The 288,358-nt window shown below is 40.1% G+C and overlaps 3 protein-coding genes, 1 non-coding gene and 2 pseudogenes across 9 annotated transcripts; 4 read left to right on the top strand and 2 right to left on the bottom strand.

The window, feature by feature from the left end:
- Window positions 1-59,115: 59,115 nt before the first annotated feature.
- LOC118841401 lies at window positions 59,116-60,053 on the top strand (annotated as a pseudogene).
- An 18,972-nt stretch (window positions 60,054-79,025) lies between these two features.
- On the bottom strand, window positions 79,026-79,132 carry LOC118845240. The gene has a single exon (XR_005010098.1). It is a non-coding gene; the product is annotated as a U6 spliceosomal RNA (small nuclear RNA).
- A 3,089-nt stretch (window positions 79,133-82,221) lies between these two features.
- On the top strand, window positions 82,222-105,783 carry MYOT (myotilin). Its single transcript, XM_036750195.1, has 10 exons — window positions 82,222-82,325; window positions 85,698-86,270; window positions 93,863-94,037; window positions 94,704-94,808; window positions 96,339-96,385; window positions 99,761-99,893; window positions 100,663-100,870; window positions 102,859-103,024; window positions 104,335-104,468; window positions 105,151-105,783. Exons 2-10 carry the CDS (start codon window positions 85,912-85,914, stop codon window positions 105,321-105,323), a joined length of 1,500 nt encoding a protein of 499 aa, XP_036606090.1. The 5' UTR covers window positions 82,222-82,325; window positions 85,698-85,911; the 3' UTR covers window positions 105,324-105,783.
- A 2,284-nt stretch (window positions 105,784-108,067) lies between these two features.
- PKD2L2 (polycystin 2 like 2, transient receptor potential cation channel) lies at window positions 108,068-131,403 on the top strand. The gene is made up of 14 exons (XM_036750663.1): window positions 108,068-108,119; window positions 109,249-109,350; window positions 109,936-110,069; window positions 111,598-111,854; window positions 113,842-114,063; window positions 118,110-118,338; window positions 121,846-122,016; window positions 123,613-123,794; window positions 127,117-127,237; window positions 127,989-128,090; window positions 128,957-129,021; window positions 130,021-130,069; window positions 130,308-130,420; window positions 131,226-131,403. The coding sequence occupies exons 1-14, from the start codon at window positions 108,068-108,070 to the stop codon at window positions 131,401-131,403; spliced, it is 1,977 nt and encodes a 658-aa protein (XP_036606558.1).
- Window positions 131,404-133,101: 1,698 nt separating this feature from the next.
- FAM13B (family with sequence similarity 13 member B) lies at window positions 133,102-230,989 on the bottom strand. 6 transcript variants are annotated; one of them, XM_036750662.1, is made up of 24 exons: window positions 230,477-230,553; window positions 210,077-210,243; window positions 205,721-205,911; window positions 205,072-205,284; window positions 201,927-202,104; window positions 201,405-201,549; window positions 194,608-194,768; window positions 176,486-176,527; window positions 173,233-173,388; window positions 171,723-171,852; window positions 159,811-159,875; window positions 157,540-157,591; window positions 157,170-157,320; window positions 154,743-154,808; window positions 152,994-153,204; window positions 152,154-152,283; window positions 150,447-150,528; window positions 149,034-149,263; window positions 146,910-146,993; window positions 138,650-138,745; window positions 138,301-138,384; window positions 138,030-138,202; window positions 137,203-137,304; window positions 133,102-135,539 (listed from the first exon to the last, which is right to left on the bottom strand). In XM_036750662.1, the coding sequence occupies exons 3-24, from the start codon at window positions 205,875-205,877 to the stop codon at window positions 135,416-135,418; spliced, it is 2,832 nt and encodes a 943-aa protein (XP_036606557.1). In that variant the 5' UTR covers window positions 205,878-205,911; window positions 210,077-210,243; window positions 230,477-230,553; the 3' UTR covers window positions 133,102-135,415. The 6 variants fall into 6 exon arrangements, with proteins under 6 accessions (XP_036606557.1, XP_036606551.1, XP_036606554.1 ...); XM_036750656.1 differs by lacking the exon at window positions 154,743-154,808 and having other exon boundaries at window positions 230,477-230,989; XM_036750659.1 differs by lacking the exons at window positions 154,743-154,808; window positions 230,477-230,553 and adding an exon at window positions 229,583-229,940.
- Window positions 230,990-231,248: 259 nt separating this feature from the next.
- On the top strand, window positions 231,249-253,655 carry LOC118841399 (annotated as a pseudogene).
- The last annotated feature ends 34,703 nt before the right edge of the window (window positions 253,656-288,358 follow it).

Genomic DNA, 288,358 nt, shown 5'->3' with positions numbered 1-288,358 from the left:
ATGAATTAGATTCTTGTATTTTTAGAGAGACTCTCTGAGTTTGGGCAAATGTGAGTCGGGGGAGGTGCAAGTGAATCTGGCATTCTCTGATAACCTTGGTTTTGAGATTCAGGACTCCACAGTCACTGAACTCCCAAAGGAGCCGGTTACAAGACATTCAGAAGTCCTAGAAGGTGAGGACTGGGGGGGGGTGGCCGGGGAGGGGGGTGGCGTGGAGAGAGGAGTGCAGAAGGTGGATGTTTCTTCAACTCTATGGAAGTATATATGACACCACTAGTCCCTCTTTTCAAAAATGAAGTCTTGACAGCTTAGTTGGCGTGGCCAAGATAGAATTCTGCTGCCACCTTGTGGTGGTTCAGTTAGAGGCTGTGCAGACACAGCACCAGGTAGCCCAGAAGGAGACCGGTGCAAAAAGAATGGCCCTCCCCATCAGAGATCTGTTTCCCTCTACCCCACCACCATTTGTGCAATACTCTCAGCCCCAGGGTGCCTTCCCCAAGACAAGGCACTGCGCATTTGCAGAGTTAGAGAATTTGGACTGAAGGTCCAATTTTCATTTAATCAACCAACAAGCATTTATTAATCACCTACTATGTGCCAGGCATTGTGTCAAGTGCTGAGGATACAAATCAAAAGTGAAACAATACCTGTCATCAAGGGGCTTACACTCTAACAACAGAGATAAAACGAGTAACATGTAAGTATATACATAATGTATAAAAGATAAACATGAGGTAGTTTTGGGAAGGAGCATCAGGAAAGGTTTCAAGGTGGTACCTGAGCTGAATCTTATTCATTTTTATTTATTTTATTATTTATCTTTTTTATTCATTTCATTATTATTTGTTCATTTCCTTCATTCAACCATCATTTATTAAGGACCTAATATTTATCTAGAGTTAACACTTCTTCCCTGCCCCTACTTCTCTGCCATCGCTTGATTTCTTTTAGACCTACTCTAAATTCATTCCCAAACTTAAATTTAGGAAGTTCCCAGCTGCCAATAAGGAACTTAGATAGGGTCTGGGTATACTCACCACACACTAAACAAGACAGAGAAAGGACAGGTTGCCAGATCACTCCAGCAGAAACTTCCCTCAAAGCTGACATTGAGCTATTGACATAGGCTTTCAGCCATCCTAAACTAGTGCTAGATCCACCTCGCTGGCCCATCAGCTAGTTCACGTGTCTCCATCACATTCAAAGGAAGAGCACGAATGAATTTGTGGCAATAAAAGCTTTGTCAAATGTTCTCCTGAAATCTAAGCCAACTAGGTCTGTAAAATTCCCCTAATTCACCATTCTAATTACCCTGTCACTAAAGGAGGAAGTGCAGTTAGGCTAGCATGACTGGCTCCTAGTCACACCACACTGGATCTTAGTGTTCACACTTTCTAGATATTCAAAAATCCTCCCTTTGACAAGACCTTGTGGAGTTTTTCCAGGAATCAAAGTTGAGCTCGCTGGTCTACAGTCTATAGTTTGCCAACTCTACTCATTTAACTTTATTTTTTTTAATTGGCACAGCAGATCCCTCTGTCTACCACTGTGGTGCTTCACCAATTCTTCATGATTTCTCAGCAATCACACTGACCAGTCCTTCTAGTAACCTCCGATGGATTTCATCCAAGCTCAACAACTCAGACCCATTGAGGGCACCCAAGTGCTCTTACGTTTCCTTTATGATCATTGCGTTTCATTAATTATTCCCTTAATTGTACAGGAAAACCAAGAGTTAGGTCTCAACTCTTAATTAGCCATTTTGTTCTATCATTGCAACTCTAAAACCTGCATGTAGTTCCTCAGTCGTATTTCTCAATACAAGCAACTGTCTCTAAAGCATAAAGTGGGTCCAAGTTGCACAAGGGTCCCAATTTTTAACTAGTAGCAGACCTGTGTTTGATCCTGACATTGAGCTGCATCAGTGGAGAGTTCAATCTGATTGCCCATATTCTGTGATTTCTATTTTTAAAGATCCTTTAGTCATATTGAAGTTTTCTCTTGATATGCCGTTGGCATCAATAGGTGTGAAAAGTAACAAAAACAAAGTAACGGTTTCAATAGCATAACATATACACATGAGGTTAAAATGAGATAACATCTGTAAAGTGCTTCACAAACCTTAAAGTGTTATGTAAGTGTTAGCTATTATCATTACATACAATCGAATGAGTATCTTTAACCATATCTGTTGCTTTATCCACTTGCAATACAAAGTGGGAAGATATTTGCTTATCAATTAGTTGATTAAAATGTCTTTAGATAGACAATTCTGGGTGTCCTTTTACTCTATTATAAAATAAGGGGGTGAATAAGGGAGTCTCTAAGATTCCAACTCTAATAGTTTGTTGGTTTCTGACATCTGTCTATGTGTGATTCTACCTCACTTTAGTCTCAATTTTAATAAGAGCTTAATTAATTAATTAATCTTCTCAGTGACCTCTCTGGGGCCTCAGTTTCCTCCTCTGTAAAATCAAGGAGTTGGATTAAATAATCCCCAAGTCCCTTTCCAGTTCTAATATATTTCTAGATTTAGTTCTTTGGGGGATTTTTTTGTGAGGGTGAAGTGAGGAGAGCTCTAAGTCTTCTTTCAGTCCCCTCTCCAAAAGCATCTATTTATTTGCTGTAAGGGTTGGCATTTCACCCTCCACCCAGCAATCAGCCTTCAAGTGTGAACGAACAAACAAACTGACCTTACCCCCCATTTATCAAGAATAATTTGTTTAAATCAGAAGGTACCAAATGGCCTGTGTCCTCTTGGGACAGTGGTAAACCACCTCTCCAGTGACAGCTTCATGATATCCCTAGGTCTGTGGGGTCCACCATAGAGAGATGTCCATCCCATCCCCATTGCCAACTGATTTGTGAAATTCAGGTCTTGGAGAGTCACTTTCTGTCTCCGAATCTCAGTTTCTTTATTTCTAAAGTCAGGATGTTAGGGAGTAGAATCAAGATGTGGAAATAGTGGGAAGAAGTACAGGAAGCTTAAGAGGAGGTCCTACAGCCATACTGGGGCAATGGGCTCTCACACAGAATACAGGAATATATGCTGACTGACAGCTCTGTCAAGCACTTCCCAGTTCTGGGTCACAGATCTTGGGCAGACTGAGAAGAGGATCTGGAGTGACATTCCAGGGTAAGGAGTGCTCTGAGGCCCCACGGTGAAAGAGAGGAGAGTTCAGAAGCAAGCCGCAGTGTGACTCCAACTTCAGGAGCAGGGCAGGGTCGAAGTCCCAATTTCTAGACTAGTCTGAAGTCTGCTACAAATAAATAAATACAATAACCATAGCAGGAATCCCAGACCTAAGGAAAGCTTGCAGTTTTGTCACTGAACCAGCAGAGGTTCCCAGATGACTGACAGTGGTTGAATCCATCAACAATCTGCTGTTGCTCAGACCCAATTCCAGGTCTGGAATTGCACAGCTGCAAAGCAGCAGAGAAGTTTTCAGACTTTTCCCTGAATCAGACCACTTTGGGAATGCCAACATAAGTTCCCAAAGTGGGTGATACCATCCTCTGCGGGGCACTGGAATGATGGGGGGAGGGGAAGAGAGACAGTAGTAATTTGAAATGATGCAAATTTCAAAAACAAAAACTGCTAAAGAGTTAAAGAAAGTAGATTTCCAAGGGGGTGGTGAGTAATTTTTTTAAAGGGGGTGGTAGGCTAAATATGTTTGGGAACCTCTGAGGTTTCCAGCCAAAGCAGTTCCTGAGAACGTAGAAAACACAACATTCAGTACCCAAGGAAACAGCAACAGGAACAGCCCAGACCCTCCTTTCAGAAGTGAATAAAGCCTAGCCATAACATCAAGTTTGAAGTCAAGAAATTGTCTGAAAGAATGAGAAAACAAAAGAATCCCATTATTAAAAGCTATTATAGTGATAGGGACTCTCAAAACAGAAATCCAGAAGAAGAAAATGGTTCCAAAACAAAAAAAGCCTCAAAAAAAAAAACACACACACACACAAAACTTGGGCACAAATTCAACTAGAATTCCTGGAAGAGATGAAGCAAGAATTTAAAAAAAAAGAATTTAAGTGTGTTTATAAATGAAATGAGAGCACCAGATGAAAAATGTGGAAAAGAAATGAGAGAAATAGATGGGGGAATTAGAAAAAGATTAACATCTTGACAAAAGACTTACAAGAATTTGCCCAAGCATAACTCCCTGAAAATTAAAATAGACCAAATAGAAACTAATGACTATACAAGACAACAAGAAAAGTTAAAACAGAGTCAAAAGAGGAGGAGGACAAGGATGAGGAAGAGGGGGAGGATGAAGACAAGGAGAAGGAGAAGGAGCAGGCAGAGGAGGAAAAGGAGGAGGAGCAGGAAGAGAAAGAAAGACTTCAAGTACTGAGGAACCCTAGTCAGGATCGCACATGATTTAGCCTCCAGGAAAGGAGTGCAATATTCTTTCAGAAGGCAAAGGGTAAAGGCTTACAAGCAAGAATAACTCACTTCACAAAGCTGAGTATAGTTTGTTTTGGGGGAGGGAGAGGAGGCCAGATAGCTCTTTGATGCAATGGAGGACTTCCAAGTATTCCTGATAAAAAGACAAAAGCTGCATAGAAACTTTGAAGTTCAAACACAGTAGTTAAGAGAAACAAAAAGATAAACATAAATAAACAAGGATAAACTACTAACATTCTAATATGGGGAGATGATGCATGGGTCTCCTCTGAATGCTATCATCATCAGAGGTCATAGAGGGACTCTAATGAGACAGAAGGCCTGGGAGTGGGTCTGTTACATCTTGAAGAGCTTGATGGAAGAATGGAAAGAAAAGGAAAGAGGAATACACCGGCGGTGGGTTCAAAAGCAGTAGTTTATAAAAACAAGAGGGCAGAAGGTAACACTTGAACCTCACTCTCATTGGAACTGGCCAAAATGAGAAAGAATACTCACATGTATAGAGTTAGTTATAGAAATACATTTCATTCAACAAGGAAATAGAAGGAAAAGGGGAAAGGGAATGAGAAGGAGGGTAGGTTAACAGAGGGATTAGTCTGAAACAAAACAAATTCCAGCTAAGGATATTCACACATATTTATAGCAGCTCTTTTTGAAGTGGCCAAGAACGGGAACCTGAGGGAGTGCGCACTAATCCGGGAAACGGCTCAACGATTGTGGTATATAAATGTGATGGAATACTATTGTGTTGTTGCTTATTGTTTGTCCTTAGTTCTCATAGAGCGCCGTGACATCAGGAAGGTGAGGCCATGACTTGCGATTGAATTGGATTTAAATGAGGTAGGGTTGTGCAAGGCCACCAGCCTCACTTTCTCCTCCAGAGCCATCTGGGTCCAGTGGCCGGATATAGATCAGGATGGCTGAAGATGGCTCCCTGTTGAGCTGTAAGAAAGAGTGAAGGGGATGGTTTCAGAGAAACATGGAAAGATTTGTATGGATTGAGGCAGGGTGAAGTAAACAGAACCAAGAGAACAATTCATACAGTGACAATAATATTGTAAAGATAAACAACTTTAAAAGGCTTGGTCATTCTGATCAGAATAATAACACAACAGTGACTTCAGAGGACTAATGACGGAAAGTTACCCATTTCCTGATAGAAAGGTGAAAGATTTGGAGTGCAAAATTATATCCAGATATAGATACACACACATATATAAACATACATGTATGTTCATATATAAAACATGATATGCCTGAAGCGACTCCTAAGCAAACAAAGACAGAAGAGACTCAAAGAAAGTGGAGACTGGATCTCTTCTCCTTCCTGCTCTCATCAACTTGGCCCCACCCCTCACTTCACTTCTTAAACTGTGGGTCAAGACTCCATATGGGGTCACGTAACTGAATGTGGGGGGCACAACAAATTTGTCACCAGTAAAAGGTTAGAAAGCACCCTAACCAAAATTGAATTCGAAATCAAACACGTAATGAATCTGAGACGTTTTCGGCAGCATCTGCCCACATTGCATCGCACAACTTCACTGCAGCCTTGGTTCTGAACACACATCATGCACACTTTGCACCGCGCACGTCATCACACCCCGCGATGCCAACAAACACTTCCAGAAACCCCTCCGCTCAGATTCGAGACTATTGTATGTTATGGATTGCAGTGTTTTCACTTACGTACAAAACCGTTAAATGAATTTGGGCTTGGGATTAGGACGGAATTTCCAACGATTTCTGAAGTGGCCCTAAACATGCTTCTGCCATCTTGTACTATGCATTTATGTGAAGCAGCATGCTCAGCACCGACAATTATAAAATCGAAATATTGATCAACTCTGAAAAATGTTGAAGATGTTCTACATCCTGCAGTATCAAATATTCCACCAAAATTTAACAATGTAGGGGCAGCTAGGTGGTGTAGTAAGTACAGCACCAGCCCTGGAGTCAGGAGGAGCTAGGTTCATATGCCATCTCAGACACTTGACACACTAGCTGTGTGACCTTGGGCAAGTCACTTAACCCCAATTGCCCTGCCTTCCCCCTCCAAAAAAAAAGATTTAACTATGTAAAAATAAATAAGGCACATCATCTCATTAGTATGCAAATTTGCTTTCATCTTTAATAAATGGCAAAATTATATATATATATATATATGAATTGTTTTAAAATAAATTTCTTTATGATTTACTATCAGTAAATGTTTGATTTGTATACCCATTTTATATACCTATATACCCAGAGTTGCATAAAAAGTTCCCCAGCAAAAAGGGGTCCAAGAGGAAAAAGTTTAAGAAGTCCTGACATATAACAGGACTACCAATTTTATTAGGTTCCTGTCTTTTTTTCAATGTGTCACTGATGAAGTCTTTGAGCACTGTGCCCCAAAACCCACTGTGGTTTTTATTGCACAATTTTTTGCATAGCACATTGCTGTTTTGGGAACAATATGTCAAATTATAGTAGAACTGCCAGTATTACTAAAGGGAACGAGGGGCAGAGCAAGGTCTTGAATCCAGTTCTTCCTGAGGCTGAAGCAGGATCCCTATCCACTATGGCACACTACCTCATCTATGATCCTTTCATTCCACTCCCAGCTCTCCTTCTGACCTCTCAGAACCACCATGACTCAGCTGCCTTCTCACCCTAGAATTTCCTTCCACCACATCAACCTTCTTCTCCCATTGGTGAGTTCCTTCCAGTCTCCATTTTGTAGTCTAACCATCATTTATTCTCCTCCTGGCTATGTTTCTAATTCTCCAGACTTCATAATCATACTCCTATGCAAATATCTTCTCTATAATGCCCCCTTTCATCTCCTTCTTATGTACTGTTTTCCCCCATTAGAATATAAACTCCTTGAAAGTAGGGATTATCTGTCCTTTTTGGCTATATTTGAATCCCCACTGTTTAGCACCATGTCTAGAACACAGGAAGTATTTAATAATTGCCTATTGCCTGCCAGCCTAAGATTTGTTGTCATCTAGAAGTGGTCAAGGACTCAAAGAAATCAGACAAGGAAGAAGGGAAGGGGGTAGGAAGATAAGTGTCTAGAGCTTGACCCAGACCCTGAGGGTCCTGTGTACCTATAAAACTGGAGTTGAAGAACTGAAAACAAATCTCAATTTCACTACTTTGCTGAGGGCAACATTAGCAGTGACAGAAGACCCTCCCCTAGTTTCATAAATCTCTGGCCTCTAGGATCGGGGAGGCAGATTCACTTGTAGGATCCTCCAGGCAGGTCAATACTACTCTGTAGAGGGTAAATGGCACCACCAAAGCAGATCCCACCCTTTTATCTGGACCACATGCTCAACAGATATGGAAAAAATGTAGGGACTCTCCAGGGCTTGGGGTCAGAGCCCTCTCCTCCTGGATCCTTGGAAATCTTCCTCCCCTGCACAGCTCAGCAGGACCATGGTGCATTGGTGCACACCCAGTTACCAAGAAGGAACAGTGTTCTTTTTGTGCCTGGCTCACCTTCTCTGTGTAGACTTCTTCCTTCCTGATTCATACATACTTACTTAAGCCTGTTGGCCTATCCAGCTGTCCTCTCTCTTCCCCCAGACTCCCTACTGGGGCTTTGGGATCTATTTTTAAACTTGTTCTTCAGCACCAAATGAAGAAATCAAGGAGACCGAGAGAACTACTGTTATAGTGGGGGGGCTTTCTGCTCTAGGTGGGTCTCAAAAATATGTGTGGCTCAGCCCCAAGCTTTCCTATCAGTTTCAGCTCAAGGTCCAGCCAGCTTGTCTCATATTAATATCACAAGCACAGAAACCTGTCTGAGACACTGGGATGGATTACATTACTGACCAAATGAGAGATGAGTATGACCTAACACTGAAACACGTATTCCCTGTGCTTTCTAGATGCCTTTGTTCCTAGAACAACCTTGATCTGCTGAACCCAGAATTCTATATCTGGAAGGAACCTTGAGCAGTCTTTTAAACCATTCTCCACCTGACCCCCAAACTCCCTCCACAAAAGAACATACGTAAATAACCTTAAAGTAGATCTACACGTGGGGTGCTGCCTACATATGTTTTAAATGTTCATTGAATATTTAATATTTTAAATGAACCCAAATACCCCATTGCCCTGTCAGAGTTTCTAAAATTTCCACTGTTCTATTCAATCCTTTGGGGGCAGCTAGGTGGCACAGTGAATAGAGTCAGGAAGACTCATCTTTACAAGTTGAAATCTCACCTCAGACCCTAGCTGCGTGACCCTGGACAAGTCACTTAACCCTGTTTGCCTCAGTTCTTCATCTGTAAAATAAGCTGGAGAAGGAAATGGCAAACCACTCCAGTATCTTTGTTAAAAAAAAAAAAACCAAAAACCCAAAGAGTACCACAAAGAGTATATACAACTGAAATGACTGAAGGACACAAAATCTGATCTTTTAAATTAAGGCATTGTCTCTAGCAGTCCTTTTAAAAATGTAAATGTAAAAAATGCAAATATGTTAATTTATTTAAATACTTCAAAGATCTGTGATTTTGTTAGTCTAACCAGTCCTTCCACCAATATACAAGGTACCCATTAGTTCAAAAAATGAATCCCCTTGAAGTGGTCAGTCAGTGAATAAACATTTATTAAGCACGCACCATGTGTCAGGCACTGTACTAAGCACAAAGAAAGATAAAAGACAGCCCCTGCCCACAGGGAGCTCACAATCTAATGGGGGAGACAACGTGCAAACAAATATGTACAAACATGCTATTTATAGGAGGAATAGGAAATAACAGGGAGAAAGCGCTAGGATTAAGAGAGACTGAGAAAGGCTTCTTGTAGAATGTGGGTGTTAGCTGGCACTCAGAGGAAGCTAAGGAAGCCAAGGAGGCTCGGAGGCAGAGAGTGTGGAGGGCTAGCATTCCAGGCATGGGGGACAGCTAGAGAAAATATCTGGACCTGAGAGCTGGAATGTCTCTTCCAAGGAATGGTAAGGAGGCCAGTGTCACTGGATCAAAGAGTATGTGGGTGGTGAGGGTCGGGGGGTGTGAGACGTAAGAAGGCTAGAGGGGGAGGACCTGATTAGGATTATTTTTCTAAAGAAAAAACTATTTATTTCAAGTTTGGCTTCACTTTCCAAAATATTATTTCTTTCACACAGGGATTCCCAATATACTATTTACTTTTTCTTAAGCCTTCTAAAGAAAAAAAATGCAAATAAAACCTCTGCCTCCAAGGTTAATAGTTATGGAATTGGAGGAGAAGCAACATTGTAGGGATTTTGTAATGTAGAAGATATAAAATTTGAGACGATAATGTGTTTCAAAATCCAAAGTCTCCCACCCCCGCTGCTTACGTACAACTGGAAAAGAAAACAATAAAGAGGAGTGCCCACAGAGTGCTTGGAGATCCATGTGGACCCTGTCCCATCCAGAGACTTTCATCTTTGGTCAGAAGAATGAAATAAAGCCAGTTCTGAATAGACGAAGGCCGAACAAAAGATTTTGTATCTGATCCCGGAGGTGCCAGGGAGTCACTAGAGTTGATTAAGTAGGGGGCTGACATGGTTCGACCTGCAATTTAAGAAAATCACTTGGGAGGCTTTGGAGCGGCAGGCAGACTAACAGTCCAAGGCTGGGGTGATGCTATCAGAGGAGAGAAGGGGGTAAGGTAAGGCAGGCACAGGACGTGTGAGGTGAGGGAGGCTCATGAACAGAGATGTCAAAGATGAGGTCTAGACCTAAAGATGAATTATTATATTACATTATATCATATCATATTATATTATTCGAAGGCAGTTTTCACATTCTTCTGTCTGGCCTATACATCACCAAGAAAGCATTAATCCTATCCTAATAGCAGAATTAACTCCTTAATCCTGAGGAGTCAGGGGATACCTAGAGGTGCCTAGAAATTACATGCAGGGTTTTCATAGTAAGTTGAAGCTGGTGAGAAAGCTAATCAGTCTTATCAACAAGGATTTATCAGGAATCTATCATGAAGGGGCAGCTAAGTGGAGCAGTGAGTAGAGTACTGGCCTTGGAGTCAGGAGGACCTGAGTTCAAATGCAGCCTCAGACACTTGACACACTTACTAGCTGTGTGACCTTGGGCAAGTCACTTCACCCCAATTGCCCTGTCTTCCCCTCCCCCCAAAAAATATTTAACTAGGGAATTATTTGTCACATTATAATAGTCTATGTGACCTTGGGCAAGTCACTTCACCCCAATTGCCCTGCCAAAAAAAAAAAAAGAATCTATTATGAGCCAAAAGGAGGTAGGTGGCATAGTGGCTAACATAATGGGTCTGGAATCAAGAAGACTCTTTTTCCTGAGTTCAAATCTGGCCTCAGACACTTACTAGCTGTGTGACCCTGGGCAAGTCACTTCACTCTCTTTGCCTCAGTTTCCTCATCTGTAAAATGAACTGGAAAAGGAAATGGCAAACCACTCCAGTATCTTTACCAAGCAAACTCTAAATGGGGTCATGAAGAGTCAGACAGAACTGAACAATTATGAGCCAAGCATTGCACTAGGCCCTGGGGACACAGACAAAAATGAAACAAATTCTGCCCTAAAAAAGTTTCCTGTCTTTCATATATACATAAGTGAGTACGTACGACATAAATGCAAGGTAAATTATACAATGTGGAATATATTGCTTGAGCAGAGTTTTAAAGGTAAGAAAAGGCACTGGTGAGAGGGAGTGCATTCCAGGTGTGAGGAACAGCCTTGTATGAAGGACAGCAAGGAAGCCAGTTTGACTGGACCATAGAGTGTAGGAAGGAGAATAATGTCTAATAAGGCAGGAAAGGTGGAGCAGGGCTGAGTCGAGAAGGGCTTTAAAAGCTAATGGCCAAAAAAAATCCCTGTAGATATATTTGGAGAAAGAGGATAAGACTGTTACTCAGGTGAATAGGATAGTAACTGACAGTAGAGAAAAAGAGAAGTTGTTTCAACCCTCTTTTGTTTCTCTACCCAGGAGAATGACTTTGGTTCCAGTATAACAAAGGGCTTGGGTTGGAGCTTCCCCCCAAGGAGCATGCTTGGGGTGGGCCATCCTAGGAAGCAGGCCTGTGCCCTGGCCACTTCCAGCAAGATGTGGGCTTTGGCCTCTTGCACAACCAGAGGCTTCTGACTGGTATCATGTGCCACCTCCCCTACCATCTCTCCCCATGACAGGGTATCTATACCAAAAAAAGGAGTAGTCACTAAACAGCAAGAGCTGACCACTGAGACTTTGAAGCAAGGGATGACTCCTGCTTTCACTCCCTTTCTTCTCCCTGTCTTGTGAACATGTGTCTTGGTACTCCCAACAACTCTCCCTTTGATTTCCTTGGAATGGAGTAAAGGAATGTGTACTTTTCTAGGTGACCCTGAGACTGGATCTCAAAGCCCTGGTTGCCTCTTCTGCTTTCTGCTTCTTCCTCTTAACATAGGTAACCAAACAGTGTTCCTGAGAGCCTGGTGGACTACCTTGGGAGATCAGGCATTCCTGGGTTCCTCATACGGTGCCAACTGTCCATCAAGAGCCTCCATAGCTCCTACAATGCTTCTCAGAGCAGAAGATAACCAACGGGAAGAGGCCCAGCTATGCCCTGGCTTGCCAGAAGACGTTGACCTTAAGGAAATTTTTCAGAGAGTTCTGAGCTCAGGTAATAAAAGAACAGCTAGCATTTATATAGTTGCTACCATGTGCCAGCCAAATGTGCTAAACAGTTTACCAAAAGGATCTTGTTTGATTCTCACAATGACCCTGGGAAATAGGTCCTATTAATATCCCCATTTTACAGTTAAGGAAACTGAGACAGACATAGGTTAAGTGACTTGGCCAAGGTTATACAGCTAGTAAGTATCTGGGGCCACATCCAAACTCAAGTCTTCCTGACTCCCAGCCCAGTCCTCTATCCACTGTATCGCCTAGCTGCTTGTGAAAGTGAAGTAACATTGAACAATCCCACAAAACGTTTCACATTTCAATGTTTAAGTAGCAGTTTCGCAGGAGGGAAAGCATAGGTCACTGTTTCTCTTTTCAATCTTTGTCACTTTTGCCTTATGAGTCTTTTGTATTTTAAACCTTTCTTTTGTGGTAAAGGAAATAGACAACTGTCCTGACGAGGATCATGGTATCTGTAGGACCAGAGAAATTGTGAGGTTCAAATATGATGACATACGGAAAGTGCCTTAAAAACTTTAAGGCAGTATTTGTCAACCATTAGTTTTACTATTAAAATGATAGTTTTATTATTAAAATTAATTTTTGTGAATATTTTATACAAATGTAATTTTTATTACAATTAGGATCAAGTCTTATGAATAGAATCAACAGATCCAGTGTTACAATTAGTTTTAGGATTCCTATGATGTTCTGTCATGTTACTTAACAAAAAGTCAGCACCAATCCGCAGTTCCACCAACAATGTAATAACATTGTCTCTTTCCCTGTAGCTCTGCCAAGATTTAATTTTATCTTTTTATTTAGTCTTTTTGCCAATTTAGTGGGTATGAGGTAATATTTAATAATAATTTGATAATATTTAATTAAATTAATAATAATATTTAAGGTTTAATTCTACTAACAGTTGATTAATAATTTTATATTAATAATATTCTGTTAAAATGTTAATAATTTTCCTTTGAAAGTTGACTTTTTACGTTACTTGATACTACAGCATATATTTTACTCTCCAATATATTCTTTTTATCCAAAACAGGAAAATTTGAAACTTCCCCCACTAATATTCTACAAAGTAACTTGCCCAGAAGAAAAGAACTGGCATAGAGATCTTGGCTCTCCTTCTGAGTGGGGGGTGATATTACAGGCCTGAAGAAGGAGAGAGGCTTTAGTCATCATCTGTGTATAGCACACAGCTGTTCTGTTGTTATGCCGGGCATCCCAAGGCAGCTCCCCCAAGTTAAAAACAGAACCCCTGTGGCGACAAGGCCCATGCTGCTAAATTCACTTAACTTTTGGAGGAGAGGATGGGGGTGGGGAGACAATGATTCAATTTCATTTATGATTGGACTCGATATCCTATTGAAAAAATACTCTAGGAATCTCACACGATTGTTGGAGGCACATATGAGAAAATGGCTCCAAAAGAACCATGAAAATTCCAGCCTGCATTTGAAAAGTACAAGCTGTACCATCATGAGATATTTTTTTTTATTATTGTTGCAGATGCTGGACAGAGATCGAGGTCAAGTCCCAAGGCTCAACCCTTTTGAGATCAGGGGTGCCTGTGGCTCTCTTGAAAATTGTTTTTGTTTAAATAAATTTCTCTCTTTTTCTGTCTGCTTTTGGGGTAGGACCACAACCTATATCTCAAAGAGAGCTCAGTGGTGGGAATCAGAGTCTTAGAATTTCTTAGAATCATAGAATTTTGGAGCTGGGAAAGACTATTTTAGTAGATCAGGTTAGTCCTGGAGTCATAGTATAGCTAGATTTTAGTAAGATGTTTAACAAAGGTCTCTTGGGATGATTTATTAGAGAAGACAGAGAGATGTGGTATGGTAAAGGCATAGTTAAGTGCATTCGTAACTGACTGAATGACTGTACCCAAAGAGTTTTAGGAAAAGAATCAGCGTCAACTGGGAGAAAAACATCTCTAATCGAGTGTCCTATCCACTCACCATATCAACAATATTCTATTGAAGCTTTTAATCAGTCATTTGGATAAAGACATACAAAGGGACACTATGAAGTTTGCAAAGGGCGTGCAGCTAGGAGGGATAGTTAATATGGTGGACAATGGAATCAGGATCCTGAAATCTCTAAACAAGTGGAAATGGAGCGGGGGGGGGGGGGGCAAATCTAATGGATTATTGTACCAGTGATAAAAGTAATGTCTTGTACTTGGGCACAAAAAATTAACGTCACAATTATGAGATGGAGGATATGTGGCTAGACAGCAGCTCATATGCACAAAGGATTAGCTGTAAGTGACTCCAAGCTCAATGTGAGCCAACAAGGTAGCACAGAAGCCAAAAACAAAGAAAGAAAAACAAAATTAATGGGAGAAGAGGATAAGCATTTATATAATGCCTAACATGTGCTAGGCGCTGTGCTGAATGCTTCACAAATGCTATCTCATTTAAGCCTCAAAATAACCCTGGGCAGCAGGTGCTGTTATCATGCCCATTTTACAGCTGGAGAAACTGAGGCAGGTTAAGTGATTTGCCCAAGGGTGTCTAAGGCCAGAATTCAACCCAAGTCTTCCTGACTGCAAGGCTAGCTTTCCAGCCACCATACCACCAAACCACCTTTGATGCAATCTTGGGCTGCATTGGTTGAAGTCTCTTGTCCAGAGTAGGAGTCATAATGGTTCTGCCATCCTCTGCTCTGACCAAACTACATCTAATACAGTATGTTTAATTCTTGATGCCACATTTTAAAAGGAGCACTGACAGATAAACTGAGGAACGTACAAAGGTGAGGTGATCAGGATAGTGAGGGGAATAGAGATCACGCCCTCTAAGGATTCCTTGGAGTTAAAGAGGCCCAGAAAAGAGAAGAGAAGCCTTGGAGGGGATATGAACAGTCTTCAAATATTCACACGGAAGAGAAGTTGAACTGACTTTGCTCGGCCACAGCGGGTAGAACCAGGACCAAGGGCAAGAGGAATAGCTGGCATTTGTGAGCGCTTTAGGCAGGCAACCTAGAAGGCAGCTGCTATGACTACCCCATTTTATAGACAAGGAGAATGAGGCTGAGAGAGGTTAAATGACTGGCCCAGGGTCACATAGGCAATAAGTATCTGAAATAGGATTTGAATTCAGGTCTTCCTGACCCCAAGTCCAGCATTCTATCTATTGCACTATGGGAGGTAAATTTCACCTTAATGTAAGGAAGAGCTTTCCAATAATCAGAAACTATCCAGCAACAAAATGGACAGCTCCAAGAAGTAGTAAGTTTCCTGTCCCAAAAACTCTTCTAGCAGAGTGGACAGGAAAGGAGATTCTCAAATGGAGTAATGGATTGGCACAGATCTCTATGAGCCTGTACAACTTAGAAATTCTCTCTATGAGGGAGATCACCTTGCCCGAGTCACTTGCTTTTCAGCTCTGAAAGTTGAGGCTCAGAAGGGGGTAAGAATTTACCCAAAGTTTGGGGCACAGCTAGGACAGAAATTTTAGCTTACTGATTCATGCTCCTGGTTGTCCATCCACTATAGCACATTTCCTTCTTCGTGGGGACTTCCTGATTTCCAGCTCAGCACATTTCTTCTACTCTTTCTGTCTCATGAAGACATCTGGAGAACATTGGAGAGCAAGATTTGAAAGCAACATCACGTGTAAAGACATTGAAAACAAGTGGGAAAAGCAACACAAAATACTGTTAATAACAGTATTTCACAAGGATTTGTATCATCATAAGTATGTTAACATTTTACTTTGCTCCCAAAGCTCATCGTTTTGACGGCATTACTGTCAATAATAATGATAGACATGTACAAGGTGCTTTAAAGTTTGCAAAAAACTTTATAAAAAACTCATTTGAGTCTCACAACAAGCCTGAATGGTAATTACCACATGTGTGATCACCCCAGTTTTACAAATGAAGAAACTGAGGCTTAAGCTTTGAAAATGACCAGTAGCACTCATATAGTTTTGGTTTTTTTGCAGGGGGAAGGCAGGGCAATTGGGGTTAACTGACTTGCCCAAGGTCACACAGGTAGTAAGTGTGTCATGCATCTGAGGTCAGATTTGAACTCAGGTCCTCCTGACTCCAGGGCCCAGTGCTCTACTCACTGACCCACCTAGCTGCCCCACCCCCATGGTTTTTCTTTTTTTTTAAATTTATTTTGTTTTCAATTCATGAAACAAAACAAGCATTTACATAACACAGTACAATAAAAAACGATTGCACATGAGACTGCAAATCTACCAAGTGCAACTTGCTGTTCTCTCCGAACGTCCAACAAAATTATCATGTAAATTTCCTTTTTTTTCCTTCCTTCCCAAGCAGTATTAAATGTAAAGTCATGGTTTTATAGTGAATCCTCTTTTTAGGTTGTACTGTATACATAGAAATGTTCCTTTTTACTTTGTCTTTATGTATTTAAGTTCAAAATGATAAAAATCTTAAAAAATAAACTGAGGTTCAGAGAATGGCCAGCTCATGGTCAGACAGCTAGTAAGGGTCAGAAGCAGGATCTGGACCTAGTCCTTCCTGCTTCCAGGTTAAGTACTATTCCTCACATCTTGCTGACCCTCATTACATCTAGCTGTTCACATAAATTCCATGTAAAGAACTAAACTGCTGAAGGTGGGGGTAGAACAGAAAATGGAGTCCCCCTCCATTAAACATCTCTTTGGGGGATACATCTTGCTCTAATAAAACTCAACATACAGAAACCCAAAGAAGGGGTTACTGTTCACATTACAATAGGGTTGCTTTAAATAACCAGCTTCCTTACTTGATTCTTTAAAACTATGCTCCAATTTACAAAAATTCAATTAACACACATTTCAGAAACATGTCCATTAAATAAATTGGTATTTGCAAAATACCCTGGCATTTGCCATTTTAAAAGTCTGGGAAGAGGGCCACCACTGGCCTACAGGTACATTTTGGAAACCAAAGTCTAGGCAGGATCTTAGGTTTAGAGCTGCAAGCTCTAATGGCCCCACGGGTCATTTCATCCAACCCCCTCATTTTAGAGGACCAAGCAAATAAAGTCCCACAAAGTTGAGGGATTTGCTCGAGGTCGTACAGGTAGTAAATGATGGAGCTAGGCCTTGTACCTGGTCCTCTGTCTGCCAATCCATCCTTCTTCCCATTGTGCTGTGCTCCCTCTCCACCTAATCCTCCTTTGGTTCCCACTCTTTCTAGCCTCAATGGGACCAGAATATACATTTGTTGAATTGGACATATGGTAAATGTATATTTTTGGTTTAAACAAGCCAAGGTCAACCACTAACTCTGCTTCACTTTAAGGCCTCCAGTCCGTCCTTTTAAAAATTTGGGAGTTGAATCAGATACTCTCTGAGGTCCTTTTCAGTTCTCAAAGTCTATGATTCTACAAGTCTTGAGCTTCCAATAAAGAATGTCTTTCACACATCTAAAAATATTTCTCTCATCCTACAGCCTTCCACACATCTGAAGCTTAAATTTCTGGATTCAGTGAGCTTGTGGTCCCAATCTAAGCAGCTATGGGTGATATCTCCTGCCTTGTGGGTCGAGACACACAGCTTGTATTTCCTTTAAATGCCAAGATCAAAATTCTCCACATTCCAGCTAAAAATGCCTTGCTCACCATGAACCTTTGGCTTCTGCCTTGTCTTTTATCTGCCTTGCTCCTATTTAGATTTGAGGTGTAATTCTTAATGGTTAACCCAGGGTCACATACTTTTAGCCCCTCCAAAGGGAGGACTGGCATTCCCAGAAGGATGGGGCAGCAATGGCTGCATTGGAGGGGTGGACCCATGGGGACCCTTCCCTGTCGGGGCTGGAAGATGCTTTAGTTTCTGTGCACACAGCTGACATTCCAGCTATGCCCCTCCTCACTGGGGAGTGGGAATATGCATCAGACAAACCCAATCTTGAAAGGACTTCTCAGTAGGCACACATAGGACTGCCTTTGCACAAATCTCCATCAGTGAGTCCAAAAGGCAGCATCCAGAGCCAGACACAGAGTGGAAGACACTGAGGCTGTGAGTACCTTTGGTGATAAGGCTTCTGGTTGGTTGACTGGTTGGGTTTTCTCATGCCACATTTGTCCAGTTCCTTCTCTCTATAGGACAGAAGAGGGAATCTCAGTGCTTGCCTTGTGCCCCGAAGGTGGGGGAAAGGCCCAACTCTTGAGGTTTGTGATTTTTTTTCAAAGAGACTATCTAGATGTTAGAGTGTTGGTATCCTTCCTCTACTTTTAGAGCCAAATTCTTTCCTTCCTTCCTCCCTTCCTTAGTCTGTCCCCCTCCCTCCCTCCCTTCCTTCCTTCCTTCCTGTTCTATCTCGGCTCTGCGGTTCAGACTTGCTTTAGTTCAGTAATTCCTTTCGATTCAACCTTCAGTGATGAGCTGCCTGTATCTAAACATTCGAGATCACTTTTGATGACACAGTATGATACAGTGAATAGAGCACTACAGCTGAAAACACCTGGATTCAAACACCTCAGATATTGCCTAGCTGTGTGACCTCAGGCAAACCACATAACCTCTCTGTACTGCAGTTTCCTCACCTATAAAGTTTGGAAGGTTGGAATCAGTGGCCTCTAAGGTCTCTTCCAGATCTCTATCCACATCTAAGATTCCTTTCTTCCTTCCTCTCCCCCTTCCTCTTTTCCATCCCCTTCTCTTTTCTCTACTTTACTCTTTTCCAGAAATATTTCTTTGAATATTTACTGCACCGATAAAATTTAGATACTATAAAGGATACAAAAATGTAGTGACCCTCAGAGTATATCTGGGTCTCAAATATCTGTGAGTCACCAAGATCTCCAGGGACCATGAAGCTTTGACTTGTGGTCACACACGGAGCCAAGTCAAGACTAAGGTTAGTAGGAGCCTTAGAAAGACAAGCAGCGCCACCCCCCACCCCCATCTAGCATGCTTAGCACAGTGCCCAGAACATAGTAGGTGCTTCATAAATGCTTTGTGGACTGAATGAATGAATGAATTACCCACTTAAGCCAGCATCATCCAGGACCTTTTCTGAGCCTTTGGCTCTGCACTGGACACATTCTCACAGAGGGAAGATAGGAAATTTGAGGAAAATTCAAAAGGACAGGGCTACGGGAAACCAAAATCCTAAACAACACAACCTGGGGGGAAGATTAAGCTTGGCTGGGTGTAGAGACATTCACTGTAGCTCTACCTTTGCCGCTAAGTAGGAGGTTTGGGGCCTGGCCCTGCTCCCTACTACCATGGGCACCATGGGCAAATCACTTAATTTTTTGGCCTCAGTTTTACCCCTCTCTAAAATAAAAAGGGTTGAATTAGATCAGGGCTTCTTAACCTGTGAACTTACTTAAAAAATACTTTGACATGTGTACTGCAATATAAGGGGCTTCCTTTGTATCCCATGCATTTCATTTTAGGCATTTAAAACCATGATTCTGAGAAGGGGTTCATGACACAAGGAGAGGTTAGAACCCCTGAACTTGATGATATCCAAGGTTCCTTCCAGTTCTAGTCCATCTCATTGCTATATGATCTTCAGCAAGCCACATCCTGTCTCTGGGCCTCATTTTTCCCCTCTGTGAAATTAGGGGATTGGACTAGTTGGTTTCTAGTTTTTATATTTGTATTCTCAGTGCCTGGAACACAGTAGGCACTTAAAAGATGCTTATTCATTAATAAGTTAATAAATTAAAATTTACTTCACAGCTTTATATTGATTGACAAATGAATAAAGTAAGTTATTAATAAATTAATAAATCCTCATTGATTGATTGCTTCTAAAATCACTTCTAGCACTAGAATTCAATTTGAATAACCACTTGTCTTCCCACCCCTTGAATGGAGGTCCAGAATGAGACATGCTTTTTAGACATTTGAATTTACTTTGCTTCATTGTAAGTACTTGCTACAAGGGAGAGCTGTTTTTTAATTATAAGGAGGAGGGAAAGAGTGATAGGCAATGCAAAGGAGAAAAAGAAGGAAGAAAAGGAGGAGGAGGAGGGAAGGAGGAGGAGGAGAAGGAGAAGGAGGAGGAGGAGGAGGAGAAGAAGAAGAGGGAAGGAGGAGGAGGAGAAGGAGAAGGAGGAGGAGGAGGAGAAGAAGAAGAAGGAGGAGGAGGAGGAGGAGGAGGAGGAGGAGAAGAAGAAGAAGAAGAAGAAGAAGAAGAAGAAGAAGAAGAAGAAGAAGAAGAAGAAGAAGAAGAAGAAGAAGAAGAAGAAGAAGAAGAAGAAGAAGAAGAAGGATGAGGAGGACAAGGAGGAGGAGGAAGAGGAGGAGAAGAAAGAGAGAAAGAAAGAAAGAAAGAAAGAAAGAAAGAAAGAAAGAAAGAAAGAAAGAAAGAGAGAAAGAAAAAAGAAAGGAAGGAAGAAAGAAAGAAAGAAGGAAGGAAGAAAGAAAGAAAAGCCTCAATGAATCATTTTTAAAGTACACAGAAGAGAGCAGATAGAAGTTCAGAAAGGGACAGAGACAAGTAGGGCAGTGTTGGTACTACTGTGTTAAATTTAATATATACCTTTTAAAAACCAAATTGTTTAGAATAGATTTGTGGTTTCATATACAAGTCTCTTTTTTTGTTCTTTGAATATGGAAATGTTCACGTTTGCTGATATTTGTCCAGTTCACAATAAAAAATTAAAAGAATTACTTATTTGTTGAAAGGTGATAAGCAGTTGATTTCTACTGGAGAAGGAAGGAAAGGAGAAATCTTTGAGCCCTGGGAGGCAGAGGGAAGCTGTGGAATCACTTTACAATATAGGGTAAATATCTACCTTAGTGAGATGGATTCTTGCCTAGGGAAAGGAGCTAGAGGTTGTAACCTTTGACCTTCCCTTTTAGTCCTAGGATTCTGTCAACTATTCTAAGATCAAAAATCATTCCTGAAGCTTGGTGGAAAAAATAGCACTGGAGTCTGGCTGTCCGGATGGATGATATCTAACAGGCTAAGTCTTAGTACTTAGCAATAACCACTGCCAAGGTTCTTGAAGCCCGAGGGTTTTTCTCTTTCTGGCCATCAGTGAAGACACAGCAGGAATTATTTCAATCAAGTCCAACATTCTGCAAATACAGAAGGAGGTGGGCAGAGCAGGTGCTGAAGGCAGAAACTTTCACTGCTTCTCTAACCCAAACCAAAAGAAACATTAATGATGGCTCACATTTATATAGTAAGGATGTGAGAACTGCCAGATATTTTGTACACATTATCTCTTTTGCTCCTCACAATAACCCTATTGGGTGGTTATTATATTGTCCCCATCTTATAGGTGAGGAAACTGAGCCAAGTTAAGGGGCTTGCCCCATCTCGCACAGCTCGTACCCGAGGCAGGATTCAAACCCAGTTTTTCCTAACTCCGAGTCCTGCATTCTGTTCGCTGTGGCACACTGCCTCTCATCTGCCATTCATCTGTCAGGCTAAGCTGGGCACTGACTGGGGTGGTTTCTGAAACAGCAGTGGGAATGACGATGGGCACCATCGGGGGTTCTGGCTCTGCGCACATTTTGCCACTTGGTTGATGAGATGCTCGGTCACTTGGCGAGGATTTGAATGAAGACCTGAGGTCCTAAAATTGCCATCCTCTGGGTAATTCACTTCCAGCCCTAGCAGAATATGACTTCCAGGATAAACTACTACCAACCAAATAAAGACATCATAGGATCCTAGAGCTAGAGCTAGAAGCGGCCTTAGAGGTCATCTAGTCAAAACCTCTCATTTTAGAGATGAAGAGACCAAGATCTAAAGAAGTCAAGTGACTCGCCCAAGAGCAATTAAGTACCGACTAGCAGATCTGGGACATAAACCAAGATCCTTGGACTCCAAGTTCTATTGCTGTCCCATTACACCATGTGGTCCCCTAGGTAAGCCAAGAACAAATCGAGCCAAGTTTGAAGCTAAAATAGAACCAGTTATTTCTCCTGAGAATAATTGCATACCTGGCTCTTAGCTCTCACCTTGATGTTCTTACCCATCTCCCAGAGGAGCTAGGTTGACTAATTAGCTGATACTGGCAAGAGTACATCACAACAGGTGCTAAGGCCTATTACTGGCAGTAATTTGTGGCATAAGCCATTTCTCATACTTGTTCTCAATTGCAGATTACATTTGGTGAGATGATGTCAAGGCCAGCTTGATAGACGAGTTATCTAAATATTCGGCCCCTGGCAGGCAGAGTTTGGCTCCACTGTATTTTTAGTGCCTTTCTACTTAGTCGGCTGACATAAAGCCAACAATCTAAATTCACCACCTTCATTCGTCCCTTCACGATTTGCATGACATACAGCTACCCCATGAGATTTAGCCAGCAGCTGTGTCTTCCATTCTTCGGCAAAACTTTCAAGGGCCACCCACAATTTCCATTGGGCATTGCTAAAGGGATTTCCCAGCCAGGGCAGTAGTATGGGGAATTGGTGTTTCCTTGACAGCAACCATTTCCCTGGAGAAAAAAGAGTGAAATCCTAGTCCTTGAATAAGAACACGTCCATCTACTTCATGTCTTCAGCAGGGCTGCCACTAGAATATCTGGCCCAGGTGGTCCTAACCGTGTATTGAGTGAGAAGCGAAAAGACATCACTTAAGCAGTAGTTTCCACTTCATTCCATTCGGGTTTAACCCTGCTCGCTTCATCTGACTGCAGTCTTGTACAGCTTGACAGGAGAGATTTATCCGGTACCAGCTGTCCCATATTTTAAAACTATACAACAGAGGTAAAATTAGAAGCAAGCAAAGATCATGTTGCTTACAAAGAATTCTGCCATGCATCCCACAGATTCCCTGAGTTATTACCCGTTGTCCCAAACATCATTATCATACAATATAGGAATTTCTGAGTTGGTAGCGACCTTAGAGTACAGAACATCAGGTCTAAAAAGGACCTTAGAACACAGAGAATAAAATGTCAGAACTGGAAGGAACCTCAGGACATAGAATGTCAGAGCTGGAGGGAAACTCAGAGATCACGTAGTTCAACCTTCTCATTTTGCAGAGGTACAAACTGACTCTCCAAGAGCCCAAGGTCACACATTAAAGGGGTGTCAAGGCCAGGACTCAGAGCAAGGGCTTCTCCTTCCCAGCTCCGTGGCTTTTCAGCATGGCTCCTCTTGGACACTGCTAATCAGACAGAGCTCTTCTTGAACACTGACTAAGGAGTCATGCCACGGGAGAGGCAAGATATTTCCTAGAAAAGATTAGAAAGTCCCTAACTAGCGGATTTTGCATTTCATGCATATAAATTTGAGCCCAGAGATAAATTTTATGGGATAGAGGGGAAATGTTACCAGAACAGAAGGTGAATGTAGTCCATCATCACAGACCCTATCACCTACCAGCTTACTGTTTCAAGAATTTTCCAACTTGCATCAATGGCTTAAATTAGATTCAGGCTCAGAAGAAGGTGCAACTGTTTGTGAAATCAAACAAGTGGCTCCAAATGTCATTGAGCTGCCCACAGTTAAGAAGTGAGATGATTTATCTGATGAATGAAGATAATTCTAATAAAAATTCTTCTTGATTACAAAAGCACTTATTTTCAAAAACATTAATTGCTAAATATTTACCATGAAGTGATCACTGATCTGAAGTTGGAAAGGACCTTAGGGACCATCTAGTCAGAATCCCTCCTTTTACAGAGGAAGAAATTGAAACCCTTTCCCAAGGTCACACAGATAGTAGGTAATCTAGCAGACTACAGACTTCTGACTGCATACACAGTCTATTCTAGACCATGACACCTCTCAATTCAACACATATTTAATTTAGTGCTTACCTGCCACAGATTAGGATAAATTGTTCATCTCAAAGAAGCAAGGTTAATAAGCTTATTGTATTGTAAACAAGAGAAGACAACACATAGTCCTAAGGATTCCTCAATGTAAAATCTTAATAAGTGAATCTAGCTGTTTTAATAATGGGCTAGTTAATGAGGTGGCTCTTCTTGTCGATGCTAACCCCACTATCCTCAATTCCATTCTCTATTGTTTGCCCCTTTGATTTTCTCTCTGTGTATTTCTGTCTCTATCTCTGTGTCTGTCTCTGAATCTCTGTGTGTGTCTCTCCTTCCCCCAGTTAATTTTCAACTTCTCCTTATCTATTGACTCCATGCTTGCTCCTTTCAAACATGCCCAAATCTTCCTCCATCTTTAAACAATCTTATTTAACCTGAACTCAATTAACTAACCTTCCAAGCTACTGTTCTCTGTATTTCTACTCCTTTTCACAACCAAACTCCTAGAAAAAGCCATCTACAATGATTGCTTCCACTTTCCCACTTATTAGCTTCTCAAGCCTTTACAATCTGGCTTCAGATCCTATCACTGACTCAAACTGCGCTCTCTCTCTCTCTCTCTCTCTCTCTCTCTCTCTCTCTCTCCCATGACTAAAGATCTTTTTATTTCTAAATCCAATATCCTCTTCTCAATCTGCAACCCCTTTGACCTCTCTGTAATATCTGACACTAATGACCAAATACCTTCATCCAGATACTTTCTCTCCCTAGATTTTTGAGACAATGCTATCGGGTTATCTTCCTATATGACAGACCCATCATCAGACTCCATTATAGAATTGTCTGTGTCCTAACACCTGTTGGTGAATATACTCCTGAGATCTCTCCTCTTCTCTCTCTACACTAGTTTTCTTGGTGATCTTTTTAGCTACCATGAATTCACTTGTCATGAAATGTCATATTTAGAGAACAGCAATCAAGCTACTTTGTCTAGAACACAAAATGTCTTGGGGAGGAATGTGAGCAGCCCGAAAAGATAGGCTGAATCCAGACTATAAAGGGCTTGAAATGGCCAACAGAGGACATTGTATTTTATCCTAAAGACAATGGAGAGACACAGAATCTTCTTGGTCAAGAGAGCGGCATAGTCTTGAACTTGAGTTTTAGGAATGCTCATTGGGCAGCTGTGTAGAGAAGGGTTTAAAGACTGGAGGAACCTGAGGCCAGGAAACCAATTAGGGGATTATTGCAGTAGCCCAATTGAAAGGCAATGAGAGCATAAATTAGGGTGATGATGCCGTGAATAGAGAGAAGGAAACAGCTTAGAGAAGTTTAAGTGGTGGAACTGGCAAGGCTGTGAACCTGATGATCTGTAAAAATGGTTGTTTCCGCCTCAGAAATAATGAAGTTAGGAAAGGGAGTAGATCTACAAGGAAGATAAAGAATTCTATTTTGAACAGGTTAAGTTTGGGATGCCTATGATACGTCCAGGTAGAGATGTCTAGTAGACCACTGGAGAAACAGGAATGGATCTGAAAATAGAAGTGAAAGTTGGATTTGTCAGTTTTGGAGTTATCTGCATGAAATGACAACCTTATTCAGCTGGAGCACAGAGTTTATTGAAGAGAATAGTATGAATGAAGTTACATTTTCACCTTGAGCTTTGAGCAGGAGAATTGGGTTGAATGTATCCATTAGACAAGCATCTATGAAGCATCTACTGTGTGCTAGGCATTGGGGATACAAAGACTAAAATAATCCCTGCCCTCAAGGAGCTTACATTCTTCTAGGGATATAACAAGTACATAAGTGAATATGAAATATATAAGTACCGGTATATAAATGAACGGCGGCAGCCAGACGGCTCAGTGAGTAGAGTATCAGGCCTGGAGTCAGGAAGACTCATATTCCTGAGTTCAAATCTGTTCTCAGACACTCCCTAGTTATGTGACCCTGGGCAAGTCACTTGACTTCTGTGTTCCTGGAGAAGGAAATGGCAAACCACTTCAGTATTTTTTGCCAGGAAAACTCCATACGGGTCACGAAGAGTCAGACATGACCGAACAACAGTGACAAACAAATATAACTTAATACAAAAGTACATAATGTATATGTAACTAAAAGAGTGTATATGTACAAGTACATAAACGAATATAAAATCTATAATGATGACTTGCATTTTTAAAGAACATTAAGGCTCGTAAAGTGCTTTACATACAGTATCTCATTTGAGTCTCACAGTAACCCTGCGAGATAGAAGCTTGTTATCATACCCCTGTTATGGAAACTAAAGCTCAGAAAGGTTAGCTGCCTTGCCCAGGGTGTGTTGGTAAGCAAAATGGGCTCTTAGCACTCGGTTCAACCAAGTGCCCTTGAAGAGTTTGGCTTTTGTTTCCTTTGAGTAATTCAGTGTATTTCATTGAGTCTTACTAGGTGCTAAGCCCCAGGACCAAACCCCTATTAGGTGCTAAGCCCATGTGGGTGTGAAGCTCCCAGAGTAGTAAGGGGAGGTGCTAACTCCAGAGCCAATCATAGGAGCCTAAGTTCTGGTCATTCAGATGACGCTGTCTGAAATGGTATAAGTAGAGAACACAGAGCTATTTACTCAGGGCTCTCACTCTTGGTGGCATGCTGATTTGGAGACTCCGGACAGCTGTAGCTAAGAGGCCTCCAGCTCGTAAACTGGGATGTTGGGACTTTGTTAAACTCTGGTAACTATGTATTGGAATTTGAATCAGACAAGGTCTGTCTGTCAATGTTTGTACTTTGTTTGTATTTGGTCCTGAAGTTCAGGGTGCTGGCTTTTTCCCCTGAACTAAGTGAGTTATATTTGTATGCTGGATTAAAGTAAAATTGTCAACCCCTTAACATTGCTTTCCTTAGTAAAGCAGATCAAAAGAACCTGGGCTTTTGCAGTGTGCTGGTAGCGTGCTTGTTGTTGGGCTTGTGTTGGTCTTTCACCCCCACAACAGCTGCTAGCCAGATTGTTGAAACACAGGGTCACACAGGTAGTGTCTGAGGCAGGATTTAAACTCAAGCCTTCTTGACTCCAAGCTCAGCCCTCTATTCACTAGGCTGCCCTGCCTTTCAAAATTGGGAGAAAGCCCTAATGACTGGAGGTAGGAGAATGAGGAAAGGCCCAGTGTAGAAGCAGCCCGTGAATGAATGAGTTCATTCTTTCAACAAGCAAGTACTGAGTTCTTATGTACAAGGCACTAAGAGAAACACAGGCGAATAAGACCCCGCTCCTGCTCTCATGGAGCAATTAGCAGAGAAGCTTACATTCAGAGGATACAGCTGTATCCCCAAGTAATCAGCCTATGACTGGTATCTTGGAAGCTAAGAAGATACAGGAAAAACATACCATAAAAAGCTCCCTAGTCCCATGGTTGGAACCAGTCTAGGAAGCAAGCTAATCTTACTAGTGACGCTTTCCACACATCTCGGCCCTTTCCCCCTGGCCTGCCCTAGAACCAAGGTCCAACTAAAGTCTGATTCCTTAGCAGACAAAGACTACATTTGACAGTTGCCATCTGTTACTCTGCCTTCTCCCTACTTCCTCACATATGCCCACAGGACCTCCCAGGGATGACTTTGTGCAACTCTGCCTCACTAAAATCCACTTCACAAGCAAGTCAAGACATCACCCTGTGATGCCATTGGTCCTCTTTGAAAATGAAGGATGAACAATAGATTTACATAAAATAAAACTTTTGTCCAACATAGAAATAAAAAATTCTGTATGATAAAGCAATACAACAAAAAGAAAAAAAAACATAGCACAGCTAGGTGGCACAGTGAGTAGAGCACCAGCCCTGGAGTCAGGAGGACCTGAGTTCAAACACGGCCTCAGACACTTGACTCACTTACTAGCTGTGTGACCTTGGGCAAGTCATTTAACCCCAACTGCCCTACCGTCCCCCCTCCAAAAAAAAAAAAGTAAAAGAACAGGATAAGAATTATTTTTAACAAGTAAAAATAAAAACTTGCCATCTAAATTTATTAGGGGCTGTGTAAAATACCCACAGGTAACATCCAATCCCTAATGGAAAAGTTAGCAAGCCATGTAAGTTGTGGAGATAAGCAGTCGATTCACTTCAATGAGCCTTTATTAACCACCTACTGGGTGACAGACACCGTTCTAGGCACTGAGAATACAAAATTAAAAACAAAACAGTCTCTGTTCTCAAGAAGCTTGTATTCTATTGGGGGAAACTAATTATATACTTTAAAAAATACAAAATAGTTTCCAGGAGGAAGGCACAAACATAATACGAAAGGCAGGTTGTTAAAAATAGAACTGGAACTCTAGAAGGCACAATGGAAAGGTAGAAGGTGCTAAGGACAGGGGCAGGCCAAGGTTGACATGGATAGGTAGGAGAAAGCAGGAAGGAGTGGTCAGGGAAGGATGTTTCCGTCTAGGATTAATTTAGAATCACAGGGACTCTGAAGAGAGCCGTTGGACAGCAGATTACTTCACAGCAGCAATGGTCGTATCGACTTGATTATCAATGCAAAGGTGGAAAGGAAGAAGAGGAAGATATGGACGCATGGAAGCTGCAGGGCAGATAGTGATTCCCTCATCCTGCCTAATCCATCAATGCAGTAGTAGTACATAGAGTTCTGGCTGGTTACGGAAGGGTGATGCACGTTAGAGGTACTCACCCTCCCATCGTCAACCTGAAGAGCTCTGCTCTAGTGTTCACTCAGTCAGCTCAACAACTTTAAGCCAACCAAGGACTTTTCTGAGAGTCACAGTTGTGCCCCATTAAAAGAGAGGGCCCACAGCTTCATGCAGGAACTCACATCTGTCCCCGGGTTTCCAGACCCACCCACATCTGGGCTTAATATTTTACTGGGACCGCCAAGACACCACGTCCAAGAATCGGTCTCCCATCAATTTCTACCTGACACTTCTTTGGCACAAGAGAATCACCTTCTCTGCCTGCAACAGACCAAAGAGACTTTTTTTAATTACTTAAGGTCAGGAACATGCAGAAGGGGAGGGAGGGAGGTAGTAAATCAATACAGCAAAGCTAAATATTCAAAGTTTAGGGTAGTTGGCATCAAGATGCTAGACTCTCTCTTCCATGAGTCTCCCCTATTTCTCCTTCCCCATGTTAACCATGTCATCCCTAATGAGAGGCTTACCTTCACCCCCAGATCAAAAGATCCCCTCCTGTCAAGCAGCTTTTGGCCACATAGTAGCTTGTGAAGCAAGGCTCTCCCTACCTCCCATAGGTAGGAAAGTGGTCTTCTACCTGCACAGGAAAGGAAGGCAACATCTGCAGATGCAGGTATCTGGAAGTCTTGGAACTCCAGTCTCCTTATGGTCCTTACGACTTGTTCCTCAGTCCATATATACCCCAATGCATCAGCTTTTGCCTTTTGGGTGAGGGAAAGAAGGAAGGAAGCTTCCACTTGAGAAAGATGGAAGTATGTTGAGCCCTGCATGAAACCGCTGTCTTTTTTTTAATTTCCCTTTATATTGTGAACTTAACAAACATATAAAAGGCAAACATTTCAACAGACAAAGATCAAAAAAGAGAATCATATGTGAAAATATGAACTTCTTGTACAATTTGGCTTTTAAGAGCATATTAAACTTGCCAAGGTAGTCACGAAAGTCTCTTTCTGAAGTCTTTTGTCTTCTTTTATTTTAATGTTTTATTGGTGTTCTTTTATTTTTTGCATCTTTTATTTCCCACTAAAACACTTCCCCCCACAGAAGCCCTCCCTTAGAATAAGTTTAGTGAAAAATAACTAATCAGCACCTTAGCTGCATTTTAGAATGCATGTCTCTGTTTGCTTGGTTGGTTTTTTTAACAAGTCCGATACAGCAATTTGTTTTACTTGATTTTACGTGTTTGTAACAGGGGTTTTGGTTTTCTTCCTTTCTCATTTGAGTGAGGGAAGAGAGAAGTGAAAAGGACATCATGTGAATCTGAAAATAGAATACATTTTTAAATTTTAAAAAAATTAATTTAAATGTGTCCTTTTTTTGGACACTGCAAATGTGAGAATTTGGCTCGACTATGAATATTTGTTATGACTTTTGTCTTCTTGTTAATGGAGAGAGGTAGGAGAGAAAGAAAATACATATTTGTTGATTGAAAAAAATTTTAAATAATAAATAAAATGTGTCTCATTCTGCATCTCTATTACATAATCTCTCTGCCAAGACAGAAGAGGCATACAGCATCATTAGTCTTCTGGAAGTATCATTTCAAAAGCAGTTTTCTTTGCATTATTCTGATTAGCAGGTGAATTGTTTTCCTGGGAGTAGCTTCAATGCTGGACCTTACACAAGATGCCTGAGGAAACGTTGCACAGCTATCACTACCAGACTGCTCTGTGCTCAGAGGAGGGGCCTGTGGGAGCTGTGCAGTGGGTCAGCATTTCTTCGAGTTGTTTTCACAATAGTAGGGGTTAATTATTAAGCAGAATCTTGTAGGTTCTATAACCAAATGAGGATGAACAAAACAATGAGCGAACTCAAAGCCACAGCAATGCGAGTTTACGTTTCTACAGCTCTTTAAGTTTTCCAAGGCATTCTTCTCATAACAACATAGTGACATAGTATACTTCTTCCCATTTTGAAGGTGAGGAAATTGAGGCCCATGGAAGTTAAATGGCTTCCAAGGTCATACAGTTGGTAACAGAATCTGGATTCCAACCTGGATCTTCTGTACTTTCCACGTTGTCTTGCTGCCTCTCCTACGTCATACGATAAAATGTTGAAGGAAGCAAAATTGTTTAGCCCCAGAGTGGGGGGAGGGGAAGAGGCATGATAACAGTGTTCTTTATCTGAAGGGCTTTCATAGGACAGAGGGATTGGAGTACCTTGTGTAGCTACAGAAGTGAGAGCTAGGCAGACGTTACAAGGAAGCAGAGACTAGCTTCATACAAAGACAAAGTTTCTGACAATGACAGCTGTCTATAAACTACAGCTTCCCATCACTGAAACTGGCAGAGCTGAGGCGAGATGACTCTCTGTCCTAGGAGCAATTCTGGCATGGAGTGGAGGGCTGGACTAGATGACCTCTAAGGGCCCTTCCAACTCTACGATTCTAAATGTGGACTTGTCATGGTCGCCTATTGGCTCTTCTTCCCATGTCCCTTGAAAAGTACAGAAAGTAGAGATTATTTGGATAGGCCACTGGGCAGAGACCCAGTTGCCCTTGAGGGGAGTGCCACCCCACTTACCACCCACTGCCAAGTAGGATGCTGACAGGGAAGCTGGCCAGGGGCATCTTGTTTTTAATTTGCAAAGCTGGCTTAATGCTACCCAGCATCCTCTTGGGGGCTCTTCTCATCACTCGGGGCTCCACCAGCACACATGGCTGTAGAGGTGGTAACCTGATTCCTAGACAACAAGGCGGTAAAAGTCTTAGCTGTCCCCGATACACATTTACTCCTTCCGAGAGGAAGAACTGCCTGTTCACGGAAGAGAGATGGAGTCAGTGAAATTCAGAGTGATCTTAAAACTCAAGACTTCATCTAAAGGGAAGGAAATTGAAAGGTATAAATATCTCCCTCGAAGGCTTTCATTTGGAGACCTAACTCCAAAGTTTCTTCCAACTCACTGACCTACATGGAACCAACACTAGGTAGAGAGGGAATGAGATGGAATTTTGGAGGTAAGGAGATGTGCCAAACCCACCTCTACTCCCAAAATATCACTATTAAGTTGTACTCAAAATCATCCCACCATTAGAAATTCATTCCTTTACACAATAGGCATGAGCCTCCTCCATGGTGGCCTCTTTTAAAATGAAAATATCCCTAGGAGGAGTAACACATTAAACCATTATTAGTTTATTTACTAGTTCTTAGCACACACAGAACCCAGGGTCCAAGAGGGAACACTTAGTACTGCCTCCATCAGATAAATCACTCATTGGTTGTGTGAGAAACATGGTTTTGGGGATCACTGGACTTCCTAGGCAGGGCCAAAGTCCTGAGGAAGAACCCTGTGATAATCCCTAGGGAAGGCTGTACAGACCACAGGACTCCCAGAGGAAGACCAAGTGGTAGCCCCCCCTTAATCTGTAGGGATCACAGGGCCTCCTAGGGGTCAGGCCCTAAGGAGGACGCAAGTGATGGCCCCTTTAGAACGGCGATAAGATCACAAGGCTCTCAAGACAGGGCCGGAAGTCCCAAGTGACATCCCCTTAAGAAGGCTGTGCAGACCACAGAGTTCCCCAAGGGAATCGGGAGTGGTAGCCCTCTTAACACTGCAGTGGGGATCACAGGACACCCAAAGTGATCCAGGAGTAAGCCCAGGACAAGCTTCTGCTTCCTATTGCTTCCCTTCACTTGACCTTAGGAAGGTCCATGTGATTTACCCATTCTCACCCAAAGAACTCAAGACCAGAGTGGGCAGAAGAAGGCATTTTATTACATTCCCTGAGAGAGCAGGTATAGTGCTCACGGGAACACACACTTATACAGCTGCAGGAGCAGGGGTAACCATTCCCTCCACTCCTGCTAGAGTTATGGTTAGTTTACAGTCTTTATTTTTTACATAGTTTTCCTAGGTTATACAGTTTATATAAATAGGATAATAAGGATACAGAAGCAAAAGTGAAGTTAATTAGATTTTCCTTGCCTTAGTTTAGGATTAAACTATATTCTTTTATTTCCCCTACTTTTCCCCTTTAACATGTGCAAATTATGCAAATCAGTAGGCCTGGATTCCTGACCAAGACCAGACCCTAGATAAGCTTGAACTGGTTCAAGTGGGTTTGGCCTCTCTAATTCCCCAGACTGCCTTCTCAAAAAGTATGCACATGCGTACAAGCCTCTGACCTCTCACCTGACCGACCTTGAGGCCTGGTCTCTGCTAAAGCTAGGGTGGGGGAGGGCAGGGAAGCACACCTTTAGTTCTGTGGAAACAAAACTCCTCCTCCCATTTCTTACAGTTGTGTGGCTCGTTTCTTCACTGTCCTCAGGATCTTCATCTGTAAAATAAGGGGTTTGACTCCAGGGGTGTCAAGCTTAACTAGAAACAGAGGACATTTGTGTGGCCACTTGTGTGACTTAGAAAGCTGCACATTCATATTGCCGATGTTCTGATACATTTTTATTCATTTTGTTAAATATTTCACAATTACATTTTAATCTGGTTACATCTGAACTAGACTGTCACTAAGGATCCTTCCAGCTAGAACATTCTAGTGGCTATAACCTTAAATTTTGATGTAGGAAAGGAAAGGGCGAAAAGTCCTGGAGTGTGGAGCCTAGCAGTGGTGGTGGTCATGGGAAGGCAGATATGGGGACTTGAACAGCTTAGTGCAGAAAACACCAAGCACCCCAGTGGAATCACCAAACTTCATCTGCTTCACATTCATGGTTTTATCAAGGCCCTGCCCCCCACAATCAGCTTAAGCATCAGCTTAAAACAGCAATGTAAAAACTGCATAAATAGAAGAATGGTATCTGGAAAGAGTGCAGGGACAGCCCTGGTGGAATCTGCAGAGAGACAAAGTTTTAAGTTTGATAGAAGGAGGGCCTCCCTAACAATTAGTGCTACCTCAAAGCAAAAGGAGCTGTCTTGGGAAGCAGTGAGTTCTTCAGCCACTTGGCACAGTGGGAGAGCGCTGGGTCTGGGGTCAGGAAGACCTGAGTCCAAATCCGGTCTCAGACACTCACTAGCTGCGTGACCCTGGGCAAACCGCTTATCCTCCGTTTGCCTCAGTTTCCTCAACTCTAAAATGGGGATAATGATTAAGCACCTAGATTGTTGTGAGATACTACTTGTCAAAAGCAATCAGGACAATGTAATAGGTGCTGTATAAATGTGTATTCCCTCACCACTCAAGGTATTTAAAGAGAGGCTAGAAGCCACTTGTTGGAATGTTGTAAAAAAATTTATTCCTCTTCAAGATCTCTTCTGACTCTGCAGTCTGTTACAGCCCTTGGTAATTCAGCGTAGATCAAATTCTCAGTAGGAGCAAGTCATGATTAGGATGGGGCAAGTGGAACTTTGGCCCAGGTACTAACATTGAGGGGGAAGGGTGGACTTCTTCCCCAGGAGGACCCTATTTCTTCCCACAATAGCCATCAACAAAGTTCTCTGCTGACCCTCACTGCCGAGGCCTTGACACAATAGCACACCTCTCTGGAGCGCGACTTCTCTTCCTACTTCCATGGGGTCCCTTCCCAGGTGCAATGGCGTTCACATTCGTCTGCGGCCTGCTTCCCTTTCCCACCTCAAATGTTCTTGCCCCAGGTGCGTAGTTAGGTTTCTACTAGAAGCACGTAGATTGAGGCCCATGAAAATATGTGTATTTGTTCTTCAACTTTTTACCTCATGGGGCTACCAAGCCAATTCCAAATCCCAATCTCAAGTGAGTAAAAGAAACTCACTTCTTAGATAAGATCAGTCTGACTCAGGCAAAGTAAAGGGAAACAGCTATAATCTAACATAATACGACATAAACAAATAGATGAATGAATGAATGAATGAATGAATGAATGAATGAACAAACCAACTTTTGCTTCAATTCAACTTTTGCTATATAGTGTCTAAATACCTCTGTAGTTGGAGGGCCTAACTTATTCTATCTGTATAGGAACAATTGTCTGATAACTATAAGAAGTACACTAAGTTATTCTTTTTTAAGGGACGTCTTTAATCAAAAGAAGAAAAATAAATAAAATGTTTAAAGAAGCATTGTTATTCATGAAAAAAATTCTATACACTTTTTTAGGAGGGATAAAGAGGTTCAGGAAATGGTAAGCCACAGACTTTTTGCTTATAGCAGCATCTGTCCAAACAAAGAGCTGATGTCAAATATCGTGATCTCCAATAATGAAATAAATGAAATGGGGCTATTAGATATGGTTGGGATTTTATGTTGAGAGTGAGATACGCATCTGCCTCCTAGGATTCTTGGTAGAATGGGAAAAGTTTGTGGTCTAGAGTCAGAGGACCTAGACTGAGATCTTGTCTCTGCCATGTACTACCTCTATGACCCTGGACAAGTCACTTAACTTCTGTGGACCTCAATTTCCTCAGCTGTAAAAAGAGAGGATTGGAGTAGAAGGTCTCCAATATCCCTAAAGCTATGATCCTATGATGCTATTGGAAGGGATTAGTCTTTCCACAGACAGAGGATAGTGACTATAATATCTGGCCTCCTTTGGAAACTGTCATCATTCATACCCTCATCATTTCTCTTCTCCCTTTATATGTTTCTTTCCCCACTCAAATTTCCTTCTCTTTTCCTATTAACCACCTTCCTTTATATATTCATGATGTTCATGAAACATTTGTAAAAAAAAATCAGCTTCAATGTATACTAGAGGCTTTCTTTAAAACGCCTAGGATATCATAGATATTCAGAATTAACTCCATCTAAGTTGGCTTAGCACACAAACTTCTCCCTGAGGCTTATTAAAAGATGTTAAATTAGTGTAGATAACAAAAAAAACACTGGTGGTGAATCAGTCACTTCTGCTTGAGAATGAGCTTGAAAGATTTCAGGCAATTATCTCCTCCTGGGGGTTTGACATCTTCATAGAACTATATAGACCACTGAGCTTAACTTCAAATCTGGATGAAATTCTACTACCAAATGGATGGTTGGTGAGATTTCCAAAAAGCTGGAGTGATATAGAAGGACTTATCTAAAAACTTATATGAAATGATGCATAGTGAAGAACCCCAGAACAGGAGGACAATTTATACAATAAAAACAACACTGTAAAAATAGCTTTGAAAGCTGAAAGAGCTATAGCCTTCCCAATTCCGAAAAGAAATTCTGAAGGTATAAATGATGACTTAATTTCCAAAGGAATCCAAATACTATAACAACTACCCCTTGTCTGAGAGAGGACTAATCCCTTCTCATAGGCTATAGTGACTACCATGTTCTATAGTGCAATAACTACTCTTGATTTCAGAGGACTGATGATGAAACACACTATCCACGAAAGAAAGGCGATAGATTTAAGGTACCAAATGAGTGTATAGATACAGACATACCCATGTATGCGTATATTTTTATTGTTAATTCTATTGAAGGAATTTGTTTTGCATGCCTATGCATATTTGTTACACAAAGTTATTTTCTTTCGTCTCTTTTTTTAATGAAGTGTGGGTGGGAGGAGAGAAGACAGATTTCTACCGATTTTTTATAAAATAGAGAGGTCCGAGGCGCTACCAGTGTGAAAGGTCGCATGCACTTTAAGATGAGGTCATCGGATTGTTAGTTTTCCTTGCCTGTTTTACTTTATTTGGTTTCCACTTCTTAAGAAGCAGAAGTACTGTGTAAATGTTTATAATGTAAAAATAAAGCACAAAAGTAAAACTGTTTTTAAAAAGATGTGGTGATCTCTAAAAACTAGCATGGCTTCATGAAGTCTAAAGTACGCCAGAGCAGCTTTGTTTCCTTGTTTGACTGGTAAATCAGGGGGATGTGGTAGCTACGGTTTACACAGAGTTCAGCAAAGCAGTTGAAAAAGTCTCATACCACCATTACATACAAGATGGAGAAAAGCAGATTAAAGTAGACGAAAATATAAGTACAATTTAGGTAAAGTAGGTAATACAAATGTGTTGTAGATACATTTTGATTGTCAGTTCAGATTTGGAACTAACTGAATGACCAAATTCCCAAAGTAGCCATCAGCAGCTCAACGTCAGCTTAGAGCACGGGTTTTTAACCTTTTTGTGTGTCGTAGACACTTTTGGCAGCCTAGTGCAGCCTATAGACCCCTTCTCAGAATGTTTTTAAATGTACAGAGTAAAATATAGAGGATTACAAAGAAAATCAATTATATTGAAATACTGTTATCAAAATGTTTAAAAAAATAAACTAACAGAAAACAAGGCAAGAACCCTGACTTAGAAGAAGGTTTTCTAGTGGTGTCCACAGAATCTGTCCTTATTCATTTCTTTTATTGGAACTGGATAAAGGTACAAATTAATAATGATTATAATTATAAATAATATAACCAGAGCCTTCATGACGGATGCTGTTGGCAAGAGATTAAAGAGACTGAAGAAAGTGAATTTCTCTTCTCTCCTGATCTCATCAACAACCCACCCCTGTCACAAGGGTGCACTGATCTCCACCAATGAAGAAAGAGTCCCATACCAATCGGCTTTGGGGCTCAGATTATACCAAGAATATTAATAACAAAAAATAGCAATAACCACTTTGGTAGCTAATGTTTACACAGTACTTAATGTTACAAAACATACTTCATGGACAATGTTTCCTTTGCATCTCAAAATAACCCTATGAGGTAGGCACGACAGGCATCATTAGGCACATTTTACATGTAAGAAATCTGAGGCTCAGATTTTAAGTGACTTTCCCAAGACTTACAAGTGCTGAATGTGAGTGCTGGGAGGTGGACTCAGGTCACTCCTGACTTCCAGTAAAGGACTCCTTATACTATGCCACAGTTTCGTTTGGTTTTTCAGATTAATTAATTAACAAGTATTTATCGAGTCCCTATTCTGCGCCAGGAACTATGCTAAACACTGAAAGTATAAATAAAAAGAATGAAAAACCCCACCTCACAAGGACCTTACATTTTAATGGGGGAGAAAGTGCACTTAATAATATATACAGCATGAAAATAAGGTTAATAAATATGTTACATGCAAATTAAAGACAAGGTAATCTGGGGGGATAGGCACTAGCAATTGGGGGGAATCAGGAAAGGTTTCATAGAGAAGGTGATGTTTGAGCAGTATCTTAAAGGAAGAGGACTCTCTGAGAGTCAAATTAAGGAGGTAGTACCTTCCAGGAATGTGGGATGGGTAATGAAAAGCCATGGAGATAGGAGATGGAGTGTGCGAGGAAAGGATGGGAGCAAGAGGAAAAGAGAGAAGGCCAGTCCAGTTGGCAGAGAGCAGGAGAAGGTGTAATATGCAATGAGGATTCTGAAAGACCCAGGAAAGATCTCAAGCTTAGATAGATTGGGGGCAGGCTGTATGGGGCTTTATTTGGAGGAGTTTATGTTTTATCCTAGAGGCAACAGGAAGCCTTTGGAATTAATTAAATAGGCAAATCATACGGTCAGATAAACACACAAGAAAAATTACTTTAGTAGTTGGGTATACCAGAGTAAGGAGAAACTCAAGGCGAGAGACCAATGACACATTAAATTTTACAAATCACACCCAACCTTCAAAAGATAATTGACACATTGGATGGACCAAGTCAAAATCCAAAAAAAAAAATCTTGACAAACTAGAATTATGGGCTGAATCTAATAAGATAAGACTTAATGGACATAAATGTGAAGGAGTAGTCTTGGGTTAAAAAAAATCATAGGCATAAGACAAGGAAGGTAAGTTTGGGCCACGGTTCATGTGAAAAAGATGTGGGGATGTTCAATATGAATTAGCAGTGCATGAGCACACTCACCAAAAGAGCTAACACAACTTTAAGCTGTGCCATGGGAGGCCTGTATCCACTATAAAGCAAGGGGGTGAGATAGCCAGACGTGCTCGACCCGGATCAAGATGAGCTGTATCATTCTGTTCAGTTCTAGAGTCATATTTTAGAATGGGTATTGACAAGCCAAAGGATCTATTTAGAGGACAGCAATCAGGCTAATAAGGGGATTTGAGACAAATCCACGTGAGGACCATTAGAAGTAACCAGGAACATTTAACCTGATGAAGAGAAGACTTGGGGTCATTGTAACTGTCAAAAGCATTTGAAGGCTGTCATGTAGAAGGATTAAAACCTGTTCTACTTTGCTTCAAAGAGCAGGACTAGGAGCAGTGGGCGGAGGTTGCAGATGAACAGATTCAAGTTGGACGCAGGAAAGAAAAAAACCTTCCTAAAATGAGGGTAGTTCAAAAACTGTACCAGCTGTCTTAGAATGTAATGGGTTCCGGCTCGTCACAGGTCTGCCAGCAAAGGCTGAATGACCACTTCTAGACAATGTTGTGGCCAGGATTCTCATTTAGGTATTGGTTGGAGTAGCTGACCTCCGAGGTCCTTTCCAGATCTGAGATTCTGTGATCCTTCAGACTCTGACACATTAACACATGAAAAGCATCCCACAGAGCTAAGCCTACCTCTAATGCTGTCCTTAAATATAGACTTCTCCTTCTTCCTCTCTTTTTTTAATAGAGCTTATTTCAGATCTTTCAAATGCTCCTTTTTCTTCTAAAATAAATTTCATATTTAATTTTTCTGACCCACGGACATTCAATTGAATACTTTCTAGCCCTCGTCTTATCGCCATCCCAGAAGGGGGGCTAACGCAACCTGTTAGCCATCCTAGCTCTCCAGGCAATATTAGAATGTCGTCATTGTTGTTTGTGTGCAGGGCATGCACCATCTGTATGTATCTTGTAATCCTTCCAGAGTAAGGTGGCAAAGGTCTTGGATTCTCCATGTGGCGCAGTCTAATTCTGTCCCCTTTACAAAGAGCTCAAGTTACACTCAGCAAAGGTTACCATTTACGTGAGACATGGAGCCTGCTAGAATAACTCACTACCAAGGTAAAAGCACAGCTGTTTATTCTCTCAAGGGCATCCCAGCACTGCATCAAAATGAACAAGGAGCACTTTAGCAAAGGTTATTTTCAGGGACCTCGGAGTTCCTCTAAAATTCCCCAACCTTGTCTCTTTACTGCCCTGTGGCTGAGGAGCATGGTGTCAAGGCCAGTCAGGAAGAAAGAGATTTTTATATTCTCAGAAGTTAAGCATTTATTTATTGAGTTTGTTTATTAATAACAAATTATTTAAAATACATTGTTAAATAATAAATTATTAAAAGACTTTTTATTTATCAGGTTTCTACTAGTGCCAGGAACTTTGATAAATGCTGGAATCACAGGATTTTGGTGCTGGAAGGAACCTCAGCAGCCATTTAGTCCAACCTATAACAGAAAGGAATTCTTCCTATAGCATACTGAGAAAGGCATCGTCCAGCTTTGTTGAAAGAGCTCCAGCAAAGGGAATCCACTGTCTCCCACAGTCGTCCATTCCACTTTTAGACACTCTAATTGTTACAAAGATTTTTGTTTTAGTCATTTTTTTCTTGACAAAATCTAAATTTTCATTATTAAAACTTCCAACCCATTTTTAAAACCTTTTATCTCACTCCCACCTAGCCCTGTCCACCCCATTAAGGAAAACCTATAGGATCCAGAACAAAAAGTTCCTGTGGCCCCAGCTTGAGCGTTAAATGTATGGGCCTTCTCTAGCTTCAAATACTCTTCCTCTTCAGTCTTTTTTAATCTGTCTTTTTTTCTTATCCTTGACCCAAAACTACTTGTCTCATAAGAATTTTTGAGGGCTAGTCCCTCCAACTAACACAATAAAAATAAATCTTTTAGGCAGTCTCAGCATACCATGCTAAGATCCCAAATGGTCTCCGCAGCATACCAATTAGCCTTCTCAACACTGACCATGGGCCAGACTGGACACAATGCATTCCAATACGGCAGCCGAAACTACCACCTAAACAAAGCACTTACGCTCCAGCATCTACCAACCATTTCTCCAGTCCAGTAAGGAACTTTCACTCACTTCTCTCACTGGTAAAAATCACATGACACATGTGCAAAACTGCTTTGAGGCCACAAAATATCTTTTGTGTGGTTCTTCTGATTATCCAGAACTCTAGAATACATATCCAGGGGTAAGGGACTAGAGCTCAAAAACTCTGCAGCGCCTAGGGGTCTACAAACTAAATTGTATGATATTATCTCTCCCAGCAGCCTGACGGCATGCCTGAAATTCGAACAGAACTTTGAAAGACTGAGCCTTAAAAGGCAAAGCCCGGCATAGTGGAAAGAACGAGCATTGAAGTCAGGAAGACTTTAACTGTGTAACCCTGGGCAAATTATTTAATATGTCAATGCCCCTAGGCAGCTCTCCAAAATTACAAGCTAGAGAGGAGTTTAACCTGTCTGCATTGAGAGAGTTCTCTATGCCAATTAAATCACAGATCTGAAGAAGGAAGGGGAAGAAGGAGAGGGGAAGGAAAATGAAAAGGGAGAATGGGGAAAAGAAAAAGAGGAAAAAGGGAGAAGAAAGAGAAGAAAGGAGAAAGGGAGAAAAAACAGGAAAAGAGGGAAAAGAAGAAAAGAAAGGGAAAGGGGGGAAAGGGAAAGGGGAAGAGAAAAAAGGAAAAGAGGGAGAAAGAGAAAAGAGAAAGAAGTGGGGGGAGGAGGTGTAGCCATAATGGCTTTTGTTTTCTTTGAATGGCTCAGCTTGCCTCATTGAGCCTCTGGACACTGTGGCTTGCTCTTCCGGGGCAGGAGGCCCGGGGAGCATGCCGGGAGGCAGACGGCTTCCTGTGTGGGGAGTCATGGGGCTGGCTGAGGGGAGGTGTTAGCTCCAGAACCTGGTCTACCCTAGGGGGAGGAGCCAACTCAGGAACCAATCGGCCCTGGTCATTTGGGCGGAGCTTGATGATGTCAGAAACCCTATAAGAGGGGAGAGGACAGCTTGAAGATTCTTCTCTCTTTCCTTTTCCGGTTGGAGCCAGAGGCAGTTACGACAGTTACATCGTCAGTTACGTCAGTTTCAGTTGCAGCTTCAGTTTCAGAAACAGACACAGCTGAGGCAGGAGCTGCCAGCAGCAGAGCTGATCTGCGGGAGGAAGCTGAACAAAGACTTCAGTCCAGTGGGTAATCTTATTACCATAAAAGGGGGAAACATGATTTTGCTTTACGCAATCATGTTTCTCTGTAGCCTCCTGGTTACTCTTTCAAGGCGTACTTATTGGGCCTGGAAGATTATGACCAACATATCAAAATGGGGCTTCTGGTTCATGGGTTGGTTACTGTGGAGCCTAAATAAATGTTTTGATTCTTCTGCCTTCTACTTTGAGAGTTTCTTCTATCCGGCGATTCCGAACCTTTCAGACATGTTTATGATCCTCTTTGAGATTATAAACTCGGCCCTCCTGATACATTTGGCGTCACGAACAGGATCGCTAGGTATAAGATCTCTATTTAGAAGCAGAACAATTCCAGAGGAAGAGATAAATATCCCAGGATGGGAGGATCCATTTTATTCCTCCCTAGCAAAAGAATTGGCTAAAAAAGCTGGACCCTGTGAAAACTGGGAACCAAGGCTACGGAGAGGAGATCCTAGGGATTTAGAAAAGTGTTTACGAGAAGTTGGGATTCAGTCAGGGGCATCACTATCTAGGCAAAGCTGGATAGTGTTATCAGCCTACCGGCTAGTATACGAAAGATTGAGATTAAGTGAAAGACATGGGGGCACTCCTACCCCACAGGAAGAAGGGAAATCTCAGATAGCAGAAGACCAAACTGACTCAAATGAGAACTTTTCTATTAATGTGGCTAAGAGCAACAGGAGACCAAAAAAGCCCAGAGTGCATTTCAACCCAGCCCAGAAAGAGCCGGCTGAGGCACAAAACACTACTGGGGTTCAGGATGTGCCTCACACAGAGAATAGGAGATGGTTAAATGATCAGACAAGGGCTCGACCCATACAAAGGAGGAAGACAGAAACCCGAGGTGAAGATTCAGTTACAAGGGAAATTCAGGAAGATTTCTCACCGCAAGAGGTCACAGATATTTTGAGTAGATTCAGCCAAAGAATAGGAGAACCATTGATATCTTGGATGGTAAGACTCAGTGATCAAGGGGCCGGTGGAATATCAGTAGATGGGACAGACTGCATGAGATTCATAGGTATCAGCCATGATCCTCTAGTTCAACAAGCTTTTAGGGAACATCATCAGCAAGGAGATGGTGATAGCAAGACTACTCTGTTGGCATTAGCCGCTGTGGGATGCAATAAGAGATATGATACTGATTCTATGTGGCCCACTGAGCACAGACCCTGGTATTCACTTAGAGATTGTATCATGAGACTAAAGGAGGAGGTAATGAAGACTGCCATTATGATAGGAACTGCAGACAAATATTACAATGATCCAATGGGACTGTCTCATAGGAATTTAATAATTAGGACAGCTCCCCCTGCTTATAAACAACTAATTTTGAATTTATTGCTTGGAGAAGTAGGGAGCCGTCTTACAACAGTGATAAATAAGATTTTACAGTTATATGACTTAGGTGACTGGGGAAGGGATAGATCTCCTCGAGAGAGAAGAGTGAATAACCAGCAAACTTGGCGCCAAAGGAGAGTAACAAGGAAAGAAATGTTTACTGCTTTATTGAGAGCAGGAGTAGGTTTTGAAATGATAGACGGAATTCCAACCAATGAATTATACAGAATGTATAGAGGACTTGATAACACGAGAAATAGGGAAATAAGAACTGCTCCTGCAAGCCTACAAGCCACTCAGACTGAAGGTGACCTTGTGTGATTAACGGATGAAAACTTGTACATTTGGGGAAAGGCTGGGAGGACAATCTTAGTCTATATCTAGGGTGGGATCCTCTTGGCTTCCTCATTATGTTCCTTTTGAAAAGAAACATTTCCCACCTGAGTTTGGCTCTGATGTTGGATCTTTGTATAACTGAAATCTCAACTAAACTTGAGATGATTTTATTTGAAGAATTATAGTCCATACTTGTCCATTCTTTTTGTCCTTTGTTTTGGCTAACCTTGTTGCTAGTTTTGTTTCCTTCAGGCTTAAGCACCCTGCACTTTCCGGTGACTGCCTAAGCATGTAGCATTCTTGGAATTCCTGCCAGCTTGTTAAAGAAATGACCTCTGGAATGGGACTTCTTGGGGGCAGGGCCATCTCTACATCCAATTTCAGCATGAAGAAGCTATGGAAAATGAGACCTTCACCCCTCACCCCAAGATTTTGAGCCCCAATCGTTCAAGGGGGGTGGAAATGATGATAGTGTTCTGTTTACTTATTTTGTGTTATCCTTGTTGTGTTGTTTTATTGTTATGATATTATTGATCCTATGTAATGGATACAAGGATTTAGGGGTGGACATTTGAATTATTAATAATTATTTTGGGGATGATTGATTGAAGAGATTATTTTGCTGGGATCTGGGGGTGGATCGCATTTGAATCGTTAAACCAATGTTTAGGAATGTCACCAAATGATATGTTTTGCTTTATAATGAATGATATGTTTTAGTTTCCTTTGTAATTGAATCACAATGTATGTTCTAGGATACATGGCTGATTAGATTATGTATCCTATAACAAGGGGTGGAATGTAGCCATAATGGCTTTTGTTTTCTTTGAATGGCTCAGCTTGCCTCATTGAGCCTCTGGACACTGTGGCTTGCTCTTCCGGGGCAGGAGGCCCGGGGAGCATGCCGGGAGGCAGACGGCTTCCTGTGTGGGGAGTCATGGGGCTGGCTGAGGGGAGGTGTTAGCTCCAGAACCTGGTCTACCCTAGGGGGAGGAGCCAACTCAGGAACCAATCGGCCCTGGTCATTTGGGCGGAGCTTGATGATGTCAGAAACCCTATAAGAGGGGAGAGGACAGCTTGAAGATTCTTCTCTCTTTCCTTTTCCGGTTGGAGCCAGAGGCAGTTACGACAGTTACATCGTCAGTTACGTCAGTTTCAGTTGCAGCTTCAGTTTCAGAAACAGACACAGCTGAGGCAGGAGCTGCCAGCAGCAGAGCTGATCTGCGGGAGGAAGCTGAACAAAGACTTCAGTCCAGTGGGTAATCTTATTACCATAAAAGGGGGAAACATGATTTTGCTTTACGCAATCATGTTTCTCTGTAGCCTCCTGGTTACTCTTTCAAGGCGTACTTATTGGGCCTGGAAGATTATGACCAACATATCAAAATGGGGCTTCTGGTTCATGGGTTGGTTACTGTGGAGCCTAAATAAATGTTTTGATTCTTCTGCCTTCTACTTTGAGAGTTTCTTCTATCCGGCGATTCCGAACCTTTCAGACATGTTTATGATCCTCTTTGAGATTATAAACTCGGCCCTCCTGATACAGGAGGGAAAGAGGAAAAGAGAAGGAGGAAAAGGAGAAGAGAGAGGGAAAGGGGAAAAGAAAAAGAAGAGGAAGGAAGGAAACCAGGGAAAGAAGGAAAAAGAGGGAGAGAAGAAAAAGGAAGAAAAGAGAAGCAAAGCGGCAGAGAGGGGAAGGGGACTAGGAGAAAAGAGAAAGTGGAAAAAGAGACTAGGAAGAAAAGGAAAGCTCTCAAATTTTAACAGCTGGAAGGGACCTTAAAGACATCTAGGCTAGACTCCCACTTTTTCATGAAAAAACTTGAGGCCCAAGAAGTTAACACAGAATTGCCCAAAATCTCTGTCGCTGACTAGCCAGAACTCCAAGCAAAGCCTCTGCCCTCCTAGCCCAGGGGCTCTTTCCATTACATTATATAACATCTCAGTGGTTTGAACTATGTTTGCACCCTTCTCAGGTGTTGGACATTTAAGTCAGAGTTAGCTGTGGCTGCCCTAGAGTAAGTAGGATTCAAAGCATTTGTTATTGCCACCAGCTCCCATTGAGCGCTTCTACTTCCGTTAAATAAACATTTATTAGGTGCTTACTGTATATAGCTACATGGGCAAGTCTCTTAACCAACTTTGCCTCAGTTTCCTCAACTGGAAAATGAGCCAGAGAAGGAAATGGCGAACCGCTACAGTATCTCTGCCAAGAAAACCTCCAAGTGGGGTCATAAAAAGTCAGGCACAACTGAAAAACAACTAACCTATATACAGAGAGACAGCATTGCCCTGCATGCTAGAGAGAATTCTATTTTGGAAAAAGCATACTCCTTACCCTTATAGATCTTCCCAGTAGGGAGATGTGACACATATACAGGTAACTATCACATATACTGTAACATGTATCATAACAAGTAGAATCATAGTATCCAAGCTAAAAGGTACCTTAGAGAACAATTTTTTGGAGGCAATCGGGGTTATGTGACTTGCCTAGGGCCACACAGCTATCTGAGGCCAAATTTGAACTCAGGCGCTCCTGACTCCAGGGAAGGTGATCTATCTACTGTGCCACCTTAGAGAACATTTTTTCAAATTGAAAATTGAGGGAAAATTCAAAAAGAAAATTGAGGCCCAGAGAGCCGAAGGGATTTGCCCAGAGTCTCACAGTCAGCAGACCTAGGATTCAAATCTGATTCCCCTGACTCCGAAAAACTGAGCGCTCTTTCTCAGTACATCAGAAAAGTACAAATTAAGTTCTCCATCAACGTCAAGGAATATGTTTGTCCTGATGAGGGGGATCAGAGGAGTCCTCATGGAAGAGGTAACATTCAAATGGGGTTTCAAAAGATGGACAGGAAATCAGGCAGGTGAAGAGGAAGGAGAATATTCTAAGGAAGGAGAAGAGTCTGAGCAAAGATTCAGGGGATGGAAAGCAGAGTAGGCATAGACTCCAAGAAGTAGCACACTGTGAGCGGGACATGGGATTAAACAAAGGAGCACAGCAAATATAGGACTCAAGAAGGAGGGTGACACCAGATTGTGGAGGGCCTTGAATGCCAAGTAAAGGATTGCATCTCCTTTCACACGAAAGGAAATTAGGAAGAGAAAACAAGAGACTAGGCCTCATAATCTGCCCTGGCATTTCTCCCATGATGTTAGACTGTCCTTGCCCAGAACAGGACGTGCCTGACCTGTGGGGAAGGTGCACATGACCTTTCTTACAATGGGAGAACTCCCAGGCTGCTGAAGGAAATAAAACGTGGCTTTTCTGCTATTTTCTTCTTCTTCTAGCAAACAGTGAAACGCTACTGGCTCCAGTTTGGGTACAGAAACATGAACACCCAACTTATACCAGCAAAGTTTCCAGGACTTCCTGTGGAAAGAATCATGAGCCTCAGGGGAAATTGGCATATTTCTTCCAAGATATTCTAGTAGCTATATATACATTCTCCTGGCTAAATCCCACATTTTCATAAGCATTACATCCTTTCCTTCCTGAATCACCTAGCTCATCTTTTGTTTCCCCAAGAATCAAAGGTGCTTCGCCGGGGGGCGTAATGCAAAGAACAATAGAATTTGTGAGGAAACCTGGGTTTGGTATTGGTTTGGCTACTTGTGTGACTATGGACAACTTCTCTCTGGCCTTCAGTTTCTTCCTCTATAAATGAGGAGGTTAGACTAGATAAGTTTTAAGGCCCTTTAGAACTCTACATTTGTGACTCTGGGCTCCTCCTGAAGATTCCCAGCCTATCTGAGTCAACACAGCTAGTAGAGGCAAGCAAAGTATAAGAGTTGTTCTATTAGCCAACAAATATGGTACCACCAAGAAAGGTGATCTATCCAATCTGTCAGCCACTCAATAAACATTTATCAAGCACTTACTACGTGCCAGGCACTGTGCCAAGTGCTGGGGAAACAAGAGGAAAAACAGTCCCTGCTTTCAAGGATTAGATTCTAACAGGGGATACAACCCGTGAATAACTGGGTGCATAAAAGATATAGACAGCAAATGTGAAAGCTAACCTGAGATAGGAGGGTACTAGCAGCTATGGGAATAAAGACAAACATCTTATAGAAAGTGGGATTTGAGCTGAGTCTTAAAGAAAGCCTGGGTAACGAGAGGCAGAGGTGAGGAGCCACAGCATTCCAGGAATAGTTAACAGTCAGTGAGGAGGCACGGAAGTGAAGTGTCACCTTCAGAGAATTGTAAGTAGGATGGTATCACTGGGTCATGGAGTGGGAAGACAGTAAAGTGTAAGAAGACATGAAAGGTAGAAGAGGGCCAGGTTAGGAAGAGTTTTAAAATCCAAATAGAGGATTTTGCATTTGAGCCTAGAAATAAAAAGGAGCCATTGAAGCTCATTTGGTGGGGAGAGGCTCAAAGGAGGGGAGGCATCTTGGTGGGGGAGGGGTGATATGGTTAACATTTAGAAAAGGTGGTCAACACACGGTCTACACTGTAGAAAAATCACCTCGGAAACTGAGTGGTGGATGGATTGGAATGGAGAGAGACTTGAGATTAGGACACCAGTTAGAAGGTTATTGAGATACATGAAGTAAGGGGTAGTAAGGGTTTGAACTATGGTGGCAGTTAAGTGAAGTGAAGGGAACATATACAAGAAATATTGGAAAGGTAAAAAAAAAATCACAAGATTTATAAACACAATGGATATGTGAGGTGAGTGCAAATGAAGGTGATACCGAGTTTTTGGGCCTGGGTGACCAAAAGGATGTTTGGAAGAGGGGAGGATCCGGGGCCAGAATGATGAATTTTGTTTTGGAGAGGTTGAGCTCGAGATTCCTAATGTTCACTGGGCAGCTGGTGATTGGGCCTGGAGCTCGGGACGCATAGAGATAATAATTGGACCCATGGGGACAATAATATTTGTAGAGCTTGCCACGCAGGGTTGTTATGAGGACCAAATGAGACAAAACATGGAACTACTTTGCAAACCTTAAGGGACTGTAAAAGTGACAGTTACTATTATTCTAGTTTAAAAGCAAAATAATAATAATAATTAAGCCCATGGGAAGCCAACAAAGTAAAAAAAAATCACCAAGATAATATAGAGGGAGAGAAGAGGGCCCAGGACCAAACCTTCAGGGAGAATGAGCATGACCCAGATGAAGACTCCACCAAGGAGGTTGAGAAGCAGTCAGACACTTAAGATAACCAGGAGAGAGCGCTGTCATAGAAAATCTATTGAAGAGGCCCTGTCTAGGAGATGAAGGTGATTGGTAGTGCCTAATGATCAAGGTCAAGAATAATGAAGATAAAGGTATTTTAACCTAAAAAATTACATATCCATCACAGCAGCTTCATATGCTCAGATTATATGCCAAACAGCTCAAAAATGTGCATGCTATGGGCCTGTGGAATGGACTGATAGTCTGGAAATCTGGGACTTTTCCATTAATCTGATTCAGTAAACATTTCTTAAACACATATTAATGGACAGGGCATTGTGCTAGGCAGTGAGGATGGAAAGAAAAAGAAAGAAAGGAAAGAAGGAAGGAAGGAAGGCAGGAAGGGAGGAAGGGAGGAAGGAAGGAAGGAAGGAAGGAAGGAAGGAAGGAAGGAAGGAAGGAAGGAAGGAAGGAAGGAAGGAAGGAAGGAAGGAAGGAAGGAAAGAAGGGAGGGAGGGAGGAAGGAAGGAAGGAAGAGCTTTTTTGGCTGCTCTCTCACCCTGCTGACTCCTATCAAGCTTTCAGTCCAATAAAACCCTTTTTAGAATATCCTACTATTCAACCATGCCTCCTCCCACCTTGGACTTACAAAGTTGATTTTTTGAAAAATAAAAAGGATTTTGAAAAATTCTTAGAAAGAAAACTAAATTTAAGAAATTATTTGCTTCTCAAACAACCCAGACAATAGAAATAGAAGGATAAACAAATAGAACAACAAAGAACAACAACAAATTAACAAGAAAAACCATTATGAGATTTCTTTCTCAATATGTAGGAGACAAGAATGAAAGGGAGGCATAAAACATCATGGAATAAAACTCACAACAACCAACCTACAGGTGAATCAGTGTTTTTTGGGACTAAATTATAAAATGGAAGGATGCTTATAAAGGGAGATGAGAGGAAGATGAAAGAGGGGAAGATGGGATGCAACTTAATCATGTCAAAGGTTAACAATGAAGGGAAAATAACTCCTGTAGTCTCTCAGGAAGAAGACAGACTACAGGAGAATGGATGAAGAGGTAAAAAGAAAAGGATTGAAAAAGGGGAAGGGGAAAACCTTGTTTCAATGGTGGGAGGGGGTACTACTGATGAATGCTCCAATGGGAGAAGAGATGTATTCTATAAAGAGAGATGGAAATCTTACAATATAACCTGCAGAGATTTGGTGCATAGAAAGACCACTCATCATACCTCAGTGCTCCTGGGGGCAACTGACATCCAGAAAAGTGGGAGGGCACAGATTTTGAGGCAAATAAGGGTAAAAATGAATAAAGGGAGGGAACAGCTCAATAACAAACTGCATAATCAAAGACAAAGGAAGAATCCTACCATGGGAGAATATTGTCTTGCTCTCCTGCAGGAACTGGTATTTTCCTAATAGAAATACAATAGAGGAAAGGGGACCGAAGCAAGCTCTACAGGGCAATAACAGAAACTATTTAAAAGAGCTAACCTTAAATAGGTAACTTAAAAGTTTTAATTCCATGAAGAATACTGAGAATAAAGGACTAAATGAGCATAAGGGAAATTACTCTTCTCTGTCTCTGTGGTATACTAATGTAATGGAATTGCACTGTAAGAAACTATTAATATGCGGAATTCTGAGTACATTAAAAGACTTGCATGAACCCATGCAAGGTAAATAGAACTAAGAAAATAACATATGATTGCAATAATGAAAATAAAAACCACTAAAAAGCAAAAAAAAAATTGATTTTTTTGAAGATAAATGTAAGACTTTATATTTCTTCTTAGCAGCTCACTAGGCAGCTAGGTTGCTAGACCTGGAGTCAGGAATTTTGTTTAGTTGTTTTCAGTCACGTCAGATTCTTTATGACCCCTTTTGGGGTTTTCTTGGCAAAGATGTTGGAGTGATTTGCCATTTCCTTCTCCATCTCATTTTATAGATGAGGAAACTGAAGCAAACAGGGTTAAGTGACTTACCCAGGGCCACATGGCTAGCAAATGTCTAAGGTCAGACTTGAACCCACTAAGCCACCTACCTGCCTAGCACATATGCACAAAAAAACCATAGAAATTGTATGCTTCAATCTGCATTCCAACTCCATCAATTCTTTCTGTGGAGATGGACAGCATTTTTCGTTATTAGTCCTTTGGAATTGTCTTCAATCATTGTATTGCTAGAAGAGCCAAGTTATTCACAGTTAGTCATTGTACAGTATTGCTGTTACCCTGTACAATGTTCTCCTGGTTCTGCCCATTTCACTTTGCATCAGTCCATATGAGTCTTTCCAGGTTTTTCTGAAGAAGGCCTGCTCATCACTTCTTATAGCATAGTAATATTCCATTACAATCAGATACTCCAACTTATTTAGCCATTCCCCAAATAATGGGCATTCCTTCAATTTCCCATTCTTTGCCAAGACAAAAAGACCTGCTATAAATATTTTTGTACAAAAAAGTCCTTTCCCCTTTACGTAAACCACTTTGCAAAACTTTCAGTTTTCAACATTTACAACATTACAACATTACAACATTCAGTTCCTCAAGTTTCCAACTTTCAAATTTTCTCCGCCTCCCACTCCTCCCCTCCTGCCCACCCAAGATGGCATGCAATCCAATATCGGTTCCACATATACCTTCACACTAAACATTTTCACAATAGTCAAGTTGTAAGGAAGTAACTATAACCAATGGAATGAACCATGAGAAAGAAGAAACAAAACAGAAACAAAAAAAAGACAGAGAGCAAATAATTTGCCTCAATCTGCATTCAGATTCCATAATTCTTTCTCTGGATGTGAATCACCTTTTCCATCCTGAGTCTTTTGGAGCTGTCCTAAAACCTTGCATTGCTGAGAAGAGCCAAGTCTAACAAACTTAGTCATCACAGACACCGTGTGTCTATAACTGTGTATAATGTTCTCCTGGTTCTGCTCCCCTCATTCAGCATCAGTTCATATGAGTCTTTCCAGGTTATTATGAAGTTTGTCTGCTCCTCATTTCTTATAGCACAATAGTATTCCATTACATTCATATACCACAACTTGTTTAGCCATTCCCCAATTGATGGACATCCCCTTGATTTCCAACTCTTTGCCACTACAAAAAGAGCTGCTATAAATATTTCTGTACCTATGGGTCCTTTTCCCACTTGTATGATTTCTTTTGAATACAGCCCTAGAAGTGGTATTGCTGGGTCAAAGGGTATGAACATTTTTATAGCTCTTTGGGCCAAGTTCCAAATGGCTCTCCAGAAAGGTTGGATCAGTTCATAACTCCACCAACAATGCATTAGTAGTAAAACCATCTTATTAGATTCATTCCAGTGTTCTAGCCTGTCAAGATCTTTTTAGATCCCAATTTTGCCGTCCAGTCTCTCAGCTATCTCTCTCAGCTTTATGAGCATGCCATCTATGCCTTCATTCAAGTTATTGACAAAAATCTTAATCATCACAGGGTCAAGCATAGATCTCTGGATATTCCACTGAAGACATCCTACCAAGCTGATATTAAATCATTAACAACTACTTCTTATATTATCTATTTGCATCACCATGTAGTCCACACCTCCCTAGCTTTTCCACCAGAACAATATTAGGTGTGTTTTTTTTTTTTCAAATGCTTCAAGTTACACCTATAGCATTTCCCCTTCTACCTGTCTGAACATTCCTTCTCGGTCTCCTTTGCTGGATCTTAATCTAGGTCACATCCACTAATGGGTGTTCCTGCAAGGCTCAGTTCTAGGCCCTCTTCTATTCTCTCCCCGAAGGCTTTCACTTGTTCTCATGGACTCAATTTATCTATATTTGGATGATTCTCAGATCTGTTTTTCTAGCCCTAAGCTTTCTCCTGAATCACAGTCCCAAATCACCAAATGCCTATTGGAAATCTCAAACTAGGCATCTTATAAACACCCCAAACTCAACATGTTCAAAACTGAACTAATTATCTTTCTTCCAAAACCATCCCATCTTCCTGATTCCCCTATCACTGTAGAGGGCAACCCCATCCTTGGGATCATCCAGGCTTAGTGCCATCTTTGACTCCTCAGTCTCTCTCGTCTCCCATACCCAAAGAGTTGCCAAGTCTTATCAATCAAATAAAGACAAATAAAAATATAAAAACAAAAATGTCAATGAAATTCCTCCAAAAATCTACATGTTGGTCAGTGTAACCTCCTTCAGGTGATTTGGATAATGGTTGGAACACTATGACAAGAAGAACAAAGATACCACGGAAATATTGAATATGTTGAGTCTGCTGTAAGAGCTACTATCACTAGCGCAATCAACACCATATGCTGTTGTGAAAACAAAATAAAATTTGATTTAAAAATAAAAACATGCGATATAAGACTGACACACACACATAAAAATTAAACCAAGGTACAACTGCGTGGTAGACGAAGCTAGCTACTGAGGCCGTCAAACCTCTCGATCAGCATCTTTTCTCATCTAGATACTGGCTCTCTTTACCCAATGACATCTACTGACTGATGACCATCCAGCTCTGGAGACTCACTTAACGAATAAGAACTAAGGAAGCCTTGCTAAAGGTTACAAAGTCCTGGGCAAGAAGCCGAATGCCTCAAGGGCACAGGCAGTGTTTTCTTCACCGCCGCCAACTGAGAACCAGGGATGTCAAGGAGAAAGGAGGATTTGGAAATTGAACAGTTGTTAATAAGATGGAGTCTGAGAACAAGATTTGGATTTCTGGACCACTTCTTAAAATACTGGCTCCTGGCCAGGGATAGAATATGCCATAAGAATGTATTTTCCTGGAGTCTTGGAAAATCTAATCAAAAGGTCTTTAAACTAAAAAGATAAAAAAAGAAGAACAAAATTGCCTGTGTAATTGTGTTTGTCTTTTGTTCTTAAAGAGGACCATGACATCAGGGAAATGATGACATGACTTGCATTTGACTTTGATTTGAGTGAGGGAGGGCTGTGCAAGGTCACCAGCCTCACTTTCTCCTCCAGGGCCATCTGGGTCCAGTGGCCGGATATTCACTGGGATAACTGGAGATGGCCCAGGATGCAATGGGAGACCCTGGCCCTTTTAGGCTAAGGTCTTTTCAGGTGCTCACTTCGAGTGAGGTAATGCCCATTCAGTGAATAGGCCCCTTTAAGAATTGAGCCAAGGGATGGCCCCTTTAATCAAAAACTCAAAAAAAAAAAATCAAACTAGGAGGGGAAGACCCTCAGGGTCCCTGCCTAAAAGAAAAACAGTTACTATTTAGTATTTACATTCACTCTGTGCTAGGAGGGCAGGGACCTATTGTCCACTCTATGAGCTCCAGAGTGAGTTGGGTTTAAGGCTTGGTTTTTGAGAATAGACATGTTATGAGGAGGAAAGAAGGGAGAGGAGGCTGACTCAGCTCAGGTCTGCATCTTGTTCTTTCACATTAAATGTTAGGATGAAATGAGGCACTCAAAGGTAACTGAAGAGTTATCAAGAGGAAATTTACTTAGCCCTGACTTGGAAAGGATATTCAACAGAAATACAGTCACACTTAGCTCCAGTAGATATGCCATATGGAGACACATCAGGCCATTAGGCAGGGTCTAGTGACTCATGTGATCTTGCAACATCGTCCGAATCTGAAGGACACTCACCCTATGTGACAAGATTTAGCAAGACATAACTACTTTATTTAAACATCTGAAGGGCCGGCTAAGGGTTTAGGTTTGTTCTGCTCAAACCTAGAGGGAAGAAGAAGGACCAATACGTAGTTGCAAGGTGGCAGATTTAGGTTTGATATAAGGAAAAACTTTCTTAAAATTAGAGCTATTCAAAAATGGAAGGAGTTCCCTTAAAAATGGGGGATTCTTCCCTTTCTAGAAGTCTGTAAGCAAAGGCTGGGTGACCTCTTATTGAGATGTGGTAGAAGGAATTCTGATTCAGGTACAGATTGGACTAGATGGCCTCTAAGCTCTCTACCTACTCTAAAATTATGTGACTCTTACTATAAATTTATCAATAAAGTTATTACCGTGGGCTTGAAATTTTAGAGAAAATATTCCCTGTTATTACCCTTAAATTAGTTCAGAAAGACATAACATATTATTTAGACACAATATTCTAAGTCTTCTTGATAGCATATAGACATGCAAGGCCAAGTCATATTTAAAATCTACACAAGAACATGCATTTATACGTCACTTTGAGTGCATGCATTTATCTGTGTACAGCCCTTAAATTCTTAAATCTGATTTCACAATGGCTGAGGAATCACTAAGTACCACTAGAACCACGGTATAAACCAGAGGTATCAAACCCCTGTCCCCCAAAACTCCCAAGTGTAGCCCCAACCAGATTAAAGTATAACTGAGAAATATTTAACAAAATAAATTCAAATGCAATGCGAAGGGTAATGTTACTTCGTTGTCGTCTGATTCAATATGTAGCCCCACAGGGAGTTTCTATTTGAGTTCGACACCAATGGTACAAAAAAAATAACTTGGCCATCTGCAGTAGGTGAAATATGAGAATTGTCTTAGTTTCTTTAGCCTTCCAAACTACTTTTAGAACACTGAGCTTCATAATTATTTATCTGTGCAGCTACATAATTACAACCTTGACTCCTCTAAGTCAAAAATAAAATTCCGTCAGCACCTGAGCTGCAAAATGAAGTGGAAATGTTAGTTGCTAAAAATGTCCAAAAATTATAGCCTAAAACATTTCTAGTTCAAAAGCTATTTTAGGAGGATTAAATCCTCAGCCACATTAAGAATCACACAATCTCAGAGGTGGAAGGGACTCAGAGACCATCTAAGACCATCCATATTTGAACAGGAATCCCCTCTACAACAAACCTCAACAATAGACATCTGGCCTTTAAGGCCACTAATGAGGGGAAGCCACTAATTCCCAAGGTATTCAACTCCGTTGTGGAATAGCTCCCACTGTCTTTCTTTCCACAGACTAAACTTGCCCACCTGGATTTTTCATCCATGGTTTCTAATTCTACTCTTGGTGACAAAAGTAGGAGTGGATACCTCTTCCACATGAGAGTTTTGCAGGTACTTGACAGTTATCATCCCCCTCTAAATCTTCCCTCCTTCAGATTAAATAGCCCCAGTTCCCTCACCTGACCCTCCTATACCACAGTCTTGAGAAATTTCATCATCTTGATCACCTTCCTCTCCAAACTATCCAGTTCCTCAGTTGTCCTTCTAAGATATAGTACTGAGAAATGAACATAATATTTCCTATGTGATTTCTACCAGGGCAGAGTACCTTCCTTATTCTGGGCTCTATACCTCTCTTGGAGTCTGAGGTGTTCAGGGAGGAATAGTACCTCTGGTGGGAGGGCTTGCCAAACTCTTTTCAGGGCTGCTCATTCACTTTTGGTATCCACCTGTCACCTAACTCTCACCTATGGCTCCAAAAAGTTGTAACATCTACAGCAGCCACACCAGAAAAATTGTCTCAGCAGACAGACCAAACCAGTTTGAGGGTAGCCGATGGGCCTCAAACCCGTCAATGAGCTCCGGGATGCCTACTCAAACATATGAAGACTTCTCCCACCAGAGTGGATGGATAAGAACAATTTTGTTGCACGAGTCATAAAGGCAGCTAAAGCAGACGCTGTGGAGTGTTCAGAAGACACTAAGGTCACCCACTGCATCCTGGGCCACTGCCAGGTGTCTTGACTTCTGTCTTGCCACTGAATACCAATGATCCTGGAAGAAAAAGTGAGATTGATGATTCTGCTCAACTCTGCCTCACTTAACTCAAATTCACTCACAAGTCAAGACATCACCCATTATTCACTACTTTACCCATCCTGAAGTCTTGTGGCTATGAGCAAGTGACAAAGAAGCTGGTGCAGATACACGGGGAGCCATAGCCACAACCTTGCACACAGGCAGCCCAGGGCATTGGGTTGTCTTCTCACTGGACCAAAGCAGCAGTGAGATTTGGCAGTGCCTTAGGTGTTTGAACAGCCTTTTTAAAGACCCCCTGGTGGGAGGAAAGGGCTAGAAGAGACACCCTAAAAACTTTCTGTTTTGTTATTTTTTCTAGCTCTGTAAAATAATTTTTGTTAATTTAATTGGGATGGCATTGAATATGTAAATTTTGGTAAAATTGTCATTTTTATTATATTGGCCTCGCCTAACCAAGAACAAAGATTTCTCCATTCATTTAAATCTGATTTCATTTGGGTACAAAGTTTTTTATGGTTGTATTCATATAGATTCTGGGTTTGTTTTGGTAGGTATATTCCCAGGTATTTTGTACTGTCTGAGGTATTTTAAATGGGATATCTCTAGCTGCCTCTTCCTGCGGGATCCTATTGGTAATATATAGGAATGCTGATGATTTATGTGGATTTGCTTTATATCCCGCTATTTTGCTGAAATAATATTTCAATTACCTTTTTAGTTGAGTATTTAGGATTTTCCAACTATATCATCTGCAAAAAGAGATAGTTTTATTATTTTGTTCCTTATTCTGATTCTTTCTATTTCTTTTTCTTCTCTTATTGCTATTGCTAGAACTTCCAATACAATCTTCAATAATATTAGTGACAGTGGGAATCCTTGTTTCATGCCTGATCTTACTGGGGAGGCTTCTAGCTTATCCTCATTACAAATAATGCTTGTTAATGGTTTTAGGTAAATGCTTCTTATCAATTTAAGGAAAAGTCCATTTATGCCTATACTTTCAAGGTTTTTTTTTTTACTAGAAATAAGTGTTGAACTTTATCAAATGCTTTTTTGCATCTACCGATATTATCATATGATTTTTGTTACTTTTATTATTGCTATAATTAATTATGTTCATCATTTTCCTTGTGTTAAACCATCCCCGTCTTCCTGGTATGAACTCTACTTGGTCATAATGTATAATCTTTCTAATGTATTATTGTAATCTCATAGCTGGTATTTTATTTAGGATTATTGCATCCATATTCATAAATGAATTAATCAATAACATTCATTAATGAAATTGGTCTATAATTTTCTTTCTCTGTTTTTACTTTTCCTGGTTTAGGTGTCAGTATCATATTTGTTTCATAAAAGGAGTTTGGTAGGACCCCTTCTTTGTCCACTATCCTAAGAACAACTTTGAGCAACCGAGTCATTCTGACTATTAAAAATACCCAAATTAACCTCAAAGATCCTATGAAGGAAGATGCTGCTTGAATCCAAAAAAGAGTACGGCTGCAGTGTAGGAAATGATGAGCTGGTTGACTTAGAGAAATATGAAAAGACTTGGATGTAGGAAGGAAGGTGCTTCAGAGAAACAGATGGAAGGAAGGAAATGAGCATACTATGGCCTTACATACGTGTGTATGAGTGCATTTGGGTATACATGTCTATTTTACAGATATCTGGGTTTATATGTATGCATATATATACATATATACATATACATATGTATGTATGTGTGTGAACATATATATGTATACGTATATACATCATACATATATATATATCTCCATGCTTAATTGTAGCCTTCTTGGGGGGGGGGGGGAATAAGGTAAAAAGTACACAGCAGAGAACAAAAGAAAGCCAACAAGGAAGCAAAGAAAAGCCAGGAAGCTTGGAAAACAATGTGTAGTATTTATTATACAAGTTTGCTTGAAATGGAAATTTATTATTTTAGATTGAATCCTCTCTTACTATTGCTGTATATGTGGCAATTTTTTTTTCTTTTCTCATTTTATGCATAAGTGTAAAATTTTTAAAAATTTACAAAAAAATGAAGGGTAGACAACAACATACCTCTGTTAACAAAGACTAAGATTATGTCAGTTTTGTGGTTGCCGTATCACACTGTTGAATCATATTGACTTTGTAATCCACTTAAGCTCCTAGACAGGGTGTTCACAAAGCTATTGCCGGTCCACCCCTTTTTATTCCCATATTGTGCTTGTGAGGTGGATTTTTTAGGTCAAGTGTAGGACTTTATATTTATATCTATAAAATTTCTTCTTATTAGAATCAGCCATCATTCTTGCTTATCAAGACCTTTCTGAGTCTTCAGGAGGACGAAGAGTAGAAGTATATATCTACTTAACAGACTTTTCAGTTAATTTCAAAACTAGATTCCATAGACTCACTTTTCTGGCTACCTTGTCATTGTGAGATATGCTCAAGTTTTCATGTATAAAATTCATTTCAAAAATGTAGCTTTTTCAACCTTAAACTTTTGAGCTATCTAAGCATTTCTAAGATATGGGGGTGGGGCAGAGAGAGATACGTTAGATAAAGAATCACAACAAGAAATTTTGACATTCAAAAAGCTCCAAAACATCTCCTCTATTAGGAACCAAACCATATGGACAGGAGAGCGCTCATAAAATTCACCAGGTCGTCCTCTTGCTCAAGAGAGTAGTTACCTCCAAGATATTAACTTTTTTCAAGCTTGAGTGAAAACAGTTCTTCAGAACCAATGACTAAAATTCTCAGGGCACAAGTCAAAATATTATTCTTGTTCACACAAAAAAACCAAATGCAATTACCTAAGGAGAACTCAATATTCTAACAATCCAAACTTCACAGCATTCCCTGTAACTTGTAGGAAACTGCAGGTGAAAATGTGGCCACCCAAATGAGGAGGAGTAATAAGTGTTAAGGGGAGTGGCACTGTTGAGCTAGCCATCCGCTGTCCCTCACTTAGGATGTGAGAGTGAACCGCTTCCTTTTTGCAGTACACAAATACCTGCCATAATAATGAGAATTAGCACATCAGAGGGCAGAGTGGCAGGTGAAATCAGAAGCAGGAGGGATCAGGCTTAGCTAGGAGGATCAGGGAGAGCTGCATGGAGGAGGGAGCATACGAACTGAGATTTCAAGGCAAAGAAGGATTCTGACAGCTGACAGTGTAGAGCAAGACCATTCCAGGCAGGAGACTGCTCTGTGCAAATATATGAAGGATACGATTAGGGAACAAAAAGTAGTCCATTTTGGCTGCATCGTCTAATGCGTAAAGGGGGAAAGCGTGTGATAAAAATTGAAAAGTAGTTTGGAGACGTTGCTGAGGGGCTCTGAAGGTCAGAAGCCCTGCTTGTGGCGTGGAGGTGGGACAGTGAATAGAGCGCTGAGCCTAGAGTCAGGAAGACTGGGTTCAAATCTAGCCTGAGTGATCCTGGATGTGTCACTTAACCCCTGTTTGCTTCAGTTTCTTCAACTGCAAAACGGGGATCATGGGCACCACGTCTCCCGGTTCTGGTTCTTGCTTCAACAGTGTTTGGACGGAACAGATCTGGGGTCCCCCAGCTCCCCTCGGTTTTCAACTTCACCTTTCTGCAGTCCGTCAGCCCCTGGGACCAGCCACCTCTCGCCTCCGGGACCAGCTGCCCCCCGCCTCCGGGACCAGCCGACCCCCGCCTCCGGGTCCAGCCGCCTTCTCCCTTCACCGATGGTGCCGTGAGCTCTAGCTCCCAGATCCGCCAAAACTTCTCCTCTGAGGCCGAGGCCGCCATCAACCGCCTGGCCAACCTGTACCTGCAGGCCTCCTACTCCTACCTGTCCCTGGGTTTCTATTTCGATCGGGACGATGTCGCCCTGCCTAGGGTGTGTCGTTTTTTCCGTGAGCTGGCGAAGGACAAACGTGAGGGTGCCGAGCGCCTTATGAGGCACCAGAACCAGCGTGGGGGCCGTGTCCTCCTCCCGGCTGTGCAGAAACCTGCCCAAGATGAATGGGGCCGCAGCTTGGATGCCATGCAGGCTGCCCTGAACCTGGAGAAGGACCTGAACCAGGCCCTCCTGAAGCTGCACGCCCTGGGCTCGAGCCAAGGGGATCCAAGCTTCTGAAGCGCTTGGGCAACCACCTGACCACCCTGCGCCATGTTCAGGTGGACCCCCAATCCGGGCTGGGGGAGTACCTGTTCGAGAGGCTGAGCCTGAAGCATGACTAGAGGGAGCGGCCTGGGCAGGGAGCCCCAAGGCCGAACCAAGAACGCCCATAATAAAGCTAGCTGCTCAAAAAAAAAAAAAACGGGGATCATGATAGATAGCACTTACCTTACAGAGTTCTTGTGAGGTCCAAATGAGATGATATTTTTAAAGCACTTAGCACGGTGCCTGGCCTACAGTAAGTTCTTCATAAATATATATTCCCTCCTCCCTTCCCTTTCTCACTGGGGAGTCATTGAAGGTTTTGGAGCAGAAGAGTGAACAAGCTTGTGCAATACATGGCTTACTTTAGCTTTAATGTAGAGCATGCTACGCAACATGGCGTAGTAGGAGGAAGAGACGCAAGGTACAACCTAGTTAGAATCTGTTCAAATAGTCCAGGCGAGCGGTAATACGGCTCTGAATCAGGGAAATGGCGGGGGCGGGGGGGCGGGAAGTAGGGAATGGATCTATCTTAGAAGTAGATTTGATAGGACTTGGCCACTGAATGGATGTTTGGGGGCAAGGAAAAGAGAAAAATAAAAAACGACTGCGATTCTGGGCTTAAGTGACAAGAAAATAATGACCATGCAGTAAACAGAAGAACAGAAATTCTAGGTGTGACTTTGGGTGAGCCACCTTCTCTTTCTGGTTCTTGTTTTCCTCTTCTGTACAATGTCCCCACCGTGCCCCACAAAGTTATCGTGGGGAAAAAAATAACCTATGCCAGAGCTTTTAGAAATTGGAAAGCCCTCTGCTAATGTGAAGGATTTTGAGGGATGGTATGATCAGCACTGTTGTCATAATTAACAGTGAGAAAGAGAACATTCTGGGTTGATCTGCTCTCTCCAGGGCTTCACCACTTTAATACGCCTGGGGACTACCTAGCCCTTTGTGTTGACTGAATCGATGGTTATTACCATGGCAAGAAAGTGGTACTCCAACACAATTTCCTTCTTTCTGTTCCCCGTAGGTACCTAGGGAGGCCAAGGGACATTCTCTCTGGGGGCGTGTGCTTGGAATGTTCCATAAAAATGTCAGCGTAAGTACAGGGATGGACCAGGGGTGTGTATGTTTGTCATTTAATAGTGCAGACTAGTAAGCTTCCAAACACTCCGGACTTACCAGAGTAATGTGAAGGTAATTGTTTGCTTTACAAGAGAGACTCGAGTTGATTTGTGTTTGTTCAAAGATCACTAATTACTTATGTAACTGTGGCCCAGATACAACTCTAGGTTTATACATACCATATTCAATCTTGAGAGCTTCTTACAAAGACTCTTTCTGGTTTGTGTTTTCACATGAGGAGTCTCCCTGGGATACCAGTATATAACTCACATCTAGATCTCTACAGAAAAGAGCCCTTCATTCTGGCTAATAAAATATAGAATGAATTGAAGTAGAAAACTGCAAAACTCAGTGGGGTATAGGGAGGGATGATAAACAGACTTACTGGGGTGGGAGGTGGGAGGGTACTTCACCTTACCCAGAGACAAGGCCCTCTTCAAAAAAGGAAAGAAAATACTTGAGATCGCTAAGAAAGTGGAATCCTTCCCCAGTGAATTCCACCTCCTGGGGACCTATCCTAACCTAGGTTCTTGTCTTGTGGTTGAGCACCCCCATCCCAACAAGCGAAAAGTATTTTGGGTCGCTAGGAAGCTGACCCCTTTCCTTCTAGGGAGCTAATGCCAAAAAAGGATCAACTCTCTGGTGACCCCTTCCCTTTGGCGGAAGGAAAGGAATCCATCCAAAGAGTAGTACTATAGGTCTAGAATACGACATATACTTTGGAGAGATGGAGTTCACCATGAGAAAATGGGTCTACTCCATATTTAAGAATTCACAGGAAAGAACAGAAGAAAGGTAAGGAAGGAAACACAGATAAGCAAGATAGCTTTGAAAGTTTCATGTTGAATTTATTACAGATGTAAAAGGAAAAGCAAACTGTATATAACAGAGATTCACAGTGTCAAGTGCAATCCTCTTTTTCTGTCCTACTTTGTACATGGAAATTCTCATTTTGTTTGGTTATAAGTTCAAAATAAAAACAATTATTATTTTCAAAGAAAAAGGAATCTACTAATTATCTATCTACTCCACTAGAAAGTAAAGGAAAATTCTTTCAACTATTTATGGGCTCAGATATAGATCTGCTGTGTCCTGCAGCTTTCTGTCAGGTTAAATAAATCCTACCCTATATTCAATATATTGTTAACCTGGGTCTTTGCATCAGATTTGAAGGCCATTTTACTTGTAGAGACCTGGATGAACTATATTCTGATATTCCCATGAGAAAGTCAGGAAGGGAAGAAAGAAGGAAAGGGAGGAGAGCCAAACCCTGGTATTCCCAAGAGGAAGCCATGTTGGGTCATAAGAGAGAAGTTATTTTTGAGAAGCCTCCCAAGGGTGAACCTCATCCATATAAAACCAAAGCTATGGTTCTGGACCATGTCTAAAGGACAGAGAAAGTTGAAGTGAAATGTTAAGAACCACTGTCCATTAAAAATCAGTCAGAAATAAAGATTAAAATATCTTTGGAATACTTGTGCAAATCAATGGAAAAACAGGATTCCATTTACAAAAATTCATTTAATACACAACTCTTAAGGAACACATAAAACAAGGAGTACATTAAAATCTACACCAACCCTGTGATTGGACTGGGTGGTGTTCTATTTTATTTCCCTCACAGAACAAAGAAGAAAACCACCAGCGTTTCTCTGACCATCAGTTCCCCAGTCCATGAAGATTCCAGTGGCTACGTGGCCCGTCCCAGTTTCTCTACCTTAGTTCAGCCATTGTCTATGGATCTCCAGAGGGTAGGTTGGCTTTTAAACCCTTTACAAGATTCTCTATAATAGATAAGGAGGTACAGACAGGAGATATTCAAAGCTATTTCTTTGAAAAGTGTGAGCAAGGAATGCTTCTCAGCTATGCTTTAAAAAAAAAAGAGTGATCATAAACAGAATTAATTCGAGAGCACTGTCCAGGTCATCTTGGCCATTTGTCACTATTTCCAAGAGCTAGATTCCCAGACAGACTATGCCAGCTATCCAGGAATGGAATTCCCCTTCAATTGAAAAGAAAAAGGCAATAAAGGCTTATTTAAAACCTAAGAGATCTAACAGGAACAAATGTACAGGGATTTAGAGGCAGAGAATATTGTATTTCACCATCTCAGCTGGCGGAGGGTGGGGATAAATGAGGAAAGGGTGGGGAGGAGGATTCAGAAGAGAATTTCTAAACTTTCTACCATATGGCTTCCAACTTTATCATTCAACCAAAATTGCTCTCACTAACAGTCTCTTAATTGTCAAATCTTAAAGGCCAAATGGCCATCCTTCTTGCTCTCTCTGTGGCCTTTGACATTTTTGGTCAAATAATCCTCCCAGATACTCTCTTCTTTCGGGGTTTTCATAACAGTGCTCCCTTGTGGTTCTCCTCCTACCTATCTGACCACTCTTCCTTAATCTCCTTTGCTCTCACAAGTAACAGTGGGCTTTAAAGAAGCACCAACCTTTTCAGAAGGTACAGATGGTGAAGACACTCTGAGTGATGGGGGTGAGGAGGTATGATGAAATTGACCCAATGAGTGGTCACTGTCCACCTGGGCTTTAGCATAGTGAATGACCACATCGTGTACCCTCTTGTTCCCTGAAACAGATACCGAGCCCCTGCAGCAGCTTATCTGGATCCACCTGTGGAGCACCCCCCGTCTTTACCAAGGTAGTTTATCAATAGAGCATAGCCAAGTTCAGGGTTCCTACATAAATCAAGAAATGGGGATCTAGAAGGAGGAAGTGGGAACTGCAAGGAACCCTAAAAGTTATCTAACACTTTACACAGGGCATAGGGGATGCTTAGCAAGTGTTTATTCAATTGAAAATAGTTTAACCCCTCCATTTCATAGATGGAAAAGCTGAGTCGAAGAGGGGAAGTGACCAGCCCAAGATGACACAAGCTAGTGGCTTGGACTGGGTTCTCTTGATTCTTGCTCCATGACAACATTCCAGTCACCAAAGACATATTTTTGTTCCCCTTGGCCAGGTGGAATGCATCCCACCTAATCATAGACTAACCCCTAGAACAGTGAGAGTACCTTGACCATCCAAAGATTCCTTTCTGGTGATGTCATTGGGCAAAGCAGTTTGAATCAGAGTCAGAAACCAGCATTCGCAGAATTCTCCATACTGGAGATGGGAGGCAGAATTAAGGAACTGTGGAGCAAACATGGGTAGGGATCTGAGCATCCAGCAGTATCAAACAGACAGGGCTGCAGCCCTCCCCAAGCAGAGAGCTCTCCAACTGGATGAAATCACAGATCTGGAAAAAACAAACTGTCCATATATCCCTGGGATCCCTCACACACATGGATATAACATTATTAATCTAATATTGTTCATCCTTCAGCCTCTACAAGATATCACTGCAACCAAGGGCCAGTTTGTTGTGTTTGAGTGTCGGGTCCAGACCCAAGGTACAGTTCAAGTTCACTGGTACAGAGGGGAAGAACAAATAGTGGACTCAGATGACTTCCGGATTCTTAGGAAAAGTATGTGGATTCACTTTTCTATTTGCTATGATTTGTTTTTTCCTAAGGAGAACATACCCAAATACAAGGCGGATGAAATTCATGACTCTGTCTCCCTCATTTGTTAAAATAGCACATATGACATAACCAACAATATTCAAAAGTGTTTATTAAACAGTTATGTGACTGGCAGCGTGCTAAGACTAAGAGGAAAAGAGAAAGGCAAAGCACTGGGCCCTGCCCCCAAGCACTCTAATTCTGATGGAAGAGATAACATGCAATAACTAGGTAAATACAAGATCTCTTGAAGCCATTTGCTGTGAGTCTCTCTTTTTCAGCTCCTCTCACTCAAAGCTGCCATAATCTTCTCCTTTACCCCTTTCTCACAAGGTGGCCTTGCTCTTTACCAGGGCTAACCCCTCTACCTGTCTGAGGGATCCCATTCCACGCTGGTTCCTCCAACAGATGGCCTCCTCTGTCCTCTCCTCTCCATCACTTATTTTCAGTCTCTCTCTCTCTCTACCGGCTCCCTCTCTGCTGCCCATAAACTTGCCCATTCCTCCCCCAACCTCAAAAAACCTCCCATTTGATCCTTCTTGTCCACCATTGCCCAATATCTCTTCCCTTCTCTGTGGCTAAATTCCTTGGAAAGACGAGCTACAATCGGTGTGAGCACCTTCTCTCCTCTCACTCTTTCCTCGCTTCTTACTTCCTTTACAATCCAGCTTCCAACCTCATCATTCACCGAAACCACGTTCTCCAAAGTTACCAATGATCTCTTAATTGCCAAATCCAGGCCTGTTTCCCAGTCTTCATCCTCCTTGACTACTCTGTGGCCACGGACACTGATGATTGCCTTCTCCTTAATACTCTTTTCACTATAGCTTTTCAGGATACTGCTTTTTCCTAGTACTCCTACCTATCAGACCACTCCTTCTCAGTCTCTTTTGCTGGATCCTCAACCAGATCGTATCCTCTAACCATAGCCATCTCTCAGCGTTCTGTTCTAGGCCCACTTCTCCCTATATACTTCTTCACTTGGTGATCTCAGCTCCCATGGATTTAATTACCATCTCTACGCTGATGATTCTCAAATGTACCTATCCTGTCGTAACCTCTCTGCTGATCTCACATCTCCAATTCACACATCTCAAACTAGATGTCCAGTAGATGTCTCAAACTCAATATGTTCACAACCAAACTCATTATCTTTCCCCCGAAACTTTCCCTATTCCAGACTTTCCTGTTACCGTAGAGGCCACGCCATCTTCCCAGTCCCTCGAGCTCACGGTCTGTGTCATATGGGATCCCTCACCATCTCTCACCCCTATATCCAATTTGTTGCCAGGGCCTATTAATTTCACCTTTGCAACACCTCTCAAATAAGCCCCCTCTCTCCTCTGGCACTGCCACCACTCTGGTTCATACCCTTATCACCTCAAAAAATGAAACCTTCCTAATTCATTCTGGAGCCCATAGATTGGACATAGGTCCCTACCCTCCTAGCACAGAGTGAATTAAATACTGTTTCTCTTTTGGCCAGGAACTCTGAGGGTCTTCCCCTCCTAGTTTGATTTTTTTTTGAGTTTTGATTAAAGGGGCCATCCCTTGATTAACTTCTTAGAGAGGCCTATTCACTCAATGGGCAGTACCTCACTCAAAGTGAGCACCTGAAAAGACCTTAGCCTGAAAGGGCCAGGGTCTCCCATTGCATCCTGGGCCATCTCCAGTCCTCCTGATGAGTATCTGGACACTGGACCCTGATGGTTCTGAAGGAGAAAGCGAAGCTGGTGACCTTGCACAGCCCTCCCTCACTCAAATCAAAGTCAACAGCAAGTCATGTCATCATTTCCCACGGTCCCCTTCCAGAACAAAGGACAAACACTACTACAACAACAACAACCTCATACTTATAGCAATAACCTGCTGATGGGTCTGCCTGACTCAAGTCTCTTCCCACTCCAGTCCATCCTCCATTCAGCCACCAAAGTGACTTTTCCAAAGCACAGATCCAACCATGTCATACACACACACACACACACACACACACACACACACAATACACACACACTAAATTCCACTGGCTCCCTAGATCAAATACAATACCTCCAAGATCAAATACAAATTCTCTGTTCGGCATTGAAGCCGTTCATAACCTAGCCCCCTCCTATTTTCCAGTCTTTTTTACACCTTTTTTCCTTGCCACGTACTCTTGCATCCAGTGGCACTGGCCTCCTTGCTATTTCACAAACAAGACACTCCTCATCTCTGCCCACGAGGTTCCCTGGCTTCCTTTAAGTCCCAACTAAAGTCTCATTTTCTACAGGAAGTTTTTCCCAGCCCCTCCATTCCAGTGCCTTCCATCCCTTAATCATTTCCTGTGTATCTTGTATATAGTTTGTTTGTACATATTTGTTTGCATGTTGCCTCCTCAATCAGACTGTGAAATCCTTGGGGACAGGGACTCTTTTGCCTTTTTTTGGTACCTTCAGCCCTTAGCATGGTGTCTGGCACATAGCAGAACTTAATAAATGTTTGTTGATTGACTGACAAGATATAGTTCGTGCAAATGAAAGATAGTCTCAGAGAGAAGGCATTAACAGGAGTAAGGGGCAAGGAGGAGGGGTGGAAAAGACCTCTTGCATAAAATGAGAGTTAAGCTGAGTCTTAAAGGAAGACAGGGAAGCCAGAAGGTAGAGGTGAGGAAGAAAAGCATTCTAGACATGGAAAAGAGCCAATGCAAAAACATTAAGTCAAGAGATGGAGCCTCATGTGGTAAAAATAGCAAGAAGACCAGTATCCCCAGATAGCAGAGTATGGGGAGAGAAGTAAGCTGTAGGAAGACTGAAAAGATGTGCAGAAAGCCAGGTGATGGAGGATTTTAAAAGCCAAACAGAAGAATTTATATGTGATCTTGAGTATAACAGAGAGACATGAAAGTTTATTGAATGGGAGGCAGAAGTGACAGGATCAGACCTGTCCTTTAGGAAGATCATTTTAACAGCTGAGTAAAAGATAAAGCAGAATGGGGAGAGACTTGCGGCAGGGAATCAAATCAGAAGTGATAAGGGCCTGTACCAAGATGGTGGCTGTGAGTGGGTAAAAGAGGGTATATAAAAGAGATGTTGTGGAGGTAGAAACAACAAGCCTTAGCAACAATTTGGATATGTGGGGTGAGTGAGAGTGAGGAATCAAGGGTGACACAACCTGGGTTGTGAGTCTGGGTGACTAGGAGAACAGTGGTACCTTTAAGGGTAACAGGGAAGTTGGGAAGAAGAGAGTATTTGGGGAGAAAGACCAAAAGGTCTGTTTTAGACAGGAGGAGTTTGAGATGCTCAGAGAGTAACCAGCCTGAGATGTCCAAGAAACATTTGATAATGTTGGACTGGAACACAGGAGAGACTAGAGCTATAGATAGATAGATAGATAGATAGATAGATAGATAGATAGATAGATAGATAGATAGACAGATAGATAGATAGATAGATAGATAGATAGATAGATAGATAGATAGATAGATAGACAGATAGATAGACAGATAGATAGATAGACAGACAGATAGATAGATAGATAGATAGATAGATAGACAGACAGACAGATAGATAGATAGATAGATAGATAGATAGATAGATAGATAGATAGACAGACAGACAGACAGACAGACAGACAGATAGATAGATAGATAGATAGATAGATAGATAGATAGATAGATAGACAGATAGATAGACAGATAGATAGATAGATAGATAGATAGATAGATAGATAGATAGACAGATAGATAGATAGATAGATAGACAGATAGATAGATAGATAGATAGATAGATAGATAGATAGACAGACAGACAGACAGACAGATAGATAGATAGATAGATAGATAGATAGATAGATAGATAGATAGACAGATAGATAGATAGATAGATAGATAGACAGACAGATAGATAGATAGATAGATAGACAGACAGATAGATAGATAGATAGATAGATAGATAGATAGATAGATAGACAGATAGATAGATAGATAGACAGATAGATAGATAGATAGATAGACAGACAGACAGATAGATAGATAGATAGATAGATAGACAGATAGATAGATAGATAGATAGACAGACAGACAGACAGACAGATAGATAGATAGATAGATAGATAGACAGACAGACAGACAGATAGATAGATAGATAGATAGATAGACAGACAGACAGACAGATAGATAGATAGATAGACAGACAGACAGACAGACAGATAGATAGATAGATAGATAGACAGACAGACAGACAGACAGATAGATAGATAGATAGATAGATAGATAGACAGACAGACAGACAGACAGATAGATAGATAGATAGACAGACAGACAGACAGACAGATAGATAGATAGATAGATAGATAGATAGACAGATAGATAGATAGATAGATAGATAGATAGATAGATAGATAGATAGACAGATAGATAGATAGATAGACAGATAGATAGATAGATAGATAGACAGACAGACAGATAGATAGATAGATAGATAGATAGACAGATAGATAGATAGATAGACAGACAGACAGACAGACAGATAGATAGATAGATAGATAGATAGACAGACAGACAGACAGATAGATAGATAGACAGACAGACAGACAGATAGATAGATAGATAGACAGACAGACAGACAGACAGATAGATAGATAGATAGATAGACAGACAGACAGACAGACAGACAGATAGATAGATAGATAGATAGACAGACAGACAGACAGACAGATAGATAGATAGATAGACAGACAGACAGACAGACAGATAGATAGATAGATAGATAGATAGACAGACAGACAGACAGACAGATAGATAGATAGATAGATAGATAGATAGATAGATAGATAGATAGATAGATAGACAGATAGATAGATAGATAGACAGATAGATAGATAGATAGATAGATAGATAGATAGACAGACAGATAGATAGATAGATAGATAGATAGATAGATAGATAGACAGATAGATAGATAGATAGATAGATAGACAGACAGATAGATAGATAGATAGATAGATAGATAGATAGATAGATAGATAGACAGACAGACAGACAGACAGACAGATAGATAGATAGATAGACAGACAGACAGACAGACAGATAGATAGATAGATAGATAGACAGACAGACAGACAGACAGACAGACAGATAGATAGATAGATAGATAGATAGATAGATAGATAGATAGACAGACAGACAGACAGACAGACAGACAGATAGATAGATAGATAGATAGATAGATAGATAGATAGATAGATAGACAGATAGATAGATAGATAGATAGACAGATAGATAGATAGATAGATAGATAGATAGATAGACAGACAGATAGATAGATAGATAGATAGATAGATAGATAGATAGACAGATAGATAGATAGATAGATAGATAGACAGACAGATAGATAGATAGATAGATAGATAGATAGATAGATAGATAGATAGACAGACAGACAGACAGACAGACAGATAGATAGATAGATAGACAGACAGACAGACAGACAGACAGATAGATAGATAGATAGACAGACAGACAGACAGACAGACAGATAGATAGATAGATAGATAGATAGATAGATAGATAGATAGATAGATAGACAGACAGACAGACAGACAGACAGACAGATAGATAGATAGATAGATAGATAGATAGATAGACAGACAGACAGACAGACAGACAGACAGACAGATATCTGGGAATCTACTTCATAGAAATAACATTGACCCCATGGGAACTGAGGAGCTCAACGAACTAAAAAATGGAGAGAGAGAAGAGCAGAGGGTCTGGGACAAAGTCTTGGGGGACAACCATGGATTGTGGAAATGACCTGGATAAATACTTTGCAAAGGAGACTGAGAAGGAAGAGTCAGACAAGTAGGAAGAGAACCATTAGAGAACAGTGTCATGAAAACCAAGAGAGGAGTGATTCTCTGGGAGGATAAAGTAATCAACTGTATTAAATGCTGCAGAAAAGTCAAGGAGGCTGAGAACTGAGAAAAGGCCATTATAGTTGACAATTAAAAGTCATTGTGATTTTGTCAAGAACAATTACATCTGAATACTGGGGTAGGAAGCCAAAAGGCAGAGGTATAGAAGCAAGTGAGAGAAAAGGGAGTGTAGGCATCTAGTGTAGACAGTTTTCTCAAGGAGTGTATCTATGCAAAGGAGAGTTATAGGAGCAGAGCTAACAGGGATGTTTGGATCAAATGGGAATTTTTTAAGGATGTGGGAGACAGGTGTTCATGCTCGTAGGCAACGGAGAAGCAACCAGTAGACAGGGATAGACTGAAGATTAATAAAAGAGCAGTCTGCTAGAGAAGAATGGATGAGACAGAATCAAATGTGCATATAAAGAGGTTTATCTAGGCAAGGAAAGGGTTACTTCTTCCTGTGAGCCAGGAGTGAATGATATAATGGGGGAAGACAGCTGAATGACGTGAAGTGGAGAGAAAAGGGAGTTCTGGGCAAACAGCTTCCATTTTTTCCAGTGAAGTTTGAGGTCAGGTCCTCAACTGAGAGAGTGGAAGGAAGGCAAACAGTGGAAGGCTCAAAGAGGGCTGAAAACGTTCCGAATAGCCCCTGTAGCGAGTGGGATATTAAATCAATTAGGGTTGGGGGATCCTACTCTTACATTCCATTCCTCAAATTCTATTTCAAATAAACTACTTACTATTTAAAAAAAACACCTCCAAGGAAAATCAGAAACAACTACTATAAAAAAACAAGTTTGCTTTCATAAATCTGTCTCTTTGGATGTTTTCACCATACACACACTAAAAAAAAAGTGCAAAAGCTTATTACATTGTCACTTCCTTCAAATCCGAGTGTGTGGCATTTTTTTCATCTCTGTATTTACCCCCAGCATCTTTGCACAGTGGTAGGTGTTTGATAAGTGTTTGCTGAACTGAATCAGGTCTATCAAAGTAAAGGAGGATAAGACAGATGACAGTGGGCCTGATTTCCTAGATAAATTCTTGTATTTTTCCCCCCAAACAATTCAGAGACTGGATCAAAGAGGGGAAAACAGGCTTATATTTTAAGATTAACTCTAAAAAATTGCACTTTTCCTGTGGATTTAGAAAAATAGCAGATATATCCACTATGCACAAAGCAGATATATTTTCTTAAGATGATGTCCTCCCACATTTTAAACACCGAGTTTAAGGGGACAGTAGGGTTATCCTTGGGTAAAAGGACTGACCAAATGCCAATTTGCAATAAATCGTTCATAGAATTTTAAAATTGGAAGAGACCTGAGAGATCTTCTAGGTCTTATTTTGCAAATGAGAAAAATTGAGATCTAGATAGGTAAAGTCACTTTCCCAAATTCACCCAATAAATTACCAGCTACAGCGGGACCAGGACCAAGGACTCAACTCCTAGGCCAGTGATCTTTCCACTACATCTACTATGTTCCTCTTGTCCCTCCATTCCCACACCACTTAGAGTCCACACCATCCAATTATTTACTGCCTTATCTCACTGCCCATTTGTTTCTCACTCACCTCTCCAATTAGACTATTTACAATCACTGTAATTCTTTCTCCTTTCTCTTGTTTGGTCTTTCAGAAGCCTGCTTATCAGCTGTTCGGGGTAAGTACAGTTGCCCAATATCGTGATGACACAGATGATAATAAAATTCAAATGGACCTCATAGTTCTCTGCTCACCAAAGCTGCCTGAGGTTTTCCTTTTCCTTTTACATCTGGAGATTGGAATGGGCCAGAGCCAAAACCAGCCAGAGAAGTGAATCAGGAAAGTCGGAATCCACTGGCTTCTCAACTTCAGCTGTTCCAACTTCAACCCAGTCTGAATATTTGTGATGAGAAGGTAGAGAGTTTGCAGAAAATGGATAGAACGATGCAGTGTGGTCGACAGACTCTGGGAGAGAGAAGTCATGGCCCTCCCAGACACCCTAGAGCAACTGTAGTGGTGAAGCCTGACATAATGATAATAGCCGGCATTTGCATAGCGTGTTGTAAGGTTTGCAAAGCACTTCACAGACATTATCTTTTTGGTCCTCAACAAAAATCCCACAAGGTGGGTACAATTATTAACCTCATTTGAAAGGTGAGGACACTGAACCTGAAAGAATTCATTTCTTTCAGTGGGATTTGCCCAGGGTTACATAACTTAGCTGTGTGAGACAGGATTTGAGCTCAGCTCTTTCCAACTCCCAGGCCAGCACTCCATGCCGCCCAGCCACCTGAAAAGCAGTTGACTTAGACTATCTTGAACCCATCCAGGGTCTCTTGGCCATGTCTATATGATGCTCTAGAACTCAAGGAAAAAGCCAAAACTTCAAATCATAACATCACAGGGTCATAGATTCAGTGTTAGAAAAGACCTTAGAGGTCCAATCAATCTATATTTGTTACCCAACAACTGGTTTTACTAAACTTTTTACTGAAATGAGAGATTGTTGGACCACGTTATTTCAAACAACCACAATCTTTGGGGTCACAAAGACTTGGCCAGAAAACAGAAAATGCAACCCCTCCCCACTCCTGAACCCCATCTCAAGCAAACAGCAGGAGTGTGTTGCTTGGGTCATTCCTGGCACCCCTGAAAAATTCCAACTTTACATAGAGCTACACAGAGCTAACTTTAGGCAAAAGTGTAGATGGTAGTTTGTCTTTAGCCTACCCAATACCCTTACATTCTCTCCTACCCTTCCATTAAATCTGTTCTCTGATATGTCTGGTGTGAATTTAAGTCAAGGCTTTCCCTTTTCCAAGGGGGCATTTCTACTTTAAACCTGATTTTGAATTCGCAGAATGTCATACTCTCTCCTGTTAAAGGGATTTCAGGCACCAGTAAGCAGTAGGCAGGAAAGGTTTGGGGAAAGTAATTTTTCCAGGGCGGGGGTTGGGGGGTGGGCAGGGCAGGGAGGGGCTGAGAATAACCAAGGGAACACACCCCTGCTGTTTGAAATGGGATTCAGGAGTTGGAAGGGCCTTCCCAATTCCCTGATATTACGCCATATTGGTATAGTAATTATAACCACTGCTGGGCCTAAGGGGTTGGAATGCTGCATCCCTTCCCTCTCCATTAAAGGACCCATATTCTCTGGATGTACATGATCCAGCCTGGGTTCCATTCAAGGGGAGTTGGCTTCTAACAAGAGTGTCAGACTCCTCACATTCTATGGATCCTTAAGCCCCCCACTCCAGGGCCCAAGGGAAAAATCACTGTGGCTTAAGTTTGATTCATGTCTAGGGGCTTCCCTAAGAAGGAAGTGGAAAGATACTCAATGAACCAGGTATGGAACAGCTATTTATCTTCTCCACATAAAAGGAATACTAAACAAACCCAAGTCCCACAAGTACAAATTAATTTTTTTAAAAAATGCTTGAACAAGTTTTGGCAACATAACTACTGTTGTCCTTTAAGTTTTAAGGTTTAAAAACATCAAACTAAAAGCATTTGTTTGGACTGCTAAATAGAAATTTTACACTACCAAGACTAGACACATTCATCTTGGGGTCAACTATATTCAGAAAAAGAAACACACAAAAAGGAAGAGGCAGTCAGGGGCCCCAAGGCCCAGCCTCTGCTTGCCTACATGAGGGCTTATTCTAGCTGCTACATGGGAGTAGTTACCATTTCTGCCAGGGTGGGAAGGGCAGCTACCTTTTCCCTTTACCCCTCCAGAAATAGGCTTAAATAGATCTGACACTATCTGCAGCCAGGAAGAGGAAAGACAACCTTGGATGGATCGTCTCTTCTGAATAATCTATCCTATGCTCTTAGTGGACAATAAGGGGATTAGTTCACCACCCCCAAATCAAAGTCACACATGGCCAGCTGGACACAGGGCAGATCTGTGCATGTCCTTTTCCATAGGCATAAAGCCAGCTATGTCTGCATTCTCCCTGTACTAACCCGCTTCTCCAAGAAGTATTCTAACTCAAAGTGAAGCTGCCTCTCAGCCTTTAGTCCCCTAAGCCTATTAAGTTTCAATATCTTTTGAGGAGGAAGGATAAAATAGACTAGCACGCGTATGAAAGAACCTCAGGATATTGCTTTCACCACAAAGAATAGCTGCTAGAGCCAATAACTGTCATCATTTATAAAATGAAAGACCGATGGAACCAGGAGACATCTTATGGAGATTGCTAAGTCTTATCCTCTCATGCCATAGACGAGACGACTAAGGGCCAAAGAAGTAAAGGGTCTTGCTCAAGATCACAGGGGAGCAGAGTCAGAACTCAAACCCAAGATTTCTGAATGAAACACCTTAAGATTCTTTCCAGTATAACACACTTTAACTTAATATGAGTTTTTAATCTGTTGGATTTTCTAAGGTTATCTTCCCAAGCCCTGTTGGCACTGGCCAGCTGGGGTCTCAGAGCAAGACTGCTCCTCATCGTGTCAGGGCTCTAGGGTCAGCCCTCCGAGGTCGGGGCGGGGGGGGGGGGGGGTCCTATTCTAGTGCTATGGCTAAGAACTACCACCAGTGGGCTCCCTGCTGTGAGGGCTGGTCGATCGTCATTTACTCAGACTTCATTAATCTTTAGAAAGGATATTTACTGGGGTGTTATAGTAAGAATAGTCATTACAAAACATCCCTTTGATTTCTCAATGGGCAAGGAAGAGACTAGATATTAAATAAATGTTTAAAAAGAATAATTTACATATAATAAAATATATTTATTTACAAGAAAAAAGAAAAATAATGTATGTGACATACTCTCCCACAAATTCTTAAACAGGCTCCAGGGGAAAGTGGGCTCAAGCTTAAAGAACACATGTGGCAAAGGGGTCATTCATAGCTCCTTATTGCTGGAAGTCTTTTATTGCCCTTTGCAGGATATTCAAGAAGTTCCCTTTGGGCACGGCGCATTTGGTTGAGCTCTTTGTGGAGCCATGATTCTAACTTCTTGCATCTCATCTATTCTATCCTCAGTTCCTGATACAGACAGTGCTACCAACCACTAATGTCCCAAAAAGACAATGCAACAATGCTGGTGGGAAGATGAAAAGTCCAAAATTCTCTGGACCCCTAAAGTTCAAAATGTCTTCCTCCAGTCAAGGAAGGGGGTCAGGGGAAGGCAGGAAAATTAGACCAAGACCAAAGCCAAGGACTTGTCCTCCATCGATATCCCTTTCCCCACCCCACCCCCAACTTCCTCTCAGGGACTTGGCTTGTCTCTTCTAGCTCCTGAGTTTGAAATGCCTCACTATTTCAACCTCTGGGGCAAGACCAAGTTTCCTCCACCAATCCAAAGACAATCACTATGCAACATCCCCCTAGGATGTTTTAAACTTAGTCTAAAGTCTTTGGTTGGTTGACATGTTCTTGCCTCCATAAGGTATCACTTACTTTAAATGGGGTGGGGTGATTTGCTTCATTAACTCAGTGAATCCCCACTATTACAAAGTCATCAGGAAGAGTGGTTGAGTCTATCGTACACCTCAGCGGAGGACAGGCGTAGATGAGAGCCATGTGGAACCAACCTTGGTTGTCATCTAAAGACAATTATTTTGCTCACAGCTTTCCTCTAATTTTTTCCCTTTTCTCCCTTTCTTTGCTTCTTCTTTTTAAAAAGCCATGAATCCTCATTTATGCTGATTAAGTTCCTTATCTTTCCAGAGGAGGTTTGCACCTTGGTCATGACAGAAGCTTTTCCAGAGGACACTGGAGAGTTTAAGTGCATTGCAGAAAATGAGGCAGGGGCTACATCCTCCAGTGCATGGCTTTTTGTTTCCCCAGGTAATAAATTACACTCTCAGCTGGCCTACAAAGCTGAAGAGATGACTCCACCTCTTTCTGAACAATTGAATAATTGTTTTTCAGGAGAAGAAATGGAAAAATTGGAGGATTCCCTGGAGATACCGAAGAGGCAAGCTTTTGTGAAGCCAGCCTCTTGCCCCTGGACCAAAGAAAGCCCTGTAAAGGAAAGAGATACAGACACCAAACCACCAGCTGACCAGGAGAGCTGCATTCCCAAGGAAGACATCCACTTGCTTAATGACAGCTCATCAGAACTACCTCCACATTGGTAAGGGCAAAGAGACCTAACAGGGCAATACGGCAAATGCTGATCAATTCTAAACCCATTTCTGAGATTCCTGAAACAATCCTTGCCCTGGGAGCTGCACTAAAGGGAAGATTTATTACAGGAACTTGCTGTTGCAACCAGGAAATTCTCAGATTCCAAAATAGAATTCTGCATGTGCTTTATTTTTTTTTTTTGGCATAAAAGTAAGGCTGGCATTCTGTTAGATAACAAGCCTGTCTTTCTTCATGACTCAAATTCGTTGCCCCTGTCTGTGCTACCCTTATGAGAGCAGTGAAAAGACTTCATTTCAGCCACTGATCTTGCAAACTGGCCTACGTTACAAACAAAACGTGGGCAAAACTTTCAAACTCCAAACTTAAATAGAGGCGCAAACTGACAAAAATGTGAAGCTATAAATCCTTCTGAAGGATTTCCTACAACATAGCAAGCTGAGGACACTAAAATATTTTAGTAGTTACCTCTTTCTTAACCACTAAATAAACATTTCCAGCCTCAGAGTAATATAGGAGATACTTAGTCTCTGCTCAGAGCATGGGTGGAGAGGAAGGAACATGGTGGGGCCATGGGCAGGTCCAGGGGGGTGGGCTGGGGGGGGGGGGCTTCTTTGGGCTGATTCTTGAAGATTCCCCATACTATCCCACCTACCTCACAAAACCCAACTCTTCTTCTTACTACTTATATGACTTTAGGCAAGTCATTAGCCTCACTGAGCCTGTTTCCTCATTTGGCAGATAGAGATAACAATACTTGCCATCTCTATCTTACAGAAATCTTAAAAAGAAAGCACTTTACAAACCTTCAAGTGTTTCAGAAGTGTGAGCCCATCCGGCACAAATCACAGTGTGACTCACTGAACATAAAAAAAAGACAAAGTTTCAATCTCTAATCCTTTAATACCCACTATGGCTGCCTTCTAATTCCAAGTCCTGAAGTAAAAATGGGGAGGGAACAAGCTTCATCTCATGCTTGAACTCTGACATTTAAAGAAACTGGCTGCACTATTTTTAAAATAGCATATACACTTTAAGTATTGAACAGACCGACAACTGTATGTAAAGGGGATGAGTGACACTGAGCAGCTGCTAGAAGTAAGAGTTCTTGGAGCTCAAAGGGCCCTTGGAGGTCATCTACTTCAACCCTTTCATTTTACAGAGAAGGAAACTGAGGTCAAAAGAGGGAAACTGACACAATACAAGATTGGCAGAAGTGTAACTAAAACCCAAGTCTCTTAACTCCTGAAATAGTGCAGCAGGAAAAATGTCAGTGAGGTATTAGGAAGAAAGCTGCATGTTGGGAGGTACTGGGTACTTCATCAAAGGAATATGTCTAGCTACCTCCTTTTTTAAAAATTTAAATTTATTTATTTTTAGTTTACAACATTCAGTTCCACAAGTTTTTGAGTTCCAAATTTTCTCCCCCTCCTTCTCTTCCTCCCTCCCCCACCCAAGATGGCATGTAATCCGTAAAAACATTAAACACATTTTCACAATAGTCAAGTTGTAAAGAAGAATTATAACCAATGGAATGAACTACGAGGAAGAAGAAACAAAACAAAAAAAGAGAGAGAGAGCGCAAATAGTTTGCTTCCGTCTGCATTCAGACTCCATAGCTCTTTCTCTGGATGTGAATCGCTTTTTCCATCACGAGTCCTTTGGAGCTGTCTTGGAACCTTGCATTGCTGAGAAGAGCCAAGTCTATCAAAGATAGTCATCACAGATACAATGTGGCTGTAACTGTATACAAGGTTCTCCTGATTCTGCTCCCCTCACTCAGCACCAGTTCATATGAGTCTTTCCAGGTTATTATGAAGTCCATCAGCTCTTCATTTCTTATACAACAGTATTCCATTACATCCATATACCACAACTTGTTTTGATAGCCATTCCCCAACTGATGGCCATCCCCTTGATTTCTAATTCTTTGCCACCACAAAAAGAGCTGCTATCAATATTTTTGTACATATGGGTCCTTTTCCCACTTGTATGATTTCTCTGGGATACAGCCCTAGAAGTGGTATTGCTGGGTCAAAGGATATGCACATTTTTATAGCTCTTTGGGCATAGTTCCAAATTGTTCTCCAGAATGGTTGGATCAGTTCACAAATCCACCAACAATGCATTAGTGTTCCAATTTTCCCACATCTTCTCCAGCATTTATCATTTTCCTGTTTTGTCATGTTAGCCAATCTAACAGGTGAGATGTGGTACCTAAGAGTAGTTTTGATTTGCATTTCTGTAATCAATAGTGATTCAGAGCATTTTTTCATATGACTATAGAGAGTTTTAATTTCTTCATCTGAAAACTGCCTGTTCATATCCTCAATTGGGGAATGACTTGTAGTCTTATAAATTTGACTCAGTTCTCTCTATATTTGAGAAATGAGGCCTTTATCAGAGACATTGGTTGTAAAAATTCTTTAAAATATGCAACGCTTCACTAATTTGGGGGTCATCCTTGCGCAGGGGCTATGCTAATCTTCTCTGTGTCGTTCCAATTTTAGCATATGTGCTGCCGAAGCAAGCACTAGCCGCCTCCTTCTTGATATGCTAAAAAAAAAGTGAAGACAGAGTTCTTCTTCTGGAGTGGTCAGAATTCATCCTGCCTGATTCTACCAAGGCTCTTTCTGCCCTGGGATTCTCAGATTTTCCCCAAACCAGCAATTAGAAGGTTCAAACAGCCCAGTTTATGTAGAGACACATAAAATCATTCAAATAAGCAAAGTAAATATAAATACATATAAGCAGTGCTATAAAGACTTAGGCAAATACATACATGGTGCATCCATAATCTGTTATTAAAGAGACCAAGATGTTTGGGGTAATGATCCCTAATGTTTGAGGATGTGGTCATCAGAAACAACCTTGACATCATTCCCAAACCATCACTTCCCCATTTCACTCATATCCTCTGGTTTGCCTGTCAGAAACAGCCTCCTGAGCTGAAAGGAGCATCTAAGTGCTCGATGCTCCATTCTTATGTCTTAAAAAGAGCAGGAATGGGGTAGGAGGCAGCCAGAGAGGGAAGGGAGACTATAACTCTTTGTCAAGTGTGTATAGTACATATTTTCAAGGGCTTCTTTATCTTTGACTCACTCATCTTCCTCTTTGCACCCTCTTCTCTCCTCTTCAGTGCACCCAAATCCCGAGTCAGTCTCTCTGTCTCTCGTCTCTCTGTCTCTCTGTCTCTCTGTCTCTCTGTCTCTCTGTCTCTCGTCTCTCTGTCTCTCTGTCTCTCTGTCTCTCTGTCTCTCTGTCTCTCTCTCTCTCTCTCTCTCTCTCTGTCTCTCTCTGTCTCTCTCTGTCTCTCTCTCTCTCTCTCTCTGTCTCTCTCTCTCTCTGTCTCCATTACCTCTTAAACCCTACTTCCTGGAAAAGATCTGAGATCATTCATATACTTCAGTGAAGACTGAAAAGGGTTCTTCTGTATTTTAAGTTGGGAAAAAAAATGAGCTCTGTCTGTGTACTAGAAAGCTTTATTAAAAGTAGAATTTCAAATATCAGTGAGAAAGTGAGGTGATATGGGGGGGCCCTTGGAGTTCCCCTAAGATCACACCCAGAGCACTATACCTATTCCATCTACTCACAAAGCTGATCTTGCATGCTTTCTCTGGTGAGTAATGCTACATGCCCAGACCACATACCTCAGACTTTTCTTGAACATAAAGGCCTTGGCTAAGTCCCTTCTTTGGGGGCCTCAGTTTCCCCACATGTGGGAAAAGGGAAAAATATCTAAGGTATTTTCAAGAAATAATATTCTACGACTTTTTTAAACTGCGTGAAAATCTAGGTATAAACTACTGGGTATACCAACATTTTTAAATGTGTTTATTATCAATTTGTGACATTTTCTATTAGGATTGTCATAGCAGTGAGAGACTAAACAGATAGGATTTTACAAATGGGAGTTAGTACGCAAAGATAACCCCACTGGTCTGGTTCTGTCCTCTCACCATCCATTCACCTTGTGTGAGCGTTTGGATTTTCTTTTTCACAAAAGAGATCAGAAGAGAAGGGCAGAAGAAAAACAATAGTTCAGGGAAGAAATTCCAGCAAAAGACGAATGGGCCGTCAGAGTCCAGCCCTCACCATGAAGCTTATTTTACCATCATTATTGAGTTCTCAATGTGCCTAGCACCTGTGTGAGCTCAGCTGATTTTTTCTTCACTGGGCCTTATGTCCTCCTTTGAAAAATGAAATTATTGGCTTATGAGGGAATTCTGAATGTTTGGGGTTCAGGGTTTTTTATCGTAGTCAGTGACACCTATGGAATCCTCATAATAATGCTTTTCAAAGCATAAAACAAAATACACAGGATTACAAAAGAAACCAGTAATGTTGAAATGCATTTACTGAAGCCTATAAATAACATATATACATATAGACACACATACACATGTATATGTGCATACATGTACATGTATATAAAAGGGTGTTTTATATTACATGCAAGCATACACGCCACCACAGGCTCATTGGTAAGAACTCCGGCCATTAGTTGATTGTAAGACCCCTTCCTTCATCTGAATCCAAGTCCTGGTATTTCATATTCCCTAAAGAACAAACATCCTCAGAAAACCCAGGAAAGCCTTGCAAAGAAACAAATCCAGCCTTGGATCTCAGCCTCAGCTATAGATGGCTGAGGTCAATGTGCCCCTGTACTCTGCAGGCCACACCTCTCTCCTTTTGGTCAGCTGCCTTAGTCACATAAAAACTTCCAGAATAAACCTAAGCTGCGGTATCATTGGCAGGGGGAGTTCCTCATTGGGAGCTCCCTATGCCAACGAAATAATAGGTGAGTTAAGAAAATTCCTAAGGAGAATTTCTCCTTGGTGCACACCCCACCAGGTTCCCCTTTTGTGCTATAACCATTCACAAACAGCTCTCTCCCCTACCACCCACCCAACCATGTTTCATTTTGTGGGGATGACAGGATTTGGATTTGGATAAAGGGAAGGGCCTTAATAATCATCTAATCCAGTCCTCTCACTTTTCGGAGGAGGAAACTGAGACCCAGTGAAGATAATTACCTAAGATGACACTGATCCTAAGAAGCACAGCTAGGAATCGAACCCGAGTCCTCTAACTCCAAGTCTACCACATCACAATTTTGTTTCCCCCCTTTCTTCAATCCTCAGCTCTTTTCCTCCCCTCTCCTCAATAAAACTTGGTACAAAAATTAAAACAAGGAGGCATGTAAACCCTAGGAGAGACAAAAAGATATGTAAAAGCCTCATTACTTCAATGTCACTAAAGCATTTGGAAAACTGTTTCAGAGGATCCCAAAATATCAGAGATGGAGGGGTCTTTAGAGATTATCTTCATTTGGGATTAGTTACTGCTGTATGCACACAATTTATACTTATCTTCCTCATTTTTCTGTGGCTGAAGAAACTGAGGCCAGAGAGAATGAAAAGTGACTTGTCGGAAGTCACCTAGCTAGAGACAAGATGCTGCTTGAACCCAACACTTCTGCCTAGCAGTCCAGGGCTCCTTCCACTACACCAGGCTGTTTTAAATTGTGGACTCTTACTTTGACACACCAGCATAGGTAAATAGACAGGCAAGTACATCAGATGTCACTGTTTGGCAGCTGATAAAAGTCACTGGTGTTATAACACTAAGTACAGGGTCACTATGATTAGTCTGCAAGGGACCAGAATGCCTCTCCCTGCCCCTCAATAGCGCCTTACACGCAGGTAGCACCGTCTGGAGCTAGAGGTAAGTCTTGCCTTTATTTTTACCACGCTTTCTTCCAAGTCAGGAGTCGTCTCTACAAGGATTATTTATGGATATAAGTTTAAGAAGCTGGAAATGCTACACCCCACAGTCAGATCGGACAAGAAAGAGATAGAACCGATTGGAAACCAGTAGGAATCTTTTTAAGGCTGGAATAGAGGGGAGGCTTGAAATACTGTGCTAGTTTTGAAAAACAATTGATTGTCATTCTGTGTTAAAAAGGGGGTATTTCCCCCTTGAAAAGGGCTATTTAATACATGTCTGTAAATTACAGGGATTTCTATTGCTTCAAAGCATGTCCTACATAAAAAAGTTAAGTACTTTTTATACAAATCTATTAGGATGAAAATACCATACAGTGCTTGATTTCCATGACTGTGAACTTAATGAGCAAGCTAAAAATAAATTTTAAGGAATTTTGAAAGACAGATAGTAATGACATCACTTGGGATTAGCTGCTGCTGTGTGCACACAATTTTAGAGACACAGCTGAATTGCTAACTGAAAGCACTAAGCATGAAAAATGGACTTTGAAAGTAAGTTTCTAAACTCTGAAATCTCTTGCTAAGAGGCTGGACAAAATGAGACCCGAACATCTGTTTTAAAATTAGCTTTTTAAAAACATCAGTAATTCCTGACTGCATAGACAAGTGCCAGCACCAAAGTGTGTGGGCCAGCATGGCATTCCAAAAGTGAATGTGAAGGAAAAGAGAAACCTCTGCCATGAATCTCTCTATTGGCCTTAAACAGTTTATCCCCTTTGTTATTTGAAATGACAGCTGAACAATTTGATCTCACAAGAAGGGAATTTAAGACCTAACCAATTCTGCTTTAAAGCCCACAATGGAACGAACACAGCTTAAAGAAACAAAGACTTTGCTTTAAAATGCAATCTTTTTGAGAAGTCATAATTATGTGTTCTATAGACTTCTGGTGACGTATCTTTCTCCACCTTTCAGTCTCCTTTACTGCCTCCGCTCCCCTCCCAATAATTTAAAGACTTAATGTAGTTCCCATCCAAAATGTACTCTCTAGAGGGTATATAATTTGAACTTGAAATTATGGTTTATGTGACTTTTCAAGGGTTCCTTTCCATTATAATCTTTATCCTAGCTGCTAAGTAGCTTCTTTGTCTCTTCACACAGCAGTTAATTTAAGGCTTGGCTTCCAACCATATGCTATATCTTAACTTTTTTTGATCAAGCAAAAGCTACAACAACCCTATCATCTCATAATCACCACATAAGTGACTTTTACACATTTCAACCTTTGTCTACATGATAAAAGGCATTCACTCAATTTAGTAAGTGAAAAGTTCACTCATCTAAAGTGAGAGTGAGTTATAGTAGAAAAACCTCTGATCTCTCTCTTCTAGGTAGAGGGGTGGTAGACCTTAGGCTTGGAAACTGGCATATGCTGTCAGACACGGTTCTTTTTCTTTAATTTCTGGAAGGTGAAGGAAGAATCACCAAAGACATGTCAACAATGATATAAAAATCACTAAAACATTTATTTGCAGAAATAAACCATTTTTTCCCCAAACCACTGAAATTAAAGGAAGTTTAAGTCCTGACTCTAGCATTTACTACCTGTATGACCATGGATATATTCTAGGTCTGAATGCTATGCTGCTATAAGCCATATAGCCTCTTTAAATCTCAGTGTCCTGATCTCTAAAATCTGGTCTGATTTCTGGCTCTGCCGCTTGCTAGTTGTATGTGACCTTGACAAATCACTTAACCTGAGATTCAATTTCTCCATAGGAAAAACTGAAACAATGATACTATTAACATCTCACAGGTTATTGTGAGAAAAGTGCTTCATAAATCTTAGGGGACTATGTAAGTGTGAATAATTATTATGTTTGATCTATGCACATAATACAAAACATCCTGACTGAAAATAACTATTTTGACAGCTGGTAGAGATAGCCTCACCTGGGTAATTATCACCCTCTGTCAAGCCTAAGCCATCCAGAGTAACAGAGGGGAACGGTGACGTGTATCATCCAAAAATACCAGGGGAAAAAATGTTAAGGTCTAGTTTCTCTTCTGGGATGCAGTAAGAGACACATACTGGGACGCTTTCACATATGCAGTCCCATATTTACCCACTCTGGATCCACCCCGTTGGGCAAAGCTGTCAGCCAGTTTCCCAGTCAGGTGGTGGAACAGGCTGTGAGTTGTACAAAGTGGAAAGTCCACTTGCCAATATCTGAAAGTTGATGACAGTCACGAATTGTGGCAGCAGTACACACAGTTCTATGGCATTGTGTGTGTGTGTGTGTGTGTGTGTGTGTGTGTGTGTGTGTGTGTGTGGTGGGGGAGGGGAGAAGTAGTGAAGATGGACATAAGAATTGTGTTCCCTCTAAAAAAGAAGTCTTTTTTATGCTTCCCCAATTTTACCAAGACTTCAATATGTGCCTGAAATATTTATTTTCAAAGGTTTGAGATGGCCAGAATGTTAGAATATCTGTCACTTCAGGTTTTAGTGATCATAGGAAGAAAGTAAAACCTAAAGAGAATACAACCAAAACTGAAAAAGAAGGGAAAGGGTTATAACCAAATGATTCAGTGGACAGAGAGCACTGTTAGACCTGGACTCAGGAAGACCTGAGTTCAAATCCAGCAGCAGATACTCGCAAGCTGTGTGACCCTGGGTAAGTCACTTCATGGCTATTTGCCTCAGTTTCCCCATTTGTAAAGTGGGGGTAACAATTGCACCTGCTTCCCAGGGTTGTTATGAGGATCAAAGGCTTTACAAAACTTAAAAGGCCATATAAAATACTAGCTGTTATCATTATGATTGTGAATTTCTTAACCACTAAACCTTTATGGTTAACTAAAATGACCCAAATGGGCAACAAGTTCAGGATGAGATCATAGATTAATGACCCCGTGTAACATCCTAAAACTAACTTCTCGAGCAAACCTAGGTCACAGAGGATGAGAGATAAAAGAAACCCTGGATAGAGATCTTCTAGTACAATTCCTTCCTTTTACAGAGGGAGGGACAGAGGCCGGCCAGCAGAGGAGGAATGACTTCCCCAAGGTCATACAGTAACTTTGTGAGGAAGCTAGAAGTAAAACTTGGGCATCTTCTGACTCCTAGTCCGATGCCCTTTGACTTGACTTTGTTTCATTTTAAAATATCTATCTGGTTTTGCTTACTGAGAGACAAAACCTAATATAAAGTTAAAAAGCTTTTTGATATTTTCCTTTCAAAAAGTCATGGGAAGCTGGGAAAGGGGAAGAGGCAGGAATGAAAAGGAAAAGGAAAAAAATCTAACAAAAAACCTTTTAAATACGAATTCTAGGTGCCTTTAATCTTCATGCCTCCTTTCTCATTGTAAAGGGACAGGATTCTTCGAGAGAGAGCTGAGCCAGCAAGGCCAACATCAATCTCCTCCCCGGAACTCTGCGAGGAGAGGCAGACCAAGCTTTGTTCTGATTCCTTCCAGACTCCAGCTCATTCAGGCTCACCACCCCTAACTCCAGGAACTTCACGACCAGGATCAAATAATAACCGCGGTATCTCACCTTCCAATCCCTCCATATACCAGCCCGCCATGTTCAACTACGAGCGCCCAAAACATTTCATCCAGTCACAGAACACATGCAGCTCCAGGCTCCAGCCTCCAGGGCCAGAGACTTCAACCTTCTCTAGCAGCCAAACCAAACAGTCTTCCATCCTCATCCACCCCCGGCAATGCACAGAGCAAAGATACTCTGCCTCTTCTACAATGAGCTCTCAGATCACAGTATCCTCATCAGCTCTCCCGGCTTCTGGCCAGCAGCTTCCTGGCTCTTCCCCAGGACAAAGGGTGACATCCACATATAACCAGTCCCCTGCCAGCTTCCTCAGTTCTATATTGCCATCGCAACCTGATTACAGTAGCAGTAAAACCCCTACAGCTGTGGAATCCAAGTAAGTGTCTTTTAAAAAGGTAATAAAGCTACCATTGCTTGTTTGACTTGGCTCTGAGCTTATAGGCAAAAAGGCACACATATACAACAGGATGTTAAGATCCCTGACAGCCCTCTGAATCTATAACTATCCTAGAATACATAGCACCAAAGTGTTGGCAGGAACTTCAAGAGGTTCATCCTCCTTCCTCCAAACAGTAATTTTTCTTGTTATCGTTCATCTTCAGGGGAAAGGATTCCTGTGACACCCACCGTCAGGCAGTCTTCCTTTATGTCTAACCTGAAGCCCCCCTGTAATTTAAGCTGATTTCCTCTTCTTATGGGCTCAGTGCACATACAGAACAGCTGTTCTCCCTCGTCCAGATAGGATTTCCTCAACCACATTTAAAAGCTATTAAATCTTCTCTCAATCTTTTTTTTCTACCCACTATCTTTTCCTCCAAAACCCAAAATTTTTTCTTAAATCTGGGATTCTGATGCTGTAAATGAGTTCACCTACCCTCATAAGGAGATACAGAGATTGGTTTATGGTGTGAAGGCTTCTTGTCAGTAATTTAAGCCTCACTTCCTCCAACTTGACTGGCCCGGCTCTCTGATCTGTACAATATGCACTATTTCCACAGGCTGTAAAGCTATTCTGGGAGAACCTGATACACAGAAGAACACTGCACTTGTGCTTTTTTTTAAAACATGACCCTCATGCTTAGGGCTTATGCAGACTTTGAGGCTATCAGCTTTCCTAAACCTTGGCCAGCCTATCAGTGAGTTGATCAGAATTGCCTTGGGAATTTTTTATGGACACTTTGTACAATCCAGTCCAATATAAAAAGCATTTATTAAGGTCCTACTATGGGCAAGATACCACATGCAGCACTGAGTATTTAAAGATAAATATGAGATATACCCTACTCTCAAGAAGCCTAAATGGGAAAATGATATGTAAACAAAGAGTCATGATATAAGGAAGGGTATGATAAAGAGGTCCAGGCATTAAAAAAAGAGGTAAAGCAAAATAATTTTCATTTGGGGGAGGTTAATTGGAGATATCAGGAATGGCTTCTTGGAAGAGGTGGATCCTGAGATATGCCTTGGAGGAAGAGAGGGACACTCAGGTTTACAGGCCATCAAATCCAACCCCCTTATTTTACAAACAAGGAAGTGAGGGAGAAGCAGAGAAGTGTCTTCCACAGACAAAGGTTGAGTAAGGAGGGGAAACCCATTCCAGGAATAAGGCACAGTGAGAGCAAAGGTATAGAGGCAAGAAAGGCAGAGTAAGAACAGAGGACGGCGAAGAGCCTAGTTTAGATGGGCTCCAGAGTATGTGAAGGGATAAGTATATGAAGATGTAAAGTGGCTGGACATGGAGGTTGGAGCCAGACTATAAGGGGCCTTGAATGCCAGGATCAGGGATTTACACTGGATTCAGCAGGCAATGGAGAGCCACAGATGTTTTTCACTAAAGAAGTGAGGTGAAGCTAGTGGTGCATTTTAGGTGGCTTACTCAGGGGCTGATCAAGAAGACAGACTGAGGAGATTGGTTTGCCCAATATTGCTGATTAGGAAGCTACTCCGACAGCTAAAGCAAGAGGTAACGAAGGCCTGACCTAGGGAGACTGCAATGGGAGCACAAAAGGGGGATGGAGTTGAGAGGCTTTGAAAAGTTCGAATCAACAGGATTTGACGATCAGGCAGGTGAGGAAGAGATGAGAACCAATCAACAAGCATTTAGCAAGCACCTACTGTGTGCCAGGCACCGTGCTGGGCAGGTGCTGAGGGTACGAGGACAAAGAGAAAATAAGCCCCGTCCTCAAGGAGCTTTCGTTCTGTTAGTGGATTCAGCAGGTACATAGGTATGTGAAAAATAAAGACCAAGTAATTAGGGAAGGGAGGACACTGGGGGCTTAGAGCAGGAATGAGGAAAAGCATCCCGTAGAAGGTGGTGCAAAAGCTCAGCTTTGGAGGAAACAAGGGATTCTAAAAGACGGAGGTGAGGAGGGAGTGCAGCCCAGGCTTGAGGGACGGTCTGGCCAAATATTAAGAAATGTTAGATGCAATATATGAGAGAGAGCCCAAAGTTACAAACTGGATGGGTTAGGAAGATAGTGAAGCCATCAACAGAAATGGAGAAGTTAGGAGGGGAAGAAGGTTTTGAAGGAAAGAGGAGTAGCTTAGTTTTGAATATGTTGAATTTGAGTTGCCCACGGGGCATCCAGGCCGATACATCTAGCAAGCAGGAATACAGAAAGGGAAAGCTTGGGGTGGGAGATAGGATTTAGGAAGTAATCTGCATAACAGTGATAACTGAAGTCACATTAATGGATGAGATCTCCAAGAGAGAGAGTGGAAAAGCAGAAGAAAGAGACCAAATCTTGAGGACCTGCTGAATTTAAGGGATGGGAGTAAGATAAGAGGCTAGCCAAGGAGACAGAGAAGGTACAATCAAAGAAGTAGGGTGAGAACCATGAGAGGGCCATGGCACAGAAGCCCAAGAAGAGGACAATCTATAGCATCATATACCCCAAAGAGGTCATAGAAGATGATGACAGGAACCAAAAAAAAAAAAAAATACTTTGCTTTTAGTAATAAGGGAGTCATCAGTGACCTTGGAGAGATTAGTTTGTTGTCTATAGACAGTGGCCGATCCTTCAGAATTCCTCTTTTTTCCCTCAATCCTTCCAGATGCCAATCTTCCTCCTATATGCAATTTTTCCAGAAAGAATGGTTAATTGGCTCTGGCAACTCAGGTAATTGGCATTAAAAACCAGCTTATAAAGGAAAATATTTAGAATGAGTTTAGACTAAAACCTAGAAAGCCATGAAAGTTAATTAGTGTCCTATGGTAATGTTAGGAGGAAGTCATCAAGTAGAAGGAGTGTACTCTATTCCCATTGATATAAAGACGTTAGAGGTCATACATTGGGAAGAGTACTGGCTGTGGAGTCAGAAGACCAGGATTCAGATCCTGCCTTTGAAAATGACTACCTCTGTGACTGTGGAAAAGCCCTGAGCCCCAGTGTCCTTAGTTATAAAATGAGACGGTAGGACTAGGTGGCCTCTGAAACCCCTTCTAGCTCTCAATCCATGATCCAAAGAACAGTGGAACCTCCCTTATTTTACAGAGGAGGAAACTGAGACCCAAAGAGGTTAAGTGACTTGCCCAAGGTCACACCAGTGAGGCAGAATGTGAACTAGGGTACTCTGACTCCAAATTTGGCACTTTCTCCATTGCACCATGAAAATATATAAAATTATCCATGGTGCTAATAATAAACCATGAAGAGAGTGTGATGATAATGTGTTTGTTGTTCTGTCAGTCGGTCCGGTCCAACTCTGTGTGATGCCACAGACAGAGTCCATGGGGTTTTCTTGACAAAGATACTGGAATGGCTTACCATCTTCTTCTCCAATGATAATAATGGTTCCAGTGGTGGGATTCAAATGAATCAACAACCGGTTCTCCACAGAACCGAGCCAAGGAGCCGCCCCGCTAACAACTGGTTGGCAGAACTCAACCTAAAATTAGGTACCAGTTCTACCAAACCTGTGTGAACCAGCTGAATCTCACCACTGAATGGTTAGCCTTTATACAGTACTTTAAGAGTCACAAAGCACTCTCTGTACGCTAACTCATCTGATCCTCATAACAGACCTGTGGGGTGGGTGCTATTACGATCCACAATGTGCAGATGAGGGAGGTTGTGATTTGTCCAGGTTAACACAGCTAGTAATTGTCGGAGGCAAAATTCGAACTCAAGTCTTCCTGATTCTGAGTCCTGGGCTCTGTCTCTTGTGCCACCTAACTGCCTGGGGCTTTCTATATATGTGTGATTCCTAATTCTAGTTTTGATATCCATAGGACCAACCACTTTTCAGGGATGTTGTAGAAATGATTCCTGTCCCAGTAGGCGTTAGACCTATAATTCCAGAGGTTCTTTCAAATTCTGAGATGATATAATCCTGAATCTCCCGTTATTACATGGATGCTGTAAATTTCTCCAAATATTCTCGTAACAAGATTAAAAAACTTAGGATGAGGGTGAGGTGTTCCAAAATACCTGGAATCATTGATCTATATGCAGTCAATTCATTTTTTTAAAGCGGCTTGATTAAATTATCTTTCATTTATGGATACGTGGATATAAACTGAAGGTTGAAATATATAAGGCAAGGACTGTGTGTTGTACTTCTTTGTATAGTGCCTAGCAGAGGGCTACATATGCACATAATGGGTGCTCATCAAGTACTTTTGAATATGCAAATGAATCCAGAGAGAAGTCATCCAATTTTTAATCCAATATATCAATGCATACTATAAAATATGTCTCCATAAATTACACAATGTAATATTATACATATAATGCGCAACTAAATATTCAGTCACTTATTCAGGAATCAGCCAAAATATCATAGATCTGAAGTTGGAAGGGGCCTTCAAGGCCATCTAATCTAATCTTTTACAGGTCAGAGAACTAAAGTCCAGTGATTAAGTAACTTTCCCAAAAATAATATAGCAAGAAAGTGAGGTGGGGTTTGAACCCAGGTCCTCTGATTTTACATCCAGTTTTCTTTTCATTGTATCGTACTTCCTCTGAGCATTATAGTGCAAAGAACTGGACCAAGCTTTCTGTTACTACACTGACCTCTATATTTACCTTTTAGTCTCTTCCGCTTCTCTTTCCCCCCATTCTCTTCCCTCCTCTTTCCCTATTCTCCTTTGCGTTGGCCTATAATTATTTTGGTAGTTGGCATTATGGCTGCGGGTTTGCAGAAGCGTTTCTTGCTTTAGAAGGTCTTGTTGTTTTGCCGTACTTAGAGAAACAGTATGATAAGAATGGGAAGAGGTGTAGACACAGTTGAGTGCGACTGCACATCCTCATAACGCACAACCACTGAACAAAGCTCACTGACACCTGTCCAAAGTTATAGAAGATAAAACCACAAGAGAACTTAAGATCATGTTGCAAGATGGTCAAGTCAACCACTGATCAAAGTGGAGAAGTAGAACCATGACACCAGCACACCAACTTTGGTCCACAGCAGCCGCTTGCTTTGAAATTCACCACAGAATCAAAGCCAGCGGGAGGACAAAACAGAATGGCAAGCGGTCAAGTTAAAACCAATACCTGACTTCATGCGGTCAATTAAATTGGAAAATAAAAGGATGCTTCCTGGCAGTTTCATACAGACACACACACACACATACACATATGTACACACACATATACACATGTTATGTGAATTAATACCTACTTTACACATAATATTATTATAGGTGTATAATTAATACATATTAATATTAATACATAGATAGGAATTAATACTATCTTACCTGACTGAAGGCTGGGCTATGTAGCCTCTCATGGTCCCTTCCACCTTCTATCTCTCCTCCTTTGAATATGAAAATATTGCCTTACCACCATACAGTTGTAGCATTTGGGTGAGGGAAGGATGAAGGGAACCTTTAACATCGTCCTATTACAGCCAGACTTAGAATGAGGATATACATTCCCCAAAACAACCTCATGAGGCTCAGAAAGAAAAGAACATCTTCAATCTAGAAAATGGACAACTGTGAACGTTCCCTTCTATTTATAATATTGATTTTTCCTCTTCTGAGTACAATGAATTTGTGCATAGTTACAACATAAATCCACACCAACATACAGTTTCTTAGTCTGCCTTATACCCAGTGCAGATCCCTGCTTTGTCATTCTCTGCTCCCTAATTATAACACTAAATAAACCCACTTACATTTATGCTTTGTTTTTTTTTTTTTTTACAAAACCAACAAAATCAAATTTTAAAGATCACTGTGGGTAGCAATTTAAATTCCAGAGTTCTAGAGCAAATTTTTTCAACAGCTCTATCCCTGGTAGCCCACTGCCTCCATAAATGTCCTGAGAGCCTCTTCCCCCTCCTCACTTCCACATTATGGAGCTTCTAAAGTACCTTCCAAGGTCACTTTATGCCTCTTAGACATTAACCTTGTGCTTGTATGCCCTCCCGCCACTTCTCTCACTTTCCTCATTAAACAGTTCTCTAAATGTGATTAGCTCTTGTTCTCTGATCGAGCATCCCCTGCCTCCACCCATTACTGCTTCCAAAATAAACAAATTGAATTCCATATATGTTAAAGTGCCCATACCAGCCAGCCTGTGACAGATAGGTAGCAAGAACACAATTAAGTGAGCTGCCATTATTCTGTAATGTGTGCTTACACTTGGGGAGGCATCCAGACGCTTACACACACCTTTGGGAAATTCACAATGATAAGACTGGAAGAGCCTCCAGAGACCACTTTTAGATAGAAGTGAACTGGGATTACTCCAGACCAAAGGTTATTATCTTCAAGATCTTCAAGTAAGAAAACACAGTCCCTTTCCTTGGGGTTCATTTTTGAGCCTCACAATTCCTACAGAAAGTGTTTCCTGATGTCAACCAAATTCTTCCTGCAACCTAAATTCATTTCCTTTTACCCTGACTCTCAGGAAAAAAACTTAACTGATTAATAATAGCTAACATTCATGTAGCGCTGTAAAGTTTGCAAAGCCCTTTACAAATATTATCTCACAATAATCCTGAGAAGTCAGTGCTATCATTATTCTCATTTTACAAATTAGGGTTAAATGACTTGCCCAGGGTCATACAACTAGTAAGTGTCTGAGGCCAAATCTGAAGTCAGGTTTCCTTGGTTCCACCTTCACCACTCCTTCGACAGCCAATACTTTTTAGTAATAGTAGTAAGTAGTAAAGAGGCAGCGAGGCATAGCAGATAGAAAGCCAGTCTCAGAGTCAGAGGATCTGGAATCAAATCTTGCCTCTGACATATATACTGGCTGTGTGAGACTGGTCAAATGGCTTAATCTCTCAAGGCCCCCCAGGTGATTCTAAGGCAGAACAGTGGCCGATCAGCATTGATCCCTGAGAATTTCTTACACCAGTGAAATCACAGATCTGGACCAAAAGTAGCAGCAACAGCAGGCATCCTTCACCACCAAAGTCTCCCTTCAATCTGGCATCGTGGCATGGGAAGCACTGACAGGTCCTATCAAGCTGTAAAGGTTTTGAGAATGGGCCCAGACACACACTCTGTGGCTGTCATCATCACCACTACCACCACCGTCACCGCCGCCGCCACTGCCCTCACCACCACCGCCGCCGCCATCACCACCATCACCACCACCACCGCCGCCATCACCACCATCACTAATAGTTCTATATTGCTTTAGTGTTTGTAAATCAATTTGAACCTAGCTTTTTCTGAGTGCAAGCTATCTGAAGGCCAGTCTAGTGAAGTTTGGAGAGGTTCATATACAGAAACAAAGCTATCAGATGATGATTTTTTTGTTTACTACAGTAACTCATGAAACCCTAAGCTGTAGAGGAGTTGTAATGTTCATGTTTAAAGGATCTTTTGAAATATTGAAGGATTAGGAGGAAGAGGCAGGTTTGTGGTCATAAACTTGTAAACTTATCTCATTACATCAGAGAGAATTTTATAAAATGAAATTAATTCCAGCTTGTTGAAGAAGACACTGAACCACAGCATACCTCAAAGATCTCCGTTTTTCTCTCTTTCCTTCTTTTTGTCAGTTACCAGCAGCCCTCTGTCAACCAGCCTGTAAATGTTAAGCCGGCTCAGAGTGCACATCCTAAAGTGACACCAAAAACTCCTGATCATGAAATACAAGGATCCAAAGAAGCTCTGATTCAAGACTTGGAGAGAAAGCTTCGGTGCAAGGACAACCTTCTTCACAATGGAAACCAAGTGTGTGAAATGTCTCATTCTCTAGTACATGAAGTTCAATCATGAATTTCATTCTGATTACATCAGTTCTCATTGTTCCTAAGCCGAGCAAGGGATAGGATTATGATAAGTAGAAGTGAGCAGCTGACCCTATTCTATAGTCCTCTGTCTGAAACCTATGGCTTCTAGCAGTTACTAAGCGTAGGGCTACTAGAGAGCTGCTCTGAGTGGTCAATGAAACTTTCTTGCTTTGAACATTGACCCATTATAGAGCTAGACTAAAATAACAAATTCCTGGCCGCCCAGTATCCTTGGTAAATACTGTATTCCCAGCTTCCGTTAATTTTGCCAAATAATATTGAGCTATAATCAAGAATCTTTGCTCCCGGGGAAAATTGAATTGGAGGGAGTGGCCATGTATTGGTAGCAGCCCACAGAACCATCCAACCTCAGATGCAACTGCAGCCCATTCCCCTCATCTCTGTGCAGAGAGAGAAAGAAGACAGGATCCTGGGGTGGTGGCCCACTGGGACTTGCACCACCAGCTTTCTCACTTTGAACCCTGCCCCATTACAGTGCTGGACTACAGTAACAAATCCTGGCAGCCTAACGTTCTTTAGAGGGAGTGGTCTTGCCTTCATGCACTGAACTTCATAACTAGGTACAACATGTCCGGTCTCTTTGCAGCGGATGACCTATGAGGAAAGGATGGCTCGCAGGCTGCTGGGACCACAGAATGCCGCTGCGGTGTTTCAAGCACAGAATGAGAATGAGTCACAGGACTCAGCACAGGTAACTTTTCACTGTCTTCCTCCATCGTGATATTAAAATGGAAATGGCTTTGCACATTTTTGTTGGTTTTTACTGTCGTTGGCGCCCTCTCGTTTTAGGTTCAGATTTTTTTATTTCATTGGTATAGTGAGGCTCCAGGTGAAGAAATTCCTTCTACCAATGCAGGGCAGCGATTTTTCTGCAGTGTCTCTAAAACTAAAGGAAAAGAAACATATTGGGGAAAATATTTGCAGTGAACATATCAGATAAAGTCTAATAGATCAAAATCTATAAGAAATGGATACGTATCTATAACACTAAGAATATACACTACCCAATAGAGTCCACGGATACGAAAGGGACCATTGACAAAGAAGGAAATGCAGGCTGAATAATCACAGAAAAAGATAATTAATTTCTCTAATAACCATGGAAATGAACATCAAAACAACTTTAAGATACTCACAAGCATGGGGAAAGCACCAAAAATGATGTAAAATTCAGTATCGGCAGGGCTATGAGAAACAGGCATCTTAATAACGAGTGCAACAGAAGACTGGCCCAAACATTTTGGAAAACAGTATCACCATAGACAATAAAAGCTAGAAGCCTTTCGACCCTGCGATTTCCTTGCTAAAGATTTCCCCCCAAAAAGTCATTAAGAGGCAAAAAGGACCCAGCTACACAAAAAACCTCCTAGCTGCTCTGTTCTTAGTAACAAAAAGATAAACTGGAAACAATCTACATGTCCAAGAATTAGAGAATAGCTAAAAATAAAGGAGCAGAGAAGGCAAATCTTCACTAGGTCTAAGAGAGAGAGAGACAGCAAAAACATTGTCTTCACTTGTCAGTTAATTCATTTGGTTCTGCCCTGTTAAAGGCTAATGGCTAGGATTCTGTCTCTTGTTTTATATGCCTATTTTCTTAACAGTAATTAAGCTTAATATTTTAAAATTAAATGGCACACATTTCTTAAATAGGAATCCATCAAATTTCTTTTATTGGTTTCCATAATTCCACTCATAGTTTGTATGGAACATGTTGAAATTCGGTACCACAAGTTAAGAAGTGAAGTATTTTCCAGGCTGACATGTGTCCTTTGCTGCCATTTTTTAGCACTGCTGCCAAGTTAAGTGACTTCATATCTATTCCCGTTTTACTAAAGGGCACTCTGTACCTTGGTCCCACTTTAAATATATCCAGGGCTCACCTCTTTCATTAGGAAACTGACGGCTGCAAAAGACAAAAGAAAGTCAGTCTAAAAACCCTCCTACTTTCCTGTGGGCAGCCAGTATGTGTGACTGGTTTTCATTGATCTTTGGGTTTTCTCATGAAAAGGGCCAGAAAAGTCTTGGACAATATCTGAAAGTTTATTTACATTGACTATAAATTAAACTATACCTAATTTACTTTGACTGATGAAGCCTTGACAAAACACTGCATCCTCAGCTAAAATGGAAACATTCCTTTCAATTCTAAATGATTCATTGCACTGCTTTTTCAGCATAGCATTCCAATACTGACATTCTCACTTTGTTTATTCTCAAACAGCACAACTCAGCAAATGCAAGACTGCAGGTTCCTACAGCACAGATAAGGTAAAGCCTAATGTAAAGCCATTTTTTCCATTATTTGGCATATTGTTTGTTTGATTGGTTGGTTGATCTAAATTAGAGAATATAACCAAGTATTCAGACCTTCTACATGCAACCTACTTTGATTTTTAGAATCATAAAATTTAGACCTGGACGAGATAATAGCCATTATCTCGTCCAGGTCTTCTAACCTGGGGTCCACGAACTTGACTTTTAATTCTTATTTTTAAAACTGTATTTCAATATAATTGATTTCCTTTGTAATCCCATGTATTTTAATGCATTTAAAAACATTATTCTTTCAACAGCATTTCTATATATTAGCAGCAAGACATAAAAAGAGAAATTCCATTTAAAGTAACCGTAGAGAGCCAAGACAAACCCAGGAACTATATGAACAAAACACTTTTCACACAAATAAAGTCAAATCTAAACCACTGGAAAAATATTAATTGCTCATGGGAAGGCCAAGTCAATATATTAAAAATGATAACTCTACCTAAATTAATACGCTACCAATCAAACCCCCAAAAATCGTTTTATAGAACTAGAGAAACTGCGAGAACTAAAGGGATATCAAGGTAACTAATGAAAAAAATGTGAAGGAAGGTGGCCGAGTCACGCCAGACCTCAAACTGTATTACAAAGTGGTGATCATCAGAACGGTCTAGTGCTAGCTAACAGAGTGCTGGGTCAGCAGAACAGATTAGGTACATAACACACAGGAGGAGACGACCGCAGTAATCTTGTGTCTGATAAATGCAAAGATCCAGACTTTGGGGCAAGAACTCACTATATGACAAAAACTGCTGGGAAAACTGGAAAGAAGTTTGACAGAAACGAGGATAGACCAACTCACGCAGCATACCAAGATAAGACCAAAATGGGTACATGATTTAGACAGAAAGGAGGTCAACATAAGCAAATTAGGGGAGCATGGAATGGTTGGTCTGTCAGGTCTATGGATAAGGGGAAATTTTGTTACCAAATAAGAAAGGGTGAGCATTATGGGATATAACATGGATAATTTTGATTACATTAAATTTAAAAGTATTTGCATGACAAAACCAATGCAACCAAGATTAGAAGGAAAGCAGAAAACTGGGAGGGGGCAGAATTTTACAGCAAGTTTCTCTGATAAGGGCCTCATCTCCCAAATATAGAGAGAACTGAGTTGAATTTACAGTAACATGCGTAGTTCTCCAATCAATAAATGGTCAAAAGATACAACAAGTGGTTTTCAGATGAAGAAATCCAATCTATCTCTAGTCACATAAAAATGCCTTAAATAGCTATTCCTTTGAGAAATGCAAATTAAAATAACTCTTGAGTTACCACCTCACACCTATCAGATTGGTTAATGTGACAGAAAAGTAAAATAACAAATGTGGGAGGCAACTAGGAAAACTGGAGCACTGATGTGCATCTGGTGGGGTTGTGACCTGATCCAACCATTCTGGACAGTAATTCTGAACTATCCCCAAAAGGCTCCCAAGCTGTGCATACCCTTTGACACAGCAATACCACCACTAGGTCTGTATCTTAAGAGAGATATTAAAAAAAATATGTACAAAAATATTTATTGTTCAGTAGTTTTCAGTGGTGCCTGACTCTTCAGGAAGCCATATGGGGTTTTATTGGTTTGCTATTTCCTTCTCCAGGTCATTTTACAGATGAGGAAACTGAGGCAAAGAGGATTAAGTAATTTGCACAGGGTCACACAGCTAGTAAGTGTCTGAGGCCAGATTTGAACTCAGGAAGATGAACCTTCCTGATTTCAAACCCAGTACTCTATCTACTACAAGACCTAGCTGCCCTAAAATATTTATAGAAGCTCTTTTTTTGGTGGCCAAGAATTGGAAATTGAGAGGATAACCATCAATTGGGGAATGGCTGAACAAGCTGTGGCATGTGACGGTGATGGAATACTATTGTGGTATAAAAAATGAGCAGGATGCTTTCAGAGAAACCTGGAAGGACGCACATGGTCTCCTGCAAAGGGAGCAGAACCAGGAGAACATTGTACGCAGAAACGATAATATTGTAAGGATTATCGACTGTGAAAGACTTGGCTACTCTGATCAATCCAATGATCCAATACAATTCTGAAGGTCCTATGATGAAAAACAGCAGCCGCTTCCAGAGAAAGAATTTGAATGAAGATCAAAGCACACTGGTTTTCTTTTTTAATTTCTTTATTTTTCATGGGGTTTCATAAGCAATATGGAAATACATTTTGCATATCTGCATAACCTGTATCAAATTTCTTGCCTTCTCAATGATGGGAGAGAGGTGAGAGAATTTGGAACTCAAAAAAGATTAAAAATTATTTTGTGCATAATTAGAAAAATAAATATTGAAATTAAATAAAAACCATTATTCTGAGGAGTTCATAAATTTCTCCAGACTGCCAGAGGGCTCCATGACACACAAAAAAAGGTTAAGAATCCCTGATCTAGTCCATACTTCTTATTTTGGAGTTGAGAAATTAAGGCCCAAAGAGAAGTGACTTATCTAAGGTCAAACAGGTAGTGAGTAGCCACATTAGAATTCAAACCCAGGTCTTCTGACTCCATGTGCTTTCTTTAAAAAATAATTATCACTTTAAGTTTTCTGATATCCATCAATACTAGAGACAGTGGAAATTGATATCATTTTCAAAGCTATGAGAAAATATTTCCAGATTTTCAAATGGTTTATATTAATATATCTACCGTGTTAATAAGCATGGATATTAATGATAAAACCTTTCTATAAGTAACATACAGTACATTGCATGCTATGACTTTGATAAATCATATTCAATAATCGACGTATTAAAATCAGTTTCTTTATCAGCTCAGATGATTATAAAAAGAATCTAGATGGAATGAGACAATTCTGAATGAATGATTCAGTAAAGACAACCAAATTACAGAATTTTAGAGTTGGAAGGGACCTCAGAAGTCATCTAGTACAACCCTGTGCAGGAATCCCTGCTACAACAGTCCCAACAAGTGGCCCCCTGCTTCCCAAAGAGTTGCTAATGTTATAAGACCCTGCCATGTCTAAGATGGCATGAGGTTCTGAGGCCTTTCTCCATTGCCCTCGTGCAACTTCAGACCAAATGTTGGACTCTAGCAAGATAAGTTGGAAGGGCTCTTAAAGACCATTGAGTTCGGCCTCCTTGTTTTACAGATGAGGAAAGGGAGGCACAGAGAGCTGAAGTGACTTACCCAGAATCTGAGGCAGTATTTGCCTCTGAGTCTAGTGCTCTATCTGCTTTATCCACTACTCAGGGCTGACTCTAAGGTTCCACGTTCGTTAGATAAACTGGAATTTGTGTGAAAAGAAAATAGTGATTTTGATTCATAACTATCATTAAACCATGTTTTGTAGGAGTAGGTCGTCTTCAAGAGGAGACACAAATGATCAGGAGTCAATCCTGGAGAAATTCTACCCTCCACGCTTTGTTCAAGTGCCAGAGAACTTATCCGCAGAAGAAGGAAGATTCTGCAGGATAGACTTTAAAGTAATGAAATGTTCAAAACATTGGGAGGGAGTTAACAGTAAGATACATACATGTTCACCTCACTGTGGCTTGTGGCATGCCCAGAATTTTTTAACTAGAACTTTTAATTTATCTTCTTAATCCTTGGTCCTCCCGCCGACCTACAATATTTCTTTGGCTTAATACATTTCTGATCTCATTAAGGCAGGGACTCCTCCCAAATAATGCAGACCACAGCCCAGCCATACTCCTGCATGCCATGAGGAATATTTTTCTTTTGGGGGAAATGTCTTTTTTTCTGGAAAAATAAATAAGAGACACATGTCTGGATCACTAAAAGGGTTTACACAAACATCTTTGATCTGTTGGGATAAAGCAAATATTCCACCTGAATCATAGCTCAAAAGTTCTTTGCTTTGGAGAGGTTAGTCTTGGAGACGATAGTATTTATTGCTACCAGATTCTAGAGAGACTTCTGCAACTATCATTAACCCAAAATGCCACAAGAAAACTGGGACCTGTGGGACTAAAACTGGAATATGATTCTAATACAGAAATCAAGTGTCTTAAAGACTGATAAGTTGGTCCAAATGCCATGCATTTGGGTCTAGCTTCTATTTAAAACTTCTATCATTTTGTCAAAATTACTAAAGCCCTGGGAAGGGAAGGGGAGCTATCTTTGCTCTTCTGTCTAAAAACCCATAAAGATGCCAGACATTTAAAATTTAGAAATAGATCACCGTTCTAATAGGCCTTAAAATATTGTCATCTCTATTTCTTTTAACCAAAGGTAAGTGGATTACCAGCCCCTGACGTGTCATGGTATTTAAATGGAAGACCAGTTCAATCTGATGATCTTCACAAAATGATAGTATCTGAAAAAGGTTTTCATTCACTCATCTTTGAAGTTGTCAGAGCCTCAGATGCAGGGACTTATGCATGTGTTGCTAAGAATCGAGCGGGAGAAGCCACCTTTACAATACAACTGGAAGTTCTTGGTAAGTGTTAAGGGCATTTAAATGCCAAATAAAATGGGCATTTCCATTTTTATAAATAGAACAGAAAAGAATCGTAAATGAAACACAAAATCTCTACTATACTTGTCCGTGATTCTTTCTGGCCTTTCTGTTTTCTTCTGTGTATTTTTTTTAAGATGCTACTTTTCTTTTTTCCCTACCTCATCCCTATGTATCCTCTTCCTCCCTACCCTACCCCGCCCCCCATTAAAAAAAAAACAGAAACAAAGAAAAACAAAGTCCTTGGAGCAAATATGCATAGCTGGTTTGTTGCAGGGATTTTTTTTTAAGTGGGAGGAATCCAAAAATGGCACTTGATAAATGAAAAAACTAAAGCTTAATTTAAAAAAACAAATCTGCACGGCCAAGCAAAACAAATTCTTACATTGACCATGTTAAAAAATATGTCTTATTCTCCTTCTTGAGTCCATCGCATCTGTCAGGGGGCAGATAGCATATTTCATCATCAGTCGGCTGGGCTTGTGGAAGGTCATTGCATTGATCAGAATTCTTAAGTCTTTTAAAGCTGTTTCTTTTTATAAGTTGTTTTTTTTTTTTTTATAAATTGTCCTTCTGGATCTGTTCACTTCATTCTCTCTCAGTTCATACAAGTCTTTCCAGGTTTCTCTGACACTACTATTTCATCATTTCTTTCGCTGCAATAATATTCCGTTATATTCATGCACCATAATTTGGTTAGCCATTCCCCAATTGATGGATATATCCTTAGTTTCTAATACATTTCTCTACCAAAAAGAGCTATTGTAAATATTTTTATACTTATAGATCCTTTTCCTTTTTCTTTGATTTCTTTGGGGAACCAAAGAGATCATGATAATAAACTCAAGATAGATTTATAATTTCTAGAGGAGCTTGTTGAAAAAGTTGGGAATTCAGAAAAACACAGAGAGACTTACATGAATCGATATAGAATGGAGAAAGTAAAATCAGGACAAGATACACAATTAAGAAATGTAGACAGAAACAACACCAAAAGGCCTTTGGCCTCAGATTAAATGCAGTGTGCAGTCCTGATCCCAGAAAACAGATGATGAAAGATACTTCATTCCTCCCAATAGAAAGGTAAGGGACCACGTATGTGGAATGTTACATGTCATGTCAGACTCGATTATTTTGCTATCAGTTTTTACTTAATTATTTTTCTTTGTTACGAGAGAATGCTCCATAGGGGAGGGAAGAGGCAGTAATATAAGGAGATGTGTGTGTATGTGTGTGTGTGCGCATGTGTGTGTGTAAAGGTGGGAATGAGAAGACAACTATATATTATTTTGAGCAAAGCTATTTTATACTGTAACTCTTTGCCTTTTCCCAACTGAAAAATGAGAGTTATAATCCCCACTATTACCTCTTCCTAAATATGCTATTAACTCGAATAAAGCGAACATGACTGAAGACTTTATATGAAAGACACCTGATAATTCAAAGCATTATTATCATTATTATTATTATTTAGGATACCTGAACATTCATCTAATCTGGCCCACCTGAACAGAGATCTCCTCTAGAATGCCCCTGACCAATGGTCTTCAAGCCTCTGTATGGAGTCCTTCACCGAGAACTCAATACCGTAAAAAGGAGTCAATTCTACTTCTGGAGAGCTCTAATTATTAGGAAGTTTTTCCTTACATCATACAGAAATCTGCTTCTCTTTAATATTCACTCGTTTGTTCCTTTAAATAGGAGGATTTACCAAGAGGTTATCAAACATTTTTATAATGATAAGGATATTACTCCATTGCCTTAGAACTAGATATGATAAGCTGTTTGTAGATTCTCTTACATTATTCTCTTATCCGTACGTGCTTTTAACACTTTGGGGAGGAACTTTTTAACTGTAAGTTTGTATACTTTTAATTAAAGAAGAAGCTTTATCAATATTGCTTAGGTTTGACTAATGAAATTTCTTTGCAATACCTCTTTAATACTTGAATTTTTTCCTTAAATTATAGCAAAGGAGCATAAGAGAGCACCAATGTTTATCTACAAACCACAGAGCAAAAAAGTTTATGAAGGGGACTCAGTAAAATTAGAATGCCAAGTTTCTGCTATACCGCCACCAAAGATTTTCTGGAAAAGAAATAATGAAATGGTGCAATTCAACACAGACCGGATAAGGTACTGCCAAGATTTCTAGAACAACAGCTTCTTTTTCTACTTTCCAAATCAAGATCCTTTCATAATAGAGTATATAGAGAATGGAAAGAACATTAGATTTGTAATCAAAGGACCTGTATTCCACTCCCAGCTCTCCAATTTACTCCCCTTACTTACTACCTTAGACAATTACTTTACTTCTCAGAACCTTAGTTTCCTCACCTGTAAGATTTGCTAAATGAACTAGACAATCTCGAGGATTTCTTCCAGGTTTAAGGGTTATTATTCTGTGATTCCATTGTTTAATCTGGTGAAAAATACATAGAAACCTCGATAAAACTTCAGCCTTCTTTAATGAGGAATTCATGATGACTCAGAGACAAAATTTACCTTTGCCCTATTTATAAAGAATTTGCTGACCAAACAAATATTGGAAACAACACTGGGAGTGAGGCAGGGGAAGAATAAGGGATGTTTAACCTTAAGAAAATAAGCAATTGTTTGGTGAATTATGAAATGCATACATTTCCTAGAATCTTAAGAGTTAGGAGACTGTAGAAATCATTTAGTCCAACCTCCCACTCACTGCAGAAATCCTTTCTACATCATGCCCGATACCATGTAACCTAAGTCTGAATATTTTCAATGACAAGGAGGCCACTATATCAAAAGAAAGCCCATTTTATTGTTGGACAATTCTAAATGTTAGAAAGGTCTTCTTTATACTGAGCTAAAATCACTATAACTTCTGCCCATTGGTTTTAGCTCTGCTTTCTAAAGTCATACAAAGTAGAGTTTATTTTCTCTTCTATATGACATTTGAAATACTTGAAAACTGTAATTATGTTCTTTCCATCTTCTCTTCTATAGTTCCTTCAAAAATATGTGAAGAATACTTCATATCACATGGTTTCAAGTCCCCTCACTATCCTGGTCACCCTCCTCTGAACCTGCTCCTATTAGTCAACATCTCCCCTAAAATGTGGCATCAGAACTGAGCCCAGCACTCTAGGTGGGACATGATCAGGCTAGATTATAATGGGATTATCAATATATCTAATGCAACATAAACTTGAGTGGTTTTTTGTTTATTTGTTTTTTGCATCCATATTACTCTATTGGTTTGGTTTGACCTTGTGGTCAAATAAAAACCTTTTTTTTAACATAAATTATTGTTAAATTGGGTCTCCTTCCAGCACTTGAGCAGCTGATCCTCTTTAATCTTTCTTCTTGATTATTTTGTTTATTCTTATTCTAACAGAATTGTCATTTAAAGACTCCTCAGAAAACTTGGTTTCTGATATTTCCATTTTTCACATGTTTCTTCTCAGCTTGTACTATGATAACTCTGGAAGAATTACCCTACTGATTAAAGATGCGAACAAGAAAGATGCTGGGTGGTACACTGTATCTGCAGTAAATGAAGCAGGAGTGGTCACATGCAATACTAGACTGGATGTTGCAGGTATGTCATAATGTTAAGCAAAGCTGCTATTACAGAAAGAACAAATACAGCACTTGGGAACCCCCGATTCACACAATGTATCCCCCAAGCAAGGTCACCCTGGTTCAAGGTGCTCTGTTGGGTCACCTCCACTCAAAACCATAGCTTATGAGCCCCTACCAATGTGTTTACCTTTATTAGCCAGTCAAAAGACACAATGTATTCAAATCAAAACCAGTTAATATTTTAATACAGTACGAAAACCAATAATACAATAATTTTCCCAAAAATCTGAGGCGAACTCTTCCCCAAAAACATATACACATTACCATCAGCAGAGAGAGGAGACATATGTAGGAACAAGCATGACAATGCACACATGTGAGAAAACTTTATGGCCAGGGTTTACAATGGAGGGGTATATAGAAAACCTAGAAACAAATACTAAGCTCAAGAGGCCAGGTCGTCGTCTTCTTCCTTCCTAAACACATTCTAGCTTAGCGTATATGTGACTGACATGTTTCACCTCGCACTAGGAAAACTGAATGTATGACACAAATCCCAAAAGTCTATTTCATTTGGAGACATTTTCTCTTATACAAGTTCTTTTTTCTACTTTATAACATCATTCAAAAGAATTTCCGTTTTAAACGTCTCCTATAGAACAGATTTGCTGACTTGGTTTTTATCTGGTCTATTCTAGCTCGTCCAACCCAAACTCTTCCAAATCCCAAGCAGTTACGAGTTCGACCAACTTTCAGCAAATACTTAGCACTGAACGGGAAAGGTCTGGATGTGAAACAAGCCTTTAACCCAGAGGGGGAATTTCAGCGCCTCGCAGCTCAATCTGGCCTCTATGAGAGTGAAGAACTTTAACAGCTTATGAAAATATGACAAATGCAACTAGTAATCTTACATTCATTTAATTAAGATCTTTAAAATAAACCCATAGTGCAGTTAACAGATTATTGCTTTTATTAGGCAACATAACTACTGTACGGAATATTAATCTTTGGACTCTTGCACACACTCTCTGCTTTTCTGGTTTATTAAAAACAATACAAAATCTGTGTGTGTGAGTTTGTAAGTGTAGACTATCCTGAAATGTGGGTTTTTTCAATTTGTCACAAATGCTCGATGACTCCCGAACATGAAAGCTGTAGAGCCTTTTTAAACCACAACTAGCCCAGTGACAAGAGCAGCTCCTTGGTATGGCTTTCTAAAGACTGTGACTTTAATGACATTACGGTGTTGTGTTTCAGGTATACTGAAATGTTACGGATTATTCGTGTGTTCCCAAGCTTATGTCAAAAACCAATAAAAATTTAAATACACACAAATGGCTGAGACTATTCTTAATACAAATGCAGAAATGTCAATTCTTTGCAATAAAACATGTAGGGCATCCTGTTTTAAACCTCCATCAGCAATAGTAAGGCATAACAAAGTATCTCTGCAGCTTTCCAAGTTCCACCAGACTGTATGCGGTCTTCCACACTCACGGTTCCACTCTGGGTTACATCACTTCCACACAATCCGTCAACAGCAGTTTAGAGGGCCGACTTTGAATAAGATTTCTTTGGGACAGAGGAGTCAAGGCCAACGTCAGGGGACAAGGGTTTACTAACGGCACTAGGTGGTGCAGTGGACAGAGCACCAAGCCTAGAGTCCGGAAAACCACAGTTCCAATACTGCCTCAGACACTTATTAGCTTTGTGACCCTGGGCAAGTCACTTAACACAGTCTGAATCAGTTTCTTCACCTGTAACATGAGCTGGAGAAGGAAATGGCAAACCACCCCAAGTATCTCTGCCAAGAAAACCCCAAATGGGGTCGTGAAGGGTCCGAAACTGAACGACATTTCTCTGCGACTTTTTAGGAGGTGAACTAGATGTTTCTGAGGGATGCAAGATAAGCCCTCATCCCAAATATTGCCTGGAGTACTTTTCGACATATCTGGCTCACCTGTATGACACACACTGTTTGAGCCAGTCTCTAACCTGGGAATGACAAAACAGCAGGTTAGAGACAAAGTGCCGGTGATCGGGCGCTGGTTGAATTAACTAGTTTCACTGTGAAGAACTGATTTCCAAACTGGGAATTCTGATCGGAATTCCACCTCGCTATAGTGAAGGCAGAGATGATGCACATAAATCACAGGTGGGACGGGAGGGGAGAAGGTGGATTACAAACAACTATTTTCCAGGGTCTGAGGGGTTTGATGCACCAACAAGTCTCATGATACAGGCGTCCTGGAGTCCTGCGGCAACAGCACTGTTGCAGGTCCTTGGCGGGGAGCGGGGCGGGGGGTAACTGGGTGAGTCACCGGGCCGGAGCTCTGCCAGGGGCAGGTTCTACAGTCTTTGACTGGATTCGTTTAAGGTACCCAGGCATTAGAACGCATTGATTGGGAGAGCGAGTGTAAGCTCTGACTTGCAAGCCCTAAGATGCAATTCTGGAAAGTCTAAATTCTTAGCGTAGAATCACTGCCCACATCACGTCGATTAATATGAAAACCCTGAATCCCTGCACATTACAAAACTCCGAGCCAAGAAAGCCGGCGTCTGAAAGGTCCAGCCTCACGTGCCGAGGAAGCTCGCGGTGACGCAATCGGTACGAAATCTACAAGGGGCGGTGGGAGACTCTCGGCACCCGCCCCTCCCGTCTGCCCCTTCGCCAGCCAGCTTCGGCTCGGCGCCTTTCTCCTTTCACCCATCGGCTGGTTTCGACCCCGGCAACGGCACGGCCAGGTGTTCCTTTCAATCTGCACCTCCCAGGAAGTTTGTCCCCCTCCGGCACCTCCCAGCGCCGCGCCCAAAGTGGCTTTATTTCTGCTCGCATGCCGAGGTTCGCTGTACCCGGGGGCTTCCCCGAGAGGCCGCCATGCCACCGGCGGCTTTCTGATTTCATTAGGGACAAGGTCTTCCTGGCCCTTTGCCCTGACTCGGGGGTAAACGCTCCCCTTGTTCCCTCCCCCATCTTCTTTAAGACCCTCCTACACGACTCCGCGCTTCTCCCCGTTTTTTCATTACAAAGCGTCCAACCTGTTCATTCTAGGGCCGGTTCCTCGGGAAAGGGGCGGAGCCTGGGAGCCAGGGCGGAGGGCGGGGCGCGAGGCTCAGGGGCTGCAGTGCGCATGCTCGGCACGCCGAGGCTGGGCGGGGGAGCGGAGCGGAGCGGCGCCCGGGTGGTTGTGGGAGGAAGGTCACGGAATCCTGGGCCCTCGCGCTGAGATGTCGGGCCTGGAAGGGAGAGCGCTGGTGGCTGGGGGTTCACGTTTCCACGCTGGCAGGGAGGGGGTACGGAGGTGTAGGAATGAGGGGGGCACGAGGCGGAAGAGAGCCAGCCTGTCCCCTCCGTCGCTCTGGCGCTTCGTGAGGGTGGGAGCTGCCGGAAGCGGGAGGAAGGGCACAGCCGCACTTCCGCCCGGGTTGGGGTGAAGGCGTCTGGAGGCTGGACGCGGCTCCCTCGCTGGCGGGTGGGGGTGGAACGGTCTCGGTCGGAGGGAGTGCGCAGGCGCGGCACGAGGCGAACGGGGCCGCCCCGCGGGGAGGGCGAGGCGCTCCGCGGTTGAAAAGGCACCGGAAACCACCGCCGCCCTCCGCGCCCCACGTGCTGCCATGGCCCGAGTGAAGTCCTTTAACGCCAAGAGGGGGCATTTCGAAGCCACCGGTGAGAAGGGGACCGCCTAGACTGGGACCGTCGGAAGGCGGGGCCCCGCCTCGCCCACGTCAGCCGAGTGACGGGCTTTGGGCAAGTCGCTTTCCCTCTTTGAGGCTCAGTGTCCGCGTCTGTAAAACGGGGGGCTCCATTGGACACCCTGGTTTGTTTCTTAAGGCTTTCAAGACCCTGCTCCGAGGCGGCGCCTTTCGCCTCCCTCGGCCCCACCCCCGTTTAGGTTTTAAATAAATAGGACTTAATAAACGTTAAGGACGTAATGTAATATATTGGACTTAAATAATAAACGTATTAAGCCGCTCTTGTGGACAGTTGGTCATCACGCATTTATGAAGGCGTTGTGGGCAGCGCGGGGGGCGTTAAGAGAGGCCGGAAGCGCACCCTGCTCTCCCGGAGCTCGGGCTATGCAAACTACTCTGTAAAGGCGGGGTAGAAGCCGGATAAACGGGGTGATGAGCGCAGGGAAGGCGCCGGCATTGAAGGCCGCCTGGTAGAAGGTGGGACCTTGGATGCGATGGGAGATAAGCCTGCCGGAAGGGTTCGGGTTGAGGCCTCGCCTTGCTCAGCCTCCCCAGGAGGTCATTAAAAGCACGAATCAGAGAGCAGCGGCCGGCTCGGGTAACGAGAACTACCCGGGCCAAGGGTGGTACCGGCGCCGCTCTCCTGAGTGATGACTTAGCACCCCAACCCCTCCGATCCCTTACTCATTCAGCACCTTACGGGGCCCTAGAAGTGAGAGGAAAGCGCGGCGGTCCAGGGTGACCCCGGCGCCCCACGCGCTCCCCGTCGCCCTTGCAAACCGCTAGCAGGCTGAAAAAGCGGATTATCGCGGCCAGTGGAGCCGCCAGGGCGGGCCTCGGCCAAATTCGGTCATGACCCGGCCCGATCCAGCGATCGAACCTGTTTGAGTGTGAGAGCCGCCGCCCGGGTGTGAAAGGCCTTAGACGAGTTGGCATTTGCCATGTGTGCGAGAAATAAGATGGCACCGCCGTGCCCGCCTCCTGCACGCGTGGATCACATAGCGCAGCCGGCTGAATGTTTGGTTAGTCCTGGAATAAGCGCCCGCTAACGCCTCTCGTTAAATTATTGATATCGAGGGCAACCTGTGTTTTATGCCTTGTAGCGCCACGGAAACCCAAAGTGACCCCCAGAAAGGACGTGGAGATCAGATCCACCCTGCAGGAGCTGCTCATCTACCTCGTCTTCCTAGCGGACCTCTGCATCCGTAAGTACGCGGGCGGGGGGGATGGGGACGCGGGGAGGATGCCGCGCCCCCAGGTGAGAGGGACCACGCGTCATCGTCCCGCCGGCTCAGAGGGCACCGCTTAGCGGAGCCGGGCTCGCCCCGCCTTGTTTTAAGGGGCAGCTCCTGGCCCCGGACAAGGATGCGCTGGGAGCCCCGGCGAGAGGGGGCAGATTCACCGCCACGGTGGGGGGCCCGTGGGGGGCCGCCCGACTCTAGACAGTGGCTGTGTGAAGTGGCTAGATGGATGGTGGGCGGCGCTGGCCAGAACGGATGCCTTGGTCACTGGGATCGCCTTAGGTGGCTCCTGTCTCCCGGCCAGACCTGCCACCTCGGTGTAAACATAGGCGGCCTTCCTCAAAGAATACAGAACTGTAAAGTGAACAGGTTTGATTCCAGCTAGATGGAGGAGGAGGGGGTGGGGGAGGATAGGAGGAGCCTGAATTCACATCCCAAACAATATGGCATTTTGCTGTTTAATTGGGCTAACCCCATAGAACGGGTATCATTTCGCAGGAAGCTGGATTTTCAAATACTTTTTTTTAAAACAAAATTCTTTCTCTCTAGTGACTTTTGGGATGGTAAGCTCAAATATGTATTACTTGAACAAGGTTATAGAAACCCTCTTTTTGGAAACTTCTGTACCCGGGGAAGAGAGAACCAACTTCAAGTCTGTTAGCACCATAACTGAGTTTTGGAAGGTAAGGGGAAAGGGAAGAAGCGCGTACATAGCACCTACTATGTGCCAGGCACTGTGCTAAGCACTCGACAAGTATCCTCCTGCTTGGTCCTCACAACCCCTCTGAGTTAAGTTATCCCTCGTTTACAGCGGAGGCAAACAGATGTGAAACCACTTGCCTGGGGTTGTACAACTAGTGTCTGAGGCTAGATTTGAACCTGGGCCTTCTTCACTCCAGGCCCAGCACCCCAACCACTGCAACACCTGCTCTCATGGATTACATATGTATATATATAATCAGTTTTCATATGATATATGAACCTTCCCCAGCTCCTTTAAATTACTACACTAATCCTGACCTGATCAGGTTCCTTAAAAAAAAAAGCGATTTTATTCTCACTTTATCTGGAAAAGGGTGTATTGACTGCATGCCGGGATATATAGGGTATGCCCTGAAATTGGAAAGTACTTCTATATGGGCATCATTAGCCACCAGTCTGGGCCAGGTAAACAAAGTTATGGAAGAAATTTCTCATCTCTGAGTTCATGTGGTATATAACTCCTGCAAAAAAATTATTTACCACGACACAAAACTTACAGTGATAAAAACCTAGGTTTTATTCCTGTGCTGAAGCATAAATATGGGTCTCAGAGATTAATCAATGGGATTCTGACAAGACCTCTTAGAGGCAAAATTAAACTAGATTGATAAAGAAATAGTTCTTTTCCATATTGCGATCTTACACATTCCTCATAGGCCATAAAAGTTAAAGAAAAGATAAATTCAGAATCCCAGTGCTTCCTTCAGTCATAAAAGTGGAACAAACTTAGTCAAGCAAAGTCACGATCAAGTCCATAATACATTCCCTATGGAAACAATATTCGTCAAACAGACTCGATACATAAACTAAATTAGGTTACATTTAGAAGGTTTACAAGTAGATTGATTGAGTGGGAAGATTGACTAGAAACAAAGCAGTCAGGCACAATTGAGACTCTTCTGGCTTCTAATCTAAGCTATGGTTAAAGCTTTAAAGAAATTTTCACATCCCAAGGGAAAGGTTTTGGTCTGGTGAAGTTAATATTAACAAAAAGCAGACTTTTAGTTAACCAAAATTTGTAGGAGGAATGGCCCAGAGTCCCAGATAATAAAGAGAAATAAAAGATTAAAAATCCTCACCACAACAGGAAAGAATAGTGTGAGTCTTAGGAGTCTTAGTTACGAGTCAGAAATGATCGGAGATGGCCTCAGCAGCCATCTAGTGCAGTCCCTTCATTGCCCCACCCTACAACATGTAGCTGTCAGTTGATGAGGAAAGCAACATAGGTTTCCTGCTGTAGCCTGCTAATGCGTGTGTTCTCAGGACCAAATTGTGCTGTGACCCATCCTACAAACGGTGGTTAGGTGAATAGTGGCTCGATCTGCAGTCTTAGTTTCATTTTGGCTGACAACGGTGGACATTTACAGAGTGTTTTCATAGTGTTAGGAGAGCAGACGATGTTTATTAAGTTGACGCTAAAACTCCGTACATTTCTTTTACTGTGCGTAGTTTATAGAGGGACCCCTTTTGGAAGGTTTGTACTGTGATTCATGGTATAATGCAGAGGTTTTGTATCAACTGAAAAACAGCAGTCGCATCTACTATGAGAACGTACTTCTGGGAGCCCCTCGAATTCGACAGCTTAAAGTCCGAAACAACTCCTGCATCGTCTACCCGAAATTTCAGTCTTTGATGGATGAATGTTTTGACAGATATACTATAGAAAATGAAGATCGATCCGATTTTGGCCCTAGACAGGTACCTGAGTAAGTGTTATGAAATCACACAGTGAATGTTGTTATCCTGTGTAAATTCTTAAAAGTAATTTGTTGTTTCTAGAGTATATGCCAAATATGACTTAAATACCAAAAAAAAAAAGACAGCTGCCTTTCAATACTTTAAAAAAAAAAATAAAAAACACCCTGAGGGTGGTAGGCTCTGTAGTGTAACATAACTGCTGTATTGACAAATCAAGCACCATACTTAGTACACTGCGTAAATCAGTGTTGAATAAATAATAACTGCCAGAAATCTGAAAATCAATTTAGAAGAGAGGTTAGAGCCATACAGGGGGCAGCTGGGTGGTGCAGTGAGTAGAGCACCGGCCCTGAGTTCACATCTGGCCTCAGACACTTGACACACTTACTAGATGTGTGACCTTGGGCAAGTCACTTAACCCCAATTGCCCTGCCTCCCCTCAAAAAAAAAATCTTCAATAGCTATAAAAGTTAATCACCCAATGCCCCAGGCTACTTTCTTTCTTAACACTTAGGTCCAGAACAATTAGTGGTGCAGTGGATAGAGCACCAGGCCAGGAATCAGGAAGACTCCTATTGCTGAATTCAAATCCAGTCTGAGAAACTAGCTGTGTGACCCTGGGCAAGTCACTTAACCCTGTCTGCCTCAGTTTCTTCATCTGTAAAATGAGCTGGAGAAGGAAATAGCAGACCCCTCCAGTATCTTTGCCAAGAAAACTCTAAATGGAGTCACAAAAAATTGGACACGACTGAAAAACAGTAGAAACCACGTAGAGGCGCTATGCAAAAGCAGCTCACAACAACCTATCATGTAAGTGATTTTATTATCTCTGTTTTACAGTTGAGGGAACTGAGGCAAAGGTTAAGTGACTCGCCCAAAGACGTCTGAGGCTGGATTTTGAACTCGGGTCTTCTAACTTGGAGCCCAGCACTCCATCTGCTTCTCCACTTAGCTAGAATTAAACATCTGGACCAAACTCCTCCCCTGAAACGACCACAGTAAAGACAATCTGTGTTAAAGTAATTAACCAGGTCCTTGTTTTAGGGAAAACCAAAGGCTTTAAGGGCTGTGCTTTATGCAAATTATTTTGCTGTTGAGGGTTATCTTCACGCTAGGCTGTGTGCCCTGATCTTATTGATAAAGTATTTTAAAATGCATCTTTAGGTATCTTTTGAGTTAGTAATTTGAGGGGGAAGGGATACTCAAGGTCTTTTTTCTTTCTTGACCACGCACAAACACAAAACAGCATTCAGCAGAATGCTAAGAACAAGTTTGCCCTTAAGGAATACTGTTTAAAAAAGCTATCCAGAAAGTTGGGTGCCATAAAAGTTTGGTTAAATTGTATTTTTATTATTATCCATTATATATATTTATTCCTGTATCTCTAATTCTAAAGGATGTAGTCATTACTCATTTTACCCTTCCCTATTAAAGATTATTTCCAAGTAAATGTCACTTGGCCATTGGCAGGCCAGCTGCTGAGGGAGGTCATTGACAGAGATGACGGCTCAATATACAATACACCAGAATAGTTATAGTAACAAATTCTGTGGCAGCCGAGAACTGGAAACAAAGCAGATGCCCATCTATTGTGGTGGAAGAAAGCAGTGGAATATTATTGTGCTAGTATAGAAAGACATATGGATTGAGATAGAGTAAAATAGGCAAAACCAAAAACCAGTATATACAGTGACGAAAACTGTGCGAGTGCAGGAGTAATCACAAAGCGATCAAAAACGAATTTTGTGAAATTATAAAGAATAATCCCGAGAATGCACCTTGCCTCACTTCTTTGCCGAGGTCAGGAGTCAGGTGATTTTTCTCTTTTCCTTTATTAAAAACATTCCTTATTATAAAGGACGGCTCTCTAGAAAGTTATGTAATGAGAATCAAGGCAATGTACGCATGAAATGTATCAATAAAATATTTTTTAAAAGAAATACTTTTCAATCAGACCTCCTAACCCCCATAATGTCGTATTCTTCTGTCCAATAGATGGAGGTATTCTCCTTCTGCATCATTGTCTCTTCATCACTGGGGAGTCTTTGGTGTTTATGATAATGGAGGATATATGTTCACTTTACCCATCTCAAAGACGGAGGCCAGAGAGAAGTTTACTTTCCTTAAATTGAACAGCTGGATCACTAGAGGGACCAGAGTTATTTTTATTGATTTTTCAATATACAATGCTAATGTAAACCTTTTTTGCATCATCAGGTGAGTAAATCCAGCCCTTTATTAATGTAATTTGCCTTTTAATATTGTCCATACCCTTCTTTAGAGTTGCCCGGTATTAAAACCTACAAATTTTAGATTTTAAAAGACAAATAAAATATAAACCGAAAGAACCAATTCTAGAAAAGCAAGTAAGGTAACATTATCGTCCATGAGATTTGTTTTTATATTTGTCTGTATCCTCAAAGAATTCCCAGGAACACTGTCATATATGGGCATCTTGTCGTGCTGTGTTACACACATTAAACACTCCATCTTCATGGTTCCTTCCTTTAATCCGTATCATTCAAATCTATGGGTTTCCACTGACCAGAAGCATTTACTTTATGAAGTGGATCTCTTTTGAGAATAAACAACTATTATTCATCTACATATTAAATTGCGGCAAGGACATCTAGCAACAGCTGCCTCTGAAATGCTGAAGGGATTAGCTTGGGTCTGAAATCTGGATCTCATAGAATCATTCCAGAGGGAGCCTTAGAGACCATTGAGTCCAATTCATTTTATAGGTGAGGAAACTAAGACCTAGAGAGGTTAAGTGACTCTACTAAGGTCACACAGCAATGTGTCCGGGGCATGATTTTAACCCAGCACTTCCTGATTCCAAATTCAGTGCCCCTGCACATGATACTGTGATGCCTTTCATCTCAGTTTTCTTTTTTTTTTCCCCTAGTGGGAATGTTACAGGTATACTACCAATGGGATATGAAATTGAAGTCTGCTCTGAGCTTCTAATCTTGTATGGTGTGATTTGACTCTAAAGATATAATTAAGACTGTAGGCTTTAAATCCAGTAAGAATGACTGTCAGAGATGACCCTTCCCAAGCAATCAAGATTGCAGTTGGTATTTACTTTTCCATAAAGATTAGCCATTTCTCACAGATCTAGACCAAGTAACCTTTACAATATGCCTTTTAGGGATAGGGATACAGGGTATATATTCAATTCTTGTGACACAGATGGGGATTTAAAAGAAAGTGATGCTCCTGAGAAACTTTGCTAATTAAAATTTATTGAGTGCCTATACCATAGTTACCCTTGTCCATTTCGCCCTGATTCAAGTCGTACCACAGGATGTTTAAGGGCTACCCAAGAGCTAATCAGCTATTCTAGGACAGTACACTGACTCAAACAGCATCAAAACATTGGACCTGGCACTTTTAGAATCAGAGGCAGCAGTTCTCAAAGTGTGATCTTTGGACTATACTTCGGTGTGGACCATAGGGACCCTTTGAGGGGTTCAAAACTATTTAGTAATATCGAGAAGTTGTTTATATAATCCATATAACCAAACGTTCTTTGGAGTCATCAATAAATTTTAAGAATGCAAAGGGGTCCGAAGACCAAAAAGTTTGAGAGTGGCCCTTCTGAAATAAATTTTACATAAACTGTTAGACTCAGTTGATATGTTGGTTACTTTGTTGAGCTGCTTTTTTCCCCTTTTTAAATTTTTCTTTGGCACTAAGGATAGCCCACTAGGGAGGGAAATCGAGGCATATATTCAGAAATGAAGATAATACAAAAACAAAAGATAGAAATAAAAATTTCTAAAAGAACAAATGCACCAACCCAGGGTAAGCAAATACCAAAAGAATATATGAACGCCTCAGTCATGAATAAGCCAAGTAAAGATACACGCAGAGATTGTGCTTAGTGGTTACCAGGCCTACACAACTTGTTGGGCCACTTACGGCCCTTGGGCTGCTTGCCATACGCTAAAGGATTTCTGTGGCCAGGGAAAAATGTAGAGGAAAACATCCTTTGTATGTAGAGGGAATCCTTTGGCCTGCCACAAGCTGCCATGGGCCAAGGGCCTAAGGGGCCCAAAGAACACAAGTTGTGTAGGCCCGCCCTAGAGAAACTCTCAGAGTTACTCTGGCTCTTTCTATCTGTATGGCCAATCATCCCCATTGCTGCCCAGGGGGATTAGTCTGACCAAACTGACTCCTAGAGGTTCTGAGGTATATGGCCAAAAGTCACTTAGCTCATATCTGAGTTTTTAGAACTACCATTCCAGTTAGTTTTGAAAAATGCTTTTTAACTTTGGACATTCAGTAGTTAGAATATTATATCAGAGGCTGTTTAGAAGAACTGACATAAACCTTGTGCCTCGTTCTGTAATATGCCAAGTAATTGCATGAAAACAGTATTCCCAGCACATTCATCATCTGTTGTCCGTTCCATGCCTCAAGGCCTAACAGTTTCATCCATTAAGTCATTCACTCAGAAGACACTGATTGACTATCTACTATCTTCAAAGTCTTCTGTTAGGCAGCCATGTGGTAGGAGCATTTGTGCCAGAACATTCCATTCCAGTGGCATCACAATGTGTTGGTGCTTCCAGGTACAGAATAAGCAGTGTAATGTGCCTGAGAAACAGAGCTGCTGATCCTTTAGGTTAATGTGGTCCTGAAAATCCAAATAAGGAAGAAACCCCAAATCTCTCACGTTGAGTTCTGTACTTATCTGTATATAGGTTTTCCTATATCAGTACTTGCTGAGCTAGTGTGGCGGCTAGATGGTACAGTGGTTAGACCGCTGGACTTGGGATCAGGAAGACCTGAATTCCAGTCCTACCAGGCAGGCTTGTGACTTTGGGCAATTTATTTACTCTGTTTATCTCAGTATAAAATTGGTATAAGCACAGTGCCTGCCTCGCTGGATTGTTGTAAGGACCAAATGAGATAACACACTTGAGTGCACGCACTTGGCAAACCTTATAGCACCACATAGATACTAGTTATTACTGTTACTAATGCAGAGTAAGCAAAAACTGTACCCAGGCTAATCCTGAAGCAGAGTAGGGAATCACACCCAGAGAGGCCGCATCTCAGTCTCCTACAGAGAGTCTAAAGCTAACTGTGTAATTCAGGGAATCTCAACTAGTAGAGACGAGAATGGCGTTGAGGATAGTTTGTTTTCACTGCATAATTTGTTTGTTTTCCATCGGCTGAAAACTGCGCTGATTCCATGGCATCTGGAGCTGCAATGCTTGCCTCCTTTGCCCTGCCTTTTGTTTCATATTTATAACACGGGGCAGCCACGCTGGCTCACGACCGAGTGCAGCAGTTATCTATCAGGAAATATGCTTGCTGCTAATAGAAGTTCACTTTTAAATAGCACTGTGAGATTTTTTGAAGCCCTTTCCTCCTGACAACCCTATGAAGGATGCAGTGAAGTACTATCATTCCCATACTTAAGGAAATGGTCTTGAAGAGATAAAGCAAATTGCCCAGGGTCACACAGCTAATAAGTGTCGGAGTCAGGATCTGAACCCACATCTCCTGACTCAATATTTAGTACTGCCGTGGGTTAGAGACACTGTAATTAATCACCAAGGCATACCCATAATAAATAAACCACACCAAGAACTGTGTACCTCTTATTTCACTAGTTATGTGTGTCCCTTGTACCTCCTGCTGGACTGTACAATACAACACAATAAACCTTAAGCACCTGCTATGTGCCAGACACTGTGCTAAATACTGGGAATACAAAAAGAGGCAAAAGATAGCCCCTGCCCTCAAGGAGCTTAACTCTAACGGAGCTGTGTTTTGAAGAAATGGATAGAATAGAATCTTGGTCTTTGCATACTACAGACAGTGTTTCACACATAGTAGATAGTATTTATTGACTCAAATTAGAAAAAAACATATAAACTCCATGCAAAACTTAAAACTCAACATACAAGTATGTCCAGAGACAAATATTTACAAAAGTCGCAGATTTGGAAGTGGAAAAGAACTTTGAGTCATCTAATCCAGCGCCCTCATTTTAAAGATGAAGAAGCTGAGGCCCAGGGAGGTGAGGTGACTTGCCATAGGTCATACTGGTAGCGACTGAGCCCAAATTTGAACCCAGATACTCTGTTTCCAAATCCAGCACTCTTTCGATTAACCTAGTTTATTATTGAAATAAGTTATCCTTAGATAACCCACTGGATATTTCACTAATAATGAATTAAAGTCTGAAACTCATATACAATGCTTAGAACACACAGTTACTTTTCCCAAACACAATTTTACAGACTAGTGGCAGAATTCCCTGCAACCGGAGGTGTGTTCACTTCGTGGAATTTTTACTCTGTGAAGCTACTCAGATATGTTACTTACTTTGACTACTTCATTGCTTCCTGTGAAATCATATTTTGTATTTTTATTATTAACTTCATTGTTCAAGAAATTAAAAAAATGAAAGAATATAAAAGTGCCTATTTCAAGAGTTTTTGGAATTTACTAGAGTTGCTGCTTTTGTTGGTAAGTACTGAAACTTCCTATGTTTGCATCCAAGTCATGGGAAAAGTGGGAAATGAGCTTCTGTCTCTTCTACCATTATTTAAATGGGAAGGAAAGATTTTTAGATTCATCAATTTAAACAAAGGTTGCTGGGTATATAGAATACAACTTCATGTATTGCCGTCTAAAGAGAACATTTTGTCCTTCCTGTGGGTCACTGGCAGAACAGACTCTATGGTAAAAGGATCATGACAGAGATCTGCCTTTTAAAGCACAACAGGGGCCCCCTTCTCAAAAATATTTCCTCCTTATATGATGAAATTCCAGCAGTTAGACTAAAGTCCTACTTAGATACCACATCATGACATACCAGTGACCCTGAGTTCTTGAAAGTTGTGACAGAGGAGTACAAGTTCTGGCAGGTCCTACAGTATCATGCTAGAAATAGGAAGTTTTTGCTAGGAAATGAGTGTGTGTGTGTTCCAAAGACTAAATAAATCAAAGAGGTTGGTCACTGGTTTGTCCACTGGGTGATGAATTTCTAACCACAGCAACTCCATAAGGTCATTTACTAATGCTTTGAGTTGCAATCTGTATTGCTGAAATCAGCACCAAAAATGGCAAAATCACAAATTCAAGAAATATAGAAAAGACATACAGGGATTAACAAAGTCTTCTTAAAATGTAAGTAGAAATGGATTTGTTTAATCATCATCTACTTCCATTTTAAGAAGATTTTGTTAATCCTTGTATATTTTTCTCCTCACACTTACGGTAATAGAGCAGAACACTGAAAGGATGAGAAGAGAGATAATTTGGGGACTTATGAATTTGAGGATAGGGCAAGCCTGAGTGGGACACTGAAGTGTGGGATAGCGTGGAGGCACTGGGTGCCTGGACAGTGGGAGAGGATAGAAAGGAAAAAGAATAGAAAAGTTTCAAAAAAATGGGAGAAGGGCACCAAAGACAACTTTTCCTATGACCAGCACTGGTCATTGGTGCCTACTGGAAGAAGGGAAGGGTGAAGAAGAGGAGAGTTAAGTCTTTAATTGTTGGTGATGGTCAGTCGTTTCAGTCGTGTCTGACTCCTCAGGACCCCATTTGGGGTTTTCTTGGCAAAAATACTGGAGTGGTTTGCCATTTCCTTTTCCAGCTCATTTTACAGATGGAGAACTGAGGCAAACAGTGACTTGCCCAGGGTCACACAGGTAGTATCTGAATTCTTTGCAACATATGTATTCTACTGAATTAGACATAGAACAAATAGAATTCAGTCTAAATGCTATTTAACAGTGAAGAATTTAGTCTTAATCATTGACCCTCAGAAAGCAAGAGACTGGAGAATGGGGATGATAGAAGGAACATTCTGCTGGAGAAGATGGGAAGGAATGAGATCACTTGTGTATGTAGAGGGGCTTCCCTTGTGAAACAGGTTCAGGAGATGGTGACAGTAGCTGAGTGGTGTGTGATAAAGAGGAGAGAAGACCAGTGAATGGTCTGTGTTTTCATTGGAATAGGAGGCAAGGTTCTCAGCTGAGAGGGTAGGAGAGGGGGCTACAAGAGTTGGAGGAGAAATGAAAAGGTTTAGAAAAGCCACTGTAGTGTGAATGTGGGGGTGCAAAAGGATTGCCTTGCCATGGTGAGGGCCCAGTTGAGGTTATGTAATATGAATTTGTAGTAGACCCAGTCAACACAATCTCATGATTTTCTTCAGCTTCATTCAGCATCATGTGAGTAGGAATAAAGGCAGCAGATGGTGGGAGTTACCCACGACTGAGATGGGATAAGGGAGCAAGGGACTTGAGAGGAATGTACAGGATAGAGTTGAACTGGTCCACCAAGCAGTCAGGATGGGGAGAGGAAAAACATCCAGCCAGTGCAGGGGTAATAACCTAGGAAAGAACCGAGGAATCAAAGGATGAGAGGTCACGGTGAGGACGGAGAAGAGGCTTTGAAGTTGCAAGACAGGAGAGGTGACATGACAAATGGTACCTTCCTCACTTGACCTATTCAGCCCCATTAGCTGTAATTCTCTGTTCCCCTTGAGAAGGCCATCTTCAAGAAGTGCCTCCACTTTCTTTCCTATCACTCTCCTAACTCTCTTCAGTCTGACTTCTGCCCTCATCATCCAATTGAAATTGCTCTCTCCAAAGTTACCAATGATCTAGATCATCAAACCTTAGCGGCCTTTTCTTGATCCTCGTTCTTCTTGACCTCTGTAGCCTTTGACACTATCAATCACCTTTTCTTTGATCCTCTCTTCTCTCTAGGTTTTGATGACACTGCTCTCTCTTGGCTCTCCTCCACCCCTCTCCACTCAGCTGTCAGACTGATTTTCCTAAATCACAGGTCTGACCATGTGCCCTCCCCCTTTCCTGTTCAGTAACTTCGGTGGCTTCCAATCACCTCCATTATCAAATATAAAATCCATAAACTGGCCATCTTATATGATTTTGGACCACCCTTATGTGTACTTGTCTGTGTGTAAATACAACTATATATGTAAAGCTTTAGTAACTTAATTCTACTATATAATACATAAATGTGTATGTTTATATATATCATGTATATATGCATATGTGTGTTTGAGAATGTTTAAAGGGTCGAGAGAGAGAATGGTGGAAGTGGAAAGCTCCCAGATGAAATATGAGGGAAACATGATCAAGGACTCAGGTAGAGAGGAGTTAGCCTCAGCAAAAAGAGCAGAAGAGAATGAGAGGATGGATGTAGAAGGATTTTGAAATGAGGACTTGGGGAGATAAGGGAGCTTCTGACTGCTGGCCTCTTCTCAGTAATTAATTAGGAGGCAGAAGTATGAGGGATGACAGCGGGAGCTTGAGAAGATTGAAAACATGATGAGTAGAGGATAACGATTAAGAAAGAATTTCCATATAGCAGTGAGGGACCAGGTTAGATAAGTTTCTAGGAGACGCATAACATGGTTACATCACATTCTCCAGCAGCCTGAGTTTGGCAGTCGAAAACGAATAGTGTAAGTAACTTAAGGTTAAAGATTAACAAGGGTGCACAATAACAGGAAGGCAAGGAATTCAAAAGCACAAGACAGTGAATAATTGAACTGGTTACAGCTAAAGGCTCACTCTCATGGAAGGAAGAAGGTAAGGCTGGAGCAGAGGTAGTGGACTGGTGGAATGAAGAGGGATCAAACACCTGGAAGCCTCTGTGAGGACAAAGAATAGACTTAGGAGGAATAAAGCAGAGGGAGAAGACACAAGGATAGGAGATTATGATCAGAAGAGAATTTCAGAGTTCAAAGATCATGGAGGTTTAGGTGATGGTGAAGTCTAGGGAATGACTACTACTACTCCTATGGGTGAGTATGGGTTTCTATTTTCCTTCCTAAACAGCCTTATTTAAACAATTGTTTCCTCTCATTCTGTCCCCTTTCAAAATTATGATTGAGCCATTTACTTGTTTTTTATAGACACATACAATTCATACTTAAAATGTGCACTGCAGTGGATTTGAAGTTGGAAATTCTCATCTAATTTTTATCGTCCCACTTAGCTGTCCCTTTCGGCCATTTCAATCAATATATTCCGTACATTGCAAGCATACCATTTACTTGGACGGCTGCTAGAAAAAACTCAGGAATATCCAGACTTCTATTTTCTTGCATACTGGCAAATTCGTTACAATGACATGGTTGCTGTTAATATCTTCTTTGCATGGATTAAGGTATTCTTATTTTATTCCATCGAAGTTTTTAAAGCATCATTTAATAATACAATTATAGTTTTATGACCAAAAAGTCCTGAAGAAAACAAAATTTTCTAATGTTAGACAATAAGTTAGAGGCAGGTTGGCCTCTAACTTAGCTTCAGTACAGTTTGGAAAGATTAGATGCTCGTAACTAGCTTATATCCAACATTACAGAGCAAATTTCTCGGGTTTTTTCCATCTAAAAAATTAAGACTGCTTCCCTTCTTCTTTGGGACAATCCCAAGAATTAAAAACTAGTTAGTAGAATGTCTGAAGCTCCCTCATGTGGTGTAATGGAAAGTTCATTTACTAGAAATCAGGAACCCGGAGGTCTGACATAGGCTTTGCCACTGGCTTTTTGTGTGAATGGCATTGGGTAAGGCATTTTTTCTACATGGATTTCAGTTTCCTCCTTGGTAAAATAGGAAGATTGAATCAGATGATGTCTAAAGTCCCTTTCAGCTCTAACATTCTGTGGTCTATGTGTCAGGCAGTGACTGAGCATGTTACTATTTAGAGGCAACTCACTTCAGAAAAAGCATTTGTATCCTACTGGGCTCCCTCTTCCCATGTCAGACTCCTTTATTTCTTGAAATCTTTCTCTCTCCAGATCAAAAAATCCAATACCACCAAAATAGCCCCTGCTTGCCTTGCCAGAGGGATAAGGAAGGAAGAAATGAAATGAACATGTGTTTCTTGTATCTACCAGACATGCATGCTCCATCCATCCCATCCTCTGCTTAGCCATGAGTAAAACTTGAGGTTAAGCATCACAGAAAAACATTACGTCATGGCAGATAGAACTAGAAAAGGAAAATATGTAGACAATATGTATTAATGGAAGAAAAGTCCTTCTTTAAAGATAAATACCTTCGAAAACCAGGCATTCTTTTTGAAGGAACGTGAAGATCCTAGGCCAATTGTTTTCCTTGAGCTTAACATTTCCCTAGCATTATTTTGTAATGGTTTTTACAGGGTGAGAATCAGGAGGAAGCAGGAAAATTAACCTTTTTGGGAACAGCCTCTTACACAGAAGTGAAATACCTATAAAGTTATCTAAAAGTCACCTAGTCTAGCACAATGTGCAGCAGCCTACCCTCCCTTAAAGCCAACACTTCTTTTAGCACTAATATAATGCTGACAGCTTATTTTCAAATTATTTTTCACTAAGAAAATTTTGCTTTTGGCCAAAACAAGCTTCATTCCTGCAAGGTTCTCTGTCTTACCAAAGACCTTGATACTTGTCGCCAGGATAAGCACCAGTTTATCAAAAGAAATGTAGTGCTGAGTTGAGACCAAGCATCGTGAAGAGATATAAAAGAAACAAGATTCAGTCCTGTCTCCTCCAGTTTATAGACCTAGTGGGTGACACTATATACGAGTGTTAAATATCACCAAAGCATCCATTATCTGCATCCTGATACTAGCAAGCCTTTGAGTCTCCTCTAGTTTCCCTTAAGCTCATCGCTTGATTTAAATACAAATGTCTTATAGAACTGATTAAACTTTTTGTTAGGAGTTACATTTCTTGGTGCTCTCTGTCCCATTCCAAACCATTCTCTTCTCTTTCAGATATTCAAATTTATAAGCTTTAATAAGACAATGTCGCAGCTGTCAACAACTCTCTCCCGCTGTATCAAAGATATCATAGGATTTGCCATCATGTTTTTTATAATATTCTTTGCTTATGCCCAGTTAGGATATCTTGTTTTCGGATCACAGGTTGACGACTTTTCCACTTTTCAAAATTCTATGTAAGCTCTTTTTAACAGAGTAAATATAATTCTAAATTTATTATTTCTGGGAGGGTGCAAAGGTCTAAAAACTTTGGGTTTTGTGGGTGGTGGTTGTACTTAACTAACTTCAGTTTTACAATATTTAATGTCTGACTAGCCACTGAACTCAGAAACAGCAGGATCCCAGGACATAGCACTGTTCCCCAAACTTTGAGATCAAGAATGTCAAATTAGGTTTTCAAAAGCAACAGCCAGGTGTATTGGTACACCTATTTCCATAACACAGAAAAGTTTACCTCATACTTTTCTCACAACCACCCTTTGAGATAATCTAATATATTAGATGAGACTAATCCTCAGAGCAAAAGCTGAAGCCCAGGCCATCTTATTTTAGGATTAAGTTAGGAACCATTTCAGGAGAGGAGAAGGGATTGTCTTTTTTAAACTTTCTTTCCCAGTTTGCCTAGCCCAGTATTTTTATATAAAATGAATAAAGTGTCAGAAGTAGTTTCTATGGCAACTTTCCCTAGGGAACAGAATGTTTTCCTTCAAGTCCCCATTTTTGGAATCCTCACCCCCTGCTCATTTTGAGTTCAATTTTAAATAACCACATCAGTCAGGATCAGGCAAAAGCTAGATTATGTCCAAAAATTTTAAAGGCACTGAATACTCTTCTGCATTCCAGGCAAATTGGTCTGTTGGCCATTCCCTCAACTCCACAATTTCATGTCTCTCTGTATTTGCACGAATTAAATTGTTCCCCAGGCCTAGAAACACAACCCCTTCTCTCTGCTGCTTCTCATAATGCTGAGCTTCCTTAGCAGCTTAGTTCATATGCCATTTCCTATGTCAAATCTGCCATGATCCTGTTAGTCCATAGGGATCTAAGTCCTCAAATTATTTTGTATTTGTGTAAACGTTCCATGCCCCCTAGCAGGATTTTGTCTTACGTTCCCATCACGTAAGTACAGTGTCTCTCTTAGTTCAGTGCTCAATGAATTGAAATCCTTACAGAAGCATTAAATCCAGGGTTTTATTAAATAGCAAGCTTGCTTTAATCCTTAAAATAGGACCCAGTATATTTTTTAGAAAAAAACTGATTCACACACAATTTTTTCAGGAAATTGTTTATTGTTTAAAGGTTAAGAAAATTCAGATAGATTGAAGATCTTGGGACTATACTACTACCATCTTCCCATTCCCCACTCCATATCTTACAAGTTACTGGATAGAATTGAAACAGGTTCCTTATAGAAATCTTGAATAACTTTGTTCCATTTTCTTTTATTGAAGTACAAGCATATGTAACAGTGCCCCCAAACAATACTCTTGCAATAGTGTCATTAGGACATAGCTACACTCCTATTTAACTCTGTCCCTGGCTACTCTGGCTCTCTATATAAATCTGGTTTTGCTTAAAGTAATACTTTCATGAAACCAATTAATAATGTTAGGCAGAGTGTGCCAGTAGTAGCATGATATAGTAGAAAAGGCACTAGACTGGGAGCCAGGCAACTGGGATTCAAGTCTCATCTCAACACTTGCTAGCTTGGGGTCCTTGGGCAAATAACCTACTCTTTGGGGTTCCACATTGGACTCAATCCTATCTACGGTCATTTCCATCATAAGCAGTCATATTGCGTTTTTACTATTCCTCCCTAGGGAGAGATGCTCTAATGGTCTAGCTAAACCAGAGATCCAGAGAAGAGGGTGAATTGCTGTTTTGATTCCCCAGGCTCTGTGTGATTCCTCCTGGATTATCAATCAAACCCTCATTGTGTTTGGTCTTGCTCTGTTCTGCATACAATTAGAATACCTCACCTGAGGTGAGAATATTAGATGGTAGTTTCAGTTGAGAATAACTGGGGAATGAAGCCATGGCTATCCCTCTGTCCAAAAATCTGTACCCCAAAGGCAGGAGGAAACAGTCTCTTGCCCTCCTAGCCAAAGAGGAAAATACCTTTTATTTGGGAGTTATTTCTCTGATTCTCTGATTTATCTAGCTCAGCATTTCTCTCCACTTTATATAGATGTATTAACAATCTTAAAAATAGAATAAATCCCTTTGTCAAGGATAATTCAATACCTGGCACATAGTAGATGTATAATTAATGCTTGTTGACTGATTCAAGACAAATCCAACCTAGAGACACAGAGAATTAAAATTCCAGGGAACTACTGTTCTGTGACTTCAAATTTTCTAATGAGGTAGTTTATTTCCTTAGTGTCTAGATTTTATTCTTCCAATGTTGTTCACCCTCAACTTTGTCTTACGTTCAAGAAGAGACAAAACTTTACTCTGTTAACCGACAAGAGTATCAGAATACCACTGAAAAACTTCTTCCTACATTTCTCTCTAAAATTAAATATATATGTGATACACATACACAAATATATTACATTCCTGACATCATTAGGAAATTTGGCAACCACAAATGCAGATCCTCATCAATACGTTCTTTACATAAACTATGAGAATAAAAGGGAACTTTGAGATTGTCTAGTAGTCCAATTCTCTTGTCTTACAGATTACAGCAAATTGGGTTTAAGAGTTAGGAATTCCTAACCTTAGTTCGGCTATAATCTGGTTAAGTACGAATGAAGCAATGAATAAATGAAAAAGCATCTACTAAGCGTTATGTGCCAAGTGCTGGTGCTACAAATAGAAAAACCTCCCTGTGCCTTTTCTGCATATACAATGGCCATAGTCTAAATGCTTTTATAAAAGGAACTTTTGTAGTTAGTTTCTGGCCTTGTGTCAACACAAAGCATTTACATCTACAAGGAAGAAAATAGTTATAAATAGGTTATCAGTAGATGGTAAAGGTCTGTGATGCTCATTGTAACTAAATTCTAGAAAAAGCAAAGAAATGCAAACAACCAAGGAAACAAACTAAAAAAAAAAGGTTTAGGGCTCAAGGGCCCAAGACTACTTGATGTAGAACCTGGAGTGTTAGAAAGCCTCACCACTGTCACAGGACTCAGTCTTTAGAAGGGATTGGTGGGGAATGGGGTCTTGAGGCCTTGACCATAAATAAAATTCCTCCAGGCCCAAGGCTTCTAAGTTCCAGCATCATATTTCAACAGCCAGTTGGTTGGATTCTCTTATGGCCACCCTTTCAGGCATGCACTATTCCTTCTTATTCCCTTCCATATCCCTCCAGATCAATGATTGGGAGTTAACACGCTGTGAGACCTAATTCCTTAAAACATTCCCCTTAACACATTATCTTGTGCAACTAGAAAATTTTGAGATAGCAGTAATCCCCCCACCTCCCACCCCCTTCCTATGAGATGCTTTGGATTCCTTTTTTTTTCCCCTAACGTTTTTCTTTTTAAGATTTACACAGTTTCGAATTGTTCTGGGAGATTTTAACTTTGCCAACATCGAGAAGGCCAATCGGGTGCTGGGACCTACTTACTTCATCACTTTCATCTTCTTTGTATTCTTTGTCCTGCTGGTAAGGGTGCTACCTGTGCGGTCTGTCCTTGGCCCCAATAGCTTGCACTGAGAGAAAAATCATGAAATCGTTAATTTAAAAAAAATGCCGCAAATCTCTCATAATGAGAGCCTGCAGAGTCCACCGCCATTAACCTGTACCAGTGTCTCACAGCATGGCAGAATAGGGGCAATCCAGATTCCTTAATTCAAAGTCTACATTTATCAGGTCGTGTGACCTGAGAAAATCAAACCACCTTCCTAGGCCAGATACTTAACTACAGGGGGAAGGAATAGATGAAAATCTATAAGCATCATTTGAGTTTTGGGGAAGAGAAGCTCCATTAGTTCATCTTACCATTGGAGTCTTTAGGTATTCTTCTGGCGTTTGTCAGAGACCCTAGAACCAGTGAAAGTTAGCAGATACAATCATGATGTAAGCTGAGCTCATCCCGTTCCAAATAATCAAGGACTGAAGAGCGAAGGGCCTACAAATGTCCACGCCCAGACCACAAACGCCTCCGGGAAGGGAAGCATTTCCTCAGATGTGCCAGAAATCAGCCGTTCCAATGAGGCTAACACCACGCACGTTAACGGAACAGCTATGGAAAACCCTCTCCTTCCATAGCTACAGGCTTCTCTTTTCACCACTCAGTCTACTCTATAATTAAGATGCTAAGAAACCTTTGGGTTGTTCTTTCAACTTACTAAAATTAGCACTTGTCAAAGCCACTCAGATAATCAGATTAATTTCTTGGACTGCTTCTCCACAGAACATGTTTCTGGCAATTATTAACGATGCCTATTCTGAAGTGAAAGCTGACTATTCCATTGGTGGGAGCCCAGAATCGGAGTTAGCAGTCCAAATCAAAAAAGTGAGTAAAACTAGCTTAGTAAGACCACAGGATAAAGACCTTCAGTTTTGTGCCGTGGTTTGAATGGTTATTTTTCCCTTGTCATGTTTTCTGTGTTATTTCATTAAACTTGGTGAAATCTGCTTAATTCTCACAGGGACACAAAGTTCATAGCAATCAGTAAGGGGAAAGCCATTGGGGTCAATGAAAGACGAAATCCTAGCTCCTTGTATTTTTCTTGCATCACATGCGCTTCCTCAATTGTAACGTGCTGTGGTCTAAACGTACCCATTGGTACCCTTACTAACAATGCTGAAAAGTACAACTGTCGATGTTGGATTGCAGACTGGAAATGACCCTACCCAGGGGACTCCTAGCCCCAATTTCCCCGCATTAGAAAACAGTAAGATGTCCAACAGGGGGATAATGGGGTAGAAAAAGCACTTGATTGTCATTTGGTTATCTGAATGCCAGCTATTATGCTATTAGATACCACATTTGGGCAGCTCAGTATTGAAAAATATCAGAATTTTCCCTTTTTTTTTTTTTTTTTTGCTTCTGATCATGGTAGGGACACTTTTCAGATTCCACGGTACAATCTTAATGGTCATAATGTAAGTTAAAAAAATAAAGCCTTTTTTAATTAAAAATATTCCTCTCCATTTATACCCTCAATGCTCAGCCATCACTCTCCTAAGCTTAGTGTTTCATGACCATAGTGTGAAAGACAAAAAACCAGAGTACAGGGACAATTACTAGATAAAAGGGCAGACAATGGCAGATGGCTCTACAGAGCCTTAACAGTAAAGCATTTCTGTATTTTTATTTAATCGTATTACACTCTCACTAGGTTTTTTTTTTAAAACATCAAACTCTCTTATATTCAGAGTTTTACCAGGACCATGGAGAAATTAAAACTAAAGAAACCCCAAAGAGAAGACCAAGACAAAGTGTAAGACTTCATATTGTTCTTTATGTTTCAGATGTCATTTTAATGTTTAACTTTTCAGAGTTGGTATTGTTTAGTCACTGAGTCATGTGACTATGACCCCATTTGCGGTTTTCCTGGCAAAGATACTGGAGTGGTTTGCCATTTTCTTCTTTGTACAGATGAGAAAACTGAGGCAAACAGGGTTAAGTTCCTTATCCAGGGTCACACAGCTAGTATCTGAGGACAGATTTGAATTCTGGTCCTCAGTCCACTATGCCACCTGTCTGCCCCAACTTTAAAGTGGTATATAACAAGGATAAGCTTTTGACTGCTAGGATCACAGATTCCAAACCACTGTCTACATCTCCAGGTGTCTGCTTCAAGAAGTGTCCTAACATTCTCAAATTTAATTTACACACATATATGCATAAAATACATGTAATACACATGTGCATACACACACAGTAAGACTCCTAATAATCTCCCCCACTGAAATGTAAGCTTCTTGAAGGCAGAGAATTCTTTTTCCCTTTTTCTTTTATCCCCAACGACCAGCACAGTGCCTCGCATACAGGAATGTAGAAGTCCTTTAGATTTCTAAATATTTAATTGAAAAGCTTTCATTAGCTTTCATGAAAACCCTTGAGAACTGGGGACAAGAGGTGGATAGAAGTGGAACATAACACTGTAAAAACAAATTGTTTTCTAACTCCCAAAGCTTTATTTTAGCAACCTATCCAATTGCACAAAAAGTGCTTCCCCTCCCCACCAACCTCCATAGCTCAAGGCCCTACATTATGTATATACTAAATATATATGTATACTAAACTGCCTGTAATGATGCTTGAAATGCTATTGCCCCACAAAACATTCTGTGCTTCCTTTCTTAATATATATAGATATATAGGTAAGGACAAGCGAATATTTTATTCTCACTGTAAAATAATTTCCTTCTACCTAAGTGGTTATGTGATTTGGCATTATTTGACCCTCTATTTCTCCATTTTGTATTAATTATAGGAAGGAGAGAGAGACAACTTTCCAGCCCAGAGGAGACTTTGATGAAAAAGTAGGACTCCTTTTTCATAAACAATCTATGGTCGTTGTAATATAATTGAGTAGTAAAAAAATTTACTTGAAAAGTTTTTTAAGCATTACTGCATTATCAATGTCTCCATCCAATTACAATGTTTTCTAGACGCCTTCTAAGCAGAACTACCTCTCAAGCTTACAGTCGTGCCACGTATGAAAAAGCTCGTTTAATATATAAAAGTTTTAGCACGTATGTTTTTCTTTAACTTAACAAGGAAATTGAAAGTGCAGACCGGATGAAGAAGTGGAAAGAGAGGCTTGAGCAAAAGTATTATTCTTCAGAAATTCCAGATGCTTATCGGCCTGTCACCCAAGAAGAATTTCGAGAGTAAGTGAGCTCTTATACTTTATAGAATTTCAGAAAACCAACAGATTTATTAGCACACTGTGGCATGTAGATATTTTGGTAATAAGAAGGAAGAGGCCCCTAATTTTTTTTCTTAAACCAAGAATTAAGTTTGAATGGAATCCTAATTCTTCTGATACATTTTTACCACAGTCTCTAACCTCATTTTATAATTAGCTAAAGTAAAAATCGCCCATGGATATATAAAACAACTAAGACTTGGCTAGACCATATTTTTAACTGGAAGTCCCTAAAGATGCTATTCACAGATTTTACACTCTACACTCTCCTCTCCACCAATTATCTTCCACAGGACTTGGCCATTCAATTACTGAAAAAAGAAAATATAGTACCTTCTATAGACTAACCCACAGTGAAAGTTTAGACTCAAACCCCTAATCCTTTAGCATTACTAGGACTGTAATCATCTCAACGGGTGTCAGTATGGTGATATGGGCTGAGAATCTTTGCCCCCACTAGCACTAGACCGTTGATTCTTAAACAGGTTGCTTTTTCCTTTTTCTTGGATTGTTCATATGTTGACCTCTTAAGGTGCCATCTGTCTCTCAAAATGCTTTGGGTGATCATTCAGGAACTTCCAGAACTCAGCTGTCCTGCTTATACTTTAGGTGCTATAGCTTCAAACTGTGAAGGCTATTTAGGGGAATGGTATTCTTTTCTTCCAAAGAGGTTGTCTGTCAGGTATGGGCTTTCTTATAGTAATGACTCAAGTCACCTCACTACATACTCTCTTTCAAATTCTGTTTTAGACTCTTTTTATTTGCAGTAGAGCTAGAGAAGGAATTGCACTATGTCAGTACAAAATTAAACAGAGTGATGAGAAGGATTTCTGCTACAAAAACATGACAGATGTGCAAGCAAAGGTAAGATCATACTATGCCATTACATCAGCTTTCTTCTACACCACTCAATTTTATCCTTTTTTACTGCATTCCCACCTTTAATCCCCTTCAATCTGAACTGTTTAAAGAATTCTATTAAAAATCTAATAGTCTGGCTGTTTCTAAAGTCCTTGTCCTTTCACCAGGTCCTTCAGTAACACTCCTGGATGGGAACGTCATTTGCCAAATCTTAGGGGCAAGTAATGCTATGGCAAGGTGACGGATCTCTCAGGAAGAGCTTGGGCTGAACCCTGCGTCATCAACGAGCTTTAGGACTCTGGGCAGATCACTCTAATGTCCCTCCGACTGAAGTTTCCTCATCTGTAAGAAGGGGATGCCAACACCTACCGCATGGGGTTATCCTTAGAATCAATTATCTTTAAAAGAACTGTTGTGAGAACTCCAGTGGATGAGACAGGAAGGAGCAGCTGAATAAATAAGGCCAGAAAGTTTAAGCTTTTTTCCCAGGCATAGTCACTAAGAACCAATTCAATTCTCTTTCAGTTAGATCATGTATTAATTTTTCTTAAGCCACTGATCTCATATATTTACTTCTTAATGCTCATGACTCTAGAAAGCAACCAGATACTTCATATACAAGTGTCTCAGCCACATTTTACAGTTTGATGAATCTCTGGGCAAACACAAGTATAAAGCAGCATGTCCTACATGGCAGTGTGAATAGTTTGAGAACACTTCAACGCTATTTCTCCAAAAAATATTAAATTATATGTATGTATATATGTAAAAAAAGACACATGTGTGACAGTGCTTGAAAAGCAGGTTTGATTAGTCCAAAGTTGTTCTGCTTCCCACCCCCACACCTAGTTTGTTGGGGTAATCCACATATTCCCCCCATCTCCAATCAGTATGCTTTCAGTCCTGACAATACATTCCATATCCATCCCTTCCCCGGCCCCCTCCCCGATCCTATGGGCCAAATTAATTTGGGAAAAATTAGTATTAAAATTCTTCCAAACCTAGAAACTCATTTGGCCAATCTTATAAAAAGACTACTTCTCAAAGCTCTTGGTTTGCCTGATACATGTTTGGTAAACTACTTTCAAAGATTTTGTGGATAATGGCGGTAAGAGTCTCAGGGCATGGGTCATGTTGAGACTGAGCAGTTCCGTACCCCATGGTGAGCAGTCACAACTTTGCCAGGTACGAAGTAGCAGTATGGTATTTCTGAAATCAAAAGGAAACTTCTACTCCCACCCCAGAATTTTGTGACAAACTGCACACAGCGCATATGGCTAGGGCTCACCCAAAACAATCACCAGCAAATGCTAGGGCCTGACTATACTGCAATTATTTTTTTCCAAAGGCGAAAATCTAACTTTTGAGTATTTACATACTAAGACTAGTCACCACTTTCAAGTTATCATTTTTATAGCTATTAAACAGCACGAGTCTAAAGCCTCCAATGATTGAAGTTCAATTCTAGCAACTACCATCAAACCTTCATTCTTTGGTTGATTAAGGAGAATTCTTTTGATCTTCCCAGTCAAAATCTGCTTCTAAATTCTAACAGTTAAAAGAAGGCTGCATACCTTCTTCCAAGAAATCCAGAGTGGAACTTTTTCTTTCCACACCTGTTGCCATCAACCCTATATTGCTTAAGGCAACAATCCTGCTGCCATAGGGTTGTAGGTCTGGCTTATTCAACCAAGAGTAAACTGAGCCAGGGCTTCATGTCTGAGGACATTATATGCCATTTTTTTAATACCTGTTGGAAAAATAGGAAGCCATTACAATGACTTGGGACAATAAAGATTAAGGTATTTTTTATTACAAAAATCTATACAGTGAAGTGCCAGATGTAGCAATGTAGTTATATCTAGTGGACATACAAATATATCTATATACCCACACGTTGCTGGTATATAGATACATAGTTTTTACTTGTATTTATGACAAAATGCCTAATTCTACCACGTACTGCCCAACAAGGATGGCACACAACACTTAAGAGCACAACTGCTGCCATGCTTATCTACTAAACTGAACGGCCAAACGCTCTGTACAACAAACAACACAAAGCAGCTGTTAATTCTAAAATGAAACCAGTCGGATCACTCACTTATAAAAATATTGGAATCATATAGTTTTAAGCATTATAAAGGAGGAATATATTATTTAAAACATTTAAATAGTGCATATTGACATTCTGCATGTGGCATATAAAACACAAACATTCATGTACAACAATATACAGTACGCATTAGCTTCAATGTTTGGATACACCCGTGTCTGCGGAACTGATGGAAAAAAATAACTGAAATGTACATTGCACAATGGATCCAAATCAAAGTGATAAATGGTCCTGGTTTTAGTTTTCAAACGCCATTTCTCTACATACTTTATGAATAGCCTTGCTATATAAAAAGGGAAACCATCAGAACATGGCTAGTTTTAGTGCTTCTTTTGTTAAAATTCCCAAACTACATGTCCACTCTTCGATTTCAAAAACAAAAGAGGCGCTGCACACACAGATCAACTCTCAAGTACCATAGATCCTATTCACTTTCAATCCTTTGTTTAATAAGTCCCCCAAGTCTATGAAGTTCATGCTTCCCACAGCTTCTAATGATGTTCCCTGCCCACCCCAAAGTATCTTTTGGTCTTTGATGAAACAAAGTGTGTTAATATTAACTTGTCAGAAAACATGCATGTAAAGTCGCTGCACGCAAAACAGTGCTAGTCAAACTGCTATACTTACCCAACACAGAAAAGCACCAGTTCAAAACGAACACTCAAGTTCTGCCTGACCTCAATCTTTTGAATGACTGCTGTATCATATAGCACAAGCCAGTGAATAATTATCCAACAGTGAAAACGATCACCAGAATGACACCAAGGGGACATTTTTTTTAAAGCTGAACCATGCTTTACAACCGAAAAAAAAAGATCTGCTTCCACTACAAGGGTACGCTACTGCTTTCTGTTTCCTAGCTGCATCACACATATACAATGTGATAACAGAAAGTAATTTTTGGAAGGGGTGGGGGAGGGAGAAAAGGATGTTGGCTTATTGTAGTATTTTTTTCCTTGTAATTTTTAAGATTTACACAACCCACCGATCCACCCTAAGGTGCATGTAAAATGCAGTAATATTAGCCCTTGTTTAAACAGATTTACTTCAGCTCTAACAATCATTTTTACTCATTTAGGCCAGTTTGGATCTGCTGGCACTATACAAGTTTAAGCACCATCAGATTTCCCACATGCTGACATGGGTAATAAGGTTCTCACATTATCAATTGGGGAAGGCAAATCATGTCACCACCAGTTGTTAAACAATAACCAAGAAAACGAATAGTAACTCAAGTCCTGTAGGCAGCGTGTGATAATGAATCAGTTTTCCAAGTTGTTTTCTGTGTTTTTAAAATTGTGTTAAAGGTCACTTTCTGGTCTGTCCACTGCTTTCTTCGTCCAGGAGCTGTGACCACTGACTTGGGGATTAAAAAAAAAATCCATGGATTGATAACTTACTACCTGTGAGACACGTCTTTGTGGGATTTAAACAGAAAGCTGTTCCACAGCAGGACTCAGAAAGGAATTTCAGTTTGGTTTTGGTTTTCCAGGAAAACACAGAATACAGTTGCATATGTATGTGTTTTTATGTTTTACTCTCAATTTTTCTGTAAGAAGAAGGCAACTAGAGTAGTTCAGTGTGGTGTGAAGATCTACATCGTGATTTTCTTCAGTAATGCAAAAAGAAGTCGGTAATAACAAAAAGCTTGTAAATTTCCGAAGTTCTTTACAGTTGAAAAGATAAAATTCTAGAGTCTTTTGGGAAAAGGATGTATCTGTAATACAAAACACTGAAGGGAAACTGCATGTTTGCTAAAGGTAGAGAGAATAGTTTCCTGTTAATTTGGAACATTTTATTTGCTCCCTAAAAGGGGCCTACTTGCCCTCCCATCATACTTTTGTAGTGGCACCACAATAAAGTTCACATGAAATTCTTTGAATAGCACATGACAAAAAATGAACTCAAGCATCAGCCAGTACACACGATGGTAGCTTCAGGGAATACAACTGGTTTTTATGTTGTTTTGAAGGAGCATTTTTATATGGATTTTGAAGAATCTTGTTTGCTGATAAGAACTTCAAGGAGCCTAAGTTTGGCTTTAATTTTCTTATACTCCCTGTACTCCTCAAGCATTGGGGTCCGATCCTCTTTCTGAGCATTCCTTTAAAAGAGAAAAAAAGCATAACATTCAAGAAAGCAACTACATTCCTTCCACCCTATAAATACATTGACCAGAAAAGGAATATCATATTTGTAGCAGATGAAGTACCCTGCCGTTATCACACAGAAGTTCAAGTAAAGAGTGGCTTGGGGGTACGAGAAGAGTCGAGATGAACGAAGACATGAGGGAAAGACTATGAGAAAGGTAAATCCCAACCTCAAGAGGGTAAACCATTGTGACTGCAATTCATCTTTTTGCAGATAAATATTAATGTAAAGAGAGCTGCACTTGTATCAGTGTCAATCAATAAGCAATTCCCTGAATGTATATCAAGGGAATGAATACTTTAATGAATTATACCATCACCATTTGGGGATCCAAGCTAATAAAAAGCTTCACATACAGCTGAAGTTAAAGTTACAATTTCACCTTGTAAGATTTGGCCTAAAACAACTACTAAAATGCAAGGAATCATGACAGTTTAAGGCAGGCCTGCACAACCTTTGGCATGGAAAATTTCCTCTACATCTTTCGCAGGCTGCACAAAATCCTCTGGCATGCCCAAGGGCCACTTGCAGCAGGCCTGGTTTAAGGGCATGACAATTTCTTCATGCATGACAGAACATTCATTATGAGATGCTTTGAAAATCTACTACACAGAAGACCGCTTCACCTGAATAGGGAGGTTTAATGGAAAAGCAATGCTCCTTAAGGCAACACTCTTAATAGTCATTGGCTGTCAAGACATCCCAGTTTCTCATTTTTTCTGGAGCCTGATAATAATGCATTTAAGGCCATTTCAGACTCATCATATGAATTTCCAATCCAGAAACAAGCTTTTCTTAATCTTAAGAAATCAGTTAAAGCACAACTGAACTGAAATCCTGACTCATTTAGCTGACAGACCCTGGACTTAACTGCTCTCAACATCAGTTTCCTCATCTAGAAAGTAAGGGAGTCAGACTCAATGGCCTCCCAAGGCCCTCAATTTTGTGATCCTTTGATCCTAAGATGTCTGCAGTCACACACCTGAGGGGTTCTGGTTTATTCCAAAGGGCCAATGATGTAAATTTAATACCATCTCTGTCTCTCTCTCTTCCTCTCTCCCGACCTGTAATGTCAAGGATGTAGGAAACTCCTCCCAATGCAGACTCAGTCTCAGTTGTCTTGGACACTTAGGGCTGAAGTGACCTGGCCCATGGTTACAGAAATAGGATTTGAACCCATGTCCCCTGACTCCCCAGTAGACTCCATTCAAACTGAGAGACCTAAAATTATTTTGTCCCTTGGCTTCTTCCCTCCTCTTTCTCCCAGGTGAATGAATTACCCCAGCCATGAAGCTGTTTTAAAGGGGCAAAATACACCTCTCTGTAATTCTGTGAGTATTTCATCAGATGTTCACTTGCATACATACAGCACTTACTATTTGCCTCTGATACTTCCTCATTTTGTGAGAGCAAGAGGGGGACTGTCAGAGTGGTTTGTAAACTATATTTCGGAGTCTGTAATAAATTCAAATGTAGCATGCCTGAGAGGAGAGTTAGGCTGATTTCTAATCACAGAAAAATCACTTCATACATAACAGTAATTCTGCAAGTTTGTTAGAACAGAGGGGGGAGGGGCTGAGCTCACTGCTTTGATGGTTCTTTTGCCAACAACAAACCTTCCATTTTGTTGATAAAATGCTTCTTCAAATTCCCGTAATGTTTTGCGTAGCTTCTTTTTTTCAGCTCTGGCTTTCCAAAGTTGCTCTAGTAATTCAGGCCTAAAAGGAAAATAAGGGGAAAAAACATTTATCCAGTGAAGATATGTTCCTTACAAAAAAATAAGTTATTCAGTATGTTCTATTCCCAGCACTAGTTCTTTGTACACAGTGCTTTAAACTTTATCAAGTGTTTTCATATAGGTATTTATGAACATTTATCAATCAACATTTATTAAGCACCTACTTACATGTGTATATATAAAACATTTATACATTATATCAATATGTAATATGCACAACATATAGTTATGTATGTATACGTGTGTATACATATTATTTATTTTCAAAATATAATTTGGACATCTGTTCCTTTACTTTTCTATCCATATTGGAGGAATGGCAAAGAATTTTTTTGGTATAGACTTGTGACTTCATTGGTGTAGGAAAAAGCAAAGTCCTTCTACCAGTGCAAATTGTGAACTTTCACTTATATTTTTAGAGTTAACTGAAGTAGTCCTGGTTAAGTGACTTGCCTTGAAGCATTCAGCCACTATGTGTCAGAGACAGGATTTAAATGTAGGTCTTCCTGCGGAGCCAGCTTTCTAACTACCATACAACACTGCCTCTCTAGTAAAGAATAACATTTCAGAAACTTTTTCTTTGGGAAACAACATATATTGTGTACTGTACACATGATTGTTCCCCCAATGTAATTAAACCATCAATCCCTTGACCTAATATTTTATTATATTCTACGTGTGGAAATAATAGGTCAGAATACATACATGGAAGCTGCTCGAGTACTTGACAGACGGAGGTCCAGAGCCAGTTTTTCTTGACTTTCTTCAACATCAGATTCTGAATTTTCCAATGAGCTTGAAAAGGTCTGTGTTTGCGTGGCAGTTTTCAAGATATCATTTAACTCAGAAGACAAATTAACACCATCTTCTTCTTCTTCCTAAACGAATACAAGGTATAAGACAACGAAGCAAACAGACCATCAGCTTCAGTTTTACTAGTAAGGAACAGATAAAAGAACAGTCTTTAAAGGAATACCTTAATTTCTTCAAAAAAATGGGCCGTTTCTCCTTCTATGATAGGCTGTAACATCTGACCTCGTCTCTTTGTAGATGGAGATCCCTAAAACAAACACCACACATGGCTTTGGATACTAAATCACTTGGATATTCAGTACTACAGCAAGACGAAACTTAATAACACTTTGGTGTGATACAGAAAAAAAATTCCCATTTTAAGATATTATATTCCAGTCTTTTTATCTTTAAAATGCTGGAAAACAAAACCGTTCTAACTCAATGTCCAAAAATAAAACTGTGGAGTTTAAAAACAATTTTAATGGTGCTCGGCAATAATGGGTGCATTAAGAAATCCTTGTTGTACGTACAAGAATGGGAGTGATGCTTGCCCTCGTCAGCATCTGCTTCACAAGCCGGTATCTATCATAGAGAGGCTTAACAATATGTCTTTCTTCTCTGGTTACCTGCAACAAAAGTGAATGATAAGGAGGCTAACAAAATCAGTAAGAAATCCAAATGTGTACAACTTTAAACAAGCCCCTCATTTTCCATGTTTAAAATGGGAATTTAAAGAATAGTAAAATACAGGTGAATACAAATTTCAGTCTCAAGAATTTAATTCCCAAGAGAGGTTGGGCAGCTAGTTGGCATAGTGAATAGTGTGCCAGGCCTAGAGTCAAGAAGGCTGATCTTCCTGAGTTCAAATCTGGTTTCAGACACTTATTAGCTGTGTGACCCTAGGCAAGTTACTTCGCCGTTTGCTTCGGTTTCCTCATCTGTAAAATGAACTGGAGAAGGAAATGGCGAACCACTCCAGTATCTCTGCCAAGAAAACCCCAATGAGGTCATGAAGAGCTGGATACAACTGAAAGATGACTAAAAACTGAAATTCCCAAGAGAGGAATAAAAAGGAGACCTTAAACAAAACCTACTACATCCAGAAGGAAACCTATCAACAACATATGAAAATATAGTCCAAATCATTATTAACAGAAATGCCTGGTGTTTTTAATCATAATCATCAGATTGGCAAGATGGCCCTCAAAATGACCAACTATTGGAGCAGCTGGCGGAAGACAGGCAAACTAATGCACTACTGGTAGAACTATGACTTGATTCATACGATCTAGACAGCATTTGAGGAATAAACTCATCCATATCACTCATTCATTTTTTATGATAACCTTGACCCAGCAATATCACTACTAGGCATACATCCCAAAGAGATTAAAGAGAAAAGATCCAATTATACAAAATAGATACAGCAGCACTTTTTTGGTATACCTAAAAACTAGGAATGAAAAAAAAGTGCCCATCAATTGGAGAATGGCTATAAAAATTATGAAAGATGGTTTTAGAGAAACTTGAAGACTTATATGAAGTGACACGGAGTAAAATGAGCAGAACCATGGGAACAACTGCTGCAATGTCTACAATACTGTAAAGAAAAACAATTTTCAAAGACCTGACAACTAGATCTATCGGTGATTAATCATAAGAAGACTGACAGAACATTATCCTCACCTCTTGAAAAAATGAGATGGACCACAAGTAAAGAATGACATGGACAAAAGGTGGATTTGTTTTGTTTGACTACAAAGGAAGGTGGGAAATGGAGTCTGGGGCAGGGAGGAAGGCGGGCATGTACTCTGCCCAGCCCCCAATTAAAGAACATTAGTCAAGTTTTTCTTTTTTAAAATGCACAAAAAAGAACAGAGAAAGTTCCAAGGGAGACACAGGACAGGAAAGATAGCTTTGCAACTAATACTGAATTTTCCATGCTTTGTATATAGAAATATTCATGTCTGTTGGTTTGTCAAGTTCTGAGTAACACAAAAATATAAATTTGGATATATTGGTATCTAAACACACAATTCCACATTTCTTCTCCCCATAGTAATAAATAACTAGGCCTTGTCCAATCTACGAAGTCTCTTCATCACCATTTCTCCCCCTTTTCTCTTGTAACACAGAAAAAGGGGTATCTCAACTCTCTGCTAAAGCTAATCCCATTTACCTAAACCCATCTGATCCTCCAGGATCTTGTTTTATAGTAGTCATTCTATATTACCACTATAACTGCCACTTTTACTAACATGTTCATATATTTCTTTGCACTGTGCCTGGCACAAAGTAATTAATAAATGCTTGTTCACTGACAACCTACAGGGCCAATAATAGAATTTTGGAACTGGATTTAAGAATTTAAGAACTGGAAAATACCTTATAGGCCATCAAGTTCACTCCTCCTTTTACAGATGAAAAACAGAAAGTAACTTGTCCAATGTCCGAAAAGGAGTTAAGTAATAATATTTATATAGCATTTTAGGATTTTTAAAGTAATTTATCCCTCCCATCTTTTGACCCTAGAACCAACTCTGTGACAGGTTATCATTATCTCACTTTTACAAATGAGGAAACTAAGACACACAGTCCTAGAGTTCATATTCAAGGCAGGTGCTGAGCCCAGCTCTCTCTTGACTCCTGGATCCCACATATGTATTGCATGAGGCTGCTTCTCTCAGCCACTTTTAATCCTTCTCTCTACTGGCTCTTTTGCATCTGCCAAACCTATACAAAGCACCTACTATGTGTCACGCCCTATACTGAGTGCTGGGCCCTGTAGTGTAGGTGGTATACACCAAGGTTCTATTTTTAACCTTTCCCTCTTTTCTCTACACTCTCCCTGCCTTGGCAATCTCATTCAGTCAACATAAGATTCCAAATACACTTTTTATAAAGATGACTCCCAAATCTCCATCTCTATTGTTGCCCACTTCCAAGCTCCAGATCCTCATCTCCAACTTGCAGCTTAAACCCAGTAGGTTACAAAGATTACGCTCCATGTAGTGGAAAAAGAATGGGACTTGGGAGTCAGATGATCTGCTTTGGAAATGCAGCTCTGCTACTTAACGTAGCCTAAGCGGCTACAGTGAGTCAAAAGCAGCCAGACTGTTTGGCTGTCCATAAAACGATGACTTGAAATCTCTTTTAAATTAAGTTCTGGCTGATATTTGCCATTTCTTCCATTACCACAGTATCCTCTGTATGCCTTCCCCTCTGAGAGGGCTAGGTCGAGGATCTCATCTCATCCCTCTTCACTTGAGTGTCGCTTGGTCTTCATCGTTTTGTTATACTTCTGATTTTTGGAATGTCACTCTTCTTTCCATTTACATTGTTACAATTGCTCTGTTCGTCTGTTTTCTTGGTTCTACTTACTTCACTCTACATCAATTCATATAGATCGTTCTATGCTTCTCTGTATCCAACACACACATCATCTCTTACGGTACAGAAAGTTCCAAGGGAGACAAAGGACTGGAAGGACAGCTTTACAACTAATTTACTGAATTTTCTATGCCATTAATTCATGTACCACAATTTGTTTAGCCATTTCTCAATTGACAGGCATCTACTTTGTTTCCAATTCTTAGCTTTCACCAAAAAAAAGGGGGGGGGGGGTGGAATTAGTTGAAATCTAATATCCCTTCTGTTTCTACATCCTAAGACTTTCTCTGCTATGCCTGCTCTTCACTCTAATTTCACTATTTCTGTCAGTGGCAAAAACCAGTCTCAAACAATATTTATTAAGTGCCTAAAATACGCATGTGTATCTGCACAAGGGGCATATGTACACAGAATGAATACAAAGTAGTTAATAAAACTGTCTAGAATGACTTAATTTAGAAAGTTGTGCTTAAGTGCCTTTTTTGAAGGAAGAAAGGCATTCTATGAGGCAGAAATGAAGAGCGAAGTGCATTCCAGGCAAGGGGGAACAGCCATTCCCCAAATGATCAAAGCTATCTATAGTTAAATGAAAAAATACTCTACATCACTATTGATCAGAGGACTACGAGTGAAAACAACTCTGAGGTACCACCTCACACCTATGAGGGGATGAGTGAAAATAGGCACAAGGAGTGACTGAACAAACTGTGATACACGATCGTGAAATGAGACACGAGAAGGACGGCTTCTAATGCAAAGCAGAATGACCAAGGGATCCTCGTACACAGTGACAGCAGACATGGAAAAGACACGGCTACTTCGATCAGTCCAATGGCTCGAGACAACTCCAAAGCGCTCATGACAAACGGTGTTATCGGCCTCTAGAGAGAGAACTGATGAACTCTGGGAGCGCTGAAGGAGAATTTCCTCACTGTTTTTGGTGATATGGCTAATTATGGTCTACATGATTTCACATATATAATGGACATCACATTGTATGCCTTCTCAGTGGGTAAGGAACACGTGGGAGGAAGAGAGAGCATAATAAATTTTAAAATATTTTAAAACATAAAAAATTTTAAAAGGGTAGATTTGGAAAAAAAAATAATGAATTCAGTTTTGTACACGCTGAGTTGTCTCTAGGACATCTAATTTGAAATATCCAACGGGTGATGAGAGACTGAAAGTCCTGGAAAAGACTGGAGCTGGATATATAGATCTATGTGTCATTTAAAAAGAATAGTTAAACCCTGGTAGATGATGAGCGTACCAAAGAGATAGAGGGCAGGAGGAAAAAAAGAGCCTAAGTACCATATCAGGGCACACCTCAAGTTAGGGGTATGATATGGATAATGAGCCAGCACAGGAGCAGTTAGACAAGTTAGGAGAAGCAGGAGAGAGTATCCATACAAATACAGCTGAGAGGTTGGGAAGAATTAAGACTGAGGAAAAAACCATCCGATTTTTAATTAAGAGATGTTGGTATCTTTGGAGAAAGTAGTTTCAGTTGACTGATGAGAGTCAAATGCCAGACTGCTTCTACCCCAAAATTTGGATCTTAACTGACTTTATTCTGCCTTATATGTGACCCATAGCTAATCAATTTCTTAGTCCCATTGTTTCTATTCAACAAATATACATTAAGGACTTTCTATGTGCAAAGCACTATAAGTGGTACATACAAAAAGGAATATGCAAATACAGAAAAGGAACATGTTCTCTCGGAGAGCTGTTTCCTCTCTATGCTGAATATTACTACCCTACTACAGGTATGTGTGTACTTATTTATTTTCTCAATACCACCTACGTGAACTTTTGTAATAGTCAACTCAACTCCCTTATTTCCCTTCCCCCAATTCAGCCTTAATCCTGCCACCAAATTAAGGCTCCCTGCAGCCTCCTGAGTAATTTTCAGACTCTTGCCTGGTATTCAAATTCACAATCTGGCTCCCGACCCACTTTGCAGCCTTACTTCATACATACTACTGCTTGGCATAGATGCTCTAGCCCAAGTCTGTTCCTCAGTTCATGGTGTTCCCTTATCTTTGAAATCATTCCATGAGTATTTATTAAAAGTTACTTTCTTCTAAGTGCTAAGGACATAAAAAATAAGTCAAATATTCAAGTACCATATATTCTACAGGGGAACACTACACATCCATACATGCACTTCCATATAGAAAGAAGACATAATAAATACCAAGTAATTTAGAGAAGAAGGATATTAGCAGTTGCGGGGTGGTGGTGCTTGCTATAAATCAGGAAAGAATGTAGTACTTGAGGTTGGGTGAGTCTTGAAGAAAGTAAGGAATTCTACAAGAAAGGAGAAAAGGAGGGTGTGTGCTATGGGCCTGGCAAAGGGCCAGTGAAAAGGCATGGATTGCCACACTTGAAAAACATCAAGATTAGGTTGGGGGGGGCGGGGGGCGGGGGGAACGACCATGTCATCATGGAAAGAAAGGGCTCTGAAAGTCCAACAGGTATGTTTATAGTTTATCCCAGGCAAGAAGTGATGAGGGCCGTGTGAATGGTGAAGAGGGAGCAGATGTGAAGTGCTGTGGAGGTAGAAGCAACAGGATTTAGCCACTCATTTGGATACATGTGGTAAAAAAGAGTGAACTGCTGCTCAAGTGGCAAAACTGGGCAGTTGGAAGGATCTAAGTACCCTCAAAAGAAAGAAGGAAGTTCAGAAAAAGGGTAGGTTTGGGGGGAAAGAAAATAAATTCTGTTTTGGACATGATGAGTTTGAAATACCCATGGGACATTCATTTCGAAATGTGCAACAGGCAGCTGTGATGCAAGATTGGAGCTCCTAAGGAAATGAACTGAAAAATAGAGAGCTGGGAGATAATTAAGCCCATGGGAGTGAGGAGGTCACCAAGTAAGAAGAGGACCAAGACAGAGCCTTGGGATATACCTACAGCTAGGGAATATGATATAATGAGCAAGTAAAACAGACTGAGAAGGAGCTGAGTCAGGCAGATGATAGAATTGGGAAAAAGTAGTGTAACAAGCACCGTCTATCCAGGAGGACAGAGAGTGGTGAATAGTTAAATGCTGCCACAGAAGTCAATGATGAGGACTGAGAAAATGCCATCAGATTTGGCAACTGAGAGATTATTGGCAGATTTCCTACCTGTCCTTTTAAGTCCAAATCAAATGTCACTTCCTCCATAAAGCCTTCCCTAGCTCTACTCCTTACCGATTGGTAAGAACTTTTCTCCATCTGATCTCAACACAGCAAGCGTACCTCGGGGCTGCATTTAAGTATGCTACATTATCAGGATATATCTCATTTCATTCGCATGTAAGTTCCTCGAGAGCGAGATGATCAGAATCTTTGTATTTGTATCTCCACAATCTAGCACAGTGCCTGGCCTATAGTAGATGCTACATAATGCTTGTTGACTGATATCCCTCTACTAGAATAGCCAACTAGATGGCTCAGTGGATAAAAGCACTGGGCCTGGAATCAGGAAGACCTCAGTTCAAATTTCTATGTGACCCTGGGCAAGTCACCACTCCAGTATCTCTGCCAAGAAAACCCCATGAACAATATGGCCCATGGGCTCTTGAAGAGTCAGACACAACTGAATGACTGAACAACAACTAGAATAGAGTTGTCCAACCCACAGTCTGATGGAGCCAGATTAAACTGTAACTGGGAAATATTTAACTAAATGAAATAAAATACAGAGAATGTAAATATGTGGTTTTCTAAGTCAATATATGCCCTGCGGGGATCCTCATGCATAATTTAATGGTTCCCCATTTCTCTTTGAATTTGGTATCAATGGACTAGATCATTAAGGATCCATAAGAGTTGGAACCATATCTGAACTAAACTTTATTTTATGTATTATATATTTATGTAATATATACATGATACTCATCTTTTATTATATTATGCATGTTATATACACATGCTTTAAGTCTATCTGGGGAAATAGAATACACACGTAAAAGTCAATACAAAATATATTCAAAGTAAAGCCATGGTAATTTTTTGTTTAAGGCAGCTAAGTGGGGCAGTGGATAGAGTACACAGCCTGGAGTCAGGGAGACTCCTCTTCCAGGGTGACCCTGGGCAAGTAACTTAACCCTATTTGCCTCAGTTTCCTCATCTGTAAAATGATCTGGAGAAAGAAACGGCCAACCACTCTGGCATCTTTGCCAAGAAAACTCCAAATGGGGTCACAAAGAGCTGGGCACAAGTGAACAACATTTTTTGTCTGAAAGGAGGGGAGGGGAAGATATCAAAAAAGGGCTCATGTAGGAGGTGGCACTTGAGCTGAGCTCTGAATGAAGCAATTTCATTCAAAGGAAGGAAGGAAGGAGTGCGTTGCAGGCACGGGAGACACCGACTTGTACAAAGGCACAAAAAAAGGAGATGGAATATTACTGTGTCTGAAAAATAGCAAGCAGGCCAATCTGGCTGAAACATAGACTAAAAGAAAGGGAGTAATGTGTAATAAGCCTGGAGAAGTAGGAGCCAGACTATGAGGGGCTTTAAAAAGTCTATTTTTTTTTCCTAGTAGCAATAAGGAGATTGCAGCTTTTGGAATAGGAGAATGACACTGTCAGACCTACGCTTGTTGTATATCACTTTGGTAACTGTATGAATAGAGTAGAGAAAGAAAGCCTGGATACAGGGAGACCAGGTAAGAGACTATTTCAGTAAGCCCGGGGAAAAACTGAATGTGACAGCTACACACGTAGAGAAAAGGAGATTTGTATTATGTTGTAAAAGTGGCATCAACACGATCAGCACCTGACTGGAAACGGGCGCTGAAAGAGAATGAGAAGTACACGATGACTCCGAGGTTCGGAACCTAGGTAACCGACATGACCGGAGTGTCCCTGGAAGAAACAGGAAAGTCAGAAAGAGGAAGGAGTTTGGGGGAAAATATAGTGAACTCCATGTACTTTCTGCTTGGTGGAAAAGCTGAAATGCTGATTTTTTTTTACTTGGTAAAAGTTACATGGTCTCCTAGTTTTACTTCATACTTTTTGGCTAAGGTGTTATTTGAACGAACTTAACCTTGATCTTTAATAGAAATCATTTCAAAGCTTAGAAAACAATGCTCTAGGCCAGAGGTGTCAAACACGCAGCCCATTACGTATGTCCCACAACACTCCCAAGTACAGTGAACCAGATTAAAATGTAATCGGGGGAATGGTTAAAGTAAATGTTAAAAAATACAATAAAGCATAGATAATATCACACTTTAAAACTAAGGCAGTATGTGACCCCCAGGGATCCTTACATACAGACTACTCCCCCTGTTTCTATTTGAGTTTGACATCACTGCCCTAGGCAATGTTCAGAACAGAAGGCAAACCATCATCACAGTAAGGGTTACCTTTTTACAGTAAAATCAAACAAGAGAAAGACGTTACCGGTCTTCCATGTTGACTTTCATAGTACAGAAGACTTTTCTGGAGAGAAGTTTTCTCTTCGGCCAAATGATCTTTTGTCATTTTCTATGAGAAAGAACCAATACTGTCATATTCATTCCTTTCTAAAGTTGAAAGGTCTCTATCTCTAGCACATAAGCAACCCAGTCCAGGTTGGTAAGAATAGATCCTATGCTTAAAAATATTTAAGGAGCTGAATTCCAAAGCTTACTTGAATCTCATTCTTCCAGTAAAGGAGTTCTATTTTATGACTAAAGTTGGTCTCTCCTGCTCTTTCTCTTTAAATAGGAGCTCGAAAGGTCTAAGCCATACATGACCTACCTAAACTATCCCTTTGGTAATCTACTGTGGCAAAGCCTATGGGCCCCTTTCTCAGAATAACATTTTTAAATGCATAAAATAAAATACATAAAATTACAAATCAATTATATTGAAATGGTTATCAAAACATTTTTAAAACATTCAGAGATCCCAGATTAAGAACCCCTGATCTGAATCAATGATTATCCTTTCCTTATTTAAATGGTAAACAACTTTGTAGCTGTTAGAACCACCATTGATAAACTATTCTAAATGAAAGATTGCCTCAGCCAACAACTTTTCATAATGTCATTATTAATGTATTTTAGCTAAATTTCACTAAGAACAACCATTTACAACCAACAGTCCACTTATTACACTATTCCTCTGAAACTGTTCCCCATACTATTCTACAAAAATGTTTTCATAGGACCAATTAACAACAACAGATGAAACATTTTTATATTATCTCAGGTTATATTAGCTGGCCCTTATAAAAATGACACGGCAAACGTGGTATTTAAGTCTATTTGAATCTCTTGTTATCTTCAAGATTTATATCTACACACACAGTGATGTCTTATATATCACTACAATTTATATGTAAAATTTTATTATATATGCATACGGTATGAATAGTGCATCTAATATATATGCATACATGCTAAGATCCAAAACATGAATAATTAAACAGTGAACTTGGCAGCAAAGGTAAGTTTTTAGTACTCTGTGCATTTGGGAGGTTTCAGCGGGGGGTTGGGAGGGGGGAGGTGTAAGGAAAGGCAAGGGATGGCATCCTTCTTAAACAAATATGAAGGAAAGAGATCAAAAGCTTACAAAAGCAAGTCTACACAGACTAAAAAGATTCTGTGGGATCTAAACAACAGAGAACAACTAGCTGAGAATTGGAAAGGACCAACCCCTTTATTTCACAGAAAAAGAAATAAGTTTCAGGAAAGTAAAGTCCAAGGTCAAAAGCAGGAATTGGACCCAGAGCTTTGGGCTCCAAGTTCAGTGCCCATTCCATCAGACCAGGCATTCCTAGTTAAGATCATCTTTACGGAGCTAATGCTATGCAAGGGACAGAATGTTACAAGTTGGGAGGCCTGCACCTTAACCCCATTTCTGCGTAATCAGTGCTTCAGGCACTTAAGCCACTTCCCCCTTCTGGAGCCTCAGTTTTCTCTCCTGGATGCAGAGGGTTGAAGGTGGACCTCCCAGTTGTACCATTCTATGACACAGCAAAACAAGGACAGAACTGATTCCAATGGAATGACACTGAACAGAATCAGATGAGGTCAGTCTAGGAAGGCTTACTCAGGCAAGGAAAATATTCTTGTTTTGGGAAAGGAGAATATGAAAGACAGGAGGGGGAAAAGGGCAGAAAAGGTCAGGAGAGTAAGAGTGGGGATAAAACTAAAGGACAGTGTGGGAGGCTAACAAGAATAAAGTTGTGTGTGTGTGTGTGTGTTTGGAGAGAAGGAGGGAAAAACTGAAAGACCAACCTTGATTGAAATGTGTGGTGCGACACAAAGAATGCTAGCTATAGAGTCAGGAGACCCAGATTCAAATCCCAACCCTAGCGCTGTGTAACTTGGAGCAAGTCACTTAACCCCTCCAGGGCTCAGCCTCTCACGTGAAAGAGAGTATCAGCTTAGATGACTTTTAAGGTCCCTTCCCAGTCTAAATCTATGGCCCTGTGAATAACTCTACCACTCAAGGTTGTCTTTTATTAAGGATTCCACACGTCATTTTGAGTTAAAAATCACATTTTAGCTTGGGTGTAAAACATGAAATCACGATTACTTTAATGTCTTCTGGAAGGCTTCTTTCTACACGCTTCTCTTTCAGTCTTTTCAGAATAAGTTCAAGTGTTGCCTCCTTGGTTGGCTTTTTCTCCTTTTGTATGACCCTGGATTCATCTTCATTCTCTTCAACCTCATGGTCTAGAGAAGAGCCAAAGCTTTTGGGAAGAGTGTTACTGCGTGGACGTGTTTGAGGTACAAATTCCCCATCAGAGCTTTTGTGCTTTGCATCTACAATTCAGAATTCAACAGGACAAACAATGATTGCTTTTTATCGGAATGAGTCAAGAAAGAGAACTGACGTGCCCACAAGAACACTAACGTACGAGCGCAGGATCTCAATCATCTCAAGACGTTTACGTTACACCAACAATGAATAAAAACCACACTAGCCAGTCTAATTAGTGAACCGCCAATAGTATCCAGACAATGAGTGTGCCATTGAGGAGCTGACATTCTCTATGCGTGATGAAATTCTAGAGTTCTGAGAATATGAATATTTGGGGAATTATTCCAGTAAATAGGTCACATTGTACTTAGCACCATTTTCAGTGAAGTTATCAATTAATTAAAAACTCACATTTCTCCACCTCTCTCCTACTCCTTGCCCAGAAATTTTTACTTAGATATTACTAGTCAATAAGCATTTATTAAATATTTGCTTTTTGCTAGGCACTGTACTAAGAATATAAAACCCAGCAAAATGATGGTTCCTGTTCTCAAGGAGTTCACATTCTAATGGAAGTGACAACATGCAAATGACTATGTACATATGGGATACATGCAGTGTAAATGAAAGGTAATCTTAGAGGGAAAGGACTAGCAGTGGAAGGGGAAGGAAAGATTCCCACAGAAGGTTAAGGTGTGATCGATTGTAAAGGAAGCTGGGAGTTGGGAGACTGCTACAGAGAAGAATTAAGTGGTCTGCAAAATCAAACTGATGGGTCAGCTTTTCACTTGGTATTTTCTATAAAAGTCAATTTAATCTACCAAAATTGCATTCTCTGAAACTCAGACCAAACATACATCAAGAATTACTTTGGAAATTCTGAAAGTGAACTTAAAGCTTTTGTGGAGATATTTTTATTGCAACACACAGAACGACACCAAAGAAAACAGGAAAGATATTAAACTTTCATGTATCCTCTTCAGTGATTAAATCTTCAGCTTCCTGAGTTGCTATGTGCTATCTGACATGTTACAAACACTTGAAGCTCAGGGGAAAGCATCACTGCCCTGTTACTACCAGTCTTCTCAAATACTGTTCTTCCATTTCTGCAGTGACAATATTTCCTTTTTCATAATCATTACCACAATGAAAAAGGAGCAAACTTCAAAGTATCGATTCCTTGGATGATGTCACGTAACACAATGGATATATCAGTTTAAAAGAAAGAGAGAGCGCATTATGTACCTTTAATTTGCTTCCTTAGTTTAGTAAGCTCTGTCATCCACTTTAAAACTTTGGGATTGGCTGCAATATCACTGTAGGAGGGCTGTAAATAAAAGGAGAAACTTTCAAATGCATCCTTTAAAGACTAACTTAACTTAGATTTTTATACGTATACTCTTTACAAGGTGATAACAATACCACAAACAAACTGTCAATGATAAACATCTGCCTTAGAGATGAAAGTTTTGGTTCAATTCAATTATTTATTGCATGAGAAGCAGCAGTAGAACACTGGCTAAAGAGCTGGCCTGAGAGTCAGGAGGATCTGGGTTCAAATCTCAACTCTGATATTTAATGGGTGATCACAGGCAAGTAACTTAACCTCTCTCATTGCTCAAGGCCAATGGTATCAAACTCAAATATAATGGTTGGCCACTAAACTATACATTAAGGATCCTCCCCATTACATTCCCAATAACATCTAATAAGTTCGGGTCTAATGAGACAAGCAGACCACGTTTTTTAAACCTCTGCTCCAGGCAACTCTCTAAGAATACAGAAGCTGCAGAGAAGGTGACAATTTGAACTGACAGAAGAAAGCTTCCTCATGCAGAAGCTCCTTAGAACAATGAAATCATAGGTCCTATTTCTGTTCGTTGTCTAATAAACAGTACCTTGTGTCCCAGGCACCACAGGCACTAGGGAAGATAACAAAAAATTCAAGCATTTATTATTTCTATTTCCTTAGAGTTTCCAATCATAAGGAAGATAGGAGGATAAATAAGAGGTACAGATACCTGCAATATGCATATAATAATAAAGCAGCATAGTGCAATGTTAAGGACCAAGGCTGCCTGGGGAAAGATTATCATCCAGTAGCCACATCAGGGAAAGATGTGGGAAGGAAATCAGCGTTCGAGTCAGACTTTCAGAGCTGGGTGGGTAGAAAATTCAGTAAGTGAAGAAAGACAGGAAAGGAGATGTTCCAAGCATAGGGAAAAACACAAACAGGCAAAGAGCCCAAATTGAGCGGAACTTATCTGGAGGAAGAAGACCAATCGAGTTTGGCTCTAGCACAAAATACTTGGATGTAAGCTAGAAAGCAGAGTGATACCAGGTTTCTTGGCATTAAAGGTTTTTCTCAAAGGAGCTTGCTTCGCTGCAGAGGCAATAGGGAAGCCCCTGAAGATTTGTCAGCACAGGATTAATGTGAGAAGAGGGGTAATGCAAACAATCTATACATAAAAAGAGATTAGTTTGGCAACAGTCTCAAGGACATTACAGCAGAGAGAGAAAACACATCTCTGATGAGGCGGGATGATGATGATGCGGCGAGAATACAAGGAGACTGAGGGAGATTTCAGCTAGAGTTACAGTTATTTTAGTTGCTGAAATAGAATGAACTGAGTCCTCGTCCAAGTTCAGCCACTAAAGGACTGTGTTACCTCATTTCCCTGAGCCTCAGAGGTGGCTCCATCTGATGGATGACAAAGGTTTGCAGAGCGTTTTACAGGAATGATTCTGTATGACAGATAGATGCAAACAGCCTATTCTACAGATCAGGACAGTAAGACAGAGAGAGGATGGTGACTTACAACCTTCCTAAATCCAGCGCTCTGCTCTGTATGGAAGCAATCCCACCCTCCATCTAAGGTTTGTGACATCGAAAGTTTGAGTTCTAGCATTCTATCATTCTCTTTGTATATCTGGCAAAAGCTACTAACTTACCTTACTGTTTTTCTCTTTCTCAAATTGCTCTTCGAATTGTCTGATTTTCTTCTGTAGTTTCTTGACCAACTGATACGGTGTTTTATCTTCCCTTTTGTCATCTTTTGAACTAAAGGATGCTCTTCGAGTCCTGAATTAAAAAGAGATACTCAATGGATACATTTACAAAGACTAATTAAACACCACTCAGCATTATCAGCAAAGGTCAAATGAACTAATCTAGATTTTGAGGAATGCAGAAAGCATTCTTAAGATGTTCCTTCCTCCCACCCCAAAAAGAAACTGATGCTCCTTCTCAAAGATACCAAGATCAAGAAGCTGGTCTACCATGTCAATCAGTTTTGCTGAAAACCAAAGACAGTAAGAAGTTCCTATGCTATAGATTGTAAAGTTAGCTAATACAACTTGTGCTTTTGTTTGAAATTGTTTAAAACTGGTTTAAATTTACTCTTCCAAACTGTTCTGACTAAATATGGGATACTGATCCTTAAGAACATTTCAGGGGGAAAAAAAATCTACCAGAGAAAGTCAACTTGGGAGGCAGGAAGGAAGTAGGGTTGAGGTACAGAAGCAACTAAAAAGAGTAAAGAACAACAGACACAATCTAGAGAGGCTTTCTGCTCTTAAGAGCATCACACCCATACTGAGTCTCAACACTTAATCCTTCTATACAGTGACAGCTGGTCAGGAGAACCTGAGGAACCCACAGGGATGACTTCAACAGAGTTTGTTTTTTTTTTTTTAAACAAATGATTCTTTCAATTAAACAAAACATCCACCCAGTACAAACTTCCTTTCACAGCTAGCGGTTCTAGCACATTACAAAAGGCTGATGCATACCTGGCAAAAGAAAGTGCTTTAGATGAAGAATCCAAAGTTTCTGGATCATGCAGGAACCGCTGGCTTTGTCCAAAATCTAAACTACGATGTGACAATACTGGTGGACAATCTTCTTCAAGAGGATGATGAGTCATTCTCCCAGCTTGTGGGGAAAGTTGAGCTTCTCCAGATTCAGAATCCTCCTGCCAAGACTTAAAAGCAGGAAATGGCTCTGCAAAACAGAACACATAGAAATGGTACCATGGGTTTCTTATTTCCAAAAAGGATAAAGCTTTTAGTATTAAAAGCAGCTATATATTCAGTGTGAATATGTGTAATTTATAACCAAATGTAAAGGTCACTTAATTAAAACTATGTCCCCATTCAATCGTATTGTACACTATTTCATATAATAATCTTTAAAATATTAATGCTTTTAACTGCTAAAGTCTCTATGAAGTCTATTATTGTAGCTTTAAAACATCAGAAAATAATTATTTAATAGTCCCCACATGAATTTGATTTTTACATAAGGGACTTCCTTATGTGTGTATTTTTTTTTAACAAAATTAAAGAGATGAGAAGAGACACTGTCAAGTTGTTTGAATATTCAAGATTAGTTGGATACCCTCCTTTTAACTTTCCTCTTCAAAAGGAAATAAAAATGGCATGTTTAGAAAAAACATTTTGTATTTACATTCAGGAAGAAAAGAGCCAAATCTTGCCAAATGGGTCAGCCGGCTCCTGGCTGTAAACTAGAACGGTTAGAAGATGCCAGAGCTCCTTCAGGATCAAGAGGCTCTACGTTACACTAGAGAACTCATTTATCAGCAGGAGCCCTTACAAGGGCCTACTAGAGTTTGAAAAGCTCCAAAAAATGACTCATTTGTAGCCAGTAAACAGCTAATTTACCTGGTAACAGTTAGACACTAAATTTAAAGTCTATTAATCTTTTTATGGAATTCAAAGGTATAACATATTTCAACAATTAAGCATCAAAAATATTGATTCAAAGCCTGTGGTAATAACCTTATTATGTTTATTTTAGAGCAGTGTATAGTATACTGAACTGAAAACATGTTAACATACTTTAACAAAACAATTGCATACACAAAGCACACAGACAAGCACTCCACAAACACTCCAAATACAAAATCAACTTCACATACCATTTGAAACAAAGAAGTTTGACATTTACACATGAAGGGTGGTCTTTTTTTTTTGTCCAATAAGATAACAGTTTAACATGGGCATTACTGAGATCAATTTTTTTAAATGTTTTTAGTTGTTTTGAATTCTCAGAGGTTACTTGACAGTGTCAACATTCAAATATGCTTTTCCCTTTGTCATGCTAGCTAAGGGTTGCCTAGTAGATTATTTTCACATTTGTCTCTAGGTACTTTAGAACAGTTAATGTTTTTTTCAGAGTAAGAATATACCTCAGGTTCATTCTGCCACCAAGATAAATCTGATAACTAACTTGAATTCAAAGCGTGCAATACAATAGCAATAAAGTGATTTTTTTTTTTAAAAAAAACAACCCTTGTACCTGCTTCCCAGTGATTAAGAAATCAGTAGCAAGTTTTTATAAGAACTCTCCTGTTTGGGGAAAGAAAGGGGAAATAACAAAAGCCATTTTCTTTGGGTAACATTTTTACCCATAAAGACATTCTCAGGAAATGGGGGCAGCAGGAGAAGGGCTAATTGTAAGGCAAACAAATCATAAACCATAAAAAGGCAGAAAACTAAACTATGGTGAACCATACTTACCCTCCCCATCTCTCTGCAGATGCATTGTTTTGAAATCAATGAGGGGGAAAGTGATAGGGCATGACGCTAATAAAATGGAAAAAAATGGCAAAAATACTAAAGTGAACACACAGCACAGTCAGAACAAACCATACACATAACTAACACAAAGCCGAAAGATACAAAAAAACCATTGTCCTGGGCCAAGCAAGTTATTCATTCTACTCTTCAAAAAAGTTTACCTAACAAAATTAGTACTGACCAAAACTTTGAAAACAAACATACATTTCCATTTAAGCAAGGCAAAAAAAGTTACTGGTGTTTTATTTTTATTTAAGCATAACATTGGAGGAAATAGAAGCACCTGATTGGGTACTTTAAAAGAAGGTGGGGGGCTTTCCTGCTATTACACCGAGAACTCCACAATTACATTAGCATGGATCTGCTCCTGTCACATTTCATTCCAGACTTAGATTATGAGTTCCTTTAAGAAGAGGGCATACTTCTTTTCAAGATCCAAGATCCTTTTTTTTAACAGCTACAAGTGATTATTCTGGGGTTTGCATATACTAAGAATCTCTCCCAAATTCCACTCTATTGATAATGCATTCAAGCTCTACAAAACATAAAAGTCTCATATTTATGTGAGGGAGAAACAGGGGATAACCCATTAGGAATCACCCACTTCTTTGCTAACTAGCCATATGACCTAAGAGACTCCTATTATCTCAGGTTAGGTAGTTGATGAATTAACATAACATTGATCTCATCAAAGACACTACTAATTCAATTGTCAGTGAGAGAGTGAGGGGCAAAGCTACATGTAGAAGCCAACAGTAGGCCAAATTGCATGTCTACTTTGAATTGGTCAGAATATGCTATGTCAGATGTAATCAACAGCTACGTCTCTGGATAACAACCTGAAATCACTGGGGAGGAATTTTTATGGGTCCCATGTTCCTCCATAAAGGATCTCCCTATCTATCCTGAAACATATTAACCCTACCATGCAATACTCTTTTCCCTTCTTACCCCAAAATGAAGGAACAATGTAACCCAGGTGGTAGTATCAGGGGCAATCTCCCCACCCCGGGGGTAATTTCAAATAGGTATAAAAAAGAATAAAGAGAATTTGTATTCAAGTGCCCTATGGGACACTCCTGTCACTAATTTCAAAACATGTGTAGGTCTGGATGAGAAAAGAAAGGAGAGGGACTTGTTCCATTTCCCTCTAGGGTGGGCCACAAGGTCTAAGCCTTTACATAAAGGATTTACAGTATTCTCCTAGCAATAAAGAACAATTACTATTCCATGCTAATTAGCTACCATGAAACCAATGATTCCCGAGATGCTACTTTAGTCACTGGCATTTTCTTACAAGACAGAGATATGCGCTATTCTGGCTTTATTCTCATCTCAGAGAAGCCAACTGCTCATTTAAAGAAGATTCCTTCTATATCCATAACTAAGAGTCCTCTCCTATTAAAACTGATCCGTAGGGGTCTTCTGGATCACCTGTTCAATTCAAAGGACCTGATGGATCACTTAGAGATAAATACGTTTGAGTTGCAATATTCTACTGCTGTCAGTAAGATGTAAACATGAGCTCTAAATGTCTTTATTATTTTTTAAGAGGAAAACAAATCAGCTCAAATTCAATCTAGGTAAGACAAGAATGATGTACTACTGAGCATGTCAAGTATCTAAACCAAATAAGAAAGGCAGCTAAAGAGATCAATATGAGAAAGCCTTAAAGATTAAGATTAGATGTAAAAATAAAAACATAGATGGGAAAGAATTTTCATTAGAACTACATCTATAACCCATAATGTTAACACTAATTCTTCAGACTATACCCCTAATCAATGTCATCAAAGATATATAGAAAGGGTTAGTTGTTTCCTTAGGACGATACGCTTAAAATCTGATTTAAGAATGGAACAAAGTAAATTAGGTTATTTCTGAGTGAAGAGGTAAATGACAATGGATTGTTTCTATATTCACAAGTGCTATGACTTTCCTTTTAAATTTATATTTAGCATAGACCCCTTTTATTCTTTATGTAAATCCATGCCTTCACAAGTGGGGTCACTGTATTGTGTTCCATTCTATGGCAATTTTCTTAGGACCTGGCCTAAACACAGATTGTAAAGTCTTATCATCAAAAAGATCATCTTCCTCACTCTTTCTCATCCAGCTGAGAACAGCTGGCCTCTTCCCCACTCAAAGCTTCCCAAGAACTTCACACTCAAACATTATATCACAACAAAAATATAAACCTACCTGGCAACCCCACTTGAGGGAAAAATAATAAAATAGTCTGGGGCTTGGTGAAAGGCAGTCATCTTCTTTTTTGCCAATTCAATTATAATATTTGTTTTATGTCAATTCAATTACAATGTTAGCTGGGGGGGTTGGAGGGGTGGGAGGGAAAATAGATAAAATTACCTTCCCATTTATCACCATCAGAAACACTCTTCAGCTCTAAATGGGGGATATGCAAACACGCTGCTTCTCCATGAACACCACCACCACTTTCACCTCCTGGCACTTCTGATTCAGTGTTGGCATTCAAATCACATATCTTGCTACTAGAATCCTATATTTAAAACAAGGACTACATTTAACAACAAAACTATCCAGTTTTAAGTAACAAGAACATGTCTATACTGTTCATTATAGCACATTTATGCATGTATGGCCTGTGTGAACACAAAATGTCAAACATCTGGGGTGGGGGTGGGGGTGGAGAATGGGACAGAAAGCTAAAGAAATGATATATGTTTTTTGAAATCACATAATAAAAGGAAATTCTTACCAGAGCCAACTGTGAATTTTTGCCACTGTCATCTAATGGGACACACTCATTTCTAAAAACACAAAACAGATTAGTTACTCTTTTTAAGAAAAGACTACATGATCAATTAGACATTTCTTAATTGAATTCCTTTCTTCCCCAATACAATAAGCATTTAGAATGTGAGAAAAGAAATTGGCAACTGGAGGTATGTACATTCTTTGGAGCCCTACATCTGGAGAACGTCATACTACCCAAAAAGATCCACAGAATCTCTTCGGACCTACAAACACTGAGTAAATCCTCCCTCCCACCCCTCCAAAAAACAAAACAAAACAATTCCCCCCAAATAAACTCATTTTGAAAAGGAAAACCCACAACAAATAGAAACCAAGGTACAATGGAAAGAAATTTTCTGTACAAATGTCACTTGTTTCAAGTAGGTTTGAGGGATTTTTTTTTTTCTTTCTTTCTCAGAACACTTACTTGTTGGGTATAAATGGCAGTTTAAAAAAGTGAGGGTGTGGCTGAATGTGTTTTGTAAAAATGTACAACCCACGTGGGAAAAGGGAGCTCTAGTTACCAATGAATTTTAAAAATCATAGTTCTTCTAAGACATTCTTCCCTCAAAATGCAGAGTGAAAGCAGAAGTCACTAAAAGACTTCTTCCTTCTTACAAGGGCAGTATTGTAAAAAAAAAAATTTTTGCTAAAAAGGTTTAATATTTGCACTACCTATCTTCTCAATCAAAAATACAGGTAGTATTCAAATTCCAAACATAAACCTAAGAACTGTGTAAAACTGTGACCATTTATATATCACGTCACGCTTATGTTGCTTCCACCTGGTTATTCCTTTACCCAGAGAGGGTTCACAATCACAACTAGGGCTAAGAACACTTTCTCATTTTAATTCTTGCTGGGTATGTGTGAACTGAACTGAGCAAAGTTCTATTTTTATAGGCCCTAAGGGCTCCATTTTATGTATTACTGTGTGCTAAGTAGTATCATAGGTGACCTGAGCACCTAATTCTTAGCAGCTTAGGTATTAAACATGCAAATCTTAATCCACCTAACCAACGTGCTCTTTGGTTCCAGAAACAAGTTTGCTAACCTACACACAAGTTGAAGAGGGAAGAGGTTTTCCAAAAAGATTGAGTCCTCACTAAATGGATCCTTATTGCTCTACCAGATCCAGATGTCATCATTCTGGGGATGCCTGTTAATGATGTTAATCTTACATCTTCAGCCCATAGCTTCAACACTCCCTGGGCTGGAATGGGGATCATTCCTGCCTCCTGAAAGGAAGCAAAAGGAACTACTGTGAGCAGAGTCTGTGGACCTTAAGAGTTTGGGGATCCTCCAGAGACATGACTCCAAAGAATTTACTTATTCTCAGAGAACAGGTTCCCTACTCACAATTATGTGATGCATCGAGGAAGTGAGACAGTGGCATTAAAACGACTTCGGCCATGGCAACTGGCTATTATCAATTTGGCAAGGAAGCTCTGTATTTCCCAAGTTTCACAAAATTGACTATTTCATTTGCAATATAGTCTTTCAAATAAACATAGGTAACCCAAAGCGCTAAATAAATCCATGATTTCCTAAGAAAAAAGTCTGCATGTAACAAGAAATTGTCATGTGACCTTAAATGTGTAACAGACACAAGTTCTGCTTCGTATATTTAAAAGGACTTTGGGAAGCCTGCATTCCCAAAAAGGTACCAAAATTCTACATAGTCATCAATTAGACTACTCATTTAGTCAAATAACTCCCTCCTTTGTATGTCACCCAGGGAAATATAAAGGTAACACCTGTTTAAAGTGTTAGACCATACCAATGCCGAGTTCAAAAGGGAATGGAAATACCCTATACATATTTGTGCAAACAGATGTTACCCCAATCTACCCCAAACTTCAGATGCTAAGAATTAACTAATTGAGAAAATCGCTCAAGGTGCTAATTAGCAGCAAAGCACATTGTGAAGTTTTGACTTGCTCTGAGAATAACTCAAAAGTTTTAGCTGTTCCTAATAAAGAGGGCAAGTGCTGGTGTTTTTCCTGAATACTTTTCCAAGGAGGAGTCGTCAAGTCTATCTGAACCACTCTACCATGGTAGAAATGTATACTTGCAAAGAACAGTCTTTCCAACTAGAATTAACAATATGTTTGATTCTTATTATGTCTTAACAATCTGTAAATACAGACACACTCACTTAAATTTCAAATCAAAAACTTAAAAGTTACAATTCCCCAGATAAATCAAGGAAAAGTAATATGACAATATGTACCTCTGAACACCTTCATCTTCATCATCACTATGTTCAATACATGGCTCTAATAGAATACCTAAAGACTGATGACAAAACACAATCGTTACTATTTTTAATTTACAGAGCTAATATACATTAATTAATGCAGGAACAAATACACTTTAGAAAAAGAATTTTTAAGTATTAAGGATTTGTTGTAGGGTAAATGGACAGTCAAACGTCCAACTCCTTTACTCTTTTATCCCATCATCTAAATGGTGAACAGGACACTGACATCATTTAATACAGAGAAGAATATCAATACCAGTTTCCCCTTTAAACCAGAATGTTATCAAAGCAAAGTCGGGAGTTCTTGCATGGGCCATTCCCACACGTGACAAAAGGTCAATCCCACTGAAAGGCATTGCTATTCTTACACAATCACAGTGCCTATCTCCAAAAAGGAAATCTCCTATATTACTTCTCTTTGCTTTTTCTCCCTAGCTGTTAGCACATGTGCAGATGGGATCCCAGGAAGAGTACCAAGTAAAAATAGTACCTAGACATTTATGTCAATTTTCAACTTCCTCATTCGTCAAAAGAGGGTTGAACTAAATTTCCTTCCAATTCTATCATTCACTTGGAGACCACCAGCTAAGACTGGGCATTACAAACATAAACTGACTACATCTCTCTTTGACTTAAATTGTGTAATATTTCACTATGCTTTCTCAGTGCCTGTACCCTTGCCCCCTGGTTATAATGTCCACAGATTAAAACAATGCAAGACTCTAGATACAGATATCTATACGCCTGTACAAGATATGCTATTTGCACATTAATGTTATTTTTGGAAAATGTTGGCATCTCCTTATAGTTGTGTGGCCCTAATCTACTCTGTTCTTAAATCTACTTGGGAATTTAATGACCTAATGGCCTATATTCAATTTTTTGAGCTATAATGGCCCAATTTTTGGATATTACTATATGCCTGCAGCCAGGAGAAGAGGGAGGGGGATAAAACAGAGAGGGTTATTATAGGTTTACTTCTTTCTCCATCCCACACTCACAGAACCACTGAGTCATAAAGGCCCTCCAAAAGCCATCTAGTCCAACTCCTACCTGTGCCAGAATCCTCTAACAACCCCAGTAAGTAGTTATTAAAGCTTTATCAATGAAGAGGAACTCAATACCTTTCCAGGCACATTTCACGTTTGGATAGCTCTAATTGTTAAGAATTCTTCCTTATATCGAGCCCAAGTCTGACTCCAATTTCTACTCACTGTTCCCAGTTCTGCTTTCTAGGGCCAAGAAGAATGATACAAATCCCTCTTCGAAAAGAAAAGAAAAGAAAAGAAAAGAAAAGAAAAGAAAAGAAAAGAAAAGAAAAGAAAAGAAAAGAAAAGAAAAGAAAAGAAAAGAAAAGAAAAGAAAAGAAAAGAGAAAAAAACAGCCTTTCGAATACTTTCGAAGACAACTCAAATCCTCACACTCCACCCCCTCAAGAGTCTTCCCCTCTTCAGGCTAAACATCCCTGATTACTTCAACCAATCTTCATATGACAAGATCTCAAAGCCCATCCTAGACCTGGACACTTTCCAACCTATCTATATTCTTCCAAAAATGAGGTGCTTATAACAGAATACAATAGTCCAGATGGGGTCAGACTAAGGCAGAGTAGAGTTGAATTATCAAATCCCTTGTGGTACGTTTATCCTAAAGAAACAATATTAAATCAATACAAAGCCAGACTTAAAATAGCAAGATGGTCCAAGTCGGTTGTATCCCTCAGCACAGCACAAGGTGCCACACTCTAGGTACTATTACCAGAAGACAAATGGTAGAAATGACAAGTTTACTACCACAAAGGTGCTTATGAGAATCTAGTTCCCATAATGTAGTAAAACCTCACTATGAGAGTATAATTGAAGATTCCTTCTATTTAAATGAATTGTTTCTATTTAAATGGTTGTTTCTAAAGTATTTAAGACTGGTTTAGTCTTTAGACTTATGAATGTCTTCTCTATTAGGTTGATACTGCCTAGGAATGGGGTATAAAGCCTAACTTCTCTTTCTCTCAAGACCTAGCACAATGCTTACTATAAAATAAAGGCACACTAAATGGTTGCAGAAATGTATTGTTTTAAGAGCATTAGACTTATGAATGTGGACTTAGTAGGGCAGAGCCAAGATGGCGGTTGGAAAGCAGGGACTCGCCTAGGGCTCTCCTCCAGGTCCCTCCAAACTCCTGTAAAAAATGGCTCTGAACAAATTCTAGAGCTGCAGAACCCACGAAATAACAGAGGGAAGCAGAGCTCCAGCCTAGGACAGCCTGGATGGTCGCTGGGAAGAGTCTATCGCACGGAGCTGGAAGTGGAGCGGAGCATAGCCCAGCGTGGGCCGCACCAGGACCAACCAGACTGGAAGCCAGGTGGAACAGGTCGTAGGGCCCTGAATCATTGAGCTGTTGCAGTTGCTAGACTTCTCAACCCATAAACACCAAAGGCAACAGAGAAGGTTAGTGGGAAATACTGCTGGAACAGAGTGAAAAGAACATGTGGTCAGTTCCAGCCTGGGGGGCACAGAAGTGGTGCAGCTCTGGGGCTACTTCCAGAGCCCCAGCTGCAGTTGCTTCTGGCCCCAGACCCACCTAGTGGGAGGAATTAAGCAGTCGATCAGAGCAGGAGTGCAGAGCCTGCTTGGATCTGAATCGCAGTCCAGGTTGGCGGTTCTTGGAGGGAAGGAGCGCTGGTGTGGCAGAGCTTGCTGCGTAGAAGTGGCTCTGAAAATAGCAGCGCAGCCCCTAAAGCTTGGAACAAAGTACTCTCTACTCTACAAACAGTCATGCCCTGACAAAAAGCTCAAGGGTCAAGCAGGTGGCTGGGAATATGGCCAGGCAGCAAAAACGGACCCAGATTCAGACTCAGACTCTGGAATCTTTTTTTGGTGACAAAGAAGACCAAAACATACAGCCAGAAGAAGTCAACAGAGTCAAAGAGCCTACATCAAAAGCCTCCAAGAAAAATATGAACTGGTCTCAGCCCATGGAAGAGCTCAAAAAGGATTTGGAAAAGCAAGTAAGAGAAGTAGAAGAAAAATTGGGAAGACAAATGAGAGTGATGCAAGAAAATCATGAAAAACAAGTCAATGACTTGCTAAAGGAGACCCAAAAAAATACTGAAGAAAATAACACCTTAAAAAATAGACTAATTCAAATGGCAAAAGAGCTCCCAAAAGCCAATGAGGAGAAGAATGCCTTGAAAGGCAGAATTAGCCAAATGGAAAAGGAAGTCCAAAAGACCACTGAAGAAGATACTAACTTAAAAATGATACTGGAGCAAGTGGAAGCTAGTGAGTTTATGAGAAATCAAGATATTATACAACAGAACTAAAGGAATAAAAAAATGGAAAACAATGTGAAATATCTCATTGGAAAAACCGCTGACCTGGAAAATAGTTCCAGGAGAGATAATTTAAAAATTATTGGACTACCTGAAAGCCATGATCAAAAAAAGAGCCTAGATATCATCTTTCAAAAAATTACCAAGGAAAATTTCCCTGATATTCTAGAGCCAGAGGGTAAAATAGAAATGGAAAGAATCCACTGATCACCTCTCAAAAAGGATCCCAAAAAGAAAACTCCTAGGAATATTGTCACCAAATTCCAGAGCTCCCGGACCAAAGAAAAAATACTGCAAGCAGCCAGAAAGAAACAATTCAAGTACTGTGGAAACACAATCAGGATAACACAAGATCTAGCAGCTTCTACATTAAGGGATCAAAGGGCTTGGAATATGATATTCTGGAGGTCAAAGGAGTTGGGACTGAAACCAAGAATCACCTACCCAGCAAAATCATGCTCCAAGGCAAAATATAGACTTTCAACAAAATAGAGAACTTTCAAGCTTTCTCAGTGAAAAGACCAGAGCCGAACAGAAAATGTGAGTTTCAAACACAAGAATCAAGAGAAGCATGAGCAGGTGAACAAGAAAGAGAAATCATAAGGGACTTACTAAAGTGGCAAGAAAAATCAGTTCTGTAGGAAGGGAAGAGTGAGCAGGTGAGGGGGAATGAGTGAATCGTGCTCTCATTGGATTTGACTTGAGGAGGGAATAACATACACACTCAATGGGGTATCTTACTCCACATGAAAGCAGGGGGAAGGGGATAAAAAAAGGGGGGACGAAAGAAGGGAGGGCAGAGAGGGGGAAGAAGTAATCAAAAGCAAACACTTTTGAAAAGGGACAGGGTCAAGGGAGAAAACTGAATAAAGGGTGACAGGATAGGAGGGAGGGAAGTACAGTTAGTCTTTCACAACATGACTATTTATGGGAATATTTTGCATAATGATACATGTATGGCCTATGCTGAATTGCTTGCCTTCTTGGGGGGGGGGCGGGGGGGAAGAGGGGAGAGAATTTGGAACTCGAAGTTTTAAAAGCAGATGTTCAAAATAAAGTTGTTTTTGCATGCAATTGGGAAATAAGATATACAGGCAGTGGGGCATAGAAATCTATCTTTCCCTACAAGACAGTAAGGAGAAAAAGGGATTGGGGGGGGGGGTTGGAGAGTGGGATGATAGAAGGGAGGGCCGACTGGGGAATGGGGCAATCAGAATATATGCCATCTTGGAGTGTGGGGGAGGGTAGAAATGGGGGGAAAATTTTGAACTCAAAATCTTGTGGAAATCAATGCTGAAAACCAAAAAATATCAAATAAAAAAGAAAGAAAGAAAGAAAAATAAAACATACACACACACAAAAAGAATGTGGACTTAAACCCAGGTCTACTGATTAATATTACTTATTCATTTTAACTATAAACAAGTCATTTGACCTCTTGTGATTCCATTTTGCTCATCATAAAATAGATGGGATGCTGCCCACACTACCTACAAGACAGGGTTCTGTGAGGAAAACAATTTGTAAAACTTAGCAACATAAAAGTAAGCTACTAAATTTGTTCATTTCATTGGCATATCCTTAGCACAAAATGTACGCAGAGGGAGAGAATTTGGTTGAATCAAAGGTTTTAGAGCTAATAGGAATCCTAGAAATCATTAGTGCAGTCTTACAAATAAAACAACTGATGCCAAGAAAGAGGAAGCAACTTGCCTGGGGTCATACTATCATCTTGGGTATAATGCAAAATCTGGTCCTACCAACTTTTATAGGCTGATTACATTCTCATTCATTTATGCTCCAGCTAAACTAACCTACTTTGTTTTTCCCCATACATTATGCTCCATCTCCTTCCTACCTCTATACCTTTGCACAGACTGCCACCTATCATCAGAAACACTCTCCCTCCTCTCCTCCATTTCTTGAACCATTTCTCGGAACTCTTCAAGGCACAGCTCAAGTACCAGCTTCCAGAGTACTTTCTTGATTCACCTAGTTTTTACTCATCTCCCCTCACCCCCAATCACTATATATTTGCTTTATGTCCTGTTTCTTCTTAATCAACAAAATGCTTGCTTTAGTCACTAAGCTAAGCATGGGGGACACATAGAAAAAGTGAAAACAGTACTTGCCCTAAATCTATGAACATAACATCTCTCCCTAGTAGAATGTATACTCCTCAAAGACAGAGGCAGTCCCACTTTTGTACGTGTCCCCAGTGCCTAGGACATAGTATAAGCTTAATGGTTGACTGATAAAAGATATTAAAATAACACTATTAAATGAGCACATGAAAATATGGTAAGCTTAAAAAGGTTGCCAAATCCCCTTCCTAAATGATTACAGGAATACCCTAATCTCACATAGTTGCTAAAGCAATTAATTCCATCAAATCAATGTGAGTGGTTGTCCCAAAGACTGTTAAAGCTGAATTTCTGACAAAAGTTCACTATATTGGGAATTGGTTATGAAGTATGTATGTGCTGGTCAGGGCAATACAGGTTAATAATATACATGGTTATAAAAAATATGACAAGAGAAAGGCATCAAAAAAATATTGGACAAATTTGTTAGGTTAGCAGTAAAAACCAGCATTACCATATCAGGGGTCAAATAACCTATGGCATGTGTAATAAGGTGACACTAACAAACTATATTTCTAGTCATAACTATAAAGCAGACCAACATATTCACAGAGACCCTTAAAACTTCTCATTATAATCTTTCTCCATTGAAAAAACTGGCTACTCTACTCTCAGTGGCACACCGGAATATCTATTTTTAATAGGAGGGCATAAAGAGATATCCAAATGAAGTCTCTTCTCTCAACTGTCACCTGCTTACAGCCTTGAGAGACCCCCCCCCCAGAAGAGGATTATATTCTCTGGATAAAAACACACTATTTGTTAAAAATTGTTAAGAAAATTATAAAGCAGTCTGGCAGAAACTGGGTATAGGTCAGTATCTTACACCATTTACCAAAAGAGATACAAAGATACAAAGGGAGATATCATAAGAAAACTAGAAGAACATGTAATACATTACCTATCAGACTTAGGACAGGAGAAGAACTTACAAATAAACAAGAAATAAAGAATATTGTGAGATGTGAAATGGATAGTTTTGATTACATTAAATTAAAAAGGGTTTGTACAAATAAAACTAATGTGGCCAAGATTAAAAGTAGAAAATGAGGGGGGGATTTTATAGACAATTTCTCAAATAAAGGTCTCATATCTGAAAAATGTTGTCAAATTTATAAGAATGATGTCATTCCACAATTGGTAAATGGTCAAAGGAAATGAATAGGCAGCTTTTTAATGAAGAAATCAAAACTACATATAGTCATATGGAATAATGCTCTATATCATAATTGATTAAAGAAATTCAAATTAAAACAACTTTGAGATATCATCTCACACCTAACACACTGGATAAAATGACAGAAGGGGAAAACGACAAATGTAGGTGGGGGATATGGGAAAACCAGGACATTAATTCACTGTTGGGGAACAGTGAGCTGATCCAACCATTTTAGAGAACAGTTTGGAATTACGCCCAAAATGTTATAAAACTCTCTAAACCCTTTAACCCACTAATACCACTACTAGGGCTGTTTCCCAAGGTGAACATGGAAAAAGAAAAAGAAACTACATGTCCTTAAATATTTATAGCAGCTCTCTTTGTGGTGGCAAAGAACTAGAAATTGAGGGGACATCCAAAAATCAGGGAATGGCCAAACAAGTTATGGCATATGATTGTGATGGAATACTACCATGCTCTAAGACATGATGAGCTTGGTTAAAAGAAAAAAAAAACATAGACTTGCAATGTACTAATGAAGAGTTAAGAGAACAGTACCAAGAAAATAGTGAATACAGTAACAGCAATATTATTCAAAGAGTAAATGGGGATGACTGAGCTTTTCTGAGTTACATGAATATTCAAATCAACTTCCAAGGAGCTATTAAGGAAGATGCTATCCACCTCCAGAGAAAGAAATGATGTACAGAAGTGCACATAGTATGGTTTTCCACATATTTATAAATATGCACCCAGCAGTAGCCTTCTGCAGTGCAAGGTGGGGAGGGACAAAAGGAGACAGTTTGGAACTGAAAATGTAACAAAAAATTAATTCAATTTTAAAGATTAAAGGGGAAAATGAAGAAATGAAAACTTGGTACAATGGCAGACTTCAACATGGGACTGATTACTAATAAGTTTACCAATAATCCCAGATACTATTATTATGGACTTTGAAAATTAAGCAACAGCAATACACGCTTTGAAGACTAACCACTGTTCTTACCTCCCTAGCAGTCCAGCAGATCTATCTTATTACTGGACTATAATTACCAAAGTCACCTCGACAGCCCATACATGTACACATATGTATATATGTACATGTGTATATATGCACATGTATATACATACATATTTAAAATCTACAAAATAATACGCACTTACATGTACATTTTAAGGAGAAAATACTCTTTATGTAAAAGGTCTGAAGAAAAACAAAGGACCGTTTAGACCATCAGCATTAGAGGTAATATAAGAACAGCTTTTATCTCCTTATATTCCAATCTACTTTCAGACCACTGCAGTTCAAAACTGTTATTTGCCATGTAGCTTGAACTTTGATTCTTGTAAGTAATAAAGTAAAAAATCAGCACTTAAGCTAAAAAATGCAAATGAAAATAACAGCTACGAAAAATCCAGAACTCTTTAACTACCTTCATCAAGAATAGATAGAAGATATGCTAAACATGAAAAGCTCAAAAATAATTCCTGTTAAGAACCACAGAAACAAGAGAGATCTCATTTTTCAAATACCCAAAATGAGCCTCCATTTCCCTCAACAGTAAAATGGGCAAGATGATGTTCAACTGTAGTTACCTTCAAACAAGTAGTACAACTTTTTGAAAAGCTGGACATTCAATACAATTATATATCCAAAGAATTCAATAGCTCAAATCCTTAGGACAAAGCATACATCTCATTATAACTCGCACCAAAACTTGATCAAAAAATACACAAATATTTAAGTCTGAGAAGCAATATAGTATAATGGATAGAGCTGGCCTCACAGGGAGAGGGATGGAGCAAGTTCTTTTGACACACTGGGAGACTATCAATTACAAAGTTATTTTAAGGGCCAAGATGTAGTTCTTTGGTATGCTGCAGTCAGCCTTCTTAGTTGTTTATCTGGACATCTTTTTATAGAAATGGAAGGAAAGGATATCACTGGTATCAAATGAACTGGCTTAGATCACATGGCTGGGACTACCCCTCTTCTCTACCACTTTCTTTCCACTTCACCTCAAACCTTTGTGTCTAGCATGCAGGAGACAATATTTTTTACATACCAACTTTACCTATCTGTCTACCAGTATATATCCTTTTAAGCATTTTCTTTCAGGACAACTACAAGTGCCTGCCTTATGCAATATGCTACACTATTACAAGAAGTTACAAGAAATAGCACACTATTACTATTACAAGAAAATAGTAACCAAAGAAATATTCCCAAATATTCCAAAGATTTCAGCATTAGATACACACAATTATTAATTTAAAAGGAAATGAAAAAGCTATTCTGGTCTAGTTTATGATTAAGAATTTTGAATAACTTACTTAAAAAATCCCTTAATTGAATATTAGAAACCTAAAATATAAAATTTGTGAGCAAAACTGCACTTCAAATTCAACAGCAAATGGATTAGAAATGTTATCAGTAATCTAATTTAGATGATCTTCTAAAGACTTTCAAAATAATATTTTATGACTACTTCTCCATTTAAATTTACTGGCAATGGTTTTCTTTGACATCTACTTAAATGCTTTAAGTTTTAAAAGGTTTTGTTGAATGTGTTTTCTTTTTAATTACAAATACTTACGAATTATTCCCACTCTGTCAGAGATCTCTTGCAACAAAGTAAAACACGTAAGTAATACTACTAATGCAGTGATCTTATCTTAAAGTACATTCAACATCTGTAGCACCTATTTTTTTTAAAAAAGTAATAATTTTATTTTCTCTCCCTCCGACTCCCACTGAAAAAAATAAAAACAAATTTCTTGTAACACCTGTGTTGTGAAGCAAAACAAATCGCCTTAATGCTCGCTCTCTCTCTCTCTCTCTCTCTACACCCACACACACCCACACCCACACACACACACATGTATATATAAGTTTCTGTATCCTAATTCCATCATCCCTCTATAATAAAAGCATCATCAAATTTCTGTAATCAAGAATGGAATGAATGGACCTTTCCTTAAATGACAGCATAAATCTAAAACCAAGAGCTACCCTCATATCTAACAAAAATAAACTAGAAACCTTTCCAATAAATTCAAGGGCAAAACAAAGATGTCTATTGTCACCACTTCTATTTGACAAAGTACTACAAATGGTAACTATGATAATTAAAACAAGAAAAAGAAAATGAGAGAATAATTTTGGGTAAAGAAGAAACAAAATTATCATTTTTTGCACATGATATGATGGTATATTTATAGAAACCTGACGAGTCAACTAAAAAATTAAATGACACAATTAACTTCAGCAAATTGAAGGATATAAAATTAATCCACACAAATTAGCAGCATTTCTATATAATACCAAAATAAAACCCATCAGGAAAAGATTAGAAAAAGAGAAATTTCAAATACCATTTATAATTACTACAGAATGTATAAAATATCCAAGATACAAACAAGATCTATAAACACGCAACTACAAACCACTGTTTACAGAAATAGGCAGGCTTAAATAACTGGAAAAATGTTAATTGCCCATGGATAGAATGAACCAATACAATAAAAATGACAAACTTTTATTCAGTACCATTCAAATCAAACTACCAAAGGATTACTTTGCAGAACTAGAAAAACAGTAACAAAGTTCATATGGAAGGGAAAGAAGGGCCAGAATCGCGAGAGAATATAATGGAAGGACATGGAAACAAAGGGGCCCCAAAAGAGCCAGACCTCAAACTACGCTACAAAGCAGTTATTACTAAAATAATTTTGTACCAGTTAAAAACCAAGTGATCAAAGGAATTAGGTGCAGAATACATGGGAGCAAATGCATCTAATGCCCTCCTCTTTATTTAACAAACACGAAGCCCCCAGCTACTCACATAAGGGCTCATTTTCTGACAAAAACGAATAGGAAAATGGGACAGACGTATGGAAGAAATTAGATTAAGACCAATACCTCACACCTTATACAAAGTTAAGCTCCCAATGGGCACACAACCTAGATTAAAAGGGTCCTATCAAAAACAAATTAGAAAAACATAGGAAAAATTACTTATAAAACTTATGGATAGGAGAAAAGTTTGTGACCACACAAGGAAAAGAGAGTATGAGAAGACAAAAAGGATGCTTCTGAATACATAAAAAGTTTCTGCACGAAGAACTCTAATAAGTCTAACATTATAAAAGGGAACTAAGTAACTGGGGAGGAAAAAAAAACTTTGCAGTAAGTTTCTCTGATAAAGGTCACTTTTCCAACATATATAATGCATTTATTCAAATTTATAAGAAAAAGTGCCATTCCAATGGATAAATGGCCTAAAGATATGAATAGACAATTCTCAAGGGAAGAAATCAGGCTATCTTTAGCCAAAAGAAAAAAATGCTTCATGTCATTACTAATTAGGGAAATGCAAACTGAAGGAATTAGGAGGTTTCATCTCATTCCCATCAAAATGGCAAAGATGACAAAAAAAGAAATAAAAACTGGAGATTATGGGAAAACAGGTACATTGATAAGTGTACCTATGAATAAGTACAACCAGTAGTGTCCCAATAAATATTCTGGGAAAGAAAAAAAATACCATGACGTACTTTTAAGTTTAATCTACGTTATTAATATTTTCTCAAGTCTAGACAATCATCAAAATAAGAAACCAAGACCTAATTTGTAGCATTTGCCCAATTTCCAAGATATAAATGCTCAATGAAATTTTTAACAAATTGCCTACCCTATCAGGGAAGGTAGAGAGGAGGGGGGGGGAGGGAAGAATTTGGAACTCAAAAATGTTTTAAATGAAATGTTAAATGTTAAAAATTGTTTTTACATGTAATTGGGGAAAAATAAAATATTAAAAAAAATGAGGAATAGCTGAATAAGTTGTGGTATATGAATAGGATGTGATGAAGTTCTATGGTGTTGTAACAAATGAGGAAACAGACGATTTGAAAAACTTATGGAAAAACTTAAAACAAACTGATACGAAGTGAAGTAGGCACAACCAAAAGAATAACATATACTATAACATAAAGATTACAAGATGAACATTTGTGAGGACTTTTATAAACTGACGAAGAAGGAAATGAGCAGAAAAAGGAGAACAATTTGTACAATAAAAACAATGTGAAAACTGCGAAAGAGCTACAACCTCTAGGCAACACTAATCTGTTAGTGGAGATACTGAACTATAACAGTTCTCAAAGGAACAATATGAGAAAATGATGAATGTGAAACAGCATATGGCAAAGAAAATCAGAATAGCTTATTTGTTTTTTGGCTCTTACCTGGTCATTTTCTTCATTCTCAAATGCAAAATCAGGCTGAATTGCTTCATTTTCTAAATTTGTGCTAGCCAGTGTTTCAGAGCAGCCTCTGTTACTCTCACTAGCATTAATATCACCAGCAATAACATCCCTAGTAACAAAGATGATGAAAGATTATTAGGCCACAAGGAAAATAAATACCAAAAAAAAAAAAAAAACCATATACACGTATGTATGTGTATATATACACGAATATTTATGTGTACATATCTGTATGTGTGTATGTATATATATAATGTGTGTGTGTATGCATACACACACATTTTCCAATAAGATATCTCATTCTTATATTCTTAACATATCCCCCTCTATTAGGCTGAGAAAGTATTCTGAAGATTATTTAGAAGCTAATCTCAATCAATAACTAAGGGGCAAAAATTATTCTGATTTTGCATTCGTGCTTCACAATATGGGATACTAACAACGATTTAGTAACTGACCTTGACAAAAGAGTATACACCTATCAGCATATGGTAAAAATGTGTGTTATGTTCCTCTATGAAATTATACAGAATGGTTACTTACTACAGACTTGGCTTTGTTTAGCACGGTGGCATGTGGAGAGAGTACCAGACCTAGAGTCACTAAGATCTGAGTTCAAATCCTGCCTCTTACATGCTAAACATGTAACCCTAGACGAATCACTGCCTGCCTCGGTTTCCTCATCTGTAAAATGGGGATGATGCGGTGCGGCTCCTCACAAACTGTCATGTCACTGTCATTACTTCACGGTTTGGGAACATCTCAAGGGGACACGCCAGCTTTTCTCGCACACAAAGACAGTACATGTGGTCTGATGAGCCCAACACAAATATACACGGTCACTGACTAGAAGAAAGTGAGCGCTGTGCCCGCCACGGAACAAAACAAAATGTCCTGAGAAGTCTGTTTGTACTGCACCCTTTGGAAGATAATTTCTACAAGGAAACGCTCAGATATCATCTGCACTCTCATACTCAACTTATGTTATCAACAACTTAACGTGAAGCGCTCTTTTATGTCCTTCAAATAGTTCTCAGTTTCGCCTCACGTTTAAATTGTCGCTCTACTGTATAATCTGTATTTAACCCTTGAAATAATTCCTCAGGGATTCCTTTGACCAACTTTTTCATCACAGAACCATAAATTTAGAGCTAGAAGAGAGCTCAGGGGCCATTAAGCCGCTGTGAATTTCTCCCAGTCTTCTCAAATGGCATACAATTTTCTGAACTGTCCCAAATTGAAGGATTATGTACCAGAAAGGACAAATATTTCCTGCTCCATAGTAAAATACTACATGGGACTTCTCTCACGCAAGAGATAGCAATGACAAGATGGCAGAAAAGCAAAAAGATTTGGCCTTTTGCTTTTAAAGAAAATAGGTTGAGTTTGGTAAATTTAAGTAGAAAGTTTACTTAAAAATGAAAGCCAAATTTCCTACTAAAGATAAACTTTATATTCCTGCCTTAATGAAACATAAGCATTTTCTTACTGGTCATCAGCTCCTTCTCCATCACAATCTGTACTTTTTGCTTCCTTGTTGTGCCCCACACCACGCTGCTGTAGACTCTTTAGATCATGATCTATGCCGCTCTGCAGATTAAAAAGGTGCTGTTCCACAGCTGCTCTAATTGTTCTCTCTAAAATGCTACAAAAGAGAGAACGTGTTTAGAAAAAATCTGCCACAAGGTAACGTTAACACATTTCTAATCCTTTAAGTATTTTTAATGTAAAGATTTAAATTATTATTTAAATTTTAAAACTTTTTATAGGATTATTTATTTACTTCAGCACTAGATGCCTCTGGGGAAGAGAGCAAGTTTTCCAGTCACTGTCTCTGCCTTCATTTAATTCAACTCAATAAGCATTATGTTAAGCACACACAGTCACCGTGCAAGGCCTTGTGGGTAAAGTCTACAATCTACCAAGATACCACCCACATTCAGGTAAACAAACAGAAGTATTTAAAAAGCGATGAATAGAAAGAGGAGAAAAGCATAAACAGGAAGAGAAGGAATCTGTGAGAGAAAGGAGAGAGGAGGCAGCACAACCTCACTGTAGAGAACGTCCCTTTGTAAAAGCGTAGAGATCAGAGATGGATTGCGGAGCACAGGGAAACAAAGCAGGCCAATCTGAATGTAGATAATATAATGTGAAATGAAAAAATACATCAGAGCCAGACTGTGAAAAGTTTTAAATAACAAATGCAGGAATCTTTATTTTATCCTTAAAGACAACAGGGAAACCCTAAAGTTTCCTGAGTGAAGGAGTGAGTCAGTCAGATTTGTGCCTCAGGAATATCAATTTAACAGCTCTAAGGAAGATGTCTTGGGGAAGGGACTGGGTAGGAGGTTGCCACAACAGTCTAAGAAAGAAGCAATTGCAGAGAGATTTAGGATAGTAGTCCTATGGGCAGTATAAAAGGGATAGAAGTGAGGAAGGACAGAACTGATAGGCCTTGGCAACCCACTGAATTGGGGAAGGGGGAGAAGTGTGAAGAGTCAAGGGTCACTCCACAGTTGTGAACCTGAGTGACAGGAAGAATCATGGTGCCAACAATCATGGTGCCCTTGACAAAAATAAGCAAATTAGGAGGAATGGATTTGGCAGGGAAAGACGACAAATTCTGTTTCAGATGTGATAAAATTGAGATACCTATGGGACATCTAAACGATGGTGTCCAATAAGAAGTAAAGGCTGTAGGACTGGAGCTCAGGAAAGAGATGAGAGCTGAATTTTGGATTTAGGATTCTTCTGCATAGAAATAACAATTAAATCTATGGCAAGTGATGAGATTACTGATGGAAAATAAAAAGATAAGTAAGGAAATGTGACATAAATGCAGATAACTATAAACAGACACTATATAAGTGAAAAGATTATAAACTAGAAAGAACAGAAGAATAATCAGTCTAATATATCGCCTTTGAAAAAAAAATGTTGCCTCCATTACCTTTGAATTAAGGTAGCATGGTATTATGGAGGGAACAACAGAATTGAGAATCTGAAAGACTCAAGTCAAAAATTCTACCTCAGACACTTAACTGTGTCATTTAACTCCTGAGCCCTAGTTTCCTTATCTGTTAAGGAGCAAAGAAAACACTTGCAGCACCTATTTCTCAAGGTTTGTGTAAAACTAAAATATAATAATGTGTACAAACTGCTTTGCAAATCTGAACTACACGTCAGCTGGCATTATCATGAAAGTGACGAGGTCTGGTCGAACAGATGAAAATACCAATACTACTGTGATAGTCACCCTGTTCATTCGTTCCTTATTCATTCCGGAAATTCACTTATAGCTATGACGAACCAATCGGATCTATCCATATCCCACAGAAATCTTCTTAAAAGTAAGCATGTCTAAAGCTGAACTCATTACTTGGGTCCCTCCCACACGTTTCCATTCTTCTTCCAAACTGCCAAATTTCCGTTGAAGGCACCATCTTCCTTTCAGTGTTTTGGGTTCACAATCTAGACAATCTGACTCCTCACTCTCCTTCACCTCACATATCTAATTAGCTGCTGAATCTTACTGTTTCTACCTTCACATCTCTCGAATCGAGCGCTCTCCACTCACACAGCTACCAGCTTAGTTCAGTTCCTTGTTACTTCTCATCGTTCTCTTAGTTGGCACCCCTGCCTCAAGTTTCTCAAAACTCCAGTCAATTCCATACAACGCATGCTGACCAAACTAAATCCAGTGGTTTCCTAATGATGATAAGATAAAACATAAACTCCTCTATTTAGCTTGTAAAGCTCTATACAACCTGGCCCCAACCAACCTAACTTTCCAGCCTCACTGACTATTATTCCCCCTTCCACATTCTGCAATCCAGCCAAATGACCTGTTTTTCACTGAAAATTCTCTTATCTTTTCCCCCCATGCCTTTTCACTGGACATCCCCCATGCCTGAAATATATTCCTCTTCATTTACAAGGCAGTTCAGATATTATTTTCTGCAAAAAGCCTTTCCTGATCCCACCAACTTTTAGTTCCCTCCCTCCCATAGTACCTAGTATTTAAACTAGCTTGTGTGTCTGTATATGCATTTATTTACTTTATATTTATGCTGTCTACATATTTGTTTATGTATTTATTCTCTCCCCCATTATAAGCTCATTGCTAGGGATCCTTCCATTCGTTGTTAATTGTCTGCCTGGTACCACAGTAGGTAGGTGCTAAATAAATATCTGATGACTGACTGAGGTTTGTGAAGGCATGATGCCTTAGGAAAGGACCAGAAGGTAAAGGATTCGAGGGTAGAAGATAAATGAACTATTAGTTAAGACTGCAAATCAAGGAAAGGTAAGCCAAAGCAAGGATGTTGGACTAGGAAAATAAGGGAAGCTAGAAGAACTGGAGCTCAAAGTAAGGACAAATAGCTTTAGAAGAAACGAGGCAGAGAAGAACTAGAAGACGTCATCAACAGAAAAGCTGTATTAAATAGTTGAAAAGAAAACCTATTGCAGATAGCAATGCATACTTCATAAATTGACAAAAATCTCATATTAGTAATATAAAAGCATCCAAAAGAAATGTTTGCATCTCTATAGTTTTTTTAATTGTCCATCATTATGTCACAAAATGATCACTAATTACATAAGTGCTATAAAGTTGTATATAATGTTTTGATATAAAGTAAAGACAATAATCAAGCCACTTAATGCATTACCTTCAACTTCTAAGGAGAAAACACTGAAATAAAAAATTTGCATTCTAACAACATAAATATTCTACTTACTCTGCAGAGGCTGGCAAGATGTTGATGGGAGATATATGAGCACTGTAATCAAAGAAAGAAATTATCTTTAAAAAATTAAAATAGTAACTCAGCATTAAGTAAACTAAGGCACATACATCTTCACCAATCAGGAAAATACATTAAATGAAGCATGTTTTCAAAAAAGTAGTATACTATTAGTTTTTTTCAGAATCTTATTGGCTAAGTAGACAAGCAACAGCAGATAGATGGATGGATGGATGGACAGGTGGATGGACAGGTGGAGGACGGACCTGTCCCTTAAATCTGTGAAATAAATTTATCCCAACCTATACTTGCACACTGATTAAGCAAGAGAAGGAAACAGCTTGATTAGTGACCATAATTAGGAAAAATTTACTAAGATGACAAAAATAGGTATAATTATAGGTTTTTTTTAAAAATAACTTTTAGAATCTGATAGTATCTTATTAGTTGCTTTTCTCCCCGCAAGCACCATAAGCAGTCCCTTCAACAGAAGACAGCACAATCACCCAGCTTCCCTTCACTTACTGTGCCAAAAGATTACACACAGGTGACAAGATAACTATATTCCATGCGCCACTTAAACAGGCACAGGAGACCTCAGTTAACTGCTGAGTCCAATACAGAATATTCATTCACATTAAAAGTCAACATAGGTTCTACACAGCAAGCAGTTTCCACCTTCACCAGCACCACCTCTTCCAAACACCACGGTTGGATACAGCATGGCTCTGCCACTTTCAGTCAGGCAGTTAATAAACATTTATTAAGCACACCTAATATATACCAGGCCTGCAAAAAACTGTAAAGCAATTTAAGAGAAATAAGGCTTAGATCAACATCTCATAAAATACAGCACAATGAGCTTCAAATGGATATACAACCTAGAAATAAAAGGTCATATCACGAACAAATTAAAGGAGAAGAAGAAAGACACCTTTCCCAGCTACGGATAGGGGAAAAGAGCCTAATCAAACAAGGGAAAGAGATGATCACAGGAAATGGTAAAAATAAACACTTCTCCCTATAACATTGAAGAAGTTGTGCACAAAATCAGTGCAGTCAGAGTAAGAAGGAAAACAAGCTATTAGAACAGGGAAACAGAGTGGGGAAAAACCTTTGCTATAATTTTTTTTTTCAATAAAGTCTGATATCCACACACACACATCCCCATTCTCCAGGAGATAGTCAAAGGATATAAACAGTTCAAAGGTAGAAATCCAAGCTTATCAACAACTACAAGAAAAAATGCTCCAAATCACTAATAATTAAAACACAGATAAAAACAACGCTGAGATGCTACCTCACACACATTAGATTGGCAGAGATGATTAAAAAAAAAAAGGAACATGGAAATTGTTGGAAGGATCATGGGAGGACAAGTACAATAATCCACCATCAGTAGAAATGGCTGTGAATCAGTCATCATTCAGCGAAGTTTTAGAGGCTGGCCCCAACAGACAACTGGAAATTGAAGTAATGCCCATCAACTGGGGAACGGCTGAACAAGTTGTGGTATGTGAATGTAATGTAATACTATCGTGCTATAAGAAATGATGAGCAGGCTGACTTCAGAAAAACCTGGAAAGACCTACATGAACTGATGCCGAGTGAGGGGAGCAGAACCAGGAGATCACTATACACAGTAACAGCAATATTGGGGGAAAATAAACTATGACAGACTTAGCTCTTCTCAGCAATACAACGATCTGAGACAATTCCAAAAGATTCATGATAGAAAATGCCATCCACAACCAGGGAAAAAACTATGGAGTCTGAAGACAAATTGAAGCATACTATTTTCACTTTCTTTCTGGCCTTTTGTGGTTTTTCCCTTTTGTTCTGTCTCTTCTTTCACAACATAACTGGTGTGGAAACATGTTTAACATGATTACATGTGTATAACCTATCTCAGTTTGCCTGCCATCTAGGGGAGGGGGTGGTGAGGGAGAGAGAGAGAAAAATTTGGAACTCAAAATGAATGTTGAAAACTATCTTTACATGTAATTGGAAAAAAAATAAAATATTATTTAAAAAAAAAAAAAGAATTTGGCCCCCAAAAAGTCACTAAGTTATGCATACTCTAAGCAAAGAGGCCACTACTAGGCATATTTACCCAAAAGATCAAAAAAAATTTTAAAGGGTTCATACGTACAAAAAAAATTTACAGCAGCACTTTTTGTTGTGGCAAAAAGCTGGAAACTAAGGGCGTATCCATGAGTGGGGAATGACCGAACAACTTATGGTGTGTGAGTGTTAGTAATGCAGTATTACATGTCACAAGAAATACAAGAGGGCCAACTTCAGAGAAATCTTGAAAGTCTTGTATGAACTGATGAAGAGAAAAGAAAGCAGAAACTAAAAACACGTTATGTAGTCATAGCAAGACTTCAGATTTCTGATCAACGCAATAACCAGCCACAACTCCACAAGACACATGATGAAATATCCTGATGTAAAAGGGACAGATTCAAGACGTAAAACAAGACATATTTTTAGACATGAGCATTGTAGAGGATTTATTTTGACTACAAAAATTTGTTCCCAAAGTTTTTGTTTTCTTTTTTTCTTTTTTCCTTTTTTTTGAAATAGTGGGAGGTGGAAATAAGGTGGAAGAGAAACAAGGAAGATATCAGTAGTTACCAAAAAGAATAAAAGGAAAGTGTTTGAAGTGTTTTCAAATACCCAAGCAAGCAGAAGGAAGGCCAGAAGGAAACAAGGAAAAGCAGAATAGCTTTGAAAGTTTCATGATGAATTTATTATCTGTTTAAAAGGAAAAGTATATGTAGTAAGAGATTCACATATAAATAATCCTCTTTTCCTGTTCTACTTTGTATCTGGAATGCTTGTTTTTTTGGCATTTGTTAAATTCAAAATGACAATAAAAACGAAACTAAGGAAGTGACTATCAACTGTGAAATGGCTGAACAAATTACTGCCCTATGAGAAACGACAAAAGGAACGGATTCAGGAAAACCTGAAGGTCTAGTAGGAGCTAACAGTGAAGTGAACCCCACTAGAAGAGAATGCAACATCAATGTTATAAATGAAATAGCTCAGAAAAACTGAAGAACTCTAATCAACGCAATGAGCAGCCACGGCTCCAAAGGCCTGAAGAAGCGGTGGTTTTTGTCTCACAGTGGACTGACTATAAGTATAGAATAAGACACACTTTTTCAGCCATGGCTAAGAATTTTTTTTGGCGTGATTACATTTATTTGTTACAAGAGGGCTTATTATACTCTAGAAGAGTTCAGGCGGTGAGCTAATACTATCCTCACAACAAAAAAGACTATAAATGAAATATTTGAAAACTCCAAAGAAGAAAGTAGAAGCAAGTTTAGAAGGGGGTACGGTCAAGCAGATTAATGCTGATACTACCACTTACAGTGAAGATACACTTTTTAAAAAGATGTATGTCATAGATTCACTTCATAGACAATCCTTTTTCTGGCCTGCTTTATCAATGGAAAGTTCATCTTTATTGATGATTTTCTAATTCACAATAATTTTTCTAATTAAGAAAAGAATTAATGGCTCTAATGGTTTGCAATGGCATAAGTGGGCATGGGCATAACGGCACATGGGCAAGACCTTTCCTTTTGAAGGCAGTCATTTAGTTGCAAAAAGACAGGTTTCGCACTTTTTTATACTGTGCTTGTTTTTACTAAAGACATACATGGTGCATATATTTGAAAAGTAAAATAACAAAGATGACAGACTAATATTAAACAGCTTAATTGCAAGTAACCTGGTAAAAATCCATTAAGTATAGGAGTAGCTTTTGTTTTTCACCTTCAAAGGTCAAAGTAAAATTTTAAGCAATTTCGGTCAATGGTTTTGCAAAACAATTCCAGTTTTTAAAAAAATTTATAACATAAAGAAACAAATAACTAAGCCCCATCACAAACGTGGGAAAGAAATATCTATGCCAAATTAACACTACAAATTTAACCACATAGGCCCAGAAAGTCAAAGTTTGCCCACTGTTAACACTTCATACTTATAACTATCTAGGTAAAAAACATGCTCCAGTGGCTAGAGAAGATAAACAGAATAAAGCACGTTGAAAACTATTTTAGGCCCAATGACCTATCATTTATGCTACATAAGTTAACTCCTACTTATCTTACTCTCTAAGATGGGCAAAACAAGCTACATTCTCTGAATGCTTTATAGTTACAAGGTCCCCAGAAGTTGAAGACTTGGGTCCTAGGCCCTGCTCAAGTTCTAGCTGCATAATTAGGCAGACGGCTTCACCTCTGTGTCTCAGTTTCATCACCTGTTGAGGAGGAATAAGACCACCTGCCCAACCTACTTGACAGGAATGCTAAGATCAAATGAAACAAGATAGGTGAGGGCACAGTGCTATAAATAAACCTCTTATGCATAAGTGAGGTATTGTTATGATTACTATTTCAGGATGATGTGAAATTAAAGTAAAAAGTTCTCAAAGATCTTCTAATGAGATTACTAACACACTAATTCTATGTAATAAGACACTGACAATCAACATTTACACATCCTGTTTAGACAATCTGCATTTGTACTAGAGACTCTGAAACAGAATGACAGAAATGCGCAGAACTATGAAACTGTCCAGCCCAAGTGCTCGGCATTACTCAAGCAGAAGTTTAGCAGTCGGCTGATATATTCAAAAAACATTTGTAAGTATTGTAGCTGATACAAGCTGACTACTTTAAATGCAGTTTTCCTCCTTCCTGCTCTCACAGAAACTACTAGCTACAATGAGTCAACCATAAACAAAGGCTAATATTTTAAACTTAACTTGTTTAACTGTTTCAAGTATTCCCAAAAAACGGAGTCAATTTTAAGGCCAACCAAAATGTACTTTAAGGCAACTCTATTTAAGGTAATAATCATTTCCCAGCAAAGTCTGGGGTAAAGAGTCAAAAAGAACTGGGTTCAAATCCTACCTCAGACACTTACTAGCACTATGACCCTAAACCACTCAACCACTGTGACTGACTTTCCTCATTTGTAAAATTGAGATAACAACAGTACCTACTTCATGGGATTTTTGTAAAGATCAAATAATAAAATGTATATAAAAACTGCTTTCTAAATATGAGCTATTATTATTGGAGCAAAGTAATTCCACAATAGTCTTTTCTGCACAGCTCAAACAATATGAATCTCATGAAAATCAAGTTAAGGGGTGTGAAAACACTATATGAAACACAAATAAATCTGTTATTCTCATACAGTTGATGCTGACCAAAGTATCTTTAAAAAAGGAATTTAGGAAATCAAATGAACATTATTCTTCACCCACAAAGTTATTCTTGGTGCTCCCTCCCAACACTCCCCACCCCCAGCCAGTAGCAATTCACAGCATTGCTTGTGAGAGAAGAGCCCAGACAGAGTTCAGTTAGTTCCTTCCAATTGGCCAAACCAAACCCACTAAAAAAAATCTGTCCCATATTTATTAACATTAGCTAATGAATGAGACTTGACTACCTCAAGCCTAAGCTTTTCAAGGTATTAACTTTTATTTTATGATAAGGTCTTAGGCTCATAAAAACCATCTCCCCCCTCTCCCCTCCCACCCATACATACAAAGGTGATGTGAATTTGCAGCATTTAGCCCATTTCTAGCAGGTGTACCTAAGCTGAATATGAATTCAACATTTGGTACCTTTTGCAGAGACATACAGGCTAACACAGATTTCAAGCCAGCTCTCAGAAATCCCAAAGCCAAAGGTGAGCCTACCATGATAACACCTTGAGGAAAACTTGAACCCCAAGAGTTTCTTGTTATTCTAAGAGAGAAAAAATCTCTGCTTCATCTTAAAGAAACCAGAATACAGGCTATTTTTCAACTAAAGCAACCAATTCCTGGAGCTCAAACTATTTTTAGTTCCCAACTTTACAGCTGGAAGCACTGCCTTTTAGTCACACATCCTAAAGATGAAACTGTAAATTCTCCTTCAACAGCTAAAAAAGTACTATGTTTACTCACTTCTGGGTAAATACATTTTAGGAAGGACACTGATAAGCTGGAAAGTGTCTAGAAGAGAGAGGGCAAGAGGGATGGAAAGGGTCCCCAAATTTGTATTTTAAATATGCAATCTTTTTTATCTTGTCTACTTAAATATTTTTTGATTACTAAGTTTAGAATTTTTTTAAAAACACATTAAACCCCTCCAATCTATTTTATCGATACTCTCTCCTTCCTTTTGGTTGAGTTACCTTCTTCAAAGATCTCTGAAATTGATATTGGCCGACAGGCTTGACAGTAATATCAAGGAGTGAGTCTTAGAGGTTAGAAGGGCAAAACGAGAGACTAGAATTACTGTTGTGAGCCCAGTGAAAGAGTCAAAGGTACATTAAAAACTTGGTCAGTGTCATAATTTTTTTTTTTGCAACAATTCATAAGGAAGACAACTACACAAAAAGTTTTCAGTGAATTATTCAGTCAGAATATTCAAAATTAAAATACTTCCCCTCTTTCAAAAATTTCCAAGGAAAAAAAAGTGTATTCTAAAGCTACATTCTTCTGTCCCTTTACATCCCCATTCACTGTGTCGTTTAATTTGCATGGAAGAGAAGATGGTGCAGTAATACCAGTTTGCTTTGATCTATGTAGTTGGACAAGAAGCTTTATTCAGGCTTTACTGCCTTCTTTCCTCTAAATTATATAAAAATATAATATTACATAAAATTCTAATCAGTTGGCTTATCAGAACACCATTAGAAAGTTTATAAGAAAAACCATCAGTAAAGACATTAAATATACTCAACAGCTGAAAGACCATGAAAAGTTGCTATGAAGAGGCAAACAAACAGTTCAAAGGTACCTACACTCATGGATAAAAACAAATGGCATAAAACAATGTCCATGGAGAATAAATCAAACTAGGGGTTTTGTTGGAGGAGAAGGGAATGAGGTAAGATGGGATTTCATCTCTAAGGCCACATACAAACTGGACTACATACATCATTCAAACTATCTTTGTGGCTACTGAAGGACAAAGGGCTGGTTAATTACACGAGACAAGCCCAGAGTATAAATACAATTCTGATATTATATTTTAATAAGGTATTTTTTTTTCAGTTTAAACCACTTTCTCAGGGCCTTACTCAACACAGCAAAGCTAACAAAAATCTTCACATATACTGAAAAGGCCTTAAAAAAAAGATGTGCATTCATCAGCACAACGCTGTCTGCAGCAACTACATATGGCTAAAAACAGGGCGTGAATTCTGACGAGCACAGACACAGGATACATAAAATCCCAACACATTTTTCAGTGAAACTACTTATAAATTCTGCAGACAGATGCTACACACAGACTGTCAGTCCAAAAATGTTAATCATATGTTATTTAAATCATGGCTGTATTCATTAGCGATAGTACCAAATGACAAAGCAAGAGAGACACATACTAAATCACAAGGGACATATATTTCTTAAATCTTTAGTCAAGTGTTTTGCAGCTCTAACTGACTAATGAATCCTTGCTTGTTCTCTTCTGCTGTTAACTACTTTAAAAGATCAGCTTATACAACCAATAATTTTTTGGAAACTATAAATAATTTTAGATTTATCTTTTTTAACTATGAGAACTCATATATCATCAAGTTATCATAAGGTCACTCGCTTGCTGAAAGAAATACAACATCATAATAAACAATATTTCTTCTATATCCTAGCTACACCAAAATTATTCTGATCAACTCACCTGTGTAACAGAACCTTGCAGGCCATTCTGATTACTGTAGCTATTCCCACTGAACATTTCTGATAAAGGGACTTCATTTGAAAAATCATAAAGGCGAGTTGATAAATGCTTATGAATATTACTGGGTTTGATTTCAGTGGCTGCCTTCCAGAGGCTGGGTACTTCTAGACAGTGCTGTGCTAAACTCTGCAGTCTAAATAGCAGACTGCAACATGAGGTCACTACTGACAAGAAGCTACCCAATCAACACTCCAAAAAAGTCCTCCCAAGCACTTTAGTGTTTTTTAGGTGGAGCACAATCTGGGTGAGATGCCACACACAATAACATGTAAGCCTGATCAAATTAAAAAACAAGCCAATCACAGATCTAAGGTCCCTTCAAGCTCTAAGATAGTCTCTTAGGAACCATAACTTCATTATTTCATATAAAGGACATGATGTCAAGTTGATTTTTGACTTAAACATAGGAAATGAATAAGTGGAAAACAAGCATATAAACAAGCACAAAATGGCCAAACTGTTAACAGTTCATGCAAAAAAAAAATTAAAAATAAAAAGATCTGGGGGAGTTTTAATGAACTGAAAACTCAAAAACAAATATTCTAGAATAAGTAACATGATCTTAGGGTACGTTAAGAGAGGCATAGTTTTAATAGTCATGTTGTACACTTCCCTGGTAAGACAACAGCTGAATTTCTACGTTTACTTCTGAGATTTACATTTTGTGAAGGACCCTGACAAGCTGAAGAGAGTCTAAAGCAGTGGTACACAAAGCTAGGGACACAGCACGAACCCCCAAGAGTGGATGACCAACCAATGGAGACTGGCCACAACTCACCCTCCCTGTGATAGCCAAACATGTGGCTTGTCTCCAACACAAATACAGCTATCCTTCACCTGTTAACAGCCCAACAGTCTCCAACTCAACTCTGTTCTGTTCTTGTACAAGTTCCCAACCTTACCTCCTTCCGGGCTACACATCAGATCCTCAGCACAGTAATGACCTCACCCCAACAAGAACACCCACAGCAGCTGCTGCCCAAGTACCACTGGGAAATTTCAACTCCTCCCTTACCTCCTCCCCCCTCCCCCACCTGCACATTCACCAGAAAGAAGTATGCAATCAAAAAAGTCTTAGAGGCTTTTAGAGCTCTTTCTATTTGAGTATGACACCCCTGGTCTAGAGGAAAACAAAGAGGATAAGAAGGAACCTCAAGACCATACCATAGGAAGAATGAAAGGCTGAAGAACTGTTTGTGCTCAACATGGAAAAGAGAAGACTGGGGTGATGCAAGTGGTTGACTTGTCTTCGTCATTATTAGGCCTGAATGACAGGCCCACAGATGAACTAGTAGCCAGACATGTAAGTTGCAAAGAAGAACATTTAGGTTTAACACAGGGAAACACAAGCAATTTGGGTTCTCCAAAAGTGGAATGATGTGATACAAGGAATTCCCATTCAGGAGTAGATGGACTCTGAGGTCCCTTCTCCAATACTGAGACTCTGTGACCAATTCCAAGGGAAAACTGGACAGGATCAATAATGTTACAACTGGCCTCTCGTGATATTCAAGAGGCAACAACTGGATAGTTAATCACACAAATCTAGGATATACGAGGAGGAGACAATCCCTTAATTTCACATGGCACACGCTACCCTTTACAAACCTGCCGTGAGTCTCCCTTCCCTTTGAATTTGTACCATCAACGTTAAAGTAACTACAACAGAGCATCAGTGCTCAGGAAGATTTCCCCACGATGCTCACAGATAAGTAAACAGTTGCAGTGAGTTTCAGTCTGCCCAACAGCAGGCACTCAGATTCATTAGACTGAATGTACATATATATATATATCTCACATATGCTATGACTAGGGGAAAAAAAAGAGGTTCTGCCTATAGGAGATGACAATATAATAATATGAAAATTGTAGTAACTGAAATATGAACTACAGCCCTCATGTCACTGTCTTTTGGCTCTTGATCCAGCTACCTCTACGGGAGACAGTGAGTAGAGTGTTAGGTTAGCCAGAAAATGTGAATTGAAATCCTGGCTCTTCTATTTACTGCCTATGTGATTACAGGCAAATCGTTTCACCTCTCAGGGCATCAGCTGAACTCCGTCACCATACTTCTTCATCCTTGACAATGCTGCTGCTGTTTCACTCTGCAAATTGTAACTTCTGAGACCATCCAATGAAGTAGCTAAGCCACTCAACTCTGAAATTCTCGGGAAGCTGCTTCTTCATCCCTGCTATCTTCTATGATGCTGTTCCACAAGGACCTCTTCCCCTTTTCCTCATGTCAATCAACTGCCTCATTTCACTTAACTGACTCAAACTCTTTCCCCGGGTCTCTCTCCCATTAGAATGTAAGGAAAGGAAAGAGAGTCTCATTTTTTGTATTTGTACTCTTAGTACTTAGTACAATGCTCAGCACACAGAGAATACATAGTAAGTACTTTTTCATTCATTTATGTATAAAATGGTGGGTGGAGGATTAGATGACCTTTAAGGTTCCTTCCAACTCTAAACACAATATTCTACCAATAAAATATAATTACTGTTATACTAGTATATGAAAACTGCCTGGCAAAATAGCCTGACAAAAGAGTCTGAATCCATGTGTAAAGATAACTTGGAGAAATAAGAGAAAAGAAAGCACTAGGTCCCCACACTCAGGCCAGTTGAAGAGCTTTTATTTCCTCAGTAGAAATTAGGAAATAAGAATTAGGGGATGAGGGTGGGGAAAAAGTGGGGAAAAGGTGGGGAACGAACGCCTACTTCTCAGTCCTCATATCACTCACTAACTCCTTCTCGTCTGTCTCTTGCTATTCTCTCTTCAAATCTAACCAAAATATGAATCCATAACGCCTCTGAATTCCCCAGGCCCAGTCATTAAATAAGCACTTATTAAAACCTACTATGTGCAGGTAGACAGCTAGGTGGCTCACCTGATATAGCACTAGGCCTGAAGTCAGGAAGACCTGAGTTCAAATCTGGTCTCAGACACTCACTACCGGTGTGACCCTGGGCAAGTCACTTAACCTCTGTCTGACTAATCCACTAGAGAAGGAAATGGCAAATCATTCCAGTATCTTTACAAAGAAAATCACATACAGGGTCACTGGGGATACAGAGAAAGGCAAAAGGCAGTCCCTGCTCTACAAAAGCTTACATTCTAGTAAGAGGGACAACATGCAAACAACTATGTACAAACAAGCTATACACAGGATAAATGGGATATAATTAAAAGAGAGAAGATACTAGAATTAAGGGGGATGAGTAAAGGCTAACTGAGGATATGAAGGAAACCAAGAGGCAGAGATGAGGAAGGAAAGCATTCCAAGCATGAAGGACAAGTGGAAATGCCCAGTGACGGAGTATCTTGTTTGAGGAACAGAAATGAGGCCAATGTCATTGGATTGTAGGGTAAAAGTGAGGGCGGGGGGGGGGGGGGGGGGGGAGGGGAGTTTAGCATAAGAAAATTAAATGGGTGGGACAGGTTATGAAGGACTTTGAATGTCAGAGGATTTTATTTTTGATCCTGGAAGTGACAAACAGCCCCATCTTCATCATCTGACCAGTCTACATTCTCTCCTCTTCCCTCCCTTTCACACATTCTTCCTCCCTATTCCCTCTTCCCATGCTTTTCACCTCTAAGCTCTGAAAACTTTATGTAAATCAATGCTATTGTGGCCAATATTCTGCTCACAATTCCTGTGTCTTCCCAAACCAAAATACTGTTTATTGGCCTCTACTCCCCATATGTGCTGTCTCCCCAATTAAATAAAATGTAAGATCCTTGAGGGCAGAGGTTTTGATATATTTTGGATTTGCATCCCTGATCTTTAGCACAGTGCTTGGCACATAGTAAACATTTATGGGATCTTCCAGTGGTCCTCTTCTTTGCCCAAACAAGAGATATCTAAACCAACAGAGAGAGAACCCAGAGAGGCAGAGGAAAACAAATCTAAAGAAAGTGACCCCTGGAATGGAGAACAAAGTCAGTTGTAGATTCATGAAAGGATTATCCCTGATACTTGGCGGGAGCAGGCCCAGAGAGTCCAGCTAAGTGAACCGCCCAGCAGAGATGCTGGAGAGTGCCAGAGGTCTATCCGCCCAGGCCATCTCACCATCTGCTTGCTATGAACTCCTTTCTCTGATTACTGCTCTCCTCTGTGTGCTGTCATCCTCTACTAGAACGTAAGCTCCCACAGAGTTGGCATGGTATTCTTCTTTTAGCCTTTTTAAATCACAGGAACCTAGCACAGAGCCTAATACATATTAAGCACTTAATAAATCAATAAATTCATCTAAATTCTAAAACTAGCTGGCATTTTAAATCTAAAAAAGGGAAAAGATACATTTTCTCTTCACTTTAAAAAAAGAATTACCAAATTAGGTATTAAAACCACAACTTTAAACAGGCTACCAGGTCTACCTATTGTCTTGTGATTCCATAAACACAGATTCTCAGAACTGGAAGAGAAAGTAGAAGTTTTCTATGTCTAATGCTCCCACTTTAGAGAATTATCAAACCTCAGTTATGTAATAGCCAACATAAAATTAATCCTAAATCACAGAATCACAGACTTAGACCTGAAACCTTAGGATTCCTTTAGTCCAACCCTCTCATTTCGCAGGTAAGGAACTGAGGCTGAGAGAGGCCAAGTGACTTGCCCAAGATCAACCAGGGAGCAGCAGGTCGCAGAGCTGGAATTTTATTTCAGGTCCAGCAAATCTAGCACTCGTCCCACTGTCCCACAGCAATGTTGACTCACTTGCAAAATCAGATTAGACTGAACTCCCTTTAAAAGACATGTCCCGGAAAACAAATTTTCACTCTGTTGGCTTACTGCACCAACTTCGCTTTTTAGGAACTTCCTAGCTGCACCTGTTATTCTTCCTCAGCCTAAGAAACATAAATCAGTAAGCTTGCTACAGGATATGTACTTTATATAATAATAACAATAGCCGTAGCTAGCAATATGTAGGACTCTAAAGCACTTTATAAAAATTATTTCATCCTTTCCTTAAAATAACTCTGAGGGGTGGGCGCTATTATCATTCCCATTTTAGAGATGGGGAAACTGAGGCACAGCCACTAATTCCCTTGCTATTATTACATTCCTGAGGTAAGTTCTGAACTCAGGTCTTATAAACAGCAGTAAGTCCTTGTTAGGATCTTTGCATAACAGAAGTTTATTCTCCTCTCCCCAGTGGAAAGTATTTGCATTCGTGTTCAGAATCCCAAGCGATACAGTCATAAGCACCTCCACAAGACTTCCAATCCTTACTTATAGGAAGAACCTAACGCCATCATCCTGGCACTGCCCAAAATCCCTGGGAAGATTCGTGCCCATATTAATTGGCTAGCATCCTGCGTTATTTCCTTTCTTTCTTTTGCTTTCACCCTTAAAGCCACCATGAAAGACTCCCCCTCTTTTCCCAATATCTTCACTGGCATCTATCTGGGCTTAAAAGAATCCCAAAGTGCCGGCATCATAGATGGAGCCCTCTACATCTAGGAAATCACAAAACTCATCCTCATTCCCTTCAACCAGTCACTACACTCAAAATATCTCCAAGCACCGCCTGTAAAGGAGGAAACAAATAGCACACCTTGCTCACTACCTGTCACCATCCTGGAAAGAAGGAGCAGGTCTAACCAAGATCAGATTTTTCTCACACAAGAAATGAAAAGTGGATCCTGATGTTAATTAAATGACTTTTGGACACATAAGTTTCATAGAGATTTCCTTTCCCATCTCTAGTTAGGACATAGGAATATCACATAATTACTCATTCGGAGAGTTATTTGTTGCCAAAAAAAAAAAAAGAAAGAAACTGATGAGCTCTCCTCACTTTTAAATTCTTTGAACTAAAAGAACCCTCACATTCCATTTGTTGCAATGAAGGATTTTAATTTAGTGGCACATAAAGAAAAAGCTCTGACTGGCAGACAGGTGTAATGAGTTCAAATCATAGTCCTTCCAATTACTAGCTGCTATGACCTTAGAAAAGAGTTACTTTACTACTCTCAGTGATAGGTCTCAGTTTTACCCATCTGTAAAATAAGGGGAGTATACTAAACGATCTCTACAAGTCCCTTACAAGTTTTTTCTTTAAAAATCATAGAATGATACCTTTTTGAAGCATTCATCGTAACAGTAAAAAGATTCAAGGTCGACAAACCATACAGGTACACTAATTAGCTATGTGATTCTGGGTACATCATTTAAACTCTCTCTGAGCTTCAGTTTTCCAATGTCTAAAATAATAACTGGTTTTTAAAAATCATAACATTAGAGAACATTAACACACTAACTTCCAAAGACTTTACATATACTGACAAATAACATTTGCGTGTGTTGGGCTGAGGGTATACATTAGAGGGTCTCCTCTCTATCCTACAGAATCTGTACCTTAAAGAAATGCAGTGGTCTTCAAGAACAATCACAAATGTTCACAAGCAATGCACTACATAAATTTCCATTTTAACAAATGTAACTTCCAGAATGATGTCACTGCATTCCAATTATAAACACAAGGAATATTTCTATCCATAAAGAGGGGACTATTACTTGGAGGATTTGTTTAAATAAACTAAATGATTCACCACTATATTTGGCAACCATAGAAGTCTCTTAGGGGTTCTGTATACTCAGAGATCGTCTGGGGTTGGGCTAAGCCCCAGGACCAGTCAAAAGGCAGGCTTAAAACTGTTTTCACTTCTGATCTTCTCTACCAGAAAAACTATGCATGCTTCCCCAAAACATACCCCTGATATCCTGGCAAATAAATAGAATTAAGAGCAACAAAAAAAGTTCAATTCTAATACATTATCTCTTACTAATTCTTTTAATGAGATGAACTGTTTTTCATTATTTTTAAAAATTTTGCACTATTTTAAACCATAATGCTATCTCAAGATCTTTTCATAGGCTCACTGAGCTAGTAATAATAACTATTTATAATTGTGTTGTCCTTTAAGGTACTCAAAGTGCTTTCCCATGACAAACCTGTGATGCAAAAAGTACAAATACCACTCCAAGCTGAAGTACAAATGCCCTTTAAAATACTCACAAAAAAATCAACATCTAGCCTCCAAAAGAAAACTTTCAGGGGCCAAGAAATGTAACCTCCACAGTGAACCATTCCACTTTTCCATCAGCACTGTAAAGAAAATTTTCCTCTTCACCTTCCCTATACTTTCCCAACGGTTTTAGTTCTGCCTTCTAGGACCAAGCAGAATCAATTTAATCTTTATTCTTATGTCACAACCCTTCAAATACTTGAAATAAGGCATTTTGTAAGAACTCTTCTCAGTTCTTCTTCTGCCCCACCCCTGCTCCACTCTCACCCTCCTTCTCAATAACCATGACAAGTTTTGTCCTCTCTAAGGCAAACATCCCCAGTTCCTTCAAACGATCTTCGTATGGCAGGATTTCCTTCAGGAATAGGTGGTGTTCGAGTTTTTTAAAGCACAATCCCTAGAGAGACTGATTTGCAGCAAAGACTTCAGAATATGTTTCTACGGAGTTTTTCATTGCGTAGAATCTTCAGGAACCAATTCAGTCAGGCACCATTACTTACGTTCCATCTACTGGAAAACAAAAGGCCTTCACTAGAAAAAACACTGTATAAAAACCACTATTTGTTTAAGCAGTTATTTACCCCTGGCAATGAATAGGAAGGTCACGTGAGTAAGGAGAAACCCTTTCACAAAAGCACACTGACTATAGCTGCCGAATCGTTTGCATTCCTGTGCATCATCGCCCCGTGCGAGACCACAAGTACTCTCTGAACCTTGAAGTGCAGTGTAACCATGAGAGGCATTACAAGCACTAAGGTAGAGAGATCATGCCTTAATGATCTTCATATTCATCTAACAGCCAAGCTACATATTACACGCAAGACTCTGCACTCTGTTTTCTTGTGTTTTTCACACAATAAGCTACTAATCGCTTAACGAATTAAGAACAGCAGAGGAATCATTGATGACAGAGGACAGAAAAAGGTGCCAGAAGGAAATCAAGCAGAATGGAAAAAAAATCAACTGCAACTCAGAAAAGTATATAATTGAGATGCACAGAGATGGTGTTTTCCAAAATGTATGCCGTGGAATTGTCGACAGTGGGTTTGGGGGAGGGCATAACTGAAAAATTCTCTTTTACCAGGATGATGCATATATCCAGAAGAGAAAAGTTACTGAGGTGAAATAGCAATGATATACATACACAAACAAAACGACACTGCCATGAAACATTTTAAATGGATTCATTTTATTCACTGTCACAAACAGAAACTATACAGAAAGTGAATAGGTCCAAATGTCCAACCTAACTATCAACCACTTAACCGTACTTAAGAAAGCAAAATCCTCATGCTTACAAAGTTTCAAATGCTGTTTCTCAAGTCACCCCAGCAGCAGGTAACAAAGTCTTTCTATAGAATACAATGCCTAAGTACTAAAAATATGCTCCAATGGATATGTCCTTTTTATGTCCAGTCAAGGAACAAGCAGTCTAAACAAATGATGGTATCAAATGGTATCAAATAAAATAAAAATACCAAAGCTAGTATACACTCAAACTAAAAGACAACAGAGAAGCATGGGTTTGAGTCAGCCAGGCATGAGACCTTGGGTTTGTCATTTCCCCCATCTAGGCCTCTGTTTCTTCAACTACAAATGAGAAGAGTGGAGTAGGTTCCCTTTAACATTTCTCTTCCAACATTCTCTTCTCAAACATAGCTGCATCTAAAAAATCAGATCTTACATTATCACCAAGGCCCCCAAATGTGAAAAAAGTAATGATTTTGAATGAACAGAGTTGTGTGAAGTGCTTATAAACTAACGGAGGGAAATAACTTGCCCAAGACCAGAAACAGAATCTGGCTCAATTATGAACTTTTCAGATGTTAAAACCCCTAAGCCTACTTATTTTCTGAAAAGCCACTGAGAGATATCTACTTGAATTCTATTAAGACTCCCCACCGGCGAAAGAAATGGCAAATCACAACTTGGCAATGATTCTAGATTCTCCAAAGCCATCCAAGAAGAGGCCATGCTCTGCTAGGTCCTACCAAGCTGGAAATGCTTCTTGTGGACCTAGTGACAAGCTGGTTAACTATCCCCTGAGGCTGAGAGCCAACCAAGCTAAGATAAGCTTCTCTGATTAACAGGGTAATAACTGCATAATGAATTTTACAGCTGTAGCAACTTTCGAATATGAGCTGCTAAATAACTAACTGCAATATGCATTGTAGGACTGCAATCAGTATTGGTGAATGGAGCACCCATGCACATCGAGCCCTCACGTATGTACAGGACATGCTACAGATATCATTCCATTTGAGGGACTACTTTATGGAGAAGTGATACATATGTAAAAAACTTTAGGATCTTCAGATTCCACCTATTCTTATTGTTTATTCCCTTCCTCACTATTCATGACAATGATTTTCAAAGATAAGATTTTAATGCAAGCTTCTTTAATAAGTGATATTGGTAAGGTGACAGTTCTCAGAAAATAAAATGTTTCTGAAATTTTCTGCAAGTCACAATGACTGTCATTCTTTTAAAGAAAAGTAGAACACTTTCTCCTTTGGGAAATAAACAGCGCTTTAAAATTACACTTTACTTCCATTTATCAGAGACATACATACTCAGACTCATTATGCCAAAGCCATTTGGTTTCCATACCTGACTAAATTGGTTCCCACAAATTTCTAATCACAAATAGTAAGCCAGATGTGTAGCTGTGCCACCTCTTTAATCTGTAACACACTGAAAGTCATGTTACCTTGCAGAAAATAGAATGATATAGTATAAAAAACAGAGAACTTGACAATATATATTTTTTGATTTTGAGTCCTAGCTCCACGGCACTACACAAGTTGCTTAACTTCTTTAAAGCTACATTTTTCTCACCTATAAAATTATACTTCATTATTTATTTCACAAGGTTACTACGGTAAGGCAAGTATTCAGTAAATTAAAAACATGATGTGTGTTCTTAATTACTTCACATAAGAACACTGCTGTTGCCCCTCTCTCTCTACTCATGTTGGAACAGAGATGCACCACGGAGGAACAGAGTGACTCCCCTCCCCTCCACGGCTTCCAAAAATTTACCTTTGTCTACCTAGCTCAGTTTCCAGACAGGATAGGCTAAAGCTTTGACAAATGGACTGGAAGTACTGGCCCTAAATTATCCTGAAAGGTGAGATATGTCATCTGCCAGAATACTAAAAGTATGTGTTTATGACTGAAAATGTTCATTTCTTTCAACTAAAAAACAATCACTTCTTTTTCTTCCTTTATTCAACTAGTACAACCTCAGAGCCAGAAGGAATCTCCATGCATATTTCAAGAGTTGAAAACCAAGGTTTTAATAACTGAATCCTTACCTTGTTGATGCTTTAACACTATTAGATTCCAGGATGTTCTCGGTCATCCTCAAGTGTACCACCTCTGGCATTTCTTTAGATTTCTCTGCACAATCTTCTGGAAGTTCTTCTGACTGCTCTAGCTTTTCATCTTCTTCCTCTTCCTCAGAGAGTTCATTAATCTATTAAATTACAAATTTTTAAGGATTGACAATTCAAATTTTAATAAAATTATTTGACTTGTAGGCCAAAGAAAAGTTATTATAAAAGTACATTTTGAAACTGAAATTTAAACAACTTTCTAAATCCAAGTCTCACTCAAGAGAATGTTGTTGCTATTTGCTCTACAGGTCTGAAGAAAGGAAAAGTGTGGCCTGGAAAAGCAAACATGTCAAAGAAGGATGAAATAATAATACATTGGAATCCCACTGAGAACATGACTAAGCCTTTCAACTACCACAGAAAACTCAAGCATCATGATTCACATCAGAGCAACTTCATCTTCTTCTGCCCAATTTGGTTAACATAGAAGATAAGTAAAGCCTTTTTAATTGCTCTCTGCTTTCCAGGTACACAAAATGAGTTTATTTTAATTCAGTAGGCATGAAAAATCCATTAAGAGCGTACATATACACATACCAAAAGAACTTACTAAAATTTCTAAAACTAAATCAACCTCATTTAGAATAAGTCTGCTGAACCTGAAATGACCAAATCTGACTTTTTATGGAGAAGGAGCACTACCAGGATAGAATTCACTCCACTTATAAAGAGTTGTCTCGACATACTATTATTCAATTTTTTTTCTTAAATAGGAAGAATAAAATAAATCTGGTGTTTGTTCCCTCAAAGTGACTACCGCAGGAAATAAGTCTTATAAAATAGGCAATGAATGCTAAAATTTGAGAGAGTTAAAAAAAAGTAATGAAAAGTGGGGAAAAAAACTACAAATGTACCTGTTCCAATGATCAAACCTAACTTCTTAAAATGCCCCAAAGGTGGAATATGTTGGAAATGGTCTTTGATAACTTTTTTATAAACTGAACACTAGGTATTTAAGGACATAAGAACAATGAATTCCAATCATTCCAATCAAGTATACTGGAAGTGCTAAGAATACACTTGGTTTTGCAATCATGGATAATGGCAGTGCTGTCTCAGGATAAAGTCCAAATGTGGTTTCTAAACTCCATGTTAATACTGCAGCTCTGAAAAGGAAAAGCCACCGTTCCATAAATGCGTCCTATCCTGCTCACCAACTAAGAGAGGATTAGAGAAGTGGAGCTCAAAGAAATCTCAGGGCTCAATCAGTCAACCCGCATTTTACAAATTAATAATGTGTGGTCCAGAGAGGTTAAGCAACTTACCCAAGATCACATAGGTAGTAAAAAGCAAAAGCCAATATTCGAAACCCGCCCTCTGACTACAAACTGAAAACTTTTATCGCACCAAGTTAACAAGTATTTAAGTTGTTTCTGCCTAATTGTGAAATTTAACCATTCTTGATGAAAATGGAAGCGTACTGCCAACAGTAATGTCTTTTTTTTTTTCTGAGGCAGCTAGGTGGTACAGGAGAGAGAGCATGGGCTTAGAGTCAGAAAGACCTGAGTTCAAATCCGGCCTCAGACACGTACTAGCTGTATGACCCTGGGCAAGTCCTTTCACCTATGAAATAGGAATAATAAAGTGCCTACCGCACAGGGTTGCTGTGAGAATCAAGTATTCGTAAAGCCCTTAATGCAGGACCTGGAACACAGTAGGCGCTTAATAACTGCCCATTCCCTTACCCGTCCTTTTCAGTGGGACTCAAGTTCATAAGGCAGGCACCTGGGGCAGACAGTCCCAGACTATCGGACACGAAGCGTTTGCGGCCTCCTTTCAATCACTCCTCCCCAGCTCTCTCTCTTGCTACCAGTCTGTTGCCTTGAGCAGCCTTGCCTTTCCTCCCACATTCTCATTTCTGATAAACTAAGAAACCACATAGTCAGAAATTGTGTCTAAAGAAAAAGCGAGGGACCAAGACACAAATAAAGTCCCGAAGAGCTCCCCTCAATGGGATACACTCATTAAGCACCTACTGTGTACACAGAACTTTCCCAGGCGCTGGAGCAGATACAACATTTCATGAAGACAGATCCCTGCCCTCATGAAGCTCACAGTCTGAGGAGATAGGACACAATTACCACATATGACAAGTGGAGGGGTGGTGGGAGGGCATTAACTTATTTGGGGGATGAAGGAAGGCCTCAAGGAAGCAGCAGCATTTGAGCTGAACTCAAAGGAACGGGTAAAGGCAATATGGTACAATGGAAACAGGAGGCAGCTGGGTGGTTCAGTGGATAGAGCGCTGGGCCTAGAATCATGGTCCATTGGGTCACAAAGAGTTGGATGGAGAGAAGAATGTTATCAGAGGGCCGAGGGGGAACGACACTCGATTACAATATGGTACAGTTGTATAAAGAGTACTAGATTAGGAAAGAGAGGACCCAAGTTTGGGTCCTGCTGCTTACCACCTGTGACGCCATGGAAAAGTCACTTGAGCTTTCTGAGCCTCAAATCTCTCCCTTTCAACCTTAAATCTATGATCCTAGGATTATAAGCTTGCCTCTAACATTTGCTATACAATTTAACTTCTCTGAATATCATATTCTTCATCTATAAAGTGAAGGTGATATCTGTGGTACCTATATCACAGGCTCACAGGATTACTGAGGATAAAATTAAAATAATGTAAATTTTAAAATAAGGTAGGTAAATCACTTTGTAAACTTTAAAATGCTAAACAATGTCAGTTATTTGTCATTAGATTGTCTGATGGGAACAAGGAAGGCATTCCAGGCATAAGGAAGAGGGCCCAGCAAAGAGAGAGAGGCCTTGTATGGCAGGCAGAATTAGTCCAATTTAACTGAATCATAAGGGAGAGGTTATTTGTTGGAGAAATGAAGAGTTGAAATACTAAATGTATAAGTGGTACATTAACATATAAATATGCGGTGCTTTATGTGATCTGGGTCTTTAGCTACAAAATGCCACACAAGGTATTACTAGCATCATCTGAGCTGTAAGGACATATTTTCCTAGGTGCCAACCTGTGTAAATTTTTAAATTGTACCAAATCACAAATACATTATACAGGGTTAACATAGGAATAAATACAGAGAAATGTTTGGTGAATATCTGCCTAGAAAATGGTTTGCTAATTTAAAACAGAAGTTACAATTAGAAAATCAGATCTGTAAACTATTAACTACTCGACCTAATTTGTGAAGGCATCTGAGACTGGAGCACACAAGAAGGTATAAAAGAAAAAATAAACAATGGCTTTTTAATTGAGCAAGAATTTACATGCATTCACTCTCCCAAATTTTAGGTTGAAATGATTCTGGGAAGATGAATTTGCTACATTTTTTATGCTTGGCAATACAGATATTAAAATGTACACATATTCAATAAAATATATTTGAGATAGATAAAATCAGTGGTCCACAGAACATGCAAATTCTCACACTTAAATTCAAATTAATTCAAATAAACTATTACTTTCCTCTATTATCATCATCTCTAGAAGTAATCTGGTAAGACAACAGAGCCAAAAAGCTAAAAGGTAGCCATTACTTTCTACCCCAAAATAATGATCATATATAAAGATGAATTTTTCTAAACCAACAGAGTGAATTTTAAACATCTCATTTAAATAAATGTGCCTTAACTCCATCCCCATAAAGCTCTTCAAGAATGAGTGCTTGTAAATGTGCCTAATTGGGGGCTAGTTCAATCACTTCAAAAAATGTGTTAAGTTCATTTATTATGTGCATAAATGGCAGATGGATCAGTTCGATTTAATAAATATTTATTACATGTTTAAGAAAAAAACAATGAATGCTTGGCTCTCAATTTCTCAATAGCTCTGTAGCTTCTAATTCATTTCAGATGCTACTTAAAACTGTGTGTATGCTTTTGCCTCAGCTCCACTTCTGGTGGATCCTTATCCATACTTACATCTCTTCTTTCTTTCATTGTTGTAATTCCCTTCTCTAGGACCTCGTGAAATGCCTGCTCTCCAGACTCCAGCTTGTGGAGAACGCTGCTGCCTGCCTTCTCAAATGTATAAAGAAACATAATTATATCGCCTCCATCCTCAGATAAATAAAGGACTCCATACTAAAGAGATTGTTCACCTTCTTTAGCTTGTCTCAAACACGTTCTCTACGTGTCTGCTACCAACCATTTGTTCCTTTCTATAGTCACAACTATTACACTAAGAGTGTCTCCCGATTTAACTTAAAAAGGCTTATAATAGCCAAGCCATTGCACCAACAGTAACAAGAAAAAGTGGGTGAATAAATTTGATTTCACAAAACATGAAATTCAGAGTGAAACGGTATTACTATATAAGAGTAGGTCAGGCCCAATTTTATATTTAAAAGTCTTTAGGGTCCTGGAATTCCTCCTTAATGGATGAGAAAGCAGCAACAATTATCTTCATTCAAATTTGAAATAAAACAGGATTATGCTGCATTTAAGGAATGTTTGTTTCACTCCAATACCTTGTTATTATCTCATAAATCAAAGTTTGTCAAAATTACTCAGGAGAAATAATTATGCAAAATTTAGTAAATCTGCTCCCTTCACTTGCATTCTAATGTATTTCCTAGTATAAAGAAACATGCGGCCTTTTAAACAATCAAATATAAAATACCTTGTGTATCACAATAAAAATAGAGATTTTGGTAGTTAGCAGGCCCAAATAATCACTACCTATATACAGATATCCCAGGACTCATCCCTCTACCCAACCTGACATTACCATAAATTTTTTTCCCAATAGGCAAACTTCCTTTCTTCTACATATACAGACAAATGTGTACAGTTTTATTATATATTCCTTAATTTAGATGTTCTCATTTTTCAGAGCTTAGTTCATTTTACCCATATCATTTTTCCAACGTTTACTGAAAAACAACACAAAATGCACATTCAATGCAAGTAGATTAAGAGATGTCAGGAAATACAACCAAATCCTAATAAACAAAGAATGCCAGAGTAGTCTAACACAATCCAAAAAAATTTCACAAAGGTACATCCTACAATATGTATTGCAGCAGTTGTGAAACAAATGCTTTATCAAGTCCATGCAACGAATCTCCTAAAAGTCAAGGCTTAATCTTAGAATGTAGTTGAATGATTCAAATAGTAAATTTATTTTATCCCACTTTGCGTAGACCTAAGTTTACAAATATAAATATAAATCACTGAAATGCAAATGAGCCAAAATTCTCAAACAAAAGGATATATTTTAGCACTTAAAACATAAACAGTGAGGAATTCCTGCAAATGTCACTACTCTCTTACCTCTACTTTCATTTCTAACAGGGACAGCTAATTCTTTTAAAGGAGGTACTTCATAATTTTCCTTTAGTCTTACCATTCCTAAATTGAAATCCACATATGGTAGCTGTCAACTTCAAAACTGCACCAAAATGTCCATGTGTCACCTACCCGGGCTACAAAGCCCACCCATAGTTTTTATTTCCATATGCACACATTTTCATCCTTCATTCACACAGTAAGATGCATTTGGCATTTGCTACTGTGTCATTTCTTTAAAGTTCATGATACTTTAAAAAAAAAAAAAGGATAGTCGCTATCCGTGTTTATGTTTTAAAAACAGGAGCAAAGCAGAGTCAGAAATATACAAAGGAAAGTCCATACAGAAGATGGCAGGCAGTATCAAAAAAGGCCCCATCCCAAACATTTCTAAGCATTAAAGAAATTCCCATTTATCTAGAGTTCAGGTTATACACAGAGTAATACCACTCTAATTCAGATAAAATAAAATGTCACTGAACTACAGACTGTTTTCCAAGAAATGTTTTTATTACCTGCAAGTAAATACAGTAACTAACAATTACCAAAGTGTTTCCAAGTCCAGCCTAGGCCTATTTTAATGACAAAAATGAAGCTGCTTTATAATCAAAAATATACATTCATTGACAAATGCGTTAAAATATTTTTAAAAATTTGTTCTTCAACAAAGTTAAAATATCACCTATTACACATATTATTATTTTGTTTGGTAAACCCATTTTTCACTAAAAAAAAAAAAATAATAACTTTAATCCAGATCAAAGTCACAAAACTCTAAATGGACTCAAAAGCAATGGAATTTTACTATAATTATTACACTAAAAAGTTATTTTTCTAAGGGTAAGAAACTATAACCCTAAACTATTTAAACTATAAAGCAATACCAAATAATTTTTTAAACTACAATGTATCCAAAGACAGAGAATTTAATCTCTAAAAGAGAAATTAAATGTGTAGCCTTATTTCAGGGTTCAAGGCATTTCCTACATATTACATAACTACATTTCTGCACTACAGAAGTTTAAATATTTTAAGCATCAAAACAACTTTAACACCTTGGAACTAGGAGAACATCCTTGACCTTCACGTCTCCATTTATCAAAAATTTAAATCAACAAAGTATCTTCTAGGTCTCATTTCTAATCTCTAACACAACTTTGCAAATAATAAATGTACAACTAATCTTGGGCAGAAAATACAAAAATTTTTTGGCCTAAGGGTTATATGAATTTGATCTCACCTAAATAAAAAACCAGATGGCATGTCCTAGGTGTAATACACCATAAATATTTTTGAATTCACAGTTTTTACAAATCATATATTGTCTATGGGCAATATGTAGCAACTAAAAGTTTAAGGATCAATACTTACATTTCATGGCAGGCAGTTACAAATATATGGTTTTAATTTTTTTAGTTAGCCTTCAAAATAGGACAAACTTGAACACTCACCTGTTCAGTTAGTGAACTCAGATCATTAGTAGATGAAAAATCTTCCTCTTCATTCTCAAAGAACTCATAGTAGTTTTCCAGAAGTCCAGCCATTATTCTGCTTACTATTTCTTGCTCTTTCAAATCTTCCACGTCTGTATAAATGCTAAAAATACAAATTCTAAATTTAGCTGAGGAGCCTTCACCAACACACCTGAGATTCTTCTCCCCCTGTAAGAAATGAAAACTACTTTTGACCATGCTCCGACCACCTCAAAGATGATTTGATAACAGTGGGTAACAGGTACCCTTTCATTCTCAACTCTACAGAGGACCTTTGAGCCTCAGTTTTTCCCATCTGTAAAATGGCATTGTATACTCCTCCCAAGCAAGCTGGGAAGGTTAATCAGATCTATCATAAAAATAATAGCTCCTAAAAGTCTGAATTCTCTAAGAGGCACCACATTTCATAAATAACAGCACTTCATAAATCCAAAACGTTTTCCCTTTGGGTTAAATGCATACATTTACAAAACAACTTACTGGAAGACATCTGGACCGAAGACTGCAGCCAAAGAATTTGCAGACCAAATTTCTTCATGATGTGATGCTACGTTGGCTAAAAATCTACACAGAAACTTCAACAAACTGTAATTAACAGGTGGAAGCTGTTGCAAGAGGAACCTCAACTTTCTTCCAAATTCATCTTCATTATTATAATCTGTAAAGTGTAATGACAGGTTTTTAAATGAAGCAAAAACAAAGCTCAGATATTCTGCCAACTTCACATAACTCTATCCCCATCATCTTTTGACTTCCTGTAGTTAACAGCCTTTGGCTTTTTGTTTCATTTAAGGAGGAAGGGAGAAGTTATGAATGGGTGAGGTAGAAGTGGGGAGAAAGAGTGAGGATGAGAATTAACTCACGCTTTCAAAAGTTAGAAATGTTTTTTCCCCACCTACTTCTCATTAGTAGCATTTTCCCCATTTCAATTTGCTGTCTGATACATCAACATAGCTGCACTATTCAACCAATGCCAGCAGCAAGAAGCTAACTACACTAGGTCAACATAAGTAAGTCAGCCCCAACTCCTGGGGAAGACAAATGCACACAAGTAATTCCATCACTAATGTATCAGCAATACTTTTCCACTTGGGTACATGGTAAAATAACTTGTCATAACTATATTCCATGTTTTCCCACTCACTCAGGTATAAAAGTACTGCTGACATACAGGAGAAGGAATTTCAAGGTCTTAGAGAGAAATTAATTCCATTTTTTCTGTAATACCAACAGAACTAAAAATAGGTGGATCACTGCTGAAAAATTAGGGGAGGAAGGAAAAACTGATAACTTGGGAGTTTGCCCAGACAAATTTATTTTCAAATTACTAATTCTTTTTAAAACTGTAACAATGGGTCTCCACAATACTATGATCAGAAGAAGGATCAAAAACAAGCACTAGGAACATCTACAATCAAGACAAAAAGAATTATACATAAAGAAAATAGATTAGGTGACCAATGTAATTACTTGAATGACACCTCACCTGTTACTGTAAAAAAAAAAAAAGTGTGATTCATCAAAGTGCTGTACATTTTTGCAAATCTTTAATCTCTCCAACAAGTATATGTTAAAATGAGAATAATCTGGAAATGAAAAGTTCCATCTACTACTTCAAAAAAAATTCATTATGTCAAGATGACATCTGATTCTGTCTAATGCAGACAAATCTAATAGCCAGAATGAATGTAGTGCTTTAAGATATCTAAATGTTTTACAAATATTATTTTATTTTATCCTCACAACCACCCTGGGAGGTAAGCGCTAGTATTTATCCTGAATTTACAGGTGAGGGAAGTGAGACAGAGGGTAAATGACTTCCTAGCATCAAAAGGCTTGGAAGTGCCTGAGCCCAAATTTGAACTTGGCTCTTCTTGATTTCAAGATTCTTTATCTATTGTACCACCTAGCTGCCTTGCCAGACACATGTGACAATCCGAACCAGCAGACACAGGTACAAAACCCTGGTGACAGAGAATAATACTTTCACACGATACCATTAAATAATATTACAGCCACAAATGTATACATTTTGTTCAAGAGAAACCAGGCCATGACATTCTTCTCTAAAAATCTTGCTTACTATAAACTTATCCAAGGTACACACATCAAAAACTCATCAAAAAGACAGAATACTAACAAGGGATCTGGATGGCTCAAGAATAAACCAAGGCTTCTTTCCTCTAGGGGATCAGTACTAAAATTTATATAATTCAAAATATGCGAGCAAATTTGTGTTAATACACTCACAAAAATATACCAGAAACAAAAAAGGAACAGATCTAGAAACTTTTTTAAAAACATCATTATTACTAGAGAAGCATGAAAAAAGGCAATAAAGGCTTTTAAAAATTAAACTGGCAATGAAGATTCATTTTGAAGGCCATTAAACAACTGAAGACGTACAATAGAGAATGCTGCATTTTGCTCATCATTTCACAACATTAAGTTGTGTTGAGCTCAGGCATAAGAATGTATGAGACAAAAGACAGACACAATTTATCTCCACTGGCCTCCAAACATAAACCAGAGATTCCAATGGACAGATATAAAAACTGATACTCTCCCTACTTCCAAATAAAGTTACTGAATATTACTAAAGGTTGCTTCGAGAATCTCCTAGTTTTTTTCAGAGTTCAACTCATTTTCCCACATTGTTTTCTCCTGATCACTTCATGTACCAGTGCCCTCTTCCAAAAATCACCTTGTAGCTAATTTGGTATTTCTTTTGTATATACCATCTATTCATGTATCTGTTGTCTCTTACCTAATTAGACTGTAAGGTCCTGGGGTATGGAGCCGTTTTCACTTTTGTCTTTGCTCCCTGGTGCTCAGTACACATAAAGTACTTAATTAATATTGGTTTACTGATTCATGTATATGCATGTAATTTTTTAGCCCACTGCTACACTGCCCAGGTATAGACATGAATACAGTAATATAAATATTATGTCAAGGACTAAGAATTTCCCCATTTTTTTCTTAGGAGTTACTGATAAAATACAGGAGTCTTAGAGGAAGTTTGGCAAGTGGACTCCAACTTTAGAATCCCATGAAAATATCACAAATCACTCTCAATATACTACAAAAACAAACGAGTTTACAGCTCCCAAACTCTCTACTGCCATATTCCCATTTGAAAAGCTATCCAAAAAATAAAAACTGTATTCATTTTATTTTAGACTTGTCTCATCTTCCTTTAGATTGCTGTTTCATATCCTTCTGGGCAGTATCCAGGGATTATCATGAGGCACATGACCTCTATTTCTATGTTCTGCTAGTTGGAGCAGGAAGCCTATAATTGTGGTATCACTAACTGGCACCTGCAGTAACTGCTGCCGATACTCTGTCACACTCCATGTCCTCTACATTGTCCTTCACTCCCACACTTTATGCTTTCCTTTTTTCCTCTTCCTATCCTAGGCCTTAGGCCAATCAAGTTCATTTATGAGAACAACTGTGTGCTACTGGTCCTTACACTATGGCCACGCTGATCCCAAGAAAGTCCATAAAGAAGAAAAATTAATCATATAACTACAATGACCACTTAACTCCAGATGCCCCCTTCAAAGAAGCGATGGATAATGGTACTTAGTAACTGGATCTTAGTCATCTATCATGTTACCTTGAGAAAGTTGCATCAAGTGAATATGCAAGCTACCAGGGATGACAGGTTCTGGAAGTTCTTGAAGGAAAAACCTAAGAAGACTAATAGCTGAGGGAACATCTGCTTCCTTAACCAGATCCACATCTTCTCCATTGTCATATCTCTGCCTAAGCCACTCCACCGTCTCAGCATTTCCATTGACTTGAAAAAGTCCTTCTTGCTCCAGACCTCCTGTATGAGTAAAAGAAAGAAAAAAATTTCAAAGCTACATTTTAAACCAAATAAATACACATCACTTCCAAATGTTTAAAAAATCTGATTAATGTAAGACAACCCTGGCTTATACTGTTCAACTCATTATACACCTGAATGTGGTTTCTATACCCTACATCCCTAACCTAACCTTTCCCCTCCCTTTATTAGCCCCCTCCAATAAAAAATACTCGTATCTCTACGAAGACACTCTAGGGTCACTGAAAATTATTTTTAACTTGGTAATCCTTTTGAAGAAGCATAAGTTCAATTAAAGAACTGAGAAGGCTACCAAAACAAGGTTTTCTACTCTATTTCCTCCTTGTGTCTGAGAGTTCAATGGGAAGGGGACCTGTGTTGAGCAAAGACCAAAGAATGCCTAGACTAGCCCTTTAAAATAGAAAGAAATATATACCATGTTCCTCAATATAGTCCACAACGTGGCGAACTATGAATGGAACCTCATTGTCTGGATGTCCTCCCTGCTGCAGCTCATCAAGTGGAATTCCAAATATTTTGTTAGCAAGTACGGAGTTGCAGTTACTCAAGGAAGGGGAGGAGCTCTTCCTCATATCTTTTTGCAGCCAGAAATCAAAGCTGTCTTTTCTGTCAAATGAAAGACAAAAAAAAGACTACAATGATTAACAGGTAGCAATGTGACCAAATAGATACCAGAGATGGCTTATATCTGAATATGCTCTTATGGATCCAAGTTAATTCCCAAATTTCTGACCCATGTAAAGATATATCCCCTATGCTCACCAATTAAATTTCAGTGCAATTATCTAAAAGTACTCTTTTATTATGGACTGTGTTTTATTGTTTCATGAGCATTTAGGAATCAAACACCCAGAACAGCAGACCAAGTAGACAAGAGACCCTGCAATTTAACACCATGGGCTACTACACTTTTCAGAAAGCAACTTAAGCTTGCCTCCTAGAGGTTAAACTAGTCCTTCCCAAACTTATCCATGAACTATGACGAAATAAACTAGATTTCTGGACCCTAATAGACAGAGCTGGACTTAATTATCAAATTATATGCCTCCACATAGCTTACTGGAACACAGAAAGGTCCAGGTGATTTTCTCCATTCTACAGCAAGAGGTAATCTTCTGGCCCTACTACTTTTATAGGAGAACCAATTACTACTAAGTAAAAAGGCCTGTTAGCAGTAGGACAGGCCCTACGTGAACAATTCTTTGCCTACTGAAACCATGAAACAAAGAAAATATAAAAGGATCGTCACTCCTCAATAGCCCGGTTCTATCATGATGATGACAATAGTGGTGATGGTAGAAATGGGGCCAGGGTACTATCAGACCATTAACACATTAATTTAACAGTGCTCTAAAAGACAGGTTTTAATCTAATGCCAAATTTATATACTCATGGAGGAGCAGAGGATTTAGAAACCAGAAAAGGCCAGTTGATAAGATATCAGCAACTGCTGAGCCACACATCTAATTTTTCATATCTTTATTTTTGATGACACTGAACTATTCACGTATCAAGATTATCACTGGAAAAAATATAAAGAAATGGAAAGGCTTTCACAATCTATTTTCATTAGGAGGCTACACAACCATCACATTGATCCAAACTTTCAGAAATACAAACTTCCATCATTTCTGTTCATTACAAAATGGAACAAAACAAAACCCTCTGACAGAGCAATACACATCTTAAATGATACAAGTCTCCTTGATGGAAGCAACAGCAGGGGATTATGTTCAATAATTCTCTGATTATCAAGATCAAGCAAGTATAAATGCCAAAGGTATTGCCACTGCTATGGAAAGTGTCCTACTCAGAATCCCAAAAGTAAAAGGATTCCCTATGAATGGCACGGGACCTAGATTCTCCTATTTGTAGATAACATCACAGAACCTTCCTAACGAGATCCACAGCCAGTCAAAGAGTCTAGATCTTCAGTAGCTGAAAAGAGAAAAGCAACACAACACCCACAGAAGTAGGTGCAAGGTCACACCTCCACAAGAGCTGACTCCCTGACTGATGACTGAGGGCACTAGACTGGAAGCAGATCAGGTGGGTGGGAAAAAGAGAAGTGCTACTATTCCCTGGGATCTTTCCTGGGCTATCTCCATCCAGGTCTGAGGAAAGGCGGTCAACTGAGGCGATGACAATGGTCTGTCAAGCATATGCAGCCCCAGTCGACACTCTGCTGCTGGGCTGGCTTGCCTACCCTGTGGATGGCAATTTGTTGAGTTGGCTGACACCTTTTCCATAGAGGTTGTTCCCTGGGATTACGGCTATAGGGGCAAGGTTGGAAGCAGGGCTGGTAATCTGAACAGTACCAGTAGCCCCAGGGCTCTAGAGCTCAGGGTCCTAGCCTGTCTCCATTGGGTTCTGGGAAAAACTGGTGTTCAAGGTAGCTGTGGTAGTTAGACTCGCCTGGCACATGCTACTTCTTGTCTCTCGCTCAGGGTGCCCTGCTGATTGGGTTTTGAAGAAGCAAAACTACAAACAACTCAAAAAACAATGAAGACGTAGGACAGGTCACAGCATATTACAAAAACAACCTGCACTTAGGATCCCAAGTATGGTAAGAAATAACATCCAGGGGATGTGTGATAAAAAAGGAGGTGGGACAACCATGCAAAGAATGATAAAAAATAGTCACAAGTACTGCACCAGGACCTAGAGAACAGTAAGATTTAGGGGAAATCCTAAGCGCACTGAGGACATACTAAGTGGAGTATTTGGGGAGGGGGATGAATGAGAATTGCCCAAAATGAGGAAACTTGGATGGGCTGCAATGTGCATGGATCAAAGGAATATTCACATCAATAAGATCACCCATCTAGTCAAATACCGAACTGTTAAGTACTTCTGTATGACACAAAAGTCATCTATAGTTTCTATAAGCAGGGTGGCATTTTTGTTTTTTAAAGTCAGATTTCAGAGAAACAGTATCCTTCCACTTCCACTACCAAAAATTTTATTTATGTTGTCTTTTAAGGGGAATATACAAGTCTAAGTCCAAAGGTCAAGACTCTGAGCTCTTACAATTGCATCTGCTACAAAAATAACAGAGGGAAGTAATGTTCCATATTGCCTTCTCCAATCCATATAATCCACACGTGACCACAGAAGACAGGTATCCATCCAACTTTTAAGTTTAAACTGGAATTTTTCTAAGCCTCCTATTGTGCATACATGCAGGTGCACAGCGTGTTCAGCTGTGATCGATCAGTCCAATACCAGCTGGGAAGGCTCCGTTTAGAATGGAGATGTCTCTGGATTGGCACAGTTCACATCTCCTTTGTGCTACTGAAATTCTGCTTTACTCATGGAGTACAGCACTTTCACCATGCGGGGCAGTCTAACACTCGATACTAAAGTTCTTCAGAGAGACCTTGAAAGTGTCCTTATCCGCACTTCTGAACCACTGTGTGAGCCCTTGCCTTACGTAAGTACTCTGCAAAATGGTCTCTTAGGTAAGCATGTGTTTGGCATTCAGGCTATGTGACCAGCTCCATCAGAGTTGCACTCTCTGCAGTAGCATTTGAATGCTTGGCAGCTCAGCTTAGGAGAGGATCTCAGTGTCTGGTACCTTATCTTGCCAGGTAATACTCAGAATCTTCCTAAGACAATTCAAGTAAAATCAGTTGGGTTTTCTGGCATGATGGTGACTGTCCAAGTTTCACAGGCATGATATTATTGTACCATAAATGGAAAGGGATGGTTTCAGAAAAACCTGGGAAGACTTTGATGAACGATAGAGTGAAGTAAGCAAAAGCAGGAGAACAATTAATATAATTATTTCAACAGTGTTAAAAAAAAAAAAAAACTTAGAAAGACTTCAGAACTCTGGTCGATGACCCAAGAAATCATGACCCCAGAAGATTGATAAGCACGTCCCTCATCCCTCTTGGTGAAGAGATAATGGAATTGTAGTTGTGGAATGACATACATTTTCAGACATGGTCAACATGGAAGTTTGTTTTGCTTAATTAATGTATATTTACTGAAAGGGTTTTTGCGTTTTTTTTTTCTGATTAGGGAGAGAGGGAGAAAGGGCCAAGCAAAAGGGTTAACTCTCTCCCCGAAAAAAAGAAGAGGATAAGGAATTGAATAATACTTTTTTTTAAATGCACAAAGGAGATGAGAAAGAATTACAAACAAGCAGAACAGCTTCGAGAGCTACGTGCTGAAGAGCTGTACGTAATAAAGATTCGCAGTTTAACATGCAAACCTTTTCCTGTTCTCTTGTGTGCACATAACAAAGTGCTCATTTTATTGGGTGTTTCAAGTTCAGAGTAAAAAATAAATAAAACTTTAAAAACAAAACTTTTTTTCCCCCTTCAGCCACTCTTCATTGTGGCTCTTTGTAAGAAGTTATCACTTTTGATAAAATTACATTGCACAAAAATTCTTTAAGAATGACTTATTGAACATACTAAATGTTTTCAAATAAAGAATACGCTTTTAGATGTCCATCGAGAATGTGCAAACATAAAGAGGTGGAACATTAGAGTAAATCCAGCAAGTGCTGGGAAAGTTCAAAGGGGAACTGTTCAATCATAAAGGCTAAAAAATGTGGGTATTCCTAGGCAAGTAAATATATAGGATACTACATTATATGTAGTGGCCATACTTGTGTGTATGTGTGTGTCTGCGCACATGTATACGTATTTACATATCAGTCATGAAAAAGGACTCAAGCAAAACAAATTCTACGTTATTAGTCAAATCACCAAAAACTACATAAGTCTCTTTTAAGAGGGGACTATTCCAGAAAACGTACCTTTGAGTACTTAAACACCTAAGTTTAAAAAATGGTTTCTGCACCAGCTACCCTCACTGAGCAAGCATTCTTTTGTCATTTATGGCTGTTTGAGATTATGGCAGAAGATGAGCCTGTAGTTCCTCATTGAAGAAACGCAGAACTCGATCAGTACTTCAGCAGTTAATCTAGAATAAGAAAAAACAAGTTATTTCAATTTTTAGGTCACATCTCATTTTCAAAAAAAGGCAGAATAAAACATCTACCCACAAAGCTACTTTTAGATTATGCTGAATGATTACCGCTCCTTGAGAAATGGGTAAAATTCCAAGTTCATGTTATGAGCTGAATGCCTTTTACTACTACTAAAAACCATCAGAACTTACTAGCAGAATTAATAGATAAGAACAGTTTAGGAAGCAAAATACAGCCTAAGTAAAGAATGATTCCACTTAAAAATTCTTTTCTTATTCCATGTATGTCCCATATTCTTCTAACACTCATTTCCTCAAGCACTCCAGAAGATACAAAGGTAAACGTGGCCTGGAACTGTCCTCGAGCAACTTCTAGCTAGAGGAAGAAGGCCTACATTAAAATAAATATAAAAGAAATCACTTCTTTTTCCTAGCCTATACTAGTAATCAACATGGTTTCTAGGATTTTCCAAAAAAGAGAAAGTAATGGCATAGTTTTGATGTCATGACTTAAAAGTGGAACTACATTTCTATACATATATGTGCATATATGGGGTGTGTGTATGTGTGTGTACACCTACACACACACACACACACACACACATACATACACACGCTGCTTTGATTATCGTGCCTAAACTACAAGCCAGCAGAAGACAAAGGTCAAACCTTTGTCATGCATGCACTTTATTTCTAATAGTCCAGAAATGAAGCTTTTAGAAATAATAGCAAGTTACACTGTAGCACTCAAAGTTCAGGTAAGCAAGAAGCATCATATGGTGTGGTTTTCAAAAGTCTATTATACTCACAATTTATAACCCCCAGGAGGAACATTAAAATTGTGGGGAAGTAAAGCCATGTTCATAAACATGTCTTTCAACAGATAATTATTTCCCAAACATCTTGAACTGCCTGTTTAAACATGTGGACTATTAAGCTGAAAAAAAACAACTTCAAAGCATAAAATTATTTTTAAAGGCCTTTTAAAGCACTTAGTTTTTGGTTTAAGATTTTTAATGGAATTCTATTAAGACTCAGAAAAACACTGCTTCAACATACAGGAAATTAAAGTGAAAAAATAGTTAAAAGCCTCTAAGCTTATTCTAATAAATGAGGATTTCTAAGACATGTTTGTCACTGTCAAATTAGGAAATCTCACAAATCTGGTTAGCTCAAATGGCTAGGGAGCTATGGTAATTAATGAGGTTCTTGGCTAGTCTGCTCAGTCCTACTGGGCAAATCTAGCATCCCAAACCTGACTAAATGCATGCTGGTGAACGAGTGCTAGCCATGCCCTCCTTGTTCTGATACATCCTATGTACACTGCTGTGGCACCTAATAGCTACAGCTATTGGTAAATGTGCAGAAAATGTATACATGGCCCTGAACTTAACCAGAACACATAATTCTTAACTCCACACAGGGAAGAGTCTTAGGAGGCTGCATGCTTTATTCAGCAAAAGAAGTTCCTTTGTAGTAGCCCCAATTGCCACTTGCAATAAACACTAATAAACAAATATTTCTAGAAAACTATCTGAGGAAGAATAGTTTTGGGAAACCAGAGATTCTCCTTCTCACAGGTACAGGAAGAAGTCCACTTGAAAGTGAATCAATTTAAACTGGGGACTAACATTTCAAAGTAATTAACTCTAATCAAAGTTTTTTTCTTCACTGTCTTGAAAACTTAAACTAAAAGTTATCAAAATTAGTATATTTTAATCTTATTTAGGCCATGAAAGTGAGCTGATTCTTAGAAGAACAAATCAAGTTGATTTTTGGAAGGCATTTTTCCTACAAAATTACATGCTATCACAATTGGACATATTCTTCACTTCAAAGTTTGACCAAGGTTATAAAGAGCGTTATCATTATGAAATTATTCAATTACTTCATCTTAATCTTTTGATATTCAAACAATTCTCCTTTGAAACTCCTATGTAACCAAAGAATAACGCAACAGATGGTGACAGGCAGGGACTGGAGCTAATGTCAATCAACCAACATTGTTTAGGCCCCTATTATGTGCCAGGGATACTGGGGATTCTTACTAAAGTGGCAGTGTTTGACAAGGAACAAATTTTATAAGCGAATAGTTCATTAGTGCATTTTTTATAATAATATGAGTTTTACAAGGAGGCAACTCAGAGAACCAGACAGAACTTCAGTCAGAAAGACCTAAGTTCACAATGTCTACCTCTGACACATACTGGCCATGTGACTCTGGGCAAGTGGTTTACTCTCTCAGGGCTCCCAGGACCACTACCACAGGCAATGGAGAACATCAATGAAGATTTTTAAGTACAGGAGAAATATAACCAGACCTGTGCCTTGGGAAGATTACCCTGGAATCTGTGTGCAAGACAGAGAGATAGAAGAGGATAACCTGGAAGCACTTTAAGAGGATAACAGCAGATCAGGCAAGAGGTGATAAAAGCCTGAACTAAGATAATAGCTATATGAAAAAAAGAAAGATTTTAGAGATGTTGAAATAAAATGAGCAAGATTTGGCAACTAATTTGATTGGGGGGAAGAGGGGAAGAGAAGAATGAGAGGAAGGGAAGAATACAAGACGACTCCTAATTTAGGAATAAAATGACTGGGGCCATAGTGGTATCCTCGGAAACATACGTCAGAAGGAAGTTTGTTGAGTCTGACAGACCTACACAAGATACCCACAGGTTAAACTATAGGAGAATGATGGAATAAGCAGAAATGTTGCAGAATTCTAAAGGGGACTTCTCAGCACTTGCAAAAGCTTTAGAGACCAGAAGGCACTGATTATTATGGTTTACTGCACTTCCAAATTTACAGTTTCCCTTACTCTTGGTATAAGTTTATTGACAGCGCTATTATTTAGAATCATGACTACGAGAATATTTTAGCTAATGAAACAGAGATAGCCTTCCCTTCTCGCCATCAGGGACGTGGCGCACCTGATAAGTCTAGGTGGCGCAGTGAAGAGAGTGCTGGGACTGGAATCAGGAAGACTCATCTTCCTGAGTTGAAATCCGGCCTCAGACTAGCTGTGTGACCCTGGGCAAGTCACACTTAATCTGTCTGCTTAAGTTTCGTCATCTGTAAAATGAGCCGAAGAAGAAATGGCAAACCACTCCAGTATCTTTGCCAAGAAAACTCCAAAAAGAGTCATGACTAGTAGGCTATGACTGAAAAGGACTGAGTGACAAGTAAGCCTAGCATAATACTTTACACACAGTGGGTACTCAAGTGGTCACTAAGGGCCAAGGAAAAGCCTGGCACACGCGCTGGGGTAACTGAAGGAGAGCAGGGGAGTGGGAAGAGGCAGGGCCATACTCCAGTCATTTCTGCATCTTAGGCAAAAGATAAGAAGATTCCTTCAGGGGAGGGAAGAAAGAGAGATCCCAAGACTTGAGGGACGATAAGCAAGAACTCACTCCTATGAATGATACGGCAGCTTCCTATTTTAACTAAGTTAGCTCAAGGGAAGCTTGCTGAGAGAGGGGGAGAGAACCTAACACCTTTCTGCACCTTCCTCTTTCTCCCTTCCATCCTATTTCTACCACCAGCCCTGTCCACACACAAGTGTGACTCCAGACACCTCTCCCTCTTTTCGCCATGATGGGTGGTCAGGACCCACAACAGACAAGCAAAGGCAACGGGAATTAATGCCTACCCCACAACATAAGCTGTGTATGATGGGAGAACACCATCACAACACCTTTGGGAAGGAGAAAGCATAGAATACTGAGGGAAAAGACTAGAAACACTGCTGTGCCCATGATCTCTTCGCCCATTCTCCCTTCTTCTGATCTTCATGAGAGCCTAAACATAAGAGGAAAGGATCAAGGCAGGGTAGAAGTTTATGTGACCTGAATTAGATGTTCCCGACTACCAACCACACTATGGTTAGGAATCAGTGTTCAACTCATCATGCCTGGATAAACAGGATGGAAGTTGCGCAGTCCCAAGCTTGCACCAGACCCCTGGGCCCAGGTATCTAAAGTATCCTCATTGCAGATTTTTCAAGACTTAGCTCCTCTCTCCAGGACCCTGATCCTAATCTTGGCATTAGTGGGAGGTGCCCAAACAAGGGACAAAAGACTCCTGGCTCTGCTTTCCCCATACCTATGTGGAATGCCAGCAATAAGCAGCAATACAGCTGGCATTCACCACAGGAGCTAAAAGTCTTGGCAGTGCTATTCCTACTATTACCCTCCCCCATAGGTATACTGGTAGCTGCTCTATCTAAACTGTTCCCCCCACCCCCGACGCTTGTAAGGAAAAAGGGAGTGTTGAGAGTCAGAATAGAATAATGGCTTTTATGGAGAATCCTTCAAGTTTGACAGTCACTAAATTTGGCAATCTACTTGCCCTGGCTCTCATGGAAGGGGCAACCAGTGGAAAGGTGCTAGTATGAGGTTGCTGTCTAGAAATTTCAGAGTGTTTATAATTCCTGCTTGAAGATGGTACCTTTTTTTTTTAAGACATGAACTGAAATGAAACTCTAGAGGGCATGTACATGTCAGGCCACACAACACCAATCACCATCAGGAATGTGCAAAACAGTAACATACTTCTTGCTCTAATCCACTGCTCATCTTTACCTTGGAAGTCAAGGGAGATGACAGCATCTTAACTGAGGTCTCTTCCTCTAAAGTTAAGCCACTTCTGGCGCTTGCCTACAAGTATTTATTAAGTACCAACTACAGCATCAATACTGTGTTATACGCTGTGTGTAATATAAAATCAGTATGATGTAGTCCCTGCCCACAAGAACCTTTTACTCTATCTAGCTCAGAAGACAAAATTAATGAACATTAAATAAATTAGTAAGCTATAGAAGACCATTTATAAAACTGTTTGATAGTGTAGTACAGAGAATAGAAAGATCACTAAAAGCTAATGTTATGTTAAAGGATGAACAATCCAGGTTAAAAAGGAATATCAGAAACAAAGGCAGAGAGAACGGAATATACAAACGAGGGACAGTGAAGAGAACAGACTGACTAGAGTGGAAAATTGTGAGAGAATACTGACTTCTAAGTAAATGAGGTTGAACAAGTAGGATAAGGACAGATTATGGAAGATCTTAAAAGGCAGGAAGCAAGAATTTTGACAATACAGTACAAACCTGGTAATTAATTAAAGTAGTATTTTAAAAGTAGTATTTTAAAAGGATTATCATACGGAAAAAATTTGAGAGGAGAAAAAAAAATCAGGAAGACTAACTAGATTACTGAAGCAATTTTTTCATACATAGAAATGCCTAAAAATCAAATAAGTATGACACAGTGCATAAAGGTGGCTGCCCTTGGCATCAGATTTGTGTGGGTTCAAGTTCTGCCTTTGATAACACACCAGCTGAGTGACCATGGGCAAGTCACTTGGCACTGAAATAACCGTAAGACTATAAAAATTAGAAAGAAGTTGTTGACGTTTCCATCACTGATAAGTTCACCCATCTGGACTAAAAATGTACAGAATGAAGAGGTTGTGCTGGAAGACTCTCAAGTTCCCTTCCCGTAAGAAAACACGATAATCTTTTATCTGATCAATTAGAATTCAACATTCCCATGTGTTCACTTAGGATATCTCTGGGCTATGACTTTTCACTTTCCTCCAGTACAATTCAAATTTCTTTATCACTTCAAGGTTCACAAAATTCTTTCCTCAAAAAAATAAAAAACAGGAGTTAGTCACCTGAAATATTATTTCATTTTACAGATAAAGAAATAAGCAGAGCAGCAAAGTGACTTGTCCACGGTCATAAATAAAGCTGAAAGTCCTACTCTGCTGACTCACTGGCATGGAAGACAATCCAGGCTTATGTCTGCAGAAAAAAAGTTCTTGAAGGTCCAATATCAATCTGGGGACACTGTGAGTAGTAGGGCACCAAGACAAGCAGGGCATTTTGGTAAATACAGCATAAAATTTAATGTAAACTTCTATTTCAAAACTGTATATAATAGAAGGTCATAGTTTCATATACAATCTTTTCTGGGTTTTTGCATTTTGCAATGTTAATGTTTGCTGATATTTAAGTTTTTAATGCTTTGACTAGAAGACAATTTACAATACAATTTACTGTCCTCAGAGGTCCAGGATAGCTAAATTTTAAAAAAGTCTACCACCAGAAAGTTAGGCAATAAATTGCTTTGGCACAACTCATGAAACTAGCTAGGCAGAGAACAGTTTTAATTTGCATCTGAAGATTTATTCATACAGAAGAAATAATGTTACTTTCTTAAGCATTAAAGATTTCACTTTAGCCTCAAATTGGTTAATGACTTTTCATGAAGAATTTCCTAGCTACTGATAAACTCATATTTGGTCCCAGATAATCTTCCAGTGTTAGTAGTCATCAGCAAGCCTTTCTATCTCCCTTTTTGACATAATACTTTTCTTAACCAACAGTAAGTTACTGAGTACATTACAGCCCATTTTTAGTCATTTAAAAAAAATCAATCTTTTGAGTCTCTAACATTTATATTTCAATGGCTTAATGATTTTACAACTCACACCTTTCTCCTATTCAACTTTCACCTGTATATTCTAATAAATTTTCCACAAAATTTATTTCCTATCCATATTGTGATGGGAGAGATATCCCAAACTCACTCACTTGACTCTCACTCTCTCTCTCAACTTTTACTGCCCCATGCAACTTAGGCTTCAGTCATTTTACAGTCATGTCGGACTCTTTGTGACCCCATTTGGGGTTTTCTTGGCAGAGATACTGAAGTGCTTTGCCACTTCCTCCTCCAGCTCATTTTACAGATGAGGAAACTGAGACAAAGAGGGTTAAGTGACTTGCCCAGGGTCACACAGCTAGTAAGTGTCTGAAGTCAAATTTGAACTCAGGAAGATGAGTCTTCCTGACTCCAGCAGACCTGGCACTCCATCTACTTCGCAACTAGCTGCCCTACAAGTTAGGCTAGGTTTTCCTTAAAAGGTAATAAAGCCATCCTCAAGACTTGATTGGCTCAGAGAAATAAAAGCTAAGTCTAACATCTAATCCTTGTACTGGGGTACGAAAGAGCCAAGAGGAACTCCAGGCACATTCTGATACTTGGATAGAGGACCACAATAGGCAACTCAGAGGCAGGGGAGGAACTTGGGCCAGCTAAATCAACTTGGAGTCCTCAATGCATTTATTTGTTGAAGAGCCTCTTGCCATGGCTAAGTAAATAGCCTTTTGTTAACTGCTGAATGCCCTATGAGTGTCTCAGTTCATTCTAATATCAAACATAAACTACCAAGGAACTAGCCTGTGTCAGGCCCAGCTCAGAATACATGGGTATCAACGCAGTACTTTGGTTGTTTACCTGTTATCTCTCAGCCTCTCTACAGGCCTTTCTCCCATCTTATATCCTAGCTATCTCTTACACTCAAGTCTTCATCGTTACTATGCTACAGCCTAATTTTACCCACCAATCATATTTCTATTGCCTTTTGTACCACCAACAAATTTTGGTTCTTTGGGGAATGTGATGCTATGGCATTCACATTATTACCAGAGCTTAAAAAGACAGATTTTCCATCAGATTTGTCAAAAACGACCATAAAAAAGGAAAATTACACCTTTTAGAGAAGACAGGCTAGGCTCACTGCTTAGTAGACCTGTGAATTAATCATTCATGATTCCAATCATTCTAGAAAGCAATTTGGAACAAGTTTAAAAAATCACTCACCTATAAAACTCTTTGACTCAGTGAAACCACTACTAATCTTAGTACCCTGGAGAGGATTCCCTACCATGTTAGAGAATATCTTGGGATAGCTAGACTTCTATCCCAAAGAAGTCAAAGATAGAAAGAAAAGATCTATATGCCTAAAAATATTTATAGCAGTATTTTTTGTTATAGCAAAGAACTGGGAATTATGGGGGTATCCATTGATTGGGAAAAATCAGTGAACAAACTATGGAATGTGGATGGAATAAGATATTATTGCCACTTGAGAAATTACTAAAGGCATGGATTCAGAGGACCCTGTGAAGACTTGTATGATAAGAAGAGTCAGGGGGAATATGTACAGATTGACAATGATGTCAAGGGAAACTTTGAAAGACAAGCCAGTCATAACACCAGAAGACGGATGATGAAGAAGCTTCCAGAAGAGGGCAGGGAAGGAGAAGGGAGGGAAATATACCAGAAGGAAGTTGAGAGGAGCACACAGACAGGAAGGGCAGTACTGATACTTCGGTGTTAAAGTTTTTGTACGTTAAAAATCCCAAAAGTTGTACAGAGCAGATTCATTGTTCAAAATGCAATCCTCTTTTTCCGTCCTTTGTAATAGGGAAATGTTCAACTTTGCTGATGTCTTTTAAGCTCATGATAAAAAAAAATGTTAAAAGGATGAGTTTTTCTGTTAGGGAATAGCTTGGGACAGTTGGAAGCACTGTACAGATTCCAAAATGTAACTTAATCTACTTTTTTCCTCCAATTCAGCCATGATCCATCCATCTCAAGTGTTTGTCCAAGATAAATGTATGACCTGGCTAACTTAATGGGTTGTTCATCCAATTATATATAATGTGGATAATAGATATTCTTCATCCACTTGAATTTTCTTGTGTTCAGCTAAACTCTCTCCTGTGTTTGCTTATTTAATCAAAGAGACCATTTGGGGGCTTAATACAATCAGTACGCTGTTATCCCTCCTTCCACGTGAACCCTGTGCTAAACATCCTCCAGGGCACATCTTTGGTGTGTTTTATGCCTTAAAATACTGTTAATCAGAGGATTGTCTGAACAGTTTTTTGTTGCTACGCTTAAATCAAAGAATCCTGTACGATCTTAAGATACATATATGGAAAATATGTAGTAGAGCCTTTAAGATGTCAAATGCCTTGCTATAATCAACAAAACCGTAAACCAAGTTTATTGTATTCTCTAAATCCTTCAGTTAAATGTGACCATGAGGTATCTACTCCAAAAAATTTGTAAACACCTGCATTTTCCCTTATACAGGAAATCCCAAAAGTCTTAGTGCAGTTTTAAGTTTTAGTAGTTTTGTTTTTTTATCAAGTGAACAGAGAAAAGCATGAAAAGACATTCACTAAATGATGCAGAGTTAAGAAGAGGAAAACAACAACATAAATAACCCCAAAACAATCAAAAATGAATGTTGCAAAATTATAAAGCACAAGCTTGGCCCCAAAGAGGAAATATGAGAAGACACACCCCCATTCCTTTGAAGAGATAGGGTTCACAGGTGTAGAATATGACACGTCAGTTTTTTTATGTATTAATTTCACTGATTTTTTTCTCTTCTTCCTTTTTCATTTTTTAAAAAAATTCTTTGATATAAGGGATGGTCCTCTGGGAGGAAGAGGGACAGAAATATAGAGGGAATCTAGATGATACAAGAGAAAAGATTTATTAAGGATGCCCTCCATAAGTTTGTAAATTATGCCCATTTGGACTAAGATGAGAAGGTATACAATTGATACCTGTGATTTTTTTTCCTAGAAAAACTGACGAGGAGCTTATAGATTCTCTTTAGAGAAACAAATAAAGGAATTCAATGTTGGTTTCATTGCATGCCGGGGTATTTTCGCCTTTCACAGATCTTAAAAATAGATCCTTCAGTGCTTTCAAAACTGGTGCCTTCAGGATGGATTTCTTATGGCTGCTGCAGTAGTATTTTTCTCATTTTCAGTGTCATTTGTATTTCATAAAGCATACTGCAAACTAAGAGTCCAAATGTGACTATCTCTACTGTCACTGACAAAGAATATTTTGTTATAAAGAAATTTGTCCTATTTTTCCTGTTAGTTGTCCTTTCAGTTTCACATTTAAATGTTACTGTAATGACCTGGCTTAAATGAATCTCACACACAGTTTTTGCAAACTCATTTTTCCCCTCCCCTGCTAAGCTCTGTTTCATGAGACTCCTCAATCTTCCAAGAGGCTCCCCTACACAAAGGGGTCAAAATTAAGTGGAGTATATTTCTGGAGGAATATACTTCAGGGAATCTGAGTGTTAGGAACTCTGGTTTGTCTAAATGAAACACATGAAAAAAGCACTAGAAACATTATGTAAATGAATTTATATTCTAACCTAAAGTCATTGCCTTTAGCTGTACTCTTGCACTTCTTGGCAAATGTATGTTGGCTTCAGTGCAGTTACTGCTTTCTAATGGTTAACCTTCTTTAGGAAAGGTTAATAGTCTTGAGTTGGTGTGTCTTCCTTCATCCATTTCCTATTTTTTGGTGTCGATAGCTTATTTAAATCTTTCATCTTTACCTTTTCTTCTAATTCAATGTTGATTCTGATGTAACAAGATCTTTTCCAGCTCTAAATCTATGATCCTATGAGTCAAGTTATTCTGGCTATACAGACAACAGATTTAGAAATGACTCTCTCAATAATAATTACCCTTTTCCCTGCCTAAGACACAGTACAGGGGTGGGGAACCTGCAGTCTTTAGGCCACATATGGCCCTCTAGTTCCTAAAGTGCTGCCCTTTGACTAAATCCAAACTTCATAGAACAAATCCTTTTATTAAGGGTATTTGGTCTGTGAAGTTTGGATTCAAAGGGCCGCACCTGAGGACCTAGAGGACCACATATGGCCTTGAGGACACAGGTTTCCCACCCTTGAATTACAGTTACTCATTTTGGGAGCTGGGGAAGGAGGTGTGATGTTCACTGCTAGCCACTGTCTAACATCTTTTGACCCTTCTTAAAGGGAACCAACTTTTTCAGTATTTTTCTCAGTAAACTTCAGGGTCAACCTGTGCTCTGAACTCACTGAGCATCAAGGTGTAGAGTTTTCACCAAGGTCTCCACAGAATTTCTTCTTGTGTATCACACAAGAAGACACATTGACACATAAAACGCAATCACCTTTGATAAGTATCTACTAAAGGCAAGGCACTTTGCCAGGTACTAGCTATAAAAGCATATAAAAAAAAATCCCCACCTTCAAGGAGCTTATATGCAATTGAATGGTATTCTTTTTCCTTATCTTCATCATAAGCACTATAATAAAAGAGTCCATGCAAACCAAAGAGCCTATGATGTTTCTTCTTGCCTTTAGAGGCATATAATAAAAACATCTCTATAAACTGCTGTTTTTTGAGAAACTGTACGGCATCTTTCCATTTAGCAGCAACCTCCTTTTATCTTTTGGTTTCATCAGAAGAGAGAATGTCACATAATAAAAGATTTAGAGTCAGAAGGGACCTTGGTTCAAACTCTCTGATTTTACAGATGAAGAAACAGATTCAGAAAGGTTAAGTAACTAGTCCTAGGCAGGGAGCCAACTCGTACCAGCTCTCATTGACTTTTAAATTTTCAGTCTAAACAGAACAACTCAAATTGGCAAACATGACAAATTAGAGTTTGATGTATCGTATTGTCTAGATTTTTAAAACTGACAGAGAAAACCGTTAATAATGCAGATTAAACTTTAAAAATCCTAGCAAAGTGACCTCTATCATAGCACAGGGGATCCTGAGGATGAACGGTATAGGTTTTCTATCCAATTGCACAGTTCAATCGATCAAAAGACATTCTCCACCCACCTGCTTTTTTCCTTTCTGGTTAGACCAAATTTTCTCCAGTGTTCAAGCATCTCAAACTTCATGCTAGTATATAGTGTTTAGTCCACAGTCAACAGAATAATACTACATGGAATAGTGAAGTGACTGTCAAGCTTTCAATTAAAGAAAAGTAAGCTCAAATACCTCCTCTGACATTTAACTAGCTGTTTAACTATTGTGAGCCTCAAGCAACACAAAGATTTTAAGTCAGATACTAACTACAATCCAAATCAGACTGGTATGATATCGAAAAAGCAATTACAACTGAATTACAAAATAATACAGAAAAGATATAGAAATCAATTGTTTTAATCACTTTACAAGCGAAAAATTCTAAACAGTCTAAATTTTAATCAAACTTTTTCTTCTACTTTTTATAGAAGCTCTGTATTTGTAGTGCAGTTCCTAACCTAGTTTTTCCCAAAGCTTATGGCTATCTGTTCAATAAATTATACTGTGAAGCTCTCATGTAAAGGCTATGGCTAGTTTAAGGAAAAAGAGTAAGAATCTTCTCAGTGGACCAAAGTATGAATTTGCTAAAAGGCATCCCAATTTGGTGGTACTTATTCACACTGCAAAAGAACATTTTGCTATATGAAAGGAATCATATCAGAGCATTTTAAGTAGAATGTTCTATTCTTTCATGGACCATGTAAAATTAACTGATAGAAACTAATTTCAATCAATGTTTTAAGGACACATCTATTGTCTAAAAGAAAGTATTTGTGCACTGTCCCACCCTCACATCACTGAAGTCAATGAAAATTAAGGTTTTGAGCATTAATCGCTGGACTCTTAAATGGCTGACCAAATGAAAGGTTCAAAAAAGATGCAGACAATAGAACTGAGCTCTGGTCACAGTCTGCAACTCAACCAATATCTAGAATATGTTGACTATCTGAATCTTTTGCCTACTTGTCCTACCACCGATCAAGCTTAGCCAATTTCACAAGCCTAAAACGTATGAATGATCCAGAGCATTTTATAAAACTAAGATAGCTAAGTTAATCCAAAATTAATATGATATCTACATTTCAACAAAATGTACAGGTGACTGTTAAAAATTCATTTTATGGAAGTCTCATTTTACAAGACACATTTGGGCTTCCCCATCTTCTTCAATGTTCAGGCAAAAATTGGCTATTCCTAGAGATAATCAATTTGCAAACATCTTTCCTAGCTGTGAAAATTTACAATGACCATTAAATCCTTTTAGAATCTGTTTCCATCCCTCCCCGCACCGCCCCCACCCCCAACTTCTTTGCATCCAGTCAAAAACAATGAATGAAAAACATTTACGGTATTAAGCTCTTACTAAGTAACCAGACACTCTAAGTGTTGGGGATGTAAATGTAAAAGTGAAGACACTGGCCTTAGGGAAATTGCATTCTAAGGGTTAAGGACTGTGAGAGGGGGAGACATATAGGAGAATGGAGGGATGTTTTGTTTTGAAAAGTTATAGAGACAGTGAGTGGAGTTTACAGTAACAGTGGCAGAAGTGATGTGATTATGACTGCAGAATTGGAAGGTATAGGGATTGTGCATATTATTACAGCAAAGAAGTCAAGCATGGCAGAAGCCAGGATTGAAAGTAGTAAACAGATAGAAGTAACCATTAATCAGGACAGGGGCCCCAAGGTAGGAGTTCCAAGACGAAAATGTTTGAGTCCTCTAGGACACAGTAACTGGGCATAATTTCTGGTCCTGGTGGCACAACAGCTGGTGAGGAGACTGATGGAGAAACCATGGAGATGGATCAGCCTCAGGGCCTGTGTTCCAAAGCTGAATGCATTACCTGCATGATTTCTGGAGGGCTGGTCCAAAGGATGCTATTCCAGGTGGGGAGAAGGGAAACAACATGTGGGCAAATGGCAAGATAATGCAGGTAAATGTCTAGATATATAATTAAAATTACACATTTGGTCTTTTTCCATACTTATCGATAAAAACATCAAGCAGTTAAGTTCATCTTTGCAACTATAGTCAGACAGGCTAACAAATCAGAGAGATGTAAATTAACTAATTACTGGCTTCTTCCAAGGTGGAAAAAGGTGTAGCTACCAAACATGCCTCATGAATAATAATGGCTACCATCTCTACTTCACCAACAACCAAGTCAAAATCCAATAAAAAGGAACTTAACTAATTTGGAAGTAAATTCATTTTTACTTCTACTTCAGTATGATTCACAGAATTTTAGAGCTGGAAGACGGCTCCGAAACTATCTAGTACAACCCTTACCTGAAAAGGACTCCCAACCAGATAAGATCTGAGAAGAGATTATCCAATCTCTGCCTGAAAACAGTTTTCATCCCAATGACAGAGAACTTAGGGCCTTTTCAACTTCAGTACCAATGGATGGGAAATTTTTCCTTTCATTTTCTTCTTTCCAAGTTCCACACACTCAAAGTTCTGTTGGGGACCAAACAGAATATCTATTCCCTCTTCCATATGACAGATACGTGAAGACAGCTCTCATTCTCCCTATCAACACCCCTTCCTCTGGCTTAAAATCTCCAATTCCTTCATCCTATTTTCTGCTTGTATGGACTCTTTAAGGCCTGTCACAGTATCAGATGGCCTCCTCTGGATGCTCCAGCTTACCAGTATCCTCCCTAAACTGTGGTGCCCAGAACTGAACAATTAAATATGGTCTGACCAGGGCAGTATACAGAGGAACTATCAACTCCTCATTCCTAGAAACCACATCTCTCAGCTTAATTCAAGATCACCTTTTCTTTTTTTTTTTTGGGGGGGGGGGGGCAGGGTGGTGCCGCGGTGGTGGGGAGGCCCACATATCATAATTTTGACATAATTTAGCCCACTAAAACTCCCAAATCTTTTATAAACAAACTGTTGAGATTTTAAGTTCATTATCCTCAATGAACTATACAGTATTAGATTCAGCCCAAAATTCTAGTCAAGAGCTTTTGCAATCTAGTCATCTGAGTGAGCTGGCCTTCTTAGCTTTCTGTGATCTGCAAATTTCGTAAGAGTTTCATCTATGCCATTATCCAAGTCAGTGATTTAGAAAAAAAAAAAAATGATACAGAGCACAAAGCCAAATACACATCCCTGCGGCATTCCCCTGGAGACCTCCTGCCAAGCTTACATCAAACTGTTAATGACTGCTCTGAGTCTAGCCACTCAGCTAGTCGCAAATCCATCTAACTATACTATTATGTAGCCTTCTCTTCTACAAAAGCATGAGATATTTTATCAAGTACTCTACTAAAACTAGATAGCTCTCCCTTATCTGCAAGTTTAATCACCATCAATAAAGGAAACAGGTTAATCTGACAAGGCCTGTTCTTGATGATGCCATGAGCAACGCACTTTAAAATTTTCCCAGAAAGCTAAGTCAAGTTCACCATAGTTTACAGATTCTGTTCTCTTAAAAAAAAAAAAATTTAAAGATTTGCCTTCCAGTCCTGCCTCTCTAATCCTCCACAATCTTTCTGATAAGAGATCCCTAATCACATCGGCCAGTCCTTTCAGTACCTAAGGATGTAATTTACTTGATGCTATATTACTATCTCCTAGTATCAAATGCCTAATAGCCATTTTCCCAAAAGGTCATCCTCCTAATTGAAATAAGAATTTAGCAGCTCTTCTTTCCCCTAACTGTACTTATCCCATCCACCCCTAGCAAAGGTCCTGGTTCCTCTTCCTCCTACATAACTTAAACTTCTTCATTGTCCTTGGCTTTCCTCAACCACCTCACCTCACTTAAAGAACATTCTGAGCTTTATAACTCCTGACACTATTCTTAAAATAAAGTGTCATGCTTTAGTATTCACCTTCTCTTTCTTGCTCTAGCTTCCATCTTCTCTTTTTCTTAAAACTTGAGTTTATATGAATAATCTACATATCCACATCAGTATCTTCAGAATTTCATTTTTGAGAGCTTCACATCTCTCTGCAGGGCTGACTTTCCCTACACAATTTTAGTCTCTAGAATTCTACTTAGCCTTTCTTTGAACCCTCTGAAATTTGCTCTTCCTGTGTCTCTATGGTTTTTAGTTTCTTGCCTAAGAATTTGAAATCTTTCGTAATACTGCCAGAAGAGCCTATAAAACAACATTTGGCTCATGTGAAAAAAATCGGACCCATACATATATAAATATATAATCTCAGTCAGAATCATGAGAACCAAGGTTTAATTTCTAGGATTCTTTCCGAAGAAGGCCTTTAAGTAGGTGATCTCTTCACACATCCTATAGTAAAACGTCCTATAATTTGACATGGTAGCATACATCAGCAGACAATAAACTTGAAGGGAATAGGCAGTAAGGCGCCTTCTTCCCATTTAGGCAACATGCTAAAAACAGATCTTCTGACAAGACAATTCATTTCACAATGACAACCTTCTTTATATTCCCATACTCCCAAAATCTTTCAGGTTTATATGTGTCTCACATATATCAGCTAGCACATTTTGTCAAATTACTGCTCCTGTACTCACAAACACAAGCAACCATGCAGCTCCAACAAGAACTTAGGTAAGTAGTTGGAAAGCCAGAATTTAGGGATGTGATCTTACAAATGAAGTAAGTGGTGATTTTTCTTGCTATCAATGTATTTAATAACAGCACAAAACTGTTCTTCATCACAAAGGCAGCAGCACAATTTCATTTATTTTCAGAATTTAAGATTTTTAAATCAAAGTTTTTACATAAAAGGCTCATTTCCTTAATTAATAAGCCTATGATTTAAGCAACATGGTTCCAAATGGAATTCACTTCCCACAGACTTAAATGTGAATGTAGTACATTTATTCTCCAAGTAACTCCTTAGAAAATTAGTGAAGTCACAGCGGAGCTCTTTCAAAGTGTATGAGCGCTTTCCATTCAATGTCAGCAAAGGTTCAAGTCTTTTTCTTAAATGAAACTCAGTATTTTGAATGCTGAAGCATGATGCCTAAGTTACCAATACCATACCGAAAAGTAAAATTTAGTTTCCTTAGAAATTTATTGGACCACGCAGAGAATAACAAAAAGTAGCCAAATACCAGAATTCACCTGCTCTCAACTAGATCATTTTTTCCCCAAATATTAATAGTATAAAGTGTTGTTAGCCCACCAAACCCCACCATATTAGTCTGGTACCTTCCCTTGTGAAAAAGTATCATCATCACATCTGACTCTAAATCTATCCTGTCCACATAGGACTCCTTTTCTTTTGCAGATTTCCAACCCACTATGTTTAGTGCTTGAGAATGAGAAGGCAGCAAAACTGGATGAGTAAGTGACTTTCGCTTTTAAAATTCAATGAACAGTTTCATTTCTTACTTTTTGATGCTTATGTGGGGCTGAGCTATCAGCAGTTATCAGACTGACTTACAAAAGGAAACAGGTATAAAATGTTAAAAGTGATAAAAAGAACTCAACAATTGTAAAGCAACAACATTTATTAAACATCTCTGCGTAAGGGGTTGTGATGGTATTAATGATACAAAAATGAAAAATGGTTATTCCATCCCTTAATGAACCAGAGACACATGTATTAAATATAATACAAAGTAAGAATGCAGTAAGGATAAAGGAGGATATGGACGAAGAAATCTAGGAAAATGTGAGAAACGGTACTTTTAGCAAAGGAAATGTGAGAGAGAGGCAGCACCTGAGTTGAGCCTTGAATTTAGACAGAAATGTGGAGGGAACGCATGGGAGAGAAAAATAGTCTATATCTATTGAGACTAGGAAACTGTATGTAGTACATTTTGGATAGAATACAAAGAATAGGGTAGAAGAAAAGAAATATAATGAAATAAAGCTGGGAAAATAGGTTCAGAGAGCAATGTGGTGTGGTAGCTGGCCTCAGAGTCGGGAAAACCTGAGTTCCTGACATACAAATACTGTGCTAATCTTGGCAAGTCATTTAACCTCTCAGCGCCCTGGGCAACTCTCTCGTACCATAAATTACAGAGGAGAAGCTGATCTGGAGCTCCTTACGCCTATGAAATAATAGTTCTCATCAATGAGGCTGAAGTCCAGTTTCAAGGACCTGAGAAATTTGTATTTAACCCGATGAGAGCAACTGAATGACCTCAAGCAAAGGTTTCCACCTGTACATTATTTTGGCAACTGGGCAAAGGAGGGATTCTCCAAATGGAGTAGAAAATAAAGGAGACCAAGTAGGAGAACATAACAATTCATACAACAGGTAACAAGGACCTGAATCAGTGTGGTAGCAGTTTAAATGGAGAGTAGGGAACCAGAAATACTCTGAAAGTCGAAATCGCAGGATGCTGAAGACTGAGGGAGAAAAGAGGCAAAGATGGGGTGAAGCGCACTCTCGGGAGAGAGGGCAAACAAGATATATAGTGTCATACACAAGCAACGCACTGGTTTACTGTTCAGTCAAATAGATTTCTTTGTTAATAGGCAGTTTCTACGGGGAGGTGGGGAATGACAGTCATGTAAAGACAGTATCAGTAAAACTAGTTTTTAAAGATGGAGACTGCATTAAACTTTATTCCCTTTCCCATTCCAATCTCTTAGAGAAAGATAACCGCAAGAGCGCACTCATCTACCTGAAAGACTATGTAAGACCAGAAGCTCGGGCTAGCGAGCGCAGTGAGAACCAGCAGGAAAAACACAATTTGGAAAGAAGTCAGAAGAAAAAAATGTGAAGTCTTCACTTAGAAGATCCTAAAACAAAAAACATGAGTACATTAAATAATTATATTACTAATCATAGCTATTCTTAACCATACGGAAGGGGCCCCGCCCGGGTCTCTGTCAGCCGCGCTCAGAGCCCCTCGCAGATACTGCCCCGACGAGCCCGGGGCGGGCACACACAGGCCGGCTCCCACCACTGGTGCGTCTGTCGAGGCCAGTCTGAATTCAGGTCCCGCTGACTGCACGTTCCCTCCCCTGTGCCCCGGCCTTCCATTCCTGAATCCACCAGCAAGGGCCCCTCCAGATCCTCCACCCGCCCGCCTCTAAGAACCGAAGCCGTGCCCCGGGACCCGAAGGGGCGGACGCCGGCACCCAGGTCGGGAGGGCTTCTCAAACACACCGAGGGTTCTAGGTCCCCGTGGGTTCCAGCCTGCCCCCGCCTGCCCCCGCCTGCCCAGGTGCGCTTCCGGATGAAATCCCGACCCCCGAGGTCGGGGGGGCGATGCGCCTTTGTAAATAAAATGGCGTTGCTAATTTTCCGCCTAGAACTGCGATGCCCACCGAACCACACTTCCTCCCGGGGCACGGACCGCGGGCATCCTGGCCGGCGCGTACCCCAGCGTGCCAGCATCGCCGGCTCCGGCTCCGGCTCTGCCGCTCGGCGGGAGATCTAAGCGAGTTCGCAGCCTCGGACCCCGGAGCGCCCTCTTTCCCCCCAAAAGGAGGCACCAGGCACCACTCGCCATCGGCCCGCGGCCCGGAGAAGGAAGTGAAAGGGCAGAAAACCGGGGCAGAGGAGGAGGACCAGGGCGGCCAGCTGGGGGCTCCCCAACAACTTCGGGGGGCACCAACTACTACCCCTCGCTCCGCCGCCGCCCCCTTCCAACCCTCCTTTGCCCCTCCCTCCCCCCAAAATGCAGACGCCCCCACCTGTCAACCTCCTCCCCCGCTTCTTCCGAGAGCCGCCCCCCCCCCACGTTCCCCTCCCCCGCAGACACCAACCCACTACCCACCGGACGGGTGGGACCGGAGGACATGGCGCAGGGTGGGGGATGGGGGATGGGGAACAGGAAAAGGGGGAACTGGAAAGAGGGGAGGGGGAGACAGACACAGACGAGAGGAGAGACGGGGAGGGGGCGCGCGCATGCGCGGGCCCGGGCAACCGCCCGTTCCCTCTTACCGTTGGAAGCGCGACTCCCCCTTCCCCGGCCGCGGCCGCTTGTCCAGGACCCGCCGCGGCAGCTGCCTCAGCCTCAGCCTCAGCCTCAGCACCGCCCCGCACGGCGGCAGCGGCAGGAGGGCCAAGGCTCCGGCTCGGCGGCGGCTGGGTCTCGGGTCTTCTCGCGGGCGGGCGGCGGAGGCGGCGAGGGTGCTGCTGGCCCGGGCGGGTGGGAGCCCCTTGGCGGATTCGCCCCCCCGGGGGGAGAAAAAACGGCGCCGAGAGCCGGGGGAGGGGAAGGGAGGGCGACGGCTGAAGCGGCGAACGCAGCGGCTGAGGCGCGGACCCTCCCTAACGCGAGGGGGGAGGGAAGAGGGAGGGGCCAACCGGGCCGGACGTGACGCAGGAGGGGGCGGGGCCACGGCGAGGCGATCAAAGGAGCCCGACCGGGGGGAGGGGAGAGAGAGCGAGTAGAAGGTGGAGGGAGGGGAGAGAGAGCGAGTCCGCGGGTCGAGATGGGGGAGGAGGAGGCGGAGGAAGCCCAAAATGGGCAGCCCGTCCCGCACCTCACCACCTTGGCACTGCGGGGAATGGAAGCGGAGCCGCGTAGAGCCCGCACTTTGTAGAGCGATTGCTAAAGGCACTTCCTCGGAACAGCGCCGCCAGCTCGGGAGCGCGAGGATTCTTACTGCCAACTTTTACATTTGTGGAAACTGAGACCCGGAGAAGCGAGGTCACGCGGCGTGGGGAGAGTCACCACGCAGACTCAAGGAAGCTCGATCCACAGCTAGGATTTCAAAAAAGGTGGGGGGGGCGCGTCCCACCCCGCCAAGAGTCTGTTTTCACATTTCTGGAGTGCTCCCTCCCAGCCACCCTGTGAAACCCCGCAATTCGGTGTTATTGTCCCCCTCTTACAGATAAACCGAGGCCGAGTGGTCCAGTAGCCCTCCTAGTGTTTCCAGCGCTGGACCTAGAACCCAGGTCTTCCAACACCCAGGCCGGTGCTCTTCCCACGGCGCGTGTCACCAGACACGTACCCACCAAACATTTGCAGGCTTTTTTAAAGTAAAGCGAGGGAGAGAGAGGAAGGAGAAAGGAAAATAGACAAGAGGAAGTGGATCAGAGCGAGCGATGAGAGGGGGTGCTCTTTGTGACCGGGATAAAGCTGCAGGAGCATGGGGAGGGGGATGCGGCGGTGCGCGGTCAGAAGGCGGCAAAGCCCAGCGCCCGCCGTGCAGGAAGGTCCGGATAGGGAGCCGGAGCGAGAAGTCCAGACTCCCGCCGGGCAGTCCCAAGCGAAGCCAGGACAGCTATGTCACGGTCACATCGCGTCCACACCAGGACATCAGAGACACCCCTGCGGTCCCGCCTCCTCTTCCAGACTGACGGCTGCGGTGCGCACGGACCGGGAATAGGAAAGTCAATTTCAGCCGGCATTCCCGCACAGAGCTTTATCAGCGCCGCGGAGGAAGGGCGGGGCCTAACGTGACCTAGCCGTGGCTTGCCTAGCAACCCAGAGTCCTCCCTCTAGTGTCACGCCGGCTCCCTCAAAGGTTCGTCGTGGTACATCGTCGGTCGCTTCAGCGTTGCCACTTCCCAACCTTGTGAAAACGGGAGTAAGAACACGTACAGCTGTTAGATGTTTCAGAATCTGAGAGTGAGCGCGCAAGTTGTCCCCCCTGCGGAGATGGCACGGGACGAGTCTGCCGCCTGCACAGGAAACTCTGGAGCTGTAAAATACGTGAACCAGCGTATGTAGGCAAATACCAAACACTGAGCGCCTGACGTGTACTAGAATCCTGCATTTGCCTGTGCTGGAAATTAAAAATCAAATCACCCCTTTGTACAATTGATATGATGGTCTTGGATGTTCTCCTTTGAAATTCAAGGAAGAAAAGTAACAAATAGCAATTTCAAGGTGACAGGATAGAAAACAAATCTACAAAACCGGTCTTCATTATTACCAACAAAATCCAGAGAGAGAAAAACTCCGTGCAAAGTAATTACAAAAGTATTGAACGTTTGGGAGTCCACTTATCAAGACGCATGCAGTAGTTACATGAATGCAACTACAAAACATTTCACAAAAATACAGACATAAACAATCGGAGAGATTAAGTACTCATCGTTAGACTGTGCCAAGGTAATGACCAGGGCAAATAACCACGGCATCTGTATGAATTTACCCATAGTATTCAGTGCCGTACCAAACTACCGAAGGATTACTTTATAGTACAAGAAAAAGATAACAAAATTCATCTGGAGGAACAAAATTTCAATAATCTCAAGGGAAATTTTTTTAAAATGGAAGGGGCATCTGCAGTAGGAAGGTAGTCTTGAGAATCGTAAGCATAGATGGTAGTTAAATCCATGGGAGCTGATGAGAACACCAACTGAAGCAGTATAGAGGGAGAAGACAAAGGGCTCAGGACAGAACCCTGTGGGACACCTACGGTCAGTTAAAGGGTATGATCTGGATGAGGATCTAGCAGTAGAGAATGAAAAGGAACTGATTGGTAGATAAAAGGAGAACCAGGAGAGCATGGTGGTGTTCCAATAACCTAGTAGAGAGTATCAAGAAGGAGAAGGTGATCAACAGTGTCAAATCAAGCGAAAATGGATTTGGCAACTAAGAGATCATTGACAAAAACAGATAAAGAAAATTGAAGACCAATTTCACTAATAAATATGGATGGAAAAATCCTAAATAAAATACTACCTAGGAGATTACAACAATATATCACAAAGATTGTGACCAAGTGGCATTTACATACCAGGAATGCAGGGATGGCTTAACATAAGGAAAACTTTTAACATAATTGATTATAGCAAAACAAAAGTAACAAAAATTATATATATATATGTATATATATATATATACATATATATATCAATAGATGCAAAAAAAGCTTTTGACAAAATACAACACGCATTCCTATTAAAAATACTTGAAATCATAGGTATAAATGGATTTTTCCTTAAAATGGTAAGAAGCATCTACCTAAAACCATCAGCAAGTATTATTTGTAATGGAGATAAGCTAGAAACCTTCCCAATAAGATCAGGAGTGAAACAAGAATGCCCATTATCTCCAATATTATTCAATATGTTGTTAGAAATGATAGCAATAGGAGAAGGAAAAGAAACTGAAGGACTCAGAATGGACAATGAGGTAATAAAACTATCTCTTTTTGCAAGTGATAAGATATACTTGGAAAATCCTAGGGATTCAACTAAAAAGTTACTTGAAACAATAATTTTAGCAAAGTAGCAGGCTATAAAATAAACTCACACAAATCATGAGAATTTCTATATATCGTCAACAAAACCCTACAAGAAGAGATAGTAAGAGATACCCCATTTAAAATAATTGTACACAGCATTAAATACCTGAAAGTATACCTGCCAAGACAAACCAGGAACCACATGAAAATAATTATAAAGCATTTTTATACAAACTAAGTCAGATTTGAGTAATTGGAGAAATATTAATTGCACATGGATGGGCAGAGCCAATATAACAAAAATAACAACTCTACCTAATCTATTCAATGCCGTCCCAATTAAATTACCAAAAAAAATTATTCTATTGAGCTAGAAAAAAATTAATAAAATTCATTTGGTAGAACAAAAGGCCAAGAATATCAAAGGAATTAATGAAAAAAAATATAAAGGAAGGTGGTTTAGCAGTACCAGATCTTAAATTTTATTATAAGGTGGTAATTATCAAAACTATCTGGTAATGGCTAAGAAATAGAAAGGGGAATAAGTGGAACAGAGCAAAATACAATACACAGTAGGGAATGATTTTAGTAACTTGATGTTTGACAAATGTAAAGATTTAAGCTTGCGGGATAAGAATTCACTATTTGGTTAAAAAAAAAATTGTTGGGAAAACCTGAAAGCAGTCTGGCAGAAATTGAGTATAGACCAATATCTTACACTGTTTACCAAGATAAGGTCAAAATGGATATATGACCTAGATACAAAGGGAGCTAACAATAAATGAGAGAGAGAGAGAGCATTGAGAGATATAAAAATAGATAATTTTTATTATATTAGATTAAAAAGGTTTTGTACAAATAAAACCAAAGTAGCCAATATTAGAAGGAAAAGAGAAAACTGGGGGGGGGGGGGGGTAGTTTATAAATAGCTCCTCAGATAAAGGTCTCATATCTCGAATATAGAGAGAACTTTGTCAAATTTATAAGAATATGAGTCATTCCCCAATTGATAAATGGTCAAAGGATATGAACAGGCAATTTTTGGTTGAAGAAATCAGAACTAAATATAGTTATGTGAAAAGTGCTATAAATCATTATTGATTAGAGAAATGCAAATTAAAATAACTTTAAGATATCCCACACCTATCAGATTGGCTAAAATAATAGAAGAGGAAAATGTTGGAGAGGATATGGAAAAAATGGAACACTAATATACTGTTGGTGGGACTGTGAACTGATCCCACCATTTTGGAGAGCAATCTGAAATTATGTAGAAAAAGTTATAAAACCATGTATATCCCAATACCACTATTAGGTCTGTCTCCCAAAGGTGATCAGGAAAAAAGGAAAAGAACATATATATTCTTAAATGTCTATAGCAGCTGTCTTTGAGGTGGCAAAGAACGGGAAACCAAGGGGATGCCCATCACTTTTTATTGTTATTCAGTCATGTCTGACTCTGTGACCCTATTGGGGGTCTTCTTGTCAAACATACTACAGTGGTTTCCCATTTCCTTCTCAAGATCATTTTACAAATAAGGAAACCGAGGCAAACACAGTTGAATGACTTGCCCAGGATCACATAGCTAGTTAGTGTCTAAGGCTAGATTTGAACTCATGAACATGAGTCTTCCTGATTCCAAGCCCAGTGCTCTATCCACTGTGCCACCTAGCTGCCCCCCATCAATTGGGGAATAACTAAAGAAGTTGTGATATTTGATGGTGATTGAATACTACTGTGCTGTAAGAAATGAGGAGCAGACTGATTTCAGAAAAACATGGAAAGACTTGCATGAAATAACAAAGAGAAAAATGAGCAGAATCAAGAAAACGTAACCGCAGGCACTGTTCAAAGAATAAATGTGAACAACTAAGTTATTCTGAGTATTATAAATACTCAAATCAACTACAAAGGACCTATGCTATCCACCTCAAGAGAAAGAACTGATAAATAGAAGTGTGCATGGTATGGTTTCACATATAGATATACACACACACACACACACCTGTATCAAATGGTGTCCTCTTTGGGGTGGGGAGGGAGGGAGATAGTTTGGAATTTAAAATGTAACCAAAAAATGAAATAAATTTTTTTAAAGAGATCATTGGTAACTTTGGAGAGAGCATCAAATGGATGACAAATGAATAGATGGCCTAAACATAAAGGATCATATGATAAACAAATTAGAGGAGAATAAAAGGAGATACTGTTCACGACTATTGATAGGGGAAATGCTCTTGTTAAAACAAGATTAAGCAATCACAAAAGTTAAAATGGACAGTCTGATGACATAAAATCGAAAAAGTCGTGCACAAGCAAAATCAATGCAGATAAAATCAGAAGTAAAGAGTTAACTATGCAAAAAAAAAAATCTTGGCAGCAAATTTCTCTGATAAAGATCCAAGATATATAGGAAATAGATTCACATATATAAAAAAGAGTCGTTTCCCAACAAATAAATAGGCAAAGGACAATCAGGCAGTTATAAAAGGTAAAAAAAAGCAAGCTATCAATAACCATACAAAAAAAACACTTCAAATCATTACCACTTAGAGAAATGCACATTAAAACAATTCTGAGATTCCATCTTGCATCCTTCAGATTAGCAAGGATGACAAACAAGGAAACTGACAATAGCTGGAGGCTTTTAGAGTATAGACGCATGAATTAACTACTGGTAGAGCTGTGAATGGGTCCTGCCGTTCTGGAAAGCGATTTAGAACTAGGCTTTAAAAAGTCACTAAACCATCCACTAGGCATGACTCCCAGCCCCCACAAAGAGATCAAAGAAAGTGAGAGCATGGAACGGAAGATAGAGCCCAGGACTTGGGAATCAGAGGATGTAGCTTCAAGTCCTGGAACTGCTACTCACTGCCTTTGTGACCTTGGACAAGTCACTGAATGCCTTCAGGCCTCAGAGTTAACTCTTAACCAATGAAATGACCAACCACGACTCCAGAAGACCGGTGACAAAGCGTGTTTTCGGTCTCTCAACAGAACAGTCATGGACTAGCGGTACAGGATGAGTCAAATATTTGCAGATAGTCAACATGTAGATCTTTTTCATGTGACTTTGCTAACTTGTTACAAGGGAGTTTGTTTTTAAGTTTTATGTGTGGTGGGGATGAGGGGTTATTGATAGTCACACAAGCATCAATGAAGCTTTTTTTTTTAACATACAGAAGAGAAGGAGGTCTAGAGGGAAACAGACAAGCAAGACAGCTTTTGGGACTAACAGACTGAATTTAGGACATTTTTTTTAAACCTGTATATAATGAGATTTGTGTTTTCATGTACAATACTCCTATTCTTTGTATGTGGATATATTCGTGTCTGTTGATGTTTGTCAAAGTCAGAATAACAAGAACATTTTAGAAGTATATTTTTAAAAATCAGTGAACATGTTAGTGCATAGTGTGATACAAATCCCAAAATAGAATGTGGTCTCAGAATTCATAGATATAGTTTCTAAAAAGCCACCCTCCAAGATCTGCAAATGTGTTACTGTTGAAACTATTTTCCAGATCTCAAGGAAACAAAAACCTAATGTAAGACAAGTCATCATCTAATTTATAAAAATAGGTAAAGAATCCTCACCTTGATCTTGTAAAATAAATACCATAGGGAATATCCCTATTTTACGGAGGAGGAAACGAAGCTCAGAAAAGTTAGGTGCCTTGCCCATGATAGCATAAATGCTGCCAGACCCGGAATATGAAGTCCAGGGATACAAAAAAAGCAAAAGACAATCACTGCCCTCAAAGAGTTCACAATCTAATGAAGGAGACAACAAGCAAACAAGCTATTTACAGGTTATATAGGAAATCTTTTTTTTAATCATTTAAAAAAAGGGAAGGCACTAAAATTAAGAGGGGTTGGGAAAGGCTTCCTAGAAGACGGAAGAGCATCAGGTATATATGTTTAATGCTTGCTCTCTGACATACTATTGGAGTCAGAAATTTATCTTTTCTAAAAGTCACTCAGCCAGAACAAGAAATAATTACTCTCAGGCAAGCACTAAAAATGGACAGTTTGATTTATTTTCTTCCCCAAGTCCCACTGCAGGAGTTTTTAACCTGAGGTCTGTGAACTTTAAAAAAAAAAATGCTAATAACTATTTCAATATCATTGGTTTCCTCTGTGATCCTGCATTTCAACTTATGCATTTAAAAACATTCTGAGAAGGGGTCCATAGGCATGACGCAAAAAAAAAGTTTAGAACCCCTGCTGTGGTTAGAACAGGCCAAGAGAAACTTCATTTGGCCTTGAGACTATTTGTATAGTGCTTAGATGCTGAACAGTATCAATATTCTACCTAAGCAACTAATAGATAAGTGTTCTACTGCCATAAAGATGAGTGTTTGCTACAGCTTATAAACATTCTTCAAATGGCCATGTGCCAGGCAAGACCAGAGCATGTCTTAACTAGTCCCTGTGTTTGTTTCCTGCTGCCTCCAGCCTCAGCTCTCATTCCTCCTCCCCATGGTGACCAGTGTCCTGGGGGTGGGATCTGGGGACAAGGAGATGGAAACACGTCATGCTCTGGCCAGTTACTATGCTCCCCGCCTCTCCCAGAAATTGAGTTCTAATGATATGCTCACAGCCCTTGACCTGGTGAAAAGAAAGAGCAGCCACTGACAAGCCAGGAAGTGACATCTCTGGGTAGAAACAGTATTAACCTATGAAAATCCTCGCCATCTTGCAGTGGTTTTTACTCTTAACTTTGGAGTGAAGACAGATTTCCTGTGGCCAGTTATTTCCTCACTGATGTACAGAAAATTCCAATGGATTTCTTCCAAATCCCTAGATATTCTAGAAATTACCATGATGCTCCAGTCTCTTATCACAAAATTTTAAAAGCTTTCTTAAAACTCGAAATTGCCTGAAGACAAACCATGTTCCTCCACTTCTGATGTCTTACTTTAATACCTACCCAGTCATTTAGATGCCATTGTGTCCCGAGGACATAAACTTACAGGCTATGAGTCTTACCACAAATACTGTCAACTGATCTGCCCAACAACCCTTGGACTAGGTATTATCATTCTCATTTTATAAAAGAGAGTCCGAGACCCAAGAAGGTTAAGCAAGTTAGCGGTTAACAAGTAAGACGGGTATTTTCCAACCTTGGTCTCAACTCCTATATCCACGGTATTCTGAAAGTATACCCCATTACAGACATCAGCAAATAGCTTTTCCTTCCTTACTTAGGAAAACACAAGAAAACTCTTTCAAGTAGTTTTGATACCGCTTATTATTGGTGAAAAACAATTGGAAAGAAAATTCCATTTCAAAGCTTTTATTGACATAGCTTACTAAGTCGTTACCTATTTTAAGATCAAATGTACTGAGCAAAATGTCCCAAACCCTTAATGCCATTGTAACTTGTTTTAGGACTGTCTTCTAGGCTACTAAGCACATGCGTGTTAAACGGACAACAAAGTACATTTACTTTTATTGGCTGTAGCTTTATACTCTCAGAATAAAAACTGGACTCTAGGCAAATAGAGAAAAATACACATGAACCTCCTCAGAAAATGGAACTGCACAAGGCAGACTGGCATTTGACTATTCTGGCTCCAGTAGGAGAAAGGATTGCCGTTAAATTCTATTAAACTGCTCCAATTAATTTTTAGCTTCTTAAGTACTTACTCCCACTGGGAAAAAAGAAAAGCCTAAAAAAAATTTGAAAATAAAATCTTCAGCTGTAGGAGAGATTTAGGCGCTGAGGGCTGCTTTTAAGAAGTCTAAGAAAATTTTGTTTGGGATATGTCTTCCTGGACCAGCATCGCTCCATGCAAGAATATATGTCCTTTTAAAGAGACAGTATGACATCATAGAAAAGATATAAAGTCAGAAGCCCTGGGTTTGAGTTACTTCATCTCTCCACCCTAGCCTCCTCAGCTGTAAAATGAAAGCGTGGAAGTAGATGATCTCTGGTTCTATTCTAGTAATCATGTCATTCTAAACTGGGACATATTATTAGCAAAGAATAGGAGAAAATCTAACGTGTGTAAAATTCATGCCATTTCCACAAGGGCTAAATAATGCAAAACACTGTTTGGAGCTCAGCTACTCAGAAAACCCTCCTTTCCATAATAATCTTCATTGTACAAATATATGGAATAGAGATTTGGCAGAACAGAAAAATTCCTTATGATCATGGTTTCAAGAATACCATTACCATCTTCACTCACACACAGGCACCGCTGCCTAATTTAGAATTGGGAACTAATATCTTACTCTTAACACCTTGAATCTTTGCCCTGCCCCCACTTGAAACAGAAATTATGTGAATAAAACGATGATCAAATAATGAATCGGTATATTTTAGCTTTCTAATTAAAAGGCTCTAACCTTCTGGACATTTCCCCTCCAAACTCAGAACTTTAATGGTTAAAGTCTAGTGACAGCAATTGATACTCCCCTTTCCCTCCATCCTGTCTTACCATGCCCATCCCACAAAGAACCCAGCTCTGAAAGCCCATAAGACCTGATTTGCCCAGTGCCAAGACCTTCACTTGACCCCTCTAGCCAGAAATCCACGCCACAAGGCATGATGCTTTATAACCTTCCCATATGTATTTGCTCCCTAACTGGCCATCCTCAGCATTTGATTAAATCTTTTCCAAGGCATTTTTAATTGAGATAATCTACCCTAGTCAGTTACTAACAAATATTTCTTTCATTAAGTTCAAATTTAAAATTAAGCAAATAGTAAGTACATACTATGTGCAAAGCATTGTGTTAGCAAAGACAAAAACAGCCTTCTCTCAAGGAGCTTGTATTCTGGGCAGACTCAAATAGATATGTGCTTCAGGGTTTTATTAAAGTATCAATAGACTAATTTGTAAAGCATTTAGTCTTTCAGTAGTTCTGAAGCCTAAATAAGCTATGGCGTACTGAGAGATGAGGCTCACCTTACAGGTTTCTGTTTAGTAGTGAGAGACGCTATACCTCACTTTATACCTGAAGGATGGGTTTTGAACTTCTCCTTGTAGCTATTTGTGTTCAGAACTTCTCTCTTGCAATAGATCATGAACTCTGAGAAAACAACCCTCCTTGTCCTAACCACTTTTGAATCTGCTAGTACCTAGCATATAGTAGACATTCGATATTTCTTGAATGGTTAGCCAAATCTGTGATATAACAAGGGACTTCAAATAGGGTATTTAATGTGTTTGCTTTGCCAAAATGATTAATCAAATAGGTGTTTATGAAATGGAAAAATTACTCTCTGCAAAACAACTTTTTTCAATCGACAAAAGAAAGCTGTCATAACATTCTTAGTAACAATTGCTCTTGTTAGAAGATAGTGACCGAGTAGCTGAGATTTACTGTCACAAGACCTTACCTTCCTGATGTTATCCTCCATCCCTCCCACCTCAGGCTTCCGCTCCGAGGCTGTAATGCTCACAAAATGTTACAAATGCACAGATGAATTCGAGCACAGACTGTATAACTCCACAGACCAAAATAACTACTGACATTGTTATGATTTTTATTCTTTTCCAAAGTTTAAATAGTTTGGATTTTATGATTCAACTTGGGATTCAGTTACATATTTTCGTTCAAGGTGTAAGTTTGTAATGTTCCAAAATGTTTAAATGAAAAGCTCTTCTCTTAAGCAGAGGTTTACTGATTGATTCCAAATGAGTTCCCCATCATTAAATCAGTAAGAAATCAACCCCATTGGGAAAGTGTTTACATCTGTTATCTTGCTCCTCACTGTATTCAGGTGCTGGCTGCTAGGCATGTAGAAGACCCTAGGGATCTTAAAGGATGGCACTTCCCAGAGATCTTGTAGAGTAAAAAACACCCATGTCTCAGAAAGGAGTTCAAATGTTGACTGAAGACAAAAAGAAGACAAAATTAACTCAGATTTCCAGTTTCACGTTCTATTTTGTATAGAGAGATGTGTAGAGATTGCGGGGCAGGGGGTGTGGAACAAGGACTTGGGCTCATTAAAGTCAGAATTTAAAAATAAAATTCATAAATTAGTAAATTGACTTGAGGGTCCTTCCAGACCTAAGAATCTTTGCATCTAAGGAAACAGTTTCTAAATCACTTCAAGTCACTTCCTTGTGATCCTCCTTAACTCTAATACTTGGAACAAAGCTGCCTTTCATCTAACTTGCCTTATTCATTATCTCAGCATTAAACTTCACAGTCACCCTGGTAGACAAAAAAGAGATATAGAATTATTCCTTCCCCTATAACCCAACTGTCTCCAGGTATATCACAGTCATTGTGCCATGGCCAGCTGCCTACATGATGGCTCTGAATAGGACATGTTTATATATAACTCAACTTTTTATTCCAGTTTATTCTTTCTTTTTAGTAACCACTCTATGTTTTTTTTGAAGGGAAAAGGTGAGGGGATTAAGTGACTTGCCCAAGGCCACACAGCTAGTAAGTGTCAAGTGTCTGAGGCCAAATTTGAACTCAAATCCTCCTGACTCCAAGGACTGTGCTCTATTCACTGTGCCACCTAGCTGCCCCTAGTAACTACTCTACTCAAGGACTATCTATGTCTTGTCCCAAAATGACAATACAACTTTAGATAGAATAGTAGAAGTAGAAGAAAATATCTAGAAATTACCTGATCTAATCCCTTCATTTTGTTTTTAAAACATGTTTATTTTATTTTAATTTTTTACATGCATTTATAACCTATCCCTCCTACAGCAACCTCTCTCACCCTCCCCCTTGGCCATGTGAAAAAGGAAGGGGGGGGGAGGGGAAGGGGAAAGAAAGAGACAGAGACAGAAAGAGAAAGACAGAGAGAGAGACACAGAGACACAAAGAGAGAGAACCCCCATCATAAACATATATAATCTAGCAAAACAAATTCCCGCATTGGCCATGCCAGAAAAAAAAATGTATGTCTCCTTGTATTATTAATTTCATCAGGAGGTGGCAGGAAGTGAATGACAATCTCTGCATTTTACAAATTGCAAAACTGAGATCCAGAGGCAGGAAATGATCGATCATACAACCACATTAGTGGCAATGCTGAAATTAGAATTCAAGTCTTCTGACTGCTCAGAAGAATTTAGCGCTCCAAATATTAAAGCTGATCACAAGTTAGAAGTGACACAGACTAGGAGCAAAATCTCATGTCTGGAAGAAACTTTTTGAGTTAATTTAATTTATTCGTTTTTAAATTTTATCCTTTAATTCTGAATTTAATGAACAGACACCAAAAAAAATACCCCAAACCTAACACATCTCCATATACAAAATAAAACATAAAGAGATTATGTGAAATTACAAATCCAAATTAATTTTGTCCACCTTTTGTCTTCAGTCAACATTTGAACTCCTTTCCGCAATGGTGCTTTCTACTCTCCAAGATCCCTGAGAAATGTCATCCTGTAAGATCCCTAGGGTCTTTTCCATGCCTAGCAGCCATTGCCAGAGCCTAGTGAGAATCCTTCAGACAGTCTTTCCATTATACCATTCTGCTCTGCTTACTGGTCTGCTCCATACCCTACCCATAGTCTTGTCAATCAGCTCTTCCCTAGAAAATAGGTTTGGAATCTTTGTCCTGAAAGTTCTTCTGGGTAATCCCATCACTTATGACATATATCCTCAAAGATAAGTGACTTCCAAGGAGAGCAAAGGTCAAAGACAAACAAATAAGAGGGGAAAATCGAGAAACAGGACAACCTTGGCCAGGGTACACTCTCACACCACAGCAGAGATGGCTGTTGTGGCTGACAATGAGTCAGCACCGACAAGCTTATTTCTGGCAGGATTGAAGCACCTGCTCACACAGCTGTAATTAAAGAGAAACTTTGAAGCCGTGTAGACTTCTAATCACTTTCTAAATGGCGAACAGTCATTTTAGGGCTGCCTTCTGATTAAATCCAGATGTTTACTTTTATTATCCCTTCATTAAAAAAACTTAGAGGGAAAAGAACAGCAGCTGTTACTTCTACATGTATTCTTTCTGTGTGTAAATAAAGTTTTAATGGGAGGAGGGGGAAATGAAACCTATTGTCTGCTCCCCCTGCTGCACTTATACTAACCTCTTATTGTCCCATCTTCCTTTAAAGAGTGTGAGAACCTGCCAGGCCCTAACTAGTGTCAATCTTATGACCCTGTGTTGTGAATGAAAATCTGGTTTTGAAGTCCCCGTTGCCTTTTCCCAGGGCCAAAAGCAGCAACACATAGGGCTATTTAACTCGCAAAGTCTCGTGCGATTTTTACTTTTCTTGCCTGTTATTTCCAGTGGTAGGTAGTATTTAATCTAAAATTTGCCTGGCACCTACATAGCTGAAGGAAAAGGAAGGAAATAATCCCTGTGTCCCCATCAGTCGCTGGCATGAGGGATGGGGTAGTTAGCTAGAAGATGGGACTGGTACAGTTGGGAGAGTCTTTAGCATTAGAACATTACCTAGATCTTCCACTGGACTTCACGGATTAAGAGAAGTCTTTTATGCTCAAATCCTTCCTGTGAATTCAGAAGGAAGCAGTCATGATGCCCCCATTTCACAGATGGATAAGCTAACGTAGAGAAAGGCATCACTTTCCTACAGTCACCCTGAAACTGAGGTGTCCTAGCTTTGTTTGGAGGAGGAGGAGGAGCATTTACACAAGTCACAGAGCACCAAACTGGCCACACTTCTATCTGGAGTGCCAGCTCTCAATGCAATAGGAGCACTATTGAGTCTATAAGAGTTCAAGGCCCTGCGAACGTCCAGCTGTCCCCACATAATACATTCGGATAATTGTGTTTCATCTGTGTCCCTAAGTTCTCACTTTCCTTCTAAGAAGTTCTCTTTGTTTTCAATAGTTGGTTCTTTGACTGACATCTTTAAAGGATAAATATAACCATATTATGCTCTCTTGAGAATCAACGGATGCTTCTCCTTCCCCTCTATGTATGCAATCTTTCTCTCTCCTGAGTTCCAGACCCACATCACAAATTACCTTCCGGACATGGCCCCCTGTGTTCCTCACAGATGTCTCAAATTCAGCTTTGCCGGAACAGAACTTTTGTTGTCTCCTTCTCCCAAATCCACCCATCTTCCTTATTTCCCTGTTTTCAAAAGGGCTCGACCATTATTCCAGCCACCTAGAGGTCTTTCTTAACTCTTCACTCTCATCCACCGCATCCAACCTGTTGCCAGATCTTGCCAATTCAGCCTTCACAGCATCTCTCCATCTCCTTTTCTCTACTCACACTGCTAGGCCATCTCCAGTGGTCCTCGTCATCCTCATCTGTATCTGGCCACTGGACCCAGATGGCTCCAGAGGAGGAAGTGAGGCTGGTGACTTTGCACAGCCTTCCCTCACTTAAATCCAATTGACCTGCAAGTCATGGCACCATCTTGCTGATGTCATGGTCCTCTTCGTGAACAAAGGACACACCACAACCACAACAACTCACATTACATCTGCCCTGACTTCAGGTCCTTATCACCTCTCACCTAAACCATTGCACTAGACCTGACTAGTCTCCTTTCATCTAACCCCTCCTCTCCCCAAGCCATCCTCCACACCGCCGGCATATTGATATTCTTAAAGCCCAGATCTGACCGTGTCGCTGCCCTGTTCAATAAGCTTGAGTGAGCCCTGTTGTCACTAAGATAAAATCCAGACTCCTCTGGCTGACGTTTAAAGCATGTCCCAATCTGGCTTCAATCTATCTTTTCACATTATTCCTCCTTATGTACCCTCTATTCTAAGCCAAAGTAGCCTTCTGTTTGCCATGCATGACATTCTGTTCCCTGCCTCTGTTCCTGTGCATAGGCTGTCATTCATACCTGGAATGCTTTCCCTTCCCATGACTGCCTCTTAGCATCATCCCAGGCTGCCTTCAAGGCTCAGCTGAAGTTATCTCCTACAAAAGGCCTTTCCAGACTCCCCTAATTGGCAGTATCCCCCCAAGGCATATCTTATTTATTTTCTATTTAATTTTATGTACATGCTGTTTCTCCTTAATAGGACAAACTCCTTGAGGACAGAAACTTTCATTTTTTGTCTTTGTATTCCCTGTACAATGCCTATGGAATTGAAATTAATCCAATCCAACACCTATAGCAGAGATTCTTAATCTTTTGTATATGTGTTATGGACCCTTTTAACAATCTAATGACGTCTACAGACTGCTTCTTGGAATGTTTATAAATACATAAAATAAAGTAAATAAAATAAAATAAAAACAGGATTACAAAGGAAACCAATATTGAAACATAGCTATATATTGAAATATAGTTATATTTTTTAAAGTGAATGGACCCCAGGTTAAGAACTCTTGCCCTAATGGTATTCAATTTGGATCCATATGACCCGAGTTCAAATCTCAACTCTAGATTTTGTATCCTTCTAACTAATAAAGTTTTGAAAAGCAGTATAGACTAATAGCAAAAGGCTCATAGATTTAGAAGTGGGAGGAACCTCACAGATCCCAGTCCATCCTTCTCATTTTGCAGGAAAAGATAAGGCCCTTAAGCAGGCACTGATTTGGCTAGAGTACACAGGTAGAATGTGGCAAGGCCAAGATTTGAATACAGGTGCCCCTGACTTTGCATCCAATATGCCTTCTTTCACTGCACCAACAACTAAGCATCAGTCCTGTGATTTTAGGAAAGTCACTCTGTATATCATCCCTCAATTTCCCCATGTCAAATTCCCCCGATCCTTTCATTTTATTTTTTGAGGCAATGAGGTGAAATGATTTGCCCAGGATCACACAGCTAGTGAGTAAGTGTATGAGGCCAGATTTGGACTCACACCCTCCTGACTCCAGGGCGAGTGCTTTATCCACCGTGCCACCCACCTCGCTGCCTTTCCAGGGAAAGGAAAGTTTCTTCACAAGGCACTCAAAGATGTGACCAGGGATAAAAAGGACAAAGTAAACAAGTCATTGGAAATTTCTGGTTTTTTTGCAGCTGTGTTTACCTCCTCTCATCCACTGCAACCTTCTAGGAGCAGCTAAGGAGCGGGCTGAATCACCTGGTGTTGTCACTCTCTCTCCCTTTTGCAGAGCACCCAGATTTGATGGTTCGAGGATGCAGAGATGCAGGATACCCCCTGGCTGAAGTATGCAGTCAGAGGAATGGAGGGAAGACACGACAGTAACAGAACCACATGCACACATGCATGTGCCACCCAACCCAAAGAGGGGGGAACAGACATGGAACCCTTCCTTGGTCCCAACCCAGACAGCAGACTGTCCTCAGTCTCTCTTACACTCGAACCAAACTTGTACATTGAGATAAGGAAAAATCAAGGTGTAGTGTGAAAATTTCTCCATATTCCCCAAAACTGAACTCTCCCTCCCCAGTCTCCTGGAAAGAATAAAGCCAACCAATGAAGTATGTAATAACAGCATTACCTCATCAGTACAGCATCCCATTGGCTGAACTATTCTAAGTGAAGCAAGCATATCAGCCAGTTAACCCTTGCCTGAAAGAGATTCTTGGGCATCCTTTCCTCAAGGACAAGCCCAATTCCCCACCCTCTTGCAGTTGGGGGCTGCAGAGCATTTTTCATAAGAGGGAAAAGATGTAGAGAAAACCAAGAATACCTTTGATGCCGTCATCCCTTTCACAGGGAAAGCTTCTCCAATTAATTATAAGGCCTTTGGACCAAAAATCCCTTGCAGCAGGTTAATAAATATGACTAGAAAAAGGCCTGGTGAGGTGAGGGGGGAAGCGGTAGAAGAGAGAAGGGAGAAGGCAAAAGAGAAGGTTTATTCTTTTTTTGTAAACCTACAGAGAAAATGACCAGACAAAACAGCAACTTTCCTACGAATTAGCAGTGGCTTTGTGTGTTTCTTTCTAGAGATTGCTTTCTTTTTTGTTGTTGGGATCTTTTTTGAAGTTATCCTAAAATAACAATGATACCATTTTTATTTAAAAAAAAAAACAGTCACTAGCCAAAAGATTTGGAGTTAATTTTTTTAAGCCTATGAATGGTAGCTAATCGTAAATGCTAGTCTGTGACTTGAATACAAAAGGGTTTCCATAATGAATGAAAGAAACATTCAGTGAGCCTGTCCTCCTAGTAATGAAACTCCTTTTTTTGGCTTCAATTAAATCCAAAAGATTGTTTTAAATGTGCTTCAGAAAAAGAAACCATTTGCATTTGTGATTAAAGTCCAGAAGGAAAGCTTATCTCTGAAGACTTATTTGTTCCAGTCAGATGTGGTGATGTATTGCTCAATAAATCCTTTTAACTAGCTACCCTCAATGCTGACTGTGAGTGAGGGTCAGTTTCCAGCTCAAAAAACAAACCTTTGACTGCAGATATTTTCTTCAGATCAGGTTGTAATCAGATGTCTTACATGCAAGCTTGAAAACTCCAGGAGATGTCTATTTTCTGCTGAGGATCTTAAAAACATTTATACTTTACAGATCAATGGGCTGGTTTAGCTTTACCCCAAACCCAAAGTGTCACATACTTTGTACCTAGAAATATTTATTGTGTCTTCCTGTCACCTTTTTCTAGGAAAAATCTCTCCCCAAAGCCCACTAAATCAGATTTTGCAAAACAGAACTCCAACAAGAAATTGGGAAAGACTAAAACCTATTTCCATCTAGAGAGAGTGAATGGGTTTCTGATTTGGGGGAAACCTCTGAAAAAGAGGTGAATAGTACAAACTGTGAGAAGGATGACAGGGAAAGAGATCTAGGAAGTCACTCAGCATAGAGATGTTCCCCAGCACCCTGCCCCATGTTGGCTTGGCCCCCATTCCAACTAACTTAAGCACAGTTCAGAGCCTGGGATCTAAGCCTGGCTAGGTTGTTCAGGATGATTAAGGATACTAAAGGCAAAGGTCCATTTATGGGAATGGCATTCCCCCACAGGACAGCCACTACCTTTTCTGCATTCTATGCAGATACCCTTATCTTTGCGAGGCCACAATAAATATCAACCAAGGATAAGAAAGTAGTCATGGCATAGTCATCTGTGCTCAAAGTGCATAACGTTTCAACCCAAATAACACTTGAGTTACAGTGAAATCTCAAAATAGTCACAAAAGGACACCATATCCTTCAAGTAGTTACTGTTTGATATCTTCCTAGCTGTCTAGCCACTACCACCTCCTGAAGGAAGGAGGTAAAATCTGTCTGGTCTCTTCCTGCAACATGGTTTTAGAGAAGGGCCAAATTCAGTTTCTCTTCTGTGAAATTACAAAACTGTTCATCAGACAAGAATTGTTCCTCTTGCCCAAGTTCCCAGTCCCTGACAAGCACACTCTACTCCCATTTTATAGAATTAGAAGTGGAAATCTGAGGCAACTTATTGAGGAAGTCAATGAGGACATAGGCGTCCTTCCTTCTTCAGCTTTTCCTGGATTGGCTTTTGAACAGATGCTACCCAGAACGAGTGTTAAGAGAAGGCAAGAATAGAAGTCAAGAAGAAATATAACAAATTATATTTCAAATCAGTCAACTTACCCCTGACAGGAGTAAACTGACTGATGAATAAACGCTCTCTGTGATAGTAGCCTGTAGGAAATAGAACTTTTTCTTGAATATAGATTGAGCACATGTAAGAGGTCTGATTAGATAAAATGGGGACAGCCTCTACAGGGGGGAAAATACCCCCATCTCAAAAATCTAAGGTCCTTGCACAGCTCTTTGCTGACAGGGACTCGGCTTTTCCTTTTACTCTTTGTTTCAGGAACCAAGGAAGACAGAGACGATGATGAATCAATAACAACATTACAATTCTTGTTCCCATCCATTCAATGGTTTCCAAGCTGCAAAAGGTAAGACACATTGTGCTGGGTGCAGAGCTACAGAGAGCAGATACAAAAATGAATGAGATGTAGTCCCTGCCCTTGATATGTTTACACTCTAGTGGAGAAAATGACAGGATACACAGACAAATACACTGTAAACTACAATGTGTGGAATGCATAAGAGAGAAGAGAGAGAAGTGCCACAATCTCAGATGAGATGACGTGGGATACCTTAATCATTCTGCATGATAGGCCTTGGCTTTTGCTTAAGTTTCGGTTTACCAAGCTTCTCTGGGCTCGAGCTGCCCCCTCTCAAAGATAAGATAAACCCTGTCCTTCCAATCACGAGTTCCTCCTAGCCCCCTGCCTCCTCTTGAGGTGCCTTGCACAAGACTAGCCCCGTGACTGGGATATCACAAGGGCTTTGCTGACATTCTTCCATCTGGCACTCTTTTAGAGTATAAACACTCCCAGCTTTTTCCTCAAGGACCCTAACTCACTCAGCATATGGGATAGAGGTCCCAACTGCCAGCCTATGAATTTCCCCTATTTATGGAGGGCCATGATCTCAAGAATCAATCAGGGGGTAAACCACGGCTGATTGGTTTGTGGAGTCAGGACCTGCTGTATGTTTGCCTCCATTAGCCCAAGAGGCTGCCTAATAACATCTGCCCCTATATATCCTTCCAATAAACATCAATTGATACCTTAACTATAAATTTCCTTTGTAGTTACTTCTTATACCTCATCATTCAAGCCCACTTTGGTTTGTCCACTGGGCTAACTCTTACTAAATTGCAACATATTCAATGTTTATTCCAAATTTTCTATAGCTGCCAGGCTTGTAACATGAAAATGACCAGTTGGTCAGCGGAGGAATTCCACAGAGGACCTTGCCTTCCCCCAGATGATTGGACAAGGTTAACCAACAGTTTACTGACCAATCTGTTACCCTAATAAAGATATTCCACAAGCACTGGATGAACCATGCTAAATCAGGGGATCGAAATGTTTGGGGAAAAAAATCATCTTACTATTACTACAACCTCCAAGAAACCTATAAATATGCAGCTGCCCAGCCTCATGGTGAAGTCCTTCAGTCAGTTATCATCAGCCCTCACGTGAGGTCTGGTCTAGAATCCTGACCAATCCAAAACTGGCTCCATCTTAAGGATCAGAAGAGCCAGAGCCTAGGATGAACATGGCAAACATCCTTAGCTGAGGACTGCTTCAGAAGAGAATGCACCCCCCTGCTCCCCAGTCTCCAATCCTACAGAAGCTTTATTTTCACTGTGGCCCATCTTGTGATACTGAGAGCTATTTCCACAATAACCCTATTTACTTATATGCCTTTCTGAGTCTCTAATACATACTTTTTTGTATTCAAAGGTAAGTCTATTCATTACTTTCAGAAACCTAAATAAAAATGAATGAACTAAGACATTTCAGGGGAAGGGGGAAAAGAGAAGAGGAAAAGGAAGAATAGAAAAAGTGTTGAAAAGGAGATCTTGTTTGAGTTCAGTCTTGGAAAAGCTAAACAGGATGGTAACATATAGAGGGATGCAGGGGAGAGGACATTTCCAACACACACACACACACACACACACACACACACACCCCTAAGATGTTGTTCTAGCCCCCATTAACGGGGCCACTTTCAGAGTTTCTCGCCAGAAATTACTAACTTGTGAGTTGGAAGAGAAATCTATTTTGAAACCAAATGTGTGCTTCTCAATAAAGACAGCCTATATAAGACTTGTTTTGACAGTCAAATGAAATAATAAATAAGAAAAAAAATTGCAAAAAAGGTGATAAAGTGCTATATAAATGTAAGGTAGTATTATGTTCGTTTGAAACTAACAGATAAAAGGTCTTTGCTGTAACAGTCAAATGATCAGTGCATGCTATCCCAGTACAAGGTTCATGAGGAGACACCTTTATCCATTCCTTCAATCAGTAAGTAAGCACTGTTAATGCTTCCAGACAAGCATTATGCTAAAGACAAAAAAGCCCTCAAGGAGCTGATACTCTTTTTTAAGTTCTTTATAAAGACTGTTTTTTTCTTTTCTCTTGGTATCCCTAGCATGTTATTGGATTGGGGTTCAGTATTTGATGACAGAAAGAGCAGTAGCCTGGGAATTAGGAGACCTGGTTACAGTCTCAGCTCTTCCCTTCTTGGGCAAATCACTTCCCTGTTCTGGACCCCACTCTATTTCCTCATCTACAAAAGGAAGGAGTTAAACTTATTTGCTAAGGTTTCTGCTCTAATATTCTTTGACATCCTGGGAGGTGTCTGGGGCCTTGGCTCTCAGATAGCCTCATCTACTTTACCTCCACACAGAGGCCCAGTCCTAAAAATTGTTGTAAAAAGGAATCTGTGAATTCTCTTCGCCAATGAGGATCTGTCCTTGGCTCTTTCGCCTCTTTCTCCACACTTTCCCTTGCCAGGCTCTTTTATACTGACAGCTTCAATTACCATTTTTATGCAGATAACTCCCATCTATATCTTTAGCCTTGACCTCTTTCCCAAGCTCCAGACTCATATTTCCCAATTCCCTACAACAGCGGTGAAAAACTCAAATAGAAATGGATGCCTTTAGGCCACATTTGACATAGAAAATCCAAAATTAAGATTACCTGGGTTGTATTGTATTTTTATTTACTGTAGGTTGTTAAATATTTCCCAATTACATTTTAATCTAGTTCAGGCCTAACTAGAGAGTTTTGCCAGCCACTTGCAAGCCCTGAGTTCCATACTTCTACCCTCCAGGACATCTTCATCTCTATATGCCAATATTCATTCATTCACTCATTCATGTATTCAACATAGACTGTGGGCCAAACACTGTGGCCTACAATTTCTGGGGCTACAAAGACAAAAGAGAAGTTTCTGCCTTCTAGGAGTTCACATTTTATTAGAGAGAACATGCACACTGAAAATTAAACACAAATGTAGGAAAGCAGTAATTTCTGGGAGTGAAGAATTAGCAGCTAGGAGGGGAGGAGATCAGAATAAGCTTCCTTTGGAGGGGGCACTGAAGCTGAGCTTTGGACTTGGGCTTCTCCAAGGGAGAGGTGAAAAGAATATCCTAGAATGGATGCACAAAGGCATAGAGGGCACGTCAAGTACAGGGAACAGCAAGTGGGCCAGTTGGACTGAACCATAGAGTGTACAAAGGAAAGTAATGTCATATAAATTGGAAAAGTGGGTTGGAGCCATTGTGCAAAGGGCTTTAGAAGCCAAGGAGTTAGCATTTTAATTACAGAGGCAACAAGGAGCTACTGAATTCCTTAAGCAAGAGAATGAACAGCCTTGTGCTTAAGCAGCTCTGGAAGATGGCTCAGAGAGGATGCAGGGAGAGAAATTGGGAGGCTGTTAAAATAGTCTAGGCAAGAAGTGATTAAAGCCTGTCTGAATTAGGGTGGCAGTCCTGCAATCAGAAAGGAGGGGAACAGATGCAAGACCCTCTAGAGGCAGAATTGGTAAGATTTGGCGACTGACAGGATATGAGGGAAGGATCAAGACCAACTCCAGGTTCTGAAACTAGATGACTGGAAGGCTGAATCAGCAGAAATAGAGAAGTCATTGTGATGGAATACTATTGCACTATAAGAAATGACGATCTGGATGGTTTCAGAAAAACCTGGGAAGACTTACATGAACTGATGCAAAGTGAAGGGAGCAGAAGCAGGAAAACATTGTACACCGTAATAGCAATATTAGGTGATGATCAATGACGAATGACTTAGCTATTCTCAGCAATACAATGATCTAAGACTAATTCCAAAGGACTTACAATGAAAAATGCTGTCTACCTCCAGATAAAGAACTGACAGAACCTGAATGCAGATCAAAGCATACTTTTTTTTTACTTTATTTTTCTTGGATTTTTTGGGGGGAGGGGCCTGTGTTTTCTTTTACAACACGGCTAATACGGTAATATGTTTTGCATGACTACACATATATAATCTATAAAAAATTGCTTGCCTTCTCTAGGAGGAGGAAAGGAGAGAATTTGGAACTCAAATATTTTTTAAAATGAATGTTAAAAATTGTTTTTATGTGGAACTGAAAATTTTTTTAAATTTAATTAAAAAAAAGAAATAGAGAAATCAGAAGAAGCAAAAGATTTTGGGGGGAGAGAGAGATAGGTTCTGTTTGGGACGTATGTTGAATTTGAGACATCTATGGAGTACTTCTCCAGGTAGTGACAGGTTCAGAGTATAGGAGAGACTGGGGCTGAATACAAAGATTTGGAAATCATCTACTTAGAGATGATAGTTAGACTCACAGGAGTCGATGAGATCACTAAGAAAGGGAGTAATGAGGCAACTTCTTGTCACATTGTGATCCTGAGACACATGAAATGAAGATACTTACACAATACAATGTGATGAAACAGATACCAAAACTTAAGCCCCTCTGATCCATAAAATCCTTATACAACCATACCCACAGTGGGACATGGAGTATGCATTTAGTCAGAGGTTTCAATGATGACAGGTAATCACCAAAAACATATGAATCCTGGAGTCAGGAGGACCTGAGTTCAAATCTGGTCTCAGACACTTAACACACTTACTAGCTGTGTGACCTTGGGCAAGTCCCAATTGCCCTGCCTTCCCCCCTCCAAAAAAACCAAAACCACCACCATATAAATCCACTTTAGTGAATTTGACAGACAGGAAGAGGACATTCACTTAGTGACATTCTGTGTGACAAAACTAAAGGACTGAGAGGAAAATGAAAATCCCTTTCCAAAAATCTGTGGGATTTTTGTCAACATGAAAACTGCCGAGATTTTCAGGGCTTCATTTCCAGAGAAAGGCCCAGAGAAGGAGCTATGTTTACTCATTCTTTAACAGGAGAACCAATGATTTAACACTTATCATGCAAAAACAGAAGCTCTGCATAAGATTTTATTTGTGAGCGTCTTTTCCTCATGTCAGTCCTTGGCTACGGCAAGAGGACAAACAGCTATTAGAGGAGCTTTTGACTTTGCTTCTTGTTGAGCCGCCTCATTTTGTCCGGAACATCAGACCTACCTTGTCATTCAAAAAAAATTCTATTTTTTGGTGACTCGCTATTTCCTAGAAATAGGGGTCTGCTTTACCAAAAAGAAAAAAGGTGGATTATGGGAAAAGCTTTCTTCACCAGGAAGTTAAATGCAGGTATTTTTAAGAACTAAACAAAAAAGCATAGTAACTATGACCTAAGCAAAGGCTTAGTAGAGACAGCATGAATTTTGAATCTGCCTACATTAACTCTTACGTCTACTTATTTAGTATTTTTAAAGTAATTTTAAAAATAAAACCTTATTTAGGGAAAAAAAGATATGTTGCAGAGAGATCAGGAAGGTTGAAAAAATGAGAAAAGGCCATTAGATCTGGCAATTAAGAAATCTTCAGTAACCTTGGAGCAAGCAGTTTCAGTTGAACGATGAGGCTGGAAGCCAGATTATAAGGGGCAAAAGGAGAGGAAGTTAAGACAAGGGGCACAGGAAATTCCTTCTTCCAAGTATTTTGGCTGTGAAAGAGAAGAGAGATATAGGATGATAGCTTTCAAGGATGGGGAGAGCAAGCGCAGGCATTTTTTTTAAGGATGGGGGAGATCTGGGCATGTTTGTGAGCAGTAAGGAAGTAGTACAAATGGAAAATTAGTGACAGACAGAGAGACAGAGACAGACAGATGCAAGGACACAGACACAGAGAAGGGACAATCAATGGAACAGCCCCTAGAAACAGAATCAAGGATACGAATAAAGTGGTCATCAAAGAGAGTGGGAAATGATATTGGGGTGATTTGAAGGAAGAGTTGGGGAGAAGTGAGAACTTGTAAAGGACATCTTCGATTATCCCAGCGAGGCATAAGGGGAAATCTAGTGAGAGAGAGTAGGAAAAGGCTTAGAAAGGGATGAAAGCACAGGCAAAGGAAGGAGTCAAGAATAAATAATGGTGTGAAGGTGAAATGGTTATATACAGAGCCAAGACCGTGAAGGGAAGAAAGTGAGGCCAGAGCAGGGCTGAAAGCCTAGGAAAGCAGGGAAGGTGTAGTAACTGGAGATTGCGGGGAAGATGAAAAGTATGTTTAGGAGAGCTGAGAAATAGAAAAAGATAAAAGCGCAGGAAGTTGCAGGAAAAACTCAAAACTCAGGCCACTATCTTTTTTGCTAAACCATATTCCTCTTTATAAATTCACTCAGGAGCACTAGCATTTTCTCAGGCCTCAAGGTTCTAGAAACCTTGGCACGATCTTTAACATTTTTTCCTTTAGTATTTTATTTTTTCCTCAATCACATTTACCATCTCTTGTTCCAACACGTCTTACGTCCAATTGGTTACTAAGCTCTGTCCATTACACCTCCACAACATCGGACACGTTCATCGCCCTCTTCTCTCCTTCCGCCGCCACCCTTCTGGCAAGGGCCTCATGACCACTGCTCTAATTACTGAGACCTTTTATCCACAATCCTTCTCCTCCTCCAAACCACCATTGGTACCATGGCCAGAATAATACACAGAGATGCTCTCGTCGCTCCTCGGCTCAAAAACGTCCAACGTCCCCTTACTGACGATCGAATGAATTCAAGTTTCTTCGCCCGGCACTCGCACCCTTCACACAACGGCCTTAGTCTTGAAATGACTCCCCTGCACGAACTCTGTGCCTGAGCCAGACTCGTCTACCTGCCGTCCCTCCCAGCGCTAAACCTCTTCCTCCTGCAGGACATTTCTTCTCCCTTCTCCGCGCATCCTTAGACATCCCTTCTGCCCCTTGGAATCCCTAGCTTCCTTCAAAGCTCAGTTCCACACTGCGTCCCATACAGAACCTTTCCTCCCACCCCCATGTTACTTTATTTTTGTTTCATACGCTTTGCGCTTATCTGTGTATATGTTGCGTCACCACATAGAATACTGGTTCTTTGAGAGCAGAGGCCATTTTCTTTTTGTCCTTACATCCCCAGAACCGGCAAAATGACTTGAATAGGGAGACTTGTATCGAATTGACTATTCTCTATTCCCCTAACACTTTTTGTGTTTCCCACCTCCCAGCTTTTCCCCACGTATGGAACATCCTCCTTTACTGTCACCCGTTGAGTTTTCACCCCCACTTTAAAGCTCAGCTCAGACGTCGCTGTCCCTGATTGACGCTGGTACCGACTTTCCCCCTCAGACCTCACACGATGTTTTGATTGGTTAATTCTTTGACGTACTTGCCGTGTGACTGTGTATTGTGTTCCATCCCTCTAGCAAACCATGCCGACTATGTCGCATCAAAGCTTTGTACCGTACCTTCCTTAATTAGGTAGGGCTCTGCCCACAGCAGACAACTTAACAGATGTTTGCTAAAAAGCAGAATTGGAGAAAGAAACATCCAATTCCCTCACCCCTTTGCCTGGAAGTTTAAAGTGTATCAGACTGTGATTTCCCTCGAATGAAACCGCTTTACCACTTCTCAAACCAGGGAGGCAGAAAGTTTATCACTCCTCCCCAGGCAGAAACCTGGGAAATGGGACCAGCTGGCGGGTTCTTTCCCCCTGCAACACTCAGCTCAGATCACAGGGGAACTTTTCACATCAGTCATGACGCGATCCCTGCCCCACGCTCACACTCCGGGGGACATTCCAAGTTCACTTACCTCATTCCCATGTGGCTGAGCAGTCTGACCTCAATTCCATATCAGCACTCTTCATTCTTGGTGGGATAACCTTGATACCTAGTAATAAAGCCACCCACACCCACACCAATACCCACACCGCTTGATTTCACCTGGACCTCAGGTGTGGTGTCTCCTACTTAAAGCACATCCTCTGTTAGAATTCAAGCACATTCTCCAGCCTTGTAATCAGCGGGGATAATCGATGCCTTGACCTAGCCCTGCCTCCTACCTTCTTTTCAAACCTGTCCAGAAGAGACAGTGACTTCTTTCCCTGAAGTAATACGCCCCAGGTTTCCACTAAGGCTACCCCTCCCACTTTGTTAAACACCAAGAAGCCAGATGGCACGGTAGGCGGACACACACCCTCACACCAACTTACCTGTCCCCAGAGGCCTCACAAACAGTATACATACTTAAAGGAGGCATTGCCACATCTCTTCACTGAACAATGTCAATCCTAGTGGACTGCAGAAGAGACAGCTTTAGCCCCTTGCCCCTGCCTCAGTTGGAGTTTTTGCTTCCCTTTCCCTCCTACAGTTGCAGCATTAATAATTTCTACTTATCTAGTGATATGTATACATATGTAAAACAGATTCTATATCTCCCCTATGCGATGTAAACTCCTTAATGGCCGGCAATGTTTCTTTTCGTCTCTGTATTCCTAGGTGCTTAATGACCTGCTTCACTGCTTCCTCCTCCAGCTTCTTCCCTTTTTTCTCAGACCTCTGAAAAAGGAGACTTTAGGGTGAGAAGGGAAGGTCAAAGGAGCAGCCATTGGCAAGTTTTTATTCAAGAAGGCAAACTATCCCAGATTAAAGGAGAAGCGAGTTTGTTGGCTTTCATGCCCATGGTCCCTCACAAAGATACAGTTGATAAAAAGAGATGGGTCCCTGCCTGATGTCCTTTCTGGGGCTATTATAATCACATCCATTCATCTGTGTCTGTAGGCATGTGTTTGAGCATGTAGGTAACCCTGTTCAGGTTCTATAAAGACTATTCTTGTACTTTACCAAGAATGAGGTGGAGGGGGAGGTTGGCAGGGGAAGGTAAGAGTCCATGTTGATAAGGTTTAGGGAGGGGTAGGAAGTTTTAACTGGTTGATGCTATGAACTCTGTACTGAATTTAGGAAAGCAGAGACATGGAGAAAGACAGAAAAGGCTGAAGGGAAGTGGATGACCCTGGGTGAGTAAGAGAGAAGGAACTAGAACCTGTGATCCTGACTCATCTCCTCTGACCTATAACAGCCTCCTGAGACTCAGAAGTCCTGGGTTCTAGTCTTAGATTGAATCAGTTCTATCACTGACTGACCTCAGGTAAGTTAAGCCTCAGTTTTCTCATCCACAAAAAACTAGGATGTCTACCCCATAGGACAGCACAAGTGAAAAAATGAAAGGTAGGTGGGAATGTCATGAAATCCAAATGCCCTTACTAGACTCAGTCCTGGATCCAAGTCCCTGGTTCCATGTGGTATGTGTAGTAGACCTTTTTAGAAGCAGAGGTCCTGGGTTGAGAATCCCTGCTCTATTACCGATTTCCTGGGCCCAAGTTTTCTCATCTGTAAAAATGAAGGCTTTTTAAATTTATGACTGCTAAGTTACTTCCAGCTCTAAGTCTAATAACCTATAGCAGGGGTGGCCTTCTAGGTCCTTGGATGGAGCCTTTTGATAGAGTCTGAGTTTCACAGAACAAATCCTTTTATTAAGGGCCGCACTTGAGGACCCAGAGGGCCACATTTGGCCCCGAGGCTGCCGGTTCCCCACCTCTGACCTAATCTCTAAGAGTCATGCATACCCTTCTGCATTTTCCCCAATCCAAAAAGACTAAATACTTCCCTCCTTTAGAAAAACACAAATAAGGGGATGTTGTTTCAACCCTAAAAGCTCATATTTTGCTTTCTCTCAAAGTTCTTTCTGGGACTAAGTGTTGATTCTTAGGTCAGTCAGATGGAATTCTGGCACCTTCTCACTGGGTATCAGGATAGGGCCAGACTCTAAAATGTTTATCTGCCGGCAGAATTTTAGTGGCTGTCTATCTTTTTCCAGTTTGTTATATAGGATGGTTTCATTGGATTTTGCACCTAGGACCATAGGATTGAAGACTGGAAGGAATTTTAGAGCTCCTCTAATCTAACCCCTTCATTTTAAAGTTAAGAAAATTGAGACCTAGGGAGATGAAGTTCAACTCACGGCCACCCAAACCTCAAGATCCATGTGAACTGGATCTGATCTTGAGGGTCATCTTCTTCCTTTTTGACTCATCATGTACTCACCCTAGAGTTTGCTCTGAGGCAGGCTCAGAAGTAAAGCTTGTGTCTAGACTTCCTTAAATGTGGTTGAAAGAGTTCCCAGCTCCCATACAAGTACTCAGAATAATAGATGCAAATCAGGTGTGGGACAGCTATTTTTTCACCCCACAGAAAAAGCAGAAGATGCAAAGGACTTACAGAAGCCCATAAGCATATACAAAAAATACATAAGGCATTCAAAAAGTCCATAAACTCCCCCTGGGAGGGAATGAAACTTGGCCTTGTAATCGAGAAGCACCTTTGGCATTCCTTGGAGTCCTTCTTTCCAACAAGATCTTAAACTGTCTCTCTATCCCCCTCCTCCTATCCTCCTCCCCTCCCCCCCTTCCTAGTACCGTAATGTGGTTCAGACACCCCTCAGAGGGTAAACAAAATGTTTCAGTTGCTCAGCATGAATTTCCTTTCCCTTGAGACCTTCGCTGTATGAATTACTCATTAAAATGGCAGAGATTGGCAAAGTTCCCAAATGACAATCACTCTTTACTTTCCTTCTAGCTTCTGGGACCACATAGGTGATTCTCTTCTTTCACCAAGGCAAAAATGTCGGGAAGTTTCCTTTCTCTCTAAAAGATCCATCCCTAAACTGTAGACGTGGGGAACTCTAGAACTTCTGGAGTTACCCATGAGGCCGTCTGTGCAGGAAGTTTGGTAAGTTCTTTAAACTGACCCAGACCCTACTGAACAACTCCCACTTATGTCAACAACCAGTTAGTATCTTTATGTACAAGGTGCTGGGCAGTCCGAAAGACAAAACTCAAACATTCTCTGGCCTGATTACATACTACTGCAGGAATACAAATACACACAGATAAGCAAATGCAAGATAACTTGAGAAAAGAGAGAACACTAAGGAGGATTGGGGGGTGGGGTGGATTAGGTCATGTAGAATTTCAGGGACAAGGTGACCTTTCAACTAGTCCTTGAAGGGAGAGAGGCAGCAGAGCTACAGTTCAAACCCAGGAGCTCTGACTCCAAATCTAGCACTCTTTCCAACTCAGTTCAAATAAATATATGAACATTGTTCTGCATTTCTTACGTCTTTTATGCCTTATTAACATCTTGAATATAGTATAGTGGTGCACCAATTACTTGGGGCAAAGAAAAATAATTACATTTACTCACATACAATAAACCTTACAACTTTTTATGTCTTTAAAAAACATTCAATGTTATAATGTCCAAAAGCAAAAACAACAATTGTTGGAGGGATTGTGTTTTCCTTTTTTTGCTTGAGGAAGGAGTTTGGGAGAAGGGGAGATAGCAGTGGTGCTGCTGTCAAAAGAAAGAAGAAAAGAAACAAAAGAATACCATTAAAACTTTTTTTAATGTACAGAAGAAAACAAAAGGAACTTCAGAAGGAAACAGGCAAGCAGAACAGCCTTAAAAGTAATTTATTGAATTATACACTTTTTAAAAAAGAAAGCTATACATAATGGGGATTTATGGTTTGACATCTAATCCTGTTCTTTTTGTATATGGAGTTTTTTGTTTTTTTCTGTTTTCTCTGTATATGGAATATTCTTGTGCTCATTAAGTTCATAATTTTTTTAAAAAATGTAATCTTGTTTTTCACTACAGTCATTTGTTTTATACTTCTGCATTAAATTCACAAGATTTCCGCACTTATCCCCTAATACTTTATCATGAAACCATGCCTTTATTGCATTGGACTGAATTGTATGCATTCCTTTGATGAACAGTCAACTGTTGTGAATTGAGCCTTGATTACTGCCCATAAGGTATGAATGGAGTTTAAATCACAGGAGTTCTTATGCCCACAGGGCTGTAAAACTGCATATTCTTTGACCTAGCAATACTACTACTGGGTCTATATCCCATAGAGAGATTAAAAAAAAAGGTGGGGGGGGAGGATCTATTTGTAGAAAAATATTTATAGCAGCTCTTTTTGTGGTGGCAAAGAATTGGAAATTGAGGGGATGTCCATCAATTGGGATGAACAAGTTATGGTATATGATTATGATGGAATATTAATGTGCTATAGGAAACGATGAGCAGGTAGATTTCAGAACAACCTGGAAAGACCTATATAAACTGATGCAGAGTGAAGTGAGCAGAACCAGTAAAACATCGTGCACAGTAACGGCAATACTGTACAATGGTCAACTCTGAATGACTTAGCTGTTCTCAACAATACAATGATCCAAGACAATTCCGAAGGACTAATGGTGAAAAATGTTATCCACATCCACAGAAAGAACTAATGGAGTCTGAATGCAGATTGAAGCATACTATTTTTCATTTTCCATATTTTTGTGTACGTAATTTTTTTTCTATGGGTCTGTGCCTTCTTTCATAACATGACTAATATGGTAATATGTTTTCCATGACTAGACATGTAGACATGTGTACAAATTGCTTACCGTCTCAGGGAGGGGGGTAGGGATGGAAGGAGGAGAATATTTGGGACTCAAAAATTTTTAAATGAATGTTAAAAATTGTCTTTACATGTAATAGGGGAAAATGACATATTTTTTTAAAATCACATGAGTTCTTAGGCCAATGAAACATTTATTTCCATCTCATATAAATTTCTTAACTTTCTGTGCCATGTAGCATAATTCAAGGTCATGTTTTAGAATTACATTTGGGAATTTCCTCAATTTTGGAATAATTCTATTTCTTAGTCTATCAGTATATTTACCATAATTCATCAATCTCTCAATGCAGACATGATTTCTAGGCCCACTGGAAGTTTAAAAGTCCCCAAAACATTTTTAGGGGAATATTTGACAGTCTGATGGAGATCTTACAGGCTCACTCAAGCTTCTTCCCAACAAAGAAGAACTTGACAAAGGCTTTCCTATTGCCTTAAATGAAAAAGGGAGTTTCATCAGCAGAATTCCCTATTTTCCCATCTTCAGTTCTCCAGTCTTTATGCTGTTTTGCCCATGACAGGAGCTTTTTTTTTCCTTCATAGCAATGGTTACCAGTTGTAGTGGTGGTGGTGGTGGTGGTGGTGGCGGCGGGTGTGTGTGTGTGTGTGTGTGAAAGTGTGTATGTGTGTATGAATGTGTGTGTGTGTTTGAGTGTGTGTGTGTGTTTAATTGACCTTATATCTGTTTTTCCAGTTTCAAGAATCTTTCACTACACTGTACCCTCTGAAAGTCTTTGCTTGTTTTCTGAGGATTAATTAGGCTGCAAAAGTTGGTCAGTTCTTGGTGTTGTTTTTCATTTTCAACAAGCACTTTGGTGGTGCAGTGGATAGAGCACTGACCTTAGAGTCAGGAGGACCTGAGTTCAAACCCAGTCTTAGATACTTGACACTTACTAGCTGTGTCACTCAAAGTGAGAACCTGAAAAGACCTTAGCCTGAAAGGGCCAGGGTCTCCTAATGCATCCTTGGCCACTTCCTGTTGTCCTGGTGAATATCAGGCCACTGGACCCAGATGGCTCTGGAGGAGAAATTGAGACTGTGACCTTGCACAGCCCTCCCTCACTCAAAAGTCAACTGCAAGTCATGTCATCATTTCTCTGATGTCATGGTCCTCTTTGAGAATGAAGGACAAACACACAGTGGGACTGATCATTGATCCCTGAAGTGCTTGACTACCTCACACCAATAGTGACTACAATATCTCTGCCAGTCCCTGAAGAAGAGTGCCCTTTAAGAATTACAACTTTTGCACATTTCCTTTGAGCAACATTCATTCTTTAAAACCACATTATAATATGATTGTACATTGTAATGACAATTTAGATTTGAAGATCTTTCCCACCCATTAATAAGCCATATGACTTGCTTTCATCACAGGAAGCCTAAGTCACGTGTGGTGGGAGGAGCTTGCTGAGAGGAAAAGGAAAGTGTGTCACAGAAAATGCTGAGAGAGAAGTTAGAGCAGAGGGAAAGAGCAGACCTGTGGTGTGCTGTGAGCGTGTTTGTGGCAAGGCTCCAGCAGCGGGGTGGAAGGTTATGGGATAGTGAGGCTTCATATTGTGATATTGTGTTTTAAGTTCCTTGTTGTTATGATAAAGTGGGCTTACTGGTTTTGGGAGTTGGTTGCTGCTTGGATGGGCTGGACTTATTGGTTATGGGATCTGGTCCTCTGGTGTCTGAATAAATGTTTTCTCCTACCTTCTGTATGGAGAGTCTTTCATATTTTGTGATATAGAACTACATAGGTATATTCACAATTATTGTTGATGTTGTGTTTTGCCCTTCTAATACATACATGTATAGCCTATATCAAATTGCATGCTGTCTTGGGGAGGCAGGAGGGGAAGGAGGGGGGAAAATTTAGAACTTAAAATCATACAAGAGTAAATGTTGAAAACTAAAAATAAATAAATTTAATTAAGAAAATAAAACCACAACATTAAAAACTCAAACAAAAGAGAACAATGAAACAGTTGTATATGGCACAAATCCATCACTCAATTGACAAGAGAACTGACTAAAGGTGGGAACACCAGTTCATTTGGGTTTCATCAAGTCAAGATTGGAGGTTCTGAGGCAGCCTGGCATAGTAGAAGTACACATACACAACCATTACTGTCACAAAATGAAACCATATCAAAATTAGGATCCTAATCAATTGGCACCCCAATGTAAGTACTTGGTAAATTGAATGATGTTGACTGCCTGAGGTTTGAGGGATGTAGTGGGGTGTAGTGAGGAAGGCAATGGGCTGGGCTGATAAAACTTTTAGCTCCAAACTCTCTTCTGCTTATCTGTAACCAGAATGGCCTTTGTTTTCTTTGAGTGACTCAGTTTATCTCATTGAGCCTTGCTTCACCTTTCCCCGGTGCCTGCTGCTTCTCTTCTGGAGCAGGAAGCCCAGAGACCCATGCCTGGGAGCAGAGAACTTCCTGTGTGACAATTCATGGGGCTGGCTGAGGGGAGGTGTTGACTCCAGAGCCACGCCCTATTGGGTGTTAACCTAGTCTACGTGGATGTGAACCTCCCAGGGTCCTAGGGGGAGGGGCCAACTCAAGAACCAATCGGCTCTGGTCATTTAGGTGGTGCTTGATGATGTCAAAAACTCTATAAGAGGGGAGAAGACAACTTGAAGATCTTTTTCGGTTGGAGCAGCAGCGGGAGCAGTGGCGAGCATGACTCTGGGCCAGCCCGAGCTCTTGGTCCAAACCTAGATGTTGGTAACTATGAATTGTATTGGGTCTGTCTGTTGATATTTGTAATTTGTTTGTATTTTATTCTGAAGTTCAGGGTGCTGGTTTTTTTCCCCTGAACTAAATGAATATCCTGAAGTTCAGGGTGCTGGCTGTTTTTTCCTCTGAACTAACTGAATGCTGCCTGTATGCTCCCCTGAACTAACTGAATGCTGGATTAAAGTAAGCTCATCAACCCCTTCACTGTGCTTTCCTTGGTTAAGCAGATAAAAAAAACCTGTGCTTTCCCCGCATGCTGGCAGTCTCCTGGGTGCTGGCTGTGGGTGGATCTTATGCCCCCACAGAAGCTGCTAGCCGGATTGTTAAAACATTATCCCAAGGGGACTTTCTCTAAAGGGAAGTCTTTGGCTTATAAACAGCCTTCCCTAGTTTGGGAACTGGAAGACTGGCTCTTCCACTAACTGACCATGTGACCTTGGGGAGCTCATTTCCCTTCACTGGACCTTAGTTTCCTTGTGTATAAAATGAAGCGGCTAGCGTGGAGGTTCTCTAAAGTCTCTCCCAACTCTGATAGTCCATTATGATTCTAAAGGCCAGTTTATTGAGTCCTTCCTGTTTAAGCCCTCTACGACCTTGGAGTTTATGGACAAGGACATTGTCTGCTCATTGCATTCATCCATTTATCCAATATATGTTTACTAAACTGCTATTCTGTTCAATGAGCTGTGCTCAGCTGAATAAGGAATATAAAGATAAATAAGACATAGTTCCTGGATTAGAATATAAATTCCTATTTCCAGGTTGCATGAGCAAAAAGATTCCCCACAATCTCTCGAAACTCTCCAAAGCAGCAATTAAGCATGAAAGATGGAGAGAATTCTGGGAAGATGGCGGAGTGGGTCAGAAAATTCCAAGCTCTCAAGATTTCCCCCCACAAAAGAGTTAAAATGGCACCTTAGGGAGAACAAAGTGTGGGTGGAGACAAAGAAGAATAGGGGCACAACCAGGATCTTCCTCAGAGAGTTTGAGAAGATGTGAAGAAAAACCCCAGGCCCAGGTTTGGGGAGTAAGCAGCTCCAGGCTAGGTTCTGTTTCAACAACAAGTGGCAAGTCACTTAAATAACTAGCGGCAAGCCCCAGGGGTAGTTGGTTTGAGAGGCTGCCTCGGACCCAGCCACTGGAACTTTGTGCCCTGGGATACTGAGGGGAGTCCTGCCTTTGAGCCCAGGAAGACTGTGGGAACCTCTGCTGATGGAGAATGCCAGACCCAGCGGTGCTGCAAAGAGCAGTGGGGGCAAGAGCCGGTGAGTGCAGAAGCAGTGGGGCAGAAAGCCCCTGAGTGTGGGCACTTACAGGAGGTTGGAGGTTTGGCTTTGGTTCCAGGCTAGAGGGGAAAACTGAAGATCTGGGGCAAGAGGCACCAGTTCCCATACCCCAGGACTAAAGGTATTACAAAAATCAAGTCATTACCCCACACACACACAAAAAATGCACAGGCAAAGGAGAAAGAATACAACCATAGAGACCTATTAGGGAATAGAGATGACCAGGGTTCCTCTTCAGAGGAGGATACTGAAGTGAAGAAACCCGCAAAAAGCAACATCAAATGGTCACTTGCCCAAAAAGAATTTATATAAGATCTTTAAAAAGACTCTAAAAATCAAATGACAGCGATGGAAGAAGAGATAAAAAAAAATAAAAATAATCCAAGAAAAACAAGAAGGTTATGAAAGGAAGGTCAACCAACTAGAAGAGGAGATCCAGAATCTCAAGGAGGAAAATGACACCTTGACCCAATTAAAATTGGGCAAAGTGAAGCCAGTAAAATTATAAGAGATCAAGAAATACTTAAACAAAACATGAATAATGAAAAAATAGAAGATAAAGTGAAACATCTTATAAGAAAAACAACAGATTTCGAGAATAGAGCAGGAAGAGAAAATATAAAAATAATCAGAGTAACTGAAAGTCAGTATCAAAAAAAGAATCTTGATACAATAATACAAGAAATAATTAAAGAAAATTGTCCTGAAGCATTAGAACAAGAGTAGAGATAGAAAAAATCCATTGCACACCACTTAAAAGACATCCTAGGAGGAAAATTCATAAGAATATCATAGCCAAGTTCTGAAACCTCAAGGATAAAGTATTAAAAGCATCAAGATTAAAACAATTTAAATATGATGGTGGCACAATTAGAATTACACAAGACCTAGCAGCAGAGACATTAAAGAACTACAGGTCTTGGAACACAATATATTGAAGAGCAGAAGACCTGGGGCTTCAGCCAAAAATATCATACCCTTCAAATTTCAGCATTATCTTGAATGGAAAAAATGGACATTTGACAAACCCTCAGTCTTTCAAGACTTTGTTAAAAAGAATCCCCAACTTAATAGAAAATTTGACATATAAGAACCAACAGAAATATAAGGTACATACCAAAGACTGACTATAAGGGATTCATAAGAACAGACTGTTTACCTTTTATATAACATAAAATGTAAAATGTATGTCTAAGATTCTTATTAATAATTGTTGAGCTCATAAGAAAGAGGGGGATAAACTTGTCTATGATATGAATTTAAAAAGTAAAACCATTTAGAAACAGCTAAAAACAGTAATTATTTTATACAAAAGAGGTACAAGAAGAAGAAAGGATACAGAGTGAATGGGATGGATAATTGGGAAGACTTCACAGGATATGTCTAAGGGAGTAGGAGAGGTTTGGGATTTGGCCTTGTGATTCTGGAAGGTCAGGGCCTGGAGCTGTGGCCATGCCCTTCCCCCTCTATCTCAGATGTTAGAAGATAATGAACTTCCTGTGAGCTATTTGTTCTCTGCTCCAGGAAAGTCTCTCCTCCTCTCCCCCCCCCCCCATTTCTTCTCCTAGACTTTTGGACGCCACCCTGGCAGTTGAGTTCTGATAGGGAAAACTTGAATGGACCAGATCAACCTTGGTCTTCTGCCTAGTTTTCGCGCCTAGACTGTAAGCCCACCTCCCAGCCGATGGTGAGAAGGGATAGAGGTGGGTGGGGATCTTTTTCATTAAGACTATAAATTAAGGCAGGTTCCCTTTTACCTCGCCTCCTCCATTATGGAGGTGTGCCCAAATCTTGCAAGGTTTGTAGAATAAATTTACTTTGTTTCTCCTAAGGATGTCTCTCTTTAGACAGGGGAGGAGGGCCAGTGGTTCTGGTAACCTACTTTCATCAGGAATCGGTTTAAGAGGACACAATACATATATATTTAGAAGAGTATGAAAGTCTTCTAAATTTAGAAGAAATAAAATGGTAGGGGTTTAGTGAGGGGGGAGAGGACAAGGGAGGGATTTTTAGGGAAAAACAAGGGAGGGTGAATGAGGGAATAGGTAAAGCAGAGGAGGCAGGAGGGATAGGAAACAAAAGATATGTACAAATATAAAAAAAACAAAGAGCAGGAGTAGAGTATGTTTGGGAAAGTATATATCTAATATACACATGTATATAAGTGTATGTATATATATCTGTATGTCTACGTATATATCAAGAAACATATCGGGGCAGCTAGGTGGCACAGTGAGTAGAGCACCGGCCCTGGAGTCAGGAAGACCCGAGTTCAAATCCAGCCTCAGACACTTGACACGTACTAGCTGTGTGACCTTGGGCAAGTCACTTAACCCCAATTGCCCTGCCCCCCCCCAAAAGAAAGAAACATATCTAAATTATATTGTAGCCTTCTGGGGGGAGGAGGCAGGGGGAAAAAAGAACAAAATTTAAAAGTGCACAGCAGAAAACAAAAGAAAACACAAGGAAGCAAAGAAAAGATGGACAATTCTCAACATAAGGTGTAAGATTTTATCATATAGGCTTTCTTGAAATGAAAATTTGTTGTTACATATTTTGAATCCTCTCCTGTGTTCTGCTATGCACATGACATGCTTTTTTTTCTTTCTTACTTTATATTTAAGTTTATGATATGTTTTTGTTTCTTTTCTCTATTTTGTATTTGTGTTCTGGTAAAATAAAATAAAAAACTGTCAGAAAAAAAAAGCATGAAAGATGAAGCAACTGCTTTATCCATGGTCTAGGACACCCAGAATCCAAAGGAAGGTTTAAAAAAATGAACTGATGCTCACTGACCCTGAGCTCATTCGGCAGCCCTCCCCCACCTCCCAGCAGTAAGGCTGCACAGGCAGACCTGGGACACAACACAAACTTAGAACAAAACCCACTCTTATACCCAATACCAGTGCTGTAGAGACCACAGCTCCAGGATGTAGAAGTTTGCTTGGATCGTAACAGTCAGCTTGGCCCACAGCCCTTCAGAAACAAAAACCTGCCAGAAGCTACAACCCTGCAGCACCAGCACTACAGAGCTCTTAACTACCAGTGCTAAGCTACAGAACTGAGGAACAGAAGGGAGCAGGCCACTGTGTGTGTATGTGAAAGGGGGCATTCCATCAAGCCTGAGGAAAAGATCACAGCATCCCAATGGGGCCAGTTCTGACCACACAAAAGTCCGTTAGGGCAGAGACCCAGGCTGGTGAACCATGGAGTGCCCAGCATGGGAGAAGGCTGAGACACTTTGAGAGAGAGTCCCCAAGGAGACTACAATCAAAGGGCAGGGAGTTAGGAAGTGAGTATTAAGGAAAATAAGAGGGAAAAAGAATAAAATTGCCAAGGATTCCAGGAAGAAAAAAACTCAAAGACTTTGAATACAGACAAAGAAATCAATAGGAAAAACAGTAACAACCAAAGGAAATATGGCCTCCAGATCTAGTAAATAAGTTCAGATATCTATAAATAGGTACTACAAAACAAAGAAAAATGATCCAACACTTGATAAAACAGAGGACCCTTTGGAATTGGAGAACATGCTGCTCCTGAGTGGTTCAAAAGAGAAATGAGAATTATGAGAGTAGAATTTATGTCCTGCACAGCATAAATAATAAGCAAAATAAAAAACTGGAATATGCAATGATAAGCCTCCCCAAAGAAACAAAAAAGAGAACAACAGATTGCAAATACACAGAAGTGACAGTCAATCTAGAAGAAGAGAAGCAAAAAACAATAACATTTAAAGAAAATGTGCTCACTATGCAAGCAAAACATACTGGTCTCAAAGACAGGATGAATAGCAACAACCTGAGGATCTTAAGTTTCCCAAAAGAACACTACAAAACAAAAAAACCTATACACAGTAATGAAGGAAATAATAGAAAAGAACTGCCCAAAACTTCTGCACTTAGAGAATGAAGTTCCAATCAAAAGAATTCACAGACTACCTCCAGGAAAAAACAAACTGCAAATTCCAAGACATATAGTGGTTACATTTAACAATTCAATTCCTAAATAACAAGTCCTGAAGACAATCAGGAGAAAGATCTTCAAATATGAAGGAAGGGAAATTCAAATAACACAAGACTATTCTGCACTCGCTAGGAAAGATAGGAAAGAATGGAATAATGTGTTCTGAAGAGCAACGGAGCTCAGAATGTAGCCCAAGGTGACCTACCCTGCAAATCTGAGCTTAACCAACATGATAAAGATAGATATTCAATAATAAAGAAGAGTTTGAAATATTTTTGGAAAGAAAACCAGAACTTTTGGATTCTTTGTTTCTCAAATGCTTCAAATAATAGAAATATTGGAAGAGTGAATAAATGCAATAGGCAAGCAACAGCAACAGGGTGATACCAAAGAGACCAGCAAAAGACTTCTTTCTAAATGAAGATAGGGTGAAGATGGTAATCAGGTAGAGATAACAGTGAAGAGATGGACGGGAGGCATTATGGGCAGCAACACCCTGCCTACAGGTGAATCTTATGTGTGTATGGAGGGGACTATATTACAGCATGGGTACATGAAAGGGGGGAAGGGCATCAGGCATATGTTATGCACTAGGTCAAATTAAGGGTTAGAAATGAGGGGAAAGTAACCTTAACAGTTTCAGAAAGATAAGAGCCTACAGGGGAGGAGATGGGGAAGAGGGAAGAAAGACTAAAAAGGAGGAGAAAAGAAGGAGGTGGGAGTTCCCATGATGAATGCTCTTATGGATGAAGAGAGATGGTCAGTGAAGGGAGATGACCTTACATCAGATGAGGACTGGAAGGCTTGGCGCTTGAAAAGTCTATTTGTCTTAAATTAGGAGGAGGGGGAAGCTGAAACCCCTGGGGGCAACTGGCACCTGAAGAAGAACAAGAGCACAGACCTAGGGAGGAGATTTTGAGGCAAATGTGGAAAAAAGGTAAGCAGGGGAAGGTAGAGATCAGTAGTGAGCTGCATGATTATGCATGCTTGGGGAGGGGCCCTGCCATAAGGCAGTGTCCTCTCTGATACCTGCAGTCACTGGCATTGTTTGAGAGTGAGGTATGATGGGAAAATGAGAATTCCTACAAGGCAGGAGCAGAAAGTACCTAGGGAGAGAGCCTAAAATGGATACCTTGGAAGTTTTTATTCCATGAAGGATACAGAGAGAAGAGAGAGACCAGGTAATTACAGGGATCATGAATTAGAGAATGAGGATCTAGAGTTAACCAAAAGAGGGTGGGTAATGAAGAGAGTGAGAGAAATTCTTTTTGGAAAGGGACACCAAAGTTTTTTAAAAAAAATTAGTGAACGTGATTGGCTGAAGGGGAGAAGAGGAAGGAGAAATCTACTTGGCTAAGTGAGAAGAAAAAAAGTTGGGGGGAAGGGGAAGTAGGAATAAATATACAACCAGATAAAAGCAGGAGAGAAAAGAGGAAGTAATAAACAAAATCCTAAAGAGAAAGGGCTGACACATGAGAAGAAGGGTTCTGGGGTAAGAGGAAGAGAAGCAGTGGGAACAGGTCAACCCTAAAATCAGTAAAGTAACCAAAGGAACATAATACTGTGTTTATAGTAGAAGAGAGAAAAAAAATCATAATTTGGAAAAAATTTAGAGACAGATGGAAGAAAATAAAAACCTAATTCTTATAACTCTAAATGTGAATGGATAAAACAATCCAATAAAACTAAAAGGAGTGACAGATTGGATAAGAAAACAAAACCCTACAATCTGTTGCTTACAAGAAAAACATTTAAAAACAAAGATATGATAAAACTGAGAGGATCGGAAAAAGTTTACTATGCATCAAGTGAATCCAAAAGAGCAAGAGTTGCAGTCATGCTATCTGACAAAGCAGAAACAAACATTCACAAAAAAGTCCCCCCAGATTATATTATGCTAAAAGGAATCATAGATAACAAACCAATATCAGTAACAAACGTATATACTACAAATGTCTTAGTATCCAAATTCATAAAGGAAACATCTGAGCTCTAAGAAGACATAAACAGTAACATAATAGTGGTGACTTGAATATCCCTTTATCAGTTTTAGATAACTCTAACAAAAAGATAAACAAAAAGGATACACCAAACAAATATAATACTTTTATACTCAAAACCCTAAAGTATAGGCCTGGAGGGACATTTCCTAATATAAAAAGCATCTATCTAAAACCAAAAGTAAGCACTATATATGATGGGGATACACTCAAAACTTTTCCAATAAATATAGGAGTGCAGCAATGATGCCCGCTCTCCCCACTATCATTTGATATAGTTCTGAAAATGCTAGCAATTATAAAAAGACAAAAGAAAAGAATTCAAGGAATAATGATAGGTAAAGTGGAGACAAAACTATATCCCTGTTTACCGACAATATCACGGCTTACTTGGAAAATCCTAGGGCATCAGCAAAGATACTAATTGAACGCTTAATAGTTTCAGCAAAGTTACTAGCTACAAAATAAATCCTCAAACATCAGCAGCATTTTCATATAATAATAACAAACCACAAGAAGCAATAATGGAAAGGGAAATCCAATTCTAAATAACTACAAAATACATAAAATATCCAGGGATCAATCTTCTAAAACACTCCTGACAAAGTACTCCTTAAAGAAAATTACAAAGTACTCCTTAAAGAAATCTAGAACAACTTAAATAGCTGAAGGAATCGTCAATGCTCATGGCTAATATAATAAAAATTACAATATTGCCAAAATTAATTTCTGCTGTTAACGTTATACCAATAACGTTATTACCAAAGGCATACTTTTGTTCCTGTTCAGTCATTTCAGTCATGTCTGATTCTTCATGACCCCATTTGGGGTTTTCTTGGCAAAGATACTGGAGTGCTTTGCCATTTCCTTCTCCAGCTCATTTTACAGAGGAGGAAACTGAGACAAGCAAGGTTAAGTGACTTGCCCAGGGTCACACAGATAATAAGTGTCCGAGGCCAGATTTGAACCCAGGAAGATGAGTCTTCCTGACTTTAGGCCAAGAACTCTATCCGCTTAGATATGTTCTTTATCAAAACTGATAGAAGCAATTATAAAAGATAAAATAAATAACTGTGATTACTAGAAGCTGAAAACTTCTGCGCAGACATTAATGCATCTAGAATAAGAAGGGAAGTAGTACAATGAGAAGAAAAATATTTGTATCAAATTTCTCTGGAAAGGTTTTGATATCCAAGATATATAAACAATTAATAGCCATTCTCCAATCAAAAATGATGAAAGGATATGAACAAATGCTTCTCAAAAGACTTGTGAAGTATTTGCAACCACATTTTAAAATGCTTCAAATCATTAATGAGAGAAATGCAAAATCATAAGAACCCTGAAGTCTCATCTCACACCCTGCAAATTGGCAAAAATGACCAAAAAAGTTAGCAACAATCAATGTTAGGGCAGTATGTGGAAAGATAGACACACTAGTCCATTGTTGGTGGAACTGTGAATCGGTACAGCCATTTTGGAAAGCAAGTTGGAATTATGCAAATAAAGTGACTAAAATGTCAATTCCCTTTGAACCAGAAGCTCCATTACTGGGCTTATACTCCAAGGAAGCTATGGATAAGAAAAAGGGTCCCTGTACACTCTAAAATATTTACAGCAGCATTTTTTTGTGGTGACTAAAATTTGGAAAGAAATAGATGCCCATCAACTAGAAAACAGCTGTACAAGTTATGGTAGATGAGTGTGATGGCGTAAGAAATGATGTGTGTGATGAATACAGAGAAGCATAAAGAAATCTATATGAACTGATGTAGAGTGAGGTAAGCAGAGCCAAGAAAACAATATACACAGTAACTACCACCATGTAAATGGAAAAGATGACACACTAAAAAAATCAAAGTCAATGTAACTAAGTTATAAAGATCAAACAGGACTCGAATGAAGAGAAATGAGAAGCCACCCCCAACCTGGCCCTTTTGGAGGTGGGAGCTCCACAAGTGTTACACATCGTACATATTTTTGGACTTTTTCAATATCAATCAGTTTTGCTGATTTTTTTCTCTCTAAGAAAAACACATATTTGATGAACGCCTACATAGAGCCTATTCCAGATTACACGCTGTCTTGGTGGGGAGGGACGCAAGAGAGGGGAGAAAATCTAGAACTCAACATTTTATGGAAATGAATGCTGAAAACTAAAAATAAATAAATAAATTTAGCAGGAAAATACATATTTGCCTCAAGGAATGACTCTCTGGGAGGAATAACTATAGTAATGAGAGAAACAGAAACTCTCAATAAAACCTTTTAAAAAAAAAAGAACATAAGCTCTTTGAGGGCAGGGACTGTCTTTGTGCTCATATTTATATTCCCCAAACTTAGCACAGTGCTTGACCCATAGTAAGCACTTAATAAATGCTTGTTGATTGATTTTTAAAAAAGACATAGTCCTTGGTAGCAAAGCACACAGGAGAAGACAATACAAATTAAAATCTAAGCAAACCACACATCTCCTCAATGTCTACTGTTGAATCTATATCCGTGTTATGTCGACTAACCATGAGTGTTTCCCAGTCTCTGGCCTCAGCCTTCCTCCCTTTCTTTTTTTATACTCTTATTTGGTCATCTTACCAATTCCCATGGGTTCAAGTAGTGCCTCTATGGAGATTATTCCCGTGTCTGTTTATTTAACCCCAGGCTCTCTTCCGTCTCTCATCACCACTTTGCCTATTGAACACCTCAGACTCAACGTGTCCAAAACAGAATTTATCTTTCCCTCAAACCCACCTCTCTTTTGAACTCTATTTCTGCAGAGGACACCACGCTCCTCCAGTCACTCAGATGCACAACCTCAGCATCATCCACATCTCATCATACTCCCTTCCCCCATACGTCAAATCGATAGTCAAATCTCACCGTATCTTTCATCACAACATCTCTTGGTTTCCTCCCCTTCTCATTACTCACACAGCCACCACCCAAGTTCTGTCCTTTGTGTGGACTGTTACAATAGCCTCCTAATTGGTCTCCCCACTTCAGGCCTCTCCCACTCTCCCCTATCCCCCAAACAGTTGACAAAGTAAGTTTCCTAAAGTGGGTGCCTGACTGTATCACTCCTACTGCTCAGTAAGTTTCAGTGGCTCTCTAATACCTTCAGGATTAAACACAAAGTCATCTGGCCTTTAAAACTCTACAACTTGGCCTCTTCCTATCTCTTGAGTGTCTAACACAGTTCCACCAACAGTGTACTAGCGTACCTATTTTCCCATGGTCTCTCTGATATTTGTCAATTTTTTTCTTTTGTCATCTTTGTCAGCCTAAGAGGGTATGAAGTGAAACCTTAAAGTTGTTTTAACTTGAATTATTCTAAACCCCTATTAGTGATTTGAAATTTTTTGCATGATTATGAATAGCTTAGATTTCTTCCTATAACAACTGCCCATTCACATCCTTTGAGCATTTATTTAATAGGGAATGACTCTGTCTTATAAATTCGAATCAGTTCCTTATGAGTCTTGGATGTGAGACTTTTATCAGAGAAACTTGTTGTAAAGATATTTTACCAGTTACCAGTTTCCCATCTAATTTCTACTTCAATAAATTTGTTTGTGCAAAAACTTTAAATTTTAGATAATCAAAATTGTCCATTTTATGTTGTGTGATCCTCTCTATTACTTATTAAGTCATGAAATCTTCCCCTATCCACAGATCCCAAAGGTAGTTCCTTCCTTGCTCCTCCAATTTGTTCGTGAAATAATTTTTAAAATTCTGAGTCATGTATCCTCTTGGAGCTTAGCATGGTATATACATATACGATGGAAGTGTAGGTCTAAACCTAATTTCTGCCAGATTGCTAGATTGCTATCCAGCTTCCTTGGAAGTTTTTGTCAAATGCTGTGTCCTTGCCTAAATCACTGGGATTTGGTTATCAAACACTACGCTATCGTTTGCTTCCATATATTGTTTACCTAATCTGTTGTACTGATTGACCTCTCTTTTAACCAATATCAAAGTGTTTTAATGATTGCTGATTTGTGGTACATTTTGAGATCTGGCACTGATAGACGCCCTTCCACCCCTCTTGTTTCACTATTTCCTTTGAGATTTTTGGCCTTTTGTTCCTCCACAAGAATTTTGCTATTATTTTTGTAGCTCTATAAAGTATTATTTGGGGAGTTTGACTGATATAGCATTGAATAAGTAAATTAATTTAGGTAAAACATTTTTATTATATTGGCTCAACCTATCCATGAACAATTAATATCTCTCCTGTTATTTAGGTCTGCCTTTATTTCTGCAAAGAGTGTTTCATATGGCAGAATCTTAGCAGACTCACTCCCAATTATTTTATAACTTCTGCAGCTTTTTAAAAATAGAATTCCTCTTTCTAGGTCTTCTTCTTGGATTTTGTTAGTTTGTAGTCTAGGAATACTGATGATTTATGTGGACTTATCCTAAATCCTGAAACTTTGCTCAAGTTGTTAATGATTTCAATTAATTTGTAGTTGACTCAGAGTTCTAAGTAAACTATCCTATCGTCTGCAAAATGTAATCATTTTGTTGCTTCTTTACCTATGCTTATTCCCTCAATTTCATTTTCTTGTCAAAACAACACTGAGGTTTCATTTCATATCCTACAAACTGGCAAAGATGGAAAAAGTTGGGAATAGTCGATGTTAGAGGGATTATGGGAAGATAGGCACCTTAATGCATTGTTAATAGAGCTACGAATCAGTACAACCATTTTGGAAAGCAATTTGGAATTATACAAATAAAGTGACTAAAATGTCTATACTTTTTGGCCCAGAGGTTCCACTACCAGTCAAATACCCTGATAGAAGAAAGTCCCCAAATGTGTGTAGTAGCATTTTTCACGGTATCAAAGAACTGGAAACAAAGCAGATGCCCATTGATTGGGGAATAGCTAAACACTATGATACATGAATGTAACGAAATATAACTCTGTTGTAAGAAGTGATAAATATGAGAGATTATGGGAAGACAGTGGCACGCTAGGAAGCAGAGGATCTGAGAGCCCCCAAAACGCATTCCATCAGGAATTAGGAATACCCTACAAGGTGATAGAAAGAATCACCTCTAGACTCTCCTGCCCTGCTCAGGAATTCACAGAGGGACCCCCAGATTCCTGCAGAGATCTTGGGATGGACAAGCTGTAGAACAGATAGAGAGTGGTGTAGAGAAGAAGAATACCCCTAGAGCCTTCAGAGCAGTTCCAGCACTCCCTGACTGAGCTCAGTAGAACCCAAGCCCAGTCAGCCAAGCCGCAGGGACACTAGGGACCACCCACCTAAAGGAAATAAAACGGGAACTATAGAGGGTGTCTCACCTAAAAGAAACAAAACAGATATACAGATTGTCCCCAAAGTCTCAGTGATGTGTTAAGTCATTAAAGCTTAAACTTCACTTAAACCTCAGTCCAGAACTGAATGCCCAGAATGTTAGAATGACTCAATAACACAAAAAATATCAAAACAAAAACAATAAAGTAAAAGCACCTTCTACGGAATCTCGAAGGCCTACATTCGCTGATCAGCATACTTTAAAAATGGAGTGCAATGATTAAAGGTGAAGTGGCCACTGACCACATAAATGCCAGCCTAGCCCAAGGGTTTTTAGAGGAACTATGTGAGCTGTCTTTGAGGCAGCTATAGATGCCTCATATAGAGATGAGATTCATGACTAAAAGTCCACCAAAATATTAGTTCAAACATTCTGAAAAGAAATTCAGAATTATATTTTAAAAGCACCTGAAATGCTCAGACCTTTTGACCCATAAATACTATTGCTTCTCATACATACCAACAGGGTCAAAGAGAGAAAGATCCAGTAGAAACCTAAATATTCAATACAGTACTTTTTTTATGATAGCAAAGAGTAGAAACAAAGTAGATGCCCTTTGACTGGAGGACAGCCAAACAAATTGTAGTACATGTATTTTACAGCACCAGCAGAAGAAACAAACATGACAAAATCGGAGAAATAGGGGAAGACTTGTATGAACTGCTGCACTGTGAAGTAAGCAGAACCAGCAAAAACAATTTATACAGTGATTGCAACAATATAAACAGAAAGAACAATAAAGTATAACTGAATACTATGAAATTATAATTATCAAGCTAGGGCTTGGAGAAGCAGTGAGAAAATCTACCACCTTCCTTTCCATGGCAGATCTGACAGAACTGGGTACAGAATATGGCATTTACCATCAGACACAGTGTATGCATTGGTGGATTTTGTGGAATTACTTTCTTTTGTAATTTTTTTTACAAGGAAAGAGTGGCTAGGTAGACGAGGAAGAGGGATAAATTTGAAAAGAATGTGATATAAAAATAAAATCAATTTTCAAAATCACAACATGATTGGGTCCCTGAGAAATACACACAAATGTGAACAACAGAGACCAGCACCAAGTCAGACTAAAACTGGTGGCACAGTGGCTAGGTTTTGAGGAAATGAAAATAAACTGTAATCAGTCACTACGAACCAACATACACATGGGAAGAGAAACCAGCAAACATGACTAGACAAATTTCAGCCCTACGAGCTGCTTTTTGGACTGTTCTTCAGCTTTCTCCTTTTTCAAATGTGGTAGGATCACTCTCTCTCAAACCCTCCTCCCCTGCCCACTCCATCCCATAAAATGGGTTAAACTAGTTTTTCCCTGAAAGGTGACAAAGCTTTCTCTGAAAGATCCCCAGGACTAGATTGTCCCGTGAAGCTAAGGCTCAAGCTTCGCCTCCCTTGAATCAACTTCCCAGTAGCCTCTGGTCATATTGAAGTAGCCTTCTGATCCCCTTAAGGCATAAAAAGGCCCACATGTGTGAGTGAACCCATCAGACTTGGCAGATGTCCAACTAAGTTCTAGAATATCTTTGTTGAGTACACTTTCTATGCTATGGCTAAGTAAGTCTCCTTTGGTTAATTGCTGAATGACCTACCAGCGCTTCATCTCTTTCCAATAACAAATCTAAACAAGGTATCAGCTTAAGTCAGTCTCCCCCCACCCCCTCCATGTACTTGATAATGGGGATGAGACGGCATCATGGCTCACATGATGTTTGGAGTAGGGGAAGGATACTCCAAGTTCAGAGGGGTAGGGCAGTCAGACGGCCAGATGGGGCATCCTGGCACCCTGGGGCAAGGGCCCTGCTGGTGGTGTATGGAGAAGCCTCTCGATGGAACACAGAGTAGGCTCCTCCTGATACAAATCAGCTATCTCAGTGGGTCCTAGAGGAAAGTGGAGGATAAAGAAAGTGCCAGGTCCAGCATTCCACCATCATTGCTGTTCACCATCATGAAATCTTAACAAAGTAAACTGACCCAGTGCATTCAGCAGCTAGAGACAGAGATCTTGCTTTTAAGGACTGTGCAGTGAACGAAAGCTGAGGAACAGCTAATGGAGCTTATAGCAACATAAATGAAAAGTTCTCTGCTGGTGAAGGTGGGGATCGACAATCTACAGCTCGGAGCACAGCCAGGAACAGACAAGTCTCCATCTAGTAAGAAGGTCTCTCAGCAAAGCCCAAAAGTTTTGTTCTGTTTTTTTTAAACAAACATTTACTAAGAGCCTATTATGTGCTGGGTGTTGTACTCAATGCTTTACAAATATGGTCTCGTTTGATCCCCACAACAGCCTTGGAAGTACGTATTACTATACCCATTTTACAGACGAGGAAACCAAGGCAGAAGTCAAGTGACTCGCCCAGGGTCGCTCAGCTAATAAGTATCCAGGGTCAGATTTGAATTCAGGTCTATCCTAACTCCAAGTCCAGGGCTTTCGCCACGGTGCCACTTACCTGCTTCGCGTCTTGCTGAGATCAGAGCCATGAGAAGAATGAGAGCAGGAGTCACACGGAGACTTGGGAGCCCGTGGTAAGAAAGCCCCAGGCTAATCTTTGAGTTCTCTGGGATGTAGGGGATTTCTTCCACAGAGAGAACTGGAGGTGAGTGGGCCTTTGCCACCAAGGAACTGGAGAGATTGCAAGAGAAGTTCAAAGAGCAAACTGATGAGTCACTGGAGCAATGTCTGCTGAAGGCGTGGTCTCATGGAGCTGATGTAGAGACTCTGTCTGTAGCAGAATTCCACAGACTTAGGGAGATCTCAGAGAACCGTTAGTTAAATCATTAACCATTCTACGTGGACGTCATCCTTCGTTCCTTTTTAGATGGCTGATGGGGAGTTATGTGTGTTTGGCTCCATGAAGATAAGTTTTCATTGCAACCTGCTCCTCAATGGAGGTCTGCAAGGGAGGGTTTGAAGTTGCTAAGGGAAAGAGGTTTGATATACCGGGTCTGTACGAAGCCATCTATGGCTCGTCCCATCTTATAATGAGACTACCTCAGGGGCAATTAGATCCCACCTTCTAGGTGGAACACCACCGAAATGGCTTCAGACTTTGGCTATGGGACACACACACGCACACACGCGCACACACACACACAATGACACAGATGTGGGTGATCAATTGGCGAAATTTGAGCAGGATATTAGGGCAGTGGTGGCAAATACTATCAGTGCAATGAGGAACTCTGGGAACTGGAAGAGGAGGTACAGAGCTCTCTGCCCCACTGGAGATGCAGAGGGCCATGATACCATGGGAGGAGCTTTGGGTATGACTCTTGAAACACAGGGTTGATAAGAAAGCAGTTGATGATCAGCCTATGAGGGTGCTATTAAAACTGTACTATAAAATGCAGAGTCAGATCAATAGATGCTCTTTACCCCTACCCCTCAAGTATCTGCCTACTTTGGATCATCCATGGAGTGGCTGAGTGCAGACCAAGGAGGGAAGCTCTTGGGAGTCAGTATTCCAGTGAGCTCTTTTGGTTAGCTTTATGTAGGTTATTGTGAGTTTGTTGTGTCATCATTGTTTGGTCATTTTTCAGTTCTCATCCACCTTTCGTGACCTTATTTGGGGTTTTGTTGGCAAAGACGCTGGAGTGGTTTGCCATTTGCTTCTCCAATTCATTTTACAGATGAAGAAAATGAGAAAAAGCAGGTTAAGTGACTTGCCCAGGGTCATATAGCTAGTACGTGTCTGAGGCCAGATTTGAACTCAAAAAGACGAGTCTTCCTGACTCCAGGCCTGGTACTCTATGCACTGTGCATGTAACTGCCAGGTTATTGCGGGTAGGGGCAAATAAAAATCCTTGGAGTTGCCTAAAATATCCTGTGTGGCTAAAAGGACACAAAACTGGGGCCTCAGTAGAGTGAAAAGCATTTTGCTGGTGATGGAGATGAAGCAAGCTGGAGTGTTTCCTTTTACTGACAATCCAATGTCTCCCACAAGGAAAGCAAATAGAACCTAATAGCTTTCAGAGGACTACAGAATAAAGTTGTCTTGCCCACCACTCCAGCCGCTCCAGACCTCATCAATGTCATGGACCAGGTAAGTCAGGCCCTGGATGAATAGCATGAGGGTTTTGACCTCACTAACGCTTTTTGTCTCTATTCTTGTGACTGAGGCTAGTCAGGAGCAACTCGATTTCATCTGGGACAATACTTTCACTCTTCTTCCCAAGGGTTGCCTGAACTCTCTCTCATAGTACCACACTCTAGTAGGCAGAGACCTGAAAGATGGCTTCCCTTCCTGAAGATATTGATGTATACCATCACACTGATTGAGTTAATTCTTTACAAGGCCAAGTAGATAGTTCTAATAAGCCAAAATAATTTAAAATGCTTTCATTGTTGGGTTTTTTCCAGTAAAAGACATTGGTTTATATGCTGAATTATACTTTCTAAATAAGATATTCCTAGGAAGAGCATTAAATTCATTATTTTTATTAAATGGAATGTCTTTAAACATATCTGACATAAATAGTCAACTTGAGATTCATACTTTCCAGTAACAATCTTTAAATTTTCCAGTGCTCTTAGGGGCGTTTATACTTTCCTGGATATAGAGGCTCTGAAAGAAAGTGTGAGAGAGAAGAAGCTGTCTACCAAACTGAAGGTCTACAGAGCTATAGACCTCAGTGTTGTATGCCTGTGAAACCTGGAGAGTGTACCATGCCAGGCAACAGAATCACTTCATTTGAATTGTCTCAGGAAAATGCTGAAGACCACTTGGAGAGATAGGGTACTGGACACTGAGGTCCTTTTTTGAGCTGAACTGCCAAGCATTGAAACTCGGCTGCAGAGCACAACTCTGATGGGTTGGCCACATTGTTTGAATGCCAAATGTGTATTTGGCTAAAGACTATTTTACATGTAAGGCAAGCACTCACCCAGAAACTATGTAAGGACGTTCTCAAGGTCACTCTTAAGAAGTTTGATATAGATTGTGAGACATTGGAGACACTGGCACAGGATTGGCCCACATGGCGTCTGTGGCATCAAAGGTCTATGAGCAAAGCAGAATTGCAGTAGCTCAAAAGAAATTTGAGATGTGCAAATTTAGAGACATCTGCCTCCCAAATGTTTACACAGACCACTTGTGCCCAACTTGTGGTAAAGCCTTCCAAGCTCATCTGATAAATCACACACAGACCCACTGTACATTGACTCCAACATCATGATGTCATTTTAGACCTCTTCGAATATGAAAGATAACAGCCACAAATATAGCTCATTTTGAAGGCAAAGTAATGAAAACTCTTCAAGATTGTCAATTAAAGCAATATCTTGCAAGAAATTACTGTGAGAAAATGCATCTATAATTCAGGACATGTGTGTCATATAGTAGCTGCTTGTAAACTATATGCCACCCATCCTAGTACTAGGAGTCACTTTTAATAATTTCAATTTCAAGTTCTTTAGCTCCAGTTTTTGACAGGTTTGGGGGGTTTTTCATGTGCATTGGTGAAAAATACAAAAAAAATTTATCCAGAAATATTCTAAATAACTAACTCATTTTATTTCAGATATTGATGATTTCAGGTATTCCAAATGATGATTTTAGGAAAATTTTCTAACAACTTCCCAGCTGCTTCAAACTTTCTTCTGAGTATTGTATTGGCACCATGATAACAAAATGCAATTAAGTTTGCTTTCAATTATTCATTATTAAAGCTACAATTATTTAAAGTAGATAATAATATATTGAAACCACACTCTGCCGTGGTTAATAATAACCCTTTCAAAGCTACAAATAGCATTACCCACGGAGGAGTTAATTGAACTGTGTTGTTGTCGGGTTGGTTCAGTCATGTCTGAGTCTTCGTGACCTTATTTGGAGTTTTCTTGGCAAACACACTGGAGTGGTTTACCATTTCCTTCTCCAGATCGTTTTGCAGATGAGGAACTGAAGCAAACAGGGTTAAGTGATTTTCCCAGGGTCACACAGCTAGGAAGTGTCTGAACTCATGAAAATGAGTCTTCCCAACTCCAGGCCCAGCACTCTATCCACTGTGCCACCTAGCTGCCAATTGAACTATCCACTGACTGTATTTAACTATCAACTTGCAAAAAATTCTTGAATATTTAACAATTAGCTCCCAAGAGCTGGCACAAGCCATTTCCAGCATATCATTGAGACCTAGGTCCTGAGGAACACTATTTTGCCTGGTTTACATAGTTCCATTTGCTACCACAGAAGCTTACCCAACTGGACTTCAGTGACCACTAATCCACAACTGAACCACAAGAAAAATCCAGTAACGAGGAATATTCTAGCGAATGGAAGTCCTGGCAATTCTTCCCAGTTGACTAATATTCAGATTGTGCAGCTAGCATGTGTTGAGAGCTCTGAGGGATGGGGCAGAGAGATCTTCATCTACACTGATTCTTGGGTAGTGGCCATGGGACTGGCCAAGTGGCCTGGGGCCTGGAGAGAGCACGCCTAGAGGAATTTTGCAAATGCTGCCCACTCCATACAGTGTTGTCCCGTGGCATGTTAGCCCCCATCAGAGACATATGCTCTCCACTAAATTAAACAGCCATGATGGAGATAGTATGCGAACAGCAGAGGTTAGAGAGAGGGTCCATTGCCTATCTGTATATTGTTGTGCCGAGTTCTAGACGAAATTGTGCCTCCCTTGACCCAGCTTCCTAGGAGACTCTGGCTACATTGAGATGACTTTTGGTTCACCTAAAAGCATAAAAGGCCCACCCATATGAGTTGGTGAATGTCCCAACACTATGGTGGTCACTACACCCTACCCTATCAGAGAGGCTATCCATGCAGAGATAAAATGTGCCACATCTACCCAAGCTTCCGTGTTGGAGCGTTCTTGTTGGGCATCCTTTCTATTCAACGGGTAAGTAAACCTCCTTTTGTTATCTGCCAAATAACCTACCAGTGCTTCATTTCTTCCCGACACTATGCCTGAATGAACAGAGTACCCACCTGAGTCGGGCCCACTCCTAATACTAAGAAAAAGAAGGCTGAGGAGGAGGGTTGGTATCAATAGAGTATACATGGAAGGGTTGGGCTATATCTGTAGAGAAGACGACCGTAGGCACAGAGCCATTGTCAAGAAATGGCAAGCAAACCAGAGACAAGGGACATTCTAGGCCCCCAGACAAGTAATCTCTTCCCTCCATAACCTTGCCTGGGCTCAATTTACCAAGTCTCAGAGTCCACGTGTAGTAATGATAGTGAAGAGGGCAGGTTTAGACTGAAGGTCTTAATGTTTGGTTTTTGGGTTTGGTTTTTGTGTTACCTGGTGAAGCTTGTGGGCCCCTTCGAAGAACGCTGCTTTTAAGTGCATAGAATATAATGCATAATACTAAAATCAAGTCACCAAAATAATTTTTAAAAAGTTCACCTCTCCCCCCCACATTAAGAACCTCTGGTACAGAGTATGTACTAGGCAGTGAATCCTTGTTCTTTCTATCCCAGTAATCCCAGTAATTACATCTAAGTAATTAAAAAAAAACATGTATATAATCTGAGGCCTCTGAGAGTACTGGGCCAATGTGACCTTACAAAAAGAATTGCTCATGCCGGCGTTATAGCACAGGCCATCTATAGTTTCCAAAGGAAAGTCTGGGCGTGAGCAAAAATACAGACACAAAAGCCACGGTATGTCCAGATCCAGCCAATGTTTTCAGAGTTTCTGCTTTCAAGGGAATGGGGAAAGGGAATCAGCACTTCTTAAGCACCTACTGTGCGCCAGACACTGCACTATGTACCTTACAAATATCTCACTTGATCATTGCAACAACCCTGGGAGGTAGATGCTTTTATTAACCCCATTGTATGGTTGAGAAAACGGAGGCAGGCAGAGGTTAAGTAACTTGTTCAGGGTCACACAAAGAGTGTCTAAGGTTGAATTTGAACTCAGTTCTTCCTGACTTCAGACCAAGGACTCTACCCACTGAGCAACCCAGCTTCCTCATGCACCTTTGATTGGTTCTAACTCCATGTTATTCAGAGTTTTCATGGAGTCATGGAGGTAGTGAGCTGGGGCCCAGTAGTCGAACACTCTGACCATCTATCCGTCTTCTACAGGAGTCTGTAAGAATGTTATGGAGACAGAAGATAACTGTGTCAGGAACCACAAAGGTCCAGTGTAACCCAGCACTGCCAAGATGCTCTCTGGACCCCTTCCGACTGCAGATTTGCTACCAAGCATCTGTCAAATCAGTGGGTCACACATTATTCCAAAAGGGAGTAAGCACTGACCCTAAGAAGAGAGAAGCCCTGGTGCTTGGCCACATCCACAGAACTTTCTTTCAGCGGGGTTGTGGGTAATCACTGGTCAGAACTACAAAAGGAATATTCCGTCCTTACAAAGTCCCTCGATGGTCTCACTCACGCATATATCATTGGGAGGTACAAACAGAAGGGCGGGAGAGCAACTCAGAAATCGTGTCCCAATCAGAAGATAGAGCCTGGACTTTATCCCTTGGGATCCTCTGGATATCACTGGGATTAGAAATACGGCCAAGCAAGGCAGTGGGGCACGGTAGGTAAAGAGGCAGCCTCCAAGTGTGGAAGACGTGGATGGAAGTCCTGCCTCTGACACATACTACCTGTGTGACCCTGGCCAAGTCACATTCCTCATACAACTATCTAAATTATAAATTTCATAACAGGTATTCGGGCAACTAGGTGGCACAGTGGATAGAGCACTGGGCCTAGAGTCAGGAAAACTCATCTTCCTGAGTTCAAATCTGGCCTCAGACACTTATTAGCTACGTGACCCTGGGCCAGTCACTTAACCCTGTTTACCTCAGTTTCCTCACTTATAAAATGAAGTTGGAGAAGGAAATGACAAACCATTCCAGTATCTTTGCCAAGGAAACCCCAAAGAGGGTCATAGTCTAACATAAAGGAAGAAGAATGAGGAGGAGGAGGAGGAGGACGAGGAGGAGGAGGAGGACGACGAGGAGGAGGAGGAGGAGGAGATACTCATCTGCATCAGTAGAGGGAGTTTCCTCATTGAGAGTTCTACATATGAATGAAATCACAGGTCTGGTCCAAAAACAAACATAAAAGGAAACATGACTAAGCCCTTATGGATCTAATTAAGTCTATATGTGTGCCAGTATTGTCTGCTACAGATCTCTGTAAGCTTTTCATGTTAACATGCTGATGCCAACTTAGATGACTCGGGGCAGTCTTGTACCACAAACAGGATACCAGAGGCCATGCTTAACAGCTGCAGTTTAACTGTGAATCCTCTTATCTCACGCACTGCTTGGCGTTCTGAAAAGTAGACATGGACAGATAGCGACCCACTGGTCTATATTCCGATAAGTGTCAAGTTGGATGCCGCCAACTAGAGATGAACAACTGCTCTTGATATGTAATATGGATGCACATGCCCCATCCCCAAGGCCCCTTGCATCAGAAACCGTGGTGATTCGCACAGTGGAGATGAAGGTGACTTGTGACTCAAAGGCAATAGGGCCCTAGCGCAGGGAAAGGCAGGAGCATGCCATAGGTGAAAATCCATCTTCTAGCTAATCTTCCAGCCCCCTCTATCCAGGGATGACTGGCAACATGACCATATGCAAAATGAGAGCATTTAAGTTGCGATGCTGGCCAAGAAATGTGATTGCCAAAGCATTGGGCCTGCTTCCCCTCAAGCCAGATGACTGTTCTAGGAGAGGAGCACAGTATCCGGCTGTAAGTGATCTCATCACACAAGGTGTAAGAAAGGAATCAGTGCAACCCCAAACCTGCTAAGCCATGAAAGGCATCCATAAGGATTTTGGAGAACTGGGTCAAGAAATAACTGTAGCCATGATATGAAGCATATTCTGCCTCTCCTGAATAGCAGTTAATACACATAAGAAGTGTGAGATTTGTGCCAGGTGTGCCCAAAGGAAATTACTGCCAACTCAAGCTGCTTCCTTGGAGAGCACGGGCAGCTGTCAAACCTCTGGAGGTCACATGCAGGCTTGGGGAAAGGGTTGGAGGAATGAGAGCGACATCCAAGTAATACCTGTAGTGTTACTCAGCATACACAGACCTACCTTGACAGCAGTTACCTGATAATTAAATTGAATCGGATTTGCTTAATGAAACTGCTGTGCCAAATAGTCCCAGGAGAGGGAGCATTTCTACCACAAGTTTGCATGTCTCCACTTCTTCCAGGCTTCTTTAGCAATAATAATACTTTAAAAATGCTTTAAGGTCTGCAAAAGGCTTTACCAACAAACATCTCACTAGATCTTTACGACAACCCTGGGAGCTAGGCTCCTATTATCCCCATTTTACTGCCCAGGGTCATATAACCGGTGTCAGAGGTGAGCTTTGAACATAGATCTTTCTGACCCCAAGTCCAGTGCTCTGCCCATCATGGTACCAAGTTGCCCCAAGATCTACCTGCCCCACGGCCAAATACAGAAATCTCTGCCTCCCAAAGTGACTGGCCAATGACAATGTACATAGACACGATATCACCAAGGGCCTCCCTGGCCACTCAGTATCAGGAGAGGGAGTAGGAGAGGAAGTAGAAGAAAGGGTTGAGAAGTACCACCGTTCATCCAGAAAGAGAGCCATTAGATGTGCTGTATGTGTGCCTGTACATGCCAAAAAAGCAAAGCAGAAATGGAGTGCACACCCTCATTTCAGGATCTGTTTCAAGGTAGAACCTCTCTTCACTTATGGGTAAGTTCTTCCTCGTGATGATCTCACCTCCTTCACACTATTTCAATTTACTTCAATGAATTATCTCCTAGGCGCCCAGATACCCGGGTCTATATTGGGTACTAAGGAAGAGACAAAATGGCAGGGTCTTATTAAAAATACCATGAGCCTAGAGTCAGAAGGCCTGGATTTGAATCCTGCTGCTACCATTTACTACCTGTGTGCCCTAACGCAAATCCCTTAGCCTCTCTGAGCCTCAAATAAGAAAAATTTATGTTTAAAAACAGATGTTCAAAAAAAAAAAGTTTTTGCATACAACTAGGAAATAAGATACAGGCAATGGGGCATAGAAATTTATCTTGCCCTACAAGAAAGGAAGGAAAAAGTGGATGGGAGGGGAGTGCGGTGACAGAAGGGAGGGCTGACTGGGGAACGGGGCAACCAGAAATATACGCCATCTTGGAGTGGGGGGGAGGGTAGAAATGGGGAGAAAATTTGTAATTCAAACTCTTGTGAAAATCAATGCTGAAAACTAAATATATTAAATAAAGTAAATAAATAAATTTTTTAAAAAAGAAAAAAATAAAAAGGGAAAAACTAGGAAAAAAAAGGAAAAAAAAAGAAAAATTTATGAATTTTCTTCTGTGAGTAGGACACTATTAGCCATCAGGGACTCAAGGAGTTTTTTTTATTATTTTTTATTCCTGCCCTTGAGGAAAAGCAACTGGGTAATCTTTTTTAATTCCAAATTTTGCTGTCACAAAAATGGAGATGGGGAAGAATTAGGAGATAGTACCTGAGTCTGAAAGGAAGAATGGAGTTGGAAGGGCAAAAATAAAGAGAAAGCACATTCCAGAGATGGGAGCCAACACTGAACTATTCAAATCCACCACAGCATTTAATGGCACGGTCATTTTAGGGAACACCTAGTAGCCCAGTCTATCTAGGACATAGAACGTTTAAGAAGAGTGATATGAAACAAGACTGGAAAGTAAGTGGGAGCTGGAGGATGGGGAGAGTTTCTATTTCATCTCAAAGGAAAGAAATCCATTCCCCGGCTCCCGCTGATCTTTCTAGCTTCCCTTCTCCTTTATTTTGTCAGCTGCATGAGGAATGGATTGGAGAAGGGAGAACCTGGAGGTGGGAGGACCAGCTAGGAAGCTAGTGCAACAGCCCAGGAAAGAGGTGATGAGAGGCGTGACTTAGGTCAAAGCAATGGAGAGAGCATCAACGTGAAACACACTGGGAGGGTAGAATCTACAGACTTAGCCACTGATTGGAATGAAGGAGGGGAAGAGAGAAGAGTTGGACAACTCTGAGGTTTCTACCCTGGGTGCCTGGGAGGATAATGGTGCCATTCACAAGAGGGGGAAGCTGGAAGCAGGAGAAGTCTAAGGGAGAAGAGAACAAGTTCAGTTTGGAGCATGTAGAGTTTGAGGAGCTAGTAGGATGTAGATGAAGAGACATTCAGCTGGCAGATGGAGATGAAGGGCTAAAGATTGGGGAGGGATGAGTATTATTAACATAATTAGACATTAGATATTTGGGCACCATCTGCA

The sequence above is a fragment of the Trichosurus vulpecula genome, chromosome 3 (assembly GCF_011100635.1).
Source record: "Trichosurus vulpecula isolate mTriVul1 chromosome 3, mTriVul1.pri, whole genome shotgun sequence".
In the NCBI taxonomy this organism is placed as follows: Eukaryota; Metazoa; Chordata; class Mammalia; order Diprotodontia; family Phalangeridae; genus Trichosurus; species Trichosurus vulpecula.
This window is presented reverse-complemented; position numbering and strand designations above follow the sequence as displayed.

Excerpts from the sequence above, each read along its gene's own strand:
- FAM13B (XM_036750662.1), bottom strand. The coding sequence starts at position 205,877 with ATGAGGAAGAGCTCCTCCCCTTCCTTGAGTAACTGCAACTCCGTACTT. Across the intron at positions 159,876-171,722 it reads AGAATGAAGAAAATGACCAG|TCTTTAGGTATTCTATTAGA; the intron begins GTAAGAGCCAAA and ends TTTTGTCATCAG. Across the intron at positions 138,385-138,649 it reads CAAGCATCACTCCCATTCTT|GGATCTCCATCTACAAAGAG; the intron begins GTACGTACAACA and ends TGTTTGTTTTAG.
- PKD2L2 (XM_036750663.1), top strand. The coding sequence starts at position 108,068 with ATGGCCCGAGTGAAGTCCTTTAACGCCAAGAGGGGGCATTTCGAAGCC. Across the intron at positions 111,855-113,841 it reads GGCCCTAGACAGGTACCTGA|ATGGAGGTATTCTCCTTCTG; the intron begins GTAAGTGTTATG and ends TCTGTCCAATAG. Across the intron at positions 123,795-127,116 it reads TCCACTTTTCAAAATTCTAT|ATTTACACAGTTTCGAATTG; the intron begins GTAAGCTCTTTT and ends TTTCTTTTTAAG.
- MYOT (XM_036750195.1), top strand. The coding sequence starts at position 85,912 with ATGTTCAACTACGAGCGCCCAAAACATTTCATCCAGTCACAGAACACA. Across the intron at positions 94,809-96,338 it reads AGTCACAGGACTCAGCACAG|CACAACTCAGCAAATGCAAG; the intron begins GTAACTTTTCAC and ends ATTCTCAAACAG. Across the intron at positions 99,894-100,662 it reads TCTGCAGGATAGACTTTAAA|GTAAGTGGATTACCAGCCCC; the intron begins GTAATGAAATGT and ends TTTTAACCAAAG.